This window comes from Peromyscus maniculatus, chromosome 8, assembly GCF_049852395.1.
Source record: "Peromyscus maniculatus bairdii isolate BWxNUB_F1_BW_parent chromosome 8, HU_Pman_BW_mat_3.1, whole genome shotgun sequence".
Taxonomy (NCBI): Eukaryota; Metazoa; Chordata; class Mammalia; order Rodentia; family Cricetidae; genus Peromyscus; species Peromyscus maniculatus.
This window is the reverse complement of record NC_134859.1, coordinates 10236381-10466761: the sequence shown is the minus strand read 5'-3', so window position 1 is coordinate 10466761 and position 230381 is coordinate 10236381. Positions and strand designations below refer to the sequence as shown.

At 49.1% G+C, this 230381-nt stretch overlaps 7 protein-coding genes and 1 pseudogene across 20 annotated transcripts; 3 read left to right on the top strand and 5 right to left on the bottom strand.

The window, feature by feature from the left end:
- Positions 1 to 12176: 12176 nt before the first annotated feature.
- On the bottom strand, positions 12177 to 21015 carry Septin12 (septin 12). Its single transcript, XM_042283589.2, has 10 exons — positions 20885 to 21015; positions 19555 to 19742; positions 18985 to 19110; positions 18835 to 18916; positions 16498 to 16635; positions 16264 to 16381; positions 16082 to 16177; positions 13270 to 13366; positions 12607 to 12658; positions 12177 to 12517 (listed from the first exon to the last, which is right to left on the bottom strand). Exons 2-10 carry the CDS (start codon positions 19712 to 19714, stop codon positions 12313 to 12315), a joined length of 1074 nt encoding a protein of 357 aa, XP_042139523.1. The 5' UTR covers positions 19715 to 19742; positions 20885 to 21015; the 3' UTR covers positions 12177 to 12312.
- Positions 21016 to 26894: 5879 nt separating this feature from the next.
- On the top strand, positions 26895 to 27908 carry Smim22 (small integral membrane protein 22). Of its 3 annotated transcripts, none has more exons than XM_016003195.3 (4): positions 26895 to 27015; positions 27311 to 27455; positions 27538 to 27617; positions 27810 to 27908. In XM_016003195.3, exons 2-4 carry the CDS (start codon positions 27320 to 27322, stop codon positions 27849 to 27851), a joined length of 258 nt encoding a protein of 85 aa, XP_015858681.1. In that variant the 5' UTR covers positions 26895 to 27015; positions 27311 to 27319; the 3' UTR covers positions 27852 to 27908. The 3 variants fall into 3 exon arrangements, with proteins under 3 accessions (XP_015858681.1, XP_015858679.1, XP_076434055.1); XM_016003193.3 differs by having other exon boundaries at positions 27538 to 27632; XM_076577940.1 differs by having other exon boundaries at positions 27538 to 27647.
- A 353-nt stretch (positions 27909 to 28261) lies between these two features.
- On the bottom strand, positions 28262 to 33807 carry Rogdi (rogdi atypical leucine zipper). Of its 2 annotated transcripts, XM_006984673.4 has the most exons (11): positions 33503 to 33807; positions 33366 to 33437; positions 32475 to 32557; positions 32342 to 32396; positions 31697 to 31777; positions 30505 to 30600; positions 29823 to 29921; positions 29388 to 29501; positions 29248 to 29297; positions 29003 to 29129; positions 28262 to 28799 (listed from the first exon to the last, which is right to left on the bottom strand). In XM_006984673.4, the coding sequence occupies exons 1-11, from the start codon at positions 33545 to 33547 to the stop codon at positions 28758 to 28760; spliced, it is 864 nt and encodes a 287-aa protein (XP_006984735.1). In that variant the 5' UTR covers positions 33548 to 33807; the 3' UTR covers positions 28262 to 28757. The 2 variants fall into 2 exon arrangements, with proteins under 2 accessions (XP_006984735.1, XP_042139521.1); XM_042283587.2 differs by lacking the exon at positions 29823 to 29921 and having other exon boundaries at positions 33503 to 33762.
- Positions 33808 to 33986: 179 nt separating this feature from the next.
- Positions 33987 to 73478, bottom strand: Glyr1 (glyoxylate reductase 1 homolog). Of its 6 annotated transcripts, none has more exons than XM_016003190.3 (16): positions 73321 to 73478; positions 72283 to 72319; positions 71254 to 71333; positions 59924 to 60062; positions 59237 to 59476; positions 54376 to 54462; positions 52785 to 52841; positions 51907 to 51957; positions 51739 to 51812; positions 48638 to 48737; positions 43384 to 43494; positions 42287 to 42388; positions 41458 to 41620; positions 41014 to 41193; positions 40580 to 40704; positions 33987 to 35873 (listed from the first exon to the last, which is right to left on the bottom strand). In XM_016003190.3, the coding sequence occupies exons 1-16, from the start codon at positions 73356 to 73358 to the stop codon at positions 35799 to 35801; spliced, it is 1659 nt and encodes a 552-aa protein (XP_015858676.1). In that variant the 5' UTR covers positions 73359 to 73478; the 3' UTR covers positions 33987 to 35798. The 6 variants fall into 6 exon arrangements, with proteins under 6 accessions (XP_015858676.1, XP_006984733.1, XP_076434054.1 ...); XM_006984671.4 differs by having other exon boundaries at positions 43384 to 43476; positions 73321 to 73442; XM_076577939.1 differs by having other exon boundaries at positions 43384 to 43476; positions 72650 to 73331.
- A 675-nt stretch (positions 73479 to 74153) lies between these two features.
- Positions 74154 to 107201, top strand: Ubn1 (ubinuclein 1). 5 transcript variants are annotated; one of them, XM_042283583.2, is made up of 19 exons: positions 74183 to 74300; positions 75796 to 75890; positions 78215 to 78502; positions 84037 to 84123; positions 84641 to 84736; positions 85052 to 85186; positions 85670 to 85773; positions 86623 to 87061; positions 92521 to 92591; positions 94171 to 94300; positions 94423 to 94541; positions 95113 to 95241; positions 95424 to 95570; positions 96425 to 96475; positions 96572 to 96614; positions 98076 to 99296; positions 102460 to 102703; positions 102937 to 103026; positions 104964 to 107201. In XM_042283583.2, exons 3-19 carry the CDS (start codon positions 78254 to 78256, stop codon positions 105011 to 105013), a joined length of 3405 nt encoding a protein of 1134 aa, XP_042139517.2. In that variant the 5' UTR covers positions 74183 to 74300; positions 75796 to 75890; positions 78215 to 78253; the 3' UTR covers positions 105014 to 107201. The 5 variants fall into 5 exon arrangements, with proteins under 5 accessions (XP_006984732.2, XP_042139518.2, XP_006984730.2 ...); XM_042283584.2 differs by lacking the exon at positions 75796 to 75890 and having other exon boundaries at positions 74162 to 74300; positions 94252 to 94300; XM_006984668.4 differs by lacking the exon at positions 75796 to 75890 and having other exon boundaries at positions 74162 to 74300.
- On the bottom strand, positions 82636 to 82736 carry LOC121831860 (U6 spliceosomal RNA; annotated as a pseudogene).
- Positions 107202 to 107339: 138 nt separating the features above from the next.
- Ppl (periplakin) lies at positions 107340 to 163363 on the bottom strand. Of its 2 annotated transcripts, none has more exons than XM_076577937.1 (22): positions 163324 to 163363; positions 136611 to 136710; positions 130641 to 130795; positions 129895 to 130015; positions 129262 to 129381; positions 129138 to 129179; positions 127816 to 127977; positions 127625 to 127732; positions 126061 to 126156; positions 123964 to 124086; positions 123711 to 123857; positions 122760 to 122911; positions 121131 to 121228; positions 120783 to 120940; positions 118804 to 118982; positions 118579 to 118717; positions 117521 to 117714; positions 115013 to 115163; positions 113947 to 114030; positions 113131 to 113247; positions 112618 to 112710; positions 107340 to 110867 (listed from the first exon to the last, which is right to left on the bottom strand). In XM_076577937.1, the coding sequence occupies exons 2-22, from the start codon at positions 136617 to 136619 to the stop codon at positions 108204 to 108206; spliced, it is 5112 nt and encodes a 1703-aa protein (XP_076434052.1). In that variant the 5' UTR covers positions 136620 to 136710; positions 163324 to 163363; the 3' UTR covers positions 107340 to 108203. The 2 variants fall into 2 exon arrangements, with proteins under 2 accessions (XP_076434052.1, XP_006984729.2); XM_006984667.4 differs by lacking the exon at positions 163324 to 163363 and adding an exon at positions 158961 to 159172.
- A 10970-nt stretch (positions 163364 to 174333) lies between these two features.
- On the top strand, positions 174334 to 213125 carry Sec14l5 (SEC14 like lipid binding 5). The gene is made up of 16 exons (XM_006984666.4): positions 174334 to 174592; positions 175229 to 175332; positions 190607 to 190756; positions 191462 to 191593; positions 192647 to 192775; positions 193397 to 193589; positions 196278 to 196390; positions 197456 to 197645; positions 201175 to 201263; positions 201347 to 201417; positions 201873 to 202044; positions 204393 to 204527; positions 206802 to 206936; positions 207246 to 207473; positions 209444 to 209622; positions 210963 to 213125. Exons 2-16 carry the CDS (start codon positions 175270 to 175272, stop codon positions 211072 to 211074), a joined length of 2091 nt encoding a protein of 696 aa, XP_006984728.2. The 5' UTR covers positions 174334 to 174592; positions 175229 to 175269; the 3' UTR covers positions 211075 to 213125.
- Positions 213126 to 230381: the final 17256 nt, after the last annotated feature.

Below are 230381 nucleotides of genomic sequence, written 5' to 3'. Positions count from 1 at the left end.
TAGCTCGGGGGCGGGAGGGGGGGGGCGGGGAGCCTCTGCTGTTTCCATGGGCACCCTGAGTGCTCTTGAGGCTGGTGTGGGAGAGAAACGCCATACCAAAGCTTCATTCTCTAGAGAAGAGGCAGAGCAGATGGGGTCAGGGCGAGGGCCGACATCTATTATGGGAGTGAAGAAAAATCAAGGAACAACCCCTGGCCTGTGTGATGGGAAAGCACAAGGTGGGTGACAGAACAAACAGAAGGAAACGTCAAAAATGACACCCTGGGGAGAGAGCTGGGCAGGTAAAGGCACCAGCTGTGTTTGCCGCCTGAGACATCCGTGTTTGCCGATGGAGACATCCGACCAGCTGCCTCTGACCTCCACATATACACACGGTGCACACACCTGCACATACATACACATGATTTTTTTAAATAAGATTTATTTAATGTATATGGACGCTTTGTCTGCATGTACATCTGTCTGCACCTCAGAAGAGGTCATCTGATCCCATGAGACTACAGTGACAGATGGTTGTGAGCCACCGTGTGTGACAAGTCTTTCTCTGTCCCACCAGCTAGCTCCCAAATAACGACATGGAGACTTGAAAGCTCGGCCTATAGCTTAGACTTGTTCCTATCTAGCTCTTATAATTTAACCCATTTTTTTGTTGTTGTGTTTTTTGTTTTTCAAGATAGGGTTTCTCTGTGTAATAGTCCTGGAACTCACTCTGTAGACTGGGATGGCCTCAAACTCACAGAGATCCGCCTGGCTCTGCCTCCCAAGTGCTGGGATTACAAGTGTGCACCGCCATCGTCTGGCTCCCATTTAGTTTAATCTACATTCTGCAGCGCATCTCGTTACCTCATCCCTCTGTACTGCCGATGCTGCTTCCTCTGCGTCTAGCTGGCGACTCTGCCTTTCTTCTTCCCAGAATCCTCTCTGTCCCTGGAAGTCCTACCTAACCTCCTCCTGCCTAGCTATTGGCCATTCAGCTTTTTATTAAACCAAACAGAAAGCACCTTGTCAAAGACACATCTTCACAGTGTAAACAAATATTCTGCAACAACCGTGTGGGTGCTGGGAACTGAACTCTGGACCTCTGAAAGAGCAGCCAGTGCTCTTAACCACTGAGCCACCTCTCCAGCTCCGCTACATTTTTTTTTAAATTTTATGTGCACTGGTATTTTGCATATATGTATGCCTGTGTGAGGGTGTCGGATCCCCTGGAACTGGAGTTAGAGTTGTGAGCTGCCTTTTGGGTGCTGGGAATTGAACCCTGGTTCTCTGGAAGAGCAGCCAGTGCTCTTAACTGCTGAGTCATCTCTCTGGCTCCTTCACATGATAAATGTTTTTAAAAATGTATTCAGCCATGAGGAACAGACATACTACCTGGATGGAACATCCCAGAACTTCACAGCTTCAAAAGCTGCCTCATAACTTCAGTAACTACTACCAAGGTGTCTACTTCAGCTCTCAGTCATTCACCCAAGCATGGGTGTGGACTGATCACAGGCCAACGAGGCTTGGAGAAGAAGAGGATAATGAGGGTCAAGGCAGCCCAGGCTCCTCACCCCAGGGACAGGTCCTCAATCCCCAGGCTTCCCAGGAGGGTGAGATCTTGGGAAAGTATTCCCACCCAGTCACCCCCTTTTTACAGAGCAGCTCTGAATCTGCAAAGGGGACCCAAACTCACCTAATACCCTACTGGCTCCTGAACAAGCCCTACATTTTCTTTTTGTAAAGTCTGGAAGGAGAGTCTGCGTTCTGCGTTCTGGCTGGAGAATGCTGGTTGGGCAGCAGTCAGGGTCCGCTACACAATACCACAGTATAAACACCCACAGCTCTTACGTTTGCCATTGAGTGCACTGCAGAGACCCCTCCCCCCAAAAAAATCCATACCCTCTTAATCCTCAGAACACAAGTTTAAAGTTGGGTGTGGTGGCACACACCTTTAATCCTGGCACTTGGGAGGCCAGGTGGACCCTGGAGTTCAAGACCAGCCTGGTCTACAGAGCAAGTTCCAGAACAGAGAAACCCTGTCTCAAAAAACCAAAAGAAAAAAAAAAAAAGAGAGAGGGAGGGGGAAAGGAAGGTGTCGTGGGGCCCAATTAAAGGGCCATTAGCAGCAGTAGCCACTTTAAGCTGAAAAGGGATGGATTCTCTACCATGTCCTATGTGGACAACCGTCACTGCCAACATCGTGATAAACTATGAGAGGTTTCCGTTCCAGAAGCCACTAGGCTATGTGGTCTGTAATGCAGGAGATACTCCTTCCTGCTCTGGGCCCTGGGTACACTGAAGGTACTTTGCAATGTCCTCATGGTGGCCACAGGACACAGAGAGGTAGTCCAAAGATATTTCCAGGTCCGGTTTGCTGCACTGACTCTGAGCCTGGTGGCTTCTGGAGAAGTTCTGGCTGTGGAGAGCATCATGCATTATTGGTCAGGCTCTGGCCTAGAGAATCCTGGTCTGCACACTGGGGCTGCATCACAGAATGGACGAGGCACAGTGGCTGGCATGGGACTGATCTTCCTTGCGCAGCCGTCTCAGGGGTATCAGGAGTGGGAAGGATACCACCTTCAGCAGCTGACTCAGCCAACGACGTAAGGACTACTTTGCCCATAATGCCTGTCATCGACTGGCTCCTGAGGCCTCAGCTCTAGACCTGACAGGCTGCTCAGCCCACGAAGGGGACTACATTGCCCACAATACATTGTGTGGCTATTACAGGTGGATCCACAGTATGCAGTGTGGGTAATACACTTCAGTTGCTAAGTCACTCAGTCTCCATTTCATCCATTCCTGAGTGGGGGTAGGAAAATCGTAATGGAAGAAACCTTGAAAGTTTGTTATTTATTTACTTATTCATTTATTTTGAGACAGGGTCTTTCTCTGTAACTCTGGCTGCCCTGGAACTCATTATGTAGAACAGGCTGGTCTCGAACTCACAAAAGTCCTCTTGCCTCTGCTTCCTGAGTGCTGGGATTAAAGGTGTGCATGTTGATTTTTTTTTTCTTCAAAGATGGTCTCATGTAACCCATGCAGGCTTCAAATTAACTATGTTCGTCAATCTAACCTTGAACTTCGGATCCTCCAGCTTTGACCTCACAAGTGCTAAGATTACCTGCACTCTCTATCACAACTGGTCCATAGAGTGCTGGGGATCTCACCCAGACCTTTGTGTATGCTGGGCAGGCACTCTACCTGTGTTACATCTCCAGTCCCATTTCAAATTTCTTTGGTGAGTCTCTTTATTTTGGACATCCATTTTTAAGTCTTGTGGGAAATACACAGAAGTACACTTGTAATTTGTATCTACATATTCAAACAAGCTTGTGCACACGAGCATATAAAATGATGAGACTGGGTTGGCATTGGGAGTAAATATACAGCAGGGGGGGAGAAAGGAAGGATGTTGTTGGGAGAGAGAAAATATTAGAGAAAAGGTGTTGCAGAATATTTGTTTAGCTATGTAAAGATGTGTTGCATTTGTTTCTTTTGCCTGACTAAGGCACCTGATTGGTCTAATAAAAAGCTGAACGGCCAATAGCTAGGCTGGAGGTATAGGCGGGACTTCTGGACAGACAGAGTAAGTAGGAGGAGGAATCTAGGCTGGACAGAGACAGAGGGAGACAGAGGGAATAGAAGAAAGAAAAGAGGAGAACAGGGAGATGCCAGGGGCTGGCCAGCCAGACGCAGAGGAAGCAGGAAAGTAGGACATACAGAATGAAAGAATGGTTAAAAAGCCCCGAGGCAAAACATGGATGAATAGAAACAGGTTAGATAAGGTTATAAGAGCTAGTGGGAGAAGCCTAAACTGAGGCCCAGCATTCATAATCAATAGTAAGGATCCGTGTCTTTATTTGGGAAGCTGGTTGGTGGCCCAAAGAACAATCCAACTACAGAAAGGACCCTTAACTCACTTAAATGCTACTTCAGAAGGGAAGCTTTAGTTCTTTAAAGGCTTCCTTAGAAAGGGTGGGTGTCAGGACTGAGGGAAACAAACAAGTGCGGGGCTTCCCCGGGACCCTGCTAGGGACTGAAGCGCTCTGCAGAGGCCGGAGGCTGTGTATACCCGAGGGATATACCTAGGCATGTGAGTCTTTCCTCTTCCCATCGGGCATGTAGACTGCTCTCAGGAAGTAGGAAATGCCCCCTTGAGGCTCCAATTTCCAAAAAGTAAAACTTCAAAATAAACTGGGAGCAATGCCAGACACCTCTGGTTCCAGCTACTCCTGAGGATGAGGCAGGAGGATGGCTGAGTAGCCTGAGTGACAGAGAACCAGTTGGCAGCAAAACAAAAGAAATGGATGCTAACTGCTAATAGTGGTCCCTCGGGTCAATTCCCATGTGCCCTCAGCGAGTGCCACCCTGACTGTCCCTTCCCAGATCAGCTCTGCCTGTCTCTTCTTCCTTTTCCTGAGCTGGGGTGGAAGCCCAGGGTCTATGCACTCAGAGACAGAGGAGGGGACCCGGCTCAATTTTCAAAAATGCCGTGAAGATCACCCCCCATGGAGACAATATTCCTTCCATAGACGCTTCAAATACAAATGCGATGAGCTGCTTGAGCCTAAGCACACATGACAAAGTATGGCCCCTTTCCCAGCTACAAACAGGCAGTTTTCTAAGACTATTTACAGTAAAAGATGTCTGAATTCCCTTATGCAACCTTGTGACCCATGGTTTTTCCTTGATTGTAATCCTATTCAAAGCCTATGCACCCCAAGAACCACTCTGTGATTTCATTTCCCAAAAAAGAAGAAGAAGAAAAAAAAAAAAACTCCTTTAGAATCATTGAGGACAGTGTAATTTCAGAAACTACTGAGACTGTATATGGTTACTGCTAAGACACTTAGGCATGACTGTACCTTGAGAATCCCACACCCATACTTGGGTGTGTACTCTCCCTGAGTGCCTATCAACTTCTGTACTTAAATCTATGTTCAAAAAACAATTTTTTGCGGGGGTTTTGAGACAGGGTTTTTCTGTGTAGTTTTGGTGCCTGTCCTGGAGCTCATTCTGTAGACCAGGCTGGCCTCGAACTCACCAAGATCTGCCTGGTTCTGCTTGCCGAGTGCTGGGATTAAAGGTGTGCACTAATGCCACCCAGCTCAAAAAATTTTGTTTTGAAAAAGGGTCCCGCTATGTAACCTGGCATACCTGGAACTCTATGTGTAGAGAAGGCTGCCCTTGAAATCAAAGACCCACCTGTCTCTGCCTCCCACGTGCTGGGATTAAAGTTGTATGCCACCATGCCTGGCTGTAAAGTCTCCTTTTCTTTTAAAAATATTTTATTTTTATGTACATTGGTGTTTTGCCTGCATGTATGTCTGGTGAGGGTGTCAGATTCCCTGGAACTGGAGTTATAGACAGGTGTGAGTTGCCATGTGGGTGCTGGGAATTGAACCCAGGTCCTCTGGAAGAGCAGCTAGTGTTTTAGGTGCTGAACCATCTTTCCAGCCCTGTAAACTCTCTTCTTAATAAACTCTAACTTTGTATCACGATGACTCATCCTGAAACTGTCTGCGGTCTCACTGGGCTGAGGATATTGCTCAAGGGCTAAAGGCCTCGCCATGGAAGCATGACAACCTGAGTCTGAGTCCCAGAATCCATGTCAGAACAGAACAAATCAGCTGTGGCAGCCTGCTCTTGCAATCCCAGCAGGAGGAGGGCGGAGACAGGGGGATGCCTGAGGCTCTGTGTCCAGCCTTCCTAGCCTTCCTGACAAGTCCCAGGACAAAGCACAGAAACTCAATAAATTGATCCTGAGGAACACCACCTGGGAAACAAAGAAACACTGGACAGACACACACACACACACACACACACACACACGCCAAGTTCAAGCTTATCAACTATTGAGTTTGGAGTTAGCCAGGGGTACATGAGACCTCTGTTTCAAAAGAAAATCCATGCCTCCATGCCAGGTGGTGGTGGCATGCCTTTAATCCCAGCATTTGGGAGGCAGAGGCAGGAAGATCTCTTCTGATTTCGAGGCCAGCCTGGTCTGCAGAGCAGGACAGCCAGGGCTACACAGAGAAACACTGTCTGGAAACAAACCAACAAACAAAAGCCAAAACAGAACTGAACACTGACCGAGCTGAGGGCCTCATGCCTCTCATGTCAGGAGGTTTTCTGCAATTTCAAAGCCACCGTGGGTTACATTGTGAGGCCCTGTCTCAAAACCCAAAACCAGCACAAATGTAAGCTGCGGGTTGATGCCTTTCTGCTACTTCCAGCTGAAGCCTTAGTTTTGGCCCAGCGACTACTGAGTTATTTCTGCAGACAAACCTCCCGTTTGTGCTAATTTGTCAGAATAGCCACGGGTTACTAATCCTCATGGCATTGCTGTCCTTGGACAGACAGATAGGCTGTTCTCCACCTTTTATTACACTAGATAGCCTTAGGACACTCTTTACACACTCGTGTCCCTGTAGGGGACATGTGGCAATGTCCTGGTTAATTTTCAGTTGTCAGAACAGGAAGTTAGCACTGGCATCCTGCAGGTGAAAGGCAGGGGTGGTGATACCCATCCTGCAGGAGAAGGGCAGCCCCTTTACCGCCGAGACGGGGGGAGCAGTGCTGAGGCTATGACTGCCAGGGGTATGTGTAATACCCGTTCCTAGAAATGCAATTGCTGAGCCAAAGGGCTGGTGTTCTTGAAATACTATGGGCTTTGCCAAGTTGCCCGAAGCGCATCTGAAGCTTCCGAACCTATTGTTTCGTGGGTAATGTCTCAACCTCTGTGTGGCAATATTGCCACCTCTGAGATGGTGGTTATGAGTGGTGTGTGTCCATTTGAGCCCTAGAGATAGGGGTTCCCTAAGCCTGGAGTCAGCCAAGGGCAAGGATGGAGAGGCAGGCTTGTGAATTCACTAAGCAGACAGTTAAAGAAAAAGCAGCACAGGGTCCATTGCTTCCCGTGCACCATCTGTGTGTTAGACACAGGATGAAGATAGATACAGGGATGAAACTTACAAATGTTTGTCCTCCCACAGTGTGGTGGTTTGAAAGAAAATGGACCCCGAAGGGAGGGGCACTATTAGGAGGTGCGGCCTCATTAGAGGAAGTGTGTCGCTGTGGGGGTGGGCTTTGAGGTCTCCTATGCTCAATCTAAGCCCAGTGTCACAGTCCACTTCCTGTGGCCTTCTGATCAAGATGTAGGACTTGGAGCTGAAAAGATGGATCAGCGGTTAAGAGCACCGACTGCTCTTCCAGAGGTCCTGAGTTCAATTCCCAGCAACCACATGGTGGCTCACGACCATCTGTAATGAGATCTGGCACCCTCTTCTGTGTACATAATAAATAAATAAATCTTTAAAAAAAAAAAGATGTAGGACTTTCAGCTCCTCCAGCACCATGTCTGCCTGCATGCCACCATGTCCTGCCATGACGATAATGGACTAAACCTCTGAAACTGTAAGCCAACCCCAATTAAATGTTTTCCTTTATAAGAGTTGCTATGGTGATGGTGTCTCTTCACAGCAACAGAAACCCTAACTAAGACACATAACTCCCCAGTCCTGCAGACTAATGAGAAAAAACAAAACAACAACAAAACAAAACGAACGACAACAAAAAAAAAACCGCAGGACACACACACACAGCAAGGCCTGAGCACAGCCAGGAGGAATCCTGGGAATGCAGTTCACTTGGAAGAGTGCTTACCTAGCATGCACAAAGCCCTGGGTTTGATTCCCAGTACAGAGAACTCACAAAGATCCACCTGCCTCTGCTTCCAGAGTGCTGGGGTTAAAGATGTGCGCCACCACGTCCAGTTCAACTTTTTTTTTTTTAAGTTAAGGAGGAGGTCCTAGTTAGGGTTTCTATTGTTGTGATGAAACATTGTGATCAAAAGCAACTCGGTGAGGAAAGGGTTTATTTGGCTTAAGTTTCTTGAAACATAGTTCATTGAGGGAAGCTGGAGCAGGAGCCTGGAGGCAGAGCTGATGCAGAGGCCATGGAGGGAGCTGCTCACTGGCTTGCTCCCCATGGCTCAGTCTGCTTTCTTTTCTTTTTGTTTTGTTTTTTGTTTTGATTTTTTCAAGACAGGGTTTCTCTGTGTAGCTTTGGAACCTGTCCTGGAACTCACTTTGTAGACCAAGCGGGCCTGAACTCACAGAGATCTGCCTGCCTCTGCCTCCCGAGTGCTGGGATTAAAAGACATGTGCCACTACTGCCCAGCTCAGCTTGCTTTCTTATAGAACCAAGGACTATCAGCCCAGGGACAGCCACCCACAATGGGCTGGGCTCTCCCCCATCATTCACTTATTAAGAAAATGCCTTAAACACTTGCCTGCAGCCTGATCTTTTTTTTGTTTTGTTTTATTTTGTTTTTTGAGACAGTGTTTTTCAGTGTAGTTTTGGGGCCTGATCTTATGGAGGCATTTTCCAAACTGATGCTCCCTCCACTCAGATGACTTCAGCTTGTGTCAAGTTGATATAAAACTATTTAGCACAGAGGACTTCATGGAAGATACGAGTTCTTAAGGCATCTATTTTTATTTTATTTAGATAGATGTTTTGCCTGCACAGGTGTGGGTCACACGTGTGTGTACAGGGCCCTAAGAGGCCAGAAGAAAGTGTCAGATCCTCTGGAACTGGAGTTACCCACGGTCATTACTGTCGTGTGGGGGCTGAGACCTAAACTTGGGTCCTCTACAAGAATGACAAGTGCTCTTAACAGCTGAAGCATCTCTTCAAGTGGGTAGGTAGGACTTTGGTAGCTGGGACAATCCTGCTGCTAACTATGGCCCCTGACTCCTGGATGTGAAGTGTCATCTCAGCTTCTTGGGTTCTGGAAGTAGCCCAGCCGCGTGGGATCTGTGCACCTCAGCACGTTTCTCTGTCTCTTTCTGTCTGGGTCTCTGCCTTGCTCTCAGTGCTGCAGATCAAACCCATGGCTTTGTGTATGCTGGACGGATGCTCCACCCATGAGCTGCAGGCCCAGGTCTGAGGCTCATCTGTTTTGTGCATGGGTGCTACATGTGTATGTAGTGTGTGTGTGTGTGTGTGTGTGTGTGTGTGTGTGTATGTAGTGTGTGTATGTGTATGTAGTGTGTGTGTGTGTATGTGTGTGTGTGTAGTGTGTGTGTGTGTGTGTATGTAGTGTGTGTGTGTGTGTATGTGTGCATGCACATGTATGTGGAGGCCAGATGTAGATGTCAGGTGTGTCTCTCAGTCACTCTCCACCTTGTTTTTTGGGTTTGTTTGTTTGTTTGTTGTTTTTGTTTTTCGAGACAGGGTTTCTCTGTGTAGCTTTTCGCCTTTCCTGGAACTCCCTCTGTAGCCCCGGGCTGGCCTTGATCCACCTCATTTTTTAAGACAGGTTCTCTCACTGAACCTGGAGCTCACCTGTTGGGCTAGGATGGCTGGTCACTCCCCCCCCCCCCCCCCAGCGCTGGGGCGGCAGTTTCTTTTACATGAGTGCTGATGATCCAAACTCAAATCCGCATGATTCTTTAACAAATACACGACCTACTGAGCAGACCTCTCCCCAGCCCAGCCCATCTATTTTTGAGAGTTCCAGAGAGTTCTATGAGAGCACAACTCATAGGCTCTGCCGTGGGCCCTGAGCCCTGGGCCCACTGTCCATCCTTGGTGGAGCCTTGTCTCCCTTCCACGCGTACTGGGTGTGGCAGGTGTGTTCTAGGACTCACTTTGAAAAAGGCATGGTACTTCAGTGTGGCACTGCCATCCCTGCTGTGTGGGTGAAGGACCAAGCAGACTCCATGACACACTGCTCAGTCTCCTCTCAGAGATCAGGCCTCAATTTCAGTTTCCTGAGACTGAGCAAGCAGTTTCTGGGAGGGCCATGAACAAAAGACATAGTCCTTGCAGTAGCTCCCTTTCTGCACGGGCTCTGACCGCTCAAGGTTCAGCCAGTGGTTTACCATCTGGGACCCCTCACCAGCTTAGAGCTATGTGCATGGGTCAATGTGAACGTGTGAGGTCAGCTAACCTCCATGGCAGCTCAAGGACAGAGCCTGGGACTTGTCCAGGCCTGCCTGAAAGGTGATAACTGTAACACCCAACCAGTAAATTCAAAGGTTACACACCCTCACCCAATCATATGATGCCAAGGCTTGCGCCACCCTGCTTGTGGTTTTTCCTTTTAAAAACCCCTCACCCTGAGAGCTCAGGGCCATCCTCCTTCACCTGGCTAGCCAGTGTGTTGGACATGGACCAAGCCCGGGCTTCTAATAAACCCGTGTGTTTTGCATCGGATATCGACTCTGTGGTGGTCTTGCTTGGGGGTCTTGTGATGGGGTCACAGCATGGATTTGGAGACTAAGGCAAAGGAAGAGTAAGTGTCTTGTGCCCTCGGGATTTCCCACCAACTACAATGCACTGGTAGCTCAGATCCAGGGGAGACAAAGGTCAAGCCATCAATAACGTTGGGGCAGGGGGGCAGTAAGTTCTCAGGGCTTAGCCTGGACCGGGGTGAGAGGTCGTGACAGCAGGAGGAGCCGGACTGGAACCTAGGCTCTGGTTTGAGGGGTTGGGGGAAGAAAGCAGGCACAGGATGGAGGGGTCATCCTTCCCCCTGCCTTGGATCTCTGGTCTCACACTGTTGAAAGAGAAGCAGTTGAAGTGTCATGGGTCTCAAATCTCAGAAACAGGGAGACTGAGGCAGGAGGGCCAGTTATTAAAGTGTATTTAATAGCTTAAATATCTTAACTCTGTCTTGAAAACACCTATACACACACACACACACACAAATAATTAAATATTTAAATAAATACATATTTAAAATAATTATATATATATATATATATATATATATATATATATATATATATAAAGTATAGTGGGAGGACATATAATATGTCTCATCCTCTGAGTAGCAATATATAAATACATATATTTTTCATCTTTTTTTTTCTTTTGGTGTTTTGAGACAGGATTTCTCTGTGTAGCTTTGGCGCCTTTTCTGGAACTCACTTCACTCTGTAGCCCAAGATGACCTCAAACTCACAGAGATCTGCCTGCCTCTGCCTCCAGAGTGCTGCGCCACCACTGCCCAGCTCTTTATTTTTTTGAAACGAGGTTTCTCTGTGTAGCCCTGACAGTTCTGGAACTTTCTCTGTATACCACCAGGCTGGCCTCAAACTCAGAGATCTGCTTGCCTCTGTTTTCCCTTCAGGGCTGGGACTAAAGGTGTGTGCCACAACCGCCCTGCTTTATTCATCATATTTGGTTTGGTTTGGTTTGAGACAGGGTTTTTCTGGGTAGCCCTGGCTGTGCTGGACTTGTTCTCTAGACCAGGCTGGCCTCGAACTCAGAGATCTGCCTGCCTCTGCCTCCAGAGTGCTAGGATTAAAGGCGTGCGCCACCATCACCCAGCATATTTACCATATTCTAAGGTAAGTACTGTTCTACTGAACTACATTCTCAGTCCAAGAATACACACACACACACACATACACACACACACACACACACACACACACACACACACACACACACACACACACACACACTGTACTGCAGCCCAGGATAGCTTCAGATTGGCTATCTAGTTGAGGATAACCTTGAATTTCTTGTGTGTGTGTTTTTTATTTTTATTTTTATTTTTTTTAATTTTTATTTTTTCCGAGATAAGGCTTTTCTGTGTAGTGTTGGCTGTCTTGGAACTTGATCTGTAGACCAGGCTGGCCTTGAACTCAGAGAGTTCCAAGTGCTGGGATTAAAGGCATGTACTACCACTGCCCAATTTGGATTCTTTTTTCAAAGAGAACTTACTAGTCAAAAGTTGGGCTTGCCGGGCGTCGGTGGCGCACGCCTTTAATCCCAGCACTCGGGAGGCAGAGCCAGGCGGATCTCTGTGAGTTCGAGGCCAGCCTGGGCTACCAAGTGAGCTCCAGGAAAGGCGCAAAGCTACACAGAGAAACCCTGTCTCGAAAAACCAAAAAAAAAAAAAAAAAAAAAAAAAAAAAAGTTGGGCTCATCCTGGATATAAACCAGGAACCTCTCACACGGTAAGGGAGAATCATACCCCTGGAGCAATGAGCCACTAAACCTTGAATTTCTTATCCTGTTTCCTCCTCCAGAGTGCTAGGATTGAAGATGTGCACTCTGCTGGCTTTACGTGGAGATCAAGCCCAGGGCTCTGGCACGTCAATCATTCTACCAACTGAGCCACATCCACAGCGCCAAGAATCATATTTTTCTATCAGACTGGCTCCGAGGACTCATTTACAAAGCCTTTAGTTGTCAAAGCACAGCTTTTTGTACAAAGTAACATCGGCTTCTCATAGATGCTCTAGCACTGGGGGCTGAGTTGGGGGCTGAGGAGTGGTGAACCGAGCAGGCCAGGGCCACGCCCACTCAGTACTCGTCTTCCCTGGAATCCTTGGTAGCTCGCTTTCTGGCCTTCCCCGGTCCCGCGGACACGAGCTGTCCTGGGGAGGCTGGGGCCAGGTTCACCCAGCCCGGCCCTCGGGGCAGCAGGTGGCTCTCATTGAGTCTGAGGACCCGGTAGTTCTCATAGTGGACGTTGTGGGTGATGTCCTTCAGGTCCTGGAGATGGGAGCTGAACGATAGGAGGCCAGTCAGCCGAGGCCAGAATGGTCCCAGACCCCCCTTTTCAGCCACCCGAACGCCAGGTACCCCACACCTCACCGGATGAGCAGGTCTCTCAGGAGAAGAAACTCACAGTGTGCCATGTTCTCCACTGCAAGACATGGGGGCTGGCACGGCTCTGCACTCGCAGTACGAGTACACAGCTGCTACACGTTACGGTGCCTTCTGAGACCTGCCATTGCCCTGCCCCACCACCTCTTCCTCCCCCGTTCGTTCGTTCGTTCATTCATTCATTCATTCATTCATTCATTCATTCATTCATCTCTGGGGCCTGGCTCCTACAAATAGTTGCTAAACTGTTGAATGCAGCATTCACCGAAGACAAAATTCATATTTCTTTTTTTCTTTTTGAGGCAGGGTCCGAGATAGACCAGGTTGGCCTCAAACTTGCTATGTAGCCAAGGATGCCCTTAGACTTCTGATCCCCCTGTCTCCAGGACCTCCCTGGGCTACGGTTACAAGTGTGCCACCGTGCTTGGCTCCACAGGTTTTTAATAATGATAATAATAAATCAGGGAGCTGAGGTAGGAGGAAATCCGACTTCCATGTACATGGAGGGGCTACATTAAATTTTGGCAAGCTTAAGGTTGCCTTCTAGGTGTGGGCAGCTGCCAGGCAAGGGGTGGGAAGAGGCTATGGATGTAGGGGATGCCCTGTTTCCACCCCCATACGCACTGCATGCTACCACGTCCCCAAACTTACCTTCAATGATGCCCCACTTGGTCTTCCGGCCCAGGACACATCTCCCATTCACCAGGTGCTCTCGGTCAGCCCCGACCACAGCAAAAGGGATCTGCTCCTAAGAGACAGGGGACAGGAAACTGAGGCAGGAGGTAGGCACATGAAACTAGGAAGTTGCAATATACCATGGAATTCATGCTAACCTCACCTCTACAAAATGGGGGCACACATGATGTTGGTGCAGGGCTGTTCACCAATGGTGATGTGCCCAGCATAGTTAAGTGTTAGCAGCGTAACCCAAGGAAATGGTGTTGCTGTTAACCCCACATTCATTATAGAGTCCTGGGGGAAAGGGTGTGGCTCAGGGATTAGCATGAACAAGACCCTGAGTTTGATTCCCCAGTGCAAATTCACACACACACACACACACACACACACACACACACACAGAGAGAGAGAGAGAGAGAGAGAGAGAGAGAGAGAGAGAGAGAGAGAGAGAGTGTATAATGTTGGTATTATCAAATATCTTACTTAGGAAGGAGACAGTTATAATCAGGGACTAAAAAGGAACTGTAAATAAGAGGGCTGAGCCCTTGTAACTAACAGCCAAATTGAACTGACCACCTCGTGTTTTCTTTAAACTTTTAAGAATATCTCATAAGGATGGGCGTGGTGGCGCACACCTTTAATCCCAGCCCTTGGGAAGCAGAGGCAGGGGGATCTCTAGGAGTTTGAGGCCAACCTAGTCTACAGTGAGTTCCAGGACACCCAGGGCTATGTAGATAGACCATGGCTCAAAAACCAACCAACCAAACAACAACAACAAAACTCATGATAAGTAGGAGTTTACTTAAAATTTTAATTACATTTAGTTTTCCTTTGTGTGTGTGTGTGTGTGTGTGTGTGTGTGTGTATGTGTGTGTGTGTGTGTGTGTGAGAGAGAGAGAGAGAGAGAGAGAGAGAGAGAGGAGACAGAGAGAGAGAGAGAAAGAGAGAGAGAGAGAGAGAGAGAGAGAGAGAGAGAGAGAGAGAGAGAGAAACTTGTGTGGAGGCCAGAGGACCACTATGGGAAGTGATTCCCTTCCCCTTTCCACCATGTGAGTCTCCGGGATTGAACTTAAGTCACTCAGCTTGAAGCAAGCACCACTAACCATTTAGACTTCTCGCCGGCCCCTATTCTTTGAATTTTAAAAATTTGTTTTCTGAGACAGGATCGAATGTATCTCAGATTGGCCTAGAACTCACTACACAGCCAAGGATGAGCTTGAACTTCTGATCCTCCTGCCTCTACTCTCCAGTGCTGGGTTACAGGTGTGCACTGCCACGTTTCTCATCAACTTAAAACACTTGATTTTATTATTATTGTTTGGAATGCTGGAGGTGAAAATGGGGGCCTCGTGCACACTGGGCATGTGCTTTACCTCTGAGCTACAACCCAAGGACTGGGGATGTTTCTCTTCTGTGGTGATGGTGACCAAGCTCAGAGCCTCCACACACTCTACAAACATGCCTTTTTTTTTTTTTTTTTTTTTTTTGACACAAAAGTCCATTTGTTTTCTCTCCTCTGGAGTTGCTCTCAGGCCACACTGCAGGGTTCAGTAGTTGCACCAGAGACTGTCTGGCCCAAAGGACCTAAAATATGTCCACGTGGACATCCACACACAGTCACCACCTGGACACCCACACACAGTCACCACCTGGACACCCACACACAGTCACCACCTGGACACCCACACACTCACCACCTGGACACCCACACACAGTCACCACCTGGACACCCACACACAGTCACCACCTGGACACCCACACACAGTCACCACCTGGACACCCACACACAGTCACCACCTGGACACCCACACACAGTCACCACCTGGACACCCACACACAGTCACCACCTGGACACCCACACACAGTCACCACCTGGACACCCACACACAGTCACCACCTGGACACCCACACACTCACCACCTGGACACCCACACACTCACCACCTGGACACCCACACACAGTCACCACCTGGACACCCACACACAGTCACCACCTGGACACCCACACACAGTCACCACCTGGACACCCACACACTCACCACCTGGACACCCACACAGTCACCACCTGGACACCCACACACAGTCACCACCTGGACACCCACAGGGGTCACCACCTGGACACCCACACACAGTCACCACCTGGACACCCACAGGGGTCACCACCTGGATACCCACACACAGTCACCACCTGGACACCCACACAGTAGTTTGCCAAGTCCTATACTTGTTTTCTCACTTGTAGCTGAAAGGAGAAATTCAAATTTGTCAGCCCCCAGTCCGTGGTTTGGTTTGCTTGAGACACTACATAGCCCAAGCTGATGTAATCCAGGCTGGCCTCACATTCACAATCCACCTTAGCCCCCTGGGTGCTACAATATCAGTAACTAAGAGTTAAATTTTAATAACTAATTAAACTTATATTCTTATTTATTTATACTCGAGTCTGTTTGTGCGTGTACACAAGCACACGTGGGAGCTGTAGTCCACCATGTTGAGTTTCCCCCGTCCGTTTTAAAATTTGGTTATCTTTTATTTTTGAGTAGCAAGGGTTCTTTATCTATTAGAATGTAAGCCCAGGTAAAGCCATGGCTGACAAACATTTCTTCCCACTCTGTGGGTTCTCTGATGAGAGCCATTTCTTGCTCACTTTGAATTTGTGAGCAGATGAAGAATCTTTAAATATATACATACATTTCATGAAACTGCAGAAAGAGATCGGTTTTCAGATGGGAAGGATGAGTGGGAAGGAAATCAAATGGCCTTCTGCACCGTCTACAGCACCTTACCCGGATCTTACTGTTAAGGAGCCGGTCATTGACATCCTCATCGAAACATTTCTGTGGGTACACATCGATGCAGTGAGTTTTCAGGTTTTGCTGGATCTGGGGGATTGAGCACAAGTGATCTCAGCACACCGTTCATTCTGCTCTGCACACTGACCCAGCTCCACCTTGGGCACCCAGATCACCCTGCTCCTGAAGGCATCTCGCTCTTCAATGGTCAGGCTGTCAGCCCGGGCGATCACGGGCACCACATTCACAGTCCGGCACAGCCGCCGCAGGAACTCAATGTCCAGGGGCCGAAGACTGCCCGGGACAGGACAGTGACGGTAGCAGGTGGTGGATGGATGAGTGAGGTACAAAAGTCAACCCGAAGCTCCCAGCCGTCAAGTGGCCCTCCCCCAGCCAGTGGGTCACCTCACCAGTGGCCCGTGGGTGGCACAAAGTACACACAGCAGTGCACACGGGTGTCAGGGATGTGGCGCTGGCGGGTGATGAGGAGCTCCTCCTGAAGATACTGCTCGTACTGTTGGTTGATGTAGCTCAGGATCGGGTCCCAGCTGGGGCAGAGATGTCCCCTCAGTGCCATCCCTCAGGACTCACTACTTCCTGGTCTCTGGGTGGTCTATCTACATTCTCAGGGACACACAGAAACCTCTGCCTCTCTTCACTTGAGGTCTAAGCTTCCCTGTTCATAAAGTGAGCAAAGTAATAGCACTTATTGGTTGGGCCTGGTGCCACAGGCTTGTCATCCCAGCTACTCAAGACACTGAGGCAGCAGGGTTAGAAGTTCGAAGCCAGCCTGGATAATTTAGGGAAATCAAGTCTCAAGAGAAAAAATAAAATCTGGAGCTGGGGATTATCATTCAATGTTTGCTAACATGTACCACATCTTAAGTTCATTCTCTAGCACTAACACATATACATCCTAATATCTACATCATATATATTATATGATGCTTGGTGAGGGAAGGGTGGTCATTTAATGACAATTGGTCATCAGCGTGGCCCAAGACACCACTGGTTCTCACCTGGTAGAGTCTGTGTGTGTGTGTGTGTGTGTGTGTGTGTGTTCATGTATGAGTACCTGTGTGGAGGTCAGAGGTCACTCTGTGTGTTCATGTATGAGTACCTGTGTGGAGGTCAGAGGTCGCTCTTGGCTGTCTTCCTTAGTTGCTCTCTGCCATGTAGCTATGCCTGACTTGGAATTACCTTATTTTGTGTGTGTTTCACGTGCACGACTGTGGTCATTTGAATGTAACTGGCCCCCATAAGCTCATAGGAAAAGGCACTGCTAGGGCGTGTGGATCTGTTGCCGGGGGTGTGGCCTCGCTGTAGGAAGTGTGTCACTGTGGGGGCGGGCTTGAGGGCTCACATATGCTCAAGCCACGCCCAGTGTCCCAGACCACTTCCTGTTGCCTAGAGGTCAAGATGTAGAACTCTCAGCTCCTTCTCCAGCACCATGTCTGCCTACATGCCACCATGTCACACCATGATGATAATGGACTAAACCTCTGAAAATGTAAGCCACCCCATTAAATGTTTTTTCTTTGTAAGAGTTGCCATAGGGGCTGGAGAGATGACTCAGTGGTTAAGAGCACTGGCTGCTCCTCCAGAGGACCTGGGTTCAATTCCCAGCACCCACATGGTGGCTCACAACTGTCCATAACTCCTGTTCCAGGGGAATCTGACACCCTCACACAGACATGCATGCAGGCAAAGTACCAATGTACATAAATACAAATAAACAAGGTGGTGGTGGCACACGCCTTTAATCCCAACACACAGGAGGCAGAGGCAGGCGGATCTCTGTGAGTTCGAGGCCAGCCTGGGCTATAGAGTGAGTTCCAGGAAAGGCACCAAAGCTACACAGAGAAACCCTGTCTCGAAAAACTAAAAAATAAATAAATAAATTATTAAAAAAAAAAAAGAGTTGCTGTGGTCAGCTGGGCGTTGGTAGGGCACACCTTTAATCCCAGCACTTGGGAGGCAGAGACAGGCAGATCTCTGTGAGTTTGAGGCCAGCCTGGTCTACACAGTGAGTTCCAGAACAGCCAGGGCTACACAGTGAGACCCTGTCTCAAAAACAGCAGACAAGCAAAAGGCAGGTGCTGCCGACTTCACCTTGTACGTCGAGAGAAGGTCTTTCCATGACCGGGGGCTCACAGGATCCCCTGTCTCTGCCCCTCCAGCAATGGGATCTCAGGAATGCACTGCCATGCTTGGCTCCCCCCACCCCCACACACGTGGGTTCTGGGGATAAGCTCAGCTTCCAAGGCAAGCACTTCACTGAGGGGACCATCTCTCCAGTCCTCTGCTGGGGCCTTCCTAGTCCGGGCTCCTGTCAGCACAACACTCCAGCAGACTGCCTGACTGCTTCTGCTCTTGGAGATTGGCCCCAGACCCTGTGCGTGGTGTGTGAGCATTCTAACGCTGAACTCTAACACTAAGCTCTGTGCTCAGCCCTGTTCTCTCCTTCTGTTTTGAGATACGAGTCTTGACACATTGCTCAGGCTGGCTTTGAACTCATGATTCTTCTGCTTCAACTGCCAGAGTGCAGGGATTACAGAAGTACAGATTTCTGGTGCTTTAATTGAGCACCAACTGTGTACCAGACCGCTGGCTGAGACCCGCAGTCTGGAGGGTGAGGTGAGTATAGGACAATGAGACTCTCAGGTGACACAGACAGAGGACAGGCCCCTCCAGGGTGGCTCTTCACAGACCTTGTGGGGACAGGGGCCGCACACCCCAGGACCCACCACTTGTCGTTGTTGATCTGGTCTCCAAAGCCGGGCGTATCGGTCACCGTCAGCTTCAGCTTGAGGCCTTTCTCCTCAATCACTGCGGAGGGAGAGAGATGGAAGACTGCGGCCCTGGCGGGGCCTGTGGGGGCAGGGAGGGCCACTCACCGTGAGTCATGGAGTGCAGCTCCAACGTTTGTGGCATGGGTACCTCCAGGTTGGGTAGACTTGACTGCCACACTTTGGACTTGAACAGCGTGTTCACCATGGTGGACTTGCCCAGCCCACTCTGCCCTGGGAGATACAGAACACAGTGGCTAAGGTATACATGCTAGGATAGATATCCCATAGGGCGTGTGTGCCTGTGTGTGTGTGTGTGTGTGTGTGTGTGTGTGTGTGTGTGTGTGTGTGTGTGCAGGGAGATAAGAAGACAACTCTTGGGAATTGGTTCTGTCCTCCACTTTGGGGGTTCTGAGCCATCTACTGCATAAGCACCGTCCGTACAGTGAGGTCATTCGTGGTCACTGTGTCTGGAAGGACCCACACCCACGATTACCCTTGGCTGGGTAATCCACTTATGGGTGGTTTTGCATCAAATGACTCAGCACCTCTCACAGATTTAACTGCACCTCTTGTGTGAGCTGGTGGGTCAGCGTGGAAGACTGAGTCCAGGGCAGGTGAGGGACCATGCCCATGGAGTCTTCTTTCATCTCCTCTCTAGCTCTGCCCCTAACTCACCAACTACCATGATGTTGAACTCGAACCCGGTCTTCATGGCCTTGATCCTCAGCTGGTCTAACACAGCCTCGATGCCCACAGGTCCAAGCATCTCACAGGGTGGGGTCACGGGGCTCGAGGGCCTTGAAGAGCAGGGAGAGGGCGATCGCCTCTCCTCCATGGGGCCGAGGATACAGTGGTGTCTGTTGCTGGGGAAGTTTTGGAGAGAGATGCTGTGTTGCTAGGGCTGGGGCTCAGAGGGGCTCTTCTGAGTAGACTTTTCTTTTGAGAAAAGGTCCTATGTAGTCCAGGCTGACCTCCATCTACTCTGGAGCTAAAGATGACCTTGAACTCCTAATCCCCCTGCCTCCACCTCCAAAGTGCAAGGATTACAAATATGTACCACCATGCCCAGATTTTAAATTGTGCCGGGATTAAACCCAGGCCTTCGCCGGGCGGTGGTGGCGCACGCCTTTAATCCCAGCACTCGGGAGGCAGAGCCAGGCGGATCTCTGTGAGTTCGAGGCCAGCCTGGGCTACCAAGTGAGCTCCAGGAAAGGCGCAAAGCTACACAGAGAAACCCTGTCTCGAAAAACCAAAAAAAAAAAAAAAAAAAAAAAAAACCCAGGCCTTCATGCACACCAGACAAGCATCTTCCAGGTGAGCCCCATCCCGGCCCATCCTGCTGCCCCCTCAGTTTTACACTGTTGTTTAGGCCAATCTGGAACTCCCTGTGTAGCTCAGGTCAGTCTTGAGTTTGTGGCAATCTCCCTGCCTCTGTTTCCCAAGTGCTGGGATTATAGGTGTTTACCACCATACCTGGCTGGAGTTCTGGCTTCCAAACCATCACCAAGTGTGTTGTTCCTGGTTATGCTCTATACCCCCTGGTCAGACTGAGTTTTCATGACCCCAGGCTGGGGAGACTGGGGAGACTGAGTCTGCATCCTGAGGCACTCTTGTCTCAGAAATCCACCCTTCCCCTACTCTTGACAATAATTTTCCCACTCAGACCCTAGTGTTTGTGGCTGGACTGTGTTTGTGGCTGGACTGGAGTCCTTAAAGAGCCACAGTCAGGGGAACTGGGCTGTTCAGATCCCACCAGGGAACCTGGGGAAGGGTCTTGGGAATAGATCCTTCACTTTCCCCAGGGGGACAAAGAGCTGAGTTAGAAGACATGATAGGGACAGATTTGAATGAAGGGGACACACACACACACACACACACACACACACACACACACACACACACACACACACGGGGACAGGAATTGGGGGCCAGGCTACTGCAGTGCGCAGGCACCAGTGGGCGGCCGCAGAGGACGCAGAGAAAAAGAAGCTGGCTGGTGTGGCACCTGGTGAATGAGTCCCTTGTGGGAGCCGAGAGCAGCTGGCAGGCCCTGGGGTGCGCTGAGGGGGAGGGGAGGGCCGGCAGTTAGCCATAGAATCTAGGCCTCCTTCCTTCCTCCTTCCTGTGATCTGCCCCCTCCCCCTCAGGCAGGAGGGGCTGAGGCCAGGGACCTGTGGCTTCACCCTAAGCCCTTAAACCCTAACACCGGGGCGGTGGCCCTGACCTCATCACACAAGCCCCCAGCTAGAGATGGGGGCCCAGGCCCCAGGCAGCTCCCTCATCAAGACTCTGGGTTGATGAAAGTCCATGCTTTAGCTTTGTGTCCAGGAACCACTGCCTAGAAGCTGGCACACCACGGGTAAACCTGTCTCGGGGCAACTACCTGCTAGGGAACCCTGGGATAATCTGCAGCCTATGAAGTCATGTTTTTCATCTCAGGTTTCAGATAAGAGAGTAAAGCCTGAAGTTCAAGGTCACACATGGAGGAAGCAGCTGAGCCGGAGCAGCAGACAGTCTGTTCCTCCTGTTTCCTGTTTACAGGGGTCTGCCCTATACCAGTATGTTTCAGAGACAAGAGGGGCATGGTGGAACACAGCTGAAATCCCAGCACTTGAGAGGCTGAGGCAGGAGAATTTTGAAGCCATCTTCATCTACCCAGTTAGATCCTGTCTCAAAAAAAGAAAGAAAGAGCTGGGCGTTGGTGGCGCACGCCTTTAATCCCAGCACTCGGGAGGCAGAGCCAGGTGGATCTCTGTGAGTTCGAGGCCAGCCTGGGCTACCAAGTGAGTTCCAGGAAAGGTGCAAAGCTACACAGAGAAACCCTGTCTTGAAAAACCAAAAAAAAAAAAAAAAAAAAAAAAAAGAAAGAAAAAAGAAAGAAAGAAAAAGAAAAAGTATAGGGTGGGACTGCAGAGATGGCTCATCAGTTAGACCAGTGGGACCCAAGTATGATCCCCAGCATCCACATGGTGGCCCACAACCATCTATAACTCCAGTCCCAGGGGATCTGATAGCCTCTTTGGCCTCCTAGGGCATTTTCATGCATATGGTGCACAGACATGTATATAGGCAAAATATCCAACATGTAGAATATATATATACATATATATATATATGTACATATATAATATATACATACACACACATTTTAAAAAGGGCACTTGTTGCTTTTGCAGAGGACCAACTTTGGTTCCCAATACCCATGGCAAACCACTCACAATCAAATGTAATTATAACTTCAGGGGATCCAGCACCCTCTTCTGTCATGGGATGGCACCTCCCACACCACATACACACACACACACAAGCAAATCTTTAAAAGGGGTAGGGAAGGAGGACTGGAGGAGGTGCCTTGATCCGTAAAGTGTTCATCATACAAGCGTGGGGATTTGAGTTGAGATCCCCAACATCCATCTGAAAGTCTGGCATGATGATGTGTGCCAGCTGTCCCAGCTCAGGGAGGGCAGAGACAGGCAAATCCCCACTGGGGCCCACTAGCCAGCCAGTCTAAGCAGGGAGTTCCAGGTTCAGTGAGAAACCCTTTCTCAAAACACAAGTGGGAAATGATTGCAGAAGACTCTGACCTCAGCCTCTGTCTTCCACACACATGTGCATACATATATAAACATGTATGCACACATGCTAAACATAAATAAATAGCCAGGCGGTGCTGGTTCATGCCTTAATCCCAGCACTCAGGAGGCAGAGGCAGGCAGATCTCTGAGTTCGAGGGCAGCCTGGTCTACAGAGCAAGTTCCAGGACAGCCAGAGCTACACAGAGAAGCCTTGCCTCAGAAAACCAAAAAATAAATAAAAAGCCCTGGCCACTCTGCCCTCTTGAGTGGGCCACATAGCACTTTACTTTTGAGATAGAATGTCAGATGCCCAGGCTGCTCCCATTTTCATATGTAACCAGGGTGATCTTGAACTTTGATCTTCTTGTCTCAAGAAGCTAGGATTACAGGCGTATACCACTGCAATTAGCTTCCCCCCCCTAACTCTTGCCAAAAGTCTAGACAAGGAGGGCTTTCTTTAATACGAGCTTTGGTTGGGCTGGTCTATATGCTAGCCACATGGCAGAGGCCCAGATCCTAAGACAAAGAACCCACAGCTCCTAGCAGCAGGTACAGAGTGGCTGGATAAGTTCGTTCCCTGGACAGAGTGAGGACACCTTTACAAACCACAGGGACGGGAGGTTGTGTAACCTCCTCACTGGATGAGAGAGTGGGACTGGACGGGCAGGGCTTTAGCATAGGAGTGCCGTCTAAGACTGTTGGATTGCTGGGGGTTACCAACCTGCAAGGTTTGCACACAGAGAGGCTACAAGGTTGACTGTGTTGGATTTAACCCAGGAGTTTCAGGCTGTTGAGATGGCTCAGAGGATAAAGGTTACTGTGACTGTGACGAAAGCAAGCTGGGGAGGAAAGGGGTTTTTTTTTTGGCTTAAGCTTCCACATCAGTTCACCATCAAAGGAAGTCGGAACTCGAGCAGGGAAGGAGCTGATGCAGTGGCCATGGAGGGGTGCTGCTTGCTGCTTATGGCTTGTTCAACCTGCCTTCTTATAGAACCCAGGGGTGGCATCACCCGCAGTAGGCTGGCCCTCTCCCACTAACCACTAATTAAGAAAATATTCCACAGGCTTGCCTACAGCCCAAGCTTTTTTTGTGTGTGTGTGGTTTTTCAAGACAGGGATTTTTCTGTGTAAACAGCCTTGCCTGTCCTGGAACTGACTCTGTAGACCAGGCTAGCTTTGAACTCACAGAGATCTGCCTGCCTCTGCCTCCTGAGTGCTGGGATTAAAGGTGTGAGCCACCACCACCAGGCTTTGAGGCATCTTTTCAATTGAGTTCCCGTTTCTCTGATGACTCAAGGTTGCCTCAAGTTGACATAGAACCAGCCAGCACAAGGTGCTTGTCGCCAAACCTGAAGATATGAGTTCAATCTCCCAAATCTACGTAAACGTGAAAGGAGGAAATCCACTCCTATGAACTGTCCTCTGATCTCCAACATACACACTGTGGGATGCCTTGCCTCCAACAATAACATGGACAAACACAATAAATAAATTCATAAATAAATGCAAAAAATTTCCCAGCCCTTTTCTTGCAATTAAATTGAGGGCAAATGGGACTGGAGAGATGTCTCAATGGTTAAGGGCAACGCTGTTCTTCCAGAGGACTTGGGTTTGATGTCCAGCACCCACACGAGGGCTTAACCATATGTAACTCCAGTTCTGGGTTTCCAACTCCCTCTTCTGGCTGCCAAGGGCACTGCACACACATAGTGCACAGGTTATACATGCAGGCAAAACCACTGTACACATAAAAATAAAATTGTCTTTATTTTGGCAGGTTGGAGTCCATAGCCTCACAAGCTAGATGAGTGTGCTCCTCAGGTTACAGTTGCAGCCAGGACTTTCTCTTCCATGTCTCACCCATCCCTCTATCTCAGTGGCTCCAGGCTACTTTATCCAAACCCACGCACTTGAGCCTTTCTGACCTGTTTCCCGGCGTTGACTTGGCAAGCCCTAAGGTTTGTATGTCCGGAGGGGGTGGCCGGCGTTCTCTGGGAGCGCTCAGGCCTTTGTTGTAGCCACTGCTCCCAGGTGACCTAGGTGGACAGGCACGGCAGCGGGCGTGCACACTCTCTGTGCCTGGTGACTGTGCCGTGGGGCTTGGCCTGCCCCCGGGTGCTCATCTCACTCTTCTGGCTCCAGCCGGTTTCTGTTCTCTTCCCCTTGGGCTCCTCCCTCACCTTCGGCTTGTCTTCAGACACAGCACTGTGTTGGCCAGTTTTGTGTCAACTTCACACAGGAAGCCATCTGAGCGGAGGGACCCTCAGCTGAAAAAATTGCCTCCATAAGATTGGGCTGAAGGCAATGTAGAAATGATAACATTTCCCAATAAGCCCTTTTAAGCCAAATGATAGCTGAATTATACATATAAATATTGATTAGATTCTGGGATACAGAAGAAACCTATCTTCATCTGTTCAGAGAGCTGTGTTTTACTTAAGTTGTGTAAGTGAGATTCTTATTCATCTTCCCCTTCTCTGTTTGATTTACAGCAGACATTTTTCTATAGGCTAATCCATAATCTAAAAAGACTTTAGCCTCCCCTCCTGAAAGTACGGCCAGCATTTTCTTTCATCAACTTGATACAGTACAAATTCTTATCCTAATAGTGAAATGTTTCACTAACGCTTGCCCAGTGATTGTGTAAAACCAAAACTTATTATAAGCCACAGTCATCTTAGGGTCCCCCCTGCTAGGTAGCCTCCCTGGATCTGTGGGTTGCAGTCTGATTGTCCTTTGCTTTATATCTAGTATTAGGGCAATTTCTTAATTAGTTATTGATGGAGGAGGGCCCAGCCCATCGTGGGTGGTGCCATCCCTGGGCTGCTGATCCTGGGTTCTATCAGAAAGCAGGCCGAGCCAGGAGGAAGAAGCCGGTGAGCAGCTCTCCTCCACGGCCTCCATGTTCCTGCCCTGTTTCAGTTTTTGCTCTGGCTTCCCTCAATGGATTGTGATTCAGGATATGTCAGCCAAATAAGCCCTCTCCTCCCCAGTTGCTTTGGTCATGGTGTTTCATCACAGCAGTAGAAACCCTACCTAGGACAGACATTGCTACCAGGGACTAAGACCATGAGCCAAAGTCAACCTTACCTTCCTTGTTCTCCTTTGGTATTTTGTCACAGTGAAATACAAGCAACTTAACACAGCATCCCGCCGTTGAGAAAAATCCCATGGGATCATCAAGGCATGGAATTCCCACATCCTGAAGCTGGGTTTGGTGGTGCACACCTTTAATCCCAGTGGTGGACTTTTATTAGTTCAAGGACAGCCTGCTCTACACAGTGAGTTCAACAACAGCCAGGGCTATGTAGAGACCCTGTCTCCAGAATAAACAAACAGACAAACAAACAAATAATAAATACCTGAGGAAGAGATACAGTTCGTGTTCAGTTTTACACACAGGACTACTAAAACAGAGGGATCAGAGGATGCGCCTAAACTCACACACTGGCAGGGTCTTGCAGGCTAGCAAAAGCAAGAGCTAGCCATCCCCTCCACAGCCCAGCCAGTCCACACTGGAGGCTGACCTATGTAACCAAGAGGACCGCATGCCCTCTTTGGAGCCGCTGAGCCTGTGGCATGTACATCACAGTGGAAAATGAGTCCATGAGGAGTATGTATGACTTTCATTAGTTGCTTAATGTTACAATGCCCCAGTTCCTATCTATCTATCTATCTATCTATCTATCTATCTATCTATCTATCTATCTATCTATCTATCCATCCATCCATCCATCCATCCATCCATCCATCCATCCATCCATGCATCCATCCATCCATCCATCCATCCATCCATCCATCCATCCATCCATCCATCCATCCATCCATCCATCCATCTATCTATCTATCTATCTATCTATCTATCTGTCTATCTGTTTGTTTAATGCCCTGTATGTGTGCATGGGCACCAGTGGCACAGTGTGCATGTGGGGGTTGAGATGACAACTTGACAAGGAGCCCTCTCCTTCCATCCTGTGGGTGCCAGGGATTGAACTCCAAGTCGCTCCACTTACTGGCAGGCACTATTCATTACCTGTTGAGCCATCTTGTCGGCCTCCACAGCTTTTTTTTTCTAAATTTTTTGAGACAGGGTTCCTCTGTGTAGCCTTAGCTGTCCTGGCACTCACCCTGTAGACCAGGCTAGCCTCAAACTTACAGAGATCCACCTGCCTCTGCCTCCCAAGTGCTGGGATTACAGGTGCATCTGGACCCTCAGGTGCCAAGAATACAGGGGAAAGTGAGCTCTGCTTCCTCTGGGGAAGGTCAGAGGTCCCAAGGTCAAGGGCCCTAGGCCCTATGGATTTTAACTTCTGGAACTGTGAGTTCCCATTAAATGCTTTCTTTTAAGTCAGCGGGGCCCTGGCCTTTGCCAGTTCTACAGCCTCAGCTAGCTGGCCCTGAGGGGAGGGTGGGGCTGGTTGCTAAGGTTTCAGGTGGTGTGGATCCGGAAGCAGGAAGCAGTGTGAGTTCCCAGGAACCTGGGACTTACCTTGCTTGGGGGAGAGGGCACCACTAGAGGCACGTGGGGCACTGGAGGCAGCTTTGCTTGGGGGAAGAGAAGGTAAGGGGTGGTGGGTGGGCTGCCTAGGTAAGGGGGGCGGGGGCGGAGAGGGGACGCTGAAAGGGCCATCGGAGGGAGGCGAGACAAGCAGGTCTAGGGAGGAGATGGTGGAGAGGGAAGGGAGGAGGTTCCTGGGTCTGGAGCAGAGGGAATAGCAAGAGGAGGGAGACGGGGGAGGGCTTACCGGGCAGAAGGCAGGGGAGGTGGGGGGGCCGGGGTCATCTTAGGGTATGGCCAAGGTTGTGGATGACCTGAGAGGCGTGGACTGAGGTGGCCCTTTGGGGGTCTGGGCCAGGTAGCTGAGATGGGACGGTCTGCTGATGAGCTCGGGCAGGAGCTGGAGGCCACTGCACAGGAAGTACTGGGGAGGCTGAAGAGCCATCAACTGTTCCAGTCTGAGTGGGACGTCGCCGCCTTTGCGGTCTTTCTCGTATTTGTGGGTGAGTGTGGCTCCTGGTCCCAGGCTCTACCCTGGTGTCGAGGCAGGGGCCACATCTGGATGCCTGTCGGTCTGGTCCCTAGGCACTGTGGTGTTGTTGCTGTTACTGGTTGTCGTTCACTGCTGCTGCTGCTGCTGCAGCCCCTCCCCCAGGCCGCGGAAGGTGAGCCCCGGGAAGGTGAGCCCCGGGAAGGTGAGCCTGGGATGATGAACCTGGGAAGGGGTGGGTCGCCCTCAGGAAGGAGAGCTCCCACAGCAGCCTCCTAAGTGGGACAGGCAGGGGCAGGGTCTGCTGCAGAGGATTCCGGCAGAGCTTTGGAGTGTTACCCACAGGGCTTCTCTGTCTCTCTTGCAGGAAAAGCCCAAGGGTGTGGATAACTTGGCTCTGGAACCTTAATGCTAGACTTTGGCATGGGTCCTCTGGAAGACAGTAACAAAGTTAATGTTTGCCAAAGCCTGAGTCTGGACTGTGTTCTCACGGATCGTGTGGTGGTTATGATGCACATGTGGTTCCCTCTCGGACGAAGGGCCTGAACTCCCAGACTGACTCTTACCACCACCCCACAGGGCCACTCTGCAGCCAGGGAGGGGTCCCTTTCTCAAGGGTGTGTTCTGCCTGGGCACAGCCTGTGATGCCAGCGCTCAAGAGGCTGAGGCAGGATTGTCAACCCCAGGCCAGACTCGACTTCAAAGGCCTTGACATGGTGTTGAGTGGGGGCATCAGGTGACAGGAACATGGGAGGCCATTGATGACCGGGTCCTTCAACCTGGTCCCTACTAAGCAGGGAGACAGACAGAAAACAGGGCTCCGGTCCAAATCTGATCTTTATTTCTTAGAGGTGGGGTGAGGTCACAGAAGAAACCATCCCAGCACTGCTGCTGATTCACAGGGCTGCCCCCCTGCCCGGGCCCCTCTTCCTCCCTGCAACTCCCAGCTCAGTGTCAACTCCCAGCATCCCTCACTAATGGGAGCTGAGAGAGTGGGAGACAGGAGAGCCCTGGGCCTGGTCCCACCCTCAGTCCAAAGGTTCCAGAGAACTCAGGAAGGCAGGGTTAGGAGCATGGCCACACCTCAGCCCACCTTCTTGACTGCCCTCCCCCACCCTAACAACCAAGCTGGCACCCCTTTCTCCGGGGGCCCCTAATATTCGATTCCAGCAGTGCGAGGATGTGTCACAGGGTGGTGAGGAGGGAGAGCAGTAACTTGGGGGTGCCTGCAGTGACAGGCACTAGGGGGGTTATGTGTTGGGGAGAAGGACTACAAGGCAGGGCTACCCTCCGGGGGGTTCTGGCAGGTGCTTGCTCAGAAGGGCCGGGAGCTCCAGTAGCTGGAAAACACAGAGATCTGCAGAGGGTGGGGGTGTGGTCAGGGGGTGCTGTGACCCCCCAGAGCCCAGGTGAGATGTCAAGGTCACGAGGGGGTCACATCTGGGAACTGTTGCCAGCTGACTGGTGTGTTCAGTACGACAGGCTTTACAACCCGGGGGCCCTGAGGAAGTGTGACGAGGCCCCGGAATGGCCCCCCTGCCCCACTTGCCCTGGACACACCTTGTCTTTGAGCTGCTGGCAGAGCTGCAGGGAGACGGTGAAGTACACCAGGGCGTCGTTGAGCCAGGGGACCACGCACTCTACCTTGTGGACATGGCTCACTTCCAGGCGCTGTGAGCCCCACTCACTGGGGAGAGACGAGAAGTGGAGCCCCGCAGGCAGACCTGGACCCGGTCCCCAGGACCCAGTCCCCAGCATGCAGAGGGGAGGAGGGAAGGCCCTAGGACCCCTCACTGTATACTCACAACATGGCCCCGGGGCTGTGGAGCACGGCACCTCCGGAGGGGCGGAAGTTCTAGGCAGAAGCACCAGAGTCCCTGAGGTCCCGATGGGGAGTCCCCAGCAGGGCTGGAGTCGGGGCAGTGGGGGGCGGGGAGAACTTTACCTTGGTGGAGGTGGGCTGCAGGGCGTGCAGCTGGTACACGGTGAGGCACAGCTTGTTGAGGTTGATGTAGACGTTGACCAGCAGGTCAGAGGGTAGGGTGGGTGCAAACATCCGCTGGGGGAGGGGAGAGGAGGGGTGAGGCCCTCTCCCACTTCAGGCTGCACCACTACAGGGTATGGAATTACCTGGGGCGGGGGACCCCCAGCCCTGTTCCCAGGTGCTTCCCCATAGGCCGGGGCACCAGAGGCTCCCCAAGTGTCCCCACAATCTCCTTGGGCTGCTAGGTTGGAAGCCACTGGCTGACATATTGGAGGCAGGATGCAGGGTGGAGGCCAAGAACTCAACCCGGAAAACTGCCCAGGCCCAGATCTCCCACTGGCTGGGCTCCCCGGCAGGGACGTTTCTCTTGGGGCCGGGGATGTCTGAAGTACGAACCGTGAGGCCGCTGGCAGCAATCTCGGGCAGGGTGAGGGTGGCTGGGGTAGTGAGCCGGTTTCTGGCTCTGGTCAGTTGCAACATCACAGCATCCATGAGCTGGGAAGGGGTAGGCCATCACTGCTACTTGGGCAGTAGCAGCTGGGGGCCCTCATGTCCCACCCCCTGGCACCAGTGGTCAACACCTGGAGCTTCCGCTCCTGCCAGGTGACCACAGTTCCCAGGCTAACCTGCAGCTCCAGCAGGGGTGCTGGCCATTCTGAGGGCCTGTTACCTGGAGGGTCTTAGAGAAAAAGCTCGAGTCCTGGGCATCTGAGTCGGCTGTCCCCACAGACCATGTGGCCCTGTTCTGTGACGGGTTTTTACTCCCGCCACCACTGCAATAGGACCACTAACAGGTGGATCTGGGGGCACTTCACCTGAGTGATTACAGCCAAGTGTCACGACAGGTGGGCTTTGAACATGTGAGCAAACGGGGGCTTAGGGTAGCAAAGAACTTAAGGTTGCCCATCTCACGTCAAGGCCCGGGGACTGAAGCCAGGCCCAATCCTGAATCCAGGCTATAAGCCAGTAACTGTGGCCAGGCCAGTGAGCACTGGTTGAGGAAGGAGCAGCTTCCATCAAAGCCTGAGGACATGGGGCTGGTGCTGTTCGGGGTAAGGGGTAGGACAGGAAGAGTCACCTTGAGGACCTCGGCTCCTGTCTTGAACTGGTAGCTCTCATCCCGGTTTGCCAGGAGGTAAATTGCTTGGCTCACATGGTTCCTGGCATCCTGGATCTGGGAACAGCCCCCGCCACCCACATAACCAAAGCCTGTTAGTTTCAGAGGAGCCACATTTCCGGGTTCTCAGCCTGATCCTATAACACAGGACCCCACTTGATGGGCTAACCTCTCGGGAGAAGGTAGTGCCACCTATGGTCACAATACCCTCCAGAACTGTAGTCTTTGCAATTGGATGGCTAGCTAGGCTCTGGACAGCCCTGGCCGCCAAGGCTCACTGGCTCTTGGCCCTGTGTAGTTCACTGCTCAAAAGACAACCCCAGTACATCCTCAAAGTAATAAACCTGCAGGGCTCAAGGGAGGACACAAGGGAGAGACCTGTGAACTCCCTGTGAACCAAGACAGCCACAGGATTGGGTAGTCGTGGCATACCCCTTTAATCCCAGCATTCAAGAGGCAATGACAGGTGGATCTCTGAGTTCAAAGCCAGCCTGGTCTACAGAGAAAGTTCCAGGACAGCTAGGAATATACAGAGAAACCTTGTCAAAAAAAAAAAAAAAAAAAAAAAAGCCGGGTGGCGCACGCCTTTAATCCCAGTACTCGGAAGGCAGAGCCAGGCTGATCTCTGAGTTCGAGGCCAGCCTGGTCTACAGAGTGAGATCCAGGACAGGCTCCAAAATTACACAGAGAAACCCTGTCTCGAACAAAACAAACAAACAAAAAAGCCACAGGGGTGGGAAAGAGTAGGGCTCCAGACAGAGCAGCATACACAGGCAAAGGCCCTGGGTATGGATCAGCTTTAGGCCAGGGTGTGTGTATAAATGATCATGTGTGGCCTATGGCATATGGGTAGGCAGGAGGCCTTTGTATGATCCCAGGTACATGGGAAGCCCCTCTTGAGTTAAGCGACATTCAAAGGGACCTTCAGCTGTCCTCACGTGGCCAAAGTCACAAAGGTAGGGCCAGTTTCACATCCCTCACGTGAAGCAGGCTCTGAGGCCCCAAGGCACCACCACCCCAGTTCTGCTAGGAAACAGCCTCCTATGTTTGCTGTGGTCACTAAGTCCCTAGGCCAGACTTCGCCACAGAAGGCCCGGGGAGGCCTTAGCTCGGGCCTGCCGTGGGGCTGAACCGGGCAGGCAGTGGACCTCACCTGCTGCAGCTTCCATTGCTTGTCCTCCCGGAAGGCAAAGTGTAACAGCTGGTTGTTCCGCGGCATCTTCAAGTTCACATCCTATGGGCCAGGGTGTGATAAGCAGGCAGAGGTACGTACCCCTGACCTCCTGACCCCCCGAGCCAGGAATGCAGTAGATGGGTGGCTGAGGCCCCAGGCACTTTGGGGTTAAGTGAACAGGAACGCCAAGAAACAGGAACTCAGGTCCAGGCGAACCACAGAGCAGTGAAAGGGGAAAAGTTAGAAAGGGAAGGTCTAGAGAGGAGAGTGCTGTAAAATCAGGACTGAGCCACAGAAGGGACTGTCCTCCATGCCTTGAGGCCTTGTCTAGTCCATAGTCCATAGCTAGGCTGCCAGTGCTCACATTTCCCAGGGTCCAGATGCCAGGCTGAGCTAAGTGTGAGGCCACCCACTTCCTGTCCCTCATTGAATCTATATGCCTATCTCATGAGGTAGTGTGAGGGTTGCTCGCCAGGTTACAGACTAGAAGGAAACAGGTCCAGAGAGCACAAGGGTCCTGCCCAGAGTCTCACAGCTAGCTAGTGGCAGAGCTAAGGGGCCAGCACCATCCGCTCACCAGCAGGACTGTTAGGGAATGAACAGGGCAGGCCCCGGGGGACTCACCGCCTGGCTGAGGGCATCCCCCTGCAGAGTCAGCACGCCCTTCACCTGGTCTGTGCTGTAACACACACGGGTCAGACGGGGGCCTGCTGCTGCCAGCACTGCCTCCCCAAACCTCCTGCCCAACCCAGCTCACCCACAGCTGCCCAGGATGAAGTTCTCCTGCTTGGTAGCTCCCTCTGTGCTGGGGCCTGGGAGAGTGAAGCGGAGAGAGGCCTCCTGTGGAAGACAGGGCAGTCTCAGCACCTCAGTCTGGCCAGTGCTGCATTCCCAAGCCCTAGATATACCTTGCCAGATTAGCTAGGGAAAGGACAAGGTGGGCAGGTCTGACCTGGCTCCTAACCTTTGCCCTGCCAAGCCTCTAAGACTCTGTGAGCTCAGACCTGTTCATTCCACAGCCCTGAGTGGCCATCAGGAGCAGCCAGGTAGGAACACAGAACAGAGAGGTACATTACTTAGCTAACTGGAGTGCTGTGAGCCGAGGTTGGGAGCAGAGGTGTGGAGTCATACGGTAGTCATAGTAACATGCTTTCCTAGGTCACCGTGCTAGGTTATTTTGTGAGATGGTTTATTCATCTTCACAACAGCTCTGCGAGCTGGTTAGGGTGAGGGAACAGGCTCAGAGATGTGGGTAACTTGGCTGAGACCACACTGCAGGGCGGGGGATCCTTCAGAGCTTGGATTATCTATCAGTTTTTGTTTTGAGACAGTGTTTCATTATGTAGCCCAGGGCTAGTTTCTAACTCGTGATCTTAGCCTCACCCTCCCGAGTGATGGGATTACAAGCGTTCACCACCACCCTGCTCACAGATGAAATGTCACTGTTTCAAAGTTAGTCCTCACTCAAGACCCCGCGTTAACCCTGGGGTCTAAGACCTCGCTGCACACACACACACCACCTTGCCTGAGTCTGGACTGTAACTCTTCTGAGAGCGTGTGCATCTGAAGGCAATCACGTTCAGCAGCCGCCGCCGCCGCCGCGGGACCGGTGGAGAGGGATGGCAGGCCGGGCGTGACCGGCGCTTACCTTGAGGATGTCCTGCAGCTGTCTTAGCACGGCGTGCACCTCAGCGTTCAGCAACCAGCGGAACTCCTCCTCCTGCGGACAGCTCGGCGTCAAACCCGTCCGTCCCTGCCCCCCGCCACCCACGGCCCGCGCCTCACCAGCACTGCCCGCTCCGCAGCGCTCGCAGCCATCGCGGTCGCCATCGTCGCGGCCGCGCGCCGTCTCTGAGGTCCGTAGTCTGGAGCTTGGTGCGCCGTGCCCGCCCCTTCTCCTCCTCCCACGTCTGATTGGCAGATCGAGCACAAGCTCCGCCCCCAAGCCGGGTACGCCTCACACAACCAGCGACTGCTCCTGGCTCAGCAGGAGGCGGGCGGGCCACGCTTCACGGCCCATCCGCCCTCTTTAACCCTTGTTCTCCAGCGGGGCGGGGCGCTACGGCAACCAACCTAGCTCTCCTGCTTACTGATTGGGCAGCGGGGCCGTCCCTCACTGCGCCGTCCCTGCAACGTCCCGCCAGGTGGCGCCCGCCCCGTAGGGACGCAGAGGGAGGGCTCAGCCCGGCTGACATTGGAAGGCCTGGCCATGGATGCCCTCTGGCTCCCACTCTAGGTCCCCAAAGCGCTCTGGCACAAGTGGCACAGCTGTGGTACCAAGAAATGTTTTATTTTTCTTTTTTCTTGCAGTAGCTTTGTTAATTGCACAAAATCATGTTTTGTTTTTGCCATTTAAACATTATCACACAATCCTATTCTGAAGGACAAATGCTCATTAAAAACAAAGCGAAAATAAAAATTCACAACCTTAATCACCTAGATTTGTCATTAAAAGGAAAAGGGGGAGGAGGGGCTTTCTTACAGGCATTTTCACAATGTCACATTTTCTCCTTAAAAGGGAAGGATTTCAAAACGAAAGGTGAAATAGCTTAAACAGAAATAGTCATAAAAAGGAACTTTACAGAATTGTCAACAATATTAAGACAACATTGACTAACCGGTTTCCTTACAGCATCTTCCCAACCCCCGACCCCCAGGACCAAGACAGGATGTGTCCAGACAGAAAGAGGGCGAGTGTCCCAGTGAATGAGCAGTTGTGCTGAACCCCACAGCATTCCTTGCTCCATGCCCATGTCCTGAGATCCTTATCCCAGGTTTTTCCCAGTGGAAAGTCTAAACTGCAGCTTTGGAAATCCAAACTCATGAGGAGGAAGGCAGACACCCCTCAGGCGAATCCTCTCCTGGGACATTCTAAGCCTCTCTGGTCCCATCTCCAAGGAGAAATGCTAGGGCCGACAGATGACTGGTTCCACCTCTGAGGCAGTTAGGTTACTAGAACAGGACCCAGTTTTCTTCTGTCCCAACAAACCCAGGACTTACTTGGAACCATTGATACTGGCAGAAGTGAGGTTCTGCCTCAAAAGCCCAGCCTATGAAATGCTCATCTGTGAAATGTTTATTATTGGTGTTGGTCAGGCTGGGTCTGGGCCAAAACAGGATGGGACAGAAATACTATCTCCACGGGAGGAAAGGGAGAGAGAGGCATGCAGGGGACCTGTGTAGAGCAGGCTGGATGGGTGGCCTGGCAGAGGAGACTGCCGTTAACGGAAAGAGGGAGGAGCCCCCCACTGCTCTAGTGCCCTCAAGACCCTTTCCCATGGGCTGGAATGCAAATCCAAACAAAACCTCCTGGGAAGAGCACGCTCCAGCCACAGCCAGCAGCCAGGGAGGGGAGCCAGTGGGCTCTGCTCCCCCTAAAGAGGTGTCTGTGTGGTCATGCTGGTCTCTCTTCAGTTCACAAAGGCCTTCTGGGAACTGCTGCATAAGGGTAGTGTCTACAGGAAAATCCTCCTCAGCTGGAGGCCCACAGAGCCTCCTTTGGGAGTCTGCTGGTTCATGATGGCTCAGGGGCCTCTCCTTCAAGGGGTCCAATGGGGGCCGCCATGGACCCTCTGCCGGCCTCTTTCCTGGGGAGGTTAAGAGAAGGCTTCCTGTGCTCCCTGCCAATTCTAGTTCCACTAGTCCCTTGACCAGAAGGGGGCTGAGATAAGATAAGCTTGGAAGAAGAACAGCCAGGCAGCAGTTTCTGGGCAGCTTCTATCCTGGGGTGGGTAAGAGTGTGTGTGTGTGTGTGTGTGTGTGTGTGTGTGTGTGTGTGTGTGTGTGTGACAGAGACAGAGAACACAAGAGAAACAGAGAGAGAAAATACACAGCCTCCTGCTCCAGGGCCAATGCCCAGCTCAAGAGCTTCTTCACAGCCACCTGTGGAGATCCTCAAATCCCTGCCCAGGGCCGCAGGGAGGGAGAGTGCTGCTGTTTCCTGTGCTGATGCAAGTCTCAAAGTCTGTATAAAAGGAAATGGAGACAGGTGACTGGTCCAGAGCTAAGTCCCAGAACCCTGACCCCACACTGGGAAGAGAGGCCAGAGGGAAGATGGGAGGGGTAGATGGGTGGACAAGGCTTAGTGTATGTAGGCTCGGTACACGGCAGACATATCATTGTCAGACTGGTCCAGTGCCTTGGCTCTTTTGTATACCTGGAAAAAAAAGAGGCAGATGTCAATCTCTAGCTACAGAGCTACTGTGTAGAGACCCAGCCCTGATACTTGAGGCATTTCCAGATGATTCTTGCCTGTTGCTTAGCAGGCAGAACCTGGAGCTTGGGATGTCTGGGTATAAATCCCGGCTTGAGTGGGGCAAATGCCCCAGCTTCTGTGGGGCTTCTGCTACAGCTTGACCTGCAGAAGCAACAGTCATAACCCGCATGACTTTACTCAGAGGAGGACATGTACTCAGAGACGTGAAGTGTTCAGTGCCTTTAGGAGTCATGGTGGCAGCCCTCAATATAGAAAAAAAAGTAATGTTTTACTGTCCCCAGGGCCACTGTGCCCTACTGTTCCTGCTGCATGGAATACTTTCTTAAAAATGGTTGGCACCTCTTAACCAACTTTACAAAGGCTCCTTTGAGCCCCTGATCAACATAGCAGCCGTGTGCCCTTTGATTTACCTGCTATCTGTAAATGTTATTTTATTATTTCGTATGTCTGGGCACCATCTGTGTGCCTGGTATTCTTAGAGGCCAAAAAAGGGTGTTGGATCCTTTGGAACTGGAGTTACAGACAGTTGTGAACTGCCCTGATGGTGCTGGGAATTGAACCCAGGTCCTCTGCAAAGCAGCCAGTGCTCTTAACTCCTGAGCCATCAGCCCCAGTGTTTGAGTTTTACTGTTGTTTGCAACAGGGCTTTCCTGTAGAGCCTACAATGACCTCATTTTTTTTTTTTTTCTCTTCTCTTCTCACTATGTAGCCCCCTGGCTGTCCTGGAACTCAATATGTAGACCATGTTGGCCTTGAATTCTGCAGTGTCTTGCCTCTGTTTCTAGAGAGCTGGGATTAAAGATGTGTGATATCATATACAGCTTTTTAATTTTTGTCTACATCCTAAGCTTGTTTTGAACTGAAGATATAACTGAAGATCTTGAACTCCTGATTTCCCTGCCTCTACTTCCCATGTGCTGAGATCACAAGCATAGGGCACAATATCATGCCCGGTTTATTAATTTTTCCCCCCCGAGACAGAGTTTCTCTGTAAGTCTTTTTTTTTTTTTTTTAAATTTATTTATTATGTATACAGCATGTAGGACTGCAGGCCAGAAGGGGGCACCAGATCTCATCACAGATGGTTGTGAGCCACCATGTGGTTGCTGGGAATTGAACTCAGAACCTCTGGAAGAGCAGTCATTGCTCTTAACCTCTGAGCCATCTCTCCAGCCCTCTCTGTAACAGTCTTGTTGTCCTAGAACTAGCACTGTAGACCAGGCTGGCCTCGAACTCACAGAGATCTGTCTTGTTAATTTTTATTATTATTTTTTAAAGACAGGGTCTTACTATGTAGCCCTGGCTGACCTAGAACTCATTATGTAGACCAGGCTGGCTTCAAACTTACTAAGATCAGACTGGATATGCCTTCTGAGTGCTGGAATTAAATTATTTTATGTCCACCGGGTGGTGGTGGTGGTGGTGGTGGCCGCGGAGGCGGAGGCGGAGGCGGAGGCGCACGCCTTTAATCCCAGCACTTGGGAGGCAGAGGCAGGTAGATCTCTGTGAGTTTGAGGCCAGCCTGGGCTACCAAGTCAGTTCCAGGAAAGGCGAAAGCTACACAGAGAAACCCTGTCTCAAAAAACCAAAAGAAGAAAAAAGAAAAAAAAAATATGGGTGCTCTGCCTGCATCTGGGCACATTCTTAACTGCTGAGCCTTCTCTCCAGCACAGCCTACGCCCCCCAACTCTATTTCCTACACTCTGAAATCTTGATTTGTTTAAAAGCTTCCAGCTCATTTTCTATTTCCTCCATTAAACTGTAAGTACTGTGAAGAAGAGGAGAGCTGCCTGTATACCAGCATGTTCCCAGAAGCTAGAACATGTTCTGGCAACAGCAGCCATCTAAGACTCTAGTCACATAAAAGCTTGAAAAGAATCAAAGCCACTGCGTGACAGGCAGCAGGTACCCAGTTTTGCTGAAGTGATATGCTTGGCTATCCACAGGGCAGCTGAACAGTCTAAGCAGAGCCACTATAAAGGAGAATACATATAGCTCTGGTGAATCTGTTAATGTAGGAGCTTTCTTTCTTTTTTTCTTTTTGGTTTTTTGAGACAGGGTTTCTCTGTGTAGCTTTGCGCCTTTCCTGGATCGCGCTCTGTAGACCAGGCTGGTCTCGAACTCACAGAGATCCGCCTGCCTCTGCCTCCCACCCAAGTGCTGGGATTAAAGGCGTGTGCCACCACCACCCGGCTAATGTAGGAGCTTTCTAGACCAAGCACCAAGAATACCATCGCTGGCAGGAATGTGATAAGAATTTTTTTTTTTGAGACAGGCTTTCTCTGTGTAACAGCCCTGGCTGTCCTGGAACTAACTCTGTAGACCAGATAGATCAGACTGTCTTAAAACTCAGAGATCCACCTGCCTCTGCCTCCTGAGTGCTGGGATTAAAGGCATACACCACTGCCCGGTTTGATAAGGGAAGCTGAAAGGAATAATGCCAGAGAAACCTAGTTTTTAACAAAGAACAGAAAGATGGAAACAGTTATCTAGAGGAACTAGTTGAGGAACTATGGGTAGGGACGAGTATGTGGTAAAGTGAACAAGGTGGTTGGGGTTTTGTTTTTTTGCAAATTGGCATAGGATGAATTCTGAGGTCATCAAGTTAAGGTATGAATACTGACAACAACCACTACCGAAAAGCAAAGTACTGTCAAAAAGCCAAGTTATGAATGAAAGTGAAATTCTACCACACACAGAGATAACCTTAGAGAGGATGAGAAAGAAGGAAGAGATGAAGAAAGGGACTGACAGAAACAAAGGTTAAAAGGATAGCTCCAGATATGGGGGCACATGCTAATGGGAAGCGCCCTCAGGGTCTTGTGCAGTGCAGAGCCTGAACTCACATGATCCAGGGGTCTCATAATCCATGTTCTAGTGTGAAATGAACCAAAATTCTGCAGCCAGAGCAGAAACAACCTGGACCCACTAAGACGATCTCCCAGCACTAGCCCTATAAAGAACCCTTCCTAACCACATCTAAGATGAGTTTTATGAAGAAGCTGCAAATACCAAAGTAATTTCCTGCCAAGAGCCCCCAGTTAGAAACTAAATTGGGGATGCAGAGATGGCTCAGTGGTGAAGAGCACTTGGTGCTTGGTAGAGGCCTGCGTTAAGTGGCTCACAACTGCCTCTATCTCCAGGGGGGTCTGACATCTTTGGTCTCTGAGGATACCAGCATTCATGTGCACGCATCATCAAAAATAAATCTTTTGATCTTTTGGTTTTTTGAGACAGGGTTTCTCCATGTAGTTTTGGTACCTGCCCTGGATCTCACTCTGTAGACCAGGCTGGCCTTGAACTCACAGAATCCACCTGGCTCTGCCTCCCGAGTGCAAATCAATCTTTTTTTAAAGTGATTAAACAGAAACTAAAATCCCAGCTCCTTCAGCGATTGATGGGAGGGATGTGTGAGGCCAGGCATAAAGCAGCAGCCAGGACCGCAGGGCTCTTTTTCCAAAAGAGAGTCTCCAAAGTGACCATGCGCTGTAACATGCTCCAGTATACGGAGTGACGTGAATGGACAGAGCACTGCAACATGGATGGAGATGCAAGCCCCAACAGGCCATGGAAACATGACACGATTCAGTCAGGAATGCTGAAATACACCTGTAATCTGAGCACTATGGACACTGAGGCAGGAGGATTCTGAATTTGAGATTAGTCTGGGCTACCTAATGAGATTCAAGACAGCCTGAGCTATAAAATGAAATCTCTATGAGGAGGACAGAATTAAAGGAGAGTAACAGGAATTCCAGTCTCGGCTGAACTATTAGCACAGTCGCCCACTCTGACAATAACTGAACAACACAAACCAGCCACTGCACAGACTCACATTCCGTTTTCAACTTCTTTTGTGGCAATAGGGACTGAACCGCGTCTTGTGCGTGTTAGCTGAGTACTCTACCGAGAAACGCCAACTTCACTCCTCCTGTCTGTCTTTTCAATAACTATTTCTGAGACTGACTTTTACTAAGTTGTGCAGGCTGGCCTTGAACCTTCTGCTTCAGCTTCCTGAGTAGCTAAGGCTACAGGTATGAACTGCTGTACCCGGATAGACAAACTTTAGAATAATCCACAGAGCAAAGAAGAAATCATGAAGAAAATAATAACAATCAATTACTGTGGTTCAGAAGGGAATGTACAGCTCTCAGGCTCATGTCATAGGTAGGTCTAGAACTGTTGCCTAGGGCTCCTCCTTCAGGACTACACAGAAAGACTCCAGATCCTAATTTAAAGACAGAAACAGCGCAATTCTACACATGGTGTTCTTTTCCTTTCTTGGCTCAGTGTAGTGAGAATAGAATATAAAAATTTAGCCAGGCGGTGGTAGCACATGCCTTTGATCCCAGCACTAGGGAAGGAGAGGCAGGAGGATCTCTTGAGTACAAGGTCTACAGAGTGAGTTCCAGGCAGCTAGGACTACACAGAGAAACTCTGTCTCAAAAAACCAAAAGGTAAAAAAAACAAAAACCAAAACAAAGAAAACTTAAGAGTTAGGTGTAGGGTACACACCTGTAATCCCAGCACTCAGGAGGTCTAACAAGATCCTGTTCAATAACATGGGAAGAAAAGCTAAGCAAGCAGGACAGAAATTACAACTAACGGAAAGAATCTAGGGCCTGGACCACTTGATGTCAAGTTACCTCATTGGCTGCAGCTGCCATGGGGGTGGGGTGGTTGACTGCATCACCCAGTGCAATTGCCAGGCGGAGATCCTTCTGAATGTACTTCAGGTAGAAGTCAGGTTTAAAGTTTCCTTGTAGGATATCTGAGGAGGGAAAGCCATTCATCAGAAGTTTAAAGACCTACATGAAAAGCGTGCCTTAGAGTATCATGCTCACCTCCAGCATTGCCAAAAGGCATAGCCCTGCTCCTCTCCATCTCCTAAAGACTGGGAGCTCCAGTCTGGGGCTCAAAAACCTTTCACTGTCCCTGGGCATCCTCTGCCTGGGTCAAGGACTGACTGGAAAGGGGGCTCCTTTAACATAATGAGCCATGGAAGGACTCTCTCCTGGATGGTCTGGCCCAGCTGCTCAGTTTTAAAGAAAACAAAAATGCAAGACGGGAGGCCACTTACTTTGGCACTTCTGGTCCAGGAAGATGCTGGCCAACTGTCCCTGATTGAGGATGTCCAAGAGTGTTTGCTGTGACTGGCCTGTCACCTGGGCCAGTGTCAGCCCCTCAGCGATGGTAGCCATGAAGCTCCCTTGGACCATGTTCACAATCAGCATCATCTTGGCTGCATTGCCAACTTCACCTGCAGGGTAAAGGTCATGTCTCAAGAATCCTATAGGCAGGTCATCTCTAGCTGCCCTCACCATGCACTCTGAAAACTTCTTTCATCTGTCCTGGATAGGACAGGTTCCTTTTTCTCCCAGGTACTAATTGTGCCTGGAAAAAGAAGCCTTCTTTCAGGGAGCCTGGTGAGAAGGCCACACAGGACAGACACTGTCACCAATGTGCTCCCGTGCCCCCAAGCCTTCAGGTCCAACATGTCCAGACAGGTGGGCAGATATATTACCTAAAAAGAAGGAAGTCTTCCCCATTGCCTGGAAGCAGCTGCTGCAGTCCTCATACAAGCCCCTGTCTCCAGCTGCTAAGATCACCAACATCCCGTCATTGGACAGTTGCTGATTCCCTGAGACTGGGGCTTCCAGAAAGCGCCCCCCTCTGGATACAATCACCTGTAAGGAAAGCCACAGCTTCTGATGGGTCTTGCTTCTCCAAATATGGAGGAAGAAACACGGGGGTCATAGTGCCTCATCATAGGGTATGTTAGCATGTGGCTATCTACATTAAGGTTCCAAAGCCTACTACTATAGTGGGTCAGATAGGCTATCCTTTAAACAGATGTGAGTCACAAAAAGGAAGAGGGGAGCTAGGGTCTGCATCTTGTTCCCAGAATTCTGGTTCTCAGAGACCAAGGGGCAAACATGCCATACAGATACCTTGGCTCAATTCCTGCCCACTGGACCCTGCCCATCACTGAACTCAGCCACCCTCAGAACACAAGTGGGCCCAGAAGATTGGGAGGAGGACACTATGCTGGACTCAACTGTAGACAGTTGCTTAAGCCAAAAAGGCCACACTGGCAGTCTGGAGGCTTCTCACTGCAGGAGGGCTGACAGCATGGGGCCTCCTGTCTACTAGCCTGCAGTGACCTTCCATGGCAGTTCCAACCAGCTGAGGCTCTGAAGGGGGACAGTCAAGAGGCTAGTCCCAAGGTTCCCGACGTCCGTTCTGGCTTTGGCTCTAGTGTAACCAAACTGCCCGTACTTGGGTGTGGTCAGCCTGGGTCTTGGGCTCCCACTGAAAAGATGATCCAGAGCCAGCCTAGATAAGGCTGCTACCTGGGCCAGCTCGGTGACTGTATCCGCATCCACCGTTGACATGTCCACATAGCACTTCCCAGGGCGGATCCCTTGCAGCACACCGCTGGGGCCCAGCACCAGCTGTAGAGACACAATGGAGAAGCAATAGCCCAGGTTTGCAATTAAGTGCTCAGAAGTCCCTGCAGAACACAGTCTGTTGTTTTTTGGGGACTCATTTCCTGATCAGAAATTAACTATTAAAAATAAAAAGGAGCCGGGTGGTGGTGGCGCACGCCTTTAATCCCAGCACTCGGGAGGCAGAGGCAGGCGGATATTTGTGAGTTCGAGGCCAGCCTGGTCTACAGAGCGAGTTCCAGGAAAGGCGCAAAGCTACACAGAGAAACCCTGTCTCGAAAATCAAAACAAAACAAAAAAACAAAAACAAAAAAACCCACCAAAAGTAAAAAGGAAAGAGTCACTTAATATGTATGGGACAGAAAAGGAATTACAGGCAGAGGGATTTCTGTGAATTCCAGGCCAGCCTGGTCTACCTATAAAGTAAGTTTCAGACCAATGAGATTTTGTTTAAGAAAAAACAAAAAACAAAAAACAAACAAAAAACCAAACCAACCAACCAACCAAACAAAAAACAAAAACAGGCCTTCCAGAATGTTCCCTTTTATCTTTGTGTTCTCTTCCAATGGTTTAAAGGACAGAATCTCATTTTATTATTATGGAGGCTTCTTTGGACTAGATCACTCAGTTTAAGAGGATCACTAAGGAGCACTTGACTTTGTAACACATGCAAATTCAGCAATAGTTAAAACAGGAGTTGGCCCTTGGACCAAAGAAAGGCACACTTAGCCACAAACAGGTAAACAGTCCAGCTCAATAGAATACCTGGAACCAGTTCAGAAAAATGTTTCAGCAGACTTTAAGGACCCTAGAAGATCTTCATTTTGAATTAAAGGAAGTCTGTATTCAACTTTGACAACATCTTTCTCAACAGGAGATTGCCCCGAGATGGGATATCCCCCCACATGCAAACACTCACTCAGTGTGCAGGGGAGAAGGGGAGGAGGCCAGCCAGCTCTCTTGGCTACGACCTGAGATGCAGAGGGAAGGGGGGTCCTTACGTCCTTGGCTGCCTTTGGATCCGACACACAGGCGAAAGTGATGTCACAAGTTGAAACGACTTCAGCGGGGGTTCTTCCTAGGCGGGCCCCCTCCTGGATGAACAAATCACACTGCAAAAGTCACAGATCCTAACGTGAGCTGCATGCAATGCACAACAAACATGCTGGACAGGCCAGAGATGTGTGGACCTCTGGCTGGTCTCCCAAGGCAGGAGGCTGACCTTGAGGCCTGACCTCCAGAGACTTTACAGACTATCCTGTTTTTGTAGACAGACATGGTATCTAGAATGAGTGTCTGCTGAAGGCTGGTGGTTTGAAGACTAGGATATGGACAGTGCCTATGCCCAGCTCCTCTGTGCGAGTAGAGCAGTAGAGCGGTGTCAAAACCAGCCTAGGGACCTGAGTCACTAGCACATGCAGAGGGAGCAGGGCTGTGGGGTCCCTTTCTTCTGAACACCATTCCCTCTTGGGTGGTTCCAAATACTGTAGCCAGGCTAAGACTTACAAAGGGTCTCGAAGACCTAACTTCTTTTTGTCTAAAATTAATATCATCCAAAAAATCCTGTAAAACAGATCACTGCTATTTTGGTGTACATTTCCCCCATAAGATATACTGAAAGTGAAAGCTGGGCAGAGATGGCACATGCCTTTAATCTCAGCATTCAAGGGATAGAGGCAGACAGATCTCTAAGTTCAAGGCCAGCTTCATCTATTCAGAACAGCCAGGGCTACACAGAAAAACCCTGTCTTGGGAAAAAAAAAAAAAAGAAAAAAAAAATATTCAAAGAGATAATAAGAATAACTTGTGCACACTGTATTGTAAGCAAGTTTTTCTTTTTTTCTTTTAACTTTAAGAAGTTTATTTTCTATGTAAGAGTGTTTTGCCTGCATGTAAGAATATGCATCACATGTGTGCTTGGTGCCGCTGGGGCTCAGCTGAAGGTGCTCGATTCCCTGGATCTGGAGTTATGGATGTTTGTAAGGCACCATGTCAGTTCTGGAACTGAAACTGTATCCTCTGCAAGAGTAAACAGTGTTCTTAACTGCTGAGCCATCTCTCTAGAACCTCTAAAATGTTTATTTTTAATTGCATTAATTTTATCTGTGTGCATGCGTATGCTGTACACATATGAAGGTCACAGAAGGATTTGCTGGAGTCAGTTTTCCTTCTACTGCATGGGTTCTGGGGACTAACACAGGTTGTCAGTCTTGGCAGCAAGCATCTTTACCCACTGCACACACTGAACCATATCTGTCTTTTCTTAACATACTGCCACAACTACTTTGAATTGGTGGACATTCAATATTGTCTAATTTTTGTTTTGGAAAGTTATTATCCAATAACTATTGATCTAGAACTGTAGAGATGGCTCAGCAGTTAAGAGTACTTGCTGTTTTTCCAAAGGACTTGGGTTTTATTCCCAGCATCCACATGGCAGCTCACAACCTTTTGCAACTCCAGTTCTAGAGGATCCAACACCCTCTTTTGTGCATACATACAGGCAAAACATTCATACACATAAAATAAATATAAAGTACATATAAAATAAAAATAAAATCTTAAGGATTAATCCTAGCACTTGGGAGGCAGGAGGTGGATCTCTGGGAGTTTAAGGTCAGCCTTGAACTCACATCAAGTTCCAGGTAAAGCCAGTGCTATATAGTGATACCCTGTCTCAAAAACAACACTTAAAAACAAACAAACAAACAAACAAACAAAAACCAAAAAAACTATAAACAAAACTAGTTATCTTTTTAAAAAAGATTTACTTATTCATGTATTTTATGCATATGAATACTCTGTCCTCATGCATATCAGAAAAGAGAATCAGATCCCATCATAGATGGTTGTGAGCCACCATGAGGTTGCTGGGAATTGAACTCAGGACCTCTGGAAGAGCAGTCAGTGCTCTTAACTGCTGAGCCATCTCTCCAGCCCCCATTATTTACCTTTTCCTTTAGAGAGTTTGGATTGTTTATAGCTGGTCTTGGCACGTCTCCTGACAACACTTCTCTGACCAGTCTCTGCCGCTCCTCCTTGCCTTGTCAAGAGCAGCCTCTGTTGGAGGCAGTGCTGTCCAGTCTACTGCGGAGCCTAGAGTTCTATGGGAGCCATCTGGGAATGAAGCTTTAGGTTTTGTTTCCAGGCTAACTCAGTGCCCCATCTTTTGAATTTTTAAATATATTTTTTTTTATTATTTCTATGTTCTTATGTTTACAGGTGCACATGTGTGTGGACTCATGTGCACATGAACATGGAGGCTAGACATCAGCATCTAGTGTTTTCCTAAATTGGCCTCAATTTTAACGAAAAATTAACTGGAGATGTCCAGCTTTTATGTGGATATTAGGGGCTTGAACTTAGAGCCTCAGTGAACAGCAAGCTAGTTAGTAAGACTAACCATCTTCCCAACTCAATTATATTTTGGAAAGAAAACAGGTCTGCTTAGTATATTTACTGCAAATAACAGTGGGCATGGCAGTAACAGGAGAAATACTGACCCCTTCCCTTTTATTTAAAGGTTTATATATTTTATATGGATGAATGTGTGCTTGAATATATGTATATATACCATATGTGCACCTGGTGGCCTCAAAGGCCTTAAGGGGGTGTCAGATCCCTTGACCTGGAGTTACAGATGGCTATAAGCCACCATAACAACACTGAGACCTGAACCCTGGTCCTCTGCAAGTACTATTAACTGTTGAGCCATTTTTCTAGCCCACCACTTACACTTCAATTTTTCCCCCCAGGCGGTGGTGGTGCATGCCTTTAACCCTAGCAGTTGCGAGGTAGAGCCAGGCAGATCTCTGTGAGTTTGAGGCCAGCCTGGTCTACACAGTGAGTTACACACAGCCAGAACTACACAGAGAAACCTTATCTCAAAAACCCAATTTTACTCTTTTTTTCCCCCCTCCGAGACAGGATTTCTCTGTGTAGCTTTGGAGCCTATCCAGGAACTCACTCCAGGCTGGCCGCAAACTCACAGAGATCCACCTACCTCTGCCTCCCAACTGCTGGGATTAGAGGCGTGTACCACCACTACCACCACCACCACCACCACCAACACCCGGTTTACTCTTTCTTTTCTGGAAATTAACACCATGTTCCTTATTTATTATTTCAGAAACATCAGCAGGTCACTCTATTCTGCTGTCATTTGCTATGGAGTCTCACTGTGTTGTGCAGTCAGTCTGGCCTCAAGAGCTCCTCCTCTTTGCCTCAGCTTCCTGAGCAGTGGGGACTAAGGACATGTGCCTCTGTGCCTGGCCAGAGGACTATTCAAAGTTTTTCTTGCTTTTATAGTTACTTACTTAGTGATGTGTGTATGTGAACATGTGGGTCAGAGGTTAGGAATCCCTCCTTTCACAATATGTGTCCTGGTGATCAAATCAGGACTCAGGGGTCAGACTTGGTGGCAAGCACCGTTACCTACTGAGCCATCTCATTATGTACCCCTGGTTGGCCTTTAACTTGCTCTATGTATATGTAGACCAGGCTGGCCTCCCTGGAACCCTCACTGCCTCTGCCTCCTAAGTGCTGGGATTGAAAGCAAAGCACCATCATTATCAACAGCCTTAAAAGAAATTCCAAGGGCATCACTACAGGACTAAAAAATGGTCACAAAGGATGGCTTTTTACATCCTTGCCAGGTCCTGTGCGGAGTCCTTGAAGCGGAGTACTGTCGATTTCTGCCCTCCATGAAGCAGGTGCTCTTGTTGTGCTACTCACACAGATGGAGACAAGCAGAGTGTCTTGCCATGTAAAGTAAAAGCACATCCGTGATTTGAATTTGGGCCTGCCTGACTTAATTTTTAGAGGCATGACTCCCTTGTTCATGTTTCCCAATCAAGAAAGAGGCAGCCAGAGGCACTTCTATCAAGGGAAAGGTCCAGTTACCACACATGCTCAGACCCCCTGCTCTCCCTCACGTTCAGCAACTGCAGTCTTGAGGAGAAGGCTGGAGTCACAAAGACTGCAGTGGAGCTTTAGGATGTTACCTGGGTTAGGTTCCCATAGCACCTACCCAATGCTCAACACATGTGTCCTAACAAGAAAGCGTGGCTTTTGGAGCCCACTATCCCAGGCTCCCCACAAAACCCAATCATTTATCTGTTTTTGAAAGGCACCTGATCCAGTAAAAACCAATTTTGAGAGCGGAGGTACTAAGGAAGAGAACCAGGGCCTTGCTCTAGCATTGAACTATACTCTAGACCATAAAACATTTTGTTTTGAGGTTGCTGGGAACTGAACTCAGGACCTCTGGAAGAACAGCCAGTGCTCTTAATGGCTGAGCCATGTCTCCAGCCCTAATTATCATTTTCGTTAGTATTCTGTCATTATTTAGCCCCAATGTCTTCTTTAGCCATCAGCTCTCACTTCAGTTCTGTAGTTATTTATCATTCACAGGGCTAAAGCATAGCCCATCTCAAAAGGGAACACCTTTCCAGGCTCTGGTCCTTCATTCCAGGTAAGAACAATGCTCCCAGTTCCTGCAGCAGTTCATTACTGCAGAATTACTGCTGCTCAACCTGCTCAGAATGGACCACATCATAGATATGATATGGTGGTCACAAAGGATGAACCTGGTGTGCCTACGTACTCCATGTGATACGTGCTTCATTTTATAGCAATGGTATGTCTGTTGCTGTTGTTATTGGTATTTTTTATGTATGTGTATATGTGTGTACAGACACATGAGCACAGGCGGCTGTAAGCCACCTGATATATACGCTAGGGACCTCTGGAAGAGTAGTACCCAGCACACACTCTTTTAACTGTTGAGCCATCTTTCCAGCCTGTTTTTTTTAAAGACAAAGTTTCTCATAACTTGCCTTGTAGATTGGGCTGGCCTCAAACTCACTTGCCTTGTAGATCCACCTGCCTCTGCCTCCTGAGTGCTGGGATTAAAGGTGTGCACCACACCAGGCTTCTTGTTTGTACTTTTGAGAAAAGGTTTCACTGTGGTCTGGAACTTCCTACATAACATAGGCTGGCCTAGAATGCAAGGCAATCCTCATGCCTCCATCATTTAAGTGCAGGAATTACGGATTGTACACACATGTGCGATCATGTGTGGTGCACCTTGAGTAGTTTTACATGCTTCAATTTTTATAGCAACATTTTATATATCCTTCTGCCTTGACTAAGCTTAGCTCCTTTTCCTGGATGCAGAACACTGAGTAGAACCACTGAGTAACCACCCTCAGTTATTCCACCTTCCATGTGACAAACCTCACCCTTAATACTTACTTTCTCTGCAGTCCGGTTCCAGACAGTCACTGTGTGACCCATTTTTAGCAAGTTGGAGACGATGCCACTTCCCATTAAGCCAAGGCCCAAAAATCCTATCCTGAAAGAGACAAAGATTGATCAGTTCAGACAAAGGCATGTCCACTCCGCAGCAAAAGTAACAATGTACGTTTTTCTTTTATGACACTGGGCATCAAACCCAGGGGTGTTTCATGTTAGGCAATGCTTTACAGCCTTGGTCCAGCACTGTACCTCTTCTTCTTCTGAATGGCTAGTTCCTAAATGCATATGGCCATGTCTAAATCTCTGACCACCAGAGACCAAAGCATGACTTCTGTGGCTATTGGCAAGTCTTCCAATTGTGGGCCCCCTTGCTTCTGATAGAGTATCTGAGCTTCTAATTCCACTCCAGTGACAAAGCACAGAGCTATCTTCAGCTCCTGAATGGCTTCCTGATCAGCAACCCCATGCACTAGGCTTTCAGACCACTACATACATAGTGTGCCCCAAATCCACAAACCACAGAGACAAGTGCTGATGGCTGGGGGCCCTAGTAGTGTATGCACTGCTTCTCCCTGACATCTGCTCTCCCAGGCTCTCACCCTCGGCCTCTCTACCTACATCCTCCAAAGCACTGTTCCCAATGCCTTCTCAGGCCATCACCACTCTCTGCGACTGAAGTGCATGTGGCAAATTCTGCCTACCTTTAACTTCCTCTCCTTATTCCTTCCTGCCATTGGAGAACGCGCTGGGACTGCTTGCTACTGCTCCTACCTTTATATACTTGTACAGAGATCTTCATCTTGGCTACACGTCTTTTCTGGTTCTTGTACTTTGTATGTGTAGGTCAGAAGATGACCTTGAGTGTCATTCCTCAGACACAAACCACTTTTTTGGGAGACAAGGTTGTCACTGGCCTGAAACTTGCTAAGCAGGTGAAGCTTGATGGTCAGTGAGCCCCAGTGATCTGTTTGTCACCTTAGCACTGAGTTTGGAGGTATGCACCACCATGCCTGGCTTTTTCATGTGGGTACTGGGGACAGAATTTAGGTCCTGAATTATTTGGCAAAATAGACATTTTTTTTTTTAAATTTAAATTGAGACAGGGTCTCACGTTGTAGCCCGGTCTGGCCAGATATGTTGCTCAGTAACCTCAACTCAGAGCAATGTTCCTGTGTCAGATTCCTGAGCACTGGAATCCAGGGTGAACCACTATACCCAGCTGGATTTTATATACCTTTATTTCTTCTTGCATGGCAAAATAGTTAAATGCCTTTCTTCTCTCAGAAATTCCACTATTTTCTTGTTTTCTATTTGTTTTTTTTCTCAGCTCTCAACATTCTCAAGATTCCCTACAAAGGCTCTATGCAGCCTCTCCATACTTTTGGTTTTTCTGGAATCCTGCCTGTAGGCACCATTGGAAAATGACTCCTTTACTTGGAGGCTTCTCTTACTCTGGCAGGAATACCTAGGTACTCAACACTCTCTGTCTCAGCACATAGAACATCACGTGAATCAAAGCTACCACCTTCCTCAACAAAACAGGATTCTTTGACCATTAGGTTTTATGCTGATGTGTTTGCCATGTATAACTCTCATGCAGTACAATTTCTCCCATGAAGCCTATCAAGACTGGGTAATTTTCTTTCCTTTTGTGTTTTAGGAAACTCAATAGATCTATGAGCGAAGTATCTGTATGTCCAACATGACAAACAACAGTCCAACAAATTCTATGTCAGTGTGGATTAATGTGGATCAGATGCTTTGTGTGGCTGGCTTCAAACTCATATTAAGATGCCTTGTTGCTGGGCAGTGGAAGCACATGCCTTTAGTTCCAGTACTTGGAGGTAGAGGCAGGCAGATCTCTGTGAGTTTAAGGCCAGCCTGGTCTACAGAGTGAGTTCCAGGACAGCCAGGACTACACAGAGAAGCCTTGTCTCGAAAAATAAAAAAACAAAACAAAACAAAAAAAAGTGTTGCCTTGAGAGGCAGTTAAGGGTCTTGGGTGAGAATATGAGGACTCAAGTCGTTAGTCCTGTGCTGGTCTTGGTTTTAAAACAAATACAATCCTTACTAAAGAATACCTACCTTCTATGCCTGGTCCTCACCCTTTTTTTGAGACATGGTTGTGCTAGGCAGCCCTCATTGGCCTAGAACTCCTAATCGTTCTCTGCCCCAGCCTCTCAAGTACTGGGATTGCAGGTGTGCACCACCACCTCTGGGCTCTATGTCCCCCGCACCCCCATCTCTGATCAGTTTCTAACAAGCTCCTGTCTTCTGCACACTGCAGAGGGGAGTTCAAGAAGAACCTGGTATAACTAGGGATTTCAAGTATGTACTGTCAAGAGTACTGAGTTTAGTCTGTGAGAGAACTATGTGGAAGGTATACACTAGAAGTCATATTTGTTATAGTGCTCACAACACAACTCCTTAGTAATGAAACCCTTCCACTAAATGACTGCAGCCTCAACTGGCTCAGCTGAAGCAGCAATGATGCTGCAAAGACAAGTCTCTGGAAGGTTCGGGGCCCACCATCTAGGCAAGGAGCTGGAAAGCAGCTCACAGGTGCACGGGAAGGACAGGGAGGGACACGGAGAAATGGGTAAATTGAGACAAAAGGGTTTATTCCAAAAACCTGCATGTCTCTCCCCATGGCTAATCCCATCATACAAGGTAAATTTACATACTGACCCAAATTTCCAAGAGTGGCTCCAGACTAGCAGTGGCAGCAAGGGCAGTTCTGCTACCTACAAGGAAATGAATTCTTGGCCTGCACTGTGGACATAATCTACCAGTCGAGAAGCCCTATTCAGGATGGGGCCTGAGATAGAGCTTTACAAGCCGTCTTTTGGGAGGCTCAGAGAACTTCTGAAGTAGTTGCTCAGATTCACTGACGATTAGGGAGCCAACACCTGAGCCTATTCCCAAGGGAGGACCCCACAGAAAGTGGGGATGGGAACGACAACTTCCTCTGATAAGTGAAACTGTTGCCAAATTATTTATCAGGCTCAGATACAGCCCTTCAGGGCTCCCTTGGCGCCACTTCTCCAGTTCTAAAAGAATCCAGAGCCTGCAGGAGGCTTCATCATCCAAGGTCTTACTTTTTGTCTGTGGGTGTGATGCTGCCATTCACGGCTGTGCTGTCTGCTGCCTGGATGGAGGTGGAACCAGTTTCCTAGAGATAGGGAGCACAAATAATCATCTAGCTGTCTCTGACCACAGTGAGATCACAGGTGAGATAAAAATTCAAAGTCAGGGAGCCTACATACCTCTTCACATATTTTCAGCTTCTTTGTGATTGCCTGGTAACAGACAGCTGGCTAATGAAGAGGGAGGAAAAAGACAACTTATTAAGTGCAACAGTTCTACATGGTAATTTCCCTAAATGGTTAGGCCTAATGAGACAATAACACAGGCTATTTCTTTGTTGTATAATTTTAACAAATCCAGAGGAAAACACTCATTACCCCAATATTCCATACAGCTGCTTGAAGGCGGTCTTTGTCCGACTCTGAGCTGCAGAGATGTCAACTTACATGCCTTGTTACGGAGTTGGTCAGTAAAAGCTGGGCTGGAAACCAAACCTGCCCACCTCCAAAACCACTCATTGCTATAAGGTCTTTGCAGAGTTTGGCCCAACCCCCAGCCTCACAGACTTTAGTAAAGCTTCTCGCTATGGCCACAGGGCTGGGAAGCCATCCTGACCAACAGCCACAGGATGTGGTACCAGGCAGCATGGGCAACCTCATGGAGATAGCCTTCATGTCTAGTCCCTCCTGCCTTAAACTCTGAAGGCAACTGCTGATATCCCAGCAACACAAGTGGCTGAGTTCTAAAAGCGTTTTAAAATTTTATTTATTTACTTTTTAAATTTATTTATTTTTATTTCACGTACATTGGTGTTTTGTCATGGGTATTGGGTCTTAGGAACTGGAGTTACAGACAGTTGTGAGCTGCCATGTGGATGCTGGGAATTGAACCAGGGTCCTCTGGAAGAGCAGTCAGTGCTCTTAACCACTAAGCTATCTCTCCAGCCCCAAGTTTTTTATTTTTAATTTCCCTGGCACCTGATTTCCTCATGGGCCTACACTGTCACTTAGCTTGTTGCTATGGCATTCATAAACAGGTCTAACCCATGTGAACTCACCTTCTCTGTTTGGCTCAACAGAAAATGATGGAAATGAGGATCTGCATCTTTGACTGGCTGGAATCAGAAGACAAGGAAATCAAATGAGTTGCCCTCTACCAAAATCACTTTCACTTGTCTAGAAGAGACACACTTTCCTGCTGCATGGTTTCTTCAATAAAGTCTCCTTCAGGGCTGTTGGGAAACTTCTATTTTTTGAGACAGGGTTTCTCTGTGTAGCCCTGGATGTCCTGGAGCTTGCTCTGTAGACCAGGCTAGCCTCAAACTCACAGGGATCTGCCTGCCTCCGCCTCTTTTTTGGGATTAAAGGTGTGTGTCATCCCCTGACCCCCACCATCTCTTTTATTTCCTGTACTAGGGGTAGAATCTAGGAGTCCTGCACATGTTAGGCAAGTGTTCTACCACTTAGCGAGCACTACCTCCAAGCCCTATTTCCAGGTTTTTTTTTTTTTTTTTTGAGACATTCTCACCTTATAGCTCTGGCTGGCCTTGAAGACATAGAGATCCACCAGTCTTTGCTTCCAGAATGCTGTCTCCTTTTATTTTTTATTTTGAGACAGTATCTAACTTACTCAGGCTGGCCCTTCAACTCACTTGGTTATTCAGGCAGGCCATAACCTGTGATCCTACTGCTTCAGCCTTAACTAAGACTGCAAGCCTGTGCCACCAGGCCCAACTCTGGCCTTTCATAAACTGCATTCTAGTTAAGGGAAAATGGGTTCAAGTACAAAAAAGACAGATGTTTCTGCAGGTTAAGACCAATCACTCTAGTAACTAAGTATTACAAAGCTCTCCTGCATTTTAGCACTAAGCATTCACCAGGCATGCAGTTGGCCTTGCTGCATAAACCATAGCAATTCTAGTACTCTTCTAGTTTCAGAGCTCTGGTCTCTTTGGATCTGAGGCCAGACCCTTGTAGGGCTTGGCTTCCTGGGATCAATTCTGATTACAGTGGCCTTGGCCATAGATCTCCATAACTGTTTACAACTATGCCTAGTGCCAGGTACAAGCACAGTGAAGCTGGTGTGACCCCAAGCTACTAAATATCAAGAACTGCATTCTCTGAGCTTGGTGGCTACATTTCTGTAATCCTAGTACCTTACCTGGGTATCTGAGGTGGAAGGATCTCTAGTTTGAGGTTGGCATTGGCTACCTAGGGAGACTCTGTCACAAGACAAAATAACCTCTCCTTCAACCCTCCCCAGAAAAAACTACCTCTTCAAGGGTGGTGGTGGTGGTGGTGGAGGCAACAAAACAGGGGGGAAAAAGTATTTATGGAAGAGAGAGTATTACAATAAATACAAAAGTAGTCCTACCTCAAACAATAAGAATGATAGTGGGCCTATAATCCCACATATGATGCTGAACAGGTAAACTGCCTGGAACCTCAAACCTAAAACACTGCGCACCCCGAGGATAGAAGATTTCAGTTTTTAACCTCCTAGACTTCTGTACTGCTTTCCAGTAAAACAAAACCAAACAACCAGAAAAGGGGGAAACGGGAAAGAAGATCACATAGCAAAGCCAGAAAATGTGCTATGTGCTTGTTCTGACATTGTGGTCAGTCCTACCAGCAGGAAAAATTCTTTACCTCGCTCGCAGTTGGCTGCCATTTAAATGCAGCCATTGGTCCGGCCATCATCCCCTTTACAGTGCTAGACTCAGGGATGGTGAGGTCCTATATAGGAGAAAAGCAGAGAGAGCATCAGGAAACTTTGCTTCCCTTTTGGCCACACTCCACCCTGACTAAACTCCTGGCAAGTGCCATGGTTTAAGTGTAAAGTTCAAGCCAATCCCCTGGTCAAGGCTCTAAGTGGGAGAAGGGCAACTGCTTCCCGCCAATAGGAAGTGAGCCTTCTTCTCCAGTCCTCTAGTAACAGAACCTGCACATGCACTTATGTCACAAGAATGAAGGTTAATTAGGAAGCTGCCAGCAAGTTACAGGGAAATTCTTTATGGCAACTAATAATCACCAAGAAAACAGTGGCTTCGGAGGGACTCTACCTTGTCTTAAAAAAACAAGAACAAAAACAATACATGGCACTGCTGAGGAGACCTGCCACATGAAAGTGATGATGAATGCCAGAATACATTTGGGGTGGTCTCAAATGAGCAGCTCTTCATCTGCATGGTCTGGCCCCTCCCACCACTGTGATATACTATGCATACCTCACCCATCATGGTGGGATACCAGGGTGAATGCTCATGTGCCCATAAACATTCCACCTTCCTCCTGTACCAGGTCTCATCCTCTACTACTCGGACTCTCCTTGACTCAAAGGGTAGTGATTGCTGCTTCGCCACAACAAAGCCACCCTCCCCCCTAGTCACTAGTACCAAACTGGCTGGCATACCACCATCACTGTGAGCAGGCAGCTGAAAACTCAATCTCCTGCTCTCCCTCTGGCCCCATGTAGCCTTGTCTCCCTCCAGACACCAGCCCAAGTCAGGCCTTATCATATCTGCCTAAAGCCAGCTCCCTAATTCTCACAATGAAGCTAAACTTTGCTATGGCAGTCCTCAGGGACGGCTCTACAGTCAGAATCCTTATTCCACACTCATATCTGCCTAAGTCCTAATTCTTTTCTTTTTTTCCCCGAGACAGGGTTTCTCTGTGTAGTCCTGGCTGTCCTGGAACTCACTCTGTAGCCCAGGCTGGCCTCAAACTTACAGAGATCCACCTGCCTCTGCCTCCCGAGTGCTGGGATTAAAGGTGTGCACCACCACCGCCTGGCCTGAATCCTAATTCTTTCTCTCCCCTTGCCATTCTCTAGTTTACCAGCACTCCATTCCCCAACCCCAAACACACCAAATAGGAACCCGCCTCAGGACTTCTGTCTTCCATCATGTCTACTTGACTCATAGGCTCACTTTAGGGCACCATGGAAAGGTCACCTCATCAAAGTAGCTTTATTTGACCCCTCTGTACCTTCTCCCATTTGAAGGTGATGTTGATTACAGTGACGGCAAGAGTTTCAAAAGTCATCTTAGTACTAGCTTATATATATGGTCTCCTGGAACCCCCATTACTCACAATGGAGAACTAATACTGCCTTCCTTTTACAGAAACAAAAACTGAGGTAGAGGGATTAAGTAGCACTGGCCAATTGTGAGACAGATTAAAAATTCCAGCTCCCAGGAATGGTGGCACACATCTTTCATCCCAGCCCCTGGGGAAGGAGACACAGGCATATCTGAGTTTGAGGTCAGCCTGGTCTGCACAGTTCCAAAATAACCAAACCACCAAACAAAAAACCTAACCAACCAACCAACCAACCAAACAAACAAAAACCCATACCAAACAATTCAAATTGTGGCAATTTGGAGCCAGGGTTGGTTCTATTACAAGTGTGTTCTCCTCCCACTCTATTCTACATTGGGAATCATGCTGGCATGCAGATGAAGCTGAGTATGTACTAGAGAAGTGGGGAATCTCTCTTCCTCAAAGAGACCATCTCTCTACAGCTTTTAGGCTTTCTCTCTAGACATGTGGTCTGTGGTGAAGCTGCCAAACAAGCAGCTGTGTAACAGAGAGGCTAGACTGTTCTGTAGTGGCAACAACAAGTTCTATCGGAGCTAACACAGAAGCCTCCAATCACGTCACTACTCAGCACCTGATACAAGGCTGGTGGATTTTAAAGTGTATTCAATGAAGATGGGACAGTGGGGCTCCAGGGATGACAGAATGGGAACAAGGAGTTTATAGTTCTTGGTCCAAACATGAAGGAAAGACCTCTATCCCTGATTCACCTGCTTGATGTGAGTGTGAAATTTTAGGAGGACCACAGGTCTGACTACACTTCTGCTGGGATGGTCTTCATCTGAAGCTGAAGCTGTAGTTCTTAGCTTAGAAGTAGCAAAGGGGAGCCCAGCCAAGACATGAGAGTAAGCCTCCAGGCAAAATCTGAAATAGACGTCTAGACATAAATTCAGCCTTGTCTGAAGGCAAGTACTTGACACTTCTGAAATCAAGGTTTTTTAGTTATTCTTAGGGGCAGAAGATTACACAACAAAATAGCACTCACCTGGGACTCTACAGCTAGGAGCCTGTGCTTTACTGCTTACTGCCAGCCAAATGACAATTGCTATGGCAACACACCTGCACTCTTTGAGCTACAGGACAGATGAGGTCAGATGCACTGTCACTCCACTGCCAGGGCAGACTCCCCGAAGCACTGAGCACAGGCCCAGCCCACAAACACCCAGAAAGGACCCAGCTAGGGTCAAGAGCAGGTTGTTCTCCTAGCCTGAAACCTGGTTAATAGTTACCACCACCAAATGAGTTTCCCTGTTGTACGGTGGACCGCTTCTCATTATCAGCTCAAGGGAAAGCTTTGAGATAGGAGAAGCCAGCTTGGGCGGGATCTCTGGGGGGCTAGACTGAAGGAACTTTCCAACTCAGGTCTCACAGCACACCTGGCTCCTATCCTGCAAACAGCCCACACAGGATTGGGATCTGATACCCACTGTTCTCCAGATATGGTCCTCAGCACTACCTGTGGACTCACTCAAACAGGAAACCCATGAGGCTCCAGGGTCAGATTAGGAAGCTAATATCATCCAAACACAGGGCCTCACCATTGTATTTGCCTTTATCTAATAGGAAGCTGTTTCTGTCCAGGGTGATTCAGGAGTTTATGAGGAGCTTGCCTGAAGACAGTTAATTTGGAAGACAGTAGAAAACGTGACCGCTCCAATTCCTTCTCGACTGAAAACTACATTACATCTTTTGGGGGTTCCTATCAGGCCACATCCCCTGTAGGCAGAAGTCCCCCACTCACTGAGGCTTGCAGTTCTCTGAAGCTCCCTACCTCCTGAGCATGTCACAGGGGGACTCTTTCTCTCTTCCTTCTGCTCTCTTAGCCTTAGGACAATGGCCCACAGAGGCAGACCAGGCTGAGCCTAGCCAAAGATACTCTTAGATCCCTAAAGTGTTTGTGAATCAGATTCAAACATTTAAATTTAGAGTGTTTTGCATACAATTCTGTATTCCCAGCTCCTTTCGACCAGACAATCTGGCAGCAGTTGGCCAGGCACCCTGTGGATGGAGTGTATGGCTCGGCCCCAAGATGCAGGGAGCTCTCCTGTTCTTTCCGCGAACCCGAGGCAGCCTCAGTTGCTTTGTGCCCTGTTTCACTGGTGTTTGATTGAACCTGCCAGCCTTGCTCTGGTGTCTAGTGTTTCATCAAGGTTTTATAACCCACTACTCGTCAGCTATCTGGCTTCTACTCCTTTTATCCTGGCTGCATATCTACCAGTGTGCTTCTCACAATTCACAGGCCACCCACTTCCTGAAATTAGACACAAGGTGAGAGAGGCACCATTTCCTCCTGGATTCATCTGGCCACACTTCCAACTTTATGAACCCTGATCAAATATTCTCTTAGCAGTGCAGACTCTCTTCTTGAGCATCCCTCCTCATATTCCCAAGACAACCTCATCTAGTCTCATGGATTAGGCTGTTCTTCATCCAAAATGGCTTCCCAGTCTACAGCTCTAGTACTGTTTGGGACATGCTTCAAATGCACCACACTCAAAAAAGAACCGAAGGCTAGAATGTAGCTTAGTGGTAGAGTGCTTGCCTACCATATTCAAAGCTCCAGGTTCTACCCTTAGTTCCATACACAATGACAACAGCAAACCCCAAATCCCTCCAAAGCCACAAAGAACCAGCGCTCGCGCTCTCTCTCTCTCTCCTTCCCTCCCTCCTTCTCTCTCTCTCTCTCTCTCTCTCTCTCTCTCTCTCTCTCTCTCTCTCTCTCTCTCTCTCTCTCTCTCCTGTGTGACAGCCCCATTTCCTGACTCCTGATCATGTAAAAAAGCAACAGCATTATCTCCTAGGAGTGGAGCTTGACGCCACCTTTTCTTTCCTTTTCGTCTACACCCCTCCATATAACCAGTTGCCAAGTCCTAAAAGGGCTTCCTCTGATAGGCCTCTCCCCGATTCCTTTCAGAAAATGCTACCACCTCTTTCGGGTATACCAGTGACTTTGGCTTCAGGCCCCTTTTCTGTCTTCACAATTACTAAGGCCCAGCTTGGCACACAATGCTATCTATCTCAACAACTAGCTTAAATAGCTTCCTAGGGCTTCCACTATCTTGAATTTACTGCATGGTTCTCTGTGACCCGGTGTCAACCTACCTGTCCTCTGCTTGCCCGTCCTTCTACCTGCCAGGATGATGCTCCGGCCTCCTCCCACGGGCTGCATGCTCACCGCTACAGTGCTTCCCCTCCCTTCTTGACTGCCCTTCCCCTCCCAGGCAACTCAGGGGACTGCTCTCCCGCCTCGACCTCCTTCTCCTACTATGTCTGTGGCACTTTGCTTTCACTTCATTTACAGAACATGGCAAGAACTTCACACCCACTAGGTGAGCAAGACCATCCTTAAGAGTATGGCTCTGCTTTACACAAAAAAGGCACTAGTCCGGGAAGCTACAGTGGTAAGACAAACCTTCTCATCCTTTGGGGGCCGACCCCGCTTCCGGGGACTTTGCTCTTGGGCTCTTTTAAGGCATTTGGAGCCTCTCTCTGCAGAGCCTGAAGTCACCCTCTTCTTTCCTTCTCCCATGTTCTTCTTCACCTTCCCTTCAGACAGGCTAAGCTTGCGTTTCTCATCACCTGAGTTTGGCCTACTTCTCTCCTCACTGGAATTACGCCGATTCTTGTCATCAGCAGAAGTGTGGGATGATGTCTGCAAGTTCAACAATAATAATGATGACCACTACAACGGCCACTACCAACATTGGCGATGTAGTGCTCTCGGGACTTCTGTGAATTGTCTTCATAGCCACCCTGAGAAACAGGATCCTTGCTCACCCCTGTTTGCACTGGAAAAACAGCTTAAAAAAAAGAAAATCATGTCACTTGTCTACAGCCCCAAAGCTAGGAGGTGGCTGTGTTCCTAAGCTCTTTGCTGCACTCCAAAGCTGAGCTACTCCTTCTAAAAGCAACATGCCTCAGAAAAAAGGGAGCCTCAGAAAGGTGAGCCACAGGCACAGAGTTCTGGAACCACAGTTGTTCTCTTGCTAGGCATCTCATGGGAACGGAGTGAGTCTGTGATACATTTCATCTGCTAGTAACCATGCAACACGACTCAAAAGCACGGCCTGACACTGAAGGCCGCTGCAGTGTCTCTCACCTGGTCCTTCCCTTTGGCTCTCCTGAGGAACTCTTCAACAGCATCCACAGCTTGCTGGAACCGTTTGCCCTTGTTGATCTTTATCATTTCCTCCTTATGAGCATGATAAGGCTTTAGCTGTTCCACTTTGATCCAGGCACTAGTAGAAAGCAAACACAGAAAGAGTCTGATCCACACTGCATATGCCAACACATTCCTAAGATCTCACCACGGCAAGATTTGAACACCCATTGGTTTGAGCTGGAAACTGAAAGACGTGCAAACCTCATCAACCATTTGTCCCAAACTCTTAAACCTAAAGTACATTTTCTTGAAACAAATAGAACCACAACAGGTCAGAACGTTCCTTAAGTGAAATCATGTTCATACACTTTATTTTCCCTCTCATCCGCCAGTAGCTTTCCATACCCGGCCACACATACACTGCAACCACAGGAGAAGTCTGTAAATAGTCTGCTGTTTTCAGTGTACAGCATGAAGGCTAAGGATACCTGCAAGCACTGTAAACCATGGCAACACTTTCACACATGGAAACAACTGCTGCTGATCAACTACTTTTTTGTTTGCTCTTTTTTTGAGACATGCTCTCAATACATAGCTCTCTCTGTCCTAGAACTCACCATGTAGACCAGCCACTCCTCCTGTCTCTGCTTCTTGAATGCTGAAGTTACAGGTATGAACCACCACATGTGGTTTAGTCAACTATTTGAACCAGACTTACAAAATTTGTCCATCACCCTAGAGTCAGAAATGTAACCAGGACTAATGAAATACTTTTTTTTTCTTCTTTTTTTAAAGGCAAAGGCTTGGGTTGTAGAGAGGGTTGGTTCATTGGTTAAGAGCACTGGATGCTCTTCCAGAGGACCCTGGTTCAATTCTCAGTACCCAGGGGATCTGGACTCTGCAGGCACTGCACACACATGCTGCACAGACATGAAGGCAAAATACCCACCCACATTAAGGGGGGAAAAAAAAAGACAAGGACTCATGAACTCCTGATTCTTTTGCCTCCACCTCCCAAATGCTGGGATTATAGGTGGTGCTAGGGCCTGAACTACCTATCAACCAAGAACTCTATCTCAAATGCAACATCGAAAATTTGTGTTTTTTAGATATCTGCAACCACTGAGCCAACATTTGTTCTTAAAGGATGGTATCCATGGCTACTAAATCATACATACATATGGTTTGGGATGAGGGCAGCTCACAAATGGAGGCTTTAAATGGCATTCTTCTTGAAAGGCAAAATGAACTCCTCTAATTTTTAATTTCAACTGTCAATATGTACCACATTAAAGTTAAAAAAAAAAAAAAAAAAAAGGCAGTCAGCTGCTAGTTCTGGAGTATCTGGCCTGTCATGGCTGTCATGGAACCTAGGCAAGTTTCTTGCAGTAGGTTTCTGCAGCTTCCCTAACTGATGTTCTGGATTCCAAGTGCAAATGAGAACATATTACAGGCATCAACTGTACCTGACACGGTATTGGTTAATTTACATGTTTTCCCCTGTAATAATCAGAGGGTCTCACAGCATAACCTTCAGAAAAAGTGTGCCAGGCTAAGGATATAGAAACTGGGTTACAGCACTAGCTGAAGTTTCTTTCCTTAGAAAAAGCCAGAGAATATTCACCCATAATTGCCAAAGTTTTTTTTTTTTTTTTAAATCCACCTCCATCTTCCTGCACTCCGAGTGTTGTGTGAGCAGTTGTGAGGATGGGTCAAGAACAAATATGGTAGCCCTGAGACCTCAGCCCACAAGTTCGAGACAGCACACTAGGGCAGGCATGGTATCTATGGCTAAAGCAAGTAACACACAGGGACACACTGGTCTCTGGCACATAGGGACAACTACAGCAGTGCAGTGAGACGTTTTCCAGTGGCCAGCTCAGCTATAGTTTGCAACCTGACAAGAGAGCCACGACTCCAATCTACAGGGAGAACACGTGGACTAAGATATTGACCCTCTAATGCTGCCCAGTATGTCCCTAGGGACACCAACCCCTACCCTACCTCTCACTGTATTTACAAAATTCTAAGGACAGAGGTAATGACTTAGTTCTAAGATCACATGAGTGTTAGGGATGAAGCCTAAAGAGTCATGGTTCTCAAGATCCACACTGTCCATCTTTCACAGAGCTGTAAAACTAGGTTAGGTGCTCCACAGGCAATAATCCATTCACTCGCCTTTATCACCGACATGCCTGCCTCCGTCCACCAAACTCTGACTCAGAGAAAAAGCAAAGGTGAAGACTTCTGTGGATGAAATGCCAACAAATCAGCCCTCATCTTTTTGGGTGAAAATGTTTTAAACAAGAGTTCTGACTTCTGTAAGAAGGAAGAGTACACACAAAATTCCACTCACTTTCCTGACAGGACTTTGAGAAACTATAATGAAATTCTCTTCGATACAATGATCTTTGAAATATTCAAATGAACTGACAATACAAATGTGACTTTGAGAGGATAAAAGAGAGAAATATTAATCTACTCAGGAAATCGGCCCAGTGTCAGAGAGGCCTCCTGCCTCACCAGAGTACAGTCAATAAAATGCCACTCACCAGAGCCCAGAAGGATCACCTCTAGAAAGCACACCACATTGGAATCACTTCAGCCATCCAAAAAAAATGTGATCTATAGCGGTCACATCGCAAAGCCCTGTCTGCTTAATGACATGGTGCCTTTTAGCTGGAACCTCAGTAAGACTTCTAATCCTGGAGGAACAGCAAAGCAGGTATGAAATTGGTGCCAGTAGAGGATACCTTCCAGCCATTTTTAGAGGGTAGAAGGCTTGCTAGCCAGTGAGTGGAAAGGTGCCAAATAAAATGCTCAGCTAGGTAACTATTTGATCTTGTTTTAGTTCATGCGTATGGATGTTTTATCTACATGTATGTTGATATACCATGTGTGCCTGGTACTACTCATGGAGACCAGAAGGTGGTGTCTCTAGAACTGGAATTATAGAAGGTTGTGAGCTGCTGTGTGGTGCTGGGAATCAAACCCCGGTCCTCTGGAAGAGCAGTCAGTACACTCAACCACTGAAGCATCTCTCCAGTCCCTTGAGTGGGTAACTTTTCAGCATTAAAAACAAACAAACAGGGGCTGGAGAGATGGCTCAGTGGTTAAGAGTACTGGCTGTTCTTCCAGAGGACCTGGGTTCAATTCCCAGTGCCCACATGGCAGCTCACAACTGTCTGTTACTCCAGTTCCAGGGATCTGACACCCTCAGACCAATGCACATCATATAAAGTTAAATAAAGTATTAAAAAAAAAAAAAAAAAAAACAAACAAACAAACAAACAAACAAACAAACAGGGAGGGGCAGGGTCTAGCTCTGTATTCACTAGACCCTTAGTTTTCATTGTTGAACAGGCTAGCTTTCAAATGCAGAGATCTGCCTGCCTTTGCCTCTCAAATGCTTCAATTAAAGGTGTATGTATCACCAGAGCTGGCCTTAAGTTAATTTACTTATCTATTTTTTGAGACAGCATCTCACTTTGCAGCCATGGTTTTTCTTGAACTCAGAGATCTGCCTGCCTTTGCATCCCATGTGCTGGGACTAAAGGTATTCATCACTACACTAACTTTAATTTTGGGAGACAAGGATCTCATGTAGTCCAAGTTGGCTTCAAATTCCCTATGTAACTAAGGATGACCTTAAAACTTTGATCCTTTTATTTTTACTTCTCAAGTGCCAGGATTATGATCATAGGTGTGTATCACCATGTCTGATTAATGTAGTGATCAGGATCAAATCCAGAGCATTATGTAGGTTAAGCAAACACTCTACCGAGTTACAGTCCTAGGTCTTGTGACAGCATTTTAAAGACTGTTCTCTTTTTTTAGGGGAGTTGGTGGTGGTACGAGGATGAAGCCAGGGCTTGCACATGCTAGTCATGTGCTCTACCAATATGCTGGACTCTGCCTTACACAGCTCTTTTGTTTACTTGTAGTGAGCTGTAACCTGTGATTGGCCTTACAACCTTTTCCTAGGATTTAGAAGGAGCTGTACCCATTCAGACCACTTTGTCATAGATTGGGAAGTCAAAAAATATCAAGCTCACCCAGTTTGTGCCTAAAGTACGAAGCTTTACTTTTAAGTTCAAGGTAGTTAATTACACACTGTTTGTGGTAGTAAATGCTGAAAAACAAGATAACTGGCAATCTGTGAGGCCACCCAGGTATCTGTTAAATTTAAAAAGCAGAAAGAGCTACACAAAAGAATATACAACTTCTTGATTCTGTGTCTCTGGGATGGCACAACCCAAGAAACTAGTCTACCTGAGCTGGGTATGTTACTCCCAGCACTTGAAAGGCAGTTGCAGGCAGATCTCTTGTGATTTCCAGGCCAGCCAGGGCTATAATAGTGAGACCCTGTCTCAAAACCAAAAACCAAACCAAACCAAAACCAAACAACCCTTCCAAACCACAAAAAACAAACTCCACAAAACCCAACAAAAATGAAACTAGTCAGGCATGGTGGCGCACACCTTTAATCCCAGCACTCGGGAGGCAGAGGCAGGCGGATCTCTGAGTTTGAGGCCAGCCTGGTCTACAGAGTGAGTTCCAGGACAGTAAGGGCTACACAGAGAAACTCTGTCTTGAAAAATCAAGTAAGAAAAGAAAAAGGGGGAAGAAACTAGTTTTCCTGAATGACTGAATGAAAGAAAAAAAGAAAAAAGAAAAAAGCAATTGCTTCATTCTTTTCAGATTCATTTTAAAAACCATTAACAAGAATCCAAAAATCAATTGTAAAGGCCTTTTTGTAGATCATTCCAGCGGCTCAGCAGGTGCTGCCCTAAACCTCCTGGCTTAGAGTTCAGCTGTAGTGGGAAACTCAGCCTGGATGCTTGTGTGAGTACATCTGACATGACTGACAGCATGTTCCTTGGTGTCTTGTCATACTTCCTACAAACTCTTCAAATGGAAGACAGACCTGCCACTAAGCCATTCCCAGATCACTCCACTTAAATAAAAATTTCTGTACTTTGGAGCTGATTTCTCCTTAAGTGAAAAACCATACGACAACCTCACACATGCGTCTCAGCCACGGCTTAGATACAAAAACCTGGGCTGGAGTTTTGAAATGGAGGCACACAACAATAGGACTGGATGGGGATGACATATAAAAAGACAAAGAGGGGCTGGAGAGATGGCTCAGAGGTTAAGAGCACTGACTGCTTCTCCAGAGGTCCTGAGTTCAATTCCCAGCAACCAAACCACATGGTGGCTCACAACCATCTGTAACGAGATCTGGTGCTTTCTTCTGGCCTGTAGTCATACATGCTGTATACATAATAAATAAATAAATCTTAAAAAAAAAAAAAAAAAAAGACAAAGGAGCAGAAAGCCTGTATCAGACTATATGGGTCTCCTTCTCTATCTGGATGTGTGATACTAGTACTTAGAGGCTGAAAATGATACATGTCATCTCCAGTTTTAAGCTTTTTAGAAATGAAGGCACCAGGAAACACACACACATACTCACACAAAGGCAATATGGAAAAGTCTCAGTTCATTTCAAGCAAAGTTTACCTTAAAGACACCAACAAAGCTAAGCGTGGCTGTGCGCTCCTGTGATTCCAGCACTTGGGAAGTGAAGGAAGGAGGATCAGGAGTTCTAAGCCAGTGTGGGTTACAAGAGATCCTGTTTCAAAACTACAAGAACAATACAACATATCACCATCACTACCACCACCACCACCAAAAGAAATCACCAAAAGACTTGCAACTAAGACGGATTTAGAAAATTTTGTTTCTAGAACTTGGTGTCCTGCTTGGTTTTTATTGTCAACTTGATACAACCAAGCATAGATTAGATCCTCCTCCTGAGAAGAAGGAGAACTCAGATCAGATTGGCCTGTAGTTTCTGGGGGGAAATGTCTTGACTGTTGATGGGGAGGACCCAGCCCCCCCGTGGGCAGTGCCACAACTGGGAAGTTGGTCTTGGACTGTATAAGAAAACTGGCAGAATAAGCCAGCACGTAGCATGGTTCCTGTCTGCCTTCCCTCGAAGATGGACTGTGACCCAGAGGCATAAGATTGAAATTGTGTTTGGTTGTGGTGTTTATCACAGCAACAGAAAACTAACCAGGGTACTTGGTAACATCCTCAAGTGCCAGATGAGGCTTTCTAGCTGTGCTGCACTCATTAAGCAATAGTTACTGCTCCCCTATGGGCCAGCTTCTCTAATTCTATTACGTGACACCTGTTCACTCACGGCACTGTCATCAGCCATGGAGGGAGTTACTATCTGCACATGAGCTGTTCCTGTTTTTGGGAAGGAGAATCTAATCCATTCTATTCACAACAGCTACCATGCAGCCCTGGCACAGGGACAGGTTGTGCCAATCAAATATCCAGAACATTGGACCTCACTACTCACTTAGCTCAACTCTCCAACTATGAAATGGTGTTAGAAGTAGAAGAAGTAGATTGGTCAATGCCAGGTGAAAAGAAAAAGGCATGCTCACACATGCTCTTCATCATTAACCACAGATTTTAGTACCTTACACCTTATACCAGCCAGGCCTGGCTCACCTTACATGTGGCTTGATGTAAAAAGCTTCTGAGTCTGGGGTCCTGGACACCTTACCATTTAAATTTGCAACCCCTGGCCCTCATGTGAGAAGAGTCAGAAGACCACCCATGCACTTCCTGAAAGCAGAGGGGAGAACTGGCCATAAAGATTGCCATGGAAACAGAGGTCTCCTGTCACAAGCTTTTAAAGGAGAAAAGTCTTTAGGGCCTTTCCTTGATTTATCATCATTATTCTTAAAGATTTATTTTAATTTGCTGTATCTGTGTTTTACCTGCATGTATGTCTGTGCACCATGTGCGTGCCTAGTGCTCATCAAGACTAGAAGGGGGCATAGGATTATATGGAACTAGAGTTACAGACAGTTGTGGGCCCCATGTGGGTTCTAGGAATTGAACCTTGGTCCTCTAGAAGAGAAGCCATTGCTCTTAACCACTGAGCTATCAGTTTAGTCCCTGCTGTAGTATTCTTGAACTGGTGGCTCTGAGTGCCTGTAAACTAAAAGAACACTTTCTCATTTTGCTATCTCCAGCTAGAGATCAAACCAAAAATTTTCAATAGTGTGTGTGTGTGTGTGTACACATAGACCACGGTGCAAGTATAGAGATTGGGGGACAGTTCTCTCCTTTCACAATGTGGGTTTGGAGGACTGAGCTCAGATTATGTGGACTGGCAGCCAAGTACCCTTATCTGCATTTGCCAGCCTGTATTGATCAAAAAAATTTTATTTTTTAAATACATAATTTGTTTTTATTTTTATGTTCATTGGTGTTTTGCCTACATATTATGTCTTTGTGAGGGTGTCAGAAACCCTGGAACTGGAGTTACAGACAGGTGTGAGCTACCATGTAGGTGCTGGGAATTGAACCCAGGTCCTGTAGAAGAGCAGCCAGTGCTCTTAACCACAGGGTCATCTCTCTAGGCCCTGATCAAAAAATTTTTAAAGATTTATATTTATTTACTTATTTGTATTTGCATGCACAAGTGTGTGGAGATGTCAGTGAAGAGCAGAAGGTGGCAGATCCTTTGGAAGTAGAGTTATAGGTAATTGTAAGCTACATACCACAGGTGCTGGGAACCATCTAGCATCTTCTAGGAGAGCAGCAAGTGCTCTAAACTGTAGAGCCATCTCTCCAACATTGGATCAATTTTTAAACTCTGTGCCTCATCTCTTTTTACATGAGTAGCAATCAAGGACAGACTTGTCCAAGGTGGATTCTCATACTCTGATTCTTGATGTTTAACTGTGGTCATATGGTATAGTTAATAAAGCTATGCTGAAGTTATTTTTCCCTCTAGATTTTAAAGTAAATGGGGAAAGTTGTGTCTTGGAGAGCTGAATCCATGTCACTAAGTCCTGTCCTCAACATGGAGGCCTAATGAGGTAGGTTTGGCCTTCTTTTCCTAACTGTGGGATGCCAATATAATTTGTTCGATGATTTGGTAAGAAAGGAAAGGAAAAGCCAGATGTCTAAAACTTTAGGATCATATTATATATATCTTATATACATACACTTAAAATTTTTGTTTTTTATTTATGTGTATGTGTGTGTACCATGTGAGTTAATGTGCACCATATATATATATATATATTTATATTTATATATATATATATATATATATATATATTTATACACACACACACACACACACACACACACACACATATACCCTTGGAAGTCAGAGGGTACCTGATGCGAGTGCTGGGAACCAAATCCAGTCCTCTGCAAGAGCAAGCAGTAAGTGCTGCTAACTGCTGAGCCACCTCTCCAGGACCATCATAAAATATCAATAATCTTACTCAAGAGGCTATGTATATACTCTGCAATAAAGGTCCTTGCTATTAGTTCATGTGTCAACTTTGAAACTGAGTATATCTGACTGAATCCTATGTTTCTCAGGAATGTAATAGCATGGGGTGTGCCTCATTCACTGGGCCAGGGTCCAGTCACCAATGAAATCAGCAACACAGGATGAGCCAGGATCACACTTACCCTTATTCCTAATGTCAGCATTAAAGGTTCCACCCCAGCCACAGACATATTTGTCCTTTAGAAACTAGTTTTTGTCTCTAAAAAATTTAGCTATCATTTGTCTATACCACCTCCAAAGTGATTAACTTCACATAGGAATCATCGTGCTGTGCTTGAACAATCACACAACATTCCATTTGAGGTGTCCCTTGCAGAACTCCTGAAGGCCACAAGCTGGTTCCTAACTCCTGACCATGCTTTTTTTTCAGGCTTTTCTTTCCCATAGTAAAGAGCCCTATTCTTCTGACACGTCCCTTCTCTGGATCTTGACTAGCTCTATCTGGTCTTCTGGGAAACATAACTAAACTGCACACAGTTTTCCTGGACAGCCACAGTACAAAGGTGGAAAAATGTATCTTTTCATGTTAGAAGTAATGCTGTTTTTCCTCACAAAGCATTCCCATATGAGGATGGCTTAGAAAGGTGAAATGGCTTGCTTAGATCAGAGAGCAGGCAGAACCAGTTATCTGATACATGGTAGGCAGACAACACATTCAAAGCTATTTCCCCAAGTACTCTGCTGCAACTACCTAATCTGGAGATCTCACCTCCAGAGATAGTACACTGACCCTAAATAAACCAGCCTTAACAGAGCTGAGCACAGAGGAAGCTGTCCTTAACAGCAGTGCTGCAAACCCTTATCACTTGTCTACTGACCACCAAACAAATAAACAAGCACTTGAGTCCTACAGTAGGTTTTATCTTTTGGGAAATACTGAGTACTGAACCCAGGGCTTCATGAATGCTAAACATATACTATACTACTAGCTTTACCCTGAGCCCTTCTAAAAATTTTTTTTAATGTGGAACTCCAGCAAAGGAGCTAAGAGGCTTCAAGTCATTTAAAGGCATTGGTTTCCTTGTATCTACTTGCTATGTACCTACTCGAGAGAGCTTTTGTTTAGAAATCACACCATCACTACCAGCACTGGGTTATTATATATGCATTCAGCATATACCTTTTCTCACTGGGTACTCAAGTTTATGCAACTTTGATTTCCTATGTTTTACTTAGTTCTAGTGTTTTATTTACACAGAGAAACCACTATATCCTTCTAGGATTTTAGCATTAGAAAAAAAAATTACCAAAGAATGGCTTTCAGACCTCAAATAATCTGAATGACTTCCCACATTTCTTTTAGATATGTTTAATTTTTCATTTAGCCACCCTTAAAGTATGGCTAGTACTACTGCCTGTGATTCCCTAGCATCAGTTACCCCAGGCAAGAAGCTTCTCCTTTCCCATAGCTCAATAGGATCTACACTGCCTTTTCATTACTGATCATCCAAACTCTATTCATGCTTTGCAATTGGATTCCCATCTTGTCTTCCATCAGTTTTTCAAGACCTTGTTGTTCTCCACTGACTTCGCCCTCTTTCATCATGTGTCCTAGTTACCCTGGTTACTCTGCACACTATCCCAGCTGCACTATTCAATCTCATTCCCTTACTGAGCTCCACAACATTCACTGTCCTAGGAGTTCCTTCAGCGTCTAGCACTATGGAATGTAGACTTATATGCAATATAACTAACACCTGTTTTTCTTATCAGGATAATCTTCTTTAAGTAGTCAATGGCAATAACACTTTCCTTCCTTTCTGAGGCAGGTGGGATAGTGGTGGTAATGGCAAGTGCTATACCACTGAGCTATAGTCCAATCTCAATGCATGGCATTGAACAACATTCCCGCTTCCACAGGCTCTGCACTTACAACTTAGAGTAATCTTCCTTGAAAACACTGCCACCACAAAGCTGGTAAGTTGGCTGGTGAAAAGAAAATGGGGGCAGGGTATATCTGTATTGTGAAGGTCAACATACTATGTAAACTGAAACCTGCTAGAGCACTCTGACACATAAACTCCTGAATGTGAGAAGCAATCTGTAAGGTACTTTCATATATAATACTAAATGTTGCTTTTAAGGAACTAATATTTTAGCCATTAGTGTTTTTAGCAGGAAAAAAAAATCACATTTTTTAAACTTAGTAACATTTTTCTTTTAACTGTTATAAATACAAAAGCAAATGCTTAAAGAAATCAGGTTACCTAGCCAGAATTAGGCAATCATCTTGTACTGAGGAGAACAAATCACTACAAATTCAAGTTAATACACACTCTTCCCTCTGTGTAACTTTTTAAACTGCTTTCTGTAATGTCAAAGACCCTCAAAGTAATGGTTCTAGATCCTTCCAGTTCAGCACATACTAGGAAATAAAGCTTTATAATTACAATGACATAGTAATTACTGTTACTTTATCTTACAAATGGGAACAGGATTAAACAAATACTTTTATCAAATAACATCTTAGCTTTCACTGTACCTCAGAAACAGACCACACTACATGGTCATTAAAAGAAAATCAGCTGGGCATGTAGTTCAGTGGTCAATGGCTTGTCTAGCATGGGAAAGACTCTAGGTTCCATCCACAAGGCCACAAAATTTTTAAAAAAATGATGAGAGAAAGAAGCAAACAGGAACTCTTGATTAAGTAAAGACAAGACATAAGAAACTACTTCAACGTGACTATAATATGTAGAAAGCTATGAACTCTGGTTCTTGCCTGAGGGACATTACTATTGGCCGCAGAATAATTTTTGCTAGATTAGAAAGAACAGCCCCCTCTGTTTAGGCAGAAGCCAGAATGAGGTGCCATTTTTTCACACACTGCAGTGAACCTGAACTGAGGACCTTAGAATAGTCCAAAGCAGCTCAGACTCAGGAGAACAACCACAGGCAATACAATCCCTCAGGGAATACTACTCACTGATCTTCTGTTCCAAAAAACTTCACAAAGAAGCATTTCTTTCCACGTGGTTTCTTCAAGTCCTTGGGTGGATTAACAATCTGAAGGATAAAAGGGAAAAAAGGTATGAGAACACAGCAGTCTACTAGAAAAGTATTTGTCATAGCTCTAGCTAGGCTGGAAAAAAACCAGATTTTAAAAAGAACTATGTCCCAAAAGAAACGAAGGCTTTCTATTTGTCCCGTATCTGGCACTTTTCTATTGTGAAGAAATGTGCAAATATTCCTTAAATTCCTTAAATTCTTCCTTTAATAGCAGCAATACACTCATAGCTAACAGGTAGTGTATTGTTTAGTAGATACAGCTTTTACTGTAATGGGTCCTGGTAAACAATCAGTTAAAACTAACAGCAATATCACCCTTACCCCCATGTGATATGTAATCAATGAAGAAACAGAAAATATTCTTCAAAATACTTTCAGTGCAACAAGAGTTAAGGCAGGAAATGGTGGAAATAAAGGACCACTGAGGCACAGGAAACACCGTATTGAAAAGAGTCTACAGACATTTCCTGGATTCCTAGCAAGACTACAAAACCAGAATGTTTGGAAAGCTATGATGGATCACCTCTCAAAAAATCTGGAATGTCAACTTCTGCAGATATGCACTAGAGCAGCACATATGGTAGCAGGGGAAGAAGATTTAAACTTAGTTGGGACAAAAATACTTTGGCTTTTCACTAACCTACATTTAGACTTTCCTCTTCCTGGAGAATCTGTTTCTTCTTTCTTAAATTTAAGTGTAATGGTACATTCTGATTACAATTGATTTCCAAGATAAAAACAAGTTTCACAAACCATCTCTGACTGAAGAAAGATGTGATTACTGTGCATTAAACATTTTGATATACCTTTCAAAACCCAATGATAACTAGAGGTAAAATACATAAGTTTTATCTGAAGGAACTCATTTAGAGACTGAGGGAAACAGCATTCTCCTACATCCTTAACTTCAACTTCAGTCTTCCTTTAATAGCAGCAATACACTCACCTTTCCCGGCCAGGGAGGATACCGGCCCAGTTTCCCCCTAGAGAAAATAATACAGAGTCAGAACTTGCCCTGGAAAAGCCAGTCCATCTCCTTCAGCCCACTCAATAAGCAATTTATGCTCCTATAACTCTAGGCTGGCACTTTCAAGGGCCACAACAAAAGCAGGCATACTGGAGCCTTTAATGGGCCTTCCACAGCTCGGCTCAGGACCTTCACACATGGAATACAGAACTATACATGCATGTGCCTGATGTCTGTGCATTCTTCCACTGAGAAGGAATACAGAGTAACAAAACCATTAAGAGTCATTAGTCTGGGGCCTCCCAGTGACAGGGTTAGAAACAGTTCTTTCTCTTTGTAAACATACTTTCCCTAAGTCTGGTTTCATTCACCACAAGATCGGCCTTCCTTTGACAAATGATCATGGAAACCTTCCTCTAGGTCGGGAAACTACGCAGCTTCAAGGAGACAATGGTCAGTTTTGATCTGGCTGTTGTCGGAGACACAAGGAACAGAAGGAGAGGCACTGGTCACCGCCTAGCCATCATTTGTAAAGGAGAAGTCCCCCTCCCCTCGATTTCTTCACGGGGCAGCGCCCGGCACCGGATTTCGCCACTTGGAGCCTCGAGCCCACGTCTGTCCCATCGGAACGCGGGTTGGGACGGCTCTGTCCCCCGCGAGGCAGCCTCTCCTGCTTTGAGAAGAGCACCGGAGAGACCCCGGGACTCGCGAACCCGCGCGACAGCGGAACTCGCTGCACTGGCAGCCAGCGTCCGGGCTCCAGAGCCGGAGCCCTCCCCTGGGATGGCCTCAGGGTTCAGAGCCCGGACCGCCGCGGCCACCCTCGGCCTCGGTCCCCCGGGGACCGGACAGCCCCTTCCGCCCAAGCGTCGTTCGCAGCGCGGCGGCACCTCGTCTTCCCAGCTCTTGGCCGCCAGGAGCAAACGATAAAGCTACTTCCGGGGCAGCCGCCAACCCTGCAACCAGGAAAAACAGCTTCGCGCCGTCGTTCCCTCAGCCCTAGCCACCGGGACTCACCACACCAAGTCGCCGAGCCGCAGACTCACAGCCGCCATCTTACCACCCAACCACCGCCGCCGCACGGGCAGCCGGGAACTTCAGGTCGCCGCGGCACCGCCCATTGGAGTGGGCCTGACCACGTGACGGGGGCCTGCTGTCATCCGCCAAGCGGATGCGCTGACGTCACCGCGCCGCTGGCGCTCATTGGGTGGTTTGGAGACACGTGACTTAAGCGCCGCGCTCTCAGCGCGTCGAAGCCCGGAGACTCCAGGCTCCTGCCCCCTCCTCCCTCCGGCTCGTGACAACGAAGCGTCCACGGTCCAAAGCAGCCGCGGCGGAGGCGGCGCGGCCGGACTAGCGCGAAAGGAAGCCGACTGAGCTGCCCACCTCGCTTCCGGGGCTCTGGACTCATCTCAAGTCTTTCTCGCTGCTTCCGTTACGGCCGTTAGTCGGGCGCGGGCCCCGGGCCGTTCCTGAGCCTTCGGTGCCGGGCGGACGGGGCTTGGAGCTCGGGTGCTGCTCCGACTGACCCTGGCGCGGCCTGGAAGCCCGTCTCGGTCCCAGCCGGGGGCCCGAGAGGCCCTGGTTTCCCGCGAGCCCGCGCTCGGGGCGGGAGCTCCAGCCTGCTGAGGAGCGCCCTGCTCGACGGTCGGTTTCCGGAGCGGCGTCCGCGCCAAGCGTTCTCGGCGTCGCCTGACTTGTTTTCTTGGACGTGGACTTGGCATATCTCGGCTCCCCCCGCCCCCCGGGCTGGCGAGGGAAAGCGGCGGTTTGTAGAGAGGCTCCCTTCCCCCGGGCTGGGGACCCGGCCATGGGCCGCGGCGCGGGCCCTCCGCGTGCCCGCATGCAGCGCTCGGGAGCGGGCCGCTGAGCCGCGCCGCAGCCCGGGGGTCCCGGGCCGGCATGAGGACCGCCACGGGGGGACGTCTGCGGCCCGCGTCGGCTCTGGGGACAACGGTGTGTGCCGCGGTCCAGTCCAGCCTCCCGCGTTAGTCTTTGTAAGTAGTGTGACACTTTGCAAGAAGTTGTGACAGCTGGAAGACAGATGACAGCCTAGTGGGAACTGTTAGCTGCTGAGGGGCAGGGCGGCTGCCCTAACTTCCGCAGACGGGGTTGCAGCTTGACTTTGTTTTGTGTAAGAAAGTCTCACTCCCAGAACAGACGACTGGGAGTACGTGGACTTGACTTAAGGGTGGACTTAACTTACAGCTGTGCTTTTTTTGAGTCAGCGCCGGCTTGGAAGGTGTCAAGTTCATGCCCATTTCCCCAAGGCAGTGTTCCCACTTAGAGGCTTTGGTTGTAAATTGCTCTGGCGCGTAGGGTGGAGAAGCTAGGTGGGTCCTTGGATTGACCCCAGCCTATTTTTTTCTTAAATTTCCCAGAAATACCACAGATTTGCAGGGACTGCCATTTACACTGTTATTTTAAACACAAACTGACCATTTAAAGTGTATTTAATATTTCATAAAAATTACTTAATAAAGTTCAACAAGTGCTCTTAATTTAGAAGTTAGAATTTTGGAGGAATTAAAGAATATTGTAATGACTTCTTTAAATGTGCATCTTTACAACTAGACCTAGAAGTAATCCCATTAAAGTAAGGAATAGAGCAAAGGATACATTGTCTAATTCTAGCTAATGAAATAAGAAAACTATCTAGTTCTACCTAATGAAATAAGACAGGAAACAAAAATAAATGTGAAAGAAAAGTTGTCATTTCTGTAGATAATAAAACTGCATTTTGGAATAAAAAGAGAAAAGCCATTAAATAAGAAAAAGTTAATGATAAAATTAGCATACACGTTTCTTTGTTTCGTCAGTAGTCTGTTCAAAAAGTGAAGTGATTAAAAAGAATGTACTTATGAGAACAAAAGCATAAACAGTCCCTGGGAATACTTGGAGATACAGAAAAATCCAGTGGCTTTTGCATAATCTTTGTGTGTGTGTGTGTGTGTGTGTGTGTGTGTGTGGTTTTTCAGTGTAGCCCTGGCTCTCCTGGAACTTGCTCTGTAGAACAGGCTGGCCTAGAACTCAGAGATCTGCCTGCCTCTGCTGGGATTAAAGGTATATACCACCACCTCCCTAGGCACAATTTTTTAAAAAATATTTTATTTCTTCCTGTGTGCATTCTAATATTCAACTCATTCAGAGTATTTAAAAACTCTGAATGAGTTTGTTTTTTGTTTTCCTTTTTGTCGTTTTATTCGGAAGCAGAGTTTCATGTAATCCAAGCTGGCTTTCAGCTCCTTATATAGCCAAGAGTAATTTTAAACTCCTGGTCTTCCTGCCTCCACCTCCACAATGCTGATTACAGGTGTATATTACCATTCCCAATTTAATTCACTGTGGGAATTGAACCCAGGGCCTCCAGTGTGCTAGGAAAGCACTCTACTGAGCTACATCTCCAGCCCATTTGTAGCTATTTTTAAGACTTGTAAAAATTTATGTTTTGTTTACAAATTTAAGAATTTATATGTCAAAAAATTACTTGAGGGTCTGCAAGATGGCTCAGCAGATAAGGGTGCCTGCCTCCAAGCCTGAAGACCTACATTCAGTCCCGGAACCCACATGAGAAAGAACCGACCTCTGTAAGTTTTCACACATGCACACACATGCATACTTGCATGTGAAAGTAAAACTTGGACAAATGTGTGAGACAGCACTAGCTTAAACAGATTAAACTTCCTTAAACAGTTAACTCTTTTAAACCAGGTTAATTAGATTCTCTTAAGTGTTTTAAACTACATGTAGTTTTTTTCTTAATTTGCTCAGATACTTCATATTTCTTTTCTATCTCTTTTTTTTGGGAGGGAGTTGAGGCAGGGTTTCTCCGTGTAGCCCTGGCTGCCCTGGAACTCTGTAGACCAGCCTCAAACTCACAGAGATCCGCCTGCCTCTGCCTTCCAAGTGCTGGGATTAAAGGCCTGTGCCACCCTGCCCTGCTACTTCATATTTCTAAAGAGGTAAACTTATAAACTTTATAGTAAGCTCTTTCCAAGACCGTAACTCAATTTTTTTTTTTTGTTGTTGTTGTTTTTGTTTTTTTTGAGACAGGATTTCTCTGTGTAGTTTTGGTGCCTGTCCTGGATCTCGCTCTGTAGACCAGCCTGGCCTCGAACTCACAGAAATCTGCCTGGCTCTGCTGGGACTAAAGGTGTGCGCCACCACCGCCTGGCTTATTAATTTAATTGTATAAATGCAATTCAGGTTCTTTTATGGACTTTAGAATTTAATTACACTTTCTTAAGCATTTGGAATTAAATGCATAAGTTTAACATGACCTTTAATATAATCTGATCGTCTTAAATGTTTCTAATGGCCCAGCCCAAGAACAAAATAGTATGTTGTGAACATCATAAAACTTAACCAAAATCTGACTTGTAAGAGTTAATAGGTGATTTACTTTGTCCTCTAGTCGTGTATCCCTGCTGGCTAAGGCTTGCACACACTGTTGTAGCTAATGTGGATTTGAGTTGTGCCCTCTGAAAACCTGAACTGAAATGAGGATACATTTAAAAAATTTTGGCTAAGCAGAAAGCCTAGGATCTGGTTGCTTGGCCACTTCCTTCATCCAGTTGAATAACTTGCTGATCCATTTCTTACAGTAAGATTGTGTTTCCTCTCAGTGGGGAGCCTGCAAGCCTTTAACTTTCAGTTCAGGTTTATTTTCACAGCCAGGTGAATTTTCAGCAATGTCCTGAGGCCCTTTGAGGTTTTTTTTTTTTCCAGTATCCTAGTGCATGTGGTAAACATTTTGCACAGGCCAATCTGTTTTACTGCTTATGTCTTTGCAGCCTGGATAGATGATTTTGTTTTTAACTCATTTCTATATTTTTACTACCTTATCTGGTGTTATATCACCTTTTAATGATGATAATGAAATGAATGAATTTTGAATATATCCCAGTACATCTACATATATATGGAGATAGACAAATCATCCTGAATTAATTCATATTTACAATTTATCCTGCAAAGTACAGTCACATTTTGTAGGGGACTTGCAAAAAGGATTCTAAAATTGATCTGAAATAGGTTAGAAGCCAGTTTTTTTTTTTTTTTTAAATTATTTTTATTTTATGTGTTGGTGTTTTGCCTGTATGTATGTCTGTGTGAAGGTGTCAGATCTTGGAGTTACAGATAGTTATGAGCTGCTATGTGGATGCTGGGAATTGAACCTGGGTCCACTGGAAGAACAGAGTGCTCTTAACCACTGAACCATCTCTCCAGCCCCCAGTTATTATTTGAAAAAAAAGAGAGAGAGAGATTAACTTTTAATTTAGTATACTAAAAGTGTAAGAGTTTTCAAGACAGAGCAGTACTGGTTAAAGAATCTCTCCCGTAATTGATTAAACGTAACACGGCTTTTAGCATGGACTGTAACTATATATGAGGTCTGCTTATGGTCTACGACAAATCAGCAGGGAAAGGAAGAATCTTCAGTAATTGTTACTGGGAAAAAACAAGCTAGAGCCTGTTCTTAGACCTTAGAGCATAGTTAGTTCAGTTTAGGTTAGAGTTAATAGAAGACTGACTGGGTGGTTCCTTTTATATGGTCTGTTTGGAAAGGGCTTTCTAGGCACAAAGGAAATGAAAAGGGGCACTTGCCAAAAAAAAAAAAAAACCAAAAACCAAAAAACAAAAACAAAAAACAAAAAACACCCAGTTTTGACTGCATCAATACACAAGCTTTTGACCTGAATTATGTGATGTTGGATGATTTCTAAAATAGGAAAAATTTTATATTTACAACTAGAATTAAATGAGTTAAGACAGTTATAATTTGTCAATGGATTCTTCTTGACAAGGAAATTTTTTTAAATCTGTGTAATTGACAACTATTTTTGTTATTTTGAAAATGTTTATCTTTGTTATTTTGGTTTGACCTGGCCCTTCTTTTCAATGTTAACAGAAATCATGCAGTGACACCTGCTAAGACTTGTTGGTAGCCATGTCGGAGCCCCACAGGGTCCAGTTCACCTCTCTCCCAGGTTCTTTGAATCCTGCGTTTTTGAAGAAGTCCAGGAAAGAGGAGGTTGGAGGAACAGAACAGCATCAAGACTGTGAGCCAGCTGCAGCCGCTGTTCGGATTACACTCACCCTCTTTGAACCAGATCACAAACGCTGTCCAGAGTTCTTCTACCCAGAGCTGGTGAAGAGCATCCGAGGGAAGGTGAAAGGCTTTCATCCCGGAGACAAGGTACATTCCAGTAGACCCAGAGTTGCTCTACAGACCTAACATGAAGATACCAATATGTTCACATGGGCCTTTTATATCAGGGAAGTGAGTCCTGGGCTTTCCCAAGATCACAACTCATCTAGAGTGAGAAAAGAGAATTTTTTTAAGAATCTGTCTCCTGCCAGGCGGTGGTGGCACATGCCTTTAATCCCAGCACTTAAGAGGCAGAGCCAGGCTGATCTCTGTGAGTTTGAGGCCAGACTGGTCTACAGAGCAAGATCCAGGACAGGCACCAAAACTACACAGAGAAACCCTGTCTTGAAAAACCAAAAAGAAAAAAAAAAAAAAGAATCCGTCTCCTGACTTATGCTAGAGAAAAGTATATGGCACATCCAAGGCCAGTTTGAGTTATGGCTGGTTATATAAATAAAAGAAGCAACACATTTTTTATGTTAATTTAATTTATTTATTTGATTCATTTTTCAAGACAGGGTTTCTCTGTATAGCCTTGGCTGTCCTGGAACTTGCTCTGTAGACCAGGCTGGCCGCTGCCTCCCAAATGGTGGCATTAAAGGCGTGTGCCACCATTACCAGCTCATTAACACTTTTAAAAAGTGTGTGTGTGTTTATATAGTTTCAGAACAGTGTCTTTTATTGCTTTCTATTGTTGTGACAAATATAGAGACCAAAAACAGTTTGGGGAGGAGGAAAGGATTATTTCAATTTACAGCTTACACTACAGTCTATCATGAAGGGAAGTTAAGGCAAGAACAGAAGCAGGAGCTATGGAAGAATACTGCTTAGTGGCTTGTTCCTTTTGCCTTGCTTAGTTACTTTTCTTATGTTGTCTAGGGCCACCTGTCCGGGGGTGTCACCACACAGAGTGGCCTATTCCCACATCAATCATTAATCAAGAAAATATCCCCATAGACCTGCCTTCAGGTCAATCTGATGGACATATTTTCTCTTTTGAGTCCCTCTTCTAAGATCACTCTAGCCTGTGTCAAGCTGACAAAAACAAGTAGCACATAGTTTTACTATATAGTCCAGATGACTTTGAATTTAAGATTCTCCTGTGGCAAACTCTAAATCCTGGGATCACATACTTACACCACTATATCCAAATATAAATACAAATATATAATATAAATACAATATAAATACAATTTTTAGTTGAGTCACACATACATGAAAAATACATACGATAAAGTTTGTGGGTTTTCACAAACTCAGCACAGCCATGTAACCTGTACGTGATTCACAAAATACAGCATTTACCAGGATACTAGAATTACTTCTACTTGCCTCAAAGAACACTATCCCCCTTCCTTACAGGCAACTGCTGTCAATCAAGACCAGTTTTGCATATCTTTGTGTGTTGTATGTGTATAGAATCATGTATCATGAGTAGGAGCTAGATGAAGAGCATTTTACAGATTTACTGTATATAGTATACTGTGTTAGGCTAGGAAGAAAAGGTAAGTAGGATCACACTTGTGGCATTTTGGTCTCTGGTGGTTTTTACTAGAACAGGGATGAGGCCAGCACCTGGTTCACAGTGTCTGAGGGTGGAGTGAGATCATGTTAAAGTCTCAGGCATAGTGTCTCAGTGCCAAGTACTCACTTACCTGACTCATTTTAGGGGTGTTTGGAGGAAGCATGTCTAGTTAGAAACATTCCTTACTTTTCTTAAGTAAAAATGTATAGGGTTATGTTTTGTTTTGTTTGAGGCAGGGTCTCATATATCCCAGGCTGGCTTCTTAACTTACCATGTAGCAAGATGCTTTTGAATTCCTAAACCTTCTTCCTCCACCTTCTAGGTGCTGAGATATGCCATCACACCTGACCAAAAATATGTTTATTATTTTTAAAGTTATGTTTTTCTTACATGTATATATGTATACTGCATGTGTACCTGTTACCCGCAGAAACTAGAAGGAAGTGTGAGATCCCCTGGAACTGGAGTTACAGATGATAGTGAGCCTTCATGTGGGTGCTGGGAATTGAGCCCAGGTCCTCTGTAAGAGCAGCCAGCACTCTCAACCACTGAGCCATTTCTCTAGCTCCATTATTTGCTTTTATGTATATAAGTGTTCGGTCTGTGTGTGTCTGTACCCTGTGTGTTGCATGTAGAAGCTACAAGAGGGAGTTGGGTCCTTTGGAACTGGAGTTACAGAGGGTTGTGAGCTGTTATATGGGTGCTGGGAAGGGGACCCCAGGTGCTCTGCAAACACTCTTAGCTGCTGAGCTATCTCTCCAGTCCAGTGTTTGTTGTCTTGATTGATATCTTAGCCAGAATAAAGTCAGTGCATCTATACCAAGAGTCATTGTATAAGAGCCCATAAACAGGATGAGAAAATAATTTAAAATAAGTTCACTATTACTTTTTCAGTGTAGGGATGGTATCCTCTTCCTTAAGAGAAAGAGACATTAGCAGGAGTAGGTTAACATATTTATCTATGGGCTCAAACTCTGATGCTCTAACTTACCTTGTTTTTCTGGTTTTTATTTTGGCAGCTGGGGTAGAGAAGCTCCATATTACTTTCAATATTGCAGAAAAATGCATGGAATATACACAGAGGATGTACTCCTGAACTTCAGTTTTACGACTCCTGAGTCAGTTTTACAAGTCCTAAGAGGATCTGTCTTGAAGTGTAAAGAGTATAGTGGTGGACACCCACTCCCACCCCTAGTATAACTCGATACATTTGTGTGTTGGGTCAGTTAGCACCTATTCTTTACAACGTGAAGTGCTGCTGCATGGTGGGAAAGACTGTCCCTGCTTCATGGGAATTTGCAGTCTCATGGGTATTTTAAGAAAATCCTAGGAGAACAGGTAGCAGAAGTTAAAATATGGTAAGGTTTAAGCCCCAGAGGGCTAAGCTTAATAATGGCCAGGATGCTGTCTGGACAGAGGTGAACCTTTGGTCTAGAAATAGTAATTGAATGGTATATTCCTTGGCTTTGAAGAGTTCATGTTGAATTGGTTAGTACTCAAAAATGGGATTTCTAAAGTTATTTTAGTCATTTAAGTTGTATGTGATCATTGTAGGAATATTAGAAGATACAAATAAGCATCTGTTTTTAAAAACAGCCCAGGTAGGTTTGGAGAGATGGCTCAGTGGTTAAGATTACACTGGCTGCTTTTTTATACAGGACCTGGGTTCCATTTCCAGCACCCACATGGTGGCTCAAAACCATCTGTAACTCTAGTTCCAGGGGATCTGATGTTCTCTTCTGACCTCTTTGGGCAACAGGCATGCATATACTATGCATATATACATTCAGACAAAGCACTTGTACATATAAAATAAAGATAAAAATTTAAAAATAAAACCCAGACATTTATTACCATTAAATGTTTGTATTTTGTACGTACCACAGTATTCTAGTGTATGTATGTGTGTGTGTATGCTATAAATCATGTAATTGATCTTATGGGTGTGTGGGTTTTAGTAGACAGGAAGGTGGAATACAGGAATTTTTTCTTTTTCTTTTTCTTTTTTTTTTTTTTTTTTTGAGGTTGGAAATTGAGCCTTACGTAATCTGGGCTGGCCTAGAACTCTGTTCTTTTGCTTCTGTTTTCCAGCTGCTGAGATTACAGGCATGTACCTCCATGCCTGGCTTAGAGACTTTTGTTTTGAAGCAAACGTCCATTTTTCAGTATTTTATTTATACTCTAAAGTCTTAGCATATTTAGTGTAATCTCTATTAATATTAAAATTCCTTGCCCAAGAACATAAGTCCAGCTATGGACAATTTACTTGATAAAAATAAATGCATGAGTAAACTTACGGAGTAAAAATAAACTTTAGAAGAATAGATGAAAATATTTGGAATGATTATTGAGGTTGGCAGACAAGAGGGTTATGATAGTGGACCCTTGAAGATATGTTTCCAAGGGTAAGAATTCCTTGAATCAGTGTTTGACTGAGAAGTACTATTCAGACCACTTTTTGAGTTCCCTTAAGTTTGTGTTTGATTGTTTTTATGGTTTTGGTCCCTTTTTCCTTTTCTTCAATGCTTTGTGCTTACTAGGCAAGCATTCTACCAGTGGGACTGAGTTCTCAAACCCCTTATATCACTTTTCTAAAGACAGAATGGCTATTAAGGACTTGTATTACATTCAGTGAGTTTTTAACCTTTTTTTGTTTCTTAATATGGAATGCTTCATGAATTTGTGTGTCATTGCATCAGGGGCCATGCTAATCTTCGCTGTATCATTCTAATTTTAATATATGTGCTGCTAAAGAACGCATTGTTTTTCACTTTGTTTTTTGTTTTTTTCGAGACAGGGTTTCTCTGTGTAGTTTTGCGCCTTTCCTGGAACTCACTCTGTAGACCAGGCTGGCTTTGAACTCACAGAGATCCACCTGCCTCTGCTTCCCAAGTGCTGGGATTAAAGGCATGTGCCACCCCCACCCAGCATATTTTTAACTTTAAAAAAAAAAATCTTTTGCTGGGGTGGAGGTGGTAGGGTGGTGGTGGTTGTGGGGTTAGTGGCACTCACCTTTAGAGCCAGCACTTAGGAGGCAGAGGGAGGCAGATCTCAGAGTTCAAAGCCAACCTGGTCTATAGATTGAATTCCAGGGCTACACAGAGAAACTCTGTTTTAAAAAAAAAAAAAAAAAAAAAACAATGACAATAACAAAAAAATCCTAAAACTTTTATCTATTTATTTAATGTATGTGGGTGTTTTGCTTGCATGTGTGTCCATGCTATCACAGGCCAGAAAGATGGTCTCAGATCCCCTGAGACTGGAGTTAGACAAGACTACCAACCGCCATGTGGATGCTAGGAGTTGAATCCAAGTCATTTAAAGAGAAGTCAGTGCTCTTAATCCCTGAGTTGTCTCCCCAGGCATCATTTTTAACTTTTTTGAACCTTGACTACTTTAGAAACTTCATGAAGCCTATAGAACCCTTAAAATGTTTTCAAGTACCTAAAATAAATTGTTACAAAAAGAATCAACTTTATTGAACACAGTTCTGTAGACATGGAACATCTCTAGTAAAGGCCCTTTGCTCAGTTTGAAGCCCCATTGTTAGGCCATTGTAGATCAAGTTTTCTTGAAATTACATATTCATATTCTCTCTCTCTCTCTCTCTCTCTCTCTCTCTCTCTCTCTCTCTCTCTCTCTCTAACATATGGTTCTTGGGTTGAGCCTAAGGCTTTGATTATACAAGGGCAATAACATTAAACTAGGCCCTCAGTCCTCTCTTCTTTTAGTTTAAGGCAAGCTATCCATGCCTTGTCTAGGTTGACCTTGACCTCACCCTGTAGTCAGGCTGGCTTTGAAATTGTGATCCTTGTGCTGACTCAGCCTTTCTAGTAGCTAGGATTACAATGAACTGATAGACCTGCTGAAATTCTGTTTTTTTAAACAATATAACATCGTGTGATTGCAGCATGTATTCCATCTTGCTCTTTCTTTCTGAATAATAGTTTTTATTACACAGTTTATAAGTGTTAGGTAGTCATTGAAGGTTCTTTAACCAGGACTATGGCTTTTTGTGTGTGTATTATTTATTTTTTGTGAAATGATCTCTTTGCAGAAAAAAGATGTCTTGGATCCATTCAACGATGAAGAAAAAGAAAGGCATAAGGTGGAGGCCCTTGCACGGAAATTTGAAGAAAAATATGTAAGATTTCTTGCTGGGCAAGACAATAACCTCATTAGTGAGAACAGTCTCCAGGCATTTTCATGTTCATTTAGTGGATTATCATATAGTCAGAAATGATCTGGAAATTGATGTAGCACTCAGAGGAAATAGAATACAGCTATTAAACAAATGCATTAAGGTTCAGAACTCTCAGGTGGCAGGGAAAATGTGTGAGTTAAATGGATAAATAAGGCCTTAGAGGATGTGTTTTGTTACAGAGCAAAAGAATCCATTTATTTCATTCTTCTGTCTTAGGCCATTTATGCAGATATAAATCTGCCCTATTTTCAAAGGTCTTTAGACAAGGGGGTTGGGTGTGTTGGGGTATGTGTGTAAGAGAGACAGACAGACAGACAGAAAGGAAAGAGACAGGGTGTGAGGGGAGTATGTATTTCAGTGCTTTTTAACCTTTAATCACTAGCTGATGAGACTCAAGGCAACATTTAATTCATTATACTTATCAAAAAGCGTGTGACCCCTTGCTTTTAAATTTTAGGGTGGAAAGAAACGTAGGAAAGACCGAATACAGGATTTGATTGATATGGGGTATGGCTATGATGAATCGGATTCTTTCATCGATAACTCTGAGGCGGTGAGTAGTTAATGAATGAATATATGATACTGACAGTGGGGCAGGGTTGTGACATCTTAGTGTGTCCTCTTAGCACAAAAACCCTGAACTTGAGAGGAAGGGACTTCCTGTACCCAGACTTTGGATTTCATTGAAAATCACAATCTCTTCTTTCAAAAACACCTAGTAGCTTGCACATTAGTGATTGAGGAGAAAATGTTTTAGCATGGTATCTGAAGAGTGACAGAAAATCCTAGTTGCATCTCTTAAGATGTGCTTTGTACCTTGAACTATAGAACTAGAAATGGGAGCTGATGGTATGTTTCTCCCCTTTAGTATGATGAACTTGTTCCTGCTTCTTTGACCACAAAGTATGGAGGATTTTACATTAACTCGGGAACCTTGCAGTTTAGACAAGCTTCAGAATCTGAGGATGACTTCATTAAGGAAAAGAAGAAAAAGTCTCCGAAGGTTAGGATATTCTTCCTTTTGGATTTCAGAAATACTTTTTGATGTGACTGAGATTAGTAGGTGACTCTAGAATATGCAGTCTCTTAGGATGGCTCAGGAGACTGGTAGAAAGGTAAGAGTTGTCTCAACATGGTGGGAACATGGGGATACTGGTGAGGCCTCAGTCATTTCATCAAGATGCTCCAGCAGGCTCAGCAGCGTCATTTTTCCAGATATATCTCAGAGTGGGAAGAGCCATGAGGGTATGGACTAATGAACTGTACCCCATTCTTAGTGGCTTGTCTGCTGTGTACTTGGAGAGGACTTTAGTTCTAGGGCTGTCACCCACTGAAAACTGGTCAGCCTTAGATTGAGCATATTTTAGGGTCTGCCTACCACTGCTCATTATTTAAAATGAGAGGGCCCACCTACAGCCCATTCCAACTCTATCTTCAGAACAGCCACCATATTCTCCATTTGAGTGTTTGTGTCTTTAATTCTCAGAAGCGGAAGTTAAAAGAAGGTGGTGAAAAGATAAAGAAGAAGAAAAAAGATGACAGTTATGACAAGGAGAAGAAATCGAAAAAGTCCAAGTTTTCCAAAGCCGGGTGAGAGGCAGCAGCTTTTTGCTAGGATAACGTCTGTCCCGTGAGGGCACATGAGTGCATGACACCTGGGAGCTGACTTGCCCTCTCCCTCTTCCCCAGCTTCAAAAGAGGCTCTAGGGCCTGACTCTCCTTTCCCTCTCCTCTGACAGGGCTGTTGTGGGTATAGTCAGCCACTCTCGTTTCTGTGTGTCAGATAGCCTGTGTTCCTGTGTCCATGTCGGCAGGTGTTTCTGTCACTATATGATTGCTGATGTCCCTTGTTCTCTTAGAACTCCTCTCTGCCCCAGTTCTTCTGTCTGCTGTTTTCTTACATCTGTGGTCGTGATTCCTCCTTAGTCAGCCCAGCTGCCTTCAAGTTGCTGCTGCTCTTTCTCTGTTTCTCATGCTTTCTTTCTTGAAATACTTTTCTTGCCCCTCCCATTTTTTGCTAACTTTTATTTCAGCCTGGCTATGATTCTTAAAACCCACTGGGGGCTGGAGAGATGGCTCAGTGGTTAAGAGCACTGGCTGCTCTTCCAAAGGTTCTGAGTTCAATTCCCAGCAAACACATGGTGGCTCACAACCACCTGTAATGAGATCTGTGTCCTCTTCTGGTCTGCAGGCGTACATGCAGATAGAACATTGTATACATAATAAAGAAATCTTTAAAAAAAATATATAAAAAAAAAAACCCACTGGATATTTAGCATTATATGGCACTGTGTTGCTAATATGTATTCACACTCAAGCCTTGGTCCAGCAAGAATGAGTTCTGTATGCCAAGAGAATGGAGGAAGCAGGGATCAAGGCTACTGAATTTCTCATGGAGAGTCCTGCAACCTGAATAATTAGTTTCCCTCTTGCTTGCAGCTTCACAGCCCTCAATGCCAGTAAGGAGAAAAAGAAGAAGAAGTACTCTGGGTCATTAAGTGTTAGAGAGATGCTAAAGAAATTTCAGAAGGAGAAAGAGGCTCAGAAAAAGAGAGAGGAGGAGCATAAGCCTGTAGCCGTGTCGTCAATCGAAGCTCAGGGCCTGAGGGAATTGGAGGGCACTTCTGACCCCTTGCTCTCACTCTTTGGCTCCACGTCTGACAATGACTTGCTCCAAGCTGCCACTGCCATGGACTCCCTGACTGATTTGGACTTGGAGCAGCTGCTCAGTGAGTCTCCAGAAGGAAGCCCTTTCCAAGATATGGATGATGGAAGTGATTCCCTTGGAGTGGGATTGGATCAGGAATTCAGGCAGCCTTCTTCCTTCCCTGAAGGCCTGCCAACCCCCCTGGAGAAGCGCGTTAAGGAGCTGGCTCAGGTATGGGGACACAGTATGGTTGGTCTTTGCTGGAAGCTCTTTGGGTTGGTTGGCATTAGCTCTGCACCCTGTGAGGCTTGATGCCCAAAAAACCCTTAGTGAGTTGGGAAGTGAAGTGTAAAGTTCCCAAGTTCTTTTTTTTTTTTTTTCCCCAGAGACAGGGTCTGTCTCTCTGTGTGACTTTGGAGCCTGTCCTGGATCTTGCTCTGTAGACCAGGCTGGGTTCAAACTCACAGAGATCAGCCTGACTCTGTCTCCTGAGTGCTGGGATTAAAGGTGTGCGCCACCACCGCCTGGCCAGTTCCCAAGTTTTTATTTCATCCCAAGGAGGAAACAGTGTAAGCTTTGCCCAACAGGCTTCATTTTTTCACCTCTTAATTTCTTAATTCCTTCACTTCTGGAAATTTTACTTTGGGCAGATTTTGTGTTTTTTTTTTTTTGTTGTTCTGTTTTCTGCCTGTTAGTTTCTTTCCCACAACTCACCTTTGCTTTTGTGGTTGACCAGCCCTGATGTTAGCAGCAGGCAGCTGAGGTAGAGTGTCATCTTTGAATTCTTGCAAAGATTTTGAAAATTCACTTGTTTGTAAACACAGCACATGCTTAGCTGGTGCTGGGTTTTACTTGCTCCCTTGTGTTGGGTATCATCAAGAGTGTTGAGTTGTACCTGCATGGTGACATGTTGGAGCTCCACATTATGAGCACTGTTCCTGTCCCAAACAACAGCAAGCAGTCTTTAGCATGGGATAACTCGATTGCTGTTTGCCTCCAGTGTTTGGAGTTGATCCTAAGTGCTAAGAACGGTCAGTTCAGTAATTTAGCTGTAATCTAACTATGCAACATTAGTTTTGATACCATTGCCTTTGGTTAAAACATTTCCCTCCAGGCACTATGATTTGAACTATAGCTCCAGGAGCATTTGTGCTCAACAGCTGTACATTTTGAACTAGTGATTCTTATAACATTTTCAGATTGTGAATAATATTTCATGTTTTAGGACAGTGTAAAACATCATCTTCATCTAGAAATGTTCTTCTTACTTAGAGAAGATATTTAAACAATATACAAAGCAAACAAAACACCTTATTTACATATATGGTTCCTTCTTGTTAAAGCCCATGTGTAATACTGGATATAAGCATTCTTCTTGAATGGAATGCTTTAATGAATTGTGCCATATCAGGGACACATAGTATAGCTTAATATGCTATTGAAGGGAGAGCGGTTGAATCTGGCATGTTTGAGTATACTGTCTGTTGCTCAGAATTCATGTTTAAAAAATTGTGTTCTTTTCAATACTTTAATTTGTAAGCACATAGTTTTGTAGTCTTTCAAAGTCTTGTTAACTAAATTAAATAGGACTAAGTGATAGTAGACCATTGTTTATTTTACAAAAAAGTAAAAATAAAATTCTTGGGTATGCCCTCACTCCCATGGTAGATTGTGATTAGAGTAGTAACCTATTAATTTAATTTTTTGGGGAAAAGGTTTCATGAGAATGAAGTGCTACAGCCTGAAACAGGTTCACAAAAGCCTCTCTGGGTAGACCTGCTATTTGGCAAGTTGTCTGTCCTGAATAATGGCTCCTGGGCATTACAGATATTGCTGCACTTGGAGCCCATCATATGTGTGCATGGGTGTCTGGATGCCTGCCTGATCATTTTTGACAATTTTCTGGGAAAGGTAGTCTTTCCATAGAAGAATGTATTTGGACACAGAACATTACATGGAATTCCAAAGCCACATGTAGATATTTGTATCCTTAATAAAGAGTTCTATGCTAGCTCTTGAAATGAACCTGACATTTTAAAAATTAAATTAGACAGCTGGGCATGGCGGCACTCACCTATAATCCCAATAGTTTGGAGGTGGTAGCAGGAGAATGTGTTGTTCAAGGTCATCCTTGGCAACAAAAGAAGTTCAAGATTACCCTGAGCTGCATGAGACCCTGTCTCAACCCAAAATTAAACTTGGTGTGCATAATTGTTAGTAGAAGTTAGTCTTTCTCGATTTATTTTTCACTTCCCTAGTTCCATTTTCCTCTCTTTTTAAAAATAAGATTAGATAGATTTTAGATCTTAACTTCAGATGAGATGCATGTCAATTTCTATTGCTTAAAATTTGAAAAGGAATGCTAAAACTTGTGCATAGCCACGATTCCTGACTAGGCTGGCTAAATGGCTCTTTTCTGATCTTGAGCTCACACTTGTGACTACATTCAGCCAGCACATTAGCCTAGCCAAATGCTGGCTGGACCTCCCTATCAAGGACTTCTGTAGATCATGGTTGTCTCACTGAGTTACTCAGCCTTATCTCAAATTTGCAGTCCTGCTTCAGCCTCCAGAGCAACTGGGATTATGGGTGTGTTGCACCAAGCCCAACTTCAGTTGTTCTTTGGATTTAAAATGTAGCACCTAAGTAATTTACTGTAAAACAAACCCTCTAAAATATAGCCTATGCAGTTGAAAAGGCTTCAGAAAGAAACTTTTTAAAAGGTTATATAGGCAGAAAGCTTTTAAAGTACTGGAGAAATGGCTTAATATCTAAAAATAAATTTGTAGCCTGGTGTGGTTTTACATGCCCTTATAATTGCCGTTCTCAGAGTAGAGAAGGAAGAATCGAGTTCAAGGCTAGGAGCTCAGTGGTTAAGAGTGCTAGTTGCATAACCATGAGGACCTGAGTTTTGGATCTTGGTACTTACATAACAAGCTAAGTATGGTCTGGTATGTTCCTGTAACCTTAGTGCTCTTGGGGTGGGCTGGAACAGAAGGATCAGTGGGGCTTGCTAGCTAAAAGCCTACCCCAAAAGATTGAATTCCAGGTTCAGAGAGAGACCTTACCTCACAGGAATAAAGCAGAGAGTGTGTTGTTGGTTTTTTGTTTGTTTGTTTGTTTTTGTGGGTTTTTGTTTGTTTGTTTGTTTTTTGGCTCTTTTGAGGGGCCTGCCACCCCGCTCCCAAATAAATCACACACAAAAGCTTATTCTTAATTATAAAAGCCTGGCCTTAGCTTGGCTTGTTTCTTACCAGCTTCCCTTAACTTATCCCATCTACCTTTTGCCTCTGGGCTTTTCCTGTTCTCTTATTTCTGTAAATCTTACTCCGTTGCTGGTTGTGTACCTGGGCGCTGGCTCTTGGTGTCCTCCTCTTTCTCTGGCTCTTTTCTTCTCCTTCCCAGATTTCTCCTTCTATATAGTCTCTCTGCCTGCCAGCTCTGCCTATCCTTTCTCCTGCCTTGCTGTTGGCTTTCTACCTCTTTATTAGACCATCAAGTGTTTTAGATAGGCACAGTAACACAGCTTCACAGAGTTAAACAAATGCAACATAAACAAAAGTATTATACCTTAAAATAATATTCTATAACAAGAGTGATTGAGAAGGACACTTGACATGCTCCTCTGGTGTCTCTGTGTGCACACAGATGTGCACACATACTACAGAATATTAACACCACACACACACACAGTGCACATAAACAAAGAGTTCAAATTCATCCTTGAATTAATAAAATCCTAATTCAGAAAAGGAAAATTTATTTGTAAACTTAAAACTGTTGATGGGTCTGGTGAACAATATGACATTTGAATATCTGTTTAAGGAATTAGATTGAATTGATTAAGGATACTTCTGGATCTTAGAACCAGTAGTATAAGTTTAAGCAAAAGAATAACTTGGTCTAAATAAACAAATTAAAAAAAATAACTTGGTTCGTAAGATAGTGAAGTGCTTGCCACACAAGCATGAGGACACAAGTTTTGATTCTCTAGAGTCCCTGCAGAGTAACCATGGCTCCTAAGAACAACAGTTAAGGTGGTCTACTAGCCTATATTTGCACTAGTACAAACACAAGCAGCCACACTAATGAGAACACACAAACTCACACATGCACATAGGATTCAATTTTATTTTCTTCCAATATTAACTGAGGCTGTAGCTCAGTGGTACAGGGCTTGAATAGCATGCATGAAGCCCTGTATTTTATCCCCCATAATGTAAAGTGCAAAGGGAACAAACCCAACCCAAACATGCAAACAAACAAATCCAAGTATCAAATTAATAGAAACCCAGTGCCCTAGAAAAGCACCAAGGTGGAATTCTGAATGCTTTGAAAGTATAAGAAATAGCATGTCCTTAGCCATGCATAGTAGCTTATGCCTATAATCCTAGCACCCACAAGAGAGAATGACATTTTTGGAAGAAATTCTAGCTTGGTGTAGATCTTAGCACTTGGGAGGTAGAGGCCTGAGGATCAGGAGTTAAAGGTCATTCTCAACTTTTGAACCCTGTAAAGGACCTAATGGAGTGGTTAGAGGGGCCAGAGGGCCCCAGAGACTACAGTTAGAGAAAGGCAGAGGAATTGAGATTTGTGTATCTGTTCCACAGAGTCACCTTGTTGTCCACAGTTTATATGAAGTAGGATTTCAGAAACTGTGTTTTGCTTTAATCTCTCGGGTCAGCATTTCTTTTGTTTAGGTCAGTGATTTCAACCTTCTTTGCTCATTAAAATCACCATGTGTTATTTTGAGAGAGCTGGTGTTTGGGTCACTTCTCAAGAACATGCATTCCTCAGACCCAACTCCCAAGATTGTAGTTATTCGTCTGGGGTAGGGAAAGCTGCCTAGATATCTTCATGTACAGCCAAGAGTGAGAATCACCAGAGTTAGTCTTTGTTCTGGTCACTTCAGTGATCTCTAGGCTTGTTCCCAAGGTGTCATCTTCAGTATCATGTATTTTCAGGAGTCTGGGTGTGAGATATTGTAAGTATATTACAGATTTTCAAAGGATGCCCTTAAGTACTGAAATTACACAGGAGGCTTCTCTCTGGGTACTAGGTATGGATGGAGTACCGAGTATTTTTATTACTTTGCATAATTTTTTGATACATAAAAGCCTTTAAATCATTGGTTTTCAACTTGTGGGTTTCGACCCCTTGGGGGTCACCTAAGACCATTGGAAAGCACAGAAACTTATATTTACAAATCATAACAGTAGCAAAATTAAAATTATGAAGTAGCAATGAAATAATTTTATGATTGGGGGTCACCACAACATGAGGAACTGTATTAAAGGGTCACAGAATTAGGAAGATTGAGAACTACTGCTTTAAATCTTGTAGGTTTGCTGAAGATCTTAGTTGCTTTTCTACCACTGACTGTATAGAAATCCCATTTTACAGGTAAGAGTCTGGACACAGAAGCTGGATTGCTGGTTGAGTTGGCCTCTGACCAGATTACTGCTTTCTGTTCCATGATTAGTATTGTAGGTCCCAAGAAACTTGCCCACAGGTGCTGCAACAGCTTTGGGATGGCCTTAATCTGGGGCTGGGGTATAGTCAAGAACATAGCGGGGGGAGTGTTTTTTTTGGCAGGTGCTCTTTGGGAGCAGTGATTCTGTGCCTGCTATGAGTGTAAGGGATGCATGGGGAAAGGGCACTAATACTTCTTACTGTCTTCTGTGATTCAGGCTGCCAGAGCTGCTGAGGGAGAGAGCAAACAGAAGTTCTTCACTCAAGATATTAATGGCATCCTGCTAGAGTGAGTATCTGTTTGTCTCTGTTTTCTTATTTAGAATGAAACAGGGACACTAGATCCCTGTCTCCACAAATGATGGGCCATACTAATCTTCAGCCACAGACATTATTAAAACATTGTAGGGGGCTGGAGAGATGGTTCAGTGGTTAAGAGCACTGGCTGCTCTTCCAGAGGTCCTGAGTTCCCAGCAACCACATGGTGGCTCACAACCATCTGTAATGAGATCTGGTGCCCTCTTCTGGCCTGCAGGCATACATGCAGGCAGAACACTGTATACACAACAAATAATAATTTTTTTAAAAAATTGTAATATATATATTGTCATGGCCTGTTAGAAGAGGATTTCTTGGCAAGTATGAAATGAAAAGAGAGAATCCAGAAGAATGAGTGACAGCCTGATAACCTCAGGTTTACTCTGCATTGGGGTGTCTCTCAGCATTCATCCTTATTTTTACCTGTGCTCCCAGTACATTTCATCCCATTATGCTTTGCTCAGAGCCCCAAACATCTGAGGTACTCTGCTGTGTGAACTGGATTAAAAAGGACAACAACAAATCTAAACCAATCTCTATGTCCAGTCTGTATAAGAACAGTTGTCAAGACTTGAGAGTGTTCCCATAAATGGCCTCCACTGAGTAGGATGTGGATGGACCTTTGAGCTCAGGAAGCACAGGGCCTCAAAGAGCACCTGAGAGTCAGGTGAGTGAGTGTTCTGTGTCGACAAAGAACCTACTTGAATGTGCCACATACAGAAAGCTCAGGCTTTTCCTGTTTGTCCATCTAGAGAAACTAGAGAGCTCAGGATTTCCCTGATCTCATGATTATGGGTAGAACTAGTAATTGAAAAATCAAAACATGCTGGAGAGGGCTGGAGAGATGGTTTAGTGAATAAGAGAATGTGCCATTGCTCTTGTGGAGGACCTGGGTTTGGTTCTTAGCACCCACATGGTGCCTCACAACTGTCCTTAATTCTAGGTTTAGGGGATCCAATGCTCTCTTCTGGCTTCCATGGGTACCAAGCATGCATGTGATAAACACATATACTTACAGGCAAAATATCCTGCATTAAAAAAAAATCTTTAAAATATTGTTGGAAAAATTTTTCTGACAGTACCAAGCAATTTATTATTTTCCCTTTTAAAGCCTTTTTTTTTTTTTTTTTTTTTTTTTTTTTTTTTTTTGTTGTTGTTGTTGTTGTTTTGAGACAGGGTTTTTCTATGTAGCCCTGGCTGTACTTGAACTTGCTCTGTAGACCATGCTGGCCTCAAACTCATGGAGATCCACCTGCCTCTGCCTCCTGAGTGCTGGGATTAAAGGTGTACACCACCACCACCTAGCTCTTGGCTTTGTTCTCTTGATTACCTTTGACTTGGTCTTGTTCTTGACCTAAGAGCCTTGACCTCCTTTTCTTAGCTTGAAAGTTTTTCCTTATGTTGCTGCGGCTCCTTGGTTATATTGTGTGATCATCAAGATAGGGTTCAGACTGCTTCTGGTGCCTAGCTTTCTTCTCCAGTCAGCAACCTAAGGAAGAGGAAACTTGCAGCAAGCTGCAGGCCATTAATGATTGTGTTGTGTTCTTTAGCATAGAGGTGCAAACCCGGGAGCTTACTAGCCAAATCCGTTCTGGGGTGTTTGCTTATCTGGCTTCATTCCTGCCCTGCAGCAAGGATGCTCTGGTCAAGCGTGCTCGGAAACTTCACCTCTACGAACAGGTGGGTGGCAGAGTCTTCAGAGGGTCACATATGCTGCACTGTCTCCTTTTGATAGCCCATTATGGGTCCTCAGTGTTAGAGTGGTGTGTGAGCCAAATCTGTACTATGTTTTTTCTTTGCAGGGTGGGCGCCTAAAGGAACCACTCCAGAAGCTCAAGGACGCCATTGGTAGAGCCATGCCTGAGCAGGTAGCCAAGTACCAGGATGAATGCCAAGCACACACACAAGCAAAGGTTGCTAAGTAAGTATGCCTCATCTCACTTGGACATCATTATCTCCCTATAACTCCTTCTACCCCCTCTTAAAATTACTTGTATATGTGTGAGTCTGTGTGTGAAAATGTGCATATATTTGCATCATCCAGAAGAGAGAATCAGATACCTTGGAGCTGTAGTTAACAGATGGTTGTGAGCTGGGGAGCTGGGAACTGAATTCAGAGCAGTACATACTCTTAACCACTGAGCCATCTCTCCCGGTCCCTGTCTCTTCTTTTTTTGGGAGGAGGGGGAGCAGGGTTTTGAGACAGGGTTTCTCTGTGTAGTTTTGGAGCCTGTCCTCTGTAGACCAGGCTGGCCTTGAACTCACAGAGATCCACCTGGCTCTGCCTTCCAAGTGCTGGGATTAAAGGCGAGTGCCACCGCCTCCCAGCCCCGTCTCTTCTTTTTATACTTCTCAATGTTTACTTACATTTCTAACACAGTTCTAGTCTTTTCAGCACTTTCTGATCTTAAATCAATGAGAATATCATAAAAGGGAGGATGGGGAAGCTGGTGGGCAGGAGGACCTGAGGGTTCCTTCTGTTCCCTCTGTAGGATGCTGGAGGAAGAGAAAGACAAGGAGCAGAGAGAACGGATTTGTTCTGATGAGGAAGAAGATGAAGAAAAGGGGGGCCGGAGGATAATGGGACCCCGGAAGAAATTCCAGTGGAATGATGAAATCAGGTGTGCACAAACTGGGACCTTGCGTCATTGGAGGGTTTGTGAGACCAGTGTCTGAGCCTGTCCCCATATTGCTAATGAAGGTTAGGATTAATTACTTTCATGGGTTGCTGAAAGCACACAGTGGCAACTGTGAAACAGCATTTGGGGTGGTGGGAAGTTTCTGATCTCTGTCTGCTTCTCAGGGAGCTTCTGTGCCAGGTGGTGAAGATCAAATTGGAGAGCCGTGATCTGGAGAGGAACAGCAAGGCCCAGGCCTGGGAGGACTGTGTGAAAGCCTTTTTGGATGCTGAGGTCAAGCCTCTCTGGCCCAAAGGCTGGATGCAAGCCAGGTGAGGCCCTTGTAGAAAGGCAGGGTAGTCTGGGCTGACAGTGATCCCTTCCCTGAGAAGTCACTGTCTCATTGATTCAATTCTGATGTCACTTGAGTAGCTAGGGACCTACTATGATCTATAAAGGAATCTTCTTACTCTAGAAGAGAGATCTTACTTGTAGAGTTCAGTCCTTATCCCACTTTAGTTGGAGGATTGGCTGCATTCTGGTTTCCTCACAGTATGGATGTTGTTGTTTTGATGCAATGGCTGCCTGTACCAGAGGCTGAGAGATGGAAGTCATCATGGTTCCAGAAGGTTCGTTCACAAGGAACAGTGCTGATTCCATGCAGGAGCCTAGTGTTGGGCTTCTGTCCCAGAAGCTCCTTCACCTGTGTTGCCACCCATGAATGGAGCATGTCTGCTTTGTGTAGGGCGCGGGAGGTTAGACAAAGATGGTAACTCATCAGGGTTTTGGATAGATGACAAAGCCTTGGGAATTACTATTCTTTCCTTGTAGGTTAGGTTATATAAAGATGATTTTTGTTGAGTTTCTCTGGAAAATTAAAAAGGCATGCGATGTGTGCTACTTCACATTTTCTCCTTGGGTGGATTTAGAACACCAGTAAGAAAAGCACCGCTGTCTTAGGGAACTTGTGTCTGTAAGGGCATGCAGCACAGCCATTGGCTTTCTTGGTAAAGCCTAGATGTTTGGCTTTAGGTGAGTTGGTGAGGCCATAGGCCCTTCAGCTGGACTGTGGCTCTCTAGTCAGCTAGATTAAGTGCCATTGAGTACCAAGACCTCCAGGAAACCTCTAGAAACAGAATTGTGGCATGCTGGGGCAGATATGGTACCTCGGCCCTTTTTCTTTCAGGACTCTGTTTAAGGAGAGCCGACGAGGCCATGGGCACCTGACATCACTCTTGTAAGTACCTCAGAATTTTATTTCTTGGGACACTGCTATTTTAGTCTCCCCTGTGGATCTCCTTTGAACCATATCTGTGTTCATTTCTTTGAACAGGGCCAAGAAGAAAGTAATAGCTCCCTCAAAAATCAAGGTGAAGGTGAGTCAGTTTGCTCTGGCCATGTGCCAGTTCTTCTGAAGCCATGCTCAGGAAATCTGTTGAGTTATCATGGCACCTTGGTAAGCTTCACTGAGAAGTTATTCAGATGGCACTCTTGAACAAGGCTGATGTCTGAGACACTTAACCCTCTCTAGCCTCAGTTTTTCACAGCAGTACTCAGCCAGCCCAGTTCCTCTGGGACTCAATAGGGTTTGAAGCAGCTCCAAAGGAGTGTAGTACAGAGTCACTATCAATGTGAAAGCTCAGTGGTGTAGTAGACCTCTTGGGGAGGAAGTATATATGCTCCTGCTGTGGGCCAGTTAGTTTGTAACAGTAGCAGGAATGAGAAGTGGTAGCTGTGTTAGCTGCCTGGGAGAACCACCCTGAAGTGCAATGGGTAGAGCACAGACATGTGAAAAACATCTTAGACATTGAAGAAACCTTTCAGTGGGGAACGGTGGTACTTGCTAAACTTACCAGTTGAGGCTTGGGGTTTCCTTAGCCCTGCTTAAAGAGATTGCGAGAAGAGATGTTTGAATTGTTTCTTCCTGTGTATCTGGAAGGTTCTTAGACTCTATGAGAATATACTGTGATAAATATTGGGTTGCAGGAGCAGTGGTATAGATCCCATTCCTGTTCCCATGAGAATGGCTGGGGAGTCAGGTATTGAGGAAAAGTAAGTTAATTGAAAGTAATTCTTATCAGTCTAATTTCAGCCAGGAATGTTCAAGATAGTGTGAATGCCAGGAGACTGTCTTAGTTAGCATTCTATTGTTGTGATAAAATACCATGACTAAAAACAACTTGGGGAGGAAAGGTTATATTTTGCCTTACAACTTGTAGTCCATCAATCATCCAGGGAAGTTAGGGCAGGAACTCAAGCAGGGTGGGAACCTGGAGACAAGAACTGATACAGAGGCCATAGAGGAGTGCTGTTTACTGATTTGCTCCTCATGGCTTACTCAGCCTGCTTTATTACAGCACTCAGAACTGCCAGCATAGGAGTGGTACTATACCCACAATGAGCTGGGCCCTCCTACATCAATCATCAATCAAGAAAATGCACCACAGGCCTGACCACAGGCCAGTCTTACGTGGGTATTTTCTCAACGGAGATTACCTCTTCCAAAATGACTCTAGCTTGTACTAGACAGTTGATATAAAACTTGCCAACACACTATCTGAGCAAATCTTGTACTATTTCAGAAACGAAAAGAAAAATTTTACTGTGGGCATGTGTCTACTTAGTGACAAAGCATGTTGGCTTAAAATCAACCTCCACCAGCTAGACACATGGCAGGTAGTACGTACTACAAAGCAAGGCAGACATGACTTACTCTCATCCATCACTTGTCTTGTAATTACCCAGTAAACTTGAGTTCACTTGTTGACATCCTCCTAACAGGCCACTATTGGTATCTTTGAGTACTTCTAACTAGGAGCATTTCTGCTTTCCTTTAGGAATCATCCGCTAAACCTGACAAAAAAGTTTCCATTTCATCAGGACAGCTTGGTGGTCCTACTACTTTGCTCTCAGAACATCAGGGCGGGGGCCTGAGCATTGGGGCAACCAACAGGGAGCTTTCATCCCAGGCAACTTGTGGCCTCACTGACCCTGTTCCTGTCACCCTGGAGGACTCACTGGATGAAGACTTAGTTCAGAATCCAGCATCTTCTGTGGAAGCTGTGTCTAAAGAGCTGGCTGTATTGAACAGCAGAGCAGCCAGCAGTTCTGAATTCACACTGCCTGCACCCTCCAAAGCACCAACAGAAAAAGTTGCTGGTGTTTTGTGTACAGAAGAGAAACGGAACTTTGCAAAGCCCAGCTCTTCTGCACCACCACCCACTAATGCTCTGCAGTCACCTCTCAATTTTTTGGCTGAACAGGCTCTAGCACTGGGGCCGTCCTCTCAGGAGAAAAAGCCAGAGAGTTCTAGCTACAAAGAGCTGTCCTGCCAAGCTACCCTCAGCAAGGGTATGTCTGAATTGCACCAGTCCAAAGCAAAGCACCACAGTTTGCCACGGACGTCTCATGGACCCCAGGCAGCAGCTCCCATGACTAGCTCCCAAGTCAAAGTCTTTCATGCAGGCACTCAACAGCAGAAAAGCTTCACACCCCCAACCCCCTTTGTCAACAAACTGCAAGGCCCAAAGGCTGCATCTCCACAGTGTCATCGTTCCCTTCTGCAGCTGGTAAAGACAGCAGCCAAAGGCCAGGCCTTCCATGCCACTATCCCAGCCTCCTCCGGAAGTTCACCAGCCTCCAGCAGCAGCTCTCATAAGACCACAGCCTCATCCTCCACTGCCCTGAGCCATCCAGCAAAGCAGCATCCAGCCAGCTCTGTGGGGCCATCTTATAAGAATAACCCCTTTGCTGGCTCAGTCTCTAAACATGGGGCTTCTTCTAGCAGTCCATCTCCTGGAGGAGCCCAAGTGCAGAGCTCTGTTTCTGGGACCATGCTCCCTGGTGTGCAGTCTCCCTCAGCAGGACAGCCTTCAAGCCGAGCTGCCCCAAGTTCTGCTGTGAAAAAAACACCTGTTTCTCAGAAGCTGACTCTGGTGGCTCCACCTGGAGGTCCAAATGGAGATTCTGGTGGTGGGACCCAGGGAGTGGCAAAGTTACTGACTTCCTCCCTGAAGCCCGCTGCAGTTAGTAGTGTGACATCGTCTACCTCCTTGCCAGTGAGTATCCTAGCATTGCCACCTGCTCTAACTGCAGGGGATTTGGGGAAATGAGGTCTGTCAGGTAGGGACAGTAAGTGAGATTAGACACTGGAGAAAATCCTGGTTTCCTGTTTAGTCTCACTTTTACTGGTGATTGGAGGACCAGTATAACATGAAGGGGAAGGGGAAAGGGAGGGGAATATCTGTTGGCATTGGGTCCCTGGAAAGATTGAGCCTGTGAGGAGTAGAGTGAGCACCAGAACCTGCCTCTGCACTCTGAATCAAAGATGGAAGTGCTTTCAGCTATTACGAGGCAGTCAGGTAGTGTTTATGCCTCAGCATGAACTGGTATCACCTTCCGGTTGATTGGCTTGAAAGAACTCTGTAGGTCAAAGGTGATTTGACAGAACCTAGCAGGGAAGGTGTGTTGTGGGGTGTGTGTATGTAAAATTAGAAGTCTGGCAAGAGTAGTGTTGCACATCTATAATCCCAATGATAGAAGCCGGAGAATCAGGAGTTCAAAGCCAGTCTTGGCTACATATCTAGTTTGAGACCAGCCTGGATACGTGAGATCCTGTGTTAAATTGAAAAGAGATCTGGAGAGATGGCTCAGCAGTTAAAAGCACATAAGCCGCCAGGTGGTGGTGACACACGCCTTTAATCCCAGCACTTGGGAGGCAGAGCCAGGCGGATCTCTGTGAGTTCGAGGCCAGCCTAGTCTACAGAGTGAGAGCCAGGACAGGCACCAAAACTATACAGAGAAACCCTGTCTTGAAAAACAAAAACAAACAAACAAACAAAAAGCGTGGTGGTGCACGCCTTTAATCCCAGAACTCAGGAGGCAGAGGCAGGCAGAAATCTGAGTTCGATGCTGGCCTGATCTATAAAGTGAGTTCCAGGACAGCCAGGGATATGCAAAGAAACTCTGTCTTGTGAGACCAAAAGGGGAAAAAAAGTGTAGACAGGTCTCGATTCTCCCTACCACTCTGTATAGTGACTGTGCACATTAATTTCCAGGGGGGAAAAATGTGTGCATACATGTGTTTGTATGAGTTGGGTCACATATGTGCCATGGTATGTGTGTTGAGTTCAGTCTTCACCTTCTGCTTGTTTGAGACAGGATCTCTTTTTTGTTGACTGCTGTACCAGGCTAGCTGGCCCTTGAGTTTATAGGGCTTCTCATCTTATAGGTACACCAGATTATAGACTTATGTTACCACACCCAGTTTAATATAAGTTCTAGGGATTTAAACTCGAGCCTCAGGGCTGAGGCTCTAACTCAGTGGTAGAGCTCTTATCTAGCATGTACAAGGTCCTACATTCAATCCCCACTACTGCTGATACAAAAAAGAAAAAAGAGAAACCATTGACTTAATGTTGCCTTGACAATACATTATAGGCTGGGGCTATAACTCAATTGGTAGAATGCATGAAGCCCTGGATTTGATGCCCAGCACCACACAAACTGGGCATGGTGGTGCATACTTACAACCCCAGCACTGGGAGGTAGAGTCCAGCAGGATCAGAAGTTCAGGGTCATCTTCAGCTACATAATAAGCCAGTGTGAGCCTATTATGAGACCCTGTCTCAAAAATAGAACAAGGACTTCCTGTTTCCTGTGAGCCCTTGGATTGAGGTTTGTAGCCATGGTGAAGATCTCTATCAAGACTTATGCTTTTTATGACAATCCATGATTTTCCTGAGATGTCTTTAACTAGTCAAAGGTAGACAAGGGCATATAAAGAACGAACACACGCACTTGTACACAGACGCACACACACCCCACCTCCCACCCCCTCTATACCTGCCTTTACCTTCTGAGTATGGAATTAAAGGTGTGTGCCACTATGCCCAGCTGAACAAGATTTCTTTTAGTTCATTTGTGTTTTAACTTAACTGTTGTCAGGGCTCATGAATACATACTAGCTAGTCTTATTGAAAGTTCGATTGAGTATAATCCGGTGCAGTTATATTTCACAATCCACATTTCACCATAGTGCTACAATGAAGCTTTCCAATTAACTTTAAAAGGCCAATGATGGGACAGAAGTGTTCACTTTTACGTGAACATGAATATGTGGGAAACCATTTTTAGTTGGATCTTTTTAAATGAGGAACTTGCCACAATGTCCATATTTATGAAGACTTTGGGTAGGATCCAGGGCTCCTCTAGATTTTAAATTTGTCATGAAGATAACTGGTGCCCAGAGGCCAGAAGAGGGTGTTGGATCCTTTGGGACTGTAGTTAAGACCATTGTGAGCCATCATAATAGGTGCTGGGAATCAAACCTGGGTCCTCTGGAAGAATAGCTAGTGCTTTTAACCAATGAGCCACCTCTCTATCCCCATGAAGATACTTTTTAAAAAAGTGTTACAATTTTAAGAAAAAAAATTTTTTTAACTACAATAGCTGGGCAGTGATGGTGTACACCTTTAATCCCAGCACTCAGGAGGCAGAGACAGGCAGATCTCTGTGAGTTCAAAGCCAGCCTAGTCTGTAGAGTGAGTTCTAGGACAGGCTCCAAACTACACAGAGAAACCTTGTCTCAAAAAACAAAACAAAAAGAAACCAGACAAACCAGCAATCACAAAGATCCTCACTGAGCCATCCCTGCCTATATATGTGTTACATAGATTTTTATAATAAATTTAAAATATGAGTATATGTTTATTTTATATTTGTATATCTATGTGTTTATATGTGCATTATGAATATCCACATGGTATATATGTATATTATATACTATATAGGTATATGTGTGTGTATATATACATATACATATACATACACATACACATACACATACATACATACATACATATATATATATATATATATATATATATATATATATAATGTTTGTTTTTATTTATTGAGAAAGGGGTTCTCTGTAGCCTGGAACTTATTCTGTAGACCAGGCTGGCCTCAAACTCACCGAGATCCATCTGCCTCTGTCTGCTGAGTGTTGGGATTAAAGGGGAATGCCACCACTGCCTGGCGAATACACGGTATATTACTTCTCTGCTTCACGAAAGAAACATATTTACTATTTTTAAAATTACCTCTGTACCCTCGAAGCCCCTAGATGCTGGCCCATAGAGACTTCCTCATTCCTCTCGTGAGTGCTAAGTAAAGGGACTCTCACAGGTGAGGTTCTTATTGTGTGTGTTTCCTCCCCAGAAAGGAACCGGAGGGGCAGTGCTGCTGTCCAACACATCTTCTTTAAGCCTGCTGCCTTCATCCTATAAGTCCAACAACCCCAAGCTTCCTGGAGCTATGAACTCAAACTCACTGGGAATCATAACCCCATTTCCACTTCACGTGCTCTCCTTCAGTTCAGACTCCTCTGCCAAAGCAGGGGTCTCTAAGGATGCCATTGTTACAGGCCCAGCCCCTGGGACCTTCCACCATGGCCTCAGCCACAGTAAGTTACTGTCTCCTGCCTCTGTTCCTATGTTGTGTGACATGTTGGGTCCTGTATGTGTTTGGTGTGACTTTGGGAGCACCCCCTGTCCCGGGAAGCTGATTAGTGCCCAGTATTGCTGTTTTGTTTCAGACAGGCCCATAGGTTGCCTGGGGCTCTGGATCTCTCAAGCTGCTTTTCTGTTCTGTCTTCAATGTGTGTGTTTTGTTCTCTCCCCTCCTGTTTTCTCTCAGGTCTTCTGGCTGGCTTGCACTCCAGCCCACCCCACACAGCGCCTCTCCCACATGCTGCTGTGTCCACCCATGTCCCACAGAGTCTGCCAGGTAAATGCCAGATGGGCAGTGTTCCATGAGCCCCATGCGCTATACCCCTCCACCCTTAGGTGCTTTGCTGCTGGCGCTTTTAGCCATCTCTGCTTCATCATCACTGTTTTGTATTTTGCTTTGTCTTTTGAGGCTCTGACTCTTTGGCTTTGAGTTCCAGAATAATATAAGCCTGTACTATCAGAGGCTTTTCCTGGTTTCCTATTGGAATGGCCACTGGGTCTGACTTAGCCTGTGTGACAACAGTGTATGGTAGAGCCTGAGCATGAAACAGGGATTCTCCAGCCCTTCATATGCATTTAAAGAGAGAAAGGGTAATGGTGGCTCTGTGCAAAGGTTAACTGAGCACTTCAGGGCCTTCCTGGTAAAATACTACACACCTGCCAGGCATTGTCAGGTGGCAGATGCTCTTTGAAAGGAGTAAATAGCCACAGAACAGGGAGAGAGAGAGCATAGTACATGACTGTGAGAGAGTTAGTATGTACCTGTAAGAGAAGCAGCTTTCAATCCACCCTGGTGTTAACCCTTCTTTGGAAACAGACTTGGAAACACACCAGGAATGAAGCCAGTGTCTTCTGGAAGTAGGCAGCACTAAAAGCCCTGGGTACATGTATTGCCAGCGTGAGAGCATGAGAATGGGGAATAGTTGCCACAGGGAGGCATCTTGTAGTAAGTGGACTAGCCTCACTCTGTCCTGATTCCTGGATTCTTGCATAGAGACACCTCATGGGATTTTGGCTTAGGAGCCCAATGAGAACCTGACTTTGTCCTGTTGTTCTTAGCACTTTAGACCTGTTCCCAACAGGACCCAGGGCTGTCCTGGGGAGAGGAGGCTGAGCTTAGGGAACGTGCGGATATGTATAGAGCAGGAGTCAGATGCAGACTCTGGGGCTGTGTGTGCCTTTGACCTGCTCATGGACAGTCTGGGCTCACAGTCCACTTTGGGATCTGCTTGTGTGTGCCTTGTACCCACACGTTAAAGCTGAGAACTCTGTAGTGAATTCCAGAGGCCTCGTTAGGATGAGGGTGACTTTGTAGTTTTCCACAAAGGGAAGCCCTTTGAGAAGCAAAGCCAGTGTTGATAGTCATTCCTTTCTCTGAAGAAGCAGCCACATCTGAGGACTTTCTCTACACCGGTGGCTGCCACTCAAATTAAGTGCAGTGTGGGTGCCTCTCCAGCTCTGGAGAGCCTGTGTGGTATGAAAGTGAGATGGTGCTACCTCCACTTGCTTTGGAAATGTCCCTCTTTGAGAGAAACAAAGTAATTGAAGAACCACTGCAAACAGACTCTGGGTCTGTGGAGTTTTCACTCAACAGAGAGGGGAGGAAGATTGATAGAAAGGAAAAGAAAAACATTTCTTGTACCATTTTCCTGTCTGTCCGTGTCCGTGTCTGTGTCTGTGTGTGTGTCGGCGCGCACCTCCCCCTCCCACCATCTGGAGGGTTGGGGATGTAGTTCAGTGGTCAAGCACTTGCCTAGTGTATATAAAGCCCTGGGTCCATTCCCAGTACCACAAGGAGGAAAAGAAAAAAGGCATTGGTGGCAATCAGAAGAGCAGCCATGAAAATGGGTTAGTGGGCGCGGAGACTTGTTTCTGCTCTGCTTTCCCTTCTTCCACGTGGACTTGATGCCGTTGCTTTTGCCTTTGTCCCTCTGGTACCTGAGTGCATTTTGGTGGCAAGAGAATGACCATTGTCTGGGTTCTGTGTGGTCGTCAGGCCCTTGTCGTGTTGCAGAGTGCCTGTTGTATAGACAGTGCGCCGCAGCCCCCTGCCTGTACAGTGCAGTGCTCATGCATGATGCTGCAAGTAGCACGTCACACAGCCACTGTGTGGGGACATTTGCTACTTACGTTCCCTGTGCAGTTTGTTTCTGTTGTCTTGTAAAGGAATTGGGGCACTTAAAGAATGTTCTGTTTTTGTTTATTCTTTTCCAGATGCTTCACAGCTTCATGGGAAAGGGCCTGTTGTACCGAGGAAATTGTGACCACTTTGGAGGATGGACTCATCTGACGTAGATCTAGGAGGAAGCCCAACACGTAGGTCTCTGATAACAGACATTTGCTGTGCTCTTCCTGCCCACTGCTCGTCTTCCAGAGCAAGAACAAGTTTGAAATGGAGCACTTCTTAGCACTTCTGATGAGCCTTCAACCACGGGGCAGCTTTTGCTGCCCACAAAGCACTTACTGACCCGGTGCTCTGGGCCTCGAGGCTTGGTCGCTGGACGACATCAAGGGGCAGCTCTGGGCTGGGAAGTGTGCCTAGACTGTGTTGGGAAGCACGTTGTGCGTGAGCTCCTGTGGCAGACCTGTTGGCTACTGGGCTCTAGGTCTGCCCAACTCCTGGCATTTGGTGTGAGTATCTCAGAGCTCCCTACTGGTCAGGGACTCCTCCTGGTCACAGTAGAATCCCTGGATGGTTGTGATTCTGTTCCATCCTCAGGCTGTGTGCTCAAGAGGACAAGACTCGGGCCAGAGCCACAGGTGGGAGACCTTGCAAAATACTAGGAACACCTAATGTGTGCTCTTGTAGGGGCTAGTTTCTCCTCAGAACATGACAATGAAGCTCTTAGAGAGAAAAAGATCTTTATAGATTCTACAATTGTGGTAGGATTTTTAAACACACCTATCTTGGGCTGTTTTCATCATTACCATTGAATGCATTGGATAGAATGGGACTGCTCTTCACACATCACATTATAGGAAGACTTAATTCCAGTGCCTTTTTGGTGGAGCAGACTTTGACAACTCGAATCTATCCATTCAGCCCACTGAGTGGATCTGAGATGAAGATCTTTTTTAAAGCTAGTCTGTATTTAAGACAGTTTTATTTAATTGGGTTTTTTATGACTGCACATCATAATCTGTGCCGTCCTGACTTGAAAGTCATCTGAGCCCCTAAATCCCAGGTTCCCATGGAGCTACAGCTCTGTTTTGTTTTTCTAGAGTTGATACAGGTGGGCTGCAGGGGAGCCCCTCAGTTCTCTGTGTCTGAGAGCCCAGGGATTCCAAGCCACAGGTAGACATTCCACTCTGTCTTATTCTTAGAAATCTCTGTCAGAGCCACAGGGCAGGCTTCTCTGAAGGATCTGCCACAGAGAACAGGTCTGGGGTACCCGTGCTCTCCAGACAGAGAGCTTCTGTGTGGACTTAGGGGGATGTGCAGAGGGTCTGGAGAGTGGACAGAGAACAAAAATAGACTACAGAGCTTCCATCACTAGGCTACCACACTCACCCAGTGGCTATTTCATATGGACTTGGAGGGCCCTTACCTATCCTGTCAATCTACCACACAGTGGGTCTGGCTGACTACCTAGCCAGACAACATTTGGGAAGGTGATCAGCACTCTCAGTGTACACCTAGGGTGAGTCAGGTGTGCTCTTGGTTCCTGCTTCAAGGGTCTGGAACTCAGTAGCTCTCCATTCCTGTGGAGGTGGCCACCTTTCCACCTTACTGAGAGCAAGACTTTTGTCAGTTCTTTGGTCCGGCCTCTGTTCTGATTCCTTTTTGTATGGAAGAACCAATTGTTTTCACATTGGGCCATGTGGATTCCTTACCCTTTTATTACATATATTTTTTGCAACTTGGATTTCCAGTTTGTTTACAGAATAGTCTTAGGTAGTAGCAAAAAGAGCCAAAGAAGAGATTTGTATAGCTGAGCTCTAAGCCGAGCTGAGGCCGCCAGCAAAGCTGAGCAGTGGGAACTCTCCAGGCTCCTCTGCCCGTCAAAGAACGGGCCCCAGCACCCCACCCTTTTGGTGCTCCCTCCTCCCCATGTGCCACTGCGTGTGCAGCTAGAACAGGATGCCCTCATCTTTAGGAATCTAGCGATGCCTCTTGCCTCAGGGAAACGTTTCTTTGATGGGGAGTTTGAGATTTCTTTTCCTTGTTTATGCTTTATTTGTGGTAATGAAAGAGTGAGTGACTTAAACAGCCATGGCCAGGGAGACCTGCAGCCCGGCTACAGCAGAGGGTGGGGGTAGAGAGCGCTCAGTGGGATGCAAGGGTTTCTTTGGTTGGTGCAAGGCTCTGAGCACTTAACCAGGCGTGGCCGTTTCTTAGGTGTGAGAGGGGCTGTGGCTTTTGTGCAGCAACTATGTTGGTGTTAGGGGGTGGTGTGGAAATTGTTAATCTTGTATAAAGCAACTCAATAAATTGTTTTGAGGTTTCCAGAATGTATTTCCTCATTCTTTTGTTTCTATTGTATTTGCAAGTGATTTTTCGGTACATAGAAGCTCTGGTGTGTATGGAATGCCCATTGTGCCTGAGAGCCAAGGATCAGCCTCATGTAAAGGAATAATAGTTACTCTGAGTTAGAATCAAACCACCAGATTTTTATTTTCATGCCATAAATAAAGTTCCCTATCACTTCCCATTTTCTTACATAATACATGAGATACAGAGAAGCAGAAATTTGTTTGAAGAACAATCAACTTTCATATATCTAAATGCCAATGAGATAATGAGGACTTGTAAGGCACTGGAAGTAAGGCTAACACACCATCCATTACTAAGATCTTTTCAGTTTAGAACTAGGAAACAGTCGTTGATGCTGTCTTTCTGGCGCATCCTGGCTAGCTTTCTAACACCAGGAGCCAGGCATTGTGGATTCTGGACACATTTTCTAGCGTAGAGCTTTGTCTGTCTGTCTGTCTCATGGAAAGAATCACTACTGAGCAGGCACTGCTGTTAGTTTGATCCCAACCAGAAAGCTAAAATGGTGAGGTCAGCAGCCCCGATGACCCAGTCTTGATGAGTGGAAAGAGGCAGAAAGGAAGCCTTCTACCCTGTGTCACTGTGTGACGTCTAAAGCCCATGCTGTTTTAGTGAGTGTGTCTGCAATATTTTCTTGTGCTATAGTTTCCAGCTATAAGCACTGATGGTGGGAGCATGTAGGAAAGGAAGAGAAGAGAATATCAAGGTTATTAAATCATCAGAAGTGGGAGCAGGTCACTCACCCAGACTGAATAATGCTGAGCTGAGTGAGAGTTGCCTACCCAGCTGGTGTCTGCTAGTATTACAGTAGCTGCACTGTAAGCAGCCCGATACAGTGTGGATCAAACACTTAGCTCAGAAGCCTGTTTGAGGACTGGGGAGCAGAAGACACCCAAGAGGTTGCTGAGTAGGAGCAAGCCAGCCATCCCCTCTCCAAGGAAAGCCAGGCAGAAGAGCTGGGCCTACTTCTGCCCAGAAACCAAGACTGCCAGCTCCTGAATGGACATATCCTTGTTGACATAGCGGTCATACTGAGCAGGGGTTAGCCTTCCACTGCGCAGAGCATCCTCAATAGAGAACTTCTTGCCAGACTTCCTGTCGTGGATCACTGATGACTCCCCATTAGGGCCTTTCACTGATATCTCCTCCCAGTCGCACTCCTGGCTCCGGAGCTTCACAAACATGTTCCAGTCGATGAGCCCAGCTCGGTGGGCCTCTTCTGGGGACAGCTCTCGGCCTGTGTCAGGGTCAATGACCACTATGGAGCGCCTCAGGTGGTTCTCCCTCTGCTCTCTCTTGACGGCCACAGAGCCCAGGCGCCTCTGCAGTTCATCGATCTCCAGATCCTTGTCCTTGGACATCTTCTTGAGGTCATCCAGTTCCTTCTCTAGGGACCACAACCTAGAGTTGAGGTGGGTTCCAGAGTCTACCATGGTAATGTTCCTCAGATCTCGAGTTTCTGTTGCTGCCATCTCAATCTCTGATTGGAGTCTCCGGGTCTCCAGCTGCAGATTTTGCCGCTCTAGCTGCAGCTTGTGGTTTTCTTCTCTCAGGAAATCCAGTTCCTTGGATGACTTAGAATTGTAGAATTCTAACTCAGATAACTTGGCTTCTAGCCGGGTCAGCTCTACATCTAGCTCCCTCTTACTCCGGCTCTCCTCTTCCAGGCTCTTCTTGAGCCTCTGGATCTCTTGCTCAGTGTCACCCTTTTCCACCTGGACACTCTCAGAGAAGACCACCTTTTCCTTGATCTCGGTCTTCTCCAGGGTAGCCAGCTTTCTACGAAGGGGTTCAAGCTCGCCCTCCAGTAGCTGCCTCCGGTGCCGCTCTTCCTCCAGCTGGGCTCGGAGCAGGGCATGCTCCCTGGTCTGCTGGGGGTCCTGCTGCAGCACCACCTTCTGTGTGTGGGTCACCTTCTCACCAGCCTTGGCCTCCTCCTGCTCCAGTGCAGCCAGCCGCTGCTGCAGCCTCTGCACCTCCAGCTCAGCTGCCCTGCGTGCCTGCCTCTCACGCTCCAGTTCCTCTAGCTGCCGCTCCAGCTCTGCTCGGCGGTGCTGTAGCCTCCGCAGCTCCACTCGCAGCTTGTCGATCTGCCGCAGCTCGGCGTCAATGCTGTCTGTGAAGGCGGTCACCTCAGCTCTCAAGTCCGGCTCATCTTCATACTGCACCACCTCTTGGCGTACAACCCTTTCCTTGCCCTGTGCCAGCTCTTCCTCCTTGCATCGGATCTTCTCTTCCTGGGATGCCCGTTCCCCTTCTAAGTCCACCTGTCTCTTCTGTTCTTCTGATAGCTTTATACGTAGAGACTCTACCTCCTTCTTGGTTTGGGGGTCTTCCTGGAACTGCAGGATTTCTTGGACCACCTCTCTGGTCTGCACCTGCGGCTTGGTGTCCTTCAGGGCCTGGATCTCCTGCTTTAGCTGGTAGATCTCCAGGTCACACCTTTCTATTAGCCTGGTCTTGTCCATGATCTCCTCCCTGAGCCGCTGGAGCTCCTGCTCGGTCTCTGGGTCAGTTGTGTATTTAATGACCTCTTTGGTCACCTCTTTGACTTCTACTTGTGGCCCACGCTTCCGTAGGGCCTCCAACTCACTCTGGTAGCTCTTCAGCTGCTCCTCGGCACCCCTGAATTTGCGCTCCTGCTCCACCAGCTCTAGGCGGAGGTTGGCCACTTCACTCTCAGCCTTGGGGTCTGGCCGCACAATCTCCCGGACCTTCTCCTGTACCACCACCTTGGCATTCTCCTCTTCCAGTGCCCATATCTTTCGGAGAAGCTCTGTCTTCTCCCGCTGGCCAGTGCGTGCCTTGGCAGCCTCATCCTCATACTGGCGGGTGAGGTCGTTGACCTCTCTCTCTGTGGCTGCATCTTTCTCTACCTTGAGTACCTCCTTGACGGTGATCTTGCCTTCTGCCATGGCCCGTTCTTTCTCTAGTCTCCTGAGCTTGGCCTGCAGGAAACTCAGCTCCTCTTCCTGCTTCTCCTTGAGTGTGCCCTCTCGCTGGTGCTCCTCCTGCAGCCTCCGGTATTCTGCCTCCAGCTGAGGGTCATTCTGCAGCTTTACCACCTCCCTCTCAGTGACCTTCTCCTGCACCCTGCTCTTCTCAGCAGCCAGGGCCGCCACGCGCTGCTGTAGGAGGAGCACCTCAGCCTCTCGGGCACCTTTCTGCCGCCGCAGTGCCTCCAGCTCCTCCCGAAGCTGCAGGACCTCATCCTCCTGGGCTCTGTCTGGCTCAATGCGCAAGACCTCCTTGACCACATACTCTTGTCCCCCGTCCCTGGTCTCCTGCTCTAGGGACTGCAGCCGAAGCTGTAGTGCTCCCAGCTCCTCCTGCAGCAGCTGGTTCTTGTGTTGTTCATCAGCCAGGGTCTGCTGCAGCTGCTGGAAGCTCTCCTCCAGGGTGGGGTCTGGCACCTTCTTCAGCACCTCCTTCCTCACCAGTGACTCCTGAGGCCCCCGATCCTTCAGGGTCTGGATTTCCTCCTGGGCACTCTTGACCTCATTTTCCAGCTGCTGCCTTCGCTCCGTCTCCTCCTCCAGTTCCTTCTTAATCTTCCATGTTTCCTCTGTGCTGGAACCAAGCTTGCCCCCTTGCAGGGTCTCACGGGCCACTCCTGCTTCTGGCTGCTATGGCAGAAAAGACAATGAATGTATGGTTAGAGACTGGCAGGTCTGCTCTCCTCGGACAAGTCGGGTTGGTTGTCTGTGGTCTTCTGGGGACTCCACTAGTGTTCTAGGGTGACTTTTACTCTTTTAAAAATTGAATAAGGAGCTGGGCAGTGGTGGCGCATGCCTTTAATCCCAGCACTCAGGAGGCAGAGCCAGGTGGATCTCTGTGAGTTCGAGGCCAGCCTGTGCTACAGAGCGAGATCCGGGACAGGCACCAAAACTAAACAGAGAAATCCTGTCTTGAAAAACCAAAAAGAAAGAAAGAAAGAGAGAGAGAGAGAGAGAGAGAGAGAGAGAGAGAGAGAGAGAGAGAGAGAAGAAAGAAGAAAGAGAAAGAAAGAAAGAAAGAAAGAAAGAAAGAAAGAAAGAAAAGAAAAAGAAAAGAAAAGAAAAATTGAATAAGGGGCTGGAGAGATGACTCAGCGGTTAAGAGCATTGGTAGCTCTTGCAGAGGTACTGAGTTCAATTCCCAGCACCCACATGGTGACTCACAGCCATCGATAATGGGATCTGATGCTCTCTTCTGGCATGCAGGGATACATGTAGATAGAGCACCATATACATAAAACAAAATAAAACCAAATCTCTAAAAAATACTGAATAAGGCAAAATTTTGCAGGCACAGAGGAGTTTGAAGTGATACCAGTCTCCCACCCCTGCCCTGTCCCTAGGGGATGCCTGTTGTCCTTGGAGACATTTTCAATGTATTTTTTTAGTGAGTTGCACGTTTACTTTTCCTATGCAAACAATAGTCTGTTCTGCCATTACTGACTAGAGGGGCAGAGTACCATCTTGGCTCAAGGTGCCACATCACTGCTTAACAGCAGTGTTTCCGCTGTGTGGACACAGTTTAAGCCAGCACACTGCTGAGGAGTGTCAAGTTACTTCTAGTTTCTTAATATGCCAGATAATACTGTCATACATGTCATCAAGTCCTAAAAGGTAACTTTTGGAGCTGGAAGGATCAAGTCCTTGGAAGCACAAGGACTTGAGATCTGTCCCTAGCACTGACTGATAGGAAAATGTTGGGTGTGGTGCTTTAGTGTGTGTGCATTTGTAGTCCCAGCACCAGGGAGGTGGAGACCGGAAGCTCCCTGAGGCTTGCTGGCCAGCTAACATAGCCTAATTGACAAGTTCCAAGCCAATAGGAAACTTTGTCTCACAGGAGATAGATGGCATTCCTCAGGATGGCATTTCAGTTGTCCTTTGTCCTCCACACATAAGCATGTATGTACATGCATCTGCACATATGTGAATTCACATGCACAAACACAAACATGCCATTAAAAATAACTTTGGGGGCTAGAGAGATGGCTCAGCAGTTAAGAGCACTTGTTGCTTTTACAGAGGACCCAGGTTCAATTCTCAGCACTCACATGGGTGGCTCACAACCATCTGAAACTCCAGTTCTGGGGGATGCAGTGCCTTCTTTTGATCTCCTCGGGCACCAGGCACACGTGGTACATAACCACTCGTAAAAAAAAATTAAAAAAATCCTTTGATGGGTCCTCAGCAAACATCTTTTGAATTGGTAGGGAAGTTGCCCCATGCTAGTGTAGAAGGCTGGCTCAGGCTAGCATTCACATTAGTCCTCAGAAGTGTCAATGCAGGACACTCTTCATTCACGGGCTGTGTCTCTGAGGCCGAGGAGTCTTTGATTTCTCAGATTGTAGGGCAATCTGAAGTAGTTCTAACTAAGATGGATTACCTGTCTCAGGAGAGTCAGTGCAAACTCCAAGTTCTGCAGCCTCTGTCTGTTGATGGCGTTTACTTCTGTGAACTTGGCAGCAAGAACGGCTTCCTACAGAGAAATTGTAGGAGAGCAGTTAGCAGGCAAGCCAACAGGCTAGGAGAAAAATAGAGCACTTGGACTCAGGCTGGGAAGAGCCTGGCAAGTGGGGAAAGCAGTGGTACTTTCCCATTCCTCCCCATAGCTCCACCCACTGGTGGAGAGGTAGATTCAGAAAACCCAGGTTGAGTCTCGGTCCCTGACCCTTGAGCAAATCTTTCCAATGCTCTTTTCACATATGTTGCAGTCTGTGCCGTTCTCTACTACAGACTTGCACAGGGGAACAAGATGGGAGCTTTCCATGTGTCTGGCACTGGGCCAGAACCCCTACCAGGATGCCTCCTAGGCATTTTGATATCACTGCCAAAGCAAGTTCTTCCTCCTCTTCCCTGTGTATCACAGAGGCCTTGGCAGTCTGCACTCAGAGCTTACCTCTTCCTTCACCTTGGCAGCAGGAGACTGCAGCCTGGCTCTCTTGTTCACGTGGATGTTCCGTCCATTCTCTAAGTCCAGCAGGGACCTCAGCTTCTCTGCTTCAAGCTCGTAGTCCTGGGTAAAGGAAAGACAGTGCAGCAGTGAGCTAACGGCAGCAAAGAGGAAGCTGCAACGGTTGATGCTCCCTCTAATGACGCTGACCTGCCCTTGGCCAGGACCTGGTTTACAGCCTTGCACATCTTCCTCACATCTGCACCTGAGCTGCTGGCTGCCAGGAGCTCCTGAGAGCTACTAAGACGGTGATGCTAAGTTGCTACCTCACTCCACAACATACATACAAGAAAATGTGCCCTGCCGTCCCCTCTACTGCAGAGACACACTGAGCGACTCTCGAGGCCTTCCAACAGGCCCAGAGGCCAGATGCTGCTTCCTTAGTGAACACTGCATCCTGACCTTTCCTCCTCTCCTCCCCACAGACCTTGACATTTCCCATCAAGTAGGCTTGATCGTTCACACAGACATTTCTGCGTAAGGATTTGCTAGCTTGTTTTCCCGTTAAAAATAGAGCTGTCACACAATTCTGTTTGGTGTACGTTATTCTGTTGTTTTGTTTTAGGATAAATACCCCCAAAGAGTTTACTGCTTCAAAGAGTATAACTCTGATGATACTGGGTGCCTGGTGCCATATTGTTTTGTCAAAGGGCTGGACCTACACATGGCTGCTGCCCGTTTTCCCAGCAGCCTACCCAGATTTCTCTGCATCTCTTAATGCCAAAGCCCCTCCTGTGTGCTCTAACAGGGTTCATGGCTCACCTTCACAGCTTGCTGGTACTGCTGGGAATCTGCGTAGACCTTCTGCACCTCCTGTTCCCTGCTTGCTATCTCATCAAGCAAGTTCTGTAAAACAAAAGATACTGAAAATCAAAACTGAACCACATGCGTGCACACGTGCATGTGCATACACACACACACACACACACACACACACACACACACACCCATCAAAAGTCTGAATCCTTAGAACCTAAAGTCAACATGCTATAGTTCCAAGTGTAATGATGCCTTTCTTGTATACATTTGTTCACCACAAAGGGCAATGCCAAGGCCTGGAGCAAGGGCCATGAAGATGCTTATCTATGCCAGGAAACAGGTGTTGATTGTGCTCTGAGATGCCAGGCACTGCTCTGATAGAGCGTGTAATCCTCCAGTGAGCTTGTGAGCCAAGCCTGAGGAACTTGTTTGAGAATGAGGAAGCAGAAGCCCGGGAGGATAGAGAGTTGAATGGCAGCCATGGGATTTCTGTCTGTCTGTCTCTGTGTGTGCATCTGTGTGTGTGCACATGAGGCGGCTCCAAGTCTACAGCATGTATCTTCCTCTATTGTGCCCTGCTTATTTCTTGATATGGGCCATCTCACTGAACCTGGAACTGGATCAATTGGGCTATGCTTGCAGGGATCCATTTGTCCCTCTTTCCTCCCTCAGTGCTAGGATTATAGACATGCTTAGCCATGGCTGGCTTTTTAGGTGGATTCTGGGGATCAAATTCAGGTCCTGTGTTTGCATAGCAAGTACTTTTTTGACTAAGTCACTTAGCCCCAGCCGCTGGGTTTCTGGGGTCCCTGTGGCACTGAAGAGGCAGGAAGCCCAGCTTTGATAGTGAGATCTTCCCCACAGTGTTCCTTCCCTAGGTTTTGGTCTCCAGGCACCATGTAGCCAAGCCACATGAGTAGGGCACCCAAGAGGGAAGAGGTGAGCGAGACGTGCCGTGCTTGTGAGGAGACACTGGAAGCTGTAGCCTAGTCCTTTGTCTTGCCCCATTGGGCTTGAAGACTTCTGATCCTCCCAAACGTGCACTGCAAAGTTGAGGCAGCCATCTTACCTTCTGGTTCTTCAGCTTGGTCTCCACCTGGCTGAGGCTGTCTGTCTCCTGGGGCTGGTAGCTGGGGGTGTTAGCCAGGAACTGGAACATTTGGTCATAACCACGGCGGTACTCATTGTAGGCAGCCCTGGCACTCTGCAGGCTCTGGGCCCTGAGGGGACAAAGCCAGTCAGGTCCACACAGCAGGCAGGAGCCTCCCTGGTCCCTCAGTTTGGGAGGGTTCTTTCTTGGTTTGTAGGAGTGTAAATTGACGGGCCACTGAGCTCCAAGGTACTTATGCTACCATATCTGGCTTCTCCGCCTGTTTCCGCCTCCCCAGCTCTAGGATTATAAATCTTTGCCACCATGCTTCCTACCCTTTTCATGTGTGCTGGGGATAAAACTCAGGTCCTCATGTTGGTGTGACAAGGACCCGTTCCGACTGAGGCTATCTTCCTAGCCACGCTGAGTTTTAAGAGACTGTAACTGAACTGGACAAACTTTAAACAGTCACCAGAGAGCAACAGTTAAGCATGGGTTATTAACGGGAGGGTTAGGAGATGCATCCTGACAGGTACAGGGACCCAGTGGGTATCACTTGAGCAAAGGGAGATCCACAGTGGAGGCTGGGAATTCCTTTAGTTCCCTCCAGATGAAAATGTCAGCATTGCTGGGGTGCAGCGAAAGTAGTACTTTGACAGTGTTAAACGCTTACGTGAGGAAAGGGAAAGCACCTTGAAACAACATTCTAAGCTCCCACCTTAAGAAGAGAAGAGAGGGGCACATTAAACCCAATGCAAGCTGCATAAAGGAAGCCTAGGGAAAGGAACACAAGAGAGAAAGCTCTGGAATACCACGGTCTTTGAAATGATCGCGAACCCATTGACCTCAGACAGACTTGCTAGGAATAGCCGCTCAAGCACACAAGCAGAAGTGGAGGGAGAACACTGACAGAGGACAGCCCTGCTTTGACAGAAGAGAGACAAGCCCACACTGATGCCGCCACATCCACCTGCCTTGAGACACATGGGAAGATGGGTGGGGCTAGGGCGGTAGGGGGAGGCTAGGGAGGTAGGGGGAGGCTAGGGAGGTAGGGGGAGGCTAGGGAGGTAGGGGGAGCCTAGGGAGGTAGGGGGAGGCTAGGGAGGTAGGGGGAGGCTAGGGAGGTACTTCAGTGGGAAAAAGCACTTGCTGTGCAAGCCTGATCGCCTGGGTTCAGATCTCCAGGCCCCGTGTAAGAGCCAGATGTAGTAGCATAGGTGTCTGTAATCCCAGTGTTCCTACAGGGAGCGGGGAGGGGGTGGGGGGAGATGAGAGGACATAGAGGGAGATGGGGGGACATAGGGGGAGCTGGGAGGAGATGGGTGGGAATAGAAGGGGACGGGGGAGATGGGAGGGGATGGAGGAGATGGGGGGAGAGGGGAGGGGAGGGGAGGGGGTGGAAGGGGATAGGGAATGGGGAAGGTCGGGAGCTGGGAGGGGATGTGAGGAGATGGGGGAGATGGTAGGGGAGGGGATTGGAAGGGATAGTGGGATGGGGGAGGTGGGGAGAGATGGGGGAGATGGGGGAAGATGGGGGAGAAAGATGTGGGAAGATGATGGGGGAAGATGGGGGAAGATGGGGGGAGATAGGGAAGATGGGAGAAGATGATGGGGGAAGATGAGGGAGATGGGGGAGAAAGATGGGGGAAGATGGGGGAGATGGGGGGAGATGAGGAGATGGGGGAAGATGGGGGGAGATAGGGAAGATGGGAGAAGATGATGGGGGAAGATGAGGGAGATGGGGGGAGATGGGGGAGAAAGATGGGGGAAGATGGGGGAGATGGGGGGAGATGAGGAGATGGGGGAAGCCCGGGAAGCTCCTGGGCAGCTAGCCTGACTCAGCTGCCTGACTTATGCAATGGTGTGAACAAGGTAGGAAGTAAGGAGTGCCATCCAAAGTGATCCTCTGACCCCACACATCCCATGGCGTGTACACTCACACACACTCATGCACACACGGTGCTGGTGGCTTACCTGGGGACATTGTGCTGACTTTCTTAGCTTGTATGTGTCACCTTATTTTTAAAACCAGGACACTAGGGCTGGGGAGAAGGCTCAGCAGGTAAACAACTGTGCATGTGTGAGGACTGGGATTTGGATCCTCAGAACCCTTGCAAATTCTGAGTAGGCATGTGGCTCAACTGTAATTTCAACCTCAGACGGTGGCCATGGATCCTCAGAGCAAGGTGACCAGTGTGAGTCTAGCTGTATGGGTGAATTCTTGGCTTGACTGAGAAAGCCTACCTCAACCAATAAGGTAGAAGAATGATCGGGAATGATTGCTAATACCAACTTCCGGCCTCCACATGAACATACATGCACCTGTACCCCCACACACATACAGACATGCTTATGGGCATGCATACCACATGCACATACACCAGAGAATGGTCTTGGGTGACACCAGAGGATCCCCGGCCTAGCATCTCAAGGCAGGCTGGTAAGCCAGGCCCTTGCCCCAGCCCACTTGTCTATGGGACCCCTCACCTGCGTTCCACCTGCTGGCTGAGGTTGCTGAAACGCTGATTCAGCTTGTGTACCTCAGCCTCCTGGCGCTCCAGGTCGGGGCAGTGCTCTTGGAAGCGGCTGGCCAGTGAGTTGGAGCACTGCTTGGCTGCCTGCAGGTTCTGTTCCACCTCACCCAGGAGGGACTTCTGGGCCTGCAGCTCGGAAGCCATGGCCTGCCAGATAGGCAAAGAGATAGCAGTGTCGTGGCCAGAGCTCCTGAGAGCCTGGCAACATCACTAGAGCACTGGGGCCTCCTGCTTTGGGAGGAGGTTCAGGCGTAGGAGCAGGAAAGCTGGCTCGGCCTCCGCACTTATCAAATCTGGGCCACTTCTGCAATGTCCTTTTTTATTACAATAAACAACGCTCTGAAAAGTCACCTTCCCAAAACTGTTAAGGGGTGGCCTCTGTGCCTGCCCTCCCCCAGCCACGAAGTCCTCCCTGAGCCCAGTCTCTCTGGTCATGAAAAGGAGAAGGACCGCTGCAGGCCACTGAGTGCCACAGTGCTCAGGCAGGTACACCTGTGTCCTAGGCCACTGGTGTCAGTGGCTGTGGACCTTCCCAAAATCTGCAGGCCTGCCTGGGATGCTACCCGTGCTTACCAGAGCTTCAGAAACCTGTTTGCCCCCATTGTGAAATACTGGCCTTAACCTCCCCCTGGGCTGGGGGCTGGAGAGATGGCTCAGTGGTTAAGAATACTAGCTGCTCTTCTAGAAGGCCCAGGTTTAATTCCCAGCACCCACATGGTGGCTCACAACCATCTCTTGTAACTCTAGTCCTAGGGAGATCCAATGTCCTCTTTGGCTTTTGCAGGCATCAGGCCGGTGGTGCAGATACATATAAAATATAATAAATAAAACTTCCCAGGATGCACAGACCCTAGACACAGCCAAGAGAGATGCCACTGCCTATGTTTATAACTCCCAGCTCGACACACCAGGCACTCCGAATCTTCAGGGTCCTCACACCCTCATCTGGTGATGGGGCAGTTGTCCTGAGCCCAGAGAGAGGACGCCATGGTCCCCAGATCCTAGGTTTACCTCCAGCTCCTGCCTCTTGCTGTCCAGCATGTGGCCACTTTCGGGCATCAAGTCATCCTGGGTCAGCCGGTTCTCATGTGAAGCCAGCAGTTGCCTGCCCTGCTGCAGACTCTTCTCCAAGTGATTGGCCACGTCCACCCTAAGAACACAGGTCAGCATCATATGTCGGGGTCAGGTGGCCCCTCGGCCCCGCCGTGACTACCCTCCTGTCCAGCTGCCACCTACTTCTTCTGGGCTGCATCTAGCAACTGAACCAGTCGCTCATATTTCTGGTTGGTATCTTCCATCCGGGTCCTCAGCAAGGGTGCAGTGCCACTGCCCGGGAGGGCCTGCACAAACGCCTCACACTCGGCTGTGCGCTGTGTCTTCTCTGGCTCAATCTGCAGCAGCTCCCTGGAGATGTTCTGTGGGGATCAAGACTGCCCAGGTCAACCACAGCCGGCAGCTCTCTCCCCCCAAGGATTTCCCTGGGACAGTGCGAGTGGCTGAGGCCACTTCCCTGGGGTGTCCCTCTAGGGCCCAGTCACCAGCCCAGCGGTCTGTGTGTTTTTGTGTGTGGAGTTGCACATACATGGGTGGGTATATATGCATGTATGGGGAACCAGAGGTGACTCTCAGGTGTTCCTTGGGAGCAATCTACCTTGTTTGGAGAGGGGAGAGGTGGGGTAGAGTGGGCACGTGGAGGCCAGAGGTCAATGCCAGTTCTTTCTTGAGCGCTATCTTGTCTTCTAAGACAGGGTGTCTCACTGAGAACAGTGCGTACTGATTGGTCAGACTTACTGGCAAGCAAGCTTCACCAAAGTCAGATTTACAGACAAGTGTGACCAGCTAGGATTTTTTTTTTTCCCACACAGATGCTGGGGATCTAAACTCAGGTCCTCATGCTTGTGTGCAGGCACTTTGTAAACTGAGCCTCTCTTGTACCTTGTTTTTTTTTTTTTTTTTTAAAGGGATAATTATTCTGCCTATCTTTTTAGCATGACTTAAGGCAGGGGTTCTTTTTTATTTTTTAAAGATTTATTTGTTTATTATGTACACAGTGTTCTGCCTGCAGGTGAGAAGAGAGCACCAGATCTCATTACAGATGGTTGTGAGTCACCATGTGGTTGCTGGGAATTGAACTCAGGACCTCTGGAAGAGCAGTCAGTGCTCTTAACTGCTAAGCCATCTCTCCAGCCCCCCGTACCTTGTGTTAATGTTTGATTTTGACACAGGGTCTTTTACTAGGAACTGGGGCTTGTCCATTAGGCTGGCCAGCCAGCAAACCTGACAGATGGTCCTGATCCTGCCTTCTCAGCAGGGGAACTACAAGGGTGTCCCTCCATGCCTAGCTTTTTCTGTGAGTGGTGGGGACTGAACTCAGGTCCTTGTTCTTGCACGTGAGTTCTGCAAGGCAAGCACTTGACTGACAGCTGGCTTCTCGCTCCCGGGTCTGTGTTTTCAGTGAGCATCCGGTACATGTGGACTGTCAAAGACAGTGACTCAGACAACAAGCCGGCTGTCACTGGACACTGGCACTCTACACACCCCTCCTGGAAGAGTCCATGGAATCTGAGACAACCTGCCAGGCAGATACTGTGAAGTACCCATCCCATGACTCCACGGAGCTTGGGAAGGGATCCTGTGGGCTTGTGTCCCTGTGCCTCTGCCTCTTATCCCTGTGCCAGGCACCAGAGACCACCGAATTTTTCTGAACTCTTACCTCTCTCTAAAACAGGGGTGAAGACCCTACCACAAAGCGTTGTCAGGCAGAGAAGGACGTGAACGTAGGTGGGGATAAATGGAGACATCTGCATCTTGCCTGGTAGTTGCAGTGCTCAGATGAGGCCCATTTTACTTTAGAAGGCCAGGCCTGGTTTCAGAAGCCTAGCTCAGGGCAAGCGGAAGTGAACCAGGCCTGCAGTTCCACAGCCAGCATCCCCCTTGCCCACAGCCTCACTCAGCAGGTACTTGTTAGGATTCCAGTTCCTGCTATCATTATTATGGCCATAATCTCAGGCTGACAAGTCATCTAGAAGCAGTACCAGGTCACATCTGGGGGCATGGCCAATTGCCAGAACAGGACATCTATGTGGAGCCTGATCCTTGAGACAGCCCCCCCTCCCCACACCCCCGTTACCTCCATAATTATCCTGCACCCGCTTTGAATGTCCCAATATGCTATAGAGGTTGAACCTTGAGCAGAAGCCCCAGCCTGGTAATACCTTGAGGTCCTTGGCCCGCTCAGCACTATCCTCTATTGCCCGTCCCTGCTCAAGCGGTGGCCGTAGGATCCCTGTGATGGCCTTTTCCTGTCGGTCCAGGTCACTGGCCACTTTGTCCAGGCCAGCCAGCAGCTGTCGCCCCTGCAGATCAGAGGCATCTGTCGGAGAGAAGACAAGTCAGGGATGAGAGTGAGCAGCATGAGGCCCGAGAGCCAGCTGGGACTGTGGGTTGGCCTGGCCGCCCTCTCTCAGCCCTCTAGCGGACATCTGTCTCCCATGCACAGCACAGAGTCTAGTCCATTCCCTCTTCCATGTCCCTGACCCCTTGCAGGAAGCCCTGGTACCCACCTCCGGGGTTCTCCGTCCTTAGCACCTCATGCCTCTGCTGGAGTGTGTGCTTGCTTCCAGCCGCCTTCTGCCGCACACTCCGGTACTGGCTGCCTAGGCTGTGAGAACAAGAATGTACGGGGGACCCAGGCCTCATACCACCCTCTTTCCTGGTCCCCAGCCTGGGCTGGATGACAGCCCATGGGAGCCAAGCAGCTCGCTGGAGGGTTTTGAAAAGTCAAAGGTACTGTGTGGGGGCTGACAAGATGGCTCAGTAGGTAAAGGGGCTTGCTACCAAGCCCAGATGACCTGAGTTTGATCCCCAGAACCTACATGGTGGAAAGGGGGAACCAACTCTAGCAAGTTGCCCTCTAACCTCCATCCATGTGCTGCCCCAAGCTCATGTGCCCCCTCCCCAATAAGTAATGCAATAAAAGGACCATGGGAGCCACTGCGACCAGGTCTGGGAAGACTTCTGCCTTTGTCCTTGCCCCTCTCCGTTACCTTTCATTGCAAGCCCTGCTGCCTAAAACCATCTGTTCACCAGTGCTCTCCACGTGACCTCTAAGGGGGCAGTGCACAGTAGGCGCTTGATAAATGTCTGGGAGATGAGTAACTAAAGGCGCTCCCTTGAGTCTACTCACTGAGCAAAGAGTGCTCAAGTGGCCGAATGACTTGCCACCAGATACTGCCATCAAGGGGCCAGGGCCCAGCAAGGCCAAAACACCGATCTTAGCAAAGGAAGTGTCAAAAGAGCTTGAAGACAGAGAGGAAGGGTGGGAACCCTACTAAGTCTGCAAAATGAGGGCTGCAATCAGTGTAGCAGCTCACAGGTGCTGCAGGCAGGATGATCAAGACGTGCAAAGGCCCAGAGGGACTAAGAGAAAATGCTTGCTATACTGGCCCTCAGCCAGACATCCAGACATCCTGTTCAAAAAGCCAGTCTAAGCTACCACTCTTCCTGGAGCCTTTTCAGGAGGCCAGGACAAGAGGTACTGTTGGAGGATACTGGATCACATTGTGAACCTTGAGTTTGCATTTATGTTAATTAAATAAAATTAACCTTGGGTCAGGAGGCTGAGTTAGCAACTAGTTGACAGAAAGTAATCATAAAGCATCAGAGGGCATCTGGAAGAGGGAAGAGATAGAGAGACACACTACAAGTAGTAGGGAGGGGTTTGGAGCCAGACAGCTTTTTTTTTTTTTAAACCGGCAGAACAGAAGGATGCTCTCTCTCCTTTGGAGATGCCAGCAAGGAGAGAAGGTCAGCTAGTTGCTCTTCAGCCTCTCTGAGCTAGCAGGTTTTCACCCCAGCCTTTGAATCTCAGGTCTTATTTACAAGTTGAATGATAGAGACGTAGTTAAAGCTACCTTTAGTGGCAGCACAGAGCTGGTGCCTATGGGAACAGTATTCCCGCCAGGATGCGGTCTGAGCAGCCAGGCCACTGCCAGAGAAGCAGGCAGGTAACTACGGAGTCTCAACTGCTGGCTGAAATAGCAGTAGATTAAGGCACAGCCACTGTGCCAAAGATAAAACAACAAGGTATAAGTCACACCCTACTGTCCACTGAGAGAATGCCCAGGGTTGTAATAGGAGAGGCCTGCGGAGCCCAGGTATGGGCTCACCCTCATGCCTCCTTGTGCCTGTACCTGTCAGCCAGAGCCAAGGCCTCGGGGTCGGTGGGGGGAATGATGAAGCAGACAGCCGGGGCAGTCAGCTTCTTCCCGGTGCTATCCGTCAGCTCCCAGCTCTCCCCATTGTTCTTCTGCAGCGTGTAGCTATAGCCCCGAGAGATCAGGCCCTGGTGGGACAGGCAGGTTAAGATTCCCCAGAGCTGGAAGCCCAGTCTCCCTCTGCCTCATTGCCCTCTTAACTCTTAGACACAGGGAGTCTTAGCCCACCTGTTACTCAGGCCACAGGGTGAAATGAAGCCAGCAAGAGGGGGCACTGTTGACTGCCAGCTCAGCACCAATCTCTAGTTCAACTTCAGTTTTGTTCGTTTTGGGGACAAGGTCTCGTGTAACATTGGCTAGCTTCAAATTTACTATGCAGCCGAGGATACTTTGAACTTGGGACCCTCCTGCCTCTGCTCTCAGAGTGCTGAGTGTACAAGTGTGTGCATCATCCATGCCTGGTTTCCGCAGTGCAGATGATTGACCTGCAGGGCCTCGTGCTTGCTAGATCAGTGTTCTACTCCCTGAGCTACATTCCCAGCCCCTCAGTTTCCCTTTGGGGAGCCATCACTACCATCCCTAGTCCAAGTGGCACACCCCTTCTACATTCCAGTCTCCAGATGGACACATGGTTGAGGCCTGGTCAATGAGAAGCTGACATTCCCCAGCCACAGGGACTGGTTAGAGGTGGCTCACATTACAAAGTGGGCCAATGAGGGGCTTCCCCAGCTAGGGTGGTTGAGCTGGTAAGATAAAGATAGGGCAGTGTGGGCAGGGAAAGAGCATGGGGGGGCATAGCTACCCCCAGGTGAAAGTGGACAGAGAGTGACACCCATGGGAGATGACTGCTTGAGGCCCTAGGTCTAGCTACTCCTAAGACTTGTGTGCTGTAGGCCAGGTTGCCTGGGGTTCCAGGTAGCGACTGACCTGGTCACCCTCGAAGTCGCAGAGAGCCTCCACAGGAATGGGCTTGAGTGGCGTTTCACGGCGGTACTTGAGCGGCACCACCTGCTGCCCTCGCCTCTGCAGCCCCCGCACCACATCCTCATACTTGTCCAGAGCTTTCTCTTGGTCCTGTAAGAGCAGCACAGGACCAGGTGAGGCCAGCTTCCATGCCCCAGGAGGGCAGGCACTGGGTGGGGTCTGCTCAGGTCTCTGGCAGGGTCCCGCTGCCACTCACATCCAGGTCCCGCAGCAGCAGCTCTATCTGATACCGATCCTTGAAGTCAGGGCTGTATTTCTGGTTCAAGTCCGAGTCCACCTTGCGAAGCAGCTCCTGAGCATCCTTCATGTCTTTGTGGTACTGGGGGAGACCCAAGGATACCGTCACAGATGGAAAGCTACCACAAGTATCTTGACTTCTGGCTGTGGCTTCATGCTTATGCCCTAGGTGGGCCTGGGCCTCCCACTCACCCTAAATCTAAGATGTGACCTGTTTGAGCCGTGGGACACTCCCTCTTCAGCCTGTCTCCCCAGGGTCTCACGGGGAGGAAGCTGGCTCCCCAACACCCCCCTTCTATACTGTGTTCCTTTAGTGCCAGTTCAGGCTTCTCCCCGTGTTCCGGGAACACTCTAACAATACAGTCACATGCAAACCTTCAGCTGAGGACCCTCCATATGGCAGGTTCCTTACAACATCTCACCCAGTGAAACCACTGTATACTCCATGGGTTTGGCACACTAACAAAATCACCCAACCATGCATTTCCCAGAAGCTATCTGCACCGTTCAGCAGCACCTAATCATACTTTAGTTCTAAGCCTGGCTAGCTGCTTCCTCTTCTTGTTCTGGAAAGTTCCCTTGCCCATTCATTGGTCTATCGGATCTTGACTCACTTATTTTTAGCTGTCCCCTGGGCTGAACACTTGGACTGCTGCCTTAAGTAGGACTTTTGGATCTTTGTGAAATCCCATATGGCTCAGACACTCCAACAAGAGTGTCTGCTGAGTTCAAGTTCCCATCTTGAGACCTCAAATCAAACAGGCTTGGTGGTGCTGTCATCCCAGCCACTCAGAAGGCTGAGGCAGGAGGATCAAGTTCAAGTTTGCCACTTTGTAAGACCGTCTCCAAACAAAAGGTAAAGGAAGGCTGGGGATATGGCCCAGAGAGAGCCTTGCCTGGCTAGTGTGAGGCCCCAGGTTTGACCCCTGGGACTGGGGAAGTGTGAGGAAGCCCCTACATTTTGACAGTCACCTACAGCTCTTATTAGAAACATACAGTCCCATGAGAATGCCAGTTTCTATGGCTAGGTGGGTATGTAAACAGGTGCCCACCCAGACAATAGGCAGCTGCTTGATACGGAGCGAAGTGCAGAAACATGCTACACCCAGATGAGTGCCAGGACACCGTGCTCGGTGAGAAAAGCTAGGCTCACAAGGACAAGAGGCATGGTCCCTGTATCCCCTATGCCCACTCGAGCTAATACCCGGCAAATCAAGGTAGGGAGTGGGTCAGAGGTCATCAGGAGCTGGGGGAAGGAAGCGGGTGCTGGGTCCTCAGTTTCTGTTTGGCTGATGGGAGAGTTGAGGAAACAAGGGTGAGGTGGTCCTGTATTGTGAATGTAACAACTGGTAAAGTGGGGAAAATGAGCTGGGCATGGCAGGGCTACTCAAGAGGCTGATGCAGGAGAATTGTTGAGAGTTTGAGTTCAAGGACAGTCCCGGCTATATATCTATATATTGAGAACTTGTCTAAAAAAGGTGGGGGTAGAAATGTTAGTTTTCTTGAAAGAGGGCTAAAATGGAAAGTTTTATGTTTCGTACACACACACACACACATTGTTGTTTGTTTGTTTTGTTTGTTTCTAGACAGGGTTTCTCTGTGTAGTTTTGGTGCCTGTCCTGGATCTCGCTCTGTAGCCCAGGCTGGCCTCGAACTCGCAGAGATCTGCCTGGCTCTGCCACCCAAATGCTGGAATTAAAAGCATGCGCCACCACCGCCTGGCAAGTTTTGTGTTTTGTATAACTCAGCAAAATTAAACCCAGCAGGTGGAGTGGAGGCAGGAGGATTGGGAGTCAAGTTCATAGAGAATGGTTAGCCTGGGCTACATGGGTTCCTATGTCAAACAATCAAAGCCTTGGTCTAGTGAGGTCACTTGGTAGGTAAAAGTGCCCATGGCATTGGCACGATGACCTGGGTTCAGTTCCCTGACCCCACGGCGGAGGAACAAGAACTCACTCGTGGAAAGCTGTCCTCTGACCTCCACCTGTGTTCAAGAGGCCCCGCACACCCCCAGGAACTCCCGAACCCTCTCACGCTCCCGGAGCCAGGCAGGTACCTGGTGGTAGTCCTCCATGTACTTCAGGTGGCTCTCCTCACAGATGAGTAGGTTCAGGTAACCCTTCCACTCTGCATGCACCGCCTCCATGTGTGCCTGCCAGGGAGACGAGAGAACCATTGCTGCCGCCCAGGCACCTGGGACGCCAAGAGCGGGACTGGTAGGAATCCAGGAGGGGGGGGGTAGAGAAAGGGGGGGGCGCTCCCTCCCAGGTGAAGACCCCCGCCAAGGTAGCCAGCTCCCGTTCAGATGGGACAAAGACAGGGGGACATACTGAAAAGCCAAGGAGGGTCACCGCGTACAACCAAGATGGGGGCTGTGTCTACTCAAAGTGCTGCCTTTAACCAATTCACACAAAGAGGGCTGTGGCTCCACCGTAGAGCACCGACCAGCAGGCACAAAGCCCTGGTTCCATTCCCAGAATCATATAAACACTAGGAATGGCAGCACACACCTGTAATCCCAGTACTGGAGAGGCAGAAGCAGGGGGGTCAGAAGTTCAAGGTCATCCTGCCATCCTCGGCTATATAGTAAGGTCATGGCTAGCCTGGGCTACATGAAACTAAGTGTAGAATAATTCCATAATGGACTAAGAATAAGTTCAGTAATGGGAACGCTTGCCTAGCATGTTTTAGGCCTAGGGTCTGGTCCCCAGCACTGTAAAGAAAAAATCTTCTGTAGGTGGTTGTCCAGAGCAGGCTCTCTCCACCTGGATCACTTGGAAATAGGGTAAAGACTGGGCTGACTGAAGACTGCAAGGTGAAATCATGGTGGAATTAGGTCCTTTAAAGGGAGAGGAAACAGCTGGTATGGTGGTCAGGACTCAGGAGGGTGAATAAGGCAGGGGGATCTAGAGTTATAGCCTAGGCTAGGCATGTGATACACACCTTTAATCTCAGCACTTGGGAGGCAGAGGCAGGTGGATCTCTATGGGTTTGAGGTCAGCCAAGGCTACACAGTGAGATGAGATGAGAGAGAGAGAGAGAGAGAGAAAAGAAGAAGAAGAAGAAGAAGAAGAAGAAGAAGAAGAAGAAGAAGAAGAAGAAGAAGAAGAAGAAGAAGAAGAAGAAGAAGAGAGGAGTGAGAGAGGAGGGCAGGCAGAGAGACACAGAGAGAAAGAGTGAGTTTGAGGCTAGCCTGGGCTACATAGGGAGACTGTCTCAACAGAAAAAAGGAAGAAAAGACACAGACAGGCAGAAGGAAAGAGCAAGAAGTTGCTGGCAGAGGTAGGAGAGGTCCAGTTCCGGAACGAAGGAGAGAGGACCAGGCAGGGATGGAAGAGATGGGGAGATCTGAGGACTGCAGCACTGGCCACACCCGGGACCCACAGTTCAGCCCAGATCTGTGAGCACATGTGCCATCCCACAGCCTGCATGGCAGCCTCAGAAAACAAACCTGGGCCACATCCAGGCAAAAGGTGGCAGCCCAGGCAGAGCTTGGAAGAGTACCAAGGCAGCCGGGGAAACACAGACAGGTGGCTCAGTGGTCATGGGGTGCAGCTAGGAGCGCGCAGCTCGAGCGGAGACACCCCTAGAGCGCGCACCCTCTCCTGAGGCACACGCACCTCGATGGAGTTCCTCCCTGGGTGCTCGGCCGCCAGCAGCTGGTCGCCCTCAGTGTGCAGCTTGTTGATTCTTTCTTCTTTGGCCTCCAGGTTCCGGTTGATGAAATTCTGCCAGGAAGCAGTTGTGGGGTCAGCACCTGGCCCGGCAGCCCTACCTCCCACTCCAGAACTGCACCCGGCCTTGCGCCCACCTCGTACTGGCGCCGGCGGCTGGGGTAGTCGAGGTTGCGGTCGCTCCAGTCATACTGCATGCGGCCCTTGGCCTGCTGGTCCAGCCAGTACAGCTCGTTGGTGCAGCGCTGCATGTAGTCCTGCAAGGAGCTCAGGTGCTGCTGCCGTGCCTGGGACGCTGCCTGTGGGAGGAGCGAGCCTGAGGTGAAGACAGCGCCAGGGCCTGGCTCGGCGTCCCTGCCCACCTCTCTCAGGGCCCAGCTCCGCCATTCCCCAGCCAGGCCCCCTTTGGATGAGTCCCCCGATCCTCTGAAACACTCATTCCCAAGTGTTCAATGGAGCACCAGCTGGATGTGCCGCACGCCTTTGGGCACTGGGGACACAGCAGTGAACGAAGGGAAAAGACAGCCCTGGGGCTGATGTCTCCTAGAAGCTTCAGTTTGTCATCTGTAAAGTGCTCACCCAGAGGGCACAGGGACTGGCACATGGCACTCCATAAGGAGCAGCTGTATCCTCTACGTTTGCTTTTTTATCGTTATTTATTATTTATTTCTTCACTTGAGACAGGGCTCATGTAGCTTAGGCCGGCCTCAAACTTGTTACGTAACTGAGGATGACCCTAAACTCCTGATCCTCTTGCCTCTTCTTCCAAGTGCTGGGATGACAGGTGAGCACCGCCATGCCTGATTTTACTCAGTGCTAGGGATGGAACCCAGGGCTTCGTGCCTGCTAGGCAAGCACTCTGCAAACCAATCTATGTCTCAGCCCCTTATGATTATGTTCAGAGGAGCATCTGAAGCCTCTGGGGGCAAAGAAGGGTTAGGGAAGACTGGGAGGCTTGTAATTCATTCTGTAGAATAAAAACAATGATGTACGGCGGTGGTGGCGCACGCCTTTAATCCCAGCACTCGGAGGCAGAGGCAGGCGGATCTCTGAGTTTGAGGCCAGCCTGGTCTACAGAGTGAGTTCTAAGACAGCCAGGGCTACACAGAGAAACCCTGTCTCAAAAACAAAACAACAACAATAAAAGAACAATGACAAGCATGCACACATTCATACACGCAAGCACATGTGCACACAAGCCTGGAGCATGCTCTACAAAGTGCGTGGCATCCACTTGGCATGTAGTAATGCTGCCTAAGGAACTGAGTAGGGCTAAGTGTCGCCCCATTGGTCGAATGTTCACCTAGAACGCACGGAGCCCTGGCTTCCACCCCAGCACCTCATGGACTGCTATGGTGACACTGGAGCACAGTGTCACCTTTAGAAGATCATGGTGTCCTGAGTCCCCAGCCCATTAACCCCCCACCCCTGTCCTCTCCCACCCCCCAGGGCTTCTCACCAGCAACTTCTGATACTTCGCTTGGAGTTCGCTGTTCTGCTCCTGTGGGTAGAGCCAAGGAATGAAGTTAGACCAAGTGTGCCCCTCTCCGCCCCACACCTCCAAGTCTCTACCACGTACACACCTTGTCCTTGGCCAGGTGGGGCCCAATGGCTTTGACTTCGTTGTGAAAGATGTTGTGTTGTTCCACCTGGCTGTCCACCAGAGGAAGGTCAGTCCCAAAGCCCTGGCTGCTCAGCTTGTCCTGGTGGGTTGGTGGAGAGACACCAGGGAGATATGTGGGCTGGGGGCAGACTTCAGCCCACAGGAGCCTGGGCTGTTGACCCCGGCTGAATGAGTGCATTCCCCTCACTTTTTCTGGAGCGAGCGGTGGCAGGCATCTATCTGGACCACTGCTGATGCTCATGCCTTAATCTCACAGTGGCCTGTGGGACCCTGGTCGCTGTTTTCATTTTACAGGTAGACAGGTGAGGGGAAGTCCCTTTCCCGGGGTCACACTGCTAACAGTGGCTGAGACATGCCACAAAGTCACCCAGCTGTGGCTGTCACAAGCTTTGCCAGCCTGCCCACATAGTCTGGCTAGGACACCAGCGAGCTGGGCATGAGGGGCAGAGGGGGGCAGGGAATGAGGTCTGGCATGTGACTCCAGGCTGGGCACTGTCCTCGGAGCCCATCTCCTCTCCTCACGAGACTTCCTAATGGTGACCCTACTCAGCAGGGCCGAGGTGCTGTGAGATGACCCTGCTCCAGGCCGTACCAGCTTCTCCTCCACCAGCGCAGCCCAGTTGACCTTCGGGTCGGCCTCCTTCACTGCCAGGCTGTACATCTGCTTGTGTTTTCCCCGGAGGTTGGTCACGCGCTCTTTCAGCTGGCGGATGCTGCGTGGGGGGATACGCTACCATGTTAGTGGGACTTGCCCGAAGGATCACTATGTAAGCCCTGGCAGGGCCTTGGCTCTCAGCCTGGGCTTCTCACCAGTGACCTAGAGAGGGGGACAGTGGCCTTGGGTACCAGACTGCCTCTGGATCATGTTGTTCATCCTGTCCGCTTTCCCCAACCTTCCCTCTCTGTTTTCTGAGGGGCTACTCTAGGAGGTTTTGGAAGAAATAGGCAAGACCACTGTTCACTGAAGCACATGCCCAGCGCAGGCAGAGGCAGGGGTGTGGCACATACAGACAAGCACAGGGAGCAAATGGGACACGGGAAGACCCCTAACCACAGGGGGTGGGCGCTGGTTCACCCATGCTGAACTGCAGCGTGGGCCATAAGCTCAGGAGATACAAAGACCATGCAGTCCTGAAGCAGTGGGCACATCAACTCCCAAAGCCTGGTCCCCACCTTGTCGTTAAGCATAACTTGAGGCCTCTAGGACATGTTTGATGTCTACCTGTGCTGTGTACACCTCACAGCAGAGAGCGGTCCCGAGAGCCGAGGAGTGCCAGCCCTCCCGCCTGGACCACAGCCTAGCATGCCCCCTGGGGACCGCACACAGACTGGACTTACTCCTCAGCGATCATGTCCCCCTGTGGGTGCTTCATGTGCTTGGCGATGGCCGCATCCGCCTCCAGTACGTACAGCAGTTTCTCTGATTCAGAAACCTTCTGTAGGGCTGTGTCCCGGTGCTCAGGGAGCTGCCCCTCTTGCAGCCGGGCCAAGTCCTGAGAAGGAAAAGAAAGGATGATATTGGAGACTCGGAGTCTGTAATGATACCACAGGGCCTGGCTTTGTCCAGATTGGCACTCAGCAAACACAGCTGGGCACCGAGACACCCGGGTGAATGGTCCCACCGGTACTTTGGCATGGCTCTGCCTGCCTGGTGTTCATAGCCCAAGCTTGGAGACCTCCTGCAAGGCAAGCTACAGAAAGCTCACAGGCACCAGAGAGGGAACAAGGGGATACACTTTAGCTCCAGCTCAGGGAAGCCCCTCTAAGGCGCTGGGCTGAAGGACTGAAGGGAAGGTATGTTCTAGGAAAAGGGAACAGCCGGTGCAAAGGTCCTGAGGAAAGACAGAGAGCAAGCCATGATGGAGGCACCAGTGAGAGGCTACTTGGCTGGAGGCAGTGGTCAGAGGAAAGCCAGAGCGGAGTGAGGGCTGTTCACATGATCTGGGGACCCAGAGCACAGGACTCCAAGGAAGAGCCAATCACATGGCTCAGAGCACAGAAGGACTCCAAGGAAGAGCCAATCACATGGCTCAGAGCACAGAAAGACTCCAAGGAAGAGCCAATCACATGGCTCAGAGCACAGAAGGACTCCAAGGAAGAGCCAAACCCAGGCCTCCTTCCATGAGAGCCACGCAGCAGGCTGTCAGCATTAGGCTGTGAGCTGTTGAGACTGGGGTGCGGTTCAGTAAGTGTGGGTGCTTGCCTGACAGGTGCAGGATTCTGTCTCGGCACCACAAAAGCCAGAAGAGAGACAGCAGGCTAGGGATGCAGAGGCAGAGGTAATTCCACCAGGGGGCCGAGACTGGAGAGAAACAGTGACCATGGGCGTGGGGTTCCATTATGGTGAAAACTCCCCAAAGGCAGGAGGCAGAAGGGCAGCTGCCTGGCACAGGACTGGGGAAGAGCATGAAAAGAAAGGGCAGAGAGCCCACTGAACATCACACTGCTCTCCAGAGGTCCTAAGATACTGGACGGCACACTCAGACCACGAGTGCCTTGTAAGGCAAAGCAGGCATCGCTTTTTAAAGTGAGAAGGAAGGGTGTGGAGGTACATGAAGGTGGTCTCAGCACTGGAGAGGCTGAGGCAGGAGAATCAAATTAGACATCAGCCAATCCTTTATAGCAAGACCTTATTTCAAAAAACGAAGGGAAACGGGGTTGGAGAGAGAGCTCCGTGGTTAGGAGCACCGGTGCTCACGCAAAGGACCTTGGTTCAGTTCCCAGCACCCAAACTCCAGCGCACAACTATCTGGAACCCCATCCAGATCCAGGGGATCCAAAGCCCTCTTCGGGCCTCCATGGGAGCCGGGTATGAATGTGATGCACAGCCACAGATTCAGGCAAAACACCCAGACACATACAACAAAAACAAATGAGTCCTTAAAAACAGAAACAAAACCAGAGAAGGGCGCTGACAGGATTGTTCAGTGGGTGGGGCATCTGCCAGGCCTGAGGAACTGAGTTCATCCCAGGCCCTGCACAAGTTGTCTTGTGATCTTCATGCACGTGCCGTGTGTGAGCACACACCAGATAAACAAATAGACAAACAAACAAACAAATAAAGCATGTTAAAAAACACAAACAAACAAAGGGAGGGAGGAAAGGAGAAAGAGCCAGCCTGGGCTACATGAGACTGTCTAACAGGAGGAGGAGGAGGAAGAGGAAGAAGCTGAGGACACGGGGGTGCAGCTCCGTGGCAGAATGTGTGCTTAGCAGGCGAGACCCGGGGTTCCACCTGAGGACTGGAGAAGTAAAAAGAAAAGCAGAAAAAGAAAAAGGAGGGAGGGGTTCGGAGGTGCCACAGTGTCGGGTACAGGAGCACTGGGCTCCTTCTGGATGAGGAGAAGGTACCAGGCTTCCCACCCCTGGCTACCTGGGGAGGTGGGGCAGGAAGGGAGCCCCGCTCCCCCAGTGGCTTGGAGCCGAGGCTGTGGAGACAAAGGCCACCCTGGGCAGCCACAGTGTCAAAGATTAATTCTTCGGAAGGAAAATGTGTTAATCATTACTGAGTCCTGCAGACGATATGGGTGGAACACACCTGGCTGAGATGAGGAGACCTCCTGGGGGGGCCTTGGGTGGGTGACTGAGGGCACAGGTCAGTCAAACTAGTGGACAGTGAGAGGAGTTAGAGAGTGGTCACTGTAGGGGTGAGCACCAAAGGCTTTCTAGAGAATTCCTATCTAGGTATTCTATCCTGCCTTGGTGACTATCCACCAAAACACAGCCTCACGGGGTGAATTCATAGATGGGGTCACTTCTGGGCTCTTTCCGTGAGTTACACCCTGATAAAATGGTCCTTAGGATCAGAGTGCTCGACAGGGCTGGTGCCTGACAGCTCACTGACGGACAGATGGAGAATGAGGTGGTCCAGCGGGCACCGGACAGCTGGGGGAGGGGCCATGAGGGGACACTGCTCCATCCTTCAGGCTTGTCTGCAGTAGCGACATCTGCACACACGCCACCTCATCGGACAGCTCTGTCACAGGGAAATGCAGGTCATGCAACAAGAGACAGAGTAGGGGAGTGGCTGGGGCAGGGAGGGGGAGAGAGAGCAGGGGCTGGGGAAGGGAGGGGTAGAGAGAGCAGGGGCTGGGGAGAGAGCAGGGGTGGGGTAGAGAGAGCAGGGGCTGGGGAGAGAGCAGGGGTGGGGGAGAGAGAGCAGGGGCTGGGGGAGAGAGAGCAGGGGCTGGGGGAGAGAGAGCAGGGGCTGGAGAGAGAGCAGGGGTGGGTAGAGAGAGCAGGGGCTAGGGAGAGAGAGCAGGGGTGGGGAGAGAGAGCAGGGGCGGGGGAGAGAGCAGGGGTGGGGGAGAGAGAGCAGGGGTGGGGAGAGAGAGCAGGGGTGGGGAAGAGAGAGCAGGGGTGGGGTAGAGAGAGCAGGGAGGAGGAGAGAGAGCAGGGGCTGGGGAGAGAGAGCAGGGGTGGGGGAGAGAGAGCAGGGGCTGGGGAGAGAGCAGGGGTGGGGGGAGAGAGCAGGGAGGGGGAGAGAGAGCAGGGGTGGGGAGAGAGAGCAGGGGCTGGGGAGAGAGAGCAGGGGTGGGGAGAGAGAGCAGGGGTGGGGAAGAGAGAGCAGGGGTGGGGGGAGAGAGAGCAGGGGTGGGGAGAGAGAGCAGGGAGGGGGAGAGAGAGCAGGGGTGGGGAGAGAGAGCAGGGGTGGGGGAGAGAGAGCAGGGGTGGGGGAGAGAGAGCAGGGGTAGGGAAGAGAGAGCAGGGGTGGGGAGAGAGAGCAGGGGTGGGGAGAGAGAGCAGGGGTGGGGAGAGAGAGCAGGGGTGAGGAGAGAGAGCAGGGGCTGGGGAGAGAGAGCAGGGGTGGGGAGAGAGAGCAGGGGTGGGGAAGAGAGAGCAGGGGTGGGGGAGAGAGAGCAGGGGTGGGGGGGAGAGAGCAGGTGGGGAGAGAGAGTAGGGCTGGGGGAGAGAGAGCGGGGGAGGGGGAGAGAGAGCAGGGGCTGGGGAGAGAGCAGGGAGGGGAGAGAGAGCAGGGAGGGGGAGAGAGAGCGGGGGGGGGAGAGCAGGGGTGGGGAGAGAGCAGGGGCTGGGGGAGAGAGCAGGGGTGGAGTAGAGAGAGCAGGGGTGGGGGAGAGAGGGCAGGGGTGGGGGAGAGAGAGCAGGGCGATTGCCCCTGGGGAGCCGGGATGGTGCCCACTTTGTACTTGGTGGCCCTCTGAGCAGTTAAGTTTGTCACTCGAGTAACTCTCACCAGTTATGAAAATGAAAAGCTCAGGAAAACGTTTGGGCAATGTAATGAATAAATAATGATGCCTTCTGCAAACAAGGGGGGAAGCAGGGGAGAAGGAGGCGCGAGGGAGAGAGAGAGGAAAGGACAGAGCAAGGAGATGGTTCGGCCCATGTACTTCTCAAAAAGTGGCTGCTGGCTGGGCAGTGGTGGAGCACGCCTGATGTGCACACTACCAGGCTCCACCTCCAGCACTACATCCAACATGCACAGGCAGACTGTTACTTTGAATTTGTTTGTTTGTTTTTGTTTTTTGGTTTTTCGAGACAGGGTTTCTCTGTGTAGCTTTGCGCCTTTCCTGGAACTCGTTTTGGAGACCAGGCTGGCCTCAAACTCACAGAGATCCACCTGGCTCTGCCTCCCGAGTGCTGGGATTAAAGGCGTGCGCCACCACCATCCAGCATAATTTGAATTTGAGTCATTCCTCAGACAAATCCAAAGGGAAGCCCGAACATTCACCCCCCACTCCCACCCACCCACCCACACACACACAAGAGAGAGAGAAGGTTGGCTACCTCTGCAGATGGACTCTATGGGATTTTAATGTCCCTCATCATATTGTTTATCTCTCCTAAAATGTTAGTAATGAGCATGCACTATTCTGGTGGTGAGGAAAACAGACACACCCTAACAAGATGATTTTCATTTAGGAAAAAAACAAAACAAAACACCATTGCAGGGCGCCAGGAGAGGGGTTAGCAGGAAAAAAAAGTCACAGAGGCATGTTGGGAAGGGACAGGTATTCTGAGTGGTGGAGGATATAGGCTGAGGAGGAGTGTTCAAGGATCCCAGGCAGGGGGAAGGTGATCCCATTCCCGAGTCCTGCAGGGCCATCCTGGGTCAGGACTGACCCCCTGGCTTCCTGATCCCAGTGTCCCCACTTGCCACCAGCCACTCCCACCCTACCCTCTGGGCGCTCTGGCGTCTGTAGACTGGCCCTGGCGGGGATTGCACACGTCGTCTGTCAGAAGTGGTTGTGGGAGCAGGAGCAACCACAACAGAGGCTAGACACAATGGTGGGGCCCCGAAGACCATGACTTCCCCATCTCAGTCCCCACCGCTCGGGCCTGGTGACTAAGATGCCAGATGAAACACAGCTGTTGGCTACACTTGAATTCCAGATAAACAACAATCCACCCTAGAGTACAAGGGAGCCCTGAACAGTGCCAGGGCCCGCTGACACTCAGGGGGAACGTGCTCCGAAATTCAAATGGACCCCAGCTTCTCAGCTTTCTTTGTCTGGTCTAGCAGTCCCACTTGCAGCCACTCCTGGGGCCAGCTGTCACCTGCCTAGTCCCCAGTTCTTTTCGCACCTCACTAGAAGGCCAGAAGACTTGCCTAGCCTGGATTCTCTGGGGTTTTAATGGGTTCCCTCCCCGGCGCTGGAGTTCCGGGTCGGGAGGAGAGAGAAAGAATGGGAAAGTGATATGCCTTCCCCAGCAAAGAAGGCTGCAGACTGTGTTGTGGCATCTGGAGGCGTAAAGGGAGACGCCCCTGGTGTCCCTGTGGAGCCCCAGGCTGTACCTGCTGGGTTTCCTGGAACCTGAAACACCCTGACTAGGTGAGCCCTCCTGCCCTTTGAGAGGCAGTCAGACAGTGGAGACGTCACTCAGTGAGTACAAGGGCAGATCCTACCCCAGGTTAGACCCCTAAGAGTTCTCCTGCGGACCTGGAAGCTCCACCCAGGGGAAGCTCTGCTCACAGGGAAACTGCACTCTGAGGAAGGCTCTGCCCAGAAAAAGCCACCCTCACCCCCAGAAGGTCCACCTATGTCCTTGAGGACAGTATGAGCTAAGGAACCCCTCTACTGTGTTACTGGGTTACCACTTCACCTCTCCCATCGTTTCTCCCAATTCCTCAGTCTTTGTAAGGCCCAGTGCAGGCCTTGGGCTGCAGAAGTCTCAGCCACAGCCAGGCTGAGTGAGTACTGCAGGTCGCTGATCCCACTCTCTAGATGCCAAGAGCTGTGTTTCTCGTAGCAACCACAAAGATTTCTGGATGTGGGTGGCCCTGGGGCTGGTGTTACTGGGTGAAGACCAAGATGGAGAAGGCCCTGGTGGGGACAGCTGGGCACTCACACTCTGCATCTTGGCCTCGGTGTCCACAATGTTCCTCTCCACCTGGTCCGCATTCTTCTGCAGCTTCTCGATCAGATCTGAGAGTTCCTTGTTGGAGATGCTGTGGATGGAAGGAGCAGGGAGGTGGGCCTCAGTACAAGCTCCTGGCTTCCAGCCTCCCAGGCTGGCCCACCCCAGGCCCCAAGCAGGACCTGCCAACCCAGCCAGACTTCCAGGAGTTAGCTTATCCCCACAGGATAAAGCCACTAACTTCACAAACAGTGTGTGGAGCAGGGGTACCAGACCTCACTTTGTCTATTGGATTTAAAGCTTCTATTTGGTTATGTTGTCAAAGCACAAATCTTTTGTTTATGTTTTTTTTTTTCCTGGAGTTGGCCTCTTTGTATTGGCAGCTTCCACTCCTAACTCAAGCCATCCGTATTGGAACTGAGACATATGTGAGGGGTACCCAGCAGTTCCTGTGGCACTTGGCAAATTGAAGCACTTAACCCTTAAAACATTGTTGAAATCTATGAGTATTAATGATAGTCCTTTGGGTTCTCATTGTAGGTGCTGCTGATGTGCATGGTCTAACAAATAAGCAAAGACGTTCGTTGAGAATGGGCTCCCCCTTGTTGCCCTGGCTGCCTCATGCAAAAAGACTGTGGGTCAGACAGATAGCAGGACTGCCCTTACGCCAGCTCTGTGTGGTCTGAGCACTCCATGGACACCTTGAATAAACTAATGTCCGCCAAAGCTGGTTGTCAGGACTCCTGAAGGCAGCTGGAGTCAGAACCGTTTGAAACAGTTTACACTAGATTTTTTGATGTCACAAAACTTGGTGAACTCAAGATGACTCCACAACTATTCCTACCCGAGCCAAAGCAGGAGTACTTCCCCTGGCATTCTATCAGAAGGACTGATGTGATTGATGTTAAAGAGAAAAGTCAGTGATTGGTGCAGATATGAACCTCCATTTGCATGCAGGGCATGCTGTGATTGGTGCAGATATGAACCTCCATTTGCATGCAGGGCATGCTGTGATTGGTGCAGTATGAACCTCCATTTGCATGCAGGGTGTGCTGTGATTGGTGCAGATATGAACCTCCATTTGCATGCAGGGTTTGCTGTGATTGGTGCAGATATGAACCTCCATTTACATGCAGGGCATGCTGTGATTGGTGCAGATATGAACCTCCATTTGCATGCAGGGTGTGCTGTGATTGGTGCAGATATGAACCTCCATTTGCATGCAGGGTGTGCTGTGATTGGTGCAGATACCTCTTTTACCTACATGAGCAGGTGTTATCTCACTTGGGGAGTTGGCTGGGATGTTTCCCTTCTATGCTGCCTCCCCTGAAATTGTCAGTTTAGTATCATGCAAAAGTGAGGAGCGCTGAACCCCAACAGCCCCAACAGCAGATGCGGTTAAGCCACAGAACAGTGGCTAACAATGGCAAAAGGAACAATGGTGGCCGCGATGCGAAGCCACAGAGACCTGTAGTGCTAGGCTGCAGGGGCCGAGGAAGTTTGGCTTTTCTTTCTTTCTTTCTTTCTTTCTTTCTTTCTTTCTTTCTTTCTTTCTTTCTTTCTTTCTTTCTTTCTTTCTTTCTTTCTTTCTTTCTTTCTTCCTTCCTTCCTTCCTTCCTTCCTTCCTTCCTTCCTTTCTTTCTTCCTTCCTTCCTTCCTTCCTTCCTTCCTTCCTTTCTCTCTCTCTCTCTTTCTCCCTTCCTTCCTTCCTTCCTTCCTTCCTTCCTTCTTTCTTTCTTTCTTTCTTTCTTTCTTTCTTTCTTTCTTTCTTTCTTTCTTTCTCTCTTTCTCCCTTCCTTCCTTCCTTTCTTTCTGTTTTTCTTCCTTCCTTCCTTCCTTTTCTTTTTTCAAGACAGGGTTTCTCTACATAGTCCTGGCTGTCCTGGGACTTGTTCTGAGACCAGGCTGGCCTCGAACTCAGAGATCCAGAGATCCGCCTGTCTCTGCCTCCTGAGAGCAGCAGAATTCTGGTTCTTAGGCCACCTGAGAGCTGCAGCACTTGAGAGGCTGAGAGTCGCAGTGGCCCAGGCCTGCCTGCGTTGGCATATGGCTGAGTCTGGTGGTACAGACCTGTCATCCCATCTATTTGGGAGGCTGAGGCAGGAGGATCACACATTCAAGGTCTGACAGGGTTACACAGTGAGTTCAAGGCTGGCTTAGGCAACATAGTGCGACCATGCCTCAAAATAAAAAGCAAAAACAGGGCTGAGGATCAGGTCAGCGGTGGAGCGCCTGCCGTAGCATCAACCTGGCTCTAGGGTCTATCTCCGGAGCAGTTAAAACCAAAAAGGAAAAAAAGAATGTTAACGCATGCAGGGCTAAAGCACCTGAGGCCTGCCCAAGACTGGAGACTAGCTGGCTGCCTCCGCTGCTGCGTCTGCCTGCTACAGCAACTCTCTGCTGTCAATCACCCAGGTAGCACCTAGAGCCCTGTTAATGTTAAGCCCCGCCCTTGCAGAGCTCCTCCCCCACCCACGATTTTAACAGAGCAGAAGGACCCAGCTGGCTGACAACAAGATGATAGGTGCAGGCCACCGGGCCAAGCTCAGCATATTCTTGGAGACACAATTCACGCCACATTGGCTCACCCGTTGAAAATATAGATACAGTGGGTTTTAGTATATTTAGAGTTTCACTGCCATCACCACTATCTAACTGAAGAATGTGCTTGTCACCCCCAAAACCTCATGCCCATTAGCAACTGCTTCCCACCTCCTTCTCCCCTCCCCTCCTGGCAACCACTACTCTACCTGTGTGCATTTTACGCTGGGCATTTTATCTGTGGCCCTTCCTGTCTGGCTTCTCCCAGCCTTTGCGAGGTCCATCCCTGTCACGATCTTTGTGAAAACACTACTCCTTTCCACAGCGGCACAGAATTCCATTATATAGGTGGGTTTTGAGAGATGTGGACAAGTTTGGGGTCTTGGCAAGAATGTCCAATAAGGAGAGGCTGCAGAGAAAGGTAGCCCTGGCTGCATCCTTTGGGTTAGGCTCAGGGACTGCCTTGGATTTCTCACTATAGCGGGGCGCTAGATCCTCAGAGTAACCCTCCTAGTTCAGGAGAGACAGGCTCCTGTGCACTGCCGCAGACCTCGGAGTGAAGGTCTCCGGAGCCTGGGACACCATCGCTGCTCGCTTTCCAGGTTCTCCTGGGGACCTGGACAGCCACCAGTGGTGAGGACCAGCATGGCAGGTACTAACGAGGTGAGCAAAGCTGGAGACATTTCTGTAGCAAATGGAAGCTGAGTGCGCTGCCCACCTCCTCAACTTTGGCAAGGACCTGCCCTGTGCCAGGCCAGGGCACACAGGACGGAGGCTCACAGAGAACAAGACTCAGGCCACCACTTCTGCAGAATCAACTGAGGAAGCAGCCTTTCCCAAAGAAAGGCCCAGGAACCCTCATGCTGTAAGTCACTCAAGGGCTAACCTCTGTCAGTTTAGGCAGTTAGGAAGCCTCCCCCACCCAGACAAAGTCACAAGCCAGTAAAAGTCTCTGAGAAGCCCAGCAATAGATGCTGGTGTCGGCAGGATGAGCCAAGAAGGATCAGAATGGGGGAATTCATGCAGAAGCCAGGTGCATGCATCAGAAGGGATGCATTGAGTTTCCCAGAGGCGCGGTCAGGGCCCACCCTGCTCTCTCCCATGCCTTAGCTGGGCAGACCGTAGGAGAACGAATGCCCTGCCTCCCGCTCTAACCGGCAGCCCGTCCACTGCACCTGGAGATGGCAAGGCTGTCCTTGACATTCTCCTGCTGGCCGGAGCCGCTGTTAGGACCTCCCAGCCTCCCCTCAGGAAATGTGTCACGTGCTCAGCCAGCACTGCCACAGGCTGGTCACTTGGGGAACCCCATCTCTGTTCCCGCAGAGTTCAGCATACAGCATGGGGCACAGAGAGCTGGGAACCAAGAGGGGCCAGCGGGAGCTTGGGTAGTTCCAGACCGGAATTGTGACTCAGTTTCTCCATCTGTTGAATGAGGATGAGCAGAAAGGCATCCTTGCTCGTCTGGTCTTGGCTGAGTGACAGGCCCGACAGCAACACCACCCCTGCATCATTTCACACCGAGACTTAGGGAGGCTTGTGTGGATGAGAAAAACGAGGCTCAGAGATGTTAAAACACTCTCCCGGAGTCACACAGCCTATGAACAGAGAGCAGCAGTTCTCCTCCTGAGCACTGACTGCTACCCAGACAGATGCTGTGAAAGCCACATGACCCAACACAGGGCAACAACATACATCATGATAACAACAGGCGCCAATACTGACTTTCTGCATGCCAGGTTCCTACTCCTTCTGACGTTATCTTCTTAGAACCCTGTAATTAGCATGACGGAGAACCATAATATTATCCCAACTTTGTAGATGTGGAAAATAAGAACCAGAGAAGTTAGGTAACCTTTCCTGAGTCACACAGTAATTACATGGCAGAGCCAGGATTCCAACTGAGGCAGTGCCCAGAGTCCATGCCCTTAACATCTCCGTTTGATAATCTTGCGGGCCTTATAGCACATACTTAATAGATTGGTTTAAGATGCCATGTGCTTGACGGATGGTGTTTGCACACGCCTTTAATCCCAGCACTTGGGAGGCAGAGCCAGGTGGATCTCTGTGAGTTTCAGGCCAGCCTGGTCTACAGAGTGAGATCCAGGACAGGCACCAAAACTACACAGAGGAACCCTATCTCGAAGAAGAAGGAGAAGAAGAAGAAGAAGAAGAAGAAGAAGAAGAAGAAGAAGAAGAAGAAGAAGAAGAAGCCATGTGCTCAAAACTGCCATACTTTTACCCATTTTGATATGGTTATAAGAATTAATAATAATAATTATTATTATTATTATAAAAACAGTATCAACTGCTAACAAGGACAGAGAGAAGTTGCCCAGCCTCATGTGCTGCTGGTGAGAATATGAAATGGTTCAGGGATGTGGGGAAAAAACTGAATACATAAAGTACAATTTCAGCACTCAGGAGGTAGGGCTGCAGCATTAGGAGCTTAAGGCTACATAACAAATGTGAGGCCAGCCTGGGGTAGCTGAGGCCCTGTCTTCAAAGGGGGAAAAAAGGATGGACTGGAAGGATGGCTCAGTAATGATCTGAATTCGGATCTCAGTCTTCATGTAAAAGTTGGCCCGGCACCACACACCTCTGCAACCCCAGCACTGAGAGAGGCAGAGACAGGGAGTTGCTGATGCATGCTGGCTGCCAGCCTAGCCAGAGGCAGAGGGAGAGGGGAAGGGAGAGGGGGATGGTGAGGGAGAGATACTCAGGTTCATTAAGAGACCCTGTCTCAGTGAAACAAGGTAGAGAGAAATAGAGGACTCAAGGTGGCCTCCTGTGACTGTACCTGCACGTATGCGCGCGCGCGCGCGCGCGCACACACACACACACACACACCCACCACCACCACCACCACCACTACCACCACCATAAAAAGTCAAGTGTGGTGGCTCACACCTGTGATCCCAACACTTAAGAGGCAGACACAGGAGGATCAGGAGTTCAAGGTCATCCTCATCCTCCAATATGTAGCAAATTGGAGACCAGCCTGGGCTACATGAGGCCCTGCTTCACAAATAAAATAAATGCATAAATAAATAAATAAATAAGCTGGGCATACCCATATCATAGTAGCACATGCCTTTAATTCCAGCAGATTCCATTGGAATCTCTGCCTCCTCTCTCTCCAAACCCTGCCCCTCCCAGAAAGCCCACCAAGTGGTGGTTTTTCCCCCAGAGCCGCTCAAGACTGTGCCTACAGGGTATTTAAGCTCTGGTCCATAGACCTGCCAGGGATTTCTCCTCTTCCCTCCCCAGAGATCACCTGGGAGTGCTTTGCTCAGATTAAGCTTGGCCTTATTAATTTGGCTTGATTTGCCTTATTGGATTGGCGGAGAAACCCATTACTGGGGACTCATAATACTTATCAGTAGGTAGATTTCTGTGAGTTCAAGACCAGCCTGGTCTACATATCGAGTTCCAGGACAGCCAGAGCTACATTGAGAGATTTTTGTCTCAAAACAAACAAATAAGTAAATAAACCAAGAGCTGAATGAAGACTCACCATTTAACCCAGTGAGTCCTTGCTCCTGGATCTAAACCTAAGAGAGAGATAATGCGGCTTCTGTCTGCCCAACATTATCCATAACAGACAAGAATGTGAAACAACTCAAATGTCTATCAACCAATGATAAGAGAAGTAAAACGTGGCTCATCTGTATGGCCCAACCACAACACAGGGAAGCTCTGATGCCTGCTACCCTAAGGATGAACCTTGTGAACAGGACCCTAAGGGCAAGATGCCAGATGTGAAGGACACATTGATGTGAAATGTGGAGTGGAGCAATCCCCAGGAGTAGAAAGCAGATTAAATGAGGCTGGAGACTGAGCTGGGAGAGGGTTCAGGAGTGCTAAGGATTTGGGGGGCGGGGATGGCACTGGGGAGTTGGGAGTGATAAAATGTTCTAGAATTAGAACACATCTGTGTTCTAGGCTGTACACATCTGTGAACATACGAAACCTCGAGAGTTACATCCACTAAGTGAGTGAATTGCCGAGTTACTATATTTTGTCTCTTAAAAGCTCTTTCTAAAGAGACTGGCCAGCTGGGCATAGTGGTGCACATCCGTTCCCAAAGGCCAAGACAGGGGAATTATTGCAAGTTCATGGCTAGCCTGGGCTACATAGGAAATTCTACAGTGTGAAACCGGGTCTCAGAAAAAAAAATCAACAACAAATAATAACAAGAATGATTAGAGTGAGTCCAGGGATGGCTCAGTGCATGAGGCCCAGGACTCCACTCTTGCAGTATAAACAAAAGTCGATTCACAGTGGGTATGAGTATGTGGGCAGGTGAGACAGGAGCTCTGCTGTCCAGGTTCGACTTTAAAGGATCCTTCCACCTGCGGGCTGGGCCTGAGACAGGTGAAGGTTCCCACTTCTCCCTGGCATGCCCGGCTGGTGTTACGTATTGTCAGAATCTGTCATGTCACTGTTAGTGACAGGAGTAAGTTTATATTGTCAGCGTGGCTCGTTTTTATTTTCCCTGTAAATAAGTGAAGGTTTGGGGGATGGTGTGCTGTGACTCCCTAGTTGGCCACTGTTGGACTCTGGCTTGCTGCCCTGGCAGCCTTGAACAAAAGTACTGTCAGTCAAATAGCCAGAGGAACTGCCCTCATGCCAGCACCAGCCGACTAGAACACTAGGTAGACACCTTTAGAAAAGCACTCAGTGATCAAAGCCAAGCGCCCCGCCCCGAAGGTTCGCATGCCATCTTTTGCTATCACAAGCTTCAGTGAACTGGAGCAGACCTTGTCTACCCAGGTAGAGAGGGAGGCCCAACAGAGAGACCGCTGTGATTGGTGCAAACCCCACCTTTATTTGCATGTGAGAGGCTGTGATTGGTGCAAACACCCCTCCCTCCTCCAGCTACATAAGCAAGCTCATTCACATGGTCTTGGGAGACACCTTCCTATGCTGCCTCCCCTTCTATGTGACCTAGGACCTGTGGGGCTGAGGGGTGAGGCCAGGCTGAGTAGCAGAAGCTGGAGGAGCCATCAGTAGTCCTGACCACCCTAAGGGGCAGAGCCACCAGGTCAGTGGCCAGCAGTGGCAGCAGCCATGAAAGCAGAAGGCAGATACAGAGTGCTGAGCCCAAATGGCTACATACCTGAGCCTGACCTTGAACTCTTCTGGCTTGGCTTCTCAGGGACAGGCAACCCCAGTCACCTGGAAGTTGCCAGTGAGTGTTTCCAGAGTCTGACTGTCATCAGCCCAGTGCTGAGCAGGCCCCTGTCCCTGTGACACTGCTCAGGAGTTTCTCTGTGTAGCTTTGCGCATTTCCTGGAACTCGCTTTGTAGACCAGGCTAGCCTCAAACTCACAGAGATTCACCTGCCTCTGCCTCCCAAGTGCTGGGATTAAAGGCGTGCGCCACCATGAAATTTATCTATTTTTTATGTGTATGAGTGTTTTGCTTATATGTATGTATGTATGTGCACCATGTATGGTGCCCACAGAGGCCAGAAGAAGGTATTGCATCCTCCAGAACTGGGGTTATAGACTCGTTGTGAGCCTCCGTGTTGTGCTGGGAATCCAACCCAGGTCCTCTGGAAGAGCATCTGTTCTCTCAACTGCTGAGCTGTCTCTCCAGGTCAGCATTATATCCTGCTTTACAGAAAAGTGATGAGACCTGAGACTGGAACATTCTGTGCTTTGCTCTTTGGGTTTGGGGTCTGAGTAAGAGAGTGGTGACCACGTGTTTTCCTGTAAGAGCTGCAGAGTTCCATGCCAGCAGCACAGGAATGGGGGGTGGGGGGACCCACAGGGAGGGGCTCGGGAACAGGCCTGGCGGGTTGGGCCTTTAATCTCACCGATGAACCACACTGGGCATCCACTCTTGATGTCCTCGATGGAGGCTGAGATACAGCCCTTCCCACCACCCTCATCCAGTTGTCCTGCTTGGTTGGAACAGGAAAACTGAAGCCCCCAGAATACAGGGCTAGTAAGTACCCCACGGAAGGGCATGCCCAGCCTCCCTTCCATGCCCAGAAGCTTGTAGGGGTGTAAGCAGTGGTCAGGGATGTCAGTGCACATTGCCATCTGAAGGTGTCTCAGAGGCCATCAACTCCATCTGCCCATTGCCCAGGCCACTTTGGAAGTAAAGGCGCCACCCAGGGTCACATGGAGGACAGCTGTGGAGGGGAAAGACCTGCGTTCCAGACATGGCTCAGACCCTGACCACACCAGCCGACGATGGCCCTATTCTTTTTGTACTGAGGATCGAACCCAGGGCCTCTACACCCCAGGCGAGTGCTCCACCCCTGAGCTACAGCCTAGCCTTCTTTGTGGTTATTCGGAGACAGGATCAAAGTTGTACAGGTAACCCCAACAGGGATCAAAGTTGTACAGGCTGGCCTTGAACTCACTCTGCCCTCAGGCTAGGCTTGAGATTTTGATCCCCCTGCTTCTGTTTCCCCGGTAGCTGTGGTGACAGACCTGTACCACCATGCCCAGTGAATTGTTTATCCCATGATCCTGTTTCATCATCCCTACCATGGGATCAATATGTCCTGCTGCCTAGTTAAAGGCTGTGTCTGACATCCAAACTGAGTTCCAAAGACATTTATGGGGCTCAAGAACTGAGCTGGGGGTTCAGAGCAGCGTCTAAAGGGAGATCTATGGTCATGTATGCTCCTCAGCGGGTACTACTGTCTGTCTGACCACGCACAGACACCCAACATGCTTCTGGAACGCACACGGGGGCCTGGCACATCAGCGGTAATAGTGCCTTTGGCGTTGCTGGTTCTCTGCACTCTCCTTTCCTCTAGAGTTGCCATTAAAAATGGCCCGGAGGTTGCCACTGCCACCACACAGTGTGTGTCTTTGGCAGGCAGACCCTCCTCTTGGGGGCGGGGCTTGATTGCTGCCAAGCTGATCCTGGAAGCCAGGTTCACAAAGCCAGGATGGGACTCAGCAGGGGGGTCCTGACACCTGTTACTTGTCACCAGAGACAACACCATGCCACTTCTGTGACTCCTGCCCATTGACCCCATGATCTCCATCCCACAGCTCAGCCAACCACACGCCCAGGCGGGCCAAGGCCACGAAAGACAAAGACAGAGGAACTTCCTTGACAGCAGACAGAAAGGAGAGAAGGACCCTGGGTGCTGAATGCCACCAGGGGCCTGGGAAGACAGTGACATTAAGGAGGAAGCTGGAGAAGTTAGAGCAAAACTCCATCTCCTTTAAAAGGACATGGTCCCTTCTATATTTCTGGGATTTCCAGCAAACTGAGCAGGGCTGAGTGTGGCCCATCAGACATCCATCTGAAGTGGTCAGGGAGGGGTCATGCTGAGGCCTGAGAAATGCCACCTCATAGACTTGGCTTAGACTCTATCGAATGTAAAGGAGCAGGACCAGGATGGGTTCCAGGACTTCGCAGGCCCCAGAAGCAGCCCTTTCAGCCCAAGCCTGACTGTGGTTGGGACTGCCAGCTGAGAGGGTCTTGCAAGTCCAGTGGGGTCCTCTCATGTCCCTCTTCCTTTTCCTAGGACAGAATAAGGCCAGGCTGGCTAGGAAGTTTCTGGTGCCTCCTTGGAGCCTGTGCTGGCTTATTAAGTCATGAGAGAGGAGGTAACCCCAATTAAGAAAATGCCTCCATAAGATCAGGCTGCAGGCAAGCCTGTAAGACATTTTCTTAATTAGTGATTAATGGGGGAGGGCCCAGCCCATTGTGGATGGTGCTGTCCCTAAGTTGGTGGTCATGGGGTCTGTAAGAAAGCAGGCTGAGCAAACCATGTGGAGCAAGCCAGTAAGCAGAGTCCCTCCGTGAACCCTGCATCATCTCCTGCCCTAAGTTCCTGCCCTGACTTCCTTCAGTGATGAACAGCGATGTGGGAGTGTAAGCCAAATAAGCCCTCTCCTCCCCAAGTTGCCTTGATCATGGTGTTTCGTCACAGCAATAGAAACCCGAAGACATAGGCCGTGGAGACAAATAGGTATAACCAAGGCTGGGGCTGAGAACAGGAGGACCTGACAAGAGCTTACTGGGGACAGAAACAGGAACAGGTGTCTCTTTGTGTCCCGAGGATGTATCTGGAGCAGGGCAGGGAGCAGGCTGGCTCTGTCACTGCCTGTTAGAGGTTCCGTAGCTACAGCCTGGCCTGCTTTATGCTGGGGACACAATGATGGCACCTGCAAAGTGGGAAGTTGGAATTTGAGCCCTGTGCTATGTGATTTCACAGCATGGCCAGGGCAGCCCATAATCCTGTCAATACCAGCAAAGACGCCCACCAGAGGAGCCAGGAACAGGGGCATCCACCAGGCATACCCATGCGCAAACACTCTAAGAAGGGACACAGGGGTCTTGGAGACCCTGACCCCTGTCCTGCTGGACCCTTGACCAAGTGTTATTCTGTGCAGGTTGCTTCTCCTTTTCCACAGCCAGAGGGAGAGGGGGGCAGAGCTGCCCGTTAAGCACACAGACCAGTCAGATGCCTGGTTCCTCTCTTCTTATTGTGTTGTCGGGGGGGTTAGCTTCTCTGAGCCTTGGTTTTCCCATCTGTAGCATGGGAATAGTTAGGCTAGAAGGCCTGTACCCCCAGGGGCCACTCACACTCTTTCATATGAAGTCTCCCAAGCCTGACATGGAAGTCATGTGACCCGGATGGGGGGCATGACTCCAGGAGGATCTGGGGCCTCTGTGTAGCATTAGGATGAATCGGGCAAGCATTCAGTGCATCTGTCTGCCTTGCTCAGGGTCTGGTACCTATGGATACTTAATAAAGTCAGTATTTGCTCCCTGGCACCTGCTCCACCTCAGCGCGTGCGCGCGCACACACACACACACACACACACACACACACACACACACTGGCCAGGTCTTTGCCTCCAGCTCCTTGACAAACTGACTCCCAATTGATCCAGAGCTTCAACCTTGCCTAGCCAAGGCCCGGTCTGACTGTAGCGGGTCAGTGTATGAAGATGAGCTGGACACCAGCTGCAGCTTCACAGCCCTCCAGGACACAGGGCAGAGATGGGGACTTGGCTTGTCCCCAGACTGAGAGAACAGCCTTTTCCCCTTAGTAGACATGCTGAGAGCCAGTTGTTGCCTAGTGACCCTGGAGAGGCCAGGTCTTTGCCCTCCAGCTGTCCCTGCCTGTCCCCCAGCTGTCCCTGCCTACCCGGCATGTCTTTGTTCCCTTACCTCTCCTTATGTAGAGGTAGGGCCTTGGGCACTTGGCACTCCGTTCTTGCCATAGCCACCTGCCTCTCCAGGCCTGAATCAGTTCCCACGCACCAGCCCTTGGTCCTGTCTCAGTTCCTCCCTTTTGGGGTTAATTCGGTCTTGGTGAGTGTTGGGTGTGTGCAGGTGGGAAACGTCTGAGCAGGAATGCCTGGAACGTGGGAGTGCACACCCCTTCCCGGGAACTGCTCACCTCCCCAGAGCCTCCTGTCCACCACAGCCACACCACATTCTAGGTCCCACCTGCCATTCTGGGTCTCACCAGCCTCTGGAACCAGGGATGGGCTCACTGGCTCCTGGGGCATCAGGTCTGATAAAGGTTGACTTGGGTGTGGTAAAGCCCCCAACCTGGTCTCCTCTGCACAGTGGCCCGTAACATGACTGGGATGTCAAGAGTTAAACACAGAGCATGCGCTAGGTGCCGATGGCCTGCTCAGCCTTTTCATGTGTCATTTAATTAAATCTAAGGACCTGGGAAGGGTAGCACTATAGAGTTCCTGGGTCTGGGCTCTTTTTCTTTCTTTTATTATATTTTGGTGTGGTGTGTGTGTGTGTGTGTGTGTGTGTGTGTGTGTGTGTGTGGTGTGTGTGTGTGTGTGTGTGTGTGTGTGTGTGTGTTGGTGGAGAAAAGCGGGCAGGTATGTGGGTGGGAGTGTGCCTCCTTGTTCATGCGGAGGTCAGAGGACAGCTCAGCTGTTGTTTCTCAGCTCCTTCCACCTGTTATTTGAAACAGGGTCACTCATAGCCTGGGACTTTACTAAGTAATCCAGTCTAGGTGGCCAGCATGCTCCCAGGAACCCACTGTCTCCACCTTACTCCTGCCATCACTGGGACGATGGATGCTTGACACCACACCCAGCTTTTAACTTGTGTTCCGGGGATCGAACTCGGGTCCTCACACTTGTAAGACAAACATTTTCCTGACTGAGAGATCTCAGCCCTCCTTTGAGTTTTGTTTTATGTGTGTGTGTGTGTGTGTTGTTTTTGTTTTTGAGACAGGGTCTCATTATGTAGCTCAGATTGGCCTTCAGCTGATGATCCTCCTGCCTCAGCCTCCCTATTGCTGGAATTACAGGGGTGCACCACCACACACTACTTTTCAATGGCCCTTAATTCCAGGCCTTGCATGTGTGCGGGCTCCATTAGCAGCACTGAACTGAGCAGATGCTTTATAGAATATCAGCAACTCCTACACCTCTTTTTCTAAATGAAGTTATCTGAGGCTCAGCAGACTTTAGAAACCTGTCCAGGGTCACACAGCTAAGAAACTGTAGCATCAGGATTTGAATCTAAGCAGCTGGGCTCCAAAACAACCTCACCAGTCCAAGGGGGACATCAATACTAAACCACACCCACCCCACCCCAGACAAAGTGACAAGAGACACCGGGGACAGAAGGGTGAGGCCTTCACTACCAGAAGTGACAAGGTAATTGATATCTTGTTGGCATCTTTGTCAGTACAATTAATCCCAGGTAACAGGCAAGGTAACAATCAGTGGTGGTAAACTGAGGCTGAGTCATTCTTCTAGATGTGACCACAAGGGACTCCCCACCTGTCCCTCTGAACAGGACTTTCAAGTGCTAGGAACCAGCATCACGGGAACCTGGGCCATACACCCCACCCAGTGATGACACAGGCTCCCTCTCTGACCCTCAGGCCACCTGCCAAGATGGGTGTCATTGGCTCCCACGGAGGTGGAATGCTGAGCTTCAGAACTGGCTGGTGTGGTGGGGGCCCCGGTGATTCTTCTAACACATCTGCATGTCTGTACCCAAGAGGGGTCAGTGGAATTGTTCTTTGGTGGGTTTTTTTTTTTTTAATGCAGTTTATACAGAGTCTTCCTATGTACCTAGGCTGGTCAGTAAATGTCTACACTAAGAACTACAGCAGCCCAGCAGGTACTTTGTAGACATTCAATAACAGCTCAATACATTTCGTTCCTGCTCCCCAACTTCTTGCCATCTCCCTTCCCCTGTCACAGACCCTGGGGACAGGACTTTGACCATAAGCCACTGGAGATATGAGCTGTAGACAGGCCATAAAATGCCTGGTTCATTTAATGCCTATATTCCAAGCCCCAAACTTATGCAAGCCCTGAATTAAGGGTTACAGATGGGCCCACCCTACAGATGAGTAAATCTTTATTGTTCTAAACTTTATAGGCTAATAGGAGGGCTAAGAAAACACCCCAGTGGTTATAATTAGGACAATTACCTAGGCCAGAGTATTTTCAGCCTCATTAGTCCTATTTAGACCTCATAATCCAACTTGGTTGGTTGGTTTGTTGTTTGTTTGAAGAAACAGAGTCTTACTTTGTAGACCAGGTGACACTATACTTGTAATCCTCCTGTTTCAGCCTCCTGAGTGCTAGGATTACAGGTGCTCTTATGATCTAAATTTAATTGTGGAAAACAATAGCTCAATCCAGTAACAATGAGTCAACAACAAAGAAATAATAAAAGGAAGCACTATAAACAGCAAAACAACAGAGTGGATCCAAACACATTGGTCACTACAATAGACATAAATGAGTTAAACTCTCTAATTAAGGGACTGGGGATCTAGCTCAAGTTAGCAGAGTGCTTGCCTAGCATGCACAAAGCGTTCAGTCCTCAGCACCTCATAGCTTGGGCAGGATGGCTCATTCTTATACTCTTGGTATTTGGGAAATGGAGGAAGGGGGATTGGGAGTCCAAGGTAATCCTTAGTTACATAACAAGTTAAAGGCCAGCTTGGGCTACACGAGACCCTGTCTGTCCAAAGACAGACAGATATTCCTCCCAAGCTGGCCTGGAACTCACAGAAATCCACCTGTCTCTACCTTTCAAGTATTGGTGGCAGACACCTTTAATGCCAGCACTTGGGGGGCAAAGGCAGACAGATCTCTGTGATTTCCAGGCCAGCCTGGTCTACATAGTGACTTCCAGGACAGCCAGGGCTGCACAGAGAAACCCTGTCTCCAAAATAAAACAAAACAAAAGGTGTGCATCACCAAGTGACCTCTGTGACACTTTAAGACATACCTGAAACTAAGTGATACAGGAAAGACGAACGCAAAGGAACAGAAGGTGACATTCCAGGAAGCTGCCACTGAAAGGGGAAGTATAATCTACACACCCCTAAAGACAGGACAGAGCATGACATCAGCATCACTACTGTGATTATTCCTGATTGCACAGCCCAAGAACAGAGGCAGCTGCCTCCGAAGGTTCGGACTTCATTAGCCTGAGATAAGCTCTATCCTGGCAGACCTCCTCAGGGTATTCTGAAACACAGCCAGCGCTGAGAAGAAGGAACTGACGCATAGCGACTGTTAAAGCTGGGCTACATGAATGAGAAAAATCCCAAGTCTCCACCGGATGAAAATCTTAAAGCCACATACAGGTGGTGTTCAATAAATACCAGGTTGATTAGCCAATTGGCTGATACTTTCCCTACTAGAAACTTCGGCGGTAATGACACAGTAAATTCCCCCATACCCGGTTATTAATCCTGGAGAAGTAAATCCTACACTGAGTGGGTTGCCGGGGTAGTAACTCCTGCTCGATTTTTAAGGCCTGAACTGTTTCTGCCCAGGGAAGGCCACCCACCTCCTGGCCTCTGGGCGTCTGGTTCCCCTTACAGACACACAAGTCAGGTTGCTTTGGGTCATGAACCTGGTCTTGAAGATCCCTATGGTATTTACAGGGCTCAAGCTAACCATGGTGCCTCTGGGTATTAGAATGTCACTCTGAGAGGTAAATCATCATGACCCAGTCCAGCTAGCAGAATAGTATCAAAAAGAAGTGGTCACCCCTCTGTCTGCCACCAGGACTAAGTGGATGTCCTTTCATGGCCATATTCACTTCAGGTTTTCTTTAAAAAGAAATAAAAGGTCATTTATATCACCTTTCTAGCCTCCCTATCAGGAATATACAATTTTATTTTTTTATTTTTACATATTTATTATTTCTAAGGGTGTTTTCCTTGCATGTACATCTACATACCCCAAGTGTGCCTGGTGCTTGAGGAGGTCAGGAAAGGGCGTTGGACCCCTTGGGACTGGCATTGCATGAGGTTGTCAACCACCATGTGGTATTAAGAACTGAACCCAGGTCTTCTGTAAGAGCAACTTGTCTTCTTAGTTGCAGAAGCATCGTTCTGGCCACCCCCATTTGTATTTTTAATATATCTGTTTGTCTACATCCAAGCTTTGGCTTTGTGCTAAATAAAATTGCTTTGTGTTTTTTCCATTTTGTGGCTGTTGTTAGATGCTTTTGCTTGGTTTTGAAATAAGGTCTCACTGTGTGACCTAGATTGCCCTGACCTCACAGTCTTCCTGCCTTGGCCTCACCGGTGCTGGGATCTCAGGTCTGCATCACCACACCTGACTGCTGTTTGCGCATTTTTAACAACTGACATCTCTCACCTTTCATCCACTTGCTTCCCCTGCTCAGCATGACCCCACGAGGATACAATGTGTCTCATGAAGTCCCCTCTGGAATTATCTCTATCAATCCTGCCTGCCCATCTGCTTAGATGCCCCCACCCCCTTCCTATATTTCAGTACCCAGTGCCCTTCTCTGTTACCTGTTGTTTACTCTGCCTCCTCCCTAGTCCAGGACAGAGACTGGATGGGGGTGGGGCCATATTTCTCAAGCTCTAGGTGTCCCTGTTCCAGAGAGAACTCTACCCCCATCTACTTATCTCCTCCATTCCCTAGCCTCTGATCCGATGGCTGCCCCCATTCTTTCACTCATGGTCCAGTGGGTTACCACACAGACCCAAATGACCCTGAGGTAACACTGATTTAGGTGAGGCAATGGGCTGGGAGGATGGGCGTATCCCAGTAGAGAGGCTTTGGGGTGGGGGATCCCCTGGGAACCGAAGTCAATCGGGGAGAAGAAGCAGCGGAGATGGGAAGGGCGCTTTAGGCAGAAGGCACAGCCTGGGCGAAGGCCTTGTGGATGACCAGGAGAGCATGGAGACAGGATAGGCACTCACGCCGTGCAGGGCGCCATTGCCCGTGTCCCAGAACAAAGAGTCAAGTTAAACAGTCCGGACGCTGTCATCACATGCAACACTGGCCATGCCTGCAGCAGGGGGATGGACCACTGGGTTAGAACAGGAATGCCAGCAGGCAGCTGCAGGCATCCAGGGCCCAAGAGGGGGCTGTGAGTTCTGGAGGCAGCCCGAGTGAGGAGCCATTTAAGGGAGAACCGGGCAGCAGGAGGCTTCTCAGGCTTAGGAGGCTGCAAAACAGAAAGAAGAGAAGCCCGGAGGCCAGTTTCCTCTTCCGCTGCCTGGACAGGCTGAGGCAGGCAGGAGGGCACAGACAGTGCCAGTGAGGTTCCACACTGCCTCCAGGGGATTGCTGTGCCCTGGGAGTACGTGATCCTGTCCCCTCAGCTTTGGGTGTTAACTAACACTTACAGGGTGTCAGCTGAGCTATGCTTTCCAAAACAACGCGCCCCCAAGGCTGGCCACTGACACTGCCTGCCCACCACCTTCATTAGCAGCACTGCCCACAGGCTGAGGCCAGCTCTGGCCCAGATCTCTTCATCTGCCAACATCGTCTACAGAGAGGAGAGCAGCCAGTCAGGAGGTGGCAGCTCACAAAGACAATCCCAACACATGGGGAGCTTAGGCAGGAGAACTGTCATGATTTCAAAGCTCATCTGGGTTACATGGTTAATTGGGGTCAGTCTGGGTTACAGAATGAGTCTGAAGCCAGCTTGGGATATATAGTGAGTTCAAGGCTACCTTGGGCTGCATTGTAAGTTGAGATGTTGCCTAAACACACTTTGTCCAACCCTATGCCTAAGGACAATAAGGGAGGGCATAGTGCAATGTCTGCAGAGCTGGAGTCAACACTCTGCCATCTGGCTTGAGAGTCCCTGGACTGGGCTGCCACCAGCCTCAGGTATGGGGTGGGATCCTCCTGAGGAACTGGGTCCCAGCATTGGCCACTTGTGAGTCCAGGGTGGCGCCTTTACATTCAGCTTCACTTTTCTCCTCTGGGAAGTGGAACCCACTCCATCTGCGGGCATGCAGTCAGAATGACATGCTACCATATCCCAGCCATGTGACCCTGGGCAGGTGCAGGGAAGTAGTGGGCAGTTCACTCTGCCTAAGACACCAGGTACCTAGAGGGTAGTGAGCTTCGCTAACAGGCCCTCCCCTAATCTTCTCCCTCCAGCTGTCATTCATCAACGGGTCCACGCATGGCCTCCGTGAGTCTGCTGCCTGGTAGGCTTCCAGACATAGGTTCAGTTCCCTCTATCAATTATCTCTATCAATCAGTGAGGGATGGCTCCTTCCTCTGGGACAGCTCCAGAGCTGGGCCTACCACCCAGTCAATTTGCTGATCCACTCAGCAGCTGGTCCAAGTGGCGTTTGTATCACTGCTCCCATTGCTCAGATGATGAAACTGAGGTTCAGAGATAGGAAGTGACCTCCTCAAAGTCACACAGTTCAGGTGAGGCACAGCTAGCTGGCTGGGGCTTCAACTCATGCCTAGTGGACATCAACCACTGCTCTTAGCCACCAAGATGGCCAAGGTGCCCCAAGACATGCTTCCTGCCAGTCCCCTCGCTCCACACAGGATCCTCCCACCGGGGCAGAGTCATTCATGCTGTCCCTCTTGATTGCCGACTTTTTAAAAACTAGGATCATTTTGGAGACAAACTTCTGGGCATGTCCGCCAGAGAGTTTCTAGATTAGGTTAGTTGAGGTGAGAAGACCCACCCTGAATGCAGGCTGCACCGTCCCATGAGCTGGGGCCCCAGACTGAAGAAAAAGGAGAAAGTGACCTAAGCACCAGTGTCCATCCCTTCCTGCACACTGAGGGTGCGGGGTGACCAGCGGCCTCACACTCCTGCCGCCACACGTCCCCACTGCGACAGACCATGTCCTAGAACTGTGAGCTAAAGTACCGCCGCCCCCACACACCCCCCTCCGCACCCTCCCTGCACCCCTCCTCCCCCGCCGCCTTAAGTTGTGTTTGCCAGGTGTTCTGACCCAGCCGTGAGTGTATGTCATGACTCATGTATGTCACACACTCATAACACAGCCAGAGGCTATGTCATGGGGGGCACATGACTGGAGGTGGACATGTGAGATCAGTTCTATTTCATTTTTTAGACAAGGTCTCTACGTAGACTGAGCTGACCTGTAACTCACAGAGGTCGCTCATTGAAGTCAAGTTTCTGTCTGTGGATTCAGTCTGACCCCAAAGCCAGATGATCTTAACTGCTCCACTCAGACATCTTTCCCAGGAAGTCCTCCCTGGTCTAGATGCACTGCGACCTGACAACCTCACTCACACAGTTCCAGAACAGAGTGGGTGGGCTGCAGACCTTGCCCACCTGCCCCCATCCATCCAACAGTCACATGGTCAGACCCGTGTTTAAGCTTAACCTCATCTCCCCAGTGTGACGCCACAGCTGAGTGCAGGGAGCTGTCAAGGTCCCCCTCCGCTTTGCCCCACCCACCGGGATCATCGTGGTTTGTTCCTGGGTAAAATAAGCACATCCTCTGCATTTGTATGCTTGTTTTCAGACAGGGTCTCATGCAGCTTCGGCTGGCCTCAGACCCTCTCTGTACACAGGGATGACCTTGAACTTCTGACTCCCCTGCCTTTACATTCCAAGTGCTGGGATGACAGGTATGTGCTACCATGCTTGTTTTTATACAGTCTGGGGACTCAAACCCAGGGCTTCGTGCATGCTAGACAAGCACTGTACCAACTGATCTACAGCCCCAGCCACAAAGACCTCAAATTTGTATCATCATCATCATCATCACCTTATGTGGACACTCCCTATGGATCTCACCCTTTTCTCTGGGTTATTTCACTTAGTCCTTAGCTGACACTCACAGGCAGACACTCTGTTATCCCCATTCCAGGTGAGAAGGTGGCTCGGAAAGGTGAAGAATCCCCACTAAGTTGTACAGCCAGGAGAGGGGGAGCATGTCCCCTCCAGTCCCTCCCTGTTAGTCTGGATGCTATCCTCAGTGACCTGCACCACCAAGCCTGACCCTGTCATTAGTTCAGGTGTGAACACCAACTCCCACACCTGTCATTAGGAACCAGGGTGACAGGAGCAGCGGGGTTCACACCCTGCCTAGCACCCCTCAACCCCTGTCAGCTGTGAAAGGCAGACAAACAGGGAGAGTGCCTCTCTGTTCCTTGACAGGGACTTGTGCTGCCCAAGCCCTTGGCCGCCTGGGTGGAAGGTTGCCTCAGGGCTGCTGGGTCCCCTGAGTTTGGGGAAACACTAACAGCCCTTGCTTGGGTATTTCTGATATGCTGGGGATTGTTTTCTCCAGCCCTCCACTGGTGAAAGGCTGATCATCCCGTGCTTTTTCAGGCAGGGAAAATGAGGTTCAGAGCTGCCCACGAGTTAGCAAAACCTGGGTGAGCAACAAAGCCTCCTGCTCCCTGGACCCGAGTTCCTTCCCCCGGGACTGCCCTCTCCCTCAAACATCAACAGAGGAGTCACAGAGAACTCAGAGGGAGGGAATAACTCAGGGGCTGATCCCTATGGCTAGCAACCGCAGTTCAGAACAATAAGGGGACACACACCGCCACCACCACCACCACCACCACTGTGGTTGCTACAGGGCTGGCTGGGCACCAGCCAATGCTACAGGGATTCTTGTAGTCACAACTCTGGGGAGGCTGAGGCAGGAGGATGGAGTTCAAGGCCAGGCTGGGCTGCACAGTGGTTTCAAGGTAAACCTGAGCTACATGGTAAGGGCTGTCTCAAAAAACAAAAATAAAAAAAGAAAGAAAGGAAGAAAGAAAAGGTGATATGTGTGTGTGTGTGTGTGTGTGTGTGTGTGTGTGTGTGTGTGTGTGTATATATATATATATATATATATATAGAGAGAGAGAGAGAGAGAGACTGAGTAGGCACAAGGTGGCCCCACCCCACAGTTTTGTCAGGAGCCGGTCCTCCAGCAAGGGGGTGGGAACAGAGAGCACCCTGGGATGGGAGACCATGAAGAGAAGTGTCTGGTCCCCACTCAGGGCTGAGTGACCACAAGGCCATGGGAGCCTAAAGGAGGCTTCACCCTGTCCTGGAGCAAGAGACCTCTGAGCTGAGGTCCATGCCAAGACTGGTAGCCAAGGACGGAGAGGGACTGCCTAGGCCAGAGGCTGGCAGGACCCCAGCACTTAACCGCAGGGCTCTCTGTGTCCCTGTGGCTGGAAAAGATGGAGCTCTTCCTTCCTCCATCTCTGCTCTCTTGGCTTTGCTGTTAGGTCCCAGCCCAGGCCTTCGGGGCTGGAGGGCTGGGAGTGTGGGGTTGGGACCTGGCCCAGCTCCTGGGATGTGTGACTCTTCTCCTGCTGAGGACCACAGGGGCCTGACCCCTTGTGGGACTGGCATGGAGTATCCGATTGTGCAATCCTCAAGAGAACAGCACAAGCACTGGATGGGACCCCAGCTGGGTCTGACAGCCAGCTGGATGGGCCTCAGAGGAACAGCATCAAGGGCCTTGCCCAGTCTCCGAGGTTGTGAAAGACAGGGTTGATGAGGGGAGGGCAGGAGAGGGGAGGGGACCTCAGAACAAGGGAAGAAATTACTCTGAACTTCAGACAGTCCTGTCAGTGGACCACGGGGCAGCCTAGTTTCTGAAAGCGTAAGAACCTGCAGGCCACACTCTCAGGCTGCAGTGCCCAGGGCACCTGTCTCATAGGTGGGTCTAGGTTGAATGGCAGAGAAGCCCTGGGAAGCCCTGGGCCGGAGTCTCCCCTCTTGCCTCCAGCTGAGGTCTGGGGAATGAGAGGAACTGCTCATGGGCCAGTGGAGGACAGCTAGGTGTAGGAGGATCTCTCAGCCAGGTGAGTTGCGACATTTGTTACTTCTCTGCCTGAAGATCCCCCCCCCCCATTTCCCCTAGTGAGGTATCAAGGCAGAGGCACGAGTTCCACCTCTTCCCTCAATCTCAGCAACTCCACCAGTCTCCCCCAAACCGGTTATTAAACGAATGAATACATTAGGCTTATCAAAACCGACGTGGGCTGCTTCTCCATCCAGACGCATCAAGACATGTCATTCGCTTCTCGGGCGGCTCTGGGACTGTTCCCAGGGATGGCAGACGCGGCCAGTTTCGGGGCTAGGGGGGTGGGGAAGCGCCGGGAGCCACACCCCTCGGAAATCATGCAGTGAGAAAGAGGCCCGTCCACACCCAGCCCGCCGAGCGGCGACTCCAGAGAGCCTGGGAATGCCTAAACCTGGGCCCCACGCGGCCCCTGCACCCACCGCGGCCTTTGAGTGCTCCAACGCAAGCAGGCAGGTGCAGCCCGGGAATGTCAGGACAGGTGGCCCGCCCTTGGAGTCACCATCTCTCGCAGCCCAACGCCAGCAGCACCTGCTCGGTCCCCAAGTCCCTCGGGGGAGCACCCTACCCTTGTACTCCCTACTCAAGTCCCCACCATTAAGGCCCCCAAGTAGAGCATCCTGGGGCTCTAGAGCCTCTTGTGCCCCTCACGGGTCCCATCCCACCAGGGTAGAACTTCCCGCTCTAGAGGGACCTCCGCCCGGCGTCCCCACGCATCGTCAACTCCTGGCTCAGCTCTGAGTCTCCCGCATCCCAGCCCAGGGTGCCCCCCTCACCTCCGGGTCTGCACCGTTGGGCTGTATTTGCCTTTGTTTTTCTTCCTGAAGAGCGAGTGCATGGTGGCGCTTGGGACGGAGGGACCTGGGACACGGCGACAGGCCCGGCGCGCACCGAAAGCGGGCGGCGGGCTCAGGTGAAAGGCGGCGGCAGCAGCGGCGGCGGCGCGCGGAGCCCCTAGTGAGGAGGGCCGTGGCTCTGGGTCACTACTGGGACAGGGCGGGGCGATCGCCCGCCACTCGCCGGCCTGCCGCTCCCCGGGAAGGTGGCGCTTACCTTGCGGGCGGGGCTTCAAGCGCGCTGCCTAGGTCCCCGCCGGACACCGCCCCCGCCGCCTGGTACTGCAGAGGCTGCGCAGCCGGTAGCCAGAACCGGGACTCCCAGTCCACCTGCGCCGGAACACGAGACCGCGCCCATCATGCACGTCGGGGCTGGCGCGCCCCCTGGCTGAAGGGTTTACCTGGGCTTATCAAGACACCAAGACACTCTTTTGATGACTCCCAGCTGGAACCTTAGACAGATGTGGGAGACTGGAGGTGGTGGTGGGGTCCCTGCGCCCTGCATGGTCAATCACACTCATGGTGGGGACAACGTGACTGGTGATGATGATGGCGTGGTACTGAATTCAGATCCTGTGGCCACCTACAGTCAAGGGCTCTCTGTGTCGTGTTTTACTTACTGCCTCTGCCTCGGTTTCTTCCCTTGCCAGAGGATGATAACGACCCACATCCGGAAGGGCTAGAGGGGATTCCTGAAGCTAATTCACCAAAAAGCTTGGCACACAGTGCCAGCTCAAACAAGCAAGAAGCTTGGCCACCACTGCCACCCAGGCCAGCTGGGGAGAACATAAATATCCCTAGAAACTTTCATAACCCCGGGCCCTGGCATGATAGAGACTTCATGGTGGGTCATAAAAGCTGCTTAGATCTGGCTGAGAATAGCAACGTTGTGTAATCCTGCCAGCATGTCCTGGGGTGAGAAGGAGCTGGGAGCAGAAGGCTGGTGGAAACATGGGAGTTTTATCCCATTCGGAGTTGTACCTGCATCCCACGAGCTCAAAGGGACACATCTCGAGCTCAAAGGGACGCATCTCTTTTTGTTGACTGGTGGAAAACTGAGTCTGGGTAGGAGTGAGAGTGGAGACAGCTGAGAGGACTCAGTGCCACCCTGGGGTTGGGGGTCGGGTGGAGCTCATCTGGGAAGAGGCCCTCTGGAGAGACTCCACAGACAGCCAAAGGGCTTAGAGTTCAAGCCGGAGATGAGGTCTTGAGAGTGGAAAGGGAAGGACAGCTGTGGGCCTTGATCACAGCATCAGGAGACTTGGATTCAAGTTCAGCTGTCTGTCTGCAGCCTCTGTCCCACGGTTTAAAATAGGGAGGCTGGTGCTGGGGTAGGTGTGGGGGATGGGCTCAGCTGCTAAGAGAACATGCTGCTCCTGCAGAGGACCCCTGTCAGTTCCCAGAACCCATGTTTGGTGTCTCCAGCCCTAGTGAATCTGATGCCTTCCTCTGGACTCCACAGGTACCCGCTGTCATGTGCACATACCCATGCATGTACCCACCCACATACACATGATTTAAAAAATAAATATACTTTTTAAACTATGGAGGTTGAAGCAAGGAGTGCAGCTCCTGAGAGCTGGTGGGTGCGATACCTGTACAATATGCTTTTGTACACACAGAAAGCTTCTGGAAGGACCCATGAGAAACTGTTAGCCTTGACTTCCCCGAGGATGAACAAGACTCTTCACCAGGGAAGGAGGGGGGCAGCCAGGACAGACCGGTGTTTGAATCTTTACTTGGTGTCTTTTCATCTGTGGGGAACAGTGAACAAGCCCCTTTGTCTCTCTGGGCCTCTGTTTTCCCCGTCTGTGAAGTGGGTAAACCTGTGAGTGACTGGCATGGGCTGAGATCCTTCATAGAGAGTCCCTAGCACAGCCTGGTTGTGATTAGACAGGACTCAAAAAAACAGGGACGCGTCCTTTGCTACAGGACGTCAGCTCATTGGATGCCAGGTACAGCTCTGAATAAAACTCCAGATTTCCCCAAACACTCAAATCCTCTTCTCAACAATTCCTGGGTGGGTGAGCGGGTGGGCGGGTGTGAAGTGATTTGGGGAGGCCTATGCACCGGGAATTCCAGGCTCACAGGCTTGGCGCACTGCAGAGTAACAACAACATCAACAACATTGATAGTTGATGATCCAGTCTCCTGTGTGCTCCCTGCGAAGTGAACCCTCTGGGATTCCCTGCTTAGGAGGGATCTGGCATCTCAGCTTTTTCTCTTGGGAAGGGAGCCATATTGAGAGTCACAGTGCCTGACTGGTCTGTGGCCCCATCCACCAGCTGCAAGTGCCCAAAATCTGGACACCCCTCTCTCTACCCACCACAGCTTCCACTCCCAGGCTCAGGGCAGCTGGGCCTGGTGCCCACTGACTCAGCTGGGCCCAGCCCAGGAGTGTTGGAGGGAATTAACAGATTAAGGGAGGAATTCCACTTGGCCCTCACCCGCCTTCTCGCTCCACGTTCTAAAAACAGCCAGGCCAGGCCTGGTGCAGCTGTGTGTGTGTGTGCATGGGTGTGTGTGCACGTGTGTATGCACATGCCGTCCACACGTCTGTGGGCAGGCAGGATGGGGTGGGGGACCTGCCCTCACCTGTACATCCTCTGGGGGCCAGATGGGGTTAATTTGGCATTGGCAAGCTGTCTTCTGCCAAGTGACTCATCTCCTCTGCTGGGGCGGGGGCGGGGAGGCCAGCACTGGGGCTGAGTAGGACTTGTTCCAGGATGGTCAAACCTCGTTGAGGAGGCACCTGCAGGCCCATCCAGTGCCCAGCAACCAGTGACCCTTGGCCTTTCACACCTGTCCCTTTCCAAAGCTGGAAGGAGGGACTTCATTATTGCAAGGGTCACCCACACCCTCTTTGTGCTCAGCATTTCCCCAGAAGTTGGAGAGGAATGCGCACTCCACGCTCACTTTGAACCAGTTTGAAACAGGAAGAACAACATTCTCTCAGCTGGGGAACAGAGAGAGGGCCATGCTTACAGGACCAGGATGGAGCCTTCTTCTCCCAGGGCGGGAGGCCAGGTCCATCCTCATGGATAGTCCCTCTCTCATCTCCTACATGGCTCCACCTTCTCCTGGGGAACACTTTCTGGTAGATACAGACTCCCAGCAGGCATGGCGGCAGAGACCTGTCACTTCAGCTGAGGCTCCCTGTGAAGTGAAGCCTCCGGGATTCCCTGTAGTGGGTAATCAATCTCTCAGCCAATGACCTTGAGCTACTTGGCCTGATAGAGGTGGTGCTCCTTGTCTGCCTACGTCACCTCTTAAAAGAGAAGAGTGTGTGTGTGAGTTCAAGGCTAGCTTGAGTGACTTAACCAACAAAAAGTCCGAAGAGCTGGGGACAGGGCTCAGTGGTATACTGTTGCCTGGCATGTGTGAGGCCCTTACGTCCAGTTCCAGGTTTCTCCCTCTGAGATCATGATTGAATGGGGTCTTCAGAGGGCCCAAAACCTGCATTTTATTAGCACCATGCTCTACCCACTGAGATAACCAGCCAGATGAAAACGGCTTTTTAGTGAGCAGCCATCCTCTGGAACACAAAAGCAGACAGTTTGGGGACTATCTGAAAAACACAGTTCAAAACCAGCCTGGGTTTGAATCCTGGCTGTGTGATCTCAGCAGGTGGCTTAACCACTCTGGGCTGCTTCACTAATATATAAGGGGCAGTCAGTGCAAAGGGCTGAATTCGGAGCCCTGGGTCTACAGGCCTCTCCTCCCCACACTCCCAGAGGACAGGAGGGGGCTGGCCCAGCTCCGCTCTGTATTGTGCAACACGTATTTACTTTTCCTGCCGGACAATTCTTTGGATAGAAAGTCAAGCTGGCCCTTCAGCTCACATGGGCTGACTCATGCCTAACCCGGAGCTGCTCCCCCTCACTAGAGCTCCCCATAGTTTCCCCTCCACAAGAGGGAAGCTGAGCTCTGGAGAGGGCACCGAAGAGGGTCCAGGGTGACTCACTGAGTCTTCTTGCTCCTGAGTCACCCCTAGAACATTTACCTCAGTCCCTCACCCATTGGGCCCCTGTCAGCCTCCTCCTGCCTCATGGGTAGACCCACCCAGTGGCCACTCCAGGAGGACAGGTTCCCATGACTCCCTGCTACCCTCCCCAGACGCAGGTATGCACCTGTACAGTTGGGTATGTTGCCAAAATATGGAGACAACACCCACTACAGTTGAACGGTGATTGCTCTGAACCCCAGGGCCCTGGCCCTCTCCCTACATGGCCCAGCCACAAAGGGGTGAATCCGAAGCTCAGACATCTCCCTCTAGGACTACCCCTGGTCCTCCCACACTCACCATGAGGGTTTCTCTGCAAGGAGGTCATCCTGTCAGGGCAGAGTGCCTCTAGGTGGGGCTGAACAGGCTCTGCCAGGCACAGCATCCCTGCAGGACAGACTGCCCTGCCTCCTGTCCACGCCCAGCTGCTTCTTCCTGCCTGCTGCCCGCTCCTCCCTTTCTGAGCCCTGCCAGGCTCATGCAGACCAGACCAGTGCAGCGACATTCTTGGGCCAGTTTCTAGGGTGTGAATGACCCTGGGGCTGGTCGGGTCAGAAGGTCAGGGCCTTGTTCCCTCCAATGCCCAGAATCCCAAGTGATAGATGAATCAGGCTACAAGGCACAGAACTAGAAATCAAACTAGATGTTAGCTTGAAGCCCATCTGGGCCCAAAAGCCAGCTCGGCCATTCCCCCACTTGTGTGACCTTGGGAGGTCATTTGCCCTCTCTGTTAAGTGAGCAGAACTTGGGAGCTGAAGTGTCCTGTCTGAGTTCTTTCATCTCCATGTGGTGTGACCCTGAGCAAGAATCTTCAACTCTCTGAACCTGTTTCCACATCTGCAAAAGGGAGCATCCTGATACCAACTCCATAGAATCCATGAAGACACAAAACAGTAATGCCAATGAAACGCGCATCCTCACAGCCGATCACCCAATGAGCCTTGGTGAAAATGATGAATGAACCACTTCTTCTGCATGCCTCTCGGCTGTGGCCATATGATCACGACATGCCTCTCAGGGCAGTTCCTGGGGACTCGGGACCATGTGCTGGGCCAGCCCTCTCACCCCCCTGCTGCCAGCATTGACCACGTGCTGGACAAAGACGATTTTCAGTATTCTCACCGAGTGAATGAGGGTGGTCCCAGGGAAGATCCCCAGAGCACCAGGCAAGAGTTAGAGAAGCGGTTTCTTTCTTTCTTTCTTTCTTTCTTTCTTTCTTTCTTTCTTTCTTTCTTTCTTTCTTTCTTTCTTTCTTTCTTTCTTTCTCTTTCTTTCTTCCTTCCTTCCTTCCTTCCTTCCTTTCTTTCTTTCTTCATCCATCCATCCATCCATCCATCCATCCATCCATCCATCCATCCATCCAATATTTACTCATTCATTTATAGACAGGATCTCAGGGAGTCAAGCTGGCCTCAAGCTCCCTTTGTAGGCCAGGCTAGCCTCAAGTTCATTATACAGCTGAGGATAACCTTGAATTTCCAATCCTCCTGCCTCCACCTACTCCTAAGTACTGGAATTACAGGAGTACCTGGTTTGTGTGGTGTGAGAGATGGCAGCCAGGGGTTTGTGTGTGCTAGGTAAGTACTCGGTCAGCTGTGTCACATCCCCAGCCCATCACATCATCCGATACTTATTGAGCAGATATTATTTGACAAGTCAAGTTCCGGCTCCTCAGTACGTGATATCAGGGTGGGGCCCTCAGAGGACTTTGCCGTGGAGAAGCAGGGTGAGGACAGGAGATGCGGTAAGTTCAAGGTCCCCAAACAGCAGCCCATCAGACAAAGGGGCAAAGCACAGAAAGACGATACTGAGTAGGGGCCTGGGAACACCGTGGGGGGAAAGTGGTCAGACTCAAGGCTGAGGGTGTTGGGGAAGAGAAGACCCTCAATTGTAGGCATGAGGTCCCTCACGTTCTCCTGCATTTCTTGCCAGAGAAAGAGGTGGACCCATGCTTCCTTCTTGTGCAACCATCCATTTACACAGCACCTTCTGTCCATCCAGCCCAGGAGTTACAGGACACATCCCACATGTGGGGCCCTTCCCATCGGGAAGACGGTGGGACAGGAAAGCAGGCAGCCATGTTGGTTTTCTCTCTGTGTCCATGCATTTGCACACCCTTGTGTTTGGGTGTTTAAGTATGCATGGGTATATCGTGCGTGTGTGCGTGCGTGCGTGTGTGTGTGTGTGTGTGTGTGTGTGTGTGTGTGTGTGTGTGTGTAGGCGACCTTGGGTAGGGGTTCCTCAGGCACTGTCTACATTGGTTCCTTTTTGTTTTTTTGAGATAGGGTCTCTCACTTGGACCTGGGCCTTGCTAGGTAGCCAGAGAACTCCCAGGGATCTACCTATCTCTGCCTCCCAGCAATGGAACTACAAGTGTGCTCTACCAGCCCCATTTAAAAAAAACATATTGAGTCAGGCAGAGGTGGAGCACGCCTTTAATCCCAGCACTTGGGAGGCAGAGGCAGGAAGATATCCGAGTTTGAGGCCAGCCTGGTCTACAGAGTGAGTTCCAGGACAGTCAGGGCTACACAGAGAAACCCTGCCTCAAAAATAAATAAATGAATAAATAAATAGAAATAAACATGTTCTATTTAGCTTATGTAAATGAGTATTTGGCATGTGTGTTTATGTGCACCACATGTGTGTCTGGTGCAAACAAGGGCATTGGATCTCTGGAACAGGAATCACATCCAGGTTTGAGCTGCCTCATGAGTACTGGGAAATGAACCTGGGTCCTCTGTAAGAGCAGTAAATGCTCTTAGCTGCTGAGCCAAATCCAGCCCCAGCCCCAACTTTTATGTAGGTGCCGTAATCAAGTCCTCATGCCTGGCAGATACTTTACACACTGTACACACTGTGTCCCCAGCCACTCCCCCCCGCCCCCCGCCATACCAAAAGGAAAACAAGAAAACAATAAAAAAAAAAAAACCCTCAAGTGCCAACCAGTCAAGGCGTGTGGCTAAGTGAACCACCTCCACAGCGGGAAGGTGGCAGGAATGTGAAAGATGTGATGTCTCAAGGAAGGAAAGCCTGTGATGTAGTGAGTGGATGTGATTAAAATATGTCTCTATCTCCTGGCCATCCTGCCATGATCTGCCCATTAGGTCTACTTTGATTTTTGTCCCCTCTCTGCTGAGCTCAAACATTCCAGCCTGGGACCCAGTGGCCAAGCGCCCATCGGGCAGTCGTTCCTGGATCACAGACGCAGGGCTTAATCCTGGGCCTGGGCCTGGGCCAAGAGCCCAGACAGATGAATCAATCCCAGCTCTGGACAGAGCTCCCTCCTCCCAGCCTAGGGTGCCCGCCCCATCCTTGCCAGTGGGTTGGCCATGCCCATCCTCACCACAGGGCCCGCCCTTGCTGCTCATGGGAGGAGCCCTATCCAGGAGCTTCCCAGCTGGGGAGACGCTGGGGTGAACCTGGAGCTGCCAGCCACTCCTTGCTGGGACTTTTCTTTCCATTTCTGAGCACAGGACTGCATGAATGCAAGCGTCCTTCTGAGCTATATTCCCGGCCTTTAAAAATATTTATTTATAGCTAGGCATAGTGGCCCAAGCCTTTAATCCCAGCCCTCAGGAAGTAGAGGCAGGGGGATCTCTGTGAGCTCAAGGCCAGCCTGGTCTACAGTGTGAGTTCCAGACAGCCAGAGCCACATAGTGAGATCCTGTCTAAAAAAAAAAAAAAAAAAAAAAAAAAAAAAAAAAAAAAAAAAAAAAAACCCAGAAACAAAATAATAAAAATAAATAAACATTTACTTATTTATTTACATTTTGAGATAGGGTCTCACTAAGTTGTCCAGCCTGGCATTGAACTTACTCTGTAGCCCATGTTGGCCTTGAACTTTTACTCTTCTGCTTCAGCCTCTAGAGCCCGGTCTGTGCCACCAAGCCTAACTGGGGAGCTGACAACGCGGCCACTTATTTTGCTTATGTGGAAGTGCTAAAGGCTTCTATTCCTGTAGACTTGACCAGCTGTGTGCTGGGTGTTGTCATATTGAGTAGCTCTAGAGAGTCGGCTGGTTGGTGGGGCTGGGCAGTGGCCCCCCAGGCTGAGGACAGAGGTCCCTGGGGTCTGCTCTCTGGACATGGCTCTAACTGCTCAGCCTGTGGCACTCCGTGTCCAATCACTCCCACAGGGAGGGTAAGGACCCCGCTGACCCCTGTCATTGTCACAGGCTCCTATCTGCCCTGTGGGTGTGACCCTGTGCAGGAATGGAATTCTTCTGCCTCAGTTTCCCCTTCACCTACAAAAGCCATCCTTGGGACCCTTGTCACATGTGGCCTTTATCTGAGCTTCAGATCCAAGGCCTCACCCCTCACCTACTCTTCCTCATTCCCGCACTGCAGGAGACTGTACTTCCAGGCTCCTCCTTCTCTTCATTCCCGGGCCCTTCCTCCCTCCTCCCAGACCCCTCCTCCTTTTCCCTCCTCCCAGACTCCCCATCCTTCTCCCTCCTCCCAGGCCCTCCTCCTCCCAGGCCCCTCCTCCTCCCAGGCCCCTCCTCCTCCCAGGCTCCTCCTCCTCCCATGCTCTTCTTCCTCCCTCCTCACAGACCCCTCCTCCTTTTCCCTCCTCCCAGGCCCCTCATACTTCCTCCTCCCAGGCACCCTCTCCCTGTTTTAGGCTCCTCTTCCTCTCCGTTTTCAGGCCCTTCTTCATCTCTTCATCTTCCCTGTTCTCAGAATACCTCTTCCTTCCTCCATCTTCCTTACTCTCCATCTTCCCCCTCCTCCACACCCTCCTCCCTCGTCCTTTGTTCACTAGTCTGTTCTAAGCACAGCAGCCAGAGGCTGAACAGACAACCCCAAGATCTGTGCTCTCACACTCCCACCCTGAACAGCCCATCTATTCTCCTTGGCTGCCTCCCTGTGAATATCCTCCTGCCTCAGGGCCTTTGCACATCCTCAGTCTCTGCTGGCTGGCCCCACTCAAGTCTACCCTCATCTTGCTTGCTCCTGCCCCTGTTGAGTGCTCAGCAAAGTCTGATGTGCCACAGCACAGGCTCCTGGTCTCTCTCTGAGCCCAGGCCCAGCTGCGCTGTTTGCTTCCGGGCACTTCTATGCCCAGCACCTGCCTGGCTGTCCCTCGCACTTACTGAAGCTGTGTTTCATCTTTGCGGAGTAACTTGGGGGCGGGGAACACTGAGATGAAAGCCAGTGCCCAGACCCCTCCCCTCCCCCACTGATCTTGAGAGACATTGGTCTCTCTCCCTGCTTGGAGAGCTCAGGGTGTGGCAAGGAGGAGTAGGGGGGTAACAGGATCCTCTCCCCTTACCCTGTCCCCTCATCAGGCTTCAAGCTCCACTGCAGGATCATGGAGGAAGGGGGTCCCAGGGTAGGCAGAGCCTTGTTTGTGTGTTTTGGGGTGCAGTGACAGGTGCCCAGCTCTCCTTGGCCTTGGCATGGACACACTATGTAGGGCTCCATTGGCTGGCTCTCTCCCCTCATGAGGCCTCTCTGAAGATGGCCTGGTGCCCCAGTGAGGCCAGAAACCATCTCCCTTCAGAACCTGCAGAAGGACGGGTTGACCGACGCCCACCTCTAGCCCAGTGGGGCCCATTTCAGCTTCCAGGCCTCAGGATTGTGAGATGGGAATTTGTACTGTGTTTCAAGCCACAAGTTCATTGTCTGTGACAGCAACCCAGGAACTAGCACTGAGGCTTGCTGTGGAATAATCCTTCTGTATACCATGAAGATGGGTTGCTCTCATTGTTAACAAAAAGCTGATTGGCCAATGGCTAGGCAGGATTTTCAGGACAGAGAGAATGCTGAGGAGGAGAAGGGCGGAGTCTGAGGAGATGCCATGAGGCACAGAGTGAGCAGGATGGGAAGTATGTACATGAGGTAAAAAGAGCCTCAGGACAGCACATAAATGAATAGAAATGGGTCAATTTAAGTTATAAGAGCTAGTTAAAAACACGCTTAAGCTATTGGCTGAGCATTTATAATTAATACTAAGTCTCTGTGTGGTTATTTGGGGGAGCAGCTGGTGGGACAGAAAAGTGCCTGGACCATCAAGACCTCTGGGAGCAGACAGAGGAAAGAACCTTGGTGAAGGCAGGGAGTAAGGACCAAGGCCTTGTCTCCTGTCATAGTCACCCTCCAAATCTATTCACCCAAAGGGTAGGCAGTGACCACCCAGGGCCCAATAGGGAACACTGCTCAGGCAGAGATGCTCCAAATCACACCCTGCTTCTGTCCTTTTTGAGGTGTTTTCAAGACCCAAGAGCTGGGCATGATGGTGCACACCTCTTGTTGGAGGCTCGGGAGGCTGAGACAGGAGTGTGAACTGGAGACTAGCTTGGGCTACATGGTAAGTCTCAATAAAGAACAACAAAAAACCAGGAAGGATTGTGGTTCCCAGCACACAAGAGGTTGATGTAGGAAGGTCATTGCAGGTTTGAGGCCGGCCTAGGGGTGACTGGGCTACATCCTGGGCTACAGAGTAAGACCCAGTCTCAAAAATCTCCAATCAACCAAAGAAAAAACAACCAAGAGAACTGAAGGGAGTGTGTCCAAGTTCAGCACTCAGGAAGGCTCCTGTCACCGGTGATGTGGCCTTGAGAGCAAGCTCTTGGCCTCATTGTCCAAGTTTGACTCTTCTCTGGCTGGCAGGCTGTCTGTCTGGATTATCTCCCCTTATCCACATGCTTCTCATCCACCTGTGAAAGCCACACTGTCAGCCCAGATGCTTGTCCACAGCCCGGTGAAATGTGGCCTGTCCACAGAGGAGCATGACTCAGTCACAGAAAGGAAGGAAGGGTGGGGACCATTGCACTTGCCCAGCAGCCTGGAGAGAGGCCCTAAGGTCTATCCCCAGCTCTGGATAAAACAAAACAAACAAAGTTCTTGAACAAAGCTGTAGTAGCTCACACCTATAATCTCTGCTCTCAGGAGGCTGAGGCTGATAAGATAGGAACATGGTAAATTCAAGGCCAGCCTTGGCTATAGAGCAAGACTGTCTAAAAAAAAAATAAAAAGACATAATTGCTATAGAGATGGTTCAGCATTTCAGTGTGCTTGCTGATCTTACAGAGGACTGGAGTTCAATTCCCAGCACCCATGTTGGGTGGCTCACTACAGCCTCTAATTCCAGCTCCAGGGGATCCGGTATCTCTGACTGCCAGCATGTGTCCTCATGTGCGCATGCCATACATAGATACACACAGAGAGATTTCAAAATAAAAATGAATTTTAAAGTCAAATAAAACAGAAGAGGGCACAGTACGGCCACACGTCTGTGAGCAGAAGGCCAGAGTTCACTAGGGGGAATCTGTGAAAGCATCCACACTGCCTGCTGAGCCACTCAGCCCTGTGTCCCCACCTCGCCCCACGCTGAGGATTCTCCACTGTTTAAAATCTTCTCATCTTTGTGACCTTTGGCTCACAGGTGGCTCTGGGTGGAGTCCAGAAGCCTTTATGGAAATGAAAAGACTTGGGGCAGGCTGGGAGTCAGACTGGGGAGTGACCGACTGTGCAGGCCCCTGGGTCAGCCACTCTTGACCCTGCTCCTGTCCAATCAAGGCTGCAAAGTCACCAGGATCACCGTGTGGCATTGTTACAACCTGAACAACTGTGCACAGACTGTGACCTGGGTGGCCCTAGAGGGTCCCCAACAAGGAGGCCCTGGACTGTGTGCTGAGAACTGGAGAAAAAACACAATTTTGCCTAATGGTGGAGGCGCACACCTTTAATCCCAGTACTGGGGAGGCAGAGGCAGGCGGATCTCTGTGAGTTCGAAGCCAGCCTGGTCTACAGAGGGTACCAGGACAGCCAGGGTTACACAGAGAAAACCTGTCTTGAAAAAACAAAACAAAAGCAAAAAACCCACCCACCCAACCAGACAAACAAACAAAACAACAAAAGAGAGTACAATCTAGACCCTAGATCCCAGGACATCAGGGGACAGATGCGATGGCCTTCAGAAGCAGCAGCTGGGCAGGCTGACAGGAGAGACTGCTCCAAGGGTGTAGGCATCCTTCTGGGAGCGGCAGTGTCGGGAAGCCCCGCTGTGGTGCTGGTTACACAGCCTTGCAGATGCGCTGAGGCCCGCCATATTGCACAGTAAGATGGTTATAATAGGCGCTCTCATGTTATATGTATTTTATTTTACTGTGTGTGTGTGCATGTGTGCGTGAGAATGTAGATGCTTTTGTGTGCAAATGTATGTGGAAGCTAGGTGTCTTCTTCCTTTCTCTCTTTTGTTTATTGAGACAGGCTGTACTGGCTAATTTTATGTCAGCTTGACACAAGCTGAAGTCATCTGAGAGGAGGGAGCCTCAATTGAGAAAATGCCTCCTCCATAAGACCAGGCTGTACACAGGCCTGTAAGGCATCTTCTTAATTAGTGACTGATGGAGGAGGGTCCAGCCCACTGTGAGTGGTGCCACCCTAGAATGGTGGTCCTATAAGAAAGCAGGCTGAATAAGCCATGAGGAGCAAGCCAGTAAGCAGCACCCCTCCATGGTTCCTGCATCAGCTCCTGACTCCAGGTTCCTGCCCTGCTTGTGTTCCTTCCCTGACTTCCCTCAGTGATGAACAGTGATGTGGAAGTGTTAGCCAAATGAACTCTTTCCTCCCCAAGTTGCTTTTGGTCATGGTGTTTCATCACGGCAGTAGTAACCCTAACAAGACACAAGGTCTCTCTCTGTAGTCCTGGCATCCTGAAATTCGCTCCATAGACCAGGCTGGCCTCAAACTCAGATATCCACCTGCCTCGGCCTCCCAAGTGCTGGGATTAAACGCGTGTGCCATCACATCTGGCTGGTGTCTTTTTGAGCTCTCTCCACCTTACATTTTGAGGTGGGGTCTTTCATTTGAATCCAAAGTTCACTAATTCTGTTAGTAAGCTTGCTTCAGGGGTCTCCATCTTCTGCACACTCGCTGAGCTTACACGTGGGCTGCTACACCTGCCTGGCATTCACACGCATGCTAAGGAGTCCCAGCACGTTGCTTACACTAGCTTCGAAAGTGCTAGCCCTCTCACTGAGCCCTCTCCCTAGACCCGACTTACTGATTTACAATTTATACTTACTAAGACTTGTTTCTTCTTTATTTACAGTGAATGTGATTTGTGGGGGTGCCCTTGGAAGCCAGAAAAGGGCACTGGGCGTCCTGGTGCTGGACTTAAAGGCAGGTGTGAGCCACCCAGGGTAGGTGCTAGGAATTGAACTTGGGTCCTCTGCAAGAGCAGCAAGCACTCTTAACTACTGACCCATCTCTCCAGCCCCTATTCATTCATTTTTTGAGGCAGGGCCTTATGTAGTCCATGCTGGCCTCAAACTTGCTGTGTAGCAAGGAGGACCTTGAACTGCTGATCCTCTTGTTTCCATTTCTGAGTGCTGATATTACAGACAGGCTACGTGTGGTGCTGAGGGTGGAATCCAGAACTTCATGGGAGCCAGGCAAACACTACCAACTCTCCAGTTTTTGTTTTAATTGAGGCGAAATTTATAGAACGTGCAATCGTCCATCTTAGTTTAGACCATTTGATGGCGTTTAATAGACCAGTGTTCTGCCTGCATCGCCTCCCTCAAGTCCCAAGGCATTTCCTCGCTACGGCAGCTGTTTGGGGGTTGAGTGCATTCATATTTGAAAGTCTGTAGAAGAGTGTCTGGAAGGGGACGTACAAATGAAGGGGTAGGGATAATTAGCAGAACCGAACTGGGAAGAGGTTGTGTGGGGGTGGAGGTGGTGACATTATTAACCCGTGTCCCTTGCCCTGGGGCAGGACTCGGTCCACACACGCACCCCCTTTCCTCATGCTTCCCTGCACCCAACAGGCCACCACTCGTTTTCCTAGTGTGGTCCCATCTCCCCTCAAGGTTTGGAGTAGAGGAGGTTGTGACTCAGCTGTGGTGTTGGGAAAACACCAGCTGACGGTGTCACAGTCACTGTGTCTTGCTGATCCCGGGACAGAGAACAGGTCCCCTCAATGAGCCCAACTAGGTAAGGCACCTGGGACCGAACGATCGCCTTCGGCAACTTGGGTTATCTTTTGCTGCCACCTTGTGGTAAGTCTGGGAATTTTGACTCCCAGTGCTGTACTTTTTAACCTAGCGAGCACTTTGCACAGGCATACTGCTAGGTCCTGGTAAACTCTTGCCGCTACCTGGGCAGCCACGACAAAAAGGATGGCAACGATACCGGAGCCATCTCCTTTGCTCTAGGTGAAACAGCAGGCTGGAAAAAAAGGAGGGCCGATGGGGGTGAGGCTGGTCCCTGGGCCCCCTAGGAAGACTCGCAGGGTTTGGAGGAGGCTGAAGTTAGAAGAACTGGCAAATGCCTGCCTCCAGGGTGACCCCGTGCACGCCCTCCCTGACTTTCTCCTCCCCAACACTTTCCACCATGTCTAAATTATCAAATAATAAATGTTGCTTTATTTTTTAGACTCGTTATTTTTTTCCCCGCGCAGAAATGGTTTATTATTAGGAGAGGGAAAGGGGGGGGGTCGAGGGGTGCACACCTCGTGGGAGTGGAGGGAGAGAGCTCTTTTTATTATTTTAAATTATGTGTATGTGTAGGTAAGTGCACATGAGTGCAGGTCCTGCAGAGGTCGGAGGAGCTGGATTCCCCCGGAGGTGGGGTTACAGGACGTCGTGAGCACTTGAACTGGGCGCTGGGAATCGAACTCGGCTCCTCTGGAGGACCAAGCAGTGCATATTTTAACTGCTGAGCCATCTCTCCAGCCTGCCGAATTGATTTAACATCCGAAGGCCTGACAATGAACGCTCTGTAAAGGTGCATGAGGAAAGGTTGTGGGAGATCACTGCAGCCTCTGAAGCGAGAGCAGGTCGGGGAGCTGAGCTCAAGGCCAGGTGTCAGCCGGGCCTGGTGGAGCACATCTGTAATCTCGGGAGGTTGAGGAAGTATAGCCGCGAATTCGAGGGTGCACTGGTCTACAGTGTGAATTCTGCCTCAGAACAAACCAAACAACAAGGAGAAGTTCAGGCGCAGTGGGATGAAGGAGAGGTTACACCGAGCGAGGATGCTCTGAACTGTACCTATGGGCAGGTTCAGGTGAACGGGGCGGGGTGGGGGTGGAGGGGACCTGGGGGCTGGGTCCTCTGGGGGGGCGGACGCAGATTGAGTTGGGGGCGGAGCCTTTGCTGGGTCTAGGTGACTGTGGACCGGTTCAATATGGGCGGGGCCGAAGGCGTGACCAATTGGGAGCGAGGGTGGGGCTGAAGGCGTGACCAAGAGAGGGACGAGTAAAAACGAGGGGCAGGGCTTAAAACAGGGGGCAGAGTCTGGCCGGGGTGGGTTGGGACCAGACCAATCAGGAAGCAAGGTAAGCCTGTAGGGGCGGGGCCAGGCCAGGCCAAGTTCTCCCGCTGTCCCGGGTCCTGGAGCTCTCCAGGCCCGGTATGTCTGTCACCGCTCTGGTGCCTCTTTTGCGGGCCGGGCCACCGCGTGTGTGGGATTGAGTAAGAAGCTGGTACAAGGCTGAGGTTGCTGAGCTCAGGCTCTGCGCTCCGGGTAAGGTGCCTGCTGGGACTCTGGCGAGCTCAGCTCCCTGGGTCAAGCAGGTGCCAGAACACTGTGCTGTGGTGTCTCCAGCAGTCCCGAGGGTGAGCGGGGCTGTGGGGCCTGCGCGTGCATGCGTGTTTGAATAGCTCTGTGTGGGTGCGCACTGTATGCACCTGGGGAATAGTGTGCGCGTGTGTGGAGTTGCTACCGGGAGCTGAGTGCCTGTGCAAAGTTCTGTGTTGCGTGTGCAAGGTCTGTTCTGTGTGGGAGTGGAGTGCAGGGGTAATGTGCAGAAGGGTGCATGTGTCAGGGTATCATGGAGAGAAATGAACTGGCAGGCACAAAAATACTGGGGGTGGAGGGTGGGCAATAGGGCAGGGTATCCGTGGCAAGCCATGGGGGGGAATATGTGAGGACAATCGTGGGAATGTAAGAATTGAAATGCATGTGCCTGTTTGAGTGGGTGGCATTGAGGGTGCCTCTGGAGGCCTCTGAAAGAGTGGGGATGGGGAGATGGCATGGAGTGCTGCTTGCTTTCAGAGGGGTGAGTGTGCGTTGGGGTGGTGGGTAGTGGACAGGTGCCTGGCCTGGCTCAGTGGCCAAGCATATCAGTTTCTTACTTTTAGGGCAGGGAGAAGAGTCGACCGGTCACTGAGGGCTGGGGCTGCCCTGACAGCATAGTGTCCATGATTCGCGGGAAGGGAGCTGCCACCTCACTAGGAACTCTTTATTCACAGGCTCTGTGCTCACCCTGTCCTGGTGGTGTCTGAGTTCGAACATGGTGCAAAAATACCAGTCTCCTGTCCGAGTGTACAAGTATCCATTTGAGCTGGTCATGGCGGTGAGTGACCCCTGGTTCTTGGGCTCTCTTGTGACTGGAGGTCAGCTATGGTGGGAGGGAGAAGGGACATTTCAAACTATGAGATGGGGAAGACTTACTGAACTATTCAGCTGCCCTGACTTCTTTGCCTGGCCACCCTCTTCCATCTGTCATGACTCTTGGAACCCTGCCTAGCAGATAGAATACAAGATCTAGTGTGGTGGTATGTGCCTGTAATGCCAGCATTCGAGGGGCTGAAGCGGGGCGATCAGGAGTTCAAAGCCATCCTGGGTTACATAGGAACAAAATCAGAGAGTCTGAGTATGTAGACATGGCTGCGTGTCTGGCAGGGAGGCAGCTGGGTGCCTAGGGCTGACCCCGGATCCTTGGCCTCCTGGGCCAGGTCTTTGCACTGAGGCCAGAGCTGGGGCATGCCTTGGACTCTTTCTCTGGGTTCCGTCACTCTGCTCCCGGAGCTTCGGTCTCCTTGGTGAAATGGGGCAGAGCTGCAGGCTTGTGGTGGAGTAACAGAAGTGACGGGTGTCTCAGAAGCCCCATGGTTGACACATAGTAGGTACCTGTGACATATGGCATTCCCTGTTGTCACACAAGATCCAGAGCGGAAGGCAAAGCAGTGGTGAATGCTCGTCCAGCTTGCAGAATGCTTTGAGTTCCACGCCTAGTGTGCCTAGCGTATACACACACACACACACACACACACACACACACACACACACACACACAGAGAGAGAGAGAGAGAGAGAGAGAGAGAGAAGAGAGAAGAGAGAAGAGAAGAAAAGATAAGGTTTTATAAATAACTATACTGAAATATCTTGCAAGTGAAGTGTGTCCAACCTGTGGCCCATGGGGTTCACATGTTCCAGGACAGCTACAAATGTGGTCCAATATAGTCATAGACTACAACACCCTATGGATGTCAAAGGGTTGGACACCCCTGCTAATGTCCTAAACACCAGTGTCTCCCCATTCTGCTGCACCCCACCCCTACGGCTAACCCAGCCTTCTTTTTAAGAACCCATCTCAGCTGGTAGATCTGTGCATGTGTCCTGTCTGATCCAACTCTGCGAGCCCACGTGCCTATGTTTTTCTAGTCAGGTAGAAGATGAAGGACCACAGAAGCCATTGTTACACTTGGCTGATTCCTAGAGTGGTGAGGTTGACAAGATGGGTAGCCTTGGAGCGGGTTACTTCACTCCCAACCCTCTGCTGCCCATCCTTAAAGAGGCTTTCCAAATCATGGTGACGAGCCGTGGATTGAGGGAACCCATATCTGCAGGCTCCTAACGTAGGCTCTGATGAAGAGGAAATGAGCCATGAATTCTGGCTCTCACTGTGACTCTTGTCCAGGCAGGCTGTAGGCTTCCCTTCTTTGTCATGGGCCTGTGACTCCAGAGGGTGAAACTCAGTCACTTTGGTCAGAAGTGGATCCACACTGTCTCATGCCACACTCTGGTTGTCACGGTAATTAACTCTGTGCGTGCGCATGTGTGTCCATCCCAGCACAAAGCTCACTCCATGCCAAGCAGATGGAAAATACTAGAGGAGGGTTGTATCTCGGTCAGTGGAGTGTCCTCTCAGCATGAACAAAGCGCTGGGCTCAGTCCTCAGCGCCCCATTTTTATATGGCAGTGCTTAACTATAATCCCAGTCTAGAAGTTTAGAGGCAGAAGGCTGGGTTATCCTCATCTTGTCATGAGTTTGAGGCTAGCCTGAGCTACTTGAGACTCTGTATAAAGGAGAAAAGGCTGCTGAGATGACTCGTTGGATGAAGGTGCCTGCCTTCCAACCCGATGGCCTGAGCTCCACCCCCGGCACCCAAATGCTGGAAGAAGAGAACAGATTCCCACAGCTGTCCTCTGACCTCCACGTGCACGGCCTCCCAAACAAACAAACAAACAAACAACGTAATTTAAACATTTGAAAAAGATCACCGAGGGGGTAATGGTAGGTGACCGCAAATCCTCTAGTCTCCTGGCTACTCACTCTAAGCTTCAGAACCCATCATTCACTAAGTAGAGGAGAGAGCCTGTTCTCACCTTCTGAGGTTGCTTTGAAACCAGGGCTTTCAACCATGAAGTTGAGACACGTGTCTACAGGGTGGAAAACAATCTGCTGTGTGGGCATAATGCATGTAAACTCCGTTGATCATGCATGGGTTATAAAAAATATTCACAGTCAGATGTGGTGGCACTTGCCTAGAACCGGAGCAGTAGGTGGAGGGTGGTGGAGGCAGGAGGCTCAGGAGACCAAAATCATTGTGAGCTCCAAGGCTAGCCTGCGCCACATGTGACACTATCTCCCCCACACCCCCAATTTAAAAAAAGAAGAAGAAAAAGGAAAGGTTTCAACAGTGAATTTCCAGCATTTGGGGGGCTGAGGCAGGAGGATCTCTGTGAGTTTAAGGCCAGCTTGGTCTACATAGAGGGTACCAGGTTAGCCAGGGCTATGTAGAGAGACACTGTCTCTAAAGCCAAGTCAAACAAACAAACAAACAAATTAAATAGTAAATTGCATTGAGTCATCTTCAAAGTGTTCTCTAGAGGGTGGGTCCCAGCCATCTCCTCTCTTCCGGCCTGCTCCTGTCTGTGTCCACATCCCGCAGCTTCTCCACAGACAAAGACGCTTTGCTAACTGTTGACAAAACGCTATTGTCCCTCAAATAGCTACATAACTAAGCGGAACTTGTGGCTCTGGAGGCACAAAGGGGTTTTTCTGCCCTTAATGCCCCTCTTTGTTCCTCAGCTGATACTCCCCTCAGCGTGGGTTCCAGGCTGGACCCTTAGGGATGAACTCAGCTGCCTCCAGGCATCCGAGGAGCTGCTGGCCGCTTGGTTTCTGTTTAACCGAAGTGTCTGGAGAAATGAGTCACCCCTTCATGCTGGCCTCCTAGAACATGTATTGATTTACTGACTTCTAAAACTTTTTAAGGATTTATTTATTTACTTACTCTTGTTTGTGTGTATGTACGTGTGCCTGCATGAGTTTGTGTGCATCTTGTGTGTGTGGGTACCCACTGAGGCCAGAGCATGTCGGAATGGGAGTCATAGGTGGCTGTGAGCTACCTGATGTGGGTGCTGGGAACTGAACCCTGGTCTTCTGGAAGAGCAGGAAGTGCTTTTAACCACCAAGCTATCCCTCCAGCAAGATTTCTTAAAAAAAAAAAAAAAAAAAACAAAAAAAAAAAAAAAACAAAAAAAAACTTATACAATTTGAGACAGACAGACAGACAGACAGAGACAGACAGAGAGACTGAGAATATGAATTGATGTGGAGGCCAGAGGACAACTGTCTGGATTCAGTTTTCTTTTACCAGGTGAGTTCTGGGAATTGAACTCAGGTCTTTAGTTTTACCACAGACCTCTTTACTCACCAAGCCAGCTCACTGGCCCAATTGATTGATTTTGTTTTGAGACGGGATCTCACTCAAGCTGTGGCTCAAGCTGGTCTGGAACTCACAGCAATTCTCCTGCCTCAACCTCCTAAGTGTGGAGATTATTTCAAAAGATTTGAGCCAGGCTCAGTGGGCAAAGGGCTTGTGTGTAACTATGAGGACCTGAGTTATCTCCCCTGTACTCATATAAAAGCTGAGTGCAGTAGTGTGCACCTCTAACCCTCAGGATGGGGGTGGAGAGCCAGGCAGATCTCCAGGACTCACTGGTCAGTCAGTCTAGTAGAAACACACTGAGCTCCAGGCTTAGTGAACAATTCTGCCTCAAAAACAAGATGAAGAGTAATGGAGGAACCCACCGGCATCAGCTTCTGATGTCCACACGTGCACCTATTCACACACACACACACACACACACACACACACACACACACACACACCCATACATGCATGCAGAGAAAGAATTTGGCTCATGCACTTGGCAGGCTAAGGCAGGAAAAGTGCAGATTCAAGTCCAGCTTTGGCTATATAGTGAGACCTTTAAAAGGAAAAAGAAAAAGGAAGGAGGGTGGTATGTCTTTGTGTATGTGTGTGGCACATGTATATACAGTGTGGGTGTATACTTGTATGTGCATGTGTATGAGAAGACCAGAGGTCGATGTCAGGTGCCATGTTTCCTCAATCATTCCCCACCTTTATTTTATTAAAAGCCCTTTTCAATATTTTTTGGGGGGAATGTTGGGGGACAAGGTCTTACCATGTAGACTTGACTTGGCCCAGAACTTGCTGTGTAGGCCAGGCTAACCTCAGGCTCACAGAGATCCGCCTGCCTCTGCCTCACAAGTGCTGGGATTAAAACTGCACTACAGTGTCTAGTAATGACTTTAAAAAAAGATTTTATTTTAAATTATGTGTATGCATGTGTGTCCATAGGTGGGTATGTACACATGAGTGTAGGTGTCTGTGGAGTCCAGAGACACCAACCTCCCTGGAGCTGGAGTTACAGATGGTTGTCAGTCAGCCTCCTGACATGGGTGATGGGAACAGAACTGGAGTCTTCTAGAACAGTGGCACATGCTTTTAACTGATGAATGTCTCTCTAGCCCCTTAAAGTTTTTAAATCATGTTTTATTTTATGACTAGCAAAGCAATTTACACATTGAATAATACTATAATAGAATGATATGATTTTTTGTTTTGTTTTATTTTTGCTTTTCAAGGCAGGGTTTCTCTGTGTAGTCCTGGCTGTCCTGGAACTTGCTGCAGACCAGGCTGGCTGGAACTCACAGAGATCCACCTGCTTCTGCCTCCCAAGTGCTGAGACTAAAAGTGTGTGCCACCACCCCTTGGCTGATCTGATATAGTTTTAAACAGAAGGAAAAAAGGTGACATTTTGAGGCAGCCTAGCTCCTGCTTCAAGTGAACAGGCTGAGAGAGAGAGAGCAAGACACCCACCCACCTTTATCTGAGATAGAGTCTCTCACTGAGTCTGAAGCTCATTGTTTTTAAATGTGGGGCTGGGAAGGAAGCTTAAGGCTTTATGCTCGGTACTCACACTATAACTAGCCAGTGTGTTGCTTTTGACATTCTCATTTGAGATGTCTTTAGCAAGACAAAACTCTCTCTGAACGAGATTTTAGCTTTATGAGCTGCACTGAAGTTTCTTGACCCAGACCTGGGAAACAAACATCAGTCCCCAGGGTGAGGGACGGTTTTCCCCTCCTTGTGTGAGAGATGTAGTGTTAGAATCCCACTGTCAAGGCCTCCTCACTGACAGGCACCCTACTGGGACATGCTTACACTCTCACCTGGGAAGTGCATTTACACCAAAGGGCACACACCCTCTTCCCACTCCCTTCCCTGCCTCCTGCCTGGGAAGCAGACAGCCTGGTTGCCCTGAACCCAGAAGAGGCTCCCTCCTCTGCTGAGATGCCACCATGCTGTCTGTCTCTGGAGCTGGAGCCTGAACTCTGCAGAGCGTCCACCATATTGTTGCCGCTTTGGCTGTCCACGGAGTTAGTAACTCTTGTCGTAAATTCCTTAGTCTTCAGGAGTCCTGGTACAAACCTAACACTGGGTTCCTTTAACTTTGGATGTCATTTTGTCCTGTGTCATTAACACCCAGCACACAGCAGAGCTTGGGCCAGGATTTAGGGACTCTCACTCAATAGAGGGACCTTACATGGTGACACTTGGTAAAGCCCTGAGCAACCCTTGGCCATGAGGCTTCAGAAATGACCTTGTCCTTTCTTGTGTGGCCACTGTCCCAGGTTGTCTTGGGCTCCAAATCCCCTTTGGTTCTGCAAACGTAAGGAAGATAAGGGCTTGAAGAGGGATTTTGTAAGCAGTAGATTTTCCAGGGGTTGTAGAGACGTCGTTCCATTCTCCTGCAATTTAGTGTTAAAATATTTAAAACCTTGGCCATGCTGTATTGATACGCAGCATGTAATTGAGCAAATGGATCATTAATAAGGAGCCGGATACTCTTGCAGCCCGGGCCAAAAGCAGTTCCAGTGGACTGGTTGCTGTGGACATCCTTTTAATAAAGCAGCTGGGGCCTTATTTAAGTGAGATTAAATGAGTTCCCTGGGGCGTCATTTGATCTGGTTGCTAACTGATGCAGGGAAGCAATTCTGCCTGGGTGATGAACTCTGATTTGGTCTATCCCTATCCACTGTCCAGCAAAGAGTCCCCTGATGTCAGAGCTGCAGTGGACAGGAGGAGGTCCTTAGCCATCCTTTCCGCAAGCGTTAGCTCCTAGAGGCACTGGATCATTGGTCGCTTTCGCAGCAGAAGAGCGTCATTCTTCTGTTGACTTGTTTACTTGTTTTTAAGGGTCTTTTCCGTTAAAGAACTTTCTGTAAGGTGGCACCGTGTCTGCCTGGTGGTCAGGTTCTCTTTCTTTTCTTTGTGTATGTGTGTATGATGTGGTGTCTGTGCACGTGTGTCCATTACTCTCCGCCTTGACAGGGTCTCTCACTGAATTTAGAGCAAGCACGCGCCAGTGATCCTCCTTTCTCTGCCAGTATCAGGGCTGGGTGTTGGGGTTCTAGCTCAGATTCTCATGTTTGTGCATTGCCACCCACCAAACCATCTCCCCACTCCTTATTTATTTATCTTTATTGCTTGTTTGTTCGAGACAGGGTTTCTCTATGTAGATCAGGCTGGCCTGGAACTCTCTATGTAGACCAGGCTGGCCTCACACTCATAGAGATTCACTCGTCTCTGCCTCCTGAGTGCTGGGATTAAAGGCATGCACCACCACACCCAATTTATTTATGTCTCGAGACAGAGTCTTGCTCTGTAGCTCTTGGCTGGCCTGGAACCCTTATGAATAACATGATAGCAGGGCAGTTTTGGACTTGTGTCTATCCTCCTGCCTCTGTTTCCTGAGTGCTGAGATTATAGTCCTGTGCTACCATGTTTGGCATGTATGAAAAACAAACTTTTTTTTTTTTTAGATTAAAAAACTATTTTATGTATGAGTGTTTTAACTGCATACAGTATGTGGTGTGTGTGTATGTGTGTGTGTGTGTGTGTGTGTGTGTGTGTGTGTGTGTGTGTATCACATGCACGGTTGGTGCCCACAGAGTTCAGAAGAGGGTGTTAGATCTCTTGTAACTAGAGTCATAGACAGTTGTGAGCCACAATGTGGGAGCCAGGAACCAAACCCTGGTCCTCTGTACGAGCAGCAAATATTCTTAGCACCCGAACCATCTCTCGAGCTCCCTACCCAGCACTTTTAAGGTATTTTTGTCTCCTCACCACATCAAGCTCTCCTGTAGCCGAGGCTCAAATCAAATATGCAGCTAAGATTGGTCTTGGATTCCTGACCCAGCTTCTAAGCACTGGGATGATAGCCGAGTGCCGCCAGACCTGCTCGGGTCGTCCACAACACAGGCATAGAGACCTTGGTGCAGAAACCAAAACAAACAGACTCAAGACCCCACTCCTGGAGCTGAGAGATACGGTCAGGAGCATGCACTTGTGTCTCCCAGTGAACACACGGGACTTGGAGTTCACTGCTGCGGGCTGGGTTGCCGCTCAGTGGCAGAGCACGTGCTGGGGGCACAGGAGGCTCTGAGTTCCAGCGTCAGCTCCATAAACAATAGCAACAAAACAAAGCCCCACCATGGCAACTGTGTAAAGTCTGCTGTCAGTGGCATTAGGGACAAATGCATTGCTGGGCAACTGGCACCCCCAGAGGCCTCTCACCGCCCAGCTGAGACTACCTGCAGAACACCTCTTGCTCCACCACTGCCCTGGACTCTGGAGACCCTCCACATTGCTTTGTCTACAAACTGAGCCATCCTAGGTGTCTCGAAGGGAAGAAATCACACTATGTTTCCTCCTTTGTGCCTGGTTTATTTCATTCAGCTCCTCCCACGTTGTATTAATGTTCACACCTTGTTTGTTTGTTTGTTTGGGTTTTGGGGGTGGGCAGTGCCCATGCCGTGGTGCAAGGATGAAAGTCAGCAGACAGCTGAGTCAGTTTTCTTCTTCTGCCTTGTGGGTACTGGCCATCAATCTCAAGCTACTTAGCAGCAAGCACCCTTACCTGCTGGGCCATCTCACTGACTCTACACTCCTAGCCCATAGTCCACCTGCCCCGTGTGTGTGTGTGTGTGTGTGTGTGTGTGTGTGTGTGTGTGTGTGTGTGTGTGTGTGTAAGTGCCCGTGCTCTTGGGGGCCAGAGGCATTGAATCTCCCAGAACTAGAGTTCCAGGCAGTTGTGAGGCAGGCATGGAACATGAGTGTTGGGACTCAAACTCAGATGCTCTGGAAGAACAGTCCAGGCATCAGCTTTTATAGACTTCATAGACTCTCAGCAGTGTTTCACTGGGGACCAAGTGAAACTCACTTGAAATGTGCCTTTGTGGGAGAGGAGAATGTTAAAGATTCAAGCCATAGTTAGGGGAAAGTTGTATTGGAATTCTGCTGCCTGAAGGGGGACATCCAGCCAGGAATACAGGGCTGCCCAGTCTTTCTTCTCTACCTGCTAAGGGTATCAATCTCCTTCTGCAAAATGGGGACCCCATAGGACGAGGCCTTGCTGGGCCAGGCTGTGGGCCTTGGACCTGCTCTCTTGCTGAGCAGGCAAGCCTGGTTGTTCAACCTCTCCCCTCCCCCGCCACCACCCGGCAAAGGGGCTGTAACTTGATCCTTCTGTGGCTCTGTGACCCCAGAAGGCCACACCACATGCCTGTTTGGTCTGGACAGGCTCAGGCTTCCTTAGTGGGTGGCCAGGCCAAGTATGGGGCCGTGAGCTGGTAGCTGAGCTCCTTGGCAGGGACAGAAGTTTGTGAGCAGGTTTGTGGCGTGGGCAGGTTCTGTGAGCCACACTGCCGGGAGCGGCGCTCAAGCGCCCTATCACCGTCAAGGCAGAGCTGCCATGCACTGAGCAGGCATTTGAACTTCTGTTCCTTCTCTGCGCCCAGCACAGGAAGGGGATGCAGGACTAGCTCAGTGGACCCTCAGAGAGGGTTACATGGCGTGGAGCTGGGAGGGTAGACACTCCCGAGCAGTTGAGCAACTGTCTAAGAAGCAATGGATATGGGAATGTCAGGGATGCGCTGAACACGGTCTGAAAGTATGAGCTTATGCCACCCCACCCCGTGTGTGTGTGTGTGTGTGTGTGTGTGTGTGTGTGTGTGTGTTTGTGGTGTGTATGTGTTTGTGTGTATGAGGTGTGTGTGTGTGTGTGTGTGTGTGTGTGGTGTGTGTGCGCGCATGTGCACACACACTCATGTGTGACCATTTGACTTGAGGGGTAATGCAATGCAAGAACCCAGAACCCATACTTTGGCTGCCAGGGGGTCAAATGCCAGCTTCTCTCCTCTCAAGCTGTGTGATTGTGGGCAAGTGGCTCAGTCTCTCTGAACCTTGGTTTCTCCATACCCACATGACTGCTACCTACCTCCTCGGATTGTTGGAAGGGGTAGTGTGAAATGCCTGGAGTGTTCCATCCTGACTCACGGTGACTGACCCTTAGTGCTCACTGTTCTTGTTGCCACGGTGACAGGCAGACAGCTGCACTGTACATGCCTTCCTGGTACTCACCACTAGGAGCTTAAGCAAGCTTTCCTGGGCAGGGGCCACATTCTAGAACATTCTCCTGCAAGAAAGCAAGGGCTCGCTTAGTTCCTGACTTGGGGTAAGAAGGAGCGGCCTATCTTTCTGCAGTTGGAGCAGCATCCTGTTTTCCTGGCTTTAGGACAAGAACAAGAAATATGAGAGGCAGGCAGGAGACTGGCTCAGTCGTGGGGTGCCCTCTCACCAGGCCAGTCCCCTGCCTTCCCTGGCCTCCGCTTGTGCATCTGCGGAGGGGGAATGTCATAGAAATGTGGTGGGGGACACGGACTTCCGCACCATTATGCCTTGTGGTTGGTACTCTGTCAGAGGAACAGTGGGGTCCAGTGTTCCTTGGTGGCCACTGTCCTCAACACTGGTAAGCGGCTTTGAGTTGTCTACCTCTCCCACTGCCCTGGGGCTCTGGGGCCTCTGGGTGAGGATGGAGCCCTCTCTTCTACAGTTGTAGAGAGGCACCTGCTCCCAGCCAGCATCCCCCAAGCCTGTTATCTGGGGTCTCCAGATGGAATTCTCCCGATGGAAAGCAGGCCGTCTGTCGGCGGTGGTGCCGAGCCTCTGGCCTGTCCTCTTTCCCTGGGTGCCATTCAGGTGGTTCCAGGGCTGTGACGTGGTGATATGAGTTCTCTGACTGCATTGTCATTTGTGTGCCTGCAATGGAGCCTGGGATGGGCTGAGGACTTCTGTGGGAAGCAGGCCATGATAACCACCCCCACCACCACGCGCACACACGTCTATCACTGGAGTGTTGATGAGAGCGGTCAAGGAAATGAATGGACCAAAAGGATGGAGAGGAGGGAGCTGTGCAGGGGAGGTGCCCGGGAGGAATCAATCCCCCGAAGAAGGGTAGGTCCCTCCGGAAAGTCCTGGTGACTTGTGCCTCCCAGGGGAGGTGCCCGGGAGGAATCAATCCCCCGAAGAAGGGTAGGTCCCTCCGGAAAGTCCTGGTGACTTGTGCCTCCCACTCTTCTCGGCCATCGAATAGATGAGCTTTTCAAGCATGGGAACAACGGGCAAGGTCCTGTGGGAGGACAAGCTGATGCATTTCAGAACTAGCAAGGCTAGTGTGGCTGGAACGGGGGGCGGGGGGGGGGCAGCGCTGAATGGGAGGTGGGCTGATGAACTTGGAGGCCAAAGTAAGGAATGTGAGGTCTGAGTGTGTGTGTGTGTGTGTGTGTGTGTGTGTATAAGAGAGACAAAGAGAGATACACAGAGAGGGAGAGAGAGAGACAGACAGACAGACACACACACATATATACATATCTATCTATATATCTATCTATATATCTATCTATATATATATATATATATATATATAATCTGCATGTTTGCAGTTCCTTATGTAGAGGTCAGAGGTTAACCTTAAGTCTTGTTCCTCAGATGCTGTCCATCTCATATTTTGGCCTGGATCTCATAGGCTAGGCTGGTTAACCAGTGAGCCCCAGGGATCCACCTGTCTCCCCCCGCCCCCACCTCTTCATCGCTGGAATTGCGAGCGTGCACCACCTTGCCCAGCTTCTTTTACGTGGGTTCTCAGGAACGAAAGCCAATCCTTGTGCTTGTGAAGCATAAGGCAAGCACTTTACTGACAGACTGCCCCACCTCAGGCCTTGCTCCTCTGCCCACTCGCTGCGCTAGGGTGGTAGTGGGGACTTGACAGTTGTCCAGGGCAGAGGGTGGTACAGCCGTGGCCCGGCAGGAATCAAGGGCTGAGGGCAGAAAGGGGAACGATGTGGTGGCCCTGAGCACAATGTCTGCTGTTTCTGAGCCTCCCACAGGAGCAAATGATGAGCGAGGGGATCCTGGAGGAGCAGGGGGGCTGGGTCTCTGGATTCGAGACCAAGTTTACCATCTCATTCTGTGTGACCCGGGGTGAATCCGTGAGCTCCAGCTCCCTAATCAGTCAAAAGAAGAATTCATACAAATGGCAGAAGAACATCTCTTCCTGAGAGACAAGCTCCCCCTTTTACTGGCACCAGGCTTCAGCCTTTCCCTTCTCCTAGCACAAGGCTCCTGGGAAAATTCTAATTTCTTGAGGACCATCATTTCAATAGTCAAAGGGAGGGGTATAAGTGTTTCTTTTTAAAAAAAATATTTCTTTTATTTTTGATATTATGATATAATGACACATTTTCCCCTTTCCTTTCCTCCCTCCAAACACTCTCATATACCCTTCCTTGCTCCCTTTCAAGTTCATGACCTCTTTTCTCATTAAGTGTTTATACACACACACACACACACACACACACACACACACACACACACACACACACATATATGTATATACATGTATATTCCTAAATGTATAAAATCAGCCTGGTCAGTCTATATAATGTTACTTGTACGTATGTTTTCAGGGCTGACCATTGGCATTGGATAACTGTAAATAGTCGACGTGCTCTTCCCTGAGGAAGACTGTTTCTCCCGTCTCAGCATCCTTAGCTGCCTTTAGTTCTTTGCATAGGGTTGAGTCCTCGTGGACTTTCCTCCTCAAGTGTCTCTTTAGAATGTCTTCATTCCTGCCAGGGTGAATATACTGTTGTTTCAGAAGCCAGGAGCCCCAAGGTGTATTGTCCAGGGTGGTAAGACCCCCACATATATTAGTGATGGGTGTCCTGTTTGCCTGGCAGTCCGGCAGGACTGTGTCTGCCCCCCACCCCATGGAGGAATGGCCTCCCTGGACTCTAGCACTTTTCTGTGCTTCCTGAGGCCCCTTCTCCTTCAGGTCCAGGGTGGCATCTCCTCCCAGGAGCTGAAGGGACAGAGAGGAGGTCACTGTCCTCAGATGCTGCCACTATTTTTGGAGTTGTGTTGGTCCCAGGTCCGGGGCATGTGGGTTGTGCCAGGCTAAGAGCCGAGTCTGGTTGGAAGCTTCTAGAACTGTGGAGAGTGCTGCCGTCTCTGAATACTCAATCATTAGCTTGGGGGTCCTCTCTAGGCACCCTCCTCAGCTTTGAACCTCAGGGAGGACCTCTGTACTCTGAAAGAAGCACTCCCCCCACCCCATCATCCCAGCAGGTAGATCAAAAGTTCAAGATACACAGTGAGTTCAAAGCCAGCCTGGGCTACACGAGATTCTCTCTCAAAAAGATGGAAAAACAATAAAATCCCTGATAACAAGGCTGGGAGCATAGCTCACTGGTAGAATGTCTGAGGCAAAGGGATCCATCCCCCTAAACTATCCATATGTACATACAATGATAAATATGTTCATATGTAAAGTGAGTACCATATTTAAACTACTTATATGTTTGCATGTAGAACACATCTATCTCTACACATACTTACACAATTATAGACACATATCTATAGATATATTTTCTACATATACTGTAAATACTTGCTAGTAATATTTATAATTGAAGTTATATATCTATATTCACATACATTTTTGCATCAGATATTTATTTGTTACTATTAATTAATTAATTAATTTTTGAGAGTGGGTCTCATGTATCTCAGGCTGGCCTTGAACATGCTAGAAGGTTGTCCTCCTGCCTCCATTTCCTAAGTACTGGGATGGGATTATGGGTATGCACTGAAGTTTTCCCCCCTTGAGACAGAGTGCTATTTGTAGCCCGGAACTCACAATGTAAAACAAGCAGGCCTTGAATTTTTGTTGATTCTTCTGGCTCTGCCTACTGAGTGCTGGGATTATAGGTGTGTGCAACCATGCCTGGTTCATTTTAACCTTGTTTAATCCTTGTTTCTTCTCTTTCATTCTTTATTTGAACTTTCCCCATTTATTGTGTGTATGTATGTGATGTGTATGTGGGAGCTGATTCTCTCCTCTGTGTAGGGTTTGAGAATTAAACTCAGGTCACCAGGCTTGTGGGGAAATGCCTTCACTACCCAGCCACCCTTTCTTCCTTTTTAAAAAAAAGATTTCAATGAGTGTTTGTGTGTGTGTGTGTGTGCGTGTGTGCGTGCATGTGTGTGTGTGTGCGTGTGTGCGTGCATGTGTGTGTGTGTGTGTGTGAGCGCGCGTGCGCGTGCCCGCACAGGTGTCCTCAGGGCAAGAAGAGACCATTGAAGGCAGTTGTGAGCCACCCAATATGGGGGCTGGGAATCTGATTCAGGATCCAGGTCCTCTTGAAAGCACAGAATGCTCTTAACCTCTGAGCTATTTCTCCAAACCCTTCCATTTTTGCTTTCTTAATTTTTTTTTAGATTTTTAAATTTTATTTTATGTATATGACTATTTTGCCTGCATGTATGACCTCAGGCCAATAGGTCAAACAGCATCAGATCCCCTGGAGCTACAGATGGCTGTGAGCTGCTATATGGGTGCTGGGAATTGAACCAGGGTCCTCTGGAAGACTAGCAAATGCTCATAACTGCTGAGCCATCTCTCCAGACCCCACTTTCACTTTTTGATGGTGTCTATTAAAGACACAAAGCCTCCAGTAATATCTAGTTCATTTTTTATTTTGGTTATCACAACTAGGGAAGCATTCCCTAGCATTGCCTACCTCGAGGTCACAGGATTTATTTCTGCAGATTTTGTTTTGTGATCCAAGGGGTAGAATCCAGGGCCAACCACATGCCTTCCATCAGTGAGCTAAGTTCCCAGCCTGAATTTGTATAAATATATGGGTCTTTTATTACTGGACTTAGTTATTAGCACTAAGTGTGTGTGTGTGTGTGTGTGTGTGTGTGTGTGTGTGTGTGGTGTATGTGTAGGGCGGGGAGAGATATTTCAAGGTTTCTTCAGGTAAGATCATGTAGTCTATAAATAGAAATACTTTCACTCTCTTTCAAACTGAATTCCTGGCCTGAACCTGAACTATAGTTTTAAATAGAAGGAGAACTCACACCTGAGTCTTATTTCTGACTTGCTGGGCAAATATTCAGTCTTTCACTCTGGAGTAGAAGTTAACTATGGGTTTTTTCCTATGTGGTGGTTTTTTTAAATCAGGAAGGGGTGCTGCATTTTATCAGGTCCCCTATCTCTCTGTCTCTTTGTCTGTCTGTGTCTCTGTGCCCTTCTCTCCCATCTGCAGGGCCATCGTGTAACTTGGCTTGACATTCAGGAGTTAGTTCTCATCCACGTTGCCTGCCGGCTTTTGTACGTGGTAACTGGGTCATAGGTAACCAGATTACAGAGCTTGTTTGGAGAATCCTCACATTACGTTTTCTGGACAAACATGCATGCAAAGGATATGGAACATTCCTTCTTAATGTGCACATCTGGAGTCCCATGTCCTTAATGCAAATGTCCAGATTTCTCTGAGGGCCTGAGGATCATGCTCCTTGAAGCCACCCACCCCACGGATGCTCATGTCAGGGTTGGTGGTGTCTTCCCAGTAACGTCTTAAGGGTGGCAGAGCAGCTGTATTTGTCTAGAAATCGTTCTCTTCAGGAGCCGTTCTGCCTGGCCAGGTTAGAAAGGCCCAGGTACTTTTTCTTTCAGTGTTGAGCTAGGAACTGGCCCAGGCTGTCACCCCTGCCAGAGGAAGCTGCAAGGCTGCTTTGGACTGCAGAATGAGTTCAAGGCCAAGCTGACCAACTTAGGGAGACCCTGTCTCAAAATAAAAAGTGAAGAGGTCTGAGGATATAGCTCTGTGTTAGAGTACTTGCCCAGTTGGGTTCAATCCTCAATGCCACCAAAATAAATAAGCAAGCAAACAAATAAATACATAAATAAATGAAAAATTTGAAAAGTGTGCTCACAGGGCCTCTGTGTACCACTGCTCTGAAAAGGAGCCGAGATGTGTGTGTGCTGTCATTACGGCTGGGTGCTTCTGTCTATCCCCTCTCAGGAAGGAAGTGCTGCTCTCACTGTCCCTCTGTCCACAGGCCTACGAGAAACGCTTCCCCACCTGCCCTCTCATTCCCGTTTTCCTGGGTAGCGAAATCCTGGGCGAGTGGAGAAGCGTGGATGGGGCCGTGCACACAGTGGAGAGGAGCTGCCGGCTGCGTGTGGACGCCCCGCGGCTGCTGCGGAAGGTGGGCTGGGGTCTCGGTGTGCGGGGGGGTGGGGGGTGGGGGGTGGGGTGGGGGGTGGGGTGGGGTGGGGGGGGTGGGTGAGGGTGGGGTGGGGGAGTCTGAAAGGAGGCGCTTGAGTCTTGAGATCTGGGAGGTCTAGCAGCCAGGGAGCCCAGGTGCAGGGTCTGGGAACCAGAGCTAGGTGAGAATTCAGGGATGGGGAGTGGGGTGCAGGTCTCGAGGTTTGGGTGGAGGTGGCTAGGTGTCAGTGGGGAGAGGGCCGGGCCAGGCTGCCTGGTGGCAGGACAAAGGACCCCCGATAGGTGCGTGGATGGGGGAACTCTTTGCTTGATGGTGGTGGCCGTATAAAGCACTGAGGGTCTTTAGGGTGGAAGTTATTTGGGCAAGGTTGAGTGCCCGCCCAAGGGACCTGAATTCTGTGCTAGGTGTGGCCTGAGCCAGTGTGGATGGTGGCGGGAGCAGGAGTCGTCCCACCCAGGCTGGTGTCTCTTGTTGGATTGGGTGGCAGAGGGAGCAGGGTGTCTGTTTCTACTTTGGGGATGACACAGGCCAGGCTAGGGAGTGACAGGAGATGGAAGTTGAAGTCCCAGCTAAGGGGTAACCCAGGCTGTGTGGGAGCGGGAGCAGGGTTCAGGGAGCAGGGTTCAGGGATCAGGATGGGTGGTCTGCGGGCTAGCTCCTCTTCCTTGGGTTCCTCATTCGCAGATCGCTGGTGTGGAGCACGTGGTCTTTGTGCAGAGAAACGTCCTAAACTGGAGAGAGAGGACACTGCTGATAGATGCCCACAACGAGACCTTTGCGAGCCGAGTGACCGTGAAGGAGAACTGCCGCTACACAGTGAGCTTGCCTGGCCTACCTGTGGCCCTGAGGCTGTCCGGGGCTGGGCCCTGTGTGTCCCTCCAGTCTCCCCTCCCCATGTGCTCCCGAACCCTTGGGAGTGGGTTTTATTCTCCTCTCCTTTTTTTAGACCGAATGTCATGATGTAGCCCAGGCTAGCCTGGAAACTTTCCATTCTTCTGTCTCAGCCTCCTGAGTGCTGGGATTATAGGTGTGTGTCACCATACCCAGCTAAGATTTCTTTTAATTGCTGACATATTCAAATATACTTATGGACATATAAAGACATTTAATATCTTTATATATAAATATATAACAATTATTGAAATATCTAAACATATATTGATAATTTGTATTATATAAATGATCTGGGAATTGCACATACACAATTTTATCTCTCTTTGTGTATGTAATTTTCTTTTCTTCCTTTCTTTCTTTCTTTCTTTTTTTTTTTTTTTTTGAGACAGGGTTTCTCTGTAGTTTTTTTTTTTTTTTTTGGTTTTTCGAAACAGGGTTTCTCTGTGTAGCTTTGTGCCTTTCCTGGAACTCACTTGGTAGCCCAGGCTGGCCTCGAACTCACAGAGATCCGCCTGGCTCTGCCTCCCGAGTGCTGGGATTAAAGGCGTGCGCCACCACCGCCCGGCTTCTCTGTAGTTTTGATGCCTATCCTGGATCTTGCTCTGTAGACCAGGCTGGCCTCGAACTCACAGAGATCCGCCTGGTTCTGTCTCCCGAGTGCTGGGATTAAAGGCGTGTGCCACCACCGCCGGCCCTTCTTTTTTTGAGACGGGATTTCTCTATATAGAACTCACTATGTAGATCGGGCTATCCTGGAGTTTTTGATTCTCTTGTTCAGTCTCCTGTGCTGGATTATAGGTGCGCACCACCACGCCCAGCTGGAGAAAGGGCTCTTTGCTCCCTGCAGTTAGACTTCACATCATTGTCTGGGTGGGAAATGCTGTCCACAGCAGGCTCTGGTGGCCAGGACGGCCTCTGGAGAGAGCACAGCACCCCCACACTGAGGCCCTGCCGTGGCCCCTGCCCGTCTTGCAGGTCCATCCTGAGAATGAAGACTGGACTTGCTTTGAGCAGTCGGCCTCCCTGGATGTCCGGTCTTTCTTTGGCTTTGAAAGCACCTTGGAGAAGATCGCCATGAAGCAGTACACCGCCAACGTCAAGAGGGTGAGGGCGACTGTGCTAGCCACAACGCGGAGGGGCGCAGACCCGCTCTGCCGCCAACAACCCCGGGACCCTGGGCAACAGCCCCGCCCTTCCTGCCTCAGTCTTCGTCTTTCTAAAATGAACACTGGGTCATGACCACTCAGTGAGGTCAGCAGTGGGAAGAACCGGCTTGTACTGATGGCATCCTGACATTGTCCCAGCACCTCCAAGCTGCTGCAGCAAGTTCAAGTCTGGGCTACGGAGCCAGTTCAGGGCCAGCCTAGGCAACTCAGTGAGGCAAACAGCTGGAGGCATAACTCAGTAGTGGAGCGCTTGACTAGCCCTGGCTTCAGTTCCCAGAACCAGATCAGGAAAAGGAAAAAGTGTCACTGAGGCCAGGGGCATGACTTAGTGGTGCAACACCTGCCTAGAATCCACCAATGAGGGGCTGAGGGTGTGGCTCAACCGTAGAGCCCCTGCTTAGAATCCACCTCTCCTCCCCTCCCCTCCCCTCCCCTCCCCTCCCCTCCCCTCCCCTCCCCTCCCCTCCTCTCCCCTCCTCTCCTCTCCTCTCCTCAGAGTTGGTGTGTTGACCTCACAGCACTGCTTGTTCAGTGACATCTTTGGGTCTGTTGCTTCCAGGGAAAGGAAGTAATTGAGCACTACCTGAGTGAGCTCATTTCTCAGGGAACATCTCACATTCCCCGCTGGACACCTGCCCCAGTCCGGGAGGAAGATGCCTGCAGCCGGGTTGTTCACCAGTATCCCAGCTCCATGGTGACAGATGGCCCCAGTGATGCCCCAGGCCCTGATCCTGAGATGGCCACAGCTGATGGTAGGTGGCTGCAGAGAACCAGTATCCAAGTCTGTGCCCTCACCTCTGGCTCTTGGAAGCCTGCCGCACTGCCCGGCTCCCGGAGAGGAGGGAGAGGTGCTGTAGGTTGCCAGGGTTGGGGACGGTCTGGCACCCACTCAGCCTCCTCCCTCTGCTCCTCAGAGTCGATCTATTTCTAGACCAGGAACTGACCTCTGGTGGTTTGGGGATATTTTTAATTGCGTGAGTAATGCAAGATCATGGTAGCAAACTATCTAAAGGAACTGGAGATGAAGAGTGAGAAGTAAGGACGGAGAGGCGGTTCCGTCAATGAGTGCTTGTCTTGCACACATGACTTGCATCCCCCAGACCCCCACAAAAAGCCAGCCAGTAATCTTACTACCAGAGAGGTGCCAGCCAAGCCTAATTGATCCTAACTGGAGAGCCCTAGGCCAGTGAGAGATTCTGCCTCAAACAAAACCAAGGTAGATGGTACCACAGGAGCCACACCTGAGGCTGGCCTTCACACATGTATACACATATACACATGCATCTGTTACACACACATGCACACACAGACAGACACAAAAGAAAAGGATGAAAGTTTCTTCCCTCTCCCTAGAGTCTTCAATAGTTTTGTGTTTTGTGAAGTTACCTAGGGCATATGGTACATGAGGGGCACACACCTCCACATGTATGTGCACATGCGTGCTCACACTTAGAAAATATGGAACAGGTGGGAGCATGTCATGCACCCTGTTTGTACTTTACTATTTCTCACTAACGTTGCAAGAACAGCATGCATACCCTTGCACTTCATAGTACTGTATGAATGCCTTATGCCTTATTTACTAATGTTGGCTCATTATTAACATTATTGTTTGAGACAGAGGCTGGCCCGGGGTTTGGTATGCAGCTGAGGATGACCTTGAACTTACAGGCATGATGCAGGCTATTTTAGCCTGCTTTAGAACTCACTACAAATCATATAGCATGTGAAATCATATAGTGTGTATGTGTGTGTGTGTGTGTGTGTGACGGTGCACATGTAGAGGCCAGAGGACAACTTGGGGGAGTCATTTCTTTCCTTCCACCATGTGAATTTTGGGCATCAGACTCAGGTCATCAGGTTTGGTAGCAAATGCCTTTACCTAATGAGTCATCTCACCAACCCCCTAGCTTTCTGTTTGTTTTAAAAACAGGGTCTGAAATAGCCCAGTCTGGCCTTGAATTTGCTATGGAGCTAAGGATGACCATGAACTCCTGGTCCCCCTGCCTTCTTCTTTCTAGTGTTGGCATTACAGGTGTGCATCACTATGCCTGTCTTAGATGTGTGCGGGTATGTGTGTGTGTGTGTGTGCATATGTGCAAATGTGTGTGTGTTTAAATTACAAATAATGTAGTACATTTTTGTACTCAAGGAATGAAAAAATGTATGTACTATATACATAGTACAGCATCTTTTTATTTTATTTTATTTTTATTTTTGGAGACAGTCTTACCATGTATCTCTGGCTGACCTAAAACTTGCTCTGTAGACCAGGCTGGCCTCAAACTCATAAAGATCAGCCTGCCTCTGCCTCCTGAGTACAGCCCTAGAACCATGTCTGGCCTGATTTATTTATTTTTGGGATGAATTTATTTTGAGATATTATCTCATGGATCTCAGACTGATTTTTACCTCTTAGTCCTCCTGTGTCTACCTCCCAAGTGCTGAATTTATAGATGTGCACCACCATGTCTGGGGGCAGTTCAGTCTTTGTTGATGTAGAAAGTGCTCATGATGGGATGTTAAAAACAAAAAGTAAAGGCTGGGGAGATAACAGTCCCCAGAACCTCAGCACAAAGTGTGAGAATCATCGCCACATTGAGACCTGGAGGGAAGGCCCCCAGTGGTAACGTACAGGTTTGCCCAGCATAACTTTTCAAAACCATCTAGATAACCGTTTAGAAAGATGGTTTTGGAGCTCTTATGGCTGTTTCCTGGCTAAGAACCACATTCCAGAGCTCAGACAGTGGGCAAGTAGAGAGGGCCACACAGAGTGTAGGCCATGTGATAAAGACCCACGTCACCAGATAGATATGCCCGCTAGTTTTATGTTAACTTGACACAAACTAGAATTACCTGAAAGGAGGGAACCTCAATTGAGAAAATGCTTCCTTAAAATCTGGCTGTTGGGCATTTTCTTAATTAGTGATTGATGGGGGGGGGGGGGAGCTCATTGTGGGTGGGCTGCCCCTGGGCTGGTGGTCCTTAGTTCTCTAAGAAAGCAGGCCAAGCCATGATGAGCAACATGCAACCAGGAAGCAACACCCTTCTGTGGCCTCTGCATCAGCTCCTGCCTCTGTGCTCCTGCCCTGTTTGAGTTCCTGTCCTTTCTTCCTTCTATGGTGAACACGACATGGAAGTGTAAGCCAAGTAAACCCCAAGTTGCTTTGGTCACAGTGTTTCATCACAGCAATAGTAACCCTAACTAAGACACCAGATATGGTGGCACATACCTGTAGCCTGGCACTCAAGAGGTGTAGGTAGGAAGATCAGGAGCTCAAAGATAGCCTCTGCTACATGGTATATCTGAAATCTAGCCTAGGGTACATGAGACCCTGTCTCACAAAAAAAAAAAAAAAAAAAGGAAAAGGAAAAGAGACTGAGACAGAGGATGCCCCCTCTTCCCCTGCCCTGAAATCCTCATTTTTCCCTCCATCAAGGGGACAAGCTGGATGCAGACTACATCGAGAGGTGTCTGGGCCATCTCACGCCCATGCAGGAGAGTTGCCTGGTCCAGCTTCGGCACTGGTTACAGGAGACTCACAAAGGCAAGGTGGGTGTGGGGCATGCATTTAACGACAGGAATCAGCCAAGGCAGCGGGGAGGAAAGATAAGCAAGCTTATGCTATCAGTAACACTAAAAATTGACATTTTCATTCATTTCTGCTACATCTGTCCTGTCTGTCCTTTACACATACTGATGGCACCACCCTCCTGCTAGTGATGTTCTTTGGAGAAGGTGTTTATTATGTGTATTGTAGGATGCCTGGTAGCATCCCTAGTCTCCAGTCAGTAGATGCCAGTACCTTGCCTCATCCAGGTATGACAATTCGAAATGGTCCTTGGCATGGGCATATGTCCCCTGGGGACGTGTGTGTGTGTGTGTGTGTGTGTGTGTGTGTGTGCGCGCGCGCGCGCACACACTCTTGTGCAACTGAGAATTATAGCTATATAGTACCATGCTCATTTGACCATGGACACTGTCCTTTTCTCAGTCATATGACTTAGTAAGAGTGATAGCTAATTGTCTAGATTTTGCCTTCAAGCACTCGTTCCAGTGACAGGGGTGTGCACCATATACCTCAGTCCCAAGCAGGATCAGAACTTGTTGCTTAGCATGGATCACTTACCTTTCCCTCCCCAGCCCTGGGGCCAGACGAGAGAGTTGCTCAGTGTTGGCCTGTGGTATAACCGGCCTGCTTCCATGTCTGCAAATGTAAAACGGGGACATTGTTCATACAGTGTGGGTCGCACCAGATCCTTAGGGTGGAATCTGGCTCAAAGGAAGAACCCCAGAAAAGACAGCTTGTACTAGGATTGGTTTTACATACATATGGTATTGGGAAAAGAGGAGGAGTTGAAGGGGGAGGGGAGAGGAGGGAGGGAGAGGAGGAGGAGTTACCCCAAGGAAAGATGCTATTTCCAAGACAAAGAGGGAGGGATGCTAGGCAGCCACAGTGCACAGCTGTTCACCCCCCAACCCCCACGCCCCTGGTTTCTCTTTGCTTGGGCTACTTTTCCCAGCTCCTTTGCAGATGAGGTAAGGGACCATTCCTGTCACTTTACCTGAAGGGTTGGCAGTACCATTCTGTGGTCTTATCTCTTCTCTGTCTCTCAGATCCCCAAAGATGAGCACATCCTGCGCTTCCTGCGGGCACGAGACTTCCACCTGGACAAGGCCCGAGACATGTTGTGCCAGTCCCTGAGCTGGCGGAAGCAGCACCAGGTGGATCTCCTTCTGCAGACCTGGCAGCCCCCTGCTCCTCTGCAGGAGTTCTATGCCGGAGGTTGGCACTACCAGGACATAGGTGCGTCCCACACCTGAGCCATGTGTGAATGCCGAGGATGCTCTAAAGGATGCACCGCATGCTGGCATCTCAGGTTCCCTTGTAGACTTCTGGGGCATCTGGAGATACTTGTGATGTGTCACCCAGCTGTGCAGGAGGTGGGATAGGCATAGATTTTGGTCTTGGGAAGATGTTTCTGCCCCAGGGCCATCATACGTCATACTCTCGTCAATTAGTATGGATTTATTTAGGCAGCCATCGCCAACTGGAACTAAAACAGCAGATGCCAGCTCTGGAGGGTGGCAGTCTGGGATTCAGAAGACAGCAGAACTAGGGATGTGGCTATCCAGTTGGTGGAGGGCTGCCTAACGTGCACAAAGCCTTAGGTTTGATCCCCAGCACTTCACAGATCTGAGTTTGGTGGGACACATCTGAATTCCCAACACTCAGGAGGTGGAGGTAGAAGGACCAGAAGTTCGAGTTTATTCTCAGCTATATAGTGAGTTCGAAGCCAGCCTGGACTAGAGATCCTGTCATTCATAAACAAACAAACAAATAAACAGATGGAATCAAGAAGCTCTAGGGGAGAGTCCTACCCCACCTCTCTCAGCTTTTGATGGCCCCTGAGTTTGTGGCTGCATTGTTCTTAATTTCTGCTCCCACTTGGCATGCTCTTCCTTGTGGGTAGCTCTGCATGTCCCTTCCCCACCTCACAGGAGCCCTAGGTCATTTAGAACCCACCACACATCCATCCTGACGTCATCTTGAGATCCTTAATTGACGTCTGCAGCTCCGTTTACAACTTAGGTCCCATCTGAAGGTTCTGGTGGACATACGTTCTTGGGGGACACTATTCTTCCTTCTGTGGGTACCATTTCCAGATTTAAAAACTATAGAGCTGTGAAGCCAGTGACTGCTGTATTCTTTAAGGTCTTTTATGAAAAATGGTGCACATGCTGATGACGGCAAATGCTTGGTTCTCCTGAAGAACAGGCCAGGGTGGTTTCTTAACACATAGTTGACTCCTTATTTATGGCTTCCATATTTGTGAACTCTCTCTACTTGCTAGTTTGAAATCCTCAACTCTAGGGTTTGCTCAAGGACATGTGTAGAATGGTAAAAATTTTCAGTCCTCTGAGGGGCTGGGGAGAGGGCTCAGTGAAGTGCTGGCTGTGCAAGATGAGGCCCCGAGTTCAATCCCCAGCACCCACTGGAGAGCCAGGTACCGTGTTTGTAGTCTCAATGATGTGGAGACAGGGGCTATCTGTGGCTCACCGTGGAGATGGGGCTATCTGAGGCTCACTGGCCAATCTAGGTAAATTGGTGAGTTCTATGTCTAACAAGAGATCCTGTCACATAAAAAACATGATGGACACTGGGCAGTGGTGGCGCACACCTTTAATCCTAGCACTCAGGGGGCAGAGGCAGGATATCTCTGAGTTCGAGGCCAGTTTGCTCTACAGAGCGAGTTCTAGGACAGCCAGAACTACACAGAGAAACCCTGTCTTGAAAACAAAAACGAATAATCATGATGGAGAATGAATGAATGAATGAATGAATGAATGAATAAACTAAATAAATAAATAAAAGATATAGAGGATGACATCTGATGTTGACCTCTGGCCTCTATACTCACTCGCACACATATAACACACACACACACACACACACACACACACACACACACACAGCGTCATCTGGCACGCGCGCGCGCACACACAGAGTCATCTGGCACACACACACACACAGAGTCATCTGGCACACAGGATCTCTGTTGAGGTTGACCAAGCCCACGCTGTGTCTTCTTTTTTTCTTTCTTTTTTGAGACAGGGTTTCTCTGTGTAGTTTTGGTGCCTGTCCTGGAACTCACTCTGTAGCCCAGGCTGGCCTTGAACTCACATAGATCCACCTAGCTCTGCCTCCTGAGTGCTGGGATTAAAGGCGTGCACCACCACTGCTTGGCGTCTTCTTTTTTTCTTAAACTTTATTTTATATATATGGGTATTTTGCCTGCATGTATGTGTGCCTGAAGAAGGTGTTGGATCCCCTGGAACTGGAACCACAGACAGTTGTGAATGGCTGTGTGGGTGCTGGGATTGAACCTGGGGCCCCTGGAAGAACAGTCAGTGTTCCCAACCCCTGAGCCATCTCTCCAGCCCATCTATCTTGTGTCTGCTTCATTCTAAACAAGTGTCCTTTTCTTGTGCCTTACTTGTGACATTTTTGTGTTTTGTAAAGATTTATTTGTGTGTGTGTGTGTGTGTGTGTGTGTGTGTGTGTGTGTGTGTCCCCACAGAAGCCAGAAGAAGGCCTCGAATCCCTTGGAACTGGAGTTACAGGCAGTTGTGGCTGCCTGCTGTGGGTGCTGGAAACTGAACTCTGGACCTCTGAAAGAACAGTGTTTTTTGTTTTGTTTTGTTTTTTGATGGCTTGAGCCATCTCTCCACCTCCCGATTTTTGAATTTTTTGTTTTGTTGTTATTTTGCCATTTAAAATGGGTAGCAGTGCTGTGCCTAGTAGTTCAGGTCTGACATCCCAGCTACTTCAGAGGCTGTGGCAGGATTACAAGTTTAAAGTCTATGTTGGCTACAAAGGGAAGTCAGGCTGGCCTGGGAACCTAGTGAGACCTATTTCAAAACATAAAGTGAACGGAGACTGGAGATGTGACTTGGTGATGGGGCCTCTGCCTGCAGGAGGCTCTGGGTCCCAGCCTGAGCACCACAACAGGGGACAGACAGACAGACAGACGGAATAGTTTGGAGCACAGGGCTGAAGCTTTGGTTCCTGCATACAGGACCTTCTGTAGAAGACACCTTGCAGGAGGCAAGGTATCTGGTGATAAGGAGGAAAAATGGGACACAGCACCCAAAGGGACCCAACTCCACATCCCTGGAAGTCATGGCGGACCACTCTCTAATCCAGGGCTCAGGCGGTGTGAACACAACTCTTATGCATGCATGTGTGAGTGTGGAGACAAGACGGATACCTTACTGTTTGATGTGGGTGTCTCACTGAACCGGGGGCGCAAAGATCGGAGTGTAGGAGGCTGGCTGGCCAGAAGCCCCAGGGACCGTTCTGTCTCTCACTCCCCAGCACTGGGATTAGGATTCCATGCTATCAAGCTGGCCTCAAACTTACAGAGACATACCTGTGTCTGCCTCCTGCTGGGACTAAAGGTGTGCACCACTGTTCCTTCACTGAGCAATCTTTCCAACCCTAAACAAACAAACAAACAAACAAACAAACAAACAAGTGCACTACTGATTTCAGTTTTAGGCAGAAAAGGTGTCAAGATGGTGCGGGTGTCCCCACACCCAACTTAGGCCACCCCCTCCAATTTTGAATGTGTCTTTGTGTTCAGTTTTCCTAAGGGGTGGCCAGGTGCTCTCAGAAGCAGACACAGTAAGCGTACGGGGTCCCTTGGTGAGCCTCCAGCATGACCTCAGCTCCTAAGAGGAGAGTTAAGTTCTTGTGTAGCTTTGACGGGTTCATGTCAACACTCCCCTAAAAGACGTCTCTTCTCTTTGCTGGGCTCCGCCCACCCGCAAAGATGGCCGCCCCCTCTACATCCTGCGCCTGGGCCAGATGGACACCAAGGGCCTGATGAAGGCAGTGGGCGAGGAGGCGCTGCTGCAGCATGTGAGTGGGTCCTTCGCTGGCGTCGGGGGCCTGCGGGCGGAGCGGCGTAGTCAGCAGTTGTCAGTACCATGCCTGCCTTCTAGGTTCTTTCTGTCAACGAGGAAGGACAGAAGAGATGCGAAGGGAACACGAAAGAGTTTGGCCGTCCCATCAGGCAAGAACCCGAGTTGCTGGCAACCCCCCCAAAGCAGGCTAGCTAACGCTGACTGCGCATGTGGGTGGCCAGGTAGCCGGCTCGGCGCTGTGGGACAGTGCTATCCCCTAGTTGTTACAGTGATCCGGTGAGGCAGGGCCCCTGTCCTGGGTTTTGCTGGTGGAGAAACCGGAGCTCTGGCTGAGCTAATTTGAACTGCTCCCTTAGCTTTATAGCGCCTTTGCTTCCCAAGGCCAGCCTTCCTCCTCAGCTCCATTGTCTTCCTCTTCCTCTGGCACATTTCCATTCCTGGGCTGAGTAACCTACAGGGACTGTGTCCTGTGTCCCAGCCTTGCCTGAGCCCTTTTCTCCATCCCGCGTGTCTGGGGGAGGGTGGTGGTGGTGGTGGGGGCAGTGCTGGAGGCCCCGGTAGGTGGCAGAGTCAGGTAGAGCCCGACGGCCGGTGTCTGCAACAGCTCCTGGACTTGCCTCCTGGACCTGGAGGGCCTCAACATGCGGCACCTGTGGAGGCCGGGGGTGAAGGCCCTGCTGCGGATGATCGAGGTAGTGGAGGACAACTACCCGGAGACCCTGGGCCGGCTGCTCATCGTGCGTGCGCCTCGCGTATTCCCGGTGCTATGGACGCTGGTGAGATCAAGGGCGAGAGAGGGGGCCACACAGCGGGTGAATCCTCTACCTGAGTGATCCTAAGGCACAGATCTGCGGAGATGATGCGGATCCAAGGTTGTCAGGGTCCTTTCCAGAAGATGGAAACATAACTGGATTATGGGAGGGGTTTTTATGACGTGGTGAATGTCCTAAAAGCCTGTAAATCCTGCACTTTTTGTTTGTTTGTTTTCGAGACAGGGTTTCTCTGTGTAGTTTTGAAGCCTGTTTTGGAACTCGCTCTGTAGACCAGGCTGGCCTCAAACTTACAGAGATCTGCCTGGCTCTGCCTCCCAAGTGCTGGGATTAAAGGCGTGCGCCACCACCGCACGGCGAATCCTGCACTTTTTAATTTTATGTTTTTGTGCATAGGTGTGTATTCACGTGGGTGCCCATGTGTGTCAGGTGCATGTGCACACAGGTGCATTCATGTGGCAATCAGAGGTTGACTTTGGGTGTCCTTCCTCAGGAGCTTTCCATCTTGGTTTTTGAGACAGGGTCTCTCATAGAACCTGGAGCTCACTGATTGGGCTAGACAGCTGGCCAGAGAGTCCCAGGGATTCACTTATCACTGCCCACCTCAACCCCCAAGCTCTGGGTTTACAAATGGGTGCCATCAAACCCAGCTGCTTTTTTTTTTTTTTTTTTTTTTTTTTTTTTAACGTGTGCGTTCTGGAGATCCACATTCTATTCCTCACGCTTGTGTGACAAGCACCTTACTGTCTGAGCCATGTCCCCAGCCTGAATCATTCACTTTTAAAAGATCAAATCAACCAGATGTAGTGGTGTACACCTTTAATCCTAGCACTCAGGAGGCAGAGGCAGGAGTATTTCTGTGAGTTCTAGGCTAGTCAGATCTATATATTGAGTTTCAGGACAGCCAGGAGACTACATGGTGAGACCCTGTCTCAAAAGAAAAGAAAAGAAAAGAAAAGAAAAGGAAAGGAAAGGAAAGGAAAGGAAAGGAAGGAAGAAAGAAAGAAAGAAAGAAAGAAAGAAAGAAAGAAAGAAAGAAAGAAAGAAAGAAAGAAAGAAAGGAAGAAAGGAAGAAAGGAAGAAAGAAAGAAAGAAAATCAAGTCAGGGCTGGTGGTAGCATCCAGCAGGTAAGACTGCCTGATGATTGCAAGTTTAGATTAATATATTTATCACCAGGATGTCTTTTTCACTTAATAATACTTTCTTGACATAAAATAGCTATATATTTTTTAATTTTTAGTGATTTATTTTTATTTTATGCACATTGGTGTTTTGCCTGAATGTGTGTCTGTGTGTGGATGTCAGATCCCCTGAAACTGGAGCTACAGACAGTTATGAGCTACCATGTAGGTGCTAGGAATTGAACCTGGGTCCTCTGGAAGAGGACCTTGACCTTTAAGCCAACTCTCCAGCCCTAAAATAGCTAAATTTTAAATTGATATGATTTCCTTTAAGTTTTTTTTATCTTTTTAAAAAAATTGTTTTAGCTTCTTTTTTAAATTTTATTTTAAGCCGGGTGGTGGTGGCACACGCCTTTAATCCCAGCACTTGGGAGGCAGAAGCAGGCGGATCTCTGTGAGTTCGAGGCCAGCCTGGTCTACCAAGTGAGTTCCAGGAAAGGCGCAAAGCTACACAAGAGAAACCCTGTCTCGAAAAACCAATAATAATAATAATAATAATAATAATAATAATAATAATAATAATTTTATTTTAAGTTTTTTATCTTGTTCAACTCTAAAGGAGTGGTATAAATGTACACAAGCTCAACTTCTGTGGTTTTGGTATGTCCCCCCCCCCTTTTATAAACTAGGATTTCATTTAACCCAAGCTAGCCTCAAATTCACTATTGACCCAAAGATAACCTTGAACGTCTAATCCTCCTGCTTCTGTCACCAAAAGTGTTGAGATTATGGGATGCACCACCATGCCTAGTTTATGCTGTCTTGGGATGGAGTCAGGGCTGGTGACAGGGCTCAGCCGGGAAGAGTGCCTGTGGCCAAGCCTGGCCACCCCAGTTCAATCCCTACGACACATTCAGGAGGAGACGAAGAACTCCCAAAAGCTGTCCTCTGACTTCCACAAATGCCCACCCCAAAATAAATACATGTAAAAAGTGCTTTTAAAGAGATCAGTTTTGAGCTATGTCTGGTGATTCATGCCTGTAGCCAAGCAAGAAGAGGCCAAGGCAGGAAGAACCCCAGTTTGATGCCAATCTGAGCCACAGAATGAAACCCTTCTCAAAACAAAGCAAAAAACCCTTAAACCAAAAAATATAATAAAATAAAAATAAACACAACCAAACCAGAAATAAAGTGAAATAAAGCTCTCTAACTTTCCCTTGCCCCGCCTCCAGGTCAGCCCCTTCATCAATGAGAACACCAGGAGGAAGTTTCTCATCTACAGTGGCAGCAATTACCAGGGCCCTGGGGGCCTGGTGGACTACCTGGACAAGGATGTGGTCCCCGACTTCCTTGGAGGAGAGAGTGTGGTGAGTCTGGCTGCTGGTCCTGGGTCCCAGAAAGGATCAGGGCAGGAGCCTGGGAACCCAGACTCCTGGGGCCAGGAAGCTGATGAAGAGCACCTTAGTGATCCCCCCACGCACTCTCACCAAGGACACGCTGGCTTTAAGGCTGGTTGTAGAAGCTTCCTCAGAGAGGCGACATCTCTTGAGGTGGGCCTTCCTTTGGTTCTTTTAAAGGCAGTGAGGGCTGGAGAGGTGGTACAGCATTTAAGAGTACTTGCTGGAGCTGAAGAGATGGTTCAGCAGCTAAGGGCACTGGCTGCTTTTCCAGAGGACCTGCATTTGATTCCCAGCACCTACATGGTGCCTCACAACTAGCTGTAACTCCAGTCCCAGGGGATCCAACGCCCTCTCCTGGCCTCCATAGGCACCCTGTGCATGTGGTACATAAACAAACCTACAGGCAAAACACCCATACACATAAAAATAAATGTTAAAGATTTTAAAAAACAACAGTTGCTACAATTATAAGGACTGGGGCTTGGATTCCAGCACTCACATTGTAAGGAAGGAATTCACAAATGTCACAAATCCAGGACAGGCAGATGTAGGACAGAGACAGCTTGCTGGCTTCTAGCCTTATCAAGAGAATTGAGCCCCAGATTCAGTGAGAGTCTCTGTCTCAAAGTGATCGACAGTGTGGTGTGAGATCCCTAGTGCCCTCTTTTGGCCTTCTACCCATATGTGTGACGTGTGCATAAATCCGCACACACATAAATTAAATAAATAAACACATCTTTTAAAAGGGAGTAAGTGAGCCCAGCCCAGTCCATGGCCACTCCACCTGGGATGCGTAGGGAAAGCAGTATCCAGACTCTCTTACGGCTCCCAGGAGTGTGAGTCTGGTCCTGCTCTCATCCCCAGGCCATCTGTGGGCACACCCTTCGTCCCCCAGCACAGACACCAGGCAGCAAGCCGCTTGTCGGTCAGATGGTTTTCTTAGGACCTCTGTCCAGCTTGACTGTGCTCTGCTTTTGTGATACAGACGTATGATTTCTTCTTGGGCGACCGGCCTACATCTCTCAAGGACTTACTGAAGGACCATGGGCAAGGACGGGACTCTGTTATCCTCCCCCAAACTTTTGTTTTCAAAGTGAAACAAGGAAAACTGTTGTGTGTTGGTGTTTGGGGTCTGGGGCTTGGCCACCAGGGCACCTTTACCTGGGGACACCTATAGAACCAGACAGACCCGGCACTGGTCAGGTCCCACTGCCGAAGGAAAGATGCTGCCCCCACTCTGAGTGTGCTACAGAAGGGGGAACCACACCTAGCCAGACACCATGAAGAGGGCTAGGAGTGCAGGGGTCTTTCCCCCCTTACTGTGTGTGTGTGTGGTATGTGTGTGGTGTGAGTGTGTGTGTGGTATGTGTGTGTGGTGTGTGTGAGTGTGTGTGTGGTATGTGTGGTGTGTATGAGTGTGTAGTGTGTGTGAGTTGGTGTGAATGTGTGTGTGTAGTGTGTGTGAGTGTGTGGTGTGTGTGTGTGAATGTGTGTGTGTGCGGGATGTGTGTATGAGTATGTGTGTGTGGTGTGTGTGTGTGAGTGTGTGTGTGGTGTGTGAATGTGTGTGTGAGTGTGTGGTGTGTGTGAGTGTGTGGTGTGTGTGAGTGTGTGGTGTGTGTGAGTGTGTGTGAATGTGTGTGTGAGTATGTGTGGGGTGTGTGTATGAGTATGTGTGTGGTGTGTGTGTGTGTGTGAATGTGTGTGTATGTGTGGGGTGTGTGTATGAGTATGTGTGGGGTGTGTGTGTGTGTTGTGTAGGTGCACAAATACCACATCATGCATGTGGAGGTTGGAGACAGGCCTGCAGGGATCCGTCTCTCCCTCTAACATGTGGGTTCTGAGGATGGCACTCAGGTTCAGACTTGGTTACAAGTGCCCTTAGCCACTGAACCATCTCACCAGACCCTGTTTTGCTCTTGAGAAGGGTCTCACTGTTTAGCTCAGGCTGGCCCAGAACTTAGGGTCCCCCTTCCTCAACCTTCTGAATGTTGGGATTATAAGCATGTACTATCACATTCAACCCAAACATAGTTTTGTGCCCTGGTCAGCCACGTGCACCTTGTGTGATCTTGGGAAAGCAGCCTGGCCTCGCGTGTCTCGGGTCCCATTTCCCCTCTTTCATTAAGTGAGAAGAGTGTATCTTATCTTGCTATTCCTACGCTGTTTCAGGGCTCACAGAGCACCTGATGAGGCAGCCCTGACTTGCCAACCCCTTCAGTCTTTGAAATCTCCCCTCAGTGTAATGTTCCAGAAGGAGGCCTGGTCCCCAAGTCCCTGTATCTGACCGAGGAAGAGCAGGAGCAGGCTGACCAGCTCCGGCAGTGGAGTGAGACCTACCATGCAGCCAGCGTGTTCCGCGGGACCCCCCACGAGGTGCCACCTGGTGCCACCTGGTCTGGAAGGGCATGGTGGGGTGGTGTCCTGGATCATGTTCCTTCAGAGTGGGTGTGGGGTGATTCTGGTCACTGTTTCAGCTCTGTCCCAGCAGCTTTGGGACATGGGATGGTTGCAAAATCCCTGGCACCCGCAGTGCACCCCAAGTGACCAGGCCTTTCAGGGAGAGGTGGGGTTCTGGGAGGAGGGAGAGTGGGGGAGTCTTAGCAGTTCACTCTGACAACAGGGAGACTGGTAGATGACCAGAGAACAACACCCTGACCCCGGGACTCTGCTCCCCTTATGCAGGTTGCCATGGAAATTCCAGATGGGGAGTCAGTCATCACCTGGGACTTTGACATCCTCCGAGGAGACGTGGTGTTCAGTCTGTACCATGTGAAGCAGGCCCCCAAGCTGGGTCCCCAGGAGCCTGGGGTTAGAGCCAGTGGGCAGCTAATCGACAAGAGCTGGGTCCTTGGGACAGATTACAGCCGTGTAGAGGCGCCCCTCATCTGCCGGGAAGGTCAGAGCGTTCAGGTGTGTAGGCGTGGGCTGTGGTTACTAACTCGGCCTGGGCTATCAAGCATCCCTCCCAGGCCAGGGCTCTGGGGGGACAGCGTGAACAAAGTGGATGTGCTCCCAGCCTCTGGGACCCTGCAGGGCGACCGGGGAGAGAGCCCCTAGTGTCTGTGTAATAGGAGGCCCCCCCTCCACTCCAGAAGGCTACATGGAGGGGGGAGGGGCACTAAGCTAAGAGGCAGCTGGAGGCCAACTGGAGCTGGGGCTTCAGTTTCTTCTGCATGAGGAAAAGGAATCATTAAAGGCCTAACTGGCCTAAGGGAGGCTGGGGCCGTAGCTCAGTCAGTGAAGCGCTTGTCTTTCTTGTAAACACAAAGACCTGGGTTTGATCCTTAGAACCTACGTGGAAAAAAAAGCCAGGTGTGGACACACACACTCATGCACAAGCACATACATTCATGTGGGGGCCCCAAATGGCTACCACTGGTGCCATTTAAATCAAGCAAAATTTCTCATCTCTAAATTCAGGAGGCGACAGATCCAGTCAAGGAGCCTGGGGGGTTCCCTAAAGGCTGAGGAAGGGTTCTTTCTTGTCCCTTTCGTGGGTCTCTGGCTTGCAGACACATAACTTCAGTCCTTACCCTTGCCTTCTATGGCTCTGTCCTCCATGTCTCTGTCTTGTGCCTCAAGTCCCCTCCCCATTCTCCTATAAGGACAGCGGTGGTCATGTTTAGGATTGACCCTAAATCCTTAGCTGACACATGGGAGAAATAACCAAGTAAGGTCGTCTTTCTGAGGTTCTGAGTGGACATGGATTTTGGGGGGGCACTGTTCAGCCCATGTTATCACCTCATGGTGGGTGGAGGATGGGCTTTGGAACTCAGAGTCCCGCTTCCCCACATGAGTTCATGAGGGCCTTCAGGGTGGCTGGGGCTGGGGGAGGTGGCGGTGTCCTCCTGGGTGGGAGGAATGGCAGGACCAAGCTGGAGAAAGAAGCGGGAGACCTCATGGGCTGGGGTGAGTTGTGGGACCAGAGGACGTCCGCACAGCAGGGCAAGTGGTAAGGCCCCAAGGTCAGCAGCCAGATCCAGCACCCCAAGACCCTGGCCTCAGAAGCTCCCGAACACCCCCCACTATGAAGTTCTGAATGCAGGGCTGGGAGTCCATATCTCCTGCCTCTTGACTCTGGCATGAATGTTTCCATCGCAGCTGAGGATCCAGAACATGTTCTGGGTCTAGGCCAGAACATGGGTGTGTAACTGGGCTGTAAGCTACTTTGTTCATCCCCAAAATCTCTCCATGAGGTCAGTGTTACAGGTGAAATGTTGAACACACACACACACACACACACACACACACTCATTCACTCTCTATCTCAGACATACACATTGTACATACACACATTTACACATACACATACACATACATATATACATTTACACATACACACACATGCCCCCTCCCCCTCCCTGCTCCTCCACACATTCTCCCTAACACCTTCCTAGTGGCTTCTCAGAAGCCCTTGGATTGCAGACCTAACTCATTAGCAGAGACAGCATCCCACAGCATCCCACTGCTGTCCTGCACCCCACACTCCAGGGTCTGCTCTCCCACATTAAGCAGGAAGCTCTGGTCCCTGGGATATGGCAGTCACCACAAGGAGGCTTTGGAAAGCACTTATAAAGGATTTTCTGGGATACTGGAAAAGACCAAATACAAAGAGACGCCATTCCCAAGCCTGGCTACAGAAAATCTACGAAGGCTCAACCTCCCATCCCGTCTCCAGGAGAACCTAATTCCCCATCTTGTCCTCAGGAGGACCCAGCCCCACATAGCAATAGGAAGACCCATGGCCCATATCATTCCCAGTAGGACGCAGCTCCCCAACCTGTCCCCAGAGAGACTCAACTCCCGTCTTGTTCCAGGGGACCCATCTTTCCATCTCATCCCCAGGAGGACCTGGTCTTACTGTGGGTTCTGTGTTTCAGGGTTCCCATGTGACTCAGTGGCCTGGCATCTACCTGCTCCAGTGGCAGATTCACAGTCCCGCTGAGAGTGTGGCCTGCAGCCTCCCAGGGGTGGAGGATGTCCTGACGGCTCTGCACAGTCCTGGTCCCAAGTGTAAGCTCCTGTACTACTGTGAAGTGCTGGCATCTGAAGACTTCAGGTAGGGGAGGCCTGGGGCTCCCACCAGCCCTGGAGACTGCTGCTCCTGTGATTGGGGACTGACTATGTATGCAGTGGCCTGGGGCCGGTTTCTGCTGGGTGGACACCAGCAGCCCTCTCTAGGAACTTAGTGTGAGGAAGAGGCTCAAATGCTGAACCTTCACCCTCTGTAGCAGCAGCAGAGCCTCCCTTCAGGGGTCTCAGTGCACAGGGCCAGGAGAGAGGAGGAGGGACCACCCTTCAATCCTAGATTCCTCTGTTTGCAACGACTCTAAAGTATTCTAGAGCAGTGCCTTATAGATAACTGTCTGCAGATTGCTACTTTGGGTTATTAAGGACCCTCCACCCCCTGCCCCCCACTGAGCTTCCCAGTTGCTGTCTACAGAGGAGACAAGGCCCCTCAACTCCCTGAGGTATAGGAAACCCAACTACTACATGGGAACCACTGAAGAGATGGTTCACTTGGCACACAGCGGGCACTCAGAAGTGACCGGGCAGCCCGGAGGTGGAACAGGCAACGTCTTCAATTTCTTCCCCCCTTTTGCATTTCATTTTAATTTCTCATTAGTTTTGAGTCAGGGTCTCATGAAATATAGGTTGGCCTTGAGCTCACTATGTGGCTGAGGGAGATCTTGAACTCCTGATCCTCTTGCCTGCCAAGTGCTGGGGTCACATGTGTGCACCTCCACACCTGGCTTTATGTGGTACTGGGACTCAAACCCAGAGTTTCATGCGTGCCAGGCAAGCACTTTAGCAATGTAACTATGCCCATCCCTTTTATTTCACTAGTAAAGAACAAATGTAGCTATATGAGGTAGAGGCCAAGATAGGAGGATCCCAAGTTTGAGTCTAGCCTGTGCTACATAATAAGACACTATCTCAGAAAACCAAAAGAAACTAGAAAGTTCTTTCTGGCCAGCTCTGACCTGATATCTGGAGTGGGGTTAATTGTTAGCCTAGGCTGGCTTGGGATTCACAATCCTCCTGCCTCCACCTCTGGTGTGCTGGGTTTGCAGATTTGTGCCACCATACTTAGTTTTGACTGAAGAAAACCAGAGAGAACGAGCCTGGGACTGAGCTATTCCCAGGCTATGGGTTTCTCTGCTCCGTTCTAGTCAGTGTGGCTCTCGGCTGTGGCAGGCCCGACTGGTCCCTGGGAACTGGGTCCAGGGAGCTGGTAGCTTCTCTTTGCTCATTATGGCATCACTGACTTTCCCTCTGCATCTGTTAGTCCCTGGTGGTGGTTAGCAGCCTTGAGGAAGGAGCCCTGGGGCCTCATGTACAGTATTAACAGCTCTTGCCTGGGAGATAACTTAAGGTGTACACATGCTTCTTCCCCAGGGGCTCCATGTCCAGCCTGGAATCCTGCACCAGCCGCTTCTCTCAGCTCAGCGCCACCACCTCTTCCTCCTCCTCTGGACAGTCCCACAGTGGCTCAGTGGTGTCCAGATAGCTGACCGGGAACCTGCTGGCAGCCCGAGTGCTTCTGGTACCAGGCAGTGTCCAGGATGAGAAGAGGGCCAGTCCAGACATCTGGGACCATGCTGGATATAGGGTGGTACAGCTGGGGTGTGGGGACCCCACAGCAGAGATCCAGCTCTCTGCCTGTGTGCAGAAGGAGCCTTACTTCACCGCCCTTGAGGGGACAAGGACAGGCCCGATTCTTTTGAATTTCTTTTAAAAGCTGAGACCTCATGGATGCTCCATCTCCTATGTCCAAGACCTGGAGACTAGAGCTGGGACAGGGACTGGGCCCCGACTCACCATTGACTGTGCTTCTAATAGGTTGGCCCTTTCCTCAGGGAGGCCTTTTCTACCAAGGGATCATCACTGTTCGGTGCCGTCACCCATCTCCCAGGAGAGTACAGAAGGGAACTTCCCCCGTAATATGCTTTATATTGTAATAAGCAAAAAACTGTTTCATTTACTAGAGACATATGCTGGAGCATTGTCAGTTTTAATTTGTACAGGTATACCCATGATGGCTATAACTTCTAGCAAACCTGTGATTAAAGAATTAGCCTTCTCAGAACTCAAAGCAGTTGGCCACTGAAATCCTGAACAGGTATCAATGGTGTGGTGTATATATTTCAGTTTTCCAAATTCTACAAAATGAAACATATCCATCTGCCAGATTTCATTCCTCTGAGTAAACTTTGGGTTACATCCTGCTGGTAGTGGAATCTGATTATATAAAGAACAAGTGGGACATTTCCTTATAATTTCCTTGGCTTGTTTCCAGGTTATAGAAAAATTCTTTTTTAAATACTATTTACATGATTTTTTAAAATGAAACTCTGAGGCCTCCAGCACATTTCCTATCAATAGTTGATCAATTTCATCATTTCCTTGTGCTAGAGGGCCTAGCAGACCTGTTTGGGATCAGATGTGAGTTATATATAAGGGATGATTCTTATCCTGATTATTTCTTATAACTGAATAAATAAGGAAGTTAATTCTGACTCATTAAGGATAAATTCAGCAGTTTCAATATGTAAGACCACTCTTTTGACATACTGAGAGTCAGTAACTATGTTGACAGGTTCCAAGAAATCCATTAATACCATAAGAATGGCATATAATTCCGATGTTTTGACAGAATTATAAGGACTTTGAACCACTTTACTTATATTTTCTGATTTGTAACCTGCCTTTCCTTGTTTGTTTGCATCAGTATAAAATGTAGGGGCTCCAGATAGTGGTGTTTGCTGTACAATGAGAGGCAGGATCCAGTTAGCTCTCTTTGTAAGTTTAATTCTATGGTTTTTGGGATATATGTTGTTAATCTCTCCCCCAAAAATTACTGCAATCTTTTTGACAAGGTTCACTTTCTGCCCATAATTCTTCAATTTAATCATTAGTTAAAGGTACTACAATTTCTGCTGGGTCTATTCCTGCTAATTGATGAAGTCTCAATTTTCCTTTTAAAATCAACTCAGAGATCTTTTTCACATAAGTTTTAATTTTTTACTCTGTTTATTTGGTAGAAATATCCATTCCAATATAATATCTTCCCTCTGCATTAAAATTCCTGTAGGAGAATGCTTAGAGGGTAAAATAACAAAATGCAATCAAGCTTTGGATTCACACGATCCTCACGTATATCCTGTATTTTCTTTCCCACCAAAGCCAATTCTTTCTCAGCTTCAGCTGATAATTCTCTTGGACTATTTAAGTCCTTGTTACCCTCTAAGGTTTTGAACAAATTACTCAGTTCATCATTTTTACCCCAATAGTGGTCTATAGATTAGAAATGTCTTCAAATAATCTTTTAAAGTTATTAAGAGTCTGTAATTGATCTCTCCTAATTTGCACCTTTTTGGGTCTAATTTTTTGTAGACCTATTTTTTTGTTTTGTTTTTTGAGACAGGGTTTTTCTGTGTAGTTTTAGTGCCTGTCCTGGATCTTTCTCTGTAGACCAGGCTGGCCTCAAACTCACAGAGATCCGCCTGCCTCTGCCTCCTGAGTGCTAGGATTTAAGGCATGTGCCACTGCTGCCCAGCTGTAGACCTATTTTATATCCTAAATGATTAATAGAATCTCCTCTTTATATCTTTTCAGGAGCAATTTGTAATCTCCAACAAGGCAAAATTTTCTTTACTTCTTCAAATGTTCTTTCTTTTTTATTTTTTTCTTTTTGGCTTTTTGAGACAGGGTTTCTCTGTGTAGCTTTGGAGTCTATCCTGGAACTTACTCTGTAGACCAGGCTGGTCTTGGACTCACAGAGACTCGCCTGCCTCTGCCTCCCGAGTGCTGTGATTAAAGGTTTGCGCCACCATGCCCGGTACACTCTTTCTAAAGTATCCACATTTGAATCAGCTAGTAAAATGTTGTCCATGTAATGATAAATTATAGATTTAGGAAATTGTTTATGTATTACTTCCAATGGCTGTTGTACAAAATATTGGCACAGGGTTGGGCTGTTTAATATTCCCTGTGGGAGAACCTTCCATTGCTATCTCCTGACTGGCTGAGATTTTTTCTAAGCAGGTACCGTAAAGGCAATTTTTTTCTCTGTCTTTTTGTAAGGGTATTGAGAAGAAACAGTCTTTTAAATCATCGATAACTGTAAGAGGCCTTCCTATAGGTAACAGAGTAGGCAAAGGAATTCTAGATTATAGAGAGCCCATTGGCTGAATTACCTTGTTAATTTCTCTTAGATCTGTTATCACCCTCCACTTACCAGATTTCTTTTTAATAACAAATACAGAATTCCAAGGGCTAGTTGATTCTTCAATATGCTGAGCCTTTAACTGCTCTTGTACCAGCTGTTCTAAGGCCTGCAGTTTCTCTATTGTTAAAGGCCATTGATGAACCCATACAGTCTTATCTGTTAACTGTTTTAAAGGTAGGCTGTTGGTGTCTTTGAAAGATCAGCAGCTCTTGTGCCCTGTTCTTGTACAGTCTGGATGGTCAGTGATTGTTCTTTATAATACCTTCCAATATTTTTCTCAAAAACATGTATTAGTAGTTTAGGGTTGGTTTCTGAGATTGGAGGAATGTTAATCTGGGTATTCCATTGTTGTAACAAATCATGTACCCATAAATTCATAGCTATATCAAACACATATGGCTTTAATTTTCCTCTCTGTCCTTCTGGTCCTATACATTTGACCCATCTCAAACTCTATATCACTTGAGATAATGTTCCAATCCCTAAAAGCTGAACATTCAGCTCCTGAAGAAGCCACTTTGGATGCCAAGATTCTGGTGCAATTATTTATATGTCCACACCTGTGTCTACAAGAGTTTCAATGAGAACATCATTTATTTGTATTTTTAATTTTGGTCTTTGTTCATTTATAGAAATTTGCCAAAAATTCACTTTATGTTTTCTCCTAAAATTTTTGTTCTCTCTTCTATAGCTGTTCTATCATCCTGAGCAGTATGGTTTTTTACAACAGGCATTAGTTTCTTTAATTGCTCTGAGAGGGGGTTTCTTCTATGATGAAAGGAAAGGACTGAAATGAATTTGTCCTGGGGGCCTGCGAGAGGCCCCTCAGAGAGTTTCCCAATGTCAATGGCAAAGGATTACCTTGTCTGTCCCTTGTTAATCTACATTCCTTAGTCCAATGTTTGCCTTACCACACCTTCTGCATATTCCAGAAGGGAGGGGCATTCTTTTGCCATTGTTCCTTGAAAAAACATTGTTTCTAAGAATGCCCTGTTTACAGTCCCTTTTTAGGTGACCTTGTTTACTACAATTGAAACACTGACATTACTATTTTTCTTCAACTTCTGGAAATCACCTCTCCTATCCAAGCATTATCATGGTCATAAGATTCGATATTAATTGTATCTCAGAGCCATTCCTCCAAGGGTGCTGATCTTGCCTTTAACAGCCTAATTATCCTTTTGCATTGTGTATTAGCATTTTCAAAAGCCAGAGATTCAATTATTATCTGTCTAGCTTCTGAATTTGGTATCATTCTATTTACTGCTGAAGTCAGTCTTTGTAAGAAATCAGTGAAGGTTTCTTTTGGGCCCTGTATAAATTTTGTAAATGACTCATTTCCCCCCTACTTCTCCAATTCTGTCCCAAGCATTCAGGGCTGCCATGTGGCATTAAGCTAGAGTGTTGTAGTCATATAAAGATTGTCTTTGTATATCAGCATAATTGCTCTCTCCAAGAAGTTGATCTTGGGAAATTTCCATACCTCTTATATCATTATTCAATGGTCTTAGCCTCATCTTTCCATGAAGTCCTCCATTGTAAGTGGGGACCAACCTCTAAGACCACTATAACTAAATCTTTCCAGTCTTGAGGGATGACTCTACTACAAGTTGACCACAAGTTTAACACTTACTTCACGAATGGAGAGTGCATACCATATGAGACTATAACTTCTTTGAATATCCTCAAACCTAACATTTTTGCAGGAGTCCAATCAGCTCATACACAGCCTTGAGCATTTGGCAGTTCCTATAAGGTTACTGGATAGATTAAGGTTGGCTGTTTGAAACCTTAGGCTGTTTCTCTGTAACTGTGTAATGCAATGTTGAGATTGTTTTAAATTCTTCTGTCTGGGTCTGAATTTCTCTATGATCTGTTCTAACAAGTTTTTATAAAATTTTTATCTTGGCACTCACATTAACCAACTTTTTAAATGTTAAAACAGAAATGATCAAACAAATAATATTTATAATTAACATTACATCTATCCCATCAACATTAGTTATCCTCTCATCTAATTGTTCCATTTTTCAGACTGTCTAATGTGTTATCAAACAGAGACCAAACAACCTCCATTGTAAAAATGTATCCCATTTTTTAATGTGGCAAAAAATTATCTTTTAACTAATTTCTTCCTTTAAGAAATCTTAATTGACTCACCAACTCTGCTGGCTGTGTAGAACAGTAGAAGCCCAAGTGGGTTTCAAGGCAGCTACTTAGAGTGATAGCAGCCAGAGATGGGGATCCAGGGAGAGCCCACACCTCACCAGGAGAGAAGAAGAGAAATCTCCAGCTGGCTGGATCCAGCCAGTTAGGGACTCCGGCCCACATGGGGTGGAGACTCTGGCCACATGCAGCTCAGGACTGAGCTGGGACCTGCAAGGCCACAGGCTGGTGTTTTTTTGTTTGTTTTTTGTTTTTCTTTTTGTTTTTGTGAATTTGTACCACAAACATTGGGTGCCAGATGTAACACGAAGCTTAAAAGGTCTTATAATAAAAATCCCGGAGCCAGACATTGGGGTGAAAGCTGAAAGATCAGAGAAGCAGAACAACCAGCCACTATCTTACCTCTATGAAATCCTCAGCCTCAAGAGAGCGAGTTCCTGTACCTTCCTGCTTTATATACCTTTCTGTGTCCTGCCATATTACTTCCTGGGATTAAAGGCGTGTGTCACCACTGCCTGGTTCTGTTTCTCTCATGTAGCCCAGAGTGGCCTTGAACTCACTGAGATCCAGATGGAACTCTGCCTCCCAAGACAAAGATTAAAGGTGTGTGCCACCACTGCCTGACCTCTATGGCTAATTTAGTGGCTGGCTCTGTTCTCTGATCCCAGGTAAGCTTTATCGGGGTACACAATATATTACCACACTGATCTGCTCACAAACTGGACGACCTTCAGAGCAGGTCCTGGCCCCCGGCCTGCAGTGAGCAGGACAGCAGCTGGGGTGGGAAGGGAGCTGAGGCTGCAGACTTCCTGAACACTGGGGCCCCAGATGGACCAGCTGTGGTCCACCAGCTGACGACCAAACATGTCCTAGAGGCTTCTCTCAGCCTCTGGATTATGAGGCTGCAGTTCACACCTAAAGCCTGTGGATGCGGGAACAACCACAGGTGACTTGGTTACACTCGTTGGCAGTAAGGAATCTGAGCATGTCTCCTCTTCATCTCTCAGTTTAATTGGGTTTTTAAAAACATTTTTATGAATTCCTTGAGAATTTCATACAATACATTCTGATCATATTTACCCCAGAATCCTTCCTCTAACTCCTTCCAGATCAACCATCAACTACCTACCTGCCAGCTTTGTTCCTGCCAAAATAAAATAAAACTGACGGATTGGAGCTGTACATATAGTGCAGGCATGTGTCCACCCACAGGAGCACAGGAAACAACAGGATCCACACCCTTAGAGACCCCTTCAGGAGAAACCATCAACTTCTCCAGCCCTCCTCCTTAGAGACAACTGACCACCCCTTCAGCAGAAACCATCAACTTCTCCAGCCCTCCTCCTTAAAGACAACTGACCACCCCTTCAGGAGAAACCATCAACTTCTCCAGCCCTCCTCCTTAGAGACAACTGACCACCCCTTCAGGAGAAACCATCAACTTCTCCAGCCCTCCTCCTTAGAGACAACTGACCACCCCTTCAGCAGAAACCATCAACTTCTCCAGCCCTCCTCCTTAGAGACAACTGACCACCCCTTCAGCAGAAACCATCAGCTCCCCACAGCTCCTCAGCTGGTGATTAGGGCATATGAGCCCCTCGACCCTCTGCGCTGGAATGTGACGGGCTTGATCTTGTTCAGGTCTTATAGAGGCAGCCACAGATGCTGGGAGTTCGTCAGTGCAGCGGTCTGCTCTTGTGCAGAACACACTGTCTCACTTTGGTCCTCTCTGCTCTTCTTTCATGGTGTTCCCTGATCAAAGGGAAGAGGGTGATACAGATGTCCCATTTGTGACTGAGCACTCTCTGCTTTTTGAACAATTGTGAGTTTCTCTGTTAACCACCCTACACTGCACAAAGAAACTGAGGAGGTAGGAGAGCTGCACTCATCTATGGGAGTAAACAGGAATATGGAGACATTTTCACACCCAGTTCATTTAGCATAATAATAGTAGGTACACCCATGGGACCAGTGAGCCCCTCAACCATGTGGTTGGGCTCATGGACAGGTTTACAGTACTTTTTAAAAGTTGGATTAATTTTCACTTTTTAAATAGTAACAAAAATTATGCACATGAATATCCCGATATTATGGAAAAATAAAAGGAGGCTATTCATGAAACAGTGACTTGGCCACCCTGAGATCCAGCAATCACACTCCTGGGTAGAGATCCAGGCGACACAGCCAGTGTGTCAGAGGTTTGCTTACAGGCTCACAGCAGTGCCATTCACAAGAGCCAAGAACTGGGAACCACCAAGTGCCTGTCAGCTGGTGAACAGGAAGGATGTGGGACAGACACAGTGAGAACTCCTCAGCTGTCTCCACCTCCAGTTACAGAGTTAGACATACTGCTCCTTTACAGCGAACACTGACCATGGCCTATGCATGAGTAGCAGCAACTTGTGGCTTACATTGTGCTTTCTAGTGATGTCACTCATTCTGTTCATCATTATGATGAACATGCTGCTTCATGACAGTTTTAATGCAGATGTGCAGTATGAAATCTGTGTCCTTTATGAGATGGCATAGGGCAGTGGAAGATCTGAATTCCCACCAGGAAACACTGGGCAGCGAGGCTCCCCCTAATTCTACTGTCAGAGACTTGAAACTGCAGATCCTGGGAGAGACTAGGCTGGCTGAAAACTGACCCAAACTTCAGCTACTGAGAAGTAAATTTATGGGGGTCATTATGTGAAACCACACATAAGTGTGAATTTCAACATAGAATTAACACACCAGTGTGCCCTTTGATGTTGGTGCAGGTGACTTGACAATTACTCCACTTTAAGTTCTCATTCCAGGATTTTAACCAGGTTTGGCCAGAATTTGACCTTGCGCCCCTCACGAGAGGGTGATACTTTTTTTTTTTTTTTTTTTTTTTTTGGTTTTTCGAGACAGGGTTTCTCTGTATAGCTTTGCGCCTTTCCTGGAACTCACTTGGTAGCCCAGGCTGGCCTCGAACTCACAGAGATCCGCCTGCCTCTGCCTCCCGAGTGCTGGGATTAAAGGCGTGCGCCACCACCGCCCGGCGAGAGGGTGATACTTTGAGGAGAGGGAACCAATAATGAATGATACAGGTCTCTCTGTGCTCAAATATATGGGTATGTAACCTGTGTTCCATGTCAGATGGTCAGCTACAGCTACAATGAGCCTGTGCAGGAGAGAGCACATGGCCAGACTTGGGACACAACAATGGTGACTCCTTCCCTTGCTGGAAAAGCCTGTCCTTCCATCAGGCACTCTGACTTCCCACAGTCTCCAAATGACACCCACAGGGTCCTCATGCTCGTGAGTCATGTAACATGGGAGCCTATCTGAATGCAAAAACACAGTGCAACTCCCCGAAAACATCCTCATGCCAGACACTTGGTCTCCAGAGGGAGAGCCAGGCTGATTCAGACAAGGTTTAAAGCTTCTCACACTTATCCACTGAACTTTCCACATTCTGAATAACTACAGAGAATGCACAGTGGCCCCATGGCCATGTGTGCCCAGCAATCCCCAGTGTTGGGTGTCAGTCATGTTTTACACCCACCACCCCGTCATGAGAAACACTGGAAACCTGGTGTTTGAGGCTGCAGCTCCTGCACAGGGGAAGCATGGACTTGACAGAGTCCCAGGAAAGAGCAGGCTAACAGAACGGGCTCCCAACACTGCATAAAGTGCAAATGCATGTGGACAGTGGCATGAGACATATCTAGACAGGATGATTATTCACAAACACAGTTATTCGGGTGGAAAGTCCACTGAGGATAGGACAAGTGAAAGCATGTGCTCCCAGGATTCTCACACCTCATTCTGGGCTCTGTCTGTAATTCATTCTATTGTGGCTCGTGAATGCTGTGTATTTATTCACTACTGATCTATATATTTTCATACTGTTCCCTTTAAAACTAAGGGCCACTGGTCTTGCAGCCAAACACTCAGCTAATAACCCACCACAAGCTAAAAGATTAGTGGTGCAGAGGGAAAATAGGAAACGAGGTATGGTTACATTTGGAGCCAGATGCAAGGGGCAGAGATGGCACCCCGCAGGTGAATGCCAGCAATAAACCATGATGCCTATGGAGAATCTGAGATGCTGAGACAGAGGGTGAGTTCAGACATTTGAGATGAGGAAGCAGCACTGACCAACTGTGTGCCTCCTCTCAAGGATGCAGTGACCTCAGAAGAGATGGAGGGCTGCCACAAGATGCATGGAAGTGATTCCCATGGAGGTGTCTCTGTGAAACACTTCCAGCTACTTTCCCAATCTATGTGTTTCCAAGGATGCTTGACACAGTTTGGGAGAGAATAAGGATGGGCCAAGCTGGGAGGTAACTGAGGCCAGGATGCCCTTTGGGATTCTCAGAATGAAGTGAGGTGAGGTCTCTGTGATGTCACAGGTAAATCTGCTGCAGAAACATCAGTGTTCTTTGACTGGGAGCAACACAGAGTCCACCAAGGAGGGCCGGGATTTGAAGCAGGCCCAAGTGTCTGGGTAAGTTTGGGATGTTTTCTGGGATGGACGCTACCTGAAATTCATCGTGTGAGTGACTCAGTCAGTGTGGGGCACTTCTTCATTGAGGCCTTAAATGGGGAGAATGAAACATAGTGAGGTCATTGAAATGTTCCTGTCTGAGGACAGCTCATCCTAAGAACTAGAAAGATCAGGGGTCAGACATCTTATCACAGTGGGACTGCTCCCTCAAGACCACAGGGAGAGACACCCTTCATCTCACCGGGCAGAGAGGCCTTAAGATGAAGCTGCACAGGTGTCTCTAGGCCAGCACTCAGCACCCAGCATAGGTAACGAAGAAGGATCCATTCCTGTTTGAATGGCCACATTAGACCAGCACACATGGCTTCTCCAGGGAAGGTAGGAAAAGTACCCGGGGGACTGCCATCTGCTCTTCCTCGAGGACTCCAGTCCCTGCAGTGGCAATGTTTTCATTTGTACTCAGCTGTCACAGTATGGAAACAAACATCAATGTCACCATCAGAGGACACACCATGAGAGCACTCTGCCCTCCAGTTCTGTGATTACGGACATTTGCACTTTGTGTGTGTGCTCATGTGTGTGCTCTGTCTGCAGGTCCATGTCATACGTGGGAAAGTGCTTACAGGGGACACGGAATGCTGTCATGTGTCTTCCCTACCAATATACACATTGTCATATGAGACAGGGTAACTTTATGTTCAGGCTTTGTTCATAAGATGAACTCACCACAGAGAACGCCTTCCACAGTGCTGGGACAGAGTGCTCCTCACAGTTTGGGAAACCATGGCTGTTCCTCATGCTGCAGTCAGGCACAGAGGAATAAGCTGGACAGAGGTGTGGTCAAGCCTCTGTTACCTCATATAATAATTGCTCATTGCCAAGGTAAAGGCTGTGGTGTTGATGTGAGGGAAGTCAGTGTCTACTGGGGTGGGCCAGGATTCAGAAAGAGTTGCTTGCAGGTGTGCAGTGAAGTTTGGGCTATGTGGTGGGAAAAATACATACAGGATTCCTGGAATGAAGGCCTAATTAAACAGTGTTTTTTTTTTTTTTTTGGTTTTTCGAGACAGGGTTTCTCTGTGTAGCTTTGCGCCTTTCCTGGAACTCACTTTGTAGACCAGGCTGGCCTCGAACTCACAGAGATCCGCCTGCCTCTGCCTCCCGAGTGCTGGGATTAAAGGCGTGCACCACCACCGCCCGGCTTAAACAGTGTGTTATACTGAAAAGTGGGAGGATGTAATGTGTGGGGCACAATATGGTCCTCGAGGTGACCTTTAACAGGACCTGTGCTATAGCAGTAAAAAAAGTTGCAGTATCAGTGGAATGTGTGCCAAGAAATTGTCAAAATAAGGGAATGACACCCACAACTCATCGGACGATGAGGCCCAGGGATGGCCACCCCCAGCCTGTGCTGCCGACTGGTACAGGATGAAGTTCTGATGTTGTGCTGTTCTCCAGTGAGTGACGCTCTCAGAGGTCATCGACTACCATTGCACATCCAGGTACAGAAATTTCGTGACACCCTGCTTTCTGGGCAATCCTACTTCAAGCTGGGTTTAATGGTGGCGAGAGAACAGGCTGCAGGACAATTTATCAATCAGTTTGGTACCCAGGGCCCAGGAGACAGCACACTCCAAGTTTCATGATGAGAGAAACTTGCTGATAACCAGGGCATCAGAAATGATAAACCAAGAGTTACACTTTGCACATCGGGGCTGAGTGTGCACACCTCATCCCCACTGGACTTGTTCTTCCCAGGGGTAAAGTTCCCTAGAGGATGAGGAGGCCTGGGTCTGAGCTTCTTCCCATGAAATGGTCATAAAAGATGCCTTCAGATACTTCCCATAAGTACTAGCCCAAAATGTACCCATGCGCCTGGACAGCCCTTGAGATTTCCCAAACAGTGAGGCCTGGCCTCTGTGACCTCACATAGGGGTCACTGTCATGGTTAAAGGTGTGCCCCATATCTAAGGGCAGCAGAGTCAGAGTAGGCAGGGATTTGAACCAAGGAGAATATGGGCAGAGATGTACTTCAGGTAAGTGACTTCAGAAAAATTCTTTAGGTGAAGAAGTGATCTCACACCAGTGTATGTAGTTGGCAGGGGATTTCTGGAGGGGCATTTTGAAGGCACAATTCAGTGTCTGAGGGGTTTTAATGGAAAAGACAGATGTGATCTTCAGAAGAATTGCAATTCAAAAACCAGAGAGACATCCTCGTAGGTCCATGCATGACACACAGGGACAAGACAGCATATCCAAATCAGGGAAAGAGGCCTTGTGAAGATCTACACAGCCCCCAGTACCTTAGCAAGGCATCCTCAAGATGCACAGAGGACTACCCTCTATTGTAACTCCCTGTGATATTCCTTCACGGGAGGGTACCACAGGAAGAAAATGCAGCATGATGTCTTGATGGGAATCTCTTGTGGGCCTCACAACTTAGAAGCACCAAACATTCCATATGAGTTCATGGGCAATCTCCACCACATGGCCAGTGAGCTGTGCAACAAGAAGATCTTTTCTAACTCTCCTTCTTCCCTATATATTTGATCTTTCTATTTGTAAAATGTAAAATTGTATCATCTGGATGGTGGGCTATAGATGTCTGTGTCTGTGCAAATTTCCCTGAGGACAGGTCAATGACATGCCATAAAAGAACACCGATAATATCCTCGATAATTATCCACAAGCCTGTTTATTGTTTTGTTTTGTTTTTCTTTTTTTCAGATGATGACCATATATGAACACTAATGTAAAAGTGTGTTTTGATCTACAAGAATTCAGAATGATCCACTACATGAGCTGTAAGAAACTGGTATGTTTGACCCTGAGGATGGCCAGACCCTCAATGGTAAGATATGAAGGCATGTCCCAGAAGCTCAAATAAAAGAGGTCTTGGGAGCTTAAAAAAATAGTGTGAGTAGGACTAGCCTGACAATGAAAGGCTCAGCAGAAGCAAAAAGCAATGTGGAGCTGAAATGATTCCTAACAATGAAGTATATTTTTGTATTTGGCACAGACCCAAATGAGGAGAGATGTGGGTTGGGGCCTACCTTTAAACCTGAAGAGTCCCAATAAAAGAGAAGAAGAAACATGGGCATAGACATATCCATAAACTTAAGAAGGACCTGCCCCCAAAAAAGAGATATGAGTCTGGGCCTATTCCTGAACCTCAAAAGGACTGGGCCCAAACAAAAAGGGATGTAGGCCTGGGCCTATTCCTGACCCTTAAGAGGCCTGGGCCCTAACAAGAAGAGATGTGGGCCTGGGCCTATCACTGACCCTGAAGAGGCCTGGGCCTTAACAAGAAGAGATGTGGGCCTGTGCCTATCCCTGACCGTGAAGTGGTCTTGGCCCAAACAAGAAGAGATGTGGACCTGGCCCTATCCCTGACCCTTAAGAGGCCTGGGCCCTAACAAGAAGAGATGTGGGCCTGGGTCTACTCTTGAAACTGAAGTGGCCTGAGCCTTAATAAGGAAAGAATTGGCTCTTACTAATTCATGACCCTGAAGAGGCCTGGGCCTAACAAGGAGAAATGTGGGCCTGGGCCTATTCCTGACACTGAAGTGGCCGGGGACCAAACAAGAAGAGATGGGGGCCAGGGCCCATCCCTGACCCTGAAGAGGCCTGGGCCTATCCCTGAACCTGAAGAGGCCTGGGACCAAGAAGAAGAGATGTGGGCCTAGGCCTACCCCTGACCCTGAAGAGGCCTGGGCCCTAACAAAGAGATGCGGGCCTGGGCCTACCCCTGTCCCTGAAGAGGTCTGGGCCCAACAAGAGGAGATGTGGGCCTAGGCCTACCCCTGACTCTGAAGAGGCCTGGGCCCTAACAAGAAGAGATGTGGGGCCAGGTCTAGCCCTGACCCTGAAGAGGCGTGGGCCCTAGCAAGAAGAGATGTGGGCCCGGGCCTACCCCTGACCCTGAAGAGGTCTGAGTCCTAACAAGAAGAGATGTGGGCCTGGGCCTACACCTGACTCTGAAGAGGCCTGGACCCAACAAAAAGAGATGTGGGCCCGGGCCTACCCCTGACCCTGAAGAGGTCTGAGTCCTAACAAGAGGAGATGTGGGCCTAGGCCTACCCCAGACCCTGAAGAGGCCTGGGCCCAACAAGAAGAGATGTGCGCCTAGGCCTACCCCTGACCCTGAAGAGGCCTGAGCCCTAACAAGAAGAGATGTGGGCCCGGGCCTATCCCTCACCCTGAAGAGGCCTGGGCCCTAACAAGGAGAGATGTGGGCCTGGGCCTACCCATGACCCTGAAAAGGCATGGGCCCTAACAAAGAGATGTGGGCCTGGGCCTACCCCAGACCCTGAAGAGACCTGGGCCTATCCCTGATCTTGAAGAGGCCTGGGCCCAACAAGATGCATGGGCCTGGGTCTACCCCTGACCCTGAAGAGGCCTGAGTCCTAACAAGAAGAGATGTGGGCCTGGGCCTACACCTGACTCTGAAGAGGCCTGGGCCCTAACAAGAAAAGATGTGGGCTCAGGCCTATCCCTGACCCTTAAGAGGCCTGGGCCCTACCAAGAAGAGATGTGGGCCTGGGCCTATCCCTGACCCTGAAGAGGCCTGGGCCCTAACAAGAAGAGATGTGGGCCTGGGCCTACCCCTGACCCTGAAGAGGCCTGGGCCCAACATGAAGAGATATGGGCCTGGGCTTATTCCTGACCCTGAAGAGGCCTGGGCTCAACCAAGAAGAGATGTGGGCCTGGGCCTACCCCGATCCTGAAGAGGCCTGGGCCCTAACAAGAAGACATGTGGGCCTGGGCCTATCCCTGACCCTGAAGAGGCCTGGGGCCTACCAAGAAGAGATATGGGTCTATGCCTACCCCTGTCCCTGAAGAGGCCTGGGCCCTAACAAGAAGAGATGTGGGCCCGGGCCTACCCCTGACCCTGAAGAGGCCTGGGCTCTAACAAGAAGAGATGTGGGCCTGGGCCTACCCCAGACCCTGAAGAGGCCTGGGCCCAACAAGAAGAGATGTGGGCCTGGGCTTATTCCTGACCCTGAAGAGGCCTGGGCTCTAACAAGGAGAGATGTGGGCCCGGGCCTATCACTGACCCTGAAGAGGCCTGGGCCTTAACAAAGGAGAGATGTGGGCCTGGGCCTATCCCTGACCCTGAAGAGGCCTGGGCCCTAAAAGAAGAGATGTGGTCCTGGGCCTATCCCTGACCCTGAAGAGGCCTGGGCCCAACAAGAAGTGATGTGGGCCTAGGCCTACCCCTGACCCTGAAGAGGCCTGGGCCCAACAAGAAGAGATGTGGGCCGGGGCCTATCCCTCACCCTGAAGAGGCCTGGGCCCTACCAAGAAGAGATGTGGGCCTGGGCCTACCCCTGACCCTGAAGAGGCCTGGGCCCTAACAAGAAGAGATATGAGCCTGGGCCTATCCCTGACCCTGAAGAGGCCTGGACCTATCCCTGACCCTGAAGAGGCCTGGGCCCAACAAGAAGAGATGTGCGCCTAGGCCTACCCCTGACCCTGAAGAGGCCTGAGCCCTAACAAGAAGAGATGTGGGCCCGGGCCTATCCCTCACCCTGAAGAGGCCTGGGCCCTAACAAGGAGAGATGTGGGCCTGGGCCTACCCATGACCCTGAAGAGGCATGGGCCTAACAAAGAGATGTGGGCCTGGGCCTACCCCAGACACTGAAGAGGCCTGGGCCCTAACAAGAAAAGATGTGGGCCTGGGCCTATCCCTGACCCTTAAGAGGCCTGGGCCCTAACAAGAAGAGATGTGGGCCTGGGCCTATCCCTGACCCTGAGGAGGCCTGGGCCCAACATGAAGAGATGTGGGCCTGGGCCTACCCCGATCCTGAAGAGGCCTGGGCCCTAACAAGAAGACATGTGGGCCTGGGCCTACCCCTGACCCTGAAGAGGCCTGGGCCCTAACAAGAAGAGATGTGGGCCCGGGCCTACCCCTGACCCTGAAGAGGCCTGGGCCCTAACAAAGGAGAGATGTGGGCCTGGGCCTATCCCTGACCCTGAAGAGGCCTGTGCCCAACAAGAAGAGATGTGTGCCTGGGCCTACCCCGATCCTGAAGAGGCCTGGGCCCTAACAAGAAGAGATATGAGCCTGGGCCTTTCCTGACCCCAAAGAGGCCTGGGCCCAACAAGAAGAGATGTGGGCCTGGGCCTACCCCAGACCCTGAAGAGGCCTGGGCCTATCCCTGACCCTGAAGAGGCCTGGGCTTTAACAAGAAGAGATGTGTGCCTGGGCCTACCCCTGACCCTGAAGAGGCCTGAGCCCTAACAAGAAGAGATATGAGCCTGGGCCTTTCCTGACCCTGAAGAGGCCTGGGCCCAACAAGAAGAGATGTGGGCCTGGGCCTACCCCTGACCCTGAAGAGGCCTGGGCCCTAACAAGAAGAGATATGAGCCTGGGCCTTTCCTGACCCCAAAGAGGCCTGGGCCCAACAAGAAGAGATGTGGGCCTGGGCCTATCCCTGACCCTGAAGAGGCATGGGCCCAACAAGAAGAGATGTGGGCCTGGGCCTACTCCTGACCCTGAAGAGGCCTGGGCCCAACAAAAAGAGATATGGGCCTGGGCCTACCCCTGACCCTGAAGAGGCCTGGGCCCTAACAAGAAGAGATGTGGGCCTGGGCCTATCCCTGACCCTGAAGAGGCCTGGGCCCTAACAAAGGAGAGATGTGGGCCTGGGCCTATCCCTGACCCTGAAGAGGCCTGGGCCCTACAAGAAGAGATGGGGTCCTGGGCCTATCCCTGACCCTGAAGAGGCCTGGGCCCTACAAGAAGAGATGGGGTCCTGGGCCTACCCCTGACCCTGAAGAGGCCTGGGCCCAACAAGAAGAGATGTGGGCCCGGGCCTATCCCTCACCCTGAAGAGGCCTGGGCCCAACAAGAAGAGATGTGGGCCTGGGCCTACCCCTGACCCTGAAGAGGCCTGGGCCCAACAAAAAGAGATGTGGGCCTGGGCCTACCCCTGACCCTGAAGAGGCCTGGGCCCAACAAAAAGAGATATGGGCCTGGGCCTACCCCTGACCCTGAAGAGGCCTGGGCACTAACAAGAAGAGATGTGGGCCTGGGCCTATCCCTGACCCTGAAGAGGACTGGGCCCTAACAAGAAGAGATGTGGGCCTGGGCCTACCCCAGACCCTGAAGAGGCCTGGGCCTATCCCTGACCCTGAAGAGGCCTGGGCCCTACAAGAAGAGATGTGGGCCTGGGCCTACCCCTGACCCTGAAGAGGCCTGGGCCCAACATGAAGAGATATGGGCCTGGGCTTATTCCTGACCCTGAGGAGGCCTGGGCTCAACCAAGAAGAGATGTGGGCCTGGGCCTTCCCCGATCCTGAAGAGGCCTGGGCCCTAACAAGAAGACATGTGGGCCTGGGCCTATCCCTGTCCCTGAAGAGGCCTGGGCCCTAACAAGGAGAGATGTGAGCCCGGGCCTACCCCTGACCCTGAAGAGGCCTGGGCCCTAACAAGAAGAGATGTGGGCCCGGGCCTACCCCTGACCCTGAAGAGGCCTGGGCCCTAACAAAGGAGAGATGTGGGCCTGGGCCTATCCCTGATCCTGAAGAGGCCTGGGCCCAACAAGAAGAGATGTGGGCCTAGGCCTACCCCTGATCCTGAAGAGGCCTGGGCCCTAACAAGAAGAGATGTGTGCCTGGGCCTACCCCTGACCCTGAAGAGGCCTGGTCCCTACAAGAGGCGATATAGGCCTGGGCCTACCCCTGACCCTGAAGAGGCCTGAGCCCTAACAAGTAGAGATGTGGTCCTGGGCCTTTCCTGACCCTGAAGAGGCCTGGGCCCAACAAGAAGAGATGTGGGCCTGGGCCTACCCCAGACCCTGAAGAGGCCTGGGCCCTAACAAAGAGATGTGGGCCTGGGCCTATCCCTGACCCTGAAGAGGCCTGGGCCCAACAAGAAGAGATGTGGGCCTGGGCCTATCCCTGACCCTGAAGAGGCGTGGGCCCAACAAGAAGAGATGTGGGCCTGGGCCTACCCCTGACCCTGAAGAGGCCTGGGCCCTAACAAGAAGAGATATGAGCCTGGGCCTTTCCTGACCCTGAAGAGGCCTGGGCCCAACAAGAAGAGATGTGGGCCTGGGCCTACCCCAGACCCTGAAGAGGCCTGGGCCTATCCCTGACCCTGAAGAGGCCTGGGCCCAACAAAAAGAGATATGGGCCTGGGCCTACCCCTGACCCTGAAGAGGCCTGGGCCCTAACAAGAAGAGATGTGGGCCTGGGCCTATCCCTGACCCTGAAGAGGCCTGGGCCCAACAAGAAGAGATGTGGGCCTAGGCCTACCCCTGACCCTGAAGAGGCCTGGGCCCAACAAGAAGAGATGTGGGCCCGGGCCTATCCCTCACCCTGAAGAGGCCTGGGCCTAAAAAGAAGAGATGTGGGCCTGGGCCTACCCCTTACCCTGAAGAGGCCTGGGCCCAACAAAAAGAGATGTGGGCCTGGGCCTACCCCTGACCCTGAAGAGGCCTGGGCCCAACAAAAAGAGATATGGGCCTGGGCCTACCCCTGACCCTGAAGAGTCCTGGGCCCTAAGAAAGGAGAGATGTGGGCCTGGGCCTATCCCTGACCCTGAAGAGGCCTGGGCCCTACAAGAAGAGATGGGGTCCTGGGCCTATCCCTGACCCTGAAGAGGCCTGGGCCCTAACAAGAAGAGATGGGGTCCTGGGCCTATCCCTGACCATGAAGAGGCCTGGGCCCAACAAGAAGAGATGTGGGCCTAGGCCTACCCCTGACCCTGAAGAGGCCTGGGCCCAACAAGAAGAGATGTGGGCCCGGGCCTATCCCTCACCCTGAAGAGGCCTGGGCCCAACAAGAAGAGATGTGGGCCTGGGCCTACCCCTGACCCTGAAGAGGCCTGGGCCCAACAAAAAGAGATGTGGGCCTGGGCCTACCCCTGACCCTGAAGAGGCCTGGGCCCAACAAAAAGAGATATGGGCCTGGGCCTACCCCTGACCCTGAAGAGGCCTGGGCCCTAACAAGAAGAGATGTGGGCCTGGGCCTACCCCTGACCCTGAAGAGGCCTGGGCCCAACAAAAAGAGATATGGGCCTGGGCCTATCCCTGACCCTGAAGAGGCCTGGGCCCTAACAAAGGAGAGATGTGGGCCTGGGCCTATCCCTGACCCTGAAGAGGCCTGGGCCCTACAAGAAGAGATGGGGTCCTGGGCCTATCCCTGACCCTGAAGAGGCCTGGGCCCAACAAGAAGAGATGTGGGCCTAGGCCTTCCCCTGACCCTGAAGAGGCCTGGGCCCAACAAGAAGAGATGTGGGCCTGGGCCTACCCCTGACCCTGAAGAGGCCTGGGCCCAACAAGAAGAGATGTGGGCCTACTCTTGAAGAGCAGCAGGAGCAACAATAACAACACAGCTCTAAAGCCTTTAGTCATCAGCCTTATTGCACACGTCCTGCGCTAACATTATGTGTATAATTTTGAATACATTAAGGTTATGTACAACCATGGCTGCTCCTGGATTGTTTATTTTGGCTCTTTCTCTATAGTAATAACATTGAGCTACTGATGAACAGGCTCTGATGGATACTCACAAACAGGAAGTTAGGTAGCTTCATGTATACAGCACATCTGTATGCTCAGACCTCATCCTCAAGATCGGCACCTCTGTCCATGGTCTGTATCTTAGCCATTTGTGGGAGTCTCTTAAAAAAATTAAATAAAGGCTAGTGAAAGGTGCTAGGTAGGTAGGAGCCCTTACCTAGTTATAAAATCACTGAGATAAAATTTCTAAATTGGAGGGACAGCTCCCAACCCCATCCAGTGAGGAAATCAGATGAGCACCCATTGCTGCAGAGGTGCTGATGAAGGTCTGGGAGGCAGAGGGGTGTGAGAAGGCTCAGTATGGATCACAGGACACCAGGCATCGGAAATTGTCTTCCAGTGAGACTCCACAGGAAGATGAATGGACCCCACTGGTGTCCTCTGCGTGGTGCCACAGCACAGGGAGGGACAGG

Bases quoted from the DNA above. Each gene is read 5' to 3' on its own strand.
- Septin12 (XM_042283589.2), bottom strand. From the start codon at position 19,714: ATGGAGGAGAGGCGATCGCCCTCTCCCTGCTCTTCAAGGCCCTCGAGC. The intron at 19,111-19,554 runs GTGAGTTAGGGG...TGTATCTCCCAG, and splicing joins GTTCAACATCATGGTAGTTG to GGCAGAGTGGGCTGGGCAAG. The intron at 16,178-16,263 runs GTGATCTGGGTG...TCAATCCCCCAG, and splicing joins GAGATGCCTTCAGGAGCAGG to ATCCAGCAAAACCTGAAAAC.
- Smim22 (XM_076577940.1), top strand. From the start codon at position 27,320: ATGGGACGGTCTGCTGATGAGCTCGGGCAGGAGCTGGAGGCCACTGCA. The intron at 27,456-27,537 runs GTGAGTGTGGCT...TCTGGTCCCTAG, and splicing joins GGTCTTTCTCGTATTTGTGG to GCACTGTGGTGTTGTTGCTG. The intron at 27,648-27,809 runs GTGAGCCTGGGA...TCTCTCTTGCAG, and splicing joins GGAAGGTGAGCCCCGGGAAG to GAAAAGCCCAAGGGTGTGGA.
- Rogdi (XM_006984673.4), bottom strand. From the start codon at position 33,547: ATGGCGACCGCGATGGCTGCGAGCGCTGCGGAGCGGGCAGTGCTG. The intron at 29,298-29,387 runs GTAAAGTTCTCC...GCTTCTGCCTAG, and splicing joins TGCAGCCCACCTCCACCAAG to AACTTCCGCCCCTCCGGAGG. The intron at 29,130-29,247 runs GTGAGTATACAG...GTCTCTCCCCAG, and splicing joins CACAGCCCCGGGGCCATGTT to TGAGTGGGGCTCACAGCGCC.
- Glyr1 (XM_016003190.3), bottom strand. From the start codon at position 73,358: ATGGCGGCTGTGAGTCTGCGGCTCGGCGACTTGGTGTG. The intron at 52,842-54,375 runs GTAAAGAATTTT...TTCTGATTCCAG, and splicing joins GGCAGCCAACTGCGAGCGAG to CCAGTCAAAGATGCAGATCC. The intron at 41,194-41,457 runs GTAATATATCTG...TTTACCCTGCAG, and splicing joins GAAGACTTCCTTCTTTTTAG to GTGAAGTTGGCAATGCAGCC.
- Ubn1 (XM_006984668.4), top strand. From the start codon at position 78,254: ATGTCGGAGCCCCACAGGGTCCAGTTCACCTCTCTCCCAGGTTCTTTG. The intron at 85,774-86,622 runs GTGAGAGGCAGC...TCTTGCTTGCAG, and splicing joins TCCAAGTTTTCCAAAGCCGG to CTTCACAGCCCTCAATGCCA. The intron at 103,027-104,963 runs GTAAATGCCAGA...ATTCTTTTCCAG, and splicing joins TGTCCCACAGAGTCTGCCAG to ATGCTTCACAGCTTCATGGG.
- Ppl (XM_006984667.4), bottom strand. From the start codon at position 159,022: ATGCACTCGCTCTTCAGGAAGAAAAACAAAGGCAAATACAGCCCAACG. The intron at 129,180-129,261 runs GTGTGTACGTGG...CTCTACCCACAG, and splicing joins CCCACCTGGCCAAGGACAAG to GAGCAGAACAGCGAACTCCA. The intron at 127,978-129,137 runs GTGAGAAGCCCT...CTCCTCCCACAG, and splicing joins CGAAGTATCAGAAGTTGCTG to GCAGCGTCCCAGGCACGGCA.
- Sec14l5 (XM_006984666.4), top strand. From the start codon at position 175,270: ATGGTGCAAAAATACCAGTCTCCTGTCCGAGTGTACAAGTATCCATTT. The intron at 193,590-196,277 runs GTAGGTGGCTGC...CCCTCCATCAAG, and splicing joins TGAGATGGCCACAGCTGATG to GGGACAAGCTGGATGCAGAC. The intron at 197,646-201,174 runs GTGCGTCCCACA...CCACCCGCAAAG, and splicing joins TTGGCACTACCAGGACATAG to ATGGCCGCCCCCTCTACATC.